Here is a 286,498-nt window from a genome sequence, read left to right on the forward strand (position 1 = left end):
CTGTTAAGCTACTCCCTTTTTTGTCAGCGGTTGTCTGAGATGAGTTTCACTAGACAAGCTCTGAAACTTTATGGATCAACCACAGCTTCCCCCTTGTTCCAGGACTGTGTGTGATGGGACATAATTTCAGTGGCTCTGTGAGGTCCCTGAAAGTGAGACCTGATAACTTGCCTTGTGCATTGAAAACAGCCACAACCTGATTATAATATTAAAAAAATGAAGCAATAAATAATTTTTAAATGGGGCACTTGGGGTAGGTCCTACATATAAACAAAGCCACAGGATCAATTCCAGAAACCCTTTACTTCATGATTTTTCTCAGATTAACCCTCTCCCCCAAGAATGTTCCGATTGAAGTCAATGGGAGTTGGGTCTTCAGCAGGGATTCTGAGATATGGCCTGATAGATGGTTTGTGTGCACAGTTACATTTGTGCCAGGTGAAGAGTGTGTCATGGAGAGAGGTACAGACCCTAAGCAGAGATGGGGAAAGATGAGGTTATTACCTCTCACAGAGGCTAAAATGGTGACTCTTTCCATACACCATAACCCACAGGCTAAAGCCTGGGTCAAGATTTGGAAAAACAAACTAGTGCTTAGGAGTACCTTAAGTTTGGGATGTCCAGCTTGAGCCATCTGAAAGGGGGCTGATTTTTGGAGGTGCTGATAACCTGCCCTCTGACATTCAGCCGTCTTTGAAGGGTCTCAAGTTGGGCACCAAAAATCACTAGTCACTGTTGAAAACCTAGTCTGCACACAAGCCTGCACTGGTTTGACTAAAGGTGTGATTTTAAACCAAGGCAAGAGTGTGCACGTGTACACACCCACTCTTCTAATTGGGTTACAACTTATTGTGATTTACCTTGCACCTCTAATTTACCAGCACAAGCCTGGTTCAAAATCAATGAGTGTCCACATAGTGATTTAGTTTTATCTAAAGGGGGTTCCAAAGAGGATGGAACTCGGCTGTTCTCAGATGACAGAACAAGGAGTAATGGTCTCAAGTTGCAGTGGGGCAGGTCTAGCTTGGATATTAGGAAACACTATTTAACGAGGAGGGTGGGGAAGCACTGGAATGGGTTACCTAGGGAGGTGGTGGAATCTCCTTCCTTAGAGGTTTTTAAGGTCTGGCTTGACAAAGCCTTGGCTGGGGTGATTTAGTTGGGGATTGGTCCTGCTTTGAGCAGGGGGTTGGACTAGATACCTCCTGAGGTCCCTTCCAACCCTGATGTTCTATGATTCCACGGTATTAAACCAGTGCAACATCTGTGTGCGGACAAGCCTCAAGTGACCTTAACTCCCACGCCCAGGCTCCATTCCTGGCTTTAGATGGCACTTGAGGGCCAGACAGTTCAGTGTTTAAAGTGATGGTTGAACTCTCCCTACACTGCTGATTTGGAAACTAGAGTAAGTACCACTCTTGCTGGGAGAGTTTGAATGACCCATTCAAGAAACAGTCACCCAAGCTGGAATAAGGACAAGGCCCTGCTAGAACAGTCTTTGAGAGTTAAATCTAGTCTGTGGGCAGATTGACAGCCAGCTCCCTTTTCAATTTGACAGCACAACGTACCATAGGGAGCAACGTCACAATGTACCTTCCCTTCAGAGACTTCCTCCTCTGTCCAAGCATGTGCTTTGATCCATGCTAGCTTGCAATAGGATACAGCCTCAACAGTACCTGTGCTATATTCTCCTTCTGCAAAGCCCTAATCAAATCCTATTACCAGATCAGCAACTGGCTGCTACTGCACGGTAGAGGGAGCCTGTTTCTACCTTTTCCAAGGAGGCTTGATTGGTTGGGTGACCCTCTGACCCAGCCCCTGTACTCATGCACCATTTGCACAGACAAGGACCATTATAGGCTGGAGAGGAATTTGCTCACCACCTCTCACAGATTGGAAAGCACACACACAGTGGGAACAGTTTTTAAAAAAACAATAAATTACACGTAAAAAGTGAAATGCCTTAAGGATTATGTTGAAAAAATAATATATATATCTATATACACACACATACACATACACACACACAACTAAAACCTGAAGAGAGAGTGATTAAGCCACTCGCCAGCTACCACAATGAGAAATGTTCCATTAAAAATATCAACGTGCAAACAGGTGCTTCTTCAAGGTGATCAAACAGCTTGATATGAGCCAAACCCTAAATCTAAGCTGGCAGAAAGATCTGAGGTTTAAAGGGACAGTGTCTAATTTCGGCTCAAACTTTTTTTTTTTAAAAGAGGGGATTTACAAACCTAGATGACAATCCTGAAATCAGATAATAGATAGCTAGAGATAGATAGAGAGATGGTTATGATGGGAATGGACGGACAGACAGATGGACAGAAAGACAGTCTCTTACACCCATGCAAAAACCTTACTGATGTCAATAGAGTGGCTGAAATTTTTCCATTCGAATCTTTATTCCAATGAAAAAATCACCCCCCTACAAAAGTGACCATTTCTGAAGATGTGTGGTTGTTGCAATTTTCCCACTTTTGAACAAAATTTTTTTTTTGCTTACAATTTTTCAATTATTGATCCCTCTAGCGCTTGTTTTCTTTTTGCCTTCCGCCTCTGCTTCTTCAGTGGCAACACAGAAAGAAGGAGAAAGAAAGGGGGGAGAACCAAAAACTGAAATATTTCCGGCTGTAGATTTTTTCCAGTGAAAAGTGGGAACATGTTGACATTTTTCACGAAAAAATGTAGAGAAAATGAACACTTGCATGACACGCACTCACATATTTTTCTACCAGCTCTTGTCAAGCGGGGGTGGGAGAAGGGGGCTGCACCCTAGTGGATCTGGTTGCAGGTTTGGGTCTTTATCTCCATAGAAATGGTTGTGAGAGTTCAAAATAAGTGCCAATGAAAACAAGGTTAAAATAAAAACTAATGCAGTATTGGCCAGCTCCCGGACCAGCAGCACTTGGCTAGCCCGGGAGAATCAGTGCGGGGACCTAACTGCGCGGCTGACCTTCAAGAGGTGCTGAGCTCCTGTGACTTCTCTCAAATTCAAGGAGAAGCAAGAGTGCTCAATGCCTCTCAGGATCAGGCCTTAGAAACAGAAATGAAACTGACCGTTTGTGCTTCCTCTGCCCCGCCCCCAGCAAAGCCAGAAAGGGCAGACAGGGAGGGAGGAGGAGAGATGATAGAGAAAGAGAAAGAGGAGAAGGTGAACAATCCTCTTGAATCCCCAGCCAAGCTGAGTTCCAGACTGCGGAAGCAAAGCCCTTTCGATTCTCCTGTCACCTCCGATGCCAACATAACATCAGCAACAACAGCCAGAACAACAATAAAATTCCAGATAAACACCTGATCAGACTCCTTTGCGATGAACATAGACATACAGAGATCTGTATCCCATCCATCACAAGCACTCTGCGGTAACCTTTGCTGCAAAGGCAACTCCACGCTTATTCTGATAGGTCCTACACAAAACAAGAGCGATGCTAGAAAAGACTCGGCTTGTAAACAGAGCTTGTCCCAGCTGGGCTGTGCCATAGCAGCCCTATGAGGTGATGTCCTGGGACAGAGCCACGTGGAAATGGATTGATTTAGCAACGCAAGGTGGGGTAAGGCCCTAGTGGGAATTTCTGCAAGGGCTAGGGGAGGGAACTCACAGTGCGATGGTAAGCCATTGGCCAGGGTCCATCTCCAAGCTGGCCAATGGGGAGAAGGGGAAGAGGAGTTAAAACGTTACTTAAAAGTGGAGTGCTCTCTAGAGACGAGGCCGGGCGGATTCTAAAGTGCGGGTCTCAGGCCCCTGGGAGGCCGGGGCAGCTCTCTGTCTAGTCACGTGTCCCGAGGTTTTCACTGTCTTCCTTCATCTTCAAATTCGATCCTTCAAGAAAACCAACAACCACCGAAAGCTACTGGCCAAGCGGAGAGGGGCAGCTGAGATCCGCAGTGCAACCGCAGCTCTGGTCCTGCTGAGCAGAGAGGCTTGAGGCTTAAGGCAACTGTAACATGCGGGCTGAGCGGACTCTGGAGAAGGGTGGAGAGACTCTGCAGGCTCAGCTTCCAACATGGATCCCATGTGGAGACTCCAGTATGTCACAGGCTCCTCAGGTGCCAGAGGATAGCTCTGCAGCCCCACGGGAAGCTGAGGGTCAGTCTAGTCATTCTTTGGCAAATCAGTTCCCCAGATGTTTGCTGGGGGCTTATCTCCAGATGTTAAGAGAAGCTCAGTCTGCCGGCTCAAACTGTCCCCATCAGGCCCCAGAGGAAGCCGCCCCCAGGTTCTGTCAGAAGAGGCAGGATCCTCTCAGGCGCCTGGCCTTGCTCAGTTCAGAGGTCAGCGACCTGTTCATTTGCTTGGTGGTGAGCTTCATGCTCTTGGCGGCTTCCACGGCCCAGTTCAGGGACCAGTTGAGGTCCTCTAGGTCATCGAAGTCAAGCATCAGGGAGTGGTGGCGACTATGGGCTTGCTGCCGGGCGACCCTGGGCTTCAGCTCTGCCACTCTGTACTGGTTGGTGTAATGGGCAGGCAGGTCAGCTGGGCCGGGGACTGAGGTAGGTGCTGGTGGAGAACAGTAGCTGGAAAAAAACAATAACAAAGGCTAAATACAGTGCGCTGAGGGAGGACAAGCAAAACCCAGATCATCCCTGACAGACATTTGTCCAACCTGTTCTCTAAATGCTGGGGATTCCATAACCTGTTCCAGAGCTGAACTACCCTCAGTGTATATCTACACTACCCGCCGGATCGGCGGGTAGTGAGCGATCTATCAGGGATCGATTTATCGCGTGTAGTATAGATGCGATAAATTGATCCCGGAGCGCTCTCCCGTCGTCTGCTGAACTCCAGCTCGGTGAGAGGTAGAAGCAAAATCGACGGAGGAGCGGTGACCGTCGAACCCTTGCTGCAAGGAGGCGAAGTAAGTGATTCTAAGTCGATCTAAGATACGTCGACTTCAGCTACGCTATTCTCGTAGCTGAAGTTGTGTCTTAGATCGACCCCCCCAGTAGAGACCAGGCCTCAGAGTTAGAAAGTTTTGCCTAATATCTAACCTGAATCTTCCATGCTGGGAACTAAGTTGATTACTTGTTGTCCTACCCTCAGTGAACCTGGAGAACAATTGATCACTGTCATCTTTATAACAACTTTTTCCATATTGGAATGTTCATGCCCCTCCAGGGGCGGCTGTAGCTTTTTTGCTGCTCCAAGCACAGCAGTCAGGCAGCCTTCAGCAGCGCGCCTGCGGGAGGTCCCCGATCCAGCGGATTCGGCGGTGCGCCTGCGGGAGGTTCCCAGTCCCATGGATTCGGCAGCGCGCCTGCGGGAGGTCCGCTGGTTTCACGGCTTCAGCGTACCTGCCACCGAATTGCCGCCAAATCCGCGGGACCAGCTGACCTCACGCAGGAACGCCATCTAAGGCAGCCTGACTGCCGCCCTCACAGGTACCAGCAGGGTGCCCCCCGCGGCTTAGAGTGCTGGTGCCTGGAGCCGCTGCTGCTCGCTTCAATCTTCTCTTCTCTAGACTAAACGTGCCCCCTTTTGTAACCTTTCCTCAGAGGTCAGGTTTTCCAAACCCATCATTTCTGTTCTCTCTCCAGTTTGTCCACATCTTCCTTAAAGTGCGGTGCCTAAATCACTTAGGCTCGGCAACGCTGAGTGGAGCAATACCTGAATGGCTTTAAAAACCGGGGCCTAGGTGATCTGACCAAGGTCACACAGGCTATCTGTGGAAGAGCAGGGAACCAAAACCATTCTCCCGAGTCCCAACTTAGCGCCCTAACCACTGGACCATCTTTCCCCTCCACAGGCTCTGCTTTGGCCCTAGAGATCCTAGGCTGCCTCTCACGATCCCAGAAGGAAACTCTGAACATCCCTCCCCACAGTAATCCCACCCAACATGGCGTTGGTCGCTCTTACAGTACAGAGGGCGAGTAAGGCACCAGGGGCACTGTTGGGATGTAGTTGATAGCTGTGCCTGGAGGTGGGGCCGCCAGGTACCAGAGGCCAGGCTGCTGCTGCTGCTGCTGCTGTGGCTTCTCAGTCTTGTGACTGAGGCCGGAGCCTTGAGATGAGGTGCTCTCTGTGCCGCGGCCTGTTGCTGTGGAGAAGAACGACACACAGTAAGAGACACCCTGGTATTCGGCTTGAATGGACAGGAAACCCACGAGGCCACTTTCATCCCTGGTACTACGTCACTGACTCCAGGAGTGAGTTTGGCCTGAGGACAAAGAGAAGGCAGGAGATGCACCCCTCAATCTACTGGAATAACTCCCTGGGATGAATCACACCCGCAAGCTGCTGTGCTGGAAAACCCTGCCCTGGGATCTGCAACTGCAGCAAGTGTCAGGTCCTCTGCTGTCAGTGCTCCAGCCCTTACGGGGACGCCTCTGAGTTCTCCCAGACAGCACTGCATTCCCTCCCAGCCACTGCTGGGACTGCAGCAGCCATGAGAGACAGCCAGCACTCCAATTCCATTATCTATAGCAACTGCTGCTGGCTGAAGCTGGAACTCGTGTGGCTGGGAGCTTCTCTACTGCTATCCTCTGCAGACACTCCTTTTTGGAACGGCAGAGTTTTGAATTCAGCTTCAGTGTGGCCTTGGCCAGTAAGTCCCTCTGCTAGATGGGAACCATTCACCAGGGTCACTCCTCAGGCAGAGCAGCTCTTCATAGAACAGAAACATTCAAATAGAGCAAACTGGTCACCCACCCTGTGCTGCTTTGTCCCTGGTTTTAGAAAGAGGGGTGCTCCTAGTCCCGTTGCAGATTGGACAGTGCGTCTTCTTTGGAGTGCTATGCTGAGTGGGTCTCACGGTGTCCCCTGCGGATGCACTGCCTAAAAAACACAGAGGACAAACAGTGAGTAAAGTAATTAACTCCAGTAGAAGTACATAGGAGGTTTCAGGCTGTTTGGATTAAGGCAATCTGCAGAAAGTAAAAACTAAAAAAAAAAAAAAAGTTGATTGCAAAGAATGCTGGGTCACAACATGCACATAGAATCGTACACCTTTAGCTCAGCAGTGGGTTCCTACCAGCGACGGGACTGCGCCCTCAGCAGCTGGAGGGAAACAGCCTCGGATGTGCAAAAATTCAGGCAAATCACAACTTGCATGCAACGTACTCAAAATGCTGGGTGCTAAATGCAAGTTAATCTTTAGCCAAGTTAAACGGTTCAATACTGGTGGCTGCTAGTCCGGAAAATTGGTCATTTCTTTGCCTGTTGCTAGCATTGGGAAACAAGACGAACAAAGCAGGTTATAACACAGAGATTGCGAACGATAACAACTGGCTTTATCACAATGGGAAAACTGCAACATTGCAACAAAGACCTGAAAAATCCAAGGATTATGGCTGATCTGAACAGCTTCATCTTGGCTGGGGTGACCAGATGTCCTGTTTTTAAAGGCACAGTCCCATTTTTTGGGGCTTTTTCTTATATAGGCGCCTATTATCCCCCACCCCGTTCCGTTTTTTCACAGTTGCTGTCTGGTAACCCTAATCTTGGCAATGTCACCCATCTTGTCGATTATGTGGGGTGCTTCCATAATAATGAACAACATCCAGAGGGTCACATGTAACAAAGGAGAGAGCAAGTGACATACGTGCAACTGGGCTGAGTTAACAGTCCAGCAGTGTAGGATGCCACATGCTTTGATCTGTACTAGCCTGCTCTCCTGTGGTAGGGATACAGCCTCAAGAGTGCCTGTGCCAGTGCCTAACCCAATATCTGCAAATCTCAGAGTGGCTACTGGCCAGTCCTGCTTCTGCACAGTCAGTAGAGGGAGCCGACTCCCACCTTCTCCAATATGAACAAGGTCCCTCCACCCCGAGGTTGGCTCTAAGACCCTCTCACCACGCTCAGAGCACATTCCACCCAAAACACATCTGCATGTTAGTGGGGCATGATCTCTGCATCTCTCTCATCAGGGTGGTATGAGGCTTTGTTATTTCATTGGTTCAGGCCTTAAGTAACTAACGGTTCCATTAGCGGGTATTTGCGAAGCCCTCAGAAATCTCAGGGAGCAGACGCTAGTGAAGTGCAAAAGCTTGTTATTTTACAGGTTGTAAATACTAAGCAAAGCAGCTCGGAGGTGTGATTCCTTGGGGTCTGGCCCAAGATGAGCAGATGGGATATTTACCAGCTTGTGTCCTCGTCCCTTGGCAATGGAGGCAGGAAGTGGGGCCCGTGTCTTCCCTCCGTTCTGGGGACACAGGGGCCGATAAGTGGTAGCGCATCCCTACAAAATGCAACAAGGGCTGGCTCAGCACCCTTCACAGAGGGCACCCAGCTGGAAAGAGGGAGAGGGGGGGACTGAGCTGTGGCACTCACATGGCTGGGAGAGGAAGATCCCTCCTGCCTGGTAAGCACAACATCAAGTCAGTGTGTGCATGGGGCAGAGAGCGGAGATCCAGTTTAAGAACACAGGGTGGCCCATGGTGTTACAAGAGAGGCGGCACCAAGGCAGAGCAGGGCCTGGTTTGCGCTCACCCACCTGTGTAATGGCCCTTGAATGTCAACGTCCTCGGAGGGCTCTGCCTGGAGGAGAAGCTTGTCCTGGGCTTCCCATCCCGAGCCCGTGGTGGGGAGCAGTCCGACTCCGAAGCTGCAGAACACCGAGAACACCCGATTAGACTGTCAGTCACGTCTGCTAGACACCTCGCTGGTGAGTTTCTAACCAGCGAGTGCATTGCCTGCGTGCTGGGGTGCTGCTCTGTGAGCCTGTTGTCTAGGCACTATGGGACAGCTGACTCTCCCAGCACGCACTGGTACAAGAGTTATTAGGGGGCGGGGTAGGTGTGGTGCAGTGGTGCGAACCCGACTCCAGTGTGTGTTGTCATGACTAGGTCAGAGGAGAGAGTCGCAGGCGGGTCACATAACCACAGTTGCACTTGTAGCAACCACCGGCCCTCATGTGAATGGAACACCACAGGATCTTGGGTAATGACCGTGAAGAGCTGGGCACAAGCTGGGGAGTTTGACTCCAGGTCCAGACTCCAGCTTTCCGAAAGGTCAGGAGGGCTGGATCTGGGCGTGAACCTGCCTGTCACGAATGTTCCCAGGGTGCTGGTATCAGTGCCCACGTATGTGCACCACAGAGTGCCCGTTCTCACCTCCTGCACGCATAGGAGGGGCACCTGAAAATCCCTTTTAGGAGGGGGAATTCAAAGAAGAGTAGAAGGAAAAGCAGATCCTGCTGCCTCTGCAGTCTGCTGCCCCCGAGTAATTGTTCCTGGATCTGGGTTAATCCCAGAGGGGGTAGGTGCCAATGGCTCTACTTACTTAGGTCTCGTTCAGGCCCATCCCGAGGGAGCGATGCCGACCTCACCCGCCTCGCTGGCTTGATCACTGGAGCCGGCTCCCCGAACTCGCCTGGGCTCCTCTCTGCGGATTCACTGGGAAAGGGACAGACACAGTGAAGTCGAGGGCTCTGCACCCCGGGTCTGGGTGCAGGGGGTTTTAACCACCCCCTCCACCCGGCACTGGGGGAGCTGTGCTTGCACGGAGTGACAGTCACCGCCTCTGCTTGAAGCATGGAGAGGACAAGCTGCCACGTGCTTAGCAGCCTGCAAATGGGGTCTGTGGGGAGACTGGCAGGACTGCTGGGAGGATTCAGGGTGCTAACGCAATCATCTCCCATCCTCCGCGGCCCTGGCTGCCCATGTGGCTCTGCACGTGGGTGAAGTGAGCCTGGCCCATGCCTAGGATCCAGGGGAAGCTTGTCAGTCTCCCAGAAAGCTGCATGGGAAAAAAGCCCACCCCCCACCTGGCCCCCGCCAGAGCTACTGGCCCTTCACCGTGCGATAAAGGGCCCAATTCTGTCAGCATTACACTAACCTAACTCCCACAGGACCTATACGACACCTGTGTCCCCAAAAGCGCCAGCCGAGGCTGGGACCCCACTGTGCTGTCTCACACCTGGCGTTCCATACTGCTCACTTCCACCTGCCTGGCACTACTTCCTCTCCAACCTGTCACACTCCTTCACCACTGCTGGAGCAAGAGCCTTCTCCTCACTCAGCTGCCACCGGCTGGAACAGCCTCCCTGTAACCTTTGCAAGGCTCAGCAGAAAACAGGACAGTTCCACAGGGGGGTAGAAATCTCCCTGGGCACCAGAGAGAACCAGAGAAGGAGGCGGCTGTCGGCCAGCCTGTGTCACTGAACTCCCGTTGGCAGAGTTTGCAGGAAAGGCACAGTAGGCAACAAGGCCACGTTGTGCTGCACACTGGCACCTACCCAAAGGGGGCTGAGTTCCGGACTGAGGGGCCGTTCCCCACAGGCTGCCTCCTGCTCCTAGCAGTGCGTGGGGATGACTTTCCCTCTGGGTAGCTGCGGGATCGGTGCAAACTCTCCTCCAGCCGCTGCCGAAGCCGCGAGACCTCGTCCTGCAGAGCCCGGATAGCCTGGCTGGGATGGGAAGGGGAATAAAGGATTAACAAGTGCCAGTTAGAAGAAAAATGTCCAATCCAGAAGGAAAATGGGGTACACTCCATTCTTTCTGCCTGTTTGAAATCACATGGCCAGTCCCATCTCCGCTCCTCCCGACTGTCTGACACCAGACATCCTCAGATCCTTGCAGAAGGGACACCATTGCTCATCCCCCGGAGACCCGAGCGTTAATAGTAACTACGTCTATAGGCATGTCTACCAAGAGGTGTGACTGCAGCACGTATAGACACACCGGAGCTAGCTTTAACCTAGATCAAAGCTAGCTTGGGTAACGATAGCAGCAAAGCAGTGGCAGCATGGACTAGCCCCACCCACCCAGGACCTGGGGTAAATACTCAAGCAGCTGACATGGCTTCACAGCTATTGGCACCCAAGCTAGCTGGTGCCCCTGTAAAATGCCATAGGTGCCAAAGGCGATACTGGACATGGTAAAGGCAGGCCACAATCAAATAAGCCGGCAGACAGTTACAGCCTATAGGGGCATGGGATTGCCCTTGCAAAGGAACTCTGGAAAGGTGGAGAAACCATGAGGGGTCAACAGCATTTGCTAGGAGATGGAACTCCAAACTTAAACCTGCATCCATGTGTGTCGCTCTCCTTGTTACAATTCTGCCCCAGTACGCGCATGGCTTGTGTGGATGAGAGAGTGGGACAGGAACTGCGCACACATTTCCCACTAGAATCTAATCACAGTGCAGCTGGATTCAGCAACGCAACTCCGATCTGAAGCGCTGGACCTGCCTATGCCAGGGGATGTGCATGCTGGAGTCATGGAGATCAGCCACATTCTTCTCAGGTCTGTGGAGAGGTTTTGCTACCTAAGCAGCACGCTGTCACAGAATGCCATAATTGAGGATGGGATTCCCCATTGCACAGCCCATGCCAGCTCTGCATTGGGAATGCCGTCACACTGCCTCTGGAACGATAGGGCTGTCAAGGGAAGCACCAAGCTAAATAACTATCGAGCAGTCACGCTTACGACGCTTATCCAAGGCCGGATTTTATAGCCAGCTAAAGCAAAGCACTGTTCTCCTGGTGACCAGTACAAATGATATAAGGACACACTGAAGTCAAACTCGGAAGCCTGTCAGGTTGACCCCAGCCATTGGAAAGCAACAGCCCACAGCACAGCAAGGTGGCAGCAGATTTGTCCTGTCACTGTTAACTGTTTTGTAGCAAGATGAAGCCTGCAATGGTTATGGACAATCTTGTCTGTCCCACATGTAACTGTGTTGTGGTTCTCGCATTGGTCTGACCTCATGTATCCGTAGTCACCTTTAGTGTTGGCTGAATCTTCATATGTCAACATTGACATGAGACTTCATCAGCATCAGACGTACCCTAGAAGGTACTTTCAGGATGCACCAACAGCGGCAGCGGCCGCACCCAAGTTGTCTCCCTTCAGAGGCTTCTGCTGTCTGACTACAGGGCAAGCTAACTGCCACAGCTGCATTGTCACTACGTGACCCAGCGTGGTGGCCCAATCCGAATAAGCCCCGTCTTCCACTTCAGAGGCTCCCAAGGCATTTCACAGCGGGAGTAACTGACATGCAGCCATCCCTGGTGCAGGACAAGACATGAAGAAGACTCTTGTATTCAACTGACACCATGGGGGAATTTATGGAAGCAGAAAGTACCTGGCTACTCTGGAAATGAGCCAGGAGATGGGTTAACGCGCCTCCTCCTGTGGAAAGAGCCATGGGGCCTAATTGTTCAGAAGTGCTAAGTACCCACAACCCCAGCTGAAGTCAATTGGAGCTCTGGGAGCTCAATCGCCACCGGCAATTAGGCCTCGTGGAAGCTTCAATGACCACGAATGGTCAGGAGAAGGATGTGGTGGGTCTCGGGCCAGCTCTTGGGGAAGCAGCATCCACCTCACACTGACCCCAGTCAGCAGGAGAGGGCGAACACCCATGAAGAATGAGCACTGGAGATGGGCAGGACATTTTTGATGTAAGGACATTTTTCTAAAATGTGCTGCTTCATCGAAACCGAAATGTTTTGTGGCAACGGATCGGTTATGACGACGTTTCTGTCAGGAAATGAGAGAGGTGGACTCTTTCCAGGGCTGGCCTTAGAGGTGGGTGACCGGGGTAGCCTCTCTGAGTGTCAACGTTCAGGGACACCAAATCCCTGGGTTTTTTTGTTTTTTTTTTTTCAGTTGTTTAGCTTAGGCCTTTTGAGTGGGGGGAGGACTGAAAACAGCTTCCACCAAAGCACCCAGGGCCGTCTCTGACTCTCTCATGTGCCATGCTCCAATAGTGGGTTTCGGTGCCTGTTTTTGGATTGTGTGTGATGGGGCAGAGAAAGGGCACTCAGTAGCTCAGTGGTTAGGGCACTGGCTTGGGAGGTAGGAAATCCAGGATGATCTTGGACGAAAAACTCTACTTTGAATCAGCCAGAGCAGGGACTGCGCCCTAGTCACCAGGCTACCAATCCCCCTGGCCCTGCCTTGACACACCCCGCCCCGCACCATTCCAGCCCAGAGCTCAGGTTTCAATCCCAAACCAGGCACTTGGACACAAATCTGTTTTCACAAAAATGTTAGCGAGATTTCGGGTTCATTCCACTGGGGAAAAAAAACAAACATGCAAACGCTGATCGTTGCCAAGGCCAAATTGTTGCCCTCCATGAGCCCCCAGGGTTTGTCCTTTGGAGTGGGGAATGGACGATTGAGGCATGCTGGGAGGGGAGGGTGGGGGAAGCCTGCACTGCTGCCCAAGCAGAATCAGCTGTGCGGCTAGAGAGGGGACTTCCTTCCCCAGGGCTGTTCCCCAGCCCTTCCACTTGGGAAATAATGGAAAGTAGAGCAGGAGCAAGGGAGAGGAACAGGGTCTGTATTACTTTCAAGAGGACCATAGGGGAGAATGGGAAGGAGTGGAAATATGGGCTTTACACATGGAGCTTTTCTGAACGGCTGCAAAGATCTCAAGCCGTTAGGGATCACAGTGCCCAGCCAGATTCTCTGGACTCGAGTTGATTCAGTGCTGCTCCAGTGCTTGCCGGGAAATTTGATATTTTTGTCTATACATCCTATCTCAGCCCCTCTGACTAAATGCACAAGACAGGCAGCTGCAGAAGGAACGTTTAAACTGCCACGTTACTCTGCTGGCTACCATAGCAGCTGGGGGGAAAATATGCTTGCATTAATACTCACTGTGGTGGCATTTTCCAGACTGCCAGGCAATGTATGCTTAGGGGAAGCATGTGGCTTTCTTTTCAGGTCACCAAAGGGTTAACCACCTTCCTTTTCAGAGTGCCCATCCTGGGAACTAGAAAGTGCCCTTCTCCTTAAGGAACTGCGTCACCTAGTCTTTCTTGAGACGCCGTTAAGGGGTGTGGTTTTCAGACAATACTCCACACTCAACCACTGAAACTCAGGCCGGGCACTCAGATCACTAGTCCGTTTTGACAATCTTGGCCTGAAGGTTCCACAATGGAACGTGTCCTGTGAGCGGTGACAGGCGAACCTCAAATTACATGCAGGTTCAGGCTGGATACACTCTGGAAGCACGGAGCCTTCTCCAAATGAACCGGGCGTCTGGGTTCTGCAAAGGCAGGTATGAAATCTGCCGGGAACTGGCTGTCTCACCAGATAGCTGCAGGAGACACAGTGAGATCGATGCTTTCTCCTTCCTATTTGAACCCCATACAGCACAGCAGGGAGTGGGCTAGAAATACCAAAGAAGTTACCCAGACTAAGGCGACGCAAATTTGACTGGTCAATTCCACCCTACCCATAACCTTGGGTTCAAGGTTCATTGAAATCTGTGGCCACCTCAGGCCTCTCTCAGGTGTCACTAAGCTGCACATCACAATGTCTCTCAGATCTTCATGGCGACAGTGGGGCAAGGACTCGGATCTTCCTGCTCCAACAAGCACATGGCCCTGCCAGCTGAGCTGAAGGAGAATCTCCATCAGCACGATGGGATCTGAGACAAACCCGAGCAGTGCTGACTTCACCCAGTAGGAGGCAATGGGGCGCAGACACACACTGTCCACTTCATTACAGGACGCAGGACACCTACTTATGTCAGCTCAGCGTTCAGGGGTGGCCCTGTTATCCGTAATACACAGCACAAGCTGCTGCCCCTTAGCTAGGCAAACCCATAATCACCCTCAGGGAAATAAACACCAGGGTCCAGATCCGTAGCCAGTGTAAACCGGTGTCGCCCCACTGCAGTCAATAGGATGATGCTGATTTACGCCAGCTGAGAATCCAGCCACGTCAAATTAAAACAACAAGGAGAAAGATTTGGGAATTCACACTAGGTTTGCCAACCCACTGAAATAGTTTGCAAGGTTGTGGAAACCTCAGACTCCCCCAGGGGATTCTCGCCCCAAGCTGGGCAAAGGTTTGGCTCCAATCAGGGTCTAACCAGACAGAGAAGAGGGGGCAGGTTTCTTACTCTGTCATTCCCCTCCCTCCTCTCGTGAGTGACACGAGCGTTAACACTTTACCTGCCAGGTGGAAATGAGGCAGCCAGGCAGTGAGCAGAGGGACAGTGAGGTGAACCAGATCACAGTTTGCCCCAAGAGAGGCCAGTTCTCCTGGCTCTATCCCCCTAGCTATGGGAGGCACCTGCATTGAACTAAAAGCTTCCAGTCCAGCTGGCAGATGCTACAGGAGGGCAGTTCACAGCTCCACCCAACCACTCGGCTAGCGAGGAGGATGGGAACTCCTGACCCTGTCCCATCAATCCGCTCTTGCTACAGCCCATCCCTCGGGCAGCGACCGCAGAGGCTGCCCTGACTGTGCTGTGTAGCCAAGGACCGCTCCCCCTGGTTACTCACTCCTAGAAGAGCTGCCTCCAAAGACCACTTTGTCCCTGGTTTGCCCAGCAGGATCCGATCTGGCCCCACTCTGCATCCCAGTCCCAGTTGAGACATTTGCAAAACCTTTGACCAAGGAGCTAGTATCCACCTGCTAGAATGAGGCTCAGACCCGGCCTCGCTGTGGTCATGGTGAAATGAGTTGAATGGTCTCTGCCTTGACCCAGGGGGTGGCCTCCACGCTGAGGCCACACAAATCGGAGCGATACGCACATGGTGGAGAAGGCCAGGATTGGCGTTGTCATATCGAGTGTTTCTCCGCTTCCTCCCTCTGGCTAGCTGGCTCCAGCGACACCTCAGTACTGGTGAGGTGGCCTCCTGTGGCTTTGAGATCTCTCATCTCCACGAAGGAAGGGGAGCTGCCTCTGGATTCACTCCCATGAGAGAGATCTATTGTACCGAGGTTCCCAGCCTGCCCGTCCCAAGGCCTGGTCCCTCTCAACACGTCTGAGCCCAAAGAAACAAGTGAGAGGCCTTTCTAAAGCAGCATGCGCTGGAACCATTTCATCAGCCCAATATAAACCAGTCCTAGAGCAGGGTGGAGACTGGAGATAAGGATCTCGCCTGGGGTGGGCACTTTAAGACGCGGAGTGCTTGTATCTATCTCCCCAGGGGCTTTAGAAATGTCACTAGTCCTCCATGCACAGAAACCAGTGCCGTTTCCTCCCGGCCCCACCCCTGCCACACTCGTGTTGGAGAGAGGCAGCATCCTAGCAACGCTCTCAGAAATGTTTGCTGACATTATACAAGGAGAGGGCACAGAACAGGCAGAACACCCCAGCCTCCCGGACCTCCCCTGCTCAGAGAAAGCAGATAAACAAGCCCCCACCTCCTATGCTCAGGGGCTGCTTGGCTCACTGGGAGATAACGATGCCCCAGGGAAATCTAATAACAGTGCTGGATACAAAGCCCTTTCATAGAATCATAGAATATCAGGGTTGGAAGGGACCTCAGGAGGTATCTAGTCCAACCCTCTGTTCAAAGCAGGACCAATCCCCAACTAAATCATCCCAGCCAGGGCTTTGTCAAGCCTGACCTTAAAAACCTCTAAGGAAGGAGATTCCACCACCTCCCTAGGTAACCCATTCCAGTGCTTCACCACTCTGAGTGAAAAAGTTTTTCCTAATATCCAACCTAAACCTCCCCCACTGCAATTTGAGACCATTACTCGATATTTCCCAAGAGGACAGCTCCAGGGACTGCAGTCAGGAATGGCCCAGCGTTGACACCATGACAGAGAGCCCAGGGTGTGACTTAGTGTCACCTCTTTCCATTGGGAGATCGATTCAGGGGTCTTACAGCCTTGGACTGCACCGCAGCAGCCCAGCTCAGAGATGGAGCTGCCACCGAGGAGGCTGGTCACGACGATGGAGAAATGCTGCAAAGATTCATACGCAGCCAAAGGTGCTGCTGGTCTCACCCCAGCAGCAGATGCTGGTGCCCCAAAGGGCCGGGGAAAGCGGCTGCTGTTGCTGACGCAGCCCTGCCCCAAGCCGAGTTCACACTCACTCTCGTTCCACGCGGGAGCCCAGGAGGCCGTGGTGAGCCCGGCCTGGGGAAAGCGATGTGGTGGTGGAGCTGGGTGGGCATCTAGTTTTGCTGGGACGGTGATCAGAAGCGCCGGCCCTGCTGTGCTGCTCTGCCTCGGAGTCTGTGCGAGCTGGGGACATAAGGAGACAGGACCAGATGTTAAAATGGCCGAGACCTTTGGGTGCCTCAGTTTATTTCACCGCCTGACCCTAGACAGCTTCCCTCCCTGCTAAGGTGGCTCTGGGTGGGAGAAGATTCAGTCTCCATGGTCCAGTCAGTCCTTGACCTCTCTGCCAACAAATACGCTGTGGACCCTTGCTCACTGGACTGAGACTTATCCAAACTCATTCCACCCAGGCCACTGAATAGCCAGGTTAGTCACTAGCAGTTTGAGCGGCATTCAAACCAGCACTCAGGAAGTGAAAGGCTCCATTTCCCATCCCAGTCTCCAGAGCCACCCACTGTCAAAGGAATAGGACTGAGTGAGTCAACTGACTGGGTGATGGAGGCTCCCCGGTACATTACTGGTTTCCCTCCGAACCACGCGCCTGAGGAAAACAGGGCCACAGGCTGGATTTGTCTCCGGCCATAAACCAAAGGGAGGATTTATGATTCTGAGAGCCCTGAAATCTAGTCTGCCTGTGAGCAAACTTCAAGCCAAACCACAGAACCTATGTCCAAAGGCTATGGGTATGAGGGGGAGAGAGACATCTGGGTGATGGGAATTGAGGGTGAGGAGAGGTCATTGGCTGGTACAGCCTTAATTTGGGGGACCAATACAGCTCCCCCAAGCTATGCAGAACTGGATAGTCTCTGTGGGCTTTTCTCATGTCTCTCTCCCTGGTTGTGTGAGCCCCACCATCCTCTTTTGACGGGAATGACTAGCACTGGTCCAAATCTTTTAGATCAAAAATGAAAATTTGGGTGGAAGAGTTTCATTTTGGGCCACGTTTTCCCAGTTTTCTATTGAAACACCAATTCCCCCCAAATTTTGGTTTTCAAAACACGGTTTTTTAAACTAAAAATAATTTTTGAAAATCACGAGAAAGGTAGGGGAAAAAAATGGAAAATATTCTAAAAAAAAATGATATTTTTTGTTTGTATCAGTGGCAGCTCCTCTCACTGTAGGAAGACAGGAGGAGAACTCTGCCCCCCACAGGAAACAATGTGTGTCTCATGCTGGAGGTGCCCAGGCACCGATGGGCACTTTCTACTCACTCATGTCTGTGTCTGGTCCCACCTCACTGGTGATGCTGTTTGTCCACTGGGGAGGGGAGCTGGTTTGGGAGGGGCTGCCCCGGGGCAGGCTGTGTCTCCGGGCACTGCCTCCGGGGGGCGCCTGGCTGGCGGAGGTGTACGTGCCCAGCAGTTCCTTTTCCGACGGCAGGGGGGCTGCCTCTTTCCGCAGGGAAGTGCGAAGAGCAGCAGGGCTGGATGTGGGGCCAGATCTTCCCAGCATGCCGGGGGTCCTGGGAACAAGGCAAACACACAGGCCTCACTGAGGGAGTCTATCACCAACCCGGCTGCTACTGTGCTTCAGCCAGCTGGCTGCTTTCCTCTGGTCTCTTCTTTCAGAAGTCTTTCCTGGCACCCCTATCCCAGCCGCTGCTCAGCCCACGCCTTCTGTAACTACCCTTCCCTGTTCACTAATCACCCTCTTTGCCATTCCACGTGCTCCAGATTCCCTCGCCCCATTCACCGCTCACCCCATGCATGTCACTTCCTCATGCTCCTCTCTCCCAGTCTGATCATCTGCTCTAGTCCCTCCCCTCTTCTCTCACCCCCATTCACCAATCACCAACCCCCACTGGGCCCCATACACTTAGCCTCCTTCCCATCACATCACACATTCCTTCAGCCCTGGACCCTTGTTATCAACCCCCCAGGGCAGGAGAGGGGACGAGGGCAGGTCATAGGAGCTGGAGCGGGGAGAAGAGAGACAAGGGTCCATACGCAGTGTGAGAGGGACGATGCTCCGGGGTGCGCGTCAGCGGGGACACCCTGCTGGCCTCTGACCCCACAAACCCGCTGTCTGTCTCTGGAGACACGATGCGTTGATCCTGCAACAAAGGGAACCTTGATCCAGTTCAGATCAACACAAGGGATGCTGGCCATGTGACCAGGCAGAGCTGGTCTGTAGCTGGAGGGGAGAGCATCAAGTACAAGCATACTGGTGGATGGTGCTGATCAGTCAGTAAGTGGTGTTCCTCCCTCACAATCAGCACCGAACAAATGCCTCAGCATGGTGTTAGGAGGTGATACATTGCTGGAGCCATTGTCTTTTATGGGAGGAAGAAGACTGAAGTTCTGAAGCACATGGTCATTAAACTAAACCCCATGGTCCATTCTGCAGGAATCAGGGTGTTACCTCCAGAGGCAACAGGCCATATTCCATGTTGGAGAATTGCATTCTGCCCTGGCAAACTCTCCTGAAGCTTTAAACGTGGACATGATCCTTCCCTTCCTTTCTAAGAACCTGCTGGGTGGTGTTCCAGTGTGCTGTTACACAGCTGCAGTGGACCACACACCAGAGAGGGCTGCATTTCAGCAGCTGAGAAGGCAATTTCTGTATACACAGGGTCTTATTTTCAGAAATAGCTTCTGGATCTGTGCCCCAAATTTAGTGACCCCCAGTAGGTGGGAGTCCTGCCCTCCATTTCACCCTCCTGGGCGCTTACCTCGGATCGTAAGGATTTTGCCTGACGGAAAGGCTTCTGCGGAAGGTGCTCAGAAATGGCGCTGCCCACCATGCTGGCCATGCTGCTCTGGCGGGATAGTGTCTCCTGCTGCCCCCCGAAGGATGGCTTGGGGATTGCATCCTGGGACCTGGCTTTAATAGCCATGTTCCAAGGGAGGGACTCCTCGCCCTGGACAGAGGACAAGCGATTGCTCTTCCTGACCAGCTGACAGCGTTCCCTTGGCTGCAGGGTGTGCGACCTCCTCTCTGGGGGCTGCCTGTTGGGGTGAGAAAGCAACACCAGTCAGAACCCTCCATCAAGACGAGGCAGTGCCCCCTTGTCATAGCTCTGCTGCTATCTGGTCTCCCAGTCCCTGCAGCACCACCAGGTCAAGGTGCACAGCCGCCCGCCATCCCATTGTTCCTGCCAGTAGTGGCTCAGGGAGCTTTTGGGGAGCAGTGAACCTACAAGGCACAATTTGCCTGCACCTGCTCCCACTGGAACCAGTGGCGATGCCCCCATTGTTGCTGTCAACACAGTTCAGTGGGAGCAGAGTCAGGTCCACCAGGTGCCCAGCTAGTCAGGTGTCTACTTCCACGCCCAAGGCTGCACCGTGAAAGCTGGGTGGAGAAAGGGCCGTCCGGTTCCCAGAGGATTTCCAGAGTTGAAATCTGGGTCAGTTACGAATTGAAATGAAAATCAGAGTGCTCCACAAACGGATGGGAGACCTGGCCCCTGGGCACTACTCCTGTGGGCTGTTCCTGGGAGCCCCAGTTCCAGGGGGATCTGGCTGGAGGGCTGACCCCAAGGACTTGGAAGCCCTAGGGGCCGGGCAGGCAGGTTGCTGAGGAGCTGGGTGGGCATGCAGGCAGGAAACCAGACAGGATTTCATTTCTCACACACACACACACACACACACACACACACACACACACACACACACACACACACACACACACACACACACACACACACTTCTCTCGACAGACTGGGCTGTTGGAACTTTGTTGGCATCGCAACCGTCTCTGCAAAACATTTTGATTTCCAGGAACCAGCAAAGTCAGACAAAAAGGTGTTTCCTAGGAACCTCTCTGACCAGCCCTACGCAGCACTCTGCTGAGAGTCTGGACCCGATGAGGAAAAGCACCGTAAATCACAGGCCCCAGGGCCTACATGTGTGTATTGCAAGGATGCGGGGAGTCAGCAACCGGATGGGTGGATATATACCTTAGTTTGTGAGTTTATTCAGGGTAAGAACGGCATCTTCCTTTACATGTGTACAGCTCCTAGCACAGTTTGGGCTTTTACTGTGGTCTCTGAGTGCCTTACAGACATGATACAAGTAAACAGCCAGAGCCTCAGTTTCTTTGTTCTCTCCTAGTCAGTTGAATGTGTTCAAGTTTGCATGCTCAGTTTTATTCCCCCCTTTCCACCCCCATTTCTTTCTCCTCTTGGCCTTGCCCTCCTTCTTCTCATTATTTACTCTGCAATGGGCTTGCCCCTGGGGGACAGAGTCCTCTTCGCTTCCACAGCCAGCTTCCCCTCCAAAGCGGGATAAGAAATAGCTGAAGGCTCCTTTGTTCTGCTTGTGACTTGGAGCGACAGAGAAAGAAGGCGTCTTTGTGCGCCTGGTTTATTACATTTTATCTGAGTAAAGCGGAAGTGGGACTCAGTTCTTATTTAGGTCACCCCCAGACACACAGACAAAATACCCTGGTGAATGTAACACAGCAGAACAGTATGTAGCAGGGATCAGATTGAGCCCAAACTGTCCAATACACCATCCTAATACTGCCCTGCTGCTACTGTCAGTTTCTGCAACATTGACGACTTCATTAAAGAAAAAATGAAGGTGAAAAATTTCCAAAAGTGGCCATTGATTTTGGGAGCCGAACTCAAGAGCATCCACAGGCAATTCAGATTGTGAGCTACAATACAATCAGTAAGCAAGTCCATCTGAGCGCCTAAAATGCAAGCATTTTACAGAGGGTTTAAGAAAACTCCTGACTCTCCAAACCTGCAGAGTCAGTTTGTAGGATGGATGATTCAGGGGGATAAATTTTCGACATTACTTTTTCCCTTTTTATGCTTAAAGATCTTGCACGTTGTGAAGGCTATTTGTTTAAAATAAATCTATCTCCCCATGATATACTGAGGAATAACAACAACAAAGGGCTGATTTTCAGAGATCTCAGGAGAAGCACTAGATGAAGTGACAGGGAATTACAGGTGCCAGTCCCACACGGGGCCCTAGATAATTGAGACACACAGAATCAGTGGCCATCTCTGAAAATCTGGACCTGTCTAGCCATCATGGCTGCAAAGAAAACTTTTCAAATGTAACGTAATGCTGTGCAGCCTTCCTGAGAAACAACAGTCCCGGACATTCATGAACTACCCCATTCCCCTGTGTGTTACCTCTGAACCCTAACAATGGCAAGGCAAACACCAGTAATATGAACTATTTCACAGCTGATCAGTTTAGCAGAAACAAAGCTCTGCACTTTAGCCTTTGGGTTTCCAAATGACAGGGCATTTAAACAAAGAAATGAAAATACAACTGTTTTTAATAGACATTTACTTTTTAAACAACAAAAGATCTTTGTAATGATTTCCTCTCCCTTCTAACAGAACCTAAATTTTGGGCCTACAGTCAGTTGGCGCTGTCCCTTTAAACTAGTCTCTTGCCACTTCCCATCTCCCCCCAGTTAGTGCAGGATATTCACAGGGCATGTATTTTATGCTCCTGAATTACTTACAGCTGAGTGGTCACATGGATCCTCTCTTCCTTTAATGACAGCATCCCGTGAGGGCTCTCAGCCGTCCCAGTATCCTCTGCAGCAGGGCCATCCACTTCCTGTGGGGAGTTGTTCTCTTCCAGGCCCAGCTGTTCCATGCTCAGAGATTCAGGCAAGGACTTGAAGCTATTGTAGCTGGTGGTATGAAAGAGATTGAGTGTCTCTCCATCCAGCCAGAGGTCTCCTTCCTAGTGGCAGCAATACCTTGTTCTAGCACCCAGACCCAGTTAAAACACCAGGGGCACTCTGCACCTTAGGATGATGCGCCAGCTCCCATTTGATCTGGATTTACTGGCAGCAGCCAGTTTCGCAGGACAGGTTAGCAGCCGGGTACGTAAGCAAACAGGGCACTGGCAGCTCCGTCAGAGCAAGGGCTAGTACGGGCAAAAGCTCCTCCTTCACTGCTCTGCAAAGCACCTCAATCCAACCTAGCAGAGGCGCTAACGATTTTTGCAATGCAGATGTGGTTGCTCCTGCCAGGTTAGTATCATGTGCTGGTTTTTCCAGGGGACAAGATTGAAGCTGCTAAACTCATGACATGTGTGTCCATGGCCGGGTTGGACATAGGCCTCCAGAGATGGGAACCAATTGCCCTTTGTGCCATGAGAAGTCTATGCTTGAACTCTCGGCCTGAACAATATCAGTTTCCCCTTCCCAGTTACAAACACAGTGATGAGGCAAAATGCACCTTTCCTGCCGGGGTGGGCAGGGAAGCTATTCTCAATGCAGAGATCTATGATGTGTATTCAGAGCCCCTGACCTGCAGGCCCCTTTGTGTGAATGCCTCAGAGAGCTGACACTGGCAAAGAATTGATTTGCCTGAAGTCGAAACACATCCCCCTCGGGCACAAAATTGCTGTACTGCATGATCACTGCACGTCGGCCACTTGTGTTGCACAGGTGTTGGCTGTGGGAACGTAACATGGAGCGTGCATGTCCATTTCAACACGTCAGCATGCAAGCGTCTGGCTGGGTTAGCAGGGGCAACACTTACTGGTCCAGCAGGTTATCAAAGTCCTTCTCCACTTGAAGCTGCTTGTGCCGAAGGGGCTCGGGAAGCTCTTCTCTCTCCTCCTCCGTCTCGCCACTCGCAGAACTCACCTCTGCGTCCACTTGCATTTGGGCATGGGCATGCTTTGGAACAGGGGCCTAGGGGTCAGAAAGGGGTAAGGTCAGCCTCCAAACCAGAACACCTCTGCCAGTAAGGGACGCTGCAGGGAATGGTACCATATGCTGGCTGCAAAGGACCTCAGCAATTTTCTAGTTCAAGCCACAAATGGAAAGAATCTTGTCTACACCATGTCGGGGCAACTCAGCACTACGCCAGCTCCAGCCTCTTCCAGCAGGAGGCGCTGTAGGGAAGCGAGTGAGAGCTCAGGCTACGTGTGGGGATGGGGAGAGCTCACTGCTACTCCAGTTCTGGCCTGACCCCATAGGAGTCACTGAGGGAACTAGGCAGCAGCAGTGGCTGCGGGCAGGGCATCCCCGCTACTCCAGTCCCAGGATCTCTCTGTAGGAGGATCATTTGAAAGCACTTCCAGTATAGTTTTTAGTAGTGTCCTTGTCTGGGAAACCTCAGGCCACAGAAACAGAGCAGCATGGCGTTTACCTCAGGGTAGGGAGTGCGAAGGGCCGGGATCGGGGCTTGAACTGATGGTCTTGGGGAGGAGAGTGGCGGCTCCGAGACCAGGGCTGGCAAACAGCTGGGAGGCAAGGCCGGCTCAGAGCAACTTGTCGGGGAGGTCAGGCTCTGCAGCGCTCGGTCAATCCCATCCTTCAGCTCCTCCAAGCGCATTCCCAGGCGGAAAATCTCCCCTTCCACCGCTCTGAAACACACCAGGCCAGCAGCAGAGGGGTGAGGGCCTTCAAAACCATGTCCAGGTGGAAAGAAACATCCCACAGCTTAGAAAGGATGGATGGCCCAGCGGATAAGGCACCGGCATAGGACCCAGGCGCTCTGAGTTCAGGTCCCTGCTTTGTTACAGGCTGTTTGGCCCCATCCCCATCTGATAACAATCCTTCATTTGGCCTGCCTGTTTGGATTGCAAGTTCATGGCAGGGACTGTCTGTGGGTGCATGTACAGTGCCTAGCAGACTGGGCTTCTGCTCTGAGATGGGGCACTGGCAATAGAAATAAAATATCATAACTGCCCCACACTAGAATGCTCTGGGCCAGATTCTGAACCAGGTAAACCAGAAGCAGGGAAATGGCCAGACCAAAGGGCACAAACAGTGGCTAACAGCAGGTGCTTCAGCCTTAGGCTGGCTTCTCCCCCTTCCATGTTTTCACCCTATCTGATATACCTGCAGGTGCTGTTATTGTCCATGTCAGTGAACATCAGGACTAACTTCACTGGTGTGGGTGGGGTTACCCAGGATTTACACTGTTGTGGCTGAGATCAGATCTGGTCCACTCCCATCAGCTCTTAGAGCTCATCTGTCACCCAGGGTACACATGCGGCTCCAGGTCATTGTCTGCAGTGTCGGAGCATCCTTTTAAACATGTGAATAATGCGCCAGGAGAAATCAGCCAACAGAGTTGGCTGGTAAGGGACTGGAACGCAGCAGGCAGTAATTCACTGCTTAGGATTCACAGGCCTCATCCCTTCATTAACGTCCATAAGCATCAATCACGAAACACAGGTAGATTAGAATAAAATGGCATAATCTCAACAGGCCAGGCCAGTGCCACAAATGTGGCTGCATTAATCACACTGATGGGCTGCTCAAATAAACCCAGCTTTCCAACTCCACTCCCAGAGCCCCTCTCTGCCCAACCTACATTTTCTTTCTTGGGCTCTAACCCCCTCATTGCAGGGTCTGAGCACCTCATTTATCCTCACCCCCCCGGGGGCAGTGTTGTCATCTGCATTTTACAGACAGGAACAGAGAAACTAAGCAATTTGCCCAAGATCACAGGGTACCTCTAGCTAAGCCCAGAATTGAATGCCTGGTCTCCAGAGTCCCAAGCTGGCACTCTAACCACTGAGCCATGCTGCCTCTTCATATAAAGCATCATTTGAAGAGGACACTGTTAAAGGAACAAAGGCGGATGGAAAAAAAAAGCTACCTGTCTGGATCGAAGTCCCCAAGGGGCCGCGCTGCGCCTGGGCGCTGTTGCTGCAGGCGGTACTCTTCCCGGGCCTGCAGATATGCTCGCTCCAGAGCATCCTGTGCGTCCTTCAGCCTCGCAAATCCCTACGAGGGGGATAGCACATCAAAATGTGTGAGTCTGAGCTTTCACCCCGCCCCCCATGCTATGGAATCCTTATGCCAGATGACATGCCCAGGACGGCATCTGGCTAGGCGGTGAAGGTGGGATTTTGAAGTCCAGCCAGGCTGAACTGGGTCTGTGAATCCTGAGGTAACAAAACCAGGACCACGCACATGCAGCCATCACGAGTCCTCAGAGGAGATAAACCTGGGACCTTCAGGACCAGAAACATGAGCCTCTGTCAACTGAGCTAGAGGGTTACTCCATTAGTTATGCTCAAGTAGAAGGCTCTTATCCCCTTTGGGGCCAGCCGGAAGAGGAAACAAGATCACACACACCAAATCAACGTATTACAATGGTGCTAGGAACTGTATAGATATGCCCAGCACTGGCACCTCTGGCACAGGAGGACTAGGTAAGTACAGCATTGCTTAACAACCTCCTCCTGCTCCGCTGCCCTGTTTGCCTCCCAACTAGGGCTGGCTCCAGGGACCAGCGAAGGAAGCAGGGGCTTGGGGCGGCCAGTGGAAGGGGCGGCACATCCAGGTCTTTGGTGGCAATTCGGCGGCGAGTCCCTCAGTCCTTCTCTTCCTCTTTGAGCTGCCGCCGAAGTGCCGCCGAAGAGGAAGAGAGGGAGCGAAAGACCTGCCGCCGAATTGCCGTAGAAGAATGAAGCGGCGCGATTGAACTGAAGTGCTACTGATCATCTTTATCTTTTTTTTTCGCTTCGCCGCTTGGGGCGGCGAAAAAGCAGGAGGCGGCCCTGCTCCCGACGCTCAATGAAGAGCTCTTACACTGAAGCTGGGGCCCGGCTGTGAAACTCCACAGCTGTGACTGTACCCAGCTGCGGCAGTGTCACTATGTTGGCATCACAGCAGCAGGTTGCCACCTCGCCCTGGCGTGACGCTGCACAGCGTCGGGAGGCAACAGTATAGCGTCCTGGCACTGAACAAGCTTAGGCCTGGTGACACTGCTTTATTTGGGACACGCAGGGTCTTCTGCATAGAATCACCAGACTGGAAGGGACCTCGAGAGGTCATCTAGTCCAGTCCCCCGCATTCCTGCCAGGACTAAGTATTATGCACTTCGGCCGCTCTGGGGTTCTCAGTGACCGAATGGGCCACATGCACGCGCCTGGCACTAGACACAACTGCCACTCCACATCTATCTCCTGGAAATTCCTGGGATCTCAGAAAAGGGCATAATAAGAGAAGCAGAAAGTAAAGCTGGGTGTACCGAGAGCTGGTCCCGCGGGGTGAGTCTTCCCATTTGGATCAGTCCCTCGAAGGACTCTACCTGGATGGGAGGAGTAAGGCATTAACTAACGTCCCATGGAGCTGACCTACGGGAAGGTAATTTAATGGTTGCAGCATTACAATGGAGCTTAACCTCCTAGACCTGCCCCTCCTCTTCCTCACGGTACCTTTCTTGTCCCCCATCCCTTGCTGGATTCTTTCCCAGCACTGACAAATTCAGCACCCCCAGTCCCCAAATACGAGTGGGTTTCGTTCCACACACTGCCGTTTGCTTGCTCTGGACCCCACTTGCCTGCATCTCAAATTTCCTCGCCTGACCCGCTAGAGTCTGTGTCAGGGGATCCTCTGGAAACGGTTTCTCCGTAGAGGTGCAGGCATCAACCCCAGCCACACCGGTGAGTGTGGAATGAGTCAGAAAGGATGGAGCCTGGTCACCTGGTGCTGACGATGGCCCTGGAAGAGAAGACAAATGTAAGACGATCCCAGCTGTGTCATCTCCCTTCTCTAGGTGATGCCAAGACTAAGGGACCACCTCCATCCTGAACACCATAGCGGGGACAAGCCACAGTCTCCAGACCTGACTCCAGAGCAGTGAGATCAAATACTTTCAGCTCACTCTCAGCAGCTCCCTATGAGTCAGAGAGCCCAGGTGAGAAGCATCTGGATTTCAGTCTCTGGTGCACGTGTCAATTGGCAGATGGAACTCCTTGTGAATGAGCATCTGCCTTGGCATGGGGCTGTGCTGGGATGAAAAATCAGCCCTGCTCGGCTTTCTTTGCTTCTCTCACTGCTGCTGAGAAGACGGTGGGGGATATTCAGAGCTGGTACAAATGGTGCCAACTCCATTGAGGTCACTGGCATCATGGCCGCTTGCACCAGTGATGAGTTTGGACCCAGACCAACACTGGACCACATCCTTCCCTTACAGAGACACGTGGGGACTGCACATGGGCAGCACGGATGCAGCTGGGCAGGTGATGACAAGATGTTGCATGACAGGGATCCCAGCAATGGGTGGGCAGCACAGGTGCAGGGTAGGGGGGGCGCAAGGTGAATGGATCCTGCACACCAGAATGAGCAGCGTCTGCAAGAACACAGCACCCCTACCACCATGGTGGAGTCCTGGGAGCTGGAGCATAGGCTAGCAATGATGGACAGTATCTCCAGCTGCTGGTAGGTGGCGTGCATCCAGATTCCTCCGTTGGCATTTGCTCTGGAGCTGTCCCCATCTCTGCTGCCCAGTTGTGAACAGCTGGAGAACAGCAGGCGCAAGGGAGCTGCTTATTGCCAGGCAGGAAGGAAGGGGGCAGCAGAACAAGAGGAAAAGCAGTTGCACTAACAAACTCCAGTGCCTCAAACCCACCTTCATCCAGATCCGCTGGCAGGGCTGGAGCAGGAGTGGTGCTGAACTCTGCTGTCTGGATCTGTGGGATGCTGAAAGCCATGACCTTGGAGCCGTGGGCCATGGTCCCCATGTGAACGCTGTGACTTGGCTTCGGCGGGTCGGCGTACAAGCTCACCTGAGGGGCGGGGAGAAAACAGAGCGGAGAATTCAGGTCACTCCTGACACTGACCCTCAGCACCCAGAGGATCAGGCTTGCAGATGCCAACTGATCCACCGGGACAGCTTGTGGGAAGCACCAGCTCTTTGTGCTGCTTTAGTCTGGGGGATATTATTCCATGCTGGCCTTGGCGTAATGCTCTGCATTGCCGTAAAGGAGCTCCCGCTCCCACTCCCATTCCCTGCTCTGATCTCCCACTGCCCAAGCAGGGAGAGGCTGAGAGCACCATGCACAGAGAGGGCTCGGCTGGGGGCATATCCAGCAGCACCAGCTGTGGGATTCTGTCAAAGGAAGAGCCAGCTCCACCACTAACCAACTGCTCATCCTGCCTCTCACATTGCTAGTGGGCTTTCTGAGGGACAGCAGGAGTCTCATCCTGCCTTCCTGAGCCAGCAGAGCAGAGCCTAGTAAATGCCAGCTCAGTCTGGCCCTACCATCCCTTACGTTGCCTAGAAGACCCTGATCTCCATCTCAAGGAACAGCAGCAGCAGCATCACATTCCCAGAACATCAGTGGAGGGCTAATGATTGGGGTGGGTGCATCAGGGTGGATGGGATGGACAGGGATAAGAGTGTAATATAGCACTCAGAAGATGTGTATCTACATGTACACTCAAATCCATGAGTAGCCCACATGCACAAAACTGCATGCGCACACACTCAAACACATGCACACACTTATCCACCTTGACACGTTATTAAAATTTGGGGCACATAAAGTGCTGAAAGCAGAAATCTCTCCCCAAACTATTTTCCAGCCAAACTCTTTCTTTGGCTCCCTTGTCAGCCCGGAAGGAGCACCAAGGATACCCATACTAGTTGGCACCAGGATGCCCGTGTTGGCTGGCTGTGCCTCTCTTTTAAGTTGCACTTCACATCCTCGCAATAAAATGCAATCCATTCAGAAAGAGTATTGTCGCCTCAGCACCAAGGCACTTGTCTCTGCCTTCTTCCTCCTTGGCCCCTTTCCCAGCTCTCATCCCTCCTCTGCTGGCAGAGGACTTAGCTGGATTTCAGTAATCCCCGCCATCTGCTCACTCCCGCACTGTGAAGCATGGCTCAGAACCCAGCTCCACCTGCCCCACATTAACCAATATCTGGGAAGAGTTTCCTCCAAAGCTCTTCCTTTCATTCCATTTCTGGTAGCAAATTCTCCCCCACCCAAGCTCCCATGAACCCAGGTGAAGACAGAGGGCAGGGCTTGTGCCCATCTGCGCTCTTCTGGACTGGTCCTTGCCTTATTGTTACCCCCATCCAAAGCCCTCTATAAGAGCAGCCAGAAAGAGTCAGATCAAAGGTCCATCTACCCAGAATCCTGTCTTCCGACAGTGGCCAATGCCAGGGGCCTCAGAGGGAATGAACAGAACAGGTAATTATCAAATGATCCATCCCCTGTCGCCCATTCTGAGCTTCTGGCAAACAGAGGCTAGGGACACCATCCCTGCCCATCCTGGCTAATCATCATCGATAAACCTCGCCTCCATGAATTTATCTAGTTCTTTTTTGAACCCTGTTATAGTCTTGGCCTTCACAACATCCCCTGGCACAGTGAGTTGTGTGAAAAAATACTTCCTTTTGTTTGTTTTAAACCTGTTGACTATTAATTTCATTTGGTGACCCCCTAGTTCTTGTGTTATGAGGAGTAAATAGCACTTCCTTATTTACTTTCTCCACAGCAGTCATGATTTTATAGATCTCTATCATATCCCCCCCTTAATCGTCTCTTTTCCAAGCAGAAAAGTCCCAGTCTTATCGATCTCTCCTCATATGGCAGCCATTCCCATTCCATACTCTTTGTTGCCCTTTTCTGAACCTTTTCCAATTCCAGTATATCTTTTTTGAGATGGGGCGACCACATCTGCACACAGTATTCAAGATGTGGGTGTACCATGGATTTATATAGAGACAATATGATATTTTCCATCTTATTATTTATCCCTTTCTTAATGGTGCCCAACATTCTGTTAGCTTTTTTGACTGCTGCTGCACACTGAGTGGATGTTTTCAGAGAACTATCCACAATGACTCCAAGATCTATTTCCTGAGTGCTAACAGCTAATTTAGACTCCATCATTTTATATGTATAGTTGGGATTGTATTTTCCAATGTGCATTACTTTGCATTTATCAACACTGAACACCAGTTGCCATTTTGTTGCTCAGTCACCCACTTTTGTGAGATTCCCTTTGTAGCTCTTCGCAATCTGCCTAGGACTTAACTATCTTGAGTAGCTTTGTATCATCTGCAATTTTTGCCACCTCACTGTTTACTTCTTTTTCCAGATCATTTACGAATATGTGGAATAGGACTGGGCCCAGTACAGACCCCTGGGGGACACCACTATTTACCTCTCTCCATTCTGAAAACTGATAATTTATTCCTACCCTTTATTTCCTATCTTTTAACTAGTTACTGATCCATGAGAGAACCTTCCCTCTTATCCCATAACTGCTTATTTTGCTTAAGAGCCTTTGGTGAGGGACCTTGTCAAAGGCTTTCTGAAAATCTAAATACACTATATCCACTGGATCTCCTTTGTCCGCATGCTTATTGACCTTCTCAAAGAATTCTAGTAGATTGGTGAGGTATGATTTCCCTTTACAAAAACCATGTTGACTCTTCCCCAACAAATCATGTTCAACGATGTGTCTGACAATTCTATTCTTTACTATAGTTTCAACTAGTTTGCCTGGTAATGAATTTAGGCCTGTAATTGCCAGGATTGCCTCTGGAGCCTTTTTAAAAAATTGGTGTCGCATTAGCTATCCTTCAGTCATCTGGTACAGAAGCTGATTTAAATGATAGGTTACAAACCACAGTTAGCAGTTCTGCAATTTCACACCTGAGTTCTGGCGACTTCCCCAGATTTGTCACCTAAAAAGAATGTCTCAGGTTTGGGAAGCTCCCTCACATCCTCAGCCGGGAAGACTGATTCATTTAGTTTCTCCGCAATGGCCTTATCACCCTGGAGCGCTCCTTTAGCCTCTCGATTGTCCAGTGGCCCCACTGGTTAGTTAGCAGGATTCTTGTTTCTGATGTACTTAAAAAAAAAATTTGCTATTACTTTTTAGAGTCTTTGGCTACCTGTTCTTGAAATTCTTTTTTTTGGCCTTCCTAATTATATTTTTACATTTCATTTGACAGAGTTTATGCTCCTTTTCATTTTCCTCAATAGGATTTAACTTCCACTTTTTAAAGGATGCCTTTTTGCCTCTCACTGCTTCCTGTACACTGTTTACATTGTTTATGTTGGTGGCACTTTTTTGATTCTCTTACTAAGTTTTTTACTTTGGGGTATACATTTATGCTGAGCCTCTATTACGGTGTCTTTAAAAAGTTTCCTTGCAGCTTGCAGGGATTTCACTTTTGGCACTGTACCCTTTAATTTTTGTTTAACTAACTTCCTGAGTTTTGTGTACAGTAGTTCCCCTTTCTGAAATGAAATGCCTCTGTGGTGGGCTGCTGTGATGTTTTTCCCACCACAGGGATGTTAAATTTAATTACATTATGGTCACTATTACCAAGCGGTTTAGCTATATTCACCTCTTGGACAAGATCCTTTGCTCCATTTAGGGCTAAATCAAGAATTGCCTCTCCCCTTGTGGGTTCCAAGACTAGCTGCTGAAAGAAGCAGTCATTTAAGGTGTCAATAAACTTTATCTCTTGCATCCTGTCCTGGAGGTGACGTGTACCCAGTCAATAATGGGGATAATTGATTATTGAGTTCTTTATTTTAATAGCCTCTCGAATCTCCTGAAGCATTTCACAGTCACTATCACCATCCTGGTCAGGCGGTCGGTAGTATCTCTCTGAGGCTATATTCTTATTATTCAAGTACGTAATTACTATCCATAGAGCAGGGTTTTGCAAACTGGGGTCGCCACTTGTGTAGGGAAAGCCCCTGGTGAGCCGGGCCGGTTTGTTTACCTGCCACGTCCGCAGGTCCGGCTGATCGCGGCTCCCACTGGCAGCAGATCGCTGCTCCAGGCCAATGGGAGCTGCTGGGAGCAGCAGCCAGTAAGTCCCTCGGTCCACAGCGCTTCCAGCAGCTCCCATTGGCCTGGAGCAACGATCCGCAGCCAGTGGAAGCCGTGATCGGCCGGACCTGGGGACAGGGTAGGTAAACGCACCGGCCCGGCCCTCAGGGCGACCCCAGTTTGAGAAACCCTGCCATAGAGATTCTATGGTACAGCTGTATTGGCCATTGACCACGAGAGTGCTGTTGTGAGCAGCTGGCTAGGAACTCGTCGGGTTTCTGCTTCCATTAGCAGCCACCCAAGAGCCTGCCCCACAGAGCAGAAATCGACTCATTTCTCTCCATACAGAGTTGGTGGCTAAAATGCAGTTTGCAGGTCAAAACTGCTCCAAGGAGTTTTCCAGCTGGCTAGTGTGACAGAGTTTCAGCAGATGTTGTACGCCCAGCCAGACAGCCTTGTTGCTGGAGAGGTGCATGCTGGCAGCTGGAGCTAGAGCTGGGCAAAATGTTTGCAGCAAATAGTAAATTTGCTGAAAAATGTATTTTGGGGGGTATTGAAACTATTCGTAAATTCAGGTCAAATTTGACTAACAGTTTCAACCAAAAAAAATAAATAAATGAAGAATTCAGAAATGTTTGTGAAACGAATCGTTCCCACATTTAGTTTTGAATCAAGAATGAAAAGTTTTGTTCAACCTGAATTCCTTTTTTTTCTTTTGTTTTTTCATTTCAGCAAGAAAAATTGAAGGAAAAAAAATCAGTTTTGATTAGAAATGAACCAAATTCTTTTTCTGTATTTTTCAGTTTAGCCACCAAACAAAAGAATCAGTTGTTTGCCTGGCCCTTTTCTCTTCATCTGTTTTAGCCACTGAATGTTGCCTGGAACCAGCAACGCAAGACAGCAGTCACTCAACATGCATGTCACACATGAAGCACGACGCACAGCACCACACCTAATTAAACAGAGCATGGATCTACACGGAAGAGGAACGTATCCTACCCCAGGAACTCATGCAAATACATACCTGCACGTGAATCCTCATACAATTATACATTCACAAAAGCATGCACATGTGGCCTTCGACAGGTCCTTCTGGCCTTGAGAATCATTCATTCAGGAGGCAGGAATAGTACCATGCGCTATCGATGACTCCCCCACAAAGCACAGGCAGTGGATTACAAACAGCAAATGTTTTGCAGCAACAGTAGAGTTAAGCAGTTTGCGAGCTACCCATGGGCTCAGCTCATCCATCAGATAGAGCGTGCAGCTGTACAACTAACGTGTTTGGGGACAATGCACAAACCCAGAGGGGAGGTGAATGTGTTGAATGGATTTGTCCTTGTGAACAGCCTGCTCATCTTTGTTCCATGTCAGGTCGGTGCCAGCCCGTTTTATGCCGGAATGCAGCAAAAGACTGGCTCTTGGGAATGGAAACAGAAAGATTTTGTGACTTGTACAGCCAGAAAACATATTTACCGTATTTATTTATAACAGAGCTGGGGGACTTGCATGCACCTACCAAGAGACGTTGCCTGGCTCAGAGAGTGCACAATCTAGAGAGATGAGACAGACAAAAGATGGACGATTATTATCTGCACTTTGCTATGGGAAATCAAGGCACAGAGAGATTGAAAGTGACCTGCCTCCAGCCATGTGGTGAGCCAGTGTCAGAGCAGGGAATTGAACCCACAGCTCAATGCCTTATCCACAAGACCATCCATCCTCCCTAGTCTGCCTCTAATTTCAACAGCTGACTTCTATTCTAATTTGGGACTGACTGGAAGGATTGTTTAGTTTCAAGGAGCGCCAGCATGAGACCCGGGGACAGTCACGGTGTTGTGAGGAGAGTGAAGGCTCCTGTTCCAAAGCCAGCAGGACAGCCCCGATTCTCAGCCTGCAAGATCATTAGAGTCTCGAGTTCACTTGGGCACATGCTTCACACAGCACCACAAGGTGATGGAGGGAGGAAGTGTGGGCCAGCGGTTACAACATGAGCAGAGATGCAGGAGAACTAGGTTCAAGTCCTCCTCTGTTACTGACTCTCCTGTATGACCTTGGGTGAGTCACTTAGCCTCTCTGTGCCTCAGTCCCCCATCTGTACAATGGGTATAGCAGTCCTGCCCTACCTCACAGAGGTGTTGTGAGGATAAATACATTAAAGATTGTGAGGGGCATATTACAGCGAAGAGGGGCATGTAAGTACCTAAGACAGATGATGCCAGCACACCATCGACACCACATCAGCGTCGAGATAACACAGTGTGATAACCTGGGACACACAACATTGTGCCATCGCTTGGACACAAACACTGCAGGGGCACGGTGTGATGACTGCATCCTGTAATGCACAGTCCAGCATCCCCTGCCCACAAATGCACAATGGCTGCTCTAGGCGATCCATTAGCTGAAGATGGAGCCTTCATGCGCTGATGATCAAAGATAAGAACTTGAAACAGAAAGAAAAGAAAAGCGCTCTGGAGATTAGAGGGATGCACATCTGATTTGCGGGAAAAGACCCAAAGTGGGAGCACACGACCAAGATACTTGGTGACCTGCCTGCGAATGCTCCAGCACTCCCACCATATAGCCTAAAGCTGCCAGCAGTTGGAAGTCCCAGCCATCCTTACAGACTTTTCTGCCTCCGGAAGCAGAAGGGGGGGGCGCGTGCCTGGGAACGTGCATGTTTTTATATATAAATACACACACTAGCTAATCGCTTGCAATGATTCAGAAAGCAGCGGCTGGTGCCAGCAAGACCTTTCGGGCTAATAAAATAGTCACTGACTACGATAAGTCACAGGCTTAAGAGCCTGATTCTTTCTTATTTAAAGAGATACTGCAGTGCTTCTCCAGAAGGGGTCCAGAGGAAACGCACAGCAGTCCCTGTTAGTTTCAGCCAAACCTTCAATCTTTAGCAGGCTTCCATGTTTGCGCCCCCGATCAGGGCCTGTTCAGGCATTTATATTACACTCATCACTGATGGAGCTGAGACACCTAGCTAGCTACCTGACCTAAACTGCCAGCCCAAAACACTCCCCAATTCTGCACATCCAAATTATTTTCATCTGCAATTTGTGCGCACAACAAATGGAAGCCAGTGTTTGTAAATCTGCCTCTTTCTGTCTTCTCCTAACCAGCAAGCCCTCTCCCTAAGGAGACTACAGGTTGGCTTCCCCAGAGGGATGGGTTGGCCGTGCTGATCCTATGTAGAATTCTGACAAATAAGTGATGCTCTCGGCTGGTGATTAGTTCTGGTCTATACTAAAGCTAATGCTACTTTCCCTATATTGAGGGTTAGTCTTTCCTAATGGTTAGAACAAGGAATTGGGAGTCAGGACTCCTGGGTTCTTTCCCAGCTCTGACTTGGCTGTGTAACTTTGGGCAAGTCACTTGAGGCCTGATTTTCAGAAGTGCTGAGCACCTGCAACTCCGATGGACAGCTGGAGGGGTGGGATGTTCAGCTGTTCCGAAAATCAGGTCCTTAACGTTCTCAGTTTCTCCATTCCTCTGCGTAGAGTGGGGAGAACCCCTACCTCAAGAGGGGAGGTTTAATGTCTAATGTGCTTTGAGATCCTCACATGGCAGGTGCTGAAACAGCGCAAAGCATTATTGCAGGCCACATCACCTCGAGCAGATCAGAGCTGCTCCTCGATGTTTGTAGCACAGCTGGAGGCTGCACTTCGGTCCTCCCAGCCTTTGAGTTCACCAATAAACCTTTCTCGTGTGATGGAGAGGAGAGTGTATTGCTGATCAGCTGGAAAGCCTGGAGAATAGCGCTGGGTACTGCCCTGTCGCTTTAAGAGCTGGATGGATTCTTTGGGAAAAAGAGGTTCCACCCCACATCTACAGGCTGCCAAATCCATTATCCTAGGGGGACCCACCCAGTCTGGGCTCCAGATAGGGGGGATCAGAGCTCACCTACACTTGTCTGCCTGCAGGGCCATGGTGCTGAAAGAGGCCCCCTCTCTCCCCAGCCAACTGGGGCCTGGGAGCGGGTACACAGTGATCCTGCGGCTGGGAGGCTGTAGTGCAGAGTGACAGCGCCCACGTGAGCCCAGGGAGCTGCTGGCATGTGAGATGTTGTACTGAGAAGTGTCAACCGCTGTCGCGTCGCACGGCAGTGCTAGAGGGAGATGTGCCGTGCAAGCCAAGATGACAAGCCCTGCAGGGGAGCACGGGCCTTCACCAGGCCTGAGGGGGCCTTGCAGACAGAGGACCAGACACTGAGCAGGAAGAGGGAGGGACATGCTCTGCTTAGGGCTGGTACCCTGCTCCCACTTTGAAACCCTGTTCACCGATAGACCCTTCACCACACAGAGGCCCCCACTCCCAGAGGGTGTCTCTCCATCACCACAAGCCTAGCTAGACACTTGCCCTTCTACCCCCAGGTCTCATTCCCAGACAATGTCCTCTCTAACAAGCCCTGTCCATACCCCATCTCCCTGCACAAGGCTGGGCTCCCCTCCAAGCTGCATTCACAGACGTATCGCCCCCCCTACTAGACACAAACTCTGTTCACAGACAGTGCCTCCTCCACACTGAGCCCCAGTCACTCCTCTCACTGGGGCCTCCCCTCCTCAGCCAGCCCGCACCACATCCCAGACAGACCGTCTGCACAGCCTCCCTCTGCCCTGGGATGATCACAGCACGCGGACTGCTGCCAGCTCTCTCAGCCGCAGCTTTTCTCTGGGGCATCCCGCCGCACTTCCTGCTACAGCAGCGCACGGCAAAGAGCGACTGTGGCCCCGGCTGGCATTTGCGCACCTGTGCGTAAGGCACTGCATGGGAGGCGAAAGGGGACGGGTGTCCCCGAAGCTAGGAGGACGGGGTATCATGGAGCACAGCTACACCCCAGAATGCCATGGAGCAGCGAGAGGAAGGATTGTCTAGTGGTTTGGGCACTAGCTTGGGACTTGAGAGATCCAGGTTCAGTTCCCTGCTTCTCCGCCGTGGAAGTTCCGTGGCCTGCGTTATCCAGGAGATCAGACTTGACGGTCACACTTCCGGCCTTGGAATCTAGGACGTGGGTAAGTCACCATCGAAGTTAATGGAGCTGGAACAATTTGCACCTGCTGAGGAGCTGGCTCTCTGTGCCTCAGTGTTCCTTATGTAAAATGGGGATAACAGCACTGGCCTGCCACCCATGGGTGTTGTGAAGACAAATACATTAAGGAGTGTGAGGTGCTGTGGCAGGGGTGGGCAAACTACGGCCTGCAGGCCACATCCAACCCGTCAGATCTTTCAATTCAGCCCTCAGCTGTGGTCGGGAGCTTGTCCCGGGAAGCAGCCAGCATGATCCCCTATCTGGCTCCTACGTAGTATGCGAAGGGATGGTCAGGTGGCTCTGCGTGCTGCCCCGTCCACAGGCACTGCCCCTACAGCTCCCATTGGCCGGGAAGGGCACCTGCGAAAGGGGCAGCACTCAAAGCCACCTGGCCACACCTCCGCGTAGGAGCCAGAGAGGGGGACGTGCTTCTGGGAGCTGCTTGAGGTAAGCGCCACCTGGAGCCTACATCCCTGAGCCCCTCCCATGCTTTAATCCCCTGATCCCCTTCATGCCCTCTGAACCCTTTGATCCCAGCCTGGAGCCCCCTCTTCTACCCCACACCCCTCATCCCCCGCCCAACCCCAGAGCCTGCCTCCCCAGCCAGAGTCCTGATCCCCCTCTTGCCCTCTGAACCCCTCAGTCCCAGCCCGGAGCGCCCTCCTGCACCCCAAATTCCTCATCCCCAGCCCCACCCTTGAGCCCGCACTCCTAGCTGGAGCCCTCATCACCACCTCTCCACACCCCAACCCCCTGCCCCAGCCTGGAGCTTCCTGCCCCAGCCCGAACTTTTCATCTCTGGTCACACCCCAGAGCCCGCACCCCCAGCTGGAGCCCTGACCCCCTCCCACACCCTTATCCCCAATTTTGTGAGCATTCAAGGCCCGCCATTCAATTTCCACACCCCGATGTGACCCACAGACCAAATAGTTTGCCCACTCCTGTGCGATGGTGATGCGGACCAGAGAAGTACAGAGCGAATGAGCCGCGTGGCACCTGCAGCAGATCATTTGCCTAATCTATGCAGGAAAGAGTGTGTATTACTCATTGGTTCCAGCTACATACAAAGCAAAGAAACAACTGCAGGTGGCAGTCCCCCCCTCCCCGTCTTAGTGCATCTGCACACAGCACATGCCTTGAAGCTGAGGTTTCACCCAGGCACAGCACCACCAGGTGCAGGGTACCACAGAACCAGCCCTGCCGTCTCTGCTAAGGTTCCTGAGTGCAAAGTCCTCAGCCAGAATACTAATGGCAAGTGAATCTACCAGAGGCAGGCACGCAAGAGCCACTTCAGAATGCACACGAACGGCCATGGGGGTGTTTTTGCACCGCACACCCAGCTTCAGTGGTGTCTCTTTTCTTGCCGGGGCTTGGCCTCGAACAGGAAGGGGAGGAGGGGAGTGTAGCGGGGAGTTTACCCTGCTCCTGCCCTGAAGGGCTTAAAACAGCTCTGGGAGAGGGCTGGGGCAGGGGAAAGGCTGGGCTGATGGGGAAAGCAGCCCTGGCTGCAGCAGTGCAATCTGGGCCCAGCTGGCCCTTATAAGAGGACGTGGGGCCAGAAGGAAACAGATACTCTCTCTCTAGCCTCTTGAGAGAGGAGGACCCGACAGGGAAGCTGAAGAGGGTATCTAGGGTGGAGCAGTGCTGGGGAAGGGCAGAGGGAGCTGGGGAACTCCAGCCTAGCAAAGCCCCAGGCTGCAGGCCAAGTTAAGGGCCCACAAAGGTGCTGGGGCTGCAGAGGGGCAGCCCAGATATAGGCAGAGGCAGCTGGTCCAACCCCCCTTGCTGGCGATGAGTGGTTTATAGGCTGCAGTCTGCCCCAAGGGAGCAGGGGCTAGATGGTGACTGGTAATAGCCACTGAGGCAAGGTGGGGATAGGACGGTTGGGGGGGTTCTCCTGAGAGGGGAGACCCAGAGACAGAGTGGGTACTGTGGTGGGCAGAACCCCTCGGCAAAGGGCACCGGGGTCCGGAAGGGACATGGGGGGGCCAGCGGCAGGTGAGACCTCAGCCAGCAGAGGGCACTCTAGAGCTGGAAAAGAGCTAATTTTCTGGACAACCAGCAGGAGGCGCCGTGTCCCCGAAGCTAGGAGGACGGGGTATCATGGAGCACAGCTACACCCCAGAATGCCATGGAGCAGCGAGAGGAAGGATTGTCTAGTGGTTTGGGCACTAGCTTGGGACTTGAGAGATCCAGGTTCAGTTCCCTGCTTCTCCGCCGTGGAAGTTCCGTGGCCTGCGTTATCCAGGAGATCAGACTTGACGGTCACACTTCCGGCCTTGGAATCTAGGACGTGGGTAAGTCACCATCGAAGTGACTTACCCACAGGGAGACCGAGAAGCTTTGCAATGTGACATTGCGCCAGATTTCGACTTCCCCCAGCGCTGCACTCGCTAAACCGCAACTCAGCAGTTCCCCAGAAAGAGGAAGGAAGCAGGAGGCAGCGTGCGAGGACGCTGCGAATTCAAAGCTTGGGCCGTTGGAAGGGGACTAGAGATGGAGCCTTTTGCTAGGAGCCAGGTTTCTATTGAGCAACTAACCCTCCATGTGCGTGTGTGCTGTCAGACTAACCAAACTCCGGGCTGCTGGGATGGAAATCAGACTGCTGCCCTCACTGGGGTGTGGGTATGAATCCATACTGCTCATATTTATATTAACCCTGGAGACAGCCCCTCTCATCAGCAGACAGGCTGAGGGGGGCAGATTCTGAACCTTAGAGAAAATCCAAGCTTCAACCAGTTACAAACCACTCTGGCAATCTGGCAGGAGCCCGATCCTCAGAACTGCACCTGAGGCCTGGTCTACACTACGCGTTTAAACCAATTTTAGCAACGTTAAACTGATTTAACGCTGCACCCATCCACACAGCGAGGCCCTTTATATCGATATAAAGGGCTCTTTAAACCAGTTTCTGTACTCCTCCCTGACGAGAGGAGTAGCACTGAAATCAGTATTGCCATATCGGATTAGGGTTAGTGTGGCCGCAAATCGACAGTATTGGCCTCCGGGTGGTATCCCACAGTGCACCATTGTGACCGCTCTGGACAGCAATCTGAACTCGGATGCACTGGTCAGGGAGACAGGAAAAGCCCCGAGAACTTCTGAATTTCATTTCCTGTTTGCCCAGCGTGGAGCTCTGATCAGCACGGGTGGCGATGCAGTCCCAAATCCAAAAAGAGCTCCAGCATGGACCGTGCGGGAGATACTGGATCTGATCCACTGTATGGGGAGACAAATCTGTTCTATCAGCGCTCCGTTATGGAAGACAAAATGCCAAAGCATTTGAAAAAAATCTCCAGACTATGATACAGAGTCCAAAGCACAGTGCTGTGTGACAAGTGTAACAGAAAGCCAAAGAAGCAAATGGACGCTCATGGAGGGAGGGAGGGAGGGAGGGGGTACCGAGGACTCCAGCTATCCCATAGTCCCTGCAGTCTCCGAAAATCATTTGCATTCTTGGCTGAGCTCCCAGTGCCTGTAGGGTCAAACACATTGTCCGGGGTGGTTCAGGGTATATCTCGTCAATTTACACCCCCCACTCCGCTGTGAAAGAAAAGGGAAAAAAATCGTTTCTTGACTTTTTTATATGTCACCCTCTGTCTACTGCATGCTGCTGGTAGACACGGTGCAGCGGCAGTGAACAGCAGCATCCTCTCCCCTCCCTTCCCCGGTGGCAGATGGTATAGTGCAGAAGGACTTGTAGCCGTCCTTGTCATCATCCCGTGAGTGCTCCTGGCTGGCCTCAGGTCAGGTTGGCCGGGGGTGCCTGGGTAAAAATAGGAATGACTCCCAGTCATTCCCGATAGATGGTACAGAACGGCTGGTAACCGTTCTCATCATAGCACCTGGGGGCTGAGCTCCATCAGCACCCCCCTTTTCATGTCTAAAGAAAAGATTCTGTACTGCCTGGACTATCATAGCAGCGGGATGCTGGGCTCCTCTCCCTCCACCGTTTAATGTCCTGCTTGGGATATCATAGCAGCTGGAGGCTGCCTCCCGCTCATTTTATCTCACTAACAAGATAGAGTTTCTTATTCTTGCATTCTTTATTACTTCATCACACAAATGGGGGAGGGGGGACACTGCAACGGTAGCCCAGGAGGGTTGGGGGAGCAGGGAAGCATCGAGTGGGGTTGTTGCAGGGGCACCCCCTAGAATGCCATGCAGCTCATCATTTCTGCGAGATCTGACACGGAGCGGCTGTGCTCTCTGGTACACCGGTTCTCTAGTACACTTGCCCCATATTCTAGGCAGAACTGACTCTATTTTTAGATACAACATAAAGGAGGAAATGACCCGGGGAGTCATTCCCATTTTTGTCTTTGTGCCCCCGGCCGACCTCAGCTAAGGCCAGCCAGGAGCACCCATGACAACAGCAGACAGTACAGAATGACTGGTAACCATCTCTGCTACCTTGCAGTGGCAAATGAATGCTGCTGTGTAGCACTGCAGTACCGCCTCTGTCAGCGGCATCCAGTACACTTATGGTGACAGTGACAAAAGGCAAAACAGGCTCCAGGGTTGCCATGCTGTGGCGTCTGCTAGGGCAATCCAGGGAAAAAGGGTGCGAAACGATTGTCTGCCGTTGCTTTCACGGAGGAAGGAATGAGTGACGACATTTACCCAGAATCACTCGTGACACTGTTTTTGCACCATCCTGCATTGGGGTCTCAACCCAGAATTCCAATGGGTGGGGGAGACTGCGGGAACTATGGGGTAACTATGGGATAGCTATCCACAGTGCAACGCTCCAGAAATCAATGCTAGCCTCGGACCATGGACGCACACCGCCGAATTAATGTGCTTAGTGTGGCCGCGTGCACTTGACTTTATACAATCTGTTTTACAAAACCGGTTTATGTAAAATCGGAACAATCCCGTAGTCTAGACATACCCTGAGTTGCATAAACTAGAGCAGCTCGCAGCCACCCTCTCTGGTTTGTGGAGGTACAGCCTGGGAAGGCTTAAGATCCCTGCATGCAGCGTCCCTGCTTGTTCCTTGAGCTCCTGCATCTACAAGGGAAAACCTGGCCGGATGAAATGGGAACCAACCAGAACACTCACCCTGCTCTCAAACCACAAGTGAATCTCTTCAGAAGCTCCGAAGAGCTTGGGTAATTTATTCTGTAATTTCCTGGCTGCCGTGGCACTTTCTGCTTCTGACACAGATCAAGGCTTCCACAATACCAGGAAAAGGGCAGATCTTGAGCAATCTCTGGCCAGAAGGCAGCACAGCCCAGTGGTTAGAGTCCCGGACTGAAAGGCAAGAGATTGAGGTTCTATTCTCTGCTGTGTGACCCCGGGGAGTCACTTTACCTCTCTGTGCTGGGCTTTCCCTAGCTGTAAAATAGAGATAATGATCTCTCCCCATCTTAAATACTGTTACTATTGTAAATCTCACATGCAGCCTGCTCTTGAGAGTCTGCCGGCCTAGTGTGATGGCCCCCAAAGCATCTGGGAGAAATATCTGCAATGAGGGGTGTTTATCCCAATCTCTGGCGTGTTTCAGGCTCCCTGGCCGTTGTACCTTTGCTCGCAGCCGCAGCCGGTCAATGGTGTTCTCAGCCTCAGCGTACTTGGTCAGCAGTCTGTGGTAGTCCTCCTGGAAGGGGAAGGAGGAGAACACACGTCAGGATCACATAGGGGTGTTACTATCACTGAGTATTTATATAGCAACATAAATGTCTGGCTGTGGGAGGGTGGATGCTGAAGGAGCAGTTAGCCACCGGGTATGAAAGTGCCCAGTGCGTGTGTACAGACACACATACACTGCGCATGTAAATGCTGCAGAAGCATATGCATCCAGGGCTTCAGATAATAGGGACTTCAGAATTTAGTCTGCAAACCAAGAATCAAGACATCAGAAATTAGTTCCCTCACCGCACACATGCGCACACAATATTCTAGCTGAATAAGTGACTCTGGTTTCCCTACTGTTAATTCTAATGCCCTGTCATTAACACCCCATGCAATGATCTGCCCCGTGGCAGTGCTGACTGGGATTCCAGAGGGATGAGCGTCCCCGATCAGCATTGTCTCCTAGTCCAGAGGTGACACCATACAGGTGAAGGCTCCAACATTTATTCCCTTTATGCTTCTTGCAGGAGTGAAAAGGGAGGGCCCTCTGATTTCAGTCCTGCATAGAGATCCCTGGTCTCTCTCCTAGTGAGGTTTCCCTGGTTTGTGAGAGGTGGAAGTTACCTGCAGCTGCTTCACCAGCTCAGTGGCTTGCTGTGGGGACTTGAACTCCTCAGGCACCATGGTGGTGGAAGGGGTAGGGCACTTTTGCGGGGACCCCTCCGCGCTGCTGAGCAACACCTCCTGGACGATCTCCGCAGGAGACTTGAAGACCACGGGGTTCGCTGACCCCCTGGCCCTCATGGGCAGAGTCCTGCCCCGCGGAGGGCGGTAACTCTGATCGTCCTTTGGGAACTTCACCCGCGGCTCCACCTTGGACAAATCTGGCAGCGGATAGTTGAGCTGGCCTCGCCCATATCGCGAGGTTTCGGCTGCAGCCAGGGATGGCCTGGCGGGGCCTGACTTCAGTGAGCCAGACCGCTCTGCCTGCTTACTGGCGTTCCCCCGAGGGCTCAGAGACCTGGACTGCCTGATGAACTTGGAAGGGAGAGCTGGGGAAAGGGCCTTCTTCAGCTTCCGAGCCCGGTCCTGCTGCTGGCTGCCAGCGTGCCGTAGGGAAGGGGGAGCCTCTGTTGCCTTGAGCCTTGAGCTCTCCGAAGGCTCGGCTGCAGGGACAGGGTGGCGGTGGGATGCCCTAGCTCGAGCAGCAAAGGTTGCCTTGGAGATGGTTCGGGGGGCATCCTCCATGCTCTCAGTATAGGAAGATTCTGGGAAGGTCTCTGCGTCGATGCTCGGGGCAGTCTCAAGGTCTTCCACAGACAGGTGGTGCACGAGGCTCCGGCTCAGGCTTTGGCATCTGGAATCGGCCAGAGGGCTCAGCTCGGGGCTGTCCAGGTGCCCGCTTGAGGGCAATGAGAACTCTGTTTCTGCGGAGAACTCAAGGCTCTCTCCGAGTTGGCTCTGGCTGTCAAAGACATCAGCTCCGGTTGTCTGGCTTGGCTTGTGGGAGCGCTCCAGCAGGGTGCTGGAGGGGGGCGGGCTGACGTCGGAGTGTCCCGAAAGCTCCTCTCCGCCGTCTGTGGTGAAGCTGAAGGATTTGGCATAGTCCCTGTACAGAGCCTGGGTGTCCTGCAGAGCATCGGGGCTGGTGCTGTACTCTGAGCTGTACTGGCCCTCGAAAGAGCCCTCCCCTTCGCTCCCTGCCTCCCAGTCCCCCTCCTGTCTCTCCACGTCTCCTGAGCTGGCTTGGTCCTCATCCTCTTCAGTCATTTCTAGCTGCCTGTCTCTCTGTGGGTGCCAATGGGCTGGGGAGGTTGGGTCCTCCTGTGTCCCATCATGCTCTAGCTCCTCGCCATCATCTGGAAAACAAACAATAGTGCTACTGTCACCAAGTGCTCTATGGTTTCTTTGTTCATTTGATTTCCCCCCATGAACCCAACCCCAAAACTGCTCAGGAGAGTTGGGTTCTATTCCCGGCCTGCAACTGGCCTGGGGAGGGACTTTGGGCAAGTCATGTCCCCGTCCTGTGCCTCAGTTTCTCCATGTGTAAATGGCAGTAATGATACTGACCTCCTTTGTTAAAAGTGCTCTGTAAGAACTAGGCGGTGGTATTATTATTCCTACAAACAAGGGTTTTTTTGTTTTGTTTTTTAATAATAATCCATGCTTTTTGCCCCCATATTCTCCTGTTGCAGCGAGTCCCACAGGTCATGTTACTTAAAGAAACAGCCATCACACAGATGTAACTGTAATTCTTTCCAGTTCTGTCGTTTTGAAATATATTGTCTTTTAACTCTTTCTGAGCACCCTCTTGTTCCATTACAAGATGGGAGCAGCCCAAGTGGCTTTCTCTGCACCATGCATACATTGCTAGACCTCCAGCATCTCTCTTTTTTCTATTCTCCAAGCCAAGCCTGGGGTAAAATATTTAAGACTGCTGTAGCAACCCAGGTTCCAGCAACTTCCAGTCAAGCGCCCAAGTCACTGTAGAAGATGACACTTTTTAACATTTTACCCTCAATTTTGTCAATCTGGAAAATCACCTGGCGCTTCCCTTGCCCAACGGGTCCAATTCTCCTCTCATACCATTTTAACACTGATGGAACTCCATCAGCTTCAGCGGAGTTTCTCCTATCCCACTGGTGTACATCAAGAGTATCAGGACGAACGTCCCTCATCGTTTGTATTGTCCCTGCTTTGGGATGTTTCTATTTCTGTTACGGCTTTAAAGGGAGATGGCCAAACCTTGAATGCTAACCCTCAGAGGAGGATGTACCTTCAGTATATATGTAACACTGAGAATATATTTAGAGGTCATCATCATTAACCACATGAAGATATCTGCATATTATTCCTTGGCCCTCAATACAGGTTAAGGATTACCCGGCAATTGGGAGGGACAGCTGAGCTAGCAGAGATCGAGCTAGCTCAACTAAACAGAACTGTAGCTGCATGGGCAGCAGGATGGGCTAGTCACCTGAGTACAATCCCCACCTGGTACCCTTGGTGCGTAGTCTGGCCCTCTGCCTATGGCCCCCTGCTCACCATACATCCTACAATCACCCTTCCCAACTGCAGCGCAGATGTACCCTGGATATCTTCTTGACTTCTCCGGCCACCAGTGAGCAGATGTCTCCACTGAGATGTTGGAAAGGACAGCTCAATCTTTTACAACTAAATCCAAACCCACCACTGCATCTTACTGGCCTCAAGGATTTCTTCCCAGACCCATTACTTTGCCCTGGACTTCACTGACATTCACCTGCTCAGCTGGCCCCCTCCCATTTGCACTGCTAAAACACCTCCTCTTTTCAGCTCCTTCCAGTGTTTCTCACAAAATCTTCCTCAGTCTCAGTTCACTGAAATGTTGGTACCATCAGGAAATCTTGCTGCTTCCACTGTTCCCTTCCCATTCCAAGGTCTTAAATTCCTTAGCATTAGCCTGTTTTTCATTTTAACCATCTTACACATTAACCAGTCAATCTCAACACCCCTGGGAACAATCACCATCCCCAGGCAATGGAACGCAAGGTGCAGAGATTAAGGGTAATATTTTCTGAAATGCCTAAAGGATTTAGGTGCCAACGTCCCAATCTGAGCTCCTTGGTGATTGGGGGTATGTCTATACAGCAAAGAAAAACCCTGCGGCTGGCCCGTGCCAGCCAACTTGGGCTCGGGTTGTAGACGTCTGAGTTTGGGCTGGAGTCCCAGCTTTGGGACCCTCCCACCTCTCAGAGTCCTAGATCCCAGACTACAGCCCGAGCCCAGACGTCTACACAGCAGTGAAACAGCCCTGCAGCCTGAGCCCCACGAGTCTGAGTTGGCTGGCACAGGCCAGTCATGGGTGCCTAGTTGCTGTGTAGATTTAGTCTGAGGCACTTGTGAAAATTTACCGTATGTGACTTGCCCCAAGACACAGCAGCAATCTGGTGTCAAAGCTGAGAATAGAAAAGAAGAGTCTCCTAGCTGAGGTTTCATACTTCTAGACTGTGTCCTGAGCAGCACTAGTCCTGCTGTTTGCTCCCCAAGGACACTCCAGATGTTAACATCTTTCTATGCTGCACAATGGTCATTTATTCCAACTCTGGGCTTCCTAGCTAGGACCATGCTGGGACTTTGCCTCCTACTACACAGTTCTGAAGGTTCCTTCCCAGAAAGCCAACTTCTACCAACATGTATAAGGAGAGATTAAAGAGGCTAGGACTTTTCAGCTTGGGAAAGAGGAGACTAAGGGGGGATATGATAGAGGTCTATAAAATCATGAGTGCTGTGGAGAAAGTGAATACGGAAAAGTTATTTACTTGTTCCCATAATATAAGGACTAGGGGCCACCAAATGAAATTAATGGGCAGCAGGTTTAAAACAAATAAAAGAAAGCTCTTCTTCACACAGCACACTGTCAACCTGTGGAACTCTTTGCCTGAGGAGGTTGTGAAGGCTAGGACTATAACAGGGTTCAAAAGAGAACTAGATAAATTTATGGAGGGTAAGTCCATTAATGGCTATTCGCCAGGATGGGTAAGGAATGGTGTCCCTAGCCCAGTGGGACTCAAACTTTTTTACTGGCGACCCCTTTCACATAGCAAGCCTCTGAATGTGACCCCCCTAATAAATTAAACACCCTTTTAAATATATTTAACACCATTCTCAATACTGGAGGCAAGCAGGGTTTGGGGTGGAGGTTGACAGATTGTGACCCCCCCATGTAATGACCTTGCGCCCCCCTGAGGGGTCCCGATCCTCAGTTTGAGAACCCCTGCCCTAGCCTCTCTTTGTCAGAGGATGGTGATGGACGGCAGGAGAGAGATCACTTGATCATTACTTGTTAGGTTCACTCCCTTTGGGGCCCCTGGCATTGGCCACTGTCAGTAGACAGATACCGGGCTGGATGGACCTCTGGTCTGACCCAGTTCGGCCGTTCTTATGTATGGACTGTAGACCATAACTGTGGCCACACTGAGAGGTAGATGAGGTAGATGCAGGTACGTATTCCCTGCACAACACTTGATGCAGCTGGCACTCCCCTCTTGTGCGTCAGACGTGTCAGGAGAAAATCTGCTGGAGTGAATTTCCTGAGAACTGTGATGCGCACATCCGAAGGGCTCAGTGTTCTACCCCAGAGGTAGCTGCATTTCAGCGGCAATACCTAAACACTTAAGCTCACTGGGATTTGTGTTCTTCAAGGCAAGTGAGCTGCATTTCCCAGGTCCCAGCAGACTACTGGGGTCTGGAGAAAACAGCCAATGCCCTGGCATTGCCGATCCTTCCTGTGGCTGTCACTCTCTGCTCTGAGATTGGTGCTATCTCTGTAGTACATGCAGGCTACTAGAGGAAGAGGACAGAAGAGAGAGCTGACTCACCAGCGGGTGGGCTCCTGGCATTGTCTCCTTGGGAACTGCTCCACTCAAACTCCTGCAGTTCGCTAAGGTCGAAGTTCCTGTCACTCTGTGCCAAGAGCCCCTGGGGTGAAGGTGGCCCCTTCGTAAGCCTGACGTTCCCCAGGAACTCCAGTTCAGTGGGATCCTGGGCCGGGGATTCACCCCACTGGCCAGCGTGACCCACTAGTCCGTTCTCGTCCAGTCTAGCAACTCCATTCTCCTCCATGTACCCCTCAGATCCCTGCTCCACCTCCTCCTCCCAGCGCTGCCGCTGCCCAGACACATGGCCAAGGCCCGCCTCTCCCCACTGGGCCCACGGCGCCGAGCTGGCCATGTCCTGCCGTCCCCGGCGAATGGCGTGAGGTGAGGCGGCAGGGCGAGACGTCTGGCTAAGGAGGCAGAATGGGCTTCACTTGCATCATTTCATAGTGCAGACACCGAGGAAGGTCCGGGGGCTGGGGGGGCTTTGCTTCCTTGGGAAATGTAGGTCACATTGCTGCTCCATTCAGCGCTTCAGTATCCTGCCTGCAGCTAAGAGGAGACAGGCAGAGAGAGGGAGAGATGCTTAATGGCAGCCAGGAGGGACACAGTGGGCTCTATTCAGACAGTCCCTCTCCCTCTCCCCTCGCCCCAGCACAGAGATGTCAGCTGCTGCCTGAAGCTTCCCCAACCAGCTCTCCCCCTCCCCAGCTCCAAGGACAGTCAAGTCACCTCATGGATTGTACCCTCCCCTCCCCAGAAAGAGATCTGACATCCAGGCTAGGTGCCATCTAGACGCCGTCGTGACATGGTGCTGCCTGGGCTGGGGCGTCGCGACACGGGTGCTGTCACATCTCCACACGACGACATCACGTTGGCCTGGGCCTCTGTCCAAGGTAACGTCTCACGTGGAAGCTAGGAAGGGGGAAACCCTGCTATGCCCGCCGGCCCCACATGGCGCTCCCCTCTCGACACTGGGCATGTTGCTGGCAGTGGCAGACGCGCTCTGGGCGAGTGGCAAAGGACTGCTTAGTGGCACGTTCTGCTGGGCCACAGCCTGAACCCAGCACCATGTCCTACTCAACATCAGCAGGGCGGGCCAATGGTCTTCACCTTCCCACACAGCTGTCCCCCTGCCCTTCCTTCCACAATACATTGCCTGATACAATCCCTCCCTGCCTCTTCCCAGCCCGGTCCCTGGATCACAGCCGCTCTATGAGCAGGCAGAAAGGGGTGCTGTGCCATAATACGCACACACCACCCCATTCCCAAAGCCTCGCTCACTGCGATGCCGGCTGGCACGGACGGCGTATTCAACAGCTGCCTGCCCTCAAACGTAAGCATCACCTGTGAGCAGCCTGGCCATACCAGCCCTTCGGCAAATGCAGCGCCCGTTCACCTGGGCATGCAGACAAGACCTGCCATGAAACCCAGCGGGCCCATCTGTGATCCAGGCCAGGCAGCCAGGTGGGAGTGCCAGCCATGCTCAAAGTGGGCATTAGGACCTGTCCTCCTCCATCCTGGAGCAGACGAGGTGGCTAAGGGTCTGCCAGGGAGGTTACGCACAAACATGGCATTGCTCAGAGCGCCAGGGAGGCTTTCCAGCAGCAGCAGCTGCCGAGGCTGCAATTCTCTTACAGGGGAGTCTATTCAGGGCAAAGACCGGCTCCACCCTGCCCCCCCCTTCAGTGCAGCTGGAGATACACTGACCCGCTGTTAGGGGCCATTCCCTCGTGGCGAGGAAAGCAATCAATGGCTGGATGGGCGCTGCTGGGGCACATCAGGCAACATTGCAGGAGCAGTCACGGTGGGGGTGCCCAGGAGGTGCTGCAGGGAACGGTGAGGGGCGCTAGCTGTAGGGGATCTCCCAGCCATGCCAGTCCCCATCTCAACACAGCACTGGAGAAATGCCAGTCCGGCCCCATACAAGTCAGTTCACCTGCCCCGCTGGAAACACAAACCAGGAGGTAGCTCTGCGATGGGGTGATGTGCCACAGCCCATCTCCTCCAGTGGCTGCGGTGAGGAAAAGGAAATTCTCACTCCCTAGGGAAGAGCTGCCCAGTGTGCACACTGGCTGGACCTGGGGAGTGGAGACCTCGCCCGGGGGGGCCAAGAGCCCCTCTGCCCCCAGACTGCACTCAGCGGCAGAATTTCCTTGGCCTCTCTCCAGCCCCTCCCTGTATACTCAGCCTCAGCCAGAGGCGACCGCAGGAGCCTGATCCACCACCCCAAAAGAAGGGAGGTCAGTGCTGCTTGGGGCCATTATGGCTTGGAGCCCGGAGCAGCAAGAGCCTGGGGAGCAGCTGGACCTGGAGCTGCCCAGCGAGGGCTCCATTAGCAGCAGCCTCCCATTGTTCCTCGGGAAGCAGCTCCCAACAGCCCGAGGATGCTCTCATGCAACTGAGCTGCTGTTTACCCTCCCCCCACACCAACCACCAGCCCTGCTCTCTCCCTTCCTGTGTCTCTTTGCTGCTGGGGCCTCTCCCCAGCCGCTTCACCCTTGGGTCTGCCCCGTCAGGACACTCCTTCGAAAAAAGAACCCACTGCAGGAGTGCGCAGGCATGGGGCCATTGCTCTGCCAGGCACGGGGAGCGCAGTACATCTGCACAATGAGATCATCTGCTCTGCCGTCCTCTTCATGGGGCCCCAAGGAGCAGGTGATCTGAATGCTCCCCAGCTCCTGCACCAGGTTGCTGTTCTCTTGCACTGAGGCAGGATTGGGCAAACTCCCCCGAGTACCCGCAAGGCTGCAACGGAGGGATCGGAGAGCAGGCAGAGGGCCCAGGAAACTCCTGTCTGCCTCGGATCAAAGCTATGTGTTCTCTCCCTCTCTCTGCACTGGACACTGCACCTGGCTGTGCCAGGCACTGATCTGCCCAGCTCCTTGGTAAATTGTGACCTGCGGAGCCAGGAATTGGTTACCACTATCTGCGCGGTCAGACCCTTCGCCAGTCAGGGACGCCTGCATCTACGGCACATGCTGGATACGTTATTGGCCTTGACACTGTCTTGCAAACTCCTGCCGTGTGCCATCAGGGAGCAGCACGAGCAGGAGTGCATGTGCAGAGAGCACATCGGCAACCCTGTCTGTCCAATAACAAACGCCCTCTTGCCCTGAAACTGCTGAGCCTTGAGCTGCCTCTTTCACTTCACTAGCCAGTTCCACCCCGTCTGCCTCGTTTCACACGTCGGCCTTCCCTTTGCAAAGGGACCTTCCCTTCCAGGAGGAGGTGGCACAAAGCTAGCGCAGGCTGTTTGCCAGAGCCCGGCTCCGTGGACCAAGCTAAGCCACTTAACAGCCAGGCTGCTGTACTGGCAAACAAGTTGGCTGACATTAGTGGTGCAAGCGTCTGCAGCTCCCGCTGGATTCAGTGGCCCTGGGACAGCGGCAGAGGTACCGGGGACACTAATTCCCTTTGTGGTGGACACCAAGCAGCTGAGGGCACACGGTGCCCATCAAGGCCTAGATCTCTGGTTTGAATCTGGCTCCAGGAGAGTAGCAAGCAGCCAATCACTGGTGGCCTGTGCGAAATGAGCTGTTGGGTCTCAACCTAGTTCCCACTGGGGAAGTGTCCACATAACAAAACCCACCAACCCAAATCACCATACGATGAAGAGCGGCCAAGGACTTGAAAGAGCCCTGGAAGCCCAAATGCCCCGGTTTCCCCAGCAGCGATGCCTCTAGGGGCTGAGGCTCCTGGCGTGGGGTGCAGGGGGAAGTTTGCTTGGCTGCAGACCTAGCCATTCCTCTTCTGTACACCAGCAAACGACTGGCTTCCAGCACAGCATTTCACTCTTAAAGAGCAGTGCTCAACACAGCCTCTCCTGCTCCACCCTGCCAGGCTCCGATGCCAATGGGCCACTCCTGAGCGGAGAACTCACAATACACCAGCCTCAGCCGAATTCAGACTCAAGATTGGGAAGGGGAAAAAAATGAACTTAAAGAATAAAACAAGCCTCCCCCCCAGCACTATCCCTCTCTTTGGTGCCTGGCTGGCAATCTTGGTTAACACTCCTCTTCCATCATTAACCCCTGGAGTCCCAGCAGGCTCCAGCTTACCAGCCACATGAGTGATCTGGAGTCCCCAGCATTAGCTCTGCTGCTTTCAGCTCTTGTTCCTGTGCCAGGCCCTGCCCCAAGATAGCTTCCTCCCATCTGCTCCCACCAGGAGCAAAATCACACCCCAGCAAACTGTTCCACTCTCCTGTCTTCCTTGCTGTGGAATGAGGAAGCAGATTGTTCTCTCAGTTGTGACCCCAACCTCTGGTCTCCTCCCATACCCGATGCCTCACCCCAAGAAGGCATTATAACAAATCCACAACCACCTGGGACTTCACTGTCACCACTGCTGTGCACTGTGGCCATTCAAACCTTCAGTACCATTGAGGTTAGAACTGAGATCCCTCTGTTAAAAAAAAACACAGGCCCTCTTCCTTTGGGCTACTGGAGAATCATCCTCAGCTGTTAGCAATATAGGGCCAATGACACACTGCTGGGCAGTTCTGCACAACTGGGCACACATCATCCAATACAGGGCATGCACACCACACATCTGGTCATTCCTGGATTAAATATATTTTTTTCCCTATCAGTTCACCCCGACCTTAAGCCCCAGTTTACTCAGTGACTAACAAAACCAAACACAAAGATCTCAGCAGAGCATGGCTATTAACCCCTTAGCTCCTGCATTAAGAGTCAGTTCGCTCTGAGATCCCGGAGTAGCACCCCTGGGAAGTCAGTTTGGGCGTGGGGTCGCTAATCCATATCAGTGCCTGGAGCAGTGACACTATCCGGGACACTAATGGGCAACCCGTGGGTCTTTAATTGGGGCGAACAAGGTGAGAGCTTTAGGGGGCAGGAATAAGCCACTCCCAGAGAGCACCGCAGCTTCTGCCATCTACCAATGCCAACCCCACAAGGATGATGCACGGCAAGGAGCTAATGCAAAGACACCTGGCTGGTAGGGGGAACTGGACCTGTCACAGTCAGCAAGGACTCATCCCCCTGTCACGGAGTTACCGGGCGATGCTCTGGAACTGCTCCCCACCAAGCCAGTCAGGACTTTGGGGAGCCTCCTCTCCCTTGGAGCAGACTTGTTCAGGGCAAGAAGCTCACACAGCTTCACCTCCTGGGTCTCTCCTTGGAGCATTCAGCATCCTCTGCCCCTCCGTGCGCTTCCCACAGCGAGTCCACCCCAGCGGGGTCCTGGGGAAGCCACCGGGTCCTGCACCCCCACTTTGCAGTCAGACGTGACTCTCAGCCAGCCAGTAAAACAGAGGTTTATTCGAAGACAGGAACAGGGTCTAAAACAGAGCTTGTAGATACAGCGAACCGGACCCCTCGGCTGGGTCCATTCTGGGGGCAGTGAGCCAGACCCCCAGGTCTGCCCTCCACCCTTGATCCCAGCCAGCTCCAGACTAACAACCCCTTCCAGCCCCTCCTCTCTCCTCAGCTCCTTTCCCGGGCCAGGAGGTCACCTGATCCCTTTGTCTCCAACACCTTCAGCTGGCACCTTTGCAGAGGAGGGGCCCAGACCATCAGCTGCTAGGAGACAGAGTGTCGGGCATTTAGGTGCACTGGCCCTTTGCTCTGCCAGATACTTAAGAACTGCCATGGGGACACTGAGGCACCAACACAGTACTCAGAGAAAACATTAAGAACTTTCCCAGTTCGTCACACGCCCACAACCCCAGGTCACTCAGCACGGGAACAAGCTGGTCTCGCCACAGGGCAGCTGGGAGCGGAGAAAAGGACCTCAAAGAAGGGCATGATATGTCCTTGTAGAGTCCACCATAGGGTCCATGCAGTGGGACCCAGAAAGGAGCAGCAGGGCTTTGCTTCGGGATGAAGCTCTCCCACCCTGCAGGATGTGCGGACGGGCATGGAGCTGTTTGAGGGCCTTCCATTTCTCCTCAGCCCCTCTGGTGGCTGTGCAGGGTCTGGCGAGAAGTGGCCAGTCAGAGTTAGAGGGGGAAGAGAGCCAAATCAGGGGGGAGGCCGACGGCAGAGAGGGAGGATGACAAAATAAGAGAAAAGGCAGACTGAGCTTGGAGCCTGTTCACTGTCTGCATATGAGAGAGAGAGTGTGTGTGTGTGCGTGTGTGTGTGTGTGTATAGCACAAGTCAGACTGTGTGTGAAAGAGACAGTGGCTGAGCTCCAGCAGACTCATTCCACTGATGACCTAAGGGCAGGACTGGAGAACTTTCACTCCCTTCCTCTCCAGCTGATGCCTCGTTATTATTATTGTGGCCCTGGGTTTCCCAATGACTAGTGATTTCGAGAGCCCAAAGAGAGATGCTTTAAAGGGGCCTGTCAGACACCCACGCTCTGGAAATCAGGCCCTCCCCAAAGGGGCTCATGTTGGGCCCCCACAGTTCCTGGCCACTTTTGAAAGCCCTGGCCTACCTCTGTGGCTGTAGCACCTTTGGGCTCCAGTTAGGAATCAGGGCCCCACTGTGCTAGGCTCTGTACAACCAGGTTAGATACGGCCCCTGCCCCCGCTCACAATTCAGCACATAGTGAAATACACCACATATTTCTCATTACGCCTTCTCTCCCTGCAAATGCAGGCCCTGGTGGGCTTCTTCTGCCTGACGCAAGACCCACCCTCCTCCACTCGGCACAGCCACAGGCTCACTGTCCCTAGCCTGGCCCTGGCTGCCAGCTGGCACCCCAGAGCTGGCCAAGAGCTAGAGAAACCCTCTAAGGAGGGGAAGGAGTTGGATTGCAGGAATTCTCCTGTGCTGCCAAGATTCCTGATACTTCAAGACACTGACGGGCAACACGGACGCCTCTCTGATCCCTTCCCCTGGGAGGAGATCAGTCCTGCCCACGGCACCGAGTGCCCCACCCCTCGCCCCATCTGAACCCCTTCGCAGCTTTCGAGCCTGCTCCAAACATGCACTCCTCTGCATCACAGGTGAGCAGGCGGCCCCGGGACAGCAGTCGCAGCACCACCCCGCTGCCTGCTGTGACCACAGCTCCCTCAGGCTAACGGGCAGCCGCTCCGAGCCGGAGCTGCGGCTCAGGGCCAACGGGAACCTGCCTCTGAGCGAGGAGGCTCAGAGCCCCCAAGGCCTGGCACTAGGGCACAGAGTCACCTCCCATCGCCTCCTGCTCCCTCCCATCATCACCAGCGAGAACAAAAGCATGAGCACTGGAGGCTGATTTCATCCACCCACAGGCCAGGCCCCGCATGGGCAGGGCTGATGCCAGCTTCTCCCAAAACTGCCCTGCCAAGGGACCTCAGCCTAATCTGCAGGAGGTCCCTACTGGACACTCTGGTGAGGAGTGTGATAGAAACACTGTAGTGTTCAGGGCCCAGGTTCTCGGCTGGGATGGCTAACCAGCAAGCTTGGCTAAAGCCAGTCAGGGACGAGGGAGGTTTTCATGGCCGGGGCCACTGCTGGGAGCCGACAGAGACTCACCAACTCAACTGTTGCAGGTCACTGAGCAGTAGGGTGACCAGATGTCCCTATTTTACAGGGACAGTCTCAACATCTGGGGCTTTTTCTTATATAGGCGCCTATTACCCCCCATCCCTTGTCCAGATTTTTCACACTTGCTGTCTGGTCACCCTACTGAGCAGGCAGCAATGCCTTGATCTCAGCGGTGCTCCAGGATTGTCAGGAGAGAGTGGTAAAGAACCACAGGGAAAGCTGCTTTCTGCTAACACTGAACAGGTTGCTTTGCTGGGATAAAGCAAACAACATCATCCCCAGAGTTACCCAACCATACGGCTTCCGCCTAGAATCGTTCCCACCTGGTTTCCTGCTACAGAGTTAAAGAAGCAGGACATAGAGCCTCAGGCAACTGCTAGTGGGCTGCGGAGAACTGATTACTCACATGGCGCTAACTCTTCTCCTTGTTTCAACCTGTGAAATCATATTAGAAGGCGGCTAAATACCCAACCCCCCCCACCCCTTTACTCATTTTCTGCCTAAGTAGGCCTGGCTGCTGCGATGGAAACAGTCTGAGGTCTCCAGTGGGACTGGAGGTGGCCCGTATATTCGTGAGTGGGAGGGAAGCACCCACAGCAGGTGATAACAGTACCTGGGTTTTCTGGGAGACTTCCTTCTGGCCCGAAGTTTTAAACTCAAATTTTCAAGAGCTGTCCCTGATTTTGGGTGCCCAACTTAAGGTAGACATCTGATGTTCAGAGGTGCTGAGCACCCGTGGGTCCCATTGACGCTAGTGGTGGGTGCTCAGCACCACTGAGAATCACGCCCAAGGTGCCTTGAATTGGGTACTCAGAATCGGCAGTCACTTTGGAAAACATGGGTCTTGCAGCATGTGTGCTGCACGCACAGAAGCAGGAGTCGAGAAAGATGCATGATTCACATCCAGGCTGCCCAGCTTTGCTTCACTTACCGCTCTTTTTCCCTGGCGCAACTCCAGAAACCCACAGCCCTTTCAAAAGCAGCTGCAGGAGCCGGTTCTGAGCCGCTCGTATCATTACAACCTGCATAACATTCCAAACAGGACTCTCTGCTACGATCAGCCCCAATGGAAGAGAAAACATCTCTCGAGAGATAGCTGGTGTTTAATTAGTCTTTTGTTTTCTCTCAGGGCCTCAAACCACCGGTATCAACACAAACTCCCTACAAGCCACACAGGCAGAGCAGCAACTCCCAACATACTCCTCACAACCCAGCCAAACGGTGTGAAACTCCCCAACACACGCCCTAGGCCCTGGGAAAGTGGGAATCCAGGCCATTTTCATTTCCCAGTGACGCTGCCAAGACTCATTCATTCACTTTTACTCATCAACCAGACAGCTTCTACTCTCACTGTTGCTCCTAATTAGCACACCCCTGCCCCTGGAAAAACTCAAACTGGTTTCCTCAATCAAAACGTTCCCCTCCATTGCAACAAACACACACTGGTTTGTTACTATAGGCTGACCCCTGACCCGGGCTGCATGGTAGTTTACAGCAAGGCTGCTCAAGGACTCTGAGTGGAATGCTAGGTTATGGCTGATGTACTTATGGGTCGGTGAGCACAAGGGGGCTAACTGATTTTACTTGCAATTAGCGCTTTGGTGCTAAGATCACCTTGGTAGCAATGGAGGGGCAGAGGGAGTGCCTTGTGGTACTGCAGGTTTGGACTGGGAATTAGCGACTGTATTAGCTGGATCGGTAAACTGGAGGTGGGATTCCTGCTGGACGACTGCTGGTTGCTTGGGCTACTGGTGGTGAAGATCTTAGAGGAATCCTGCTAAGAGGAATGTCAGTTGCAAAGGAACACTGGGAGCACAGAAATGACCACAGCAGATGAGATGAATGGTCCATCTAGTCCAGTGTCCTGCCTGACAGGGGCCAGCTGCAGATGGTCAGAAAAGTGCCTGAAATCTCACAGGGGACAATTATGGAGTGGGCTGCCTATAGCTGGAGCATTGTGCCTGTATCAACAAGACCCAAGCAAGTGATCATAGCGGGAGAAAAGAGTAACAGGGCTTTTAATTCAGACAAGTGGTCACAGAGCCCAGTTCTGCCAACCTCACTCATGCCAAGTCGTGCTTTGCTCCAGGAGTAACCCCAATGATTTCAATGAGGGGTTATTGGCCAACCATGGTATTACGCTGAGCAAGGGAGACAGAATCAGGCCTCAAAGCATTGTGGTCTGTGTTTTTGGGTGGGAGCGGGAGGAGTAGGGAAATCCATCCAACTCGGACATCTGAACACTCCCACCAAGGAGATAGTTGAGTCTTTTTGTACTTGGATCCACTCCAAGCTGCTCAGCTTTCCACTGCGATTCGACTCCTTGTCTCTACTGCTGGAAACAGCAGAACTGGAGCGACAAACCTGGGCAGGTGAGGAATCAGAACACAAGGGTTTCTCAGCACTTCCAAGTAGATGACACTCCAGCCTGGGACAGGGCAGCCCAGAGGGAGAAAGAGGAACAAAACCTCCACTGCAAAGCTCAGACCAAGAAGCAACCTTCCCCTCCAAGTTCGATAAACCCCGCAATAGCCCAGTTACGCAAAACCTGTCACCTGCCATGATCAACCTGCTTCCTATGAAGACTCTTCTCCCCTCCCCTCATCCCTAAAGAGAAAGAACTTAAAGCCACTTTTATGCAGCACCACGATGAGAATAACTTCAGTGACGGGGGCTGCTTGCTGCCTTCTGAACAGGTCTTAGAAAATCTGCTACCAGCGGAAGCCTCCTCATGTAATGAGTATTAGTGACCTGAGTTTCAAAAGGTGCCGTGAAAACCCAGTGCTCAGCACTTCTGAAAAATCAGCCCACAAATATCCTCCTCTTTGGCAGAGCTAGGCCGAAACCAACCCCGCTGGATCAAACACCTCCCCCAGACTTCCAGGTGGTCTCCAGCTCGGGTCAAACATCAGCCTTGGGAACAAACCTGGCGAGAGTTTGGACCTGGATCCACACTCTGAGGTTCAGGCCCATCTGACTCACTTAGCCACAGCCCAGGCAACAGCTATAAACAAAGCTGTGATCACCACAGCACTCAGACCCAGCAGCCTCTTGAGTCCCCGCATGCTGCAGGAAATCCCCACCGAGGCAAAACACGGCAACAGAAAGTCTAGCTGCTTTGGGGCAGGGGCGACATTAACTGTCGGGTTCAGGAGAGGCCAGACGGCCAGGGGAGCAAGCCACAACGCACAGACGGGCAGTGGGGAACAAGGTGATGAGAGCACTAGAAATGCTGAGGCAGCCTGGCGTGCCCACCCCACACTGCATCCTGCTGCCCTTCTAGCCTCTCTAGCCTGCGTCAGCCCCTGTTTCCTTCTCAGCTCTGCTGCCTGGGACTGGGCTCTGAGCAAAGACCCCAGATATTCCAACCCTCCAGCTGATGAAGTGCCAGACATCCGGAGAGCACAGGGGCTGCCCCGTTGCCAGCAACCCTGAGGGAGCAGAAGCAGTGGGGATGGAAGGTTAGATACACTCACCTGCTGCTGTCTATCTTCTCTGTTAGCCATTATAGGAGCCACTTTCCACATCCCCGAGCGAAGCCTGGCTCCCTGCTTGGGTCCTCAGAGGCGTGCAGCCCCACGGAGCTCAGATCACGTCTTTCCTAAAGTCTCTCTTAGGCACCCTGGCTCCTCTCCAGCCTGTGCTGTCAGACTGAGGAGCCTCTCCCCACGCGCTCCCTCCCCGCCCCCAATCTCGCTTTTGAAGGCAGAAGCAGGAAGCGTGCAGGCAGATTTCCTACAAGTTTTCATGTGCATGCGCGCAGACAAAACTTCTTAACCCTGTAGAGCCCTGCAGGTTGGCACAAGCCCCATGTGTCTGGATGGTTCAGCCCGCCATCCTTACCTCTTCCTGCAGCCATACTATAATCCCTTCTGGGGACTCCATCTGAAATGCAGCTTTAAAACGGATCCACTATCTCTAGTGAACTGAGGGTTGGACTCTCACCCCTGGAGCCCGCTATCCACAGAGCACTGCAGCAGAGGAGGTGGTAGGGCAAGCTCCTTCCATGCTGCTCTGCCAATGTGCCACCTCTAGGGGAGGCATTCAGTGCCCACTGTGCATTCATTCCTTGGCACCTCTGGTGATACTGCACAAAGATGCCTAGCTACATATCTCCAAAGAGGGGCACCTGGTGAGAAAACCGGGGAACCTACAATACGACAGGGCTGGGAGATGTCTTGGAGGTGTAGAGTGGAGAAAGCGACCGATGCTAAAAAACCAGGGACCATCCCTCCAAACCAGGGTTTGGCAGATATGAGATTAGCTTGTGCAACACGGTCAACTCTCTACGGGGAACTGAATGGCGAGCTACCAACTCTTGTCATTGAACGAATCGGAAAGTAACAGCCTTTGGTCACTAATGACCTGCCTTTGGGGATGTTCACAGTGGGACATCCCTCCTTTGTAAAATGCTCTTGCTGACTTGAGCTGGCTTTTGAGATTTCACTCCTCCCGTGTTGCAGTTTTTGAGGTTCCTCTTAATATAAAGGGTTCCTTTTGGTGTCATGGGTTCTTTCTGATATTGTCTATGAAGCTGCATTTTGTTGGAGTCTTCGTTTCTACAGCCCCGCCACACCACAGCATCTCAACTACCACACATGGATGTATCCTCACCATACCCCAGGGGAGGGAAGTATCCTCCTCCCCATTTCACGGATGGGGAAGTGAGGAACCCAAGGTCACACAGAAAGCCGGTCGCAGAGGCAGGACTTGGCCCCAGATCTCCTGACTGCTAGTTCTTGTGTCTTGACCACAAGACCAGGCCTCTTCCTACATTACTCCACGCGGCCGCTTGCATAGTGTGGTGCAGGCGGCTGATCTGTGTTTACAAGCACCGCACGACGCTAGTCCGTTCTGCCCCAGGAGCACATGAGGAAGAATACGACACAGACCAAAGTGAAGGGGTAGTCGAAACTGTGCAAGACGTGGGTCTCCTTAAAAAGCAGCTCCATGTTTTGACCTGTATGTCTCAAAAAAAGTAAAGAAAATAGAATACAAATTCCCCATGCAAGGCCAACACGAGACTTGTTTTATTTGCCACATAGAATCATAGATTATTCGGGTTGGAAGGGACCTCACATCCGCAGGAGCCGGCAACAGGACCCTTTTCATAAGGCGATTTGCCCCCACACAAACTATTGTCGGGGTGTCTAGGCAGAGGACCGTTGCATGGGGGCTCCTCACCCTAGATTCTATCTGTTTCTAGTGATAAAAAGCCTACTGAGGGAGATGGCACAGTCTAGTGGATAAAGCACTGGACCGGAATTCATGAGACCTGGATTCTATTTCCACCTCTACACTGACCTGCGGGGTGACCCTGGGCAAGTTGCTTCTCTGCTCTGTGCCTCAGTTTCCCCTCTCACCCTCTGTCTGTCTTGTTTATTTAGACTGTAAGCTCCTTGGGGCAGGGACTCACTCTTACTCTGTTTGTACAGCACCTAGCACAATGGGATTCTGATCTTGCTGGGGACCTCCAGGTGTCACTGTAATACAAAAATTCATCATCCTATTACTGTGGATGGGTCAGGGGCCTGTTAATGGGATGCACCTAATGTTTCACCATTAGGTTGCCAGTTCAAATACAATCCAGGTTGGTAGTGCCAAGGGCTCTGTGCTCACAGGCGCTGAGCAGCCACATCACCAGCTGAAAGCAACGACAGTTCTCTGGTTGTTCTTTGGTAGTCGCGGAGAAAAGAGTGAGTAGTCTCATTCCGCGGCCATCCATTGTTTACTCTACCTGTGTTATAACCCATCCCTCCACGCTGCAACTGTCTTGTCTATTTAGATTCTGAGCTCTTTAGGGCAAGGCCCGTCTGCTATTCAGTGTTTGTCCAGCGCCTAGCACAACGGGGCCCCACTCTTGGTTGGGCTTTAGGCACTACCATAATCAATGGGATTATCACTGGGCACTCTAGTTGATGGCTGTCCATATGACAGCTGTGGGAAGTCTCAGCTGGAGGCAGGGGATTGAATTAGACTGAAGCGCCTCTTCCCCACCCAAGAGGTAAGGCATCACATCAGAGTCAAGGCCCATGGGCAAGACAGCGTGGGGGAACCTCACCCTGCTACTGCGTGTGCTGCAGCTGCTTCATGGATAAGGCAGGAGGTGCCTTCGAAGAACCGTAGACAGAGGGTTTGAGCATCCAGGACTGTAGAGTTAACTGCGTACTATTGTAGACAAGTCTCTGATTGTTCACAATCTGGGTGTGATGTGACTCCTGCAGTTGTCTCCCCATCACCCGTTCCCATCAGGCAGGAGCGCCAGGGGTGCCAACACATCCCAGCAGGATGCAAGGTGACAACATCATTTAGCGGCTCCCCAGGGGACAGGGAAAAGGCAGGAATGACACACATTATTTTCTATACAGCAAGCGTTCACTGTCCGGGACAATACCACCAGAATCTTGCAGTATGGGCCCACCCAACTCTTTCTTTTGACATCCAAGGGTGCTGGATTGAGCCCCATAAGAGGAAAAGGAATTAGAGAATCTGCAGTGCAGAGGACTGGGCTCAGAAAGAGAAGGGGCAGGAGGAGGGGCAATATGGGAATGAATTAGATAAGGGCAAAGCGGCGTTGGTAAAATAAAAACTGACCCAAACCTTCACCCAAAACCGAAGCCCACGCGATACAGGAAAGGCTGATTCTTTGTTTTTAACATCAGATCGGTCGCCAGGAGCATCCAAGCTCTCTTAGCCACCCCCTGCTCCCTGACACCCAGCTCTGCAGCACCCGGAGATTTGGAGAGCTCCCACAGGGTGCAGAGAAGCTGCCAAACTCTTTGGCGACGATCCAAGCTGAGCCATTGAGGCGCGCCCATTTCTGAAACAAATATTTCCATTAAAATGCAGCTCGGCGCCTCAGGCAGAGAGAAGCAGGGTTGGTCTGCACAGCTTTGTGGCCTGAGCAGCCCCGGAACTAGAGAGCACTGTGTAATTACACACAATGGGGAACAGAGAGGAGAGGGGTAATCATCACTCCCGGGAACAGCAGTGCTGTAATTGTCATGCTGGGGGCGTGTCATGTGCTGGCATATTCACGAGAGGGTAATTAAGCCCTTACTGTGTAATTAGCGATGAGAGGAGGACAACCCTCTGCAGCAATTGAAACCTCTGCATGGGCTGGAATGTGCTTTGCTTTGCTGCGGCCAGGACTAGGAGAGAGCTGCTGGACTCCATCCAAACAGCGCTGCTCTAGAACAGAGAGGAACGGACCCAATACTTCCAGCCACTTCTTCCTTGGTAGGGGCCAGGCCAAGTGGGCTCAAGACCGTCCCCCAAGTCTGTGCCAGCTGGTGATGTGACCACTGAAAGATTGGTTCAATGCTTGGGGCACTAGTCTGAGGCGCCTGAGACTTGGGTTTGATTTCCTGATCTGCCACAGATCTGGGTAGGTCACTTGGCCTCACTGTGCCTCAGTTTCCTATTCCTATTCCTATATAAAATGGGGACAAACAGCACTACCTTACCTCAGAGGGGTATTGTAAGGATAAACACATTCAAGAGTGTAAGGCAGTGGAAGGTCCCGCCCCCGAAATGCCACCCCCGACTGAGGCGGCGGAAGGTCCCGCCCCCGAAATGCCAATGACGACCAGGGCGGCCGAAGATCTGGCCACTCAGTTGCTGCCTCCCAAATGTTAGTGCCCTAGGCTACCGCCTAGGTCGCCTAATGCGTTGCGCTGGCCCTGAACTGGACTATAAGACCTCTTACGGTCCCTTCCAGTCCTATGATTCTATGAAAAAAGATGATCCCGGCCTCTAAGAACTTGCAATCTATAATTCCTTGTCTCCACTTGGAAAAGTGACTGCGTTTCGGTTAGGCAAAGCCCACACGTACTAGCTAAGCCCAAACTAAGAACACACTTTCCCCCCCACCTAAAAATCTAACCTGTGCGTTGCACTGAATCTGGCTGGGTAATCCGTTCTGCTAGGGGCGAAGCTGCCCCAGATTTGGAGTTGCCGTAATCAAGTTCCACTGTATCCCAAAGCCAAAATAAACCCACTTGAAAAAAAATCAGAACAGCTAAAGGAAACAGGTGTGTTAAGCCCAGAACTCAGTTATTGCTGCTAAGGATGCGGGACAATGAAACGATTCTGTCAACATTCTGGACAGGAGCATTGTTTTGATAGAGAAATGGAAGGAAATGACTGGGCATCGGGCAGGATTCGAGCCCTGAATTGTTTGTGTGCCTTATTATGTACACGTTAAAAGAGGGTTTAAAACAATTAATGTTTCCTATCAGTGTGAGTAACAAACACCTGAGATTATTGCAGTGAGCGAATACAGAAGCTCTGAGGAGCGGCACCTTTATGTCGGTTGTGTCTGTGCAGTGCCTAACCCAATAGGGCTAATGTCTCTAGGCACTGCCATCATCCCAAACACTGGGGCAAATTCTCAGCTGATGGAGACCGGCATAGCTCCAGAGACCTCAACGGAGTGAGACTGATTTACACCAGCTGAAGATCTGGCCCCTAATTTGCTTTTTGACGTTTACGTTTGGTTTTGCCCCCATGGTTTGGAACGGCGTCCCGGCACCATTTGTGAGAGCCAGTATGGCATCCCAGTGTTTCTGATTACCAGGCCGCCATCTCTCCTTCCGGAGTGGGGAACCGGGTCACTAATCCTGCCACGTTTCCTCCCTTCCTCTGCCATTCACCCCCACATGCCCTCTCCAGACAATTACATACCCCACTATGTCCCATAAATAGCCAACCCTGGACATCCCCAAAACAGACCACCTGCAAAGTCCCTCTCCCCCAGAGAGACACCCACTATATCTCACAATAGCCTCTCACCCACACACTATATCCCTTTACCCAGAAGCTCATCCCGAACACGTCCCCATCACCAGATCTCTAGTTCACCTCACGTACCACAACCCCCAAACATGCCCTCATCCATCCACAGCCTCCCGCCGGCATACCCTCATGCTGTCCACCTCCCTTCATCAGATACCCCTCCCCCACCACCACAGTCCTTGAAACTGTGAGTTCCCTCATACTACTTTATGGGGGGCTAGAGCACAGGACTTGACTGGTCAGTTTCTCTCATTTCTGGTCAGTTGCACTTGTTTACCTGCACTAGCACAATCCTGCAACGTCTGAGTTGCAAAGGGCCTTGCTAACTGTCATGATTTTATTGAGAGTCTTGTGATACTTGGTGGTTTTCTGAAAGCCCCAGGTACTGGAGTTCATGTTGTTTTGTGAGAATCTCAGCTTTCCTTTGATCAAATATGAAATTTCTGGCCCTCGTAGCTGCACAGAAAAGCTTGAAAACGTGAACCCTTATATGCTCAAAAATCACATGGCAAACAAAAGATTTCCAACGTTGTTGTTGTTGTTTTAATCTCATGATTCTTTGAGTATCTAGGTATGAATTCTTCTTGCAAACTTGTTTGTATTGACTTGGGTTTGGCAAAAGATGATTGTTTTACAAAACCTAACCTGAGAACCAAATTTGCTCTTTCCCGCTAACCTATAAGCAGATGATACATACGATCACAAGAGCTGAAACTCAAGAACAGTTTCTCACCTCTTCTCCAGAAGTTAAAATCAGAAGTCGTTTTGAAGGGTGGGGGGAAGGGGTGGTCTCCAGTCCAGGCCAGTGAGTGAAAATGAAAGAGACAGGAAAGACTGGGAGAAATGATGAGATTAGAATAGACACCCTGCCTGCCTGCCCTCCCCTTCTTTGAGAGAAAGGGAAGCAGGTTAGGTTTCTTTGCTGCAGCAAACAGAGTGATGGAAAGGGGAACCACGACTGTTTGAGACAATAAATGACAAGTAGCAAAGGCACAACATAAGAATCAAGAATCCTTCCAACTGCAGCGACTCTGAGGGTGACCACAGATGAGAGGGGCAAGGGAGTACAACCTGCAAGCCAAACAGGGCTTTGCTCAGCAGTCTGTCCCAGCATCACACACAGCATGACACTGACAGCTGACCAAAAGGGGAAGTAACGGGAAGGGAAAGTGCCCTGCCCCCACTTTGAGAACTCAGCCTGGCTCTGCTAATCTCTATTATCCATCGCTGGCTGCAGGCTGCTCACCCCCACACACATGCAGACAAAAGCCCCATGCACCAGCCGTTCCCTTTGGTGGGAAGGCGCCGGCTTCTGGGAACGTGACCCAGTGGAGCCTTGCTGGAGGCAGGCAAAGCTTGGCTACCTTCACGTGAGCAAAAAGGCAATCGCTGTATTTATTGGTTCCTTCCTTCTCTATCCCCAGGGCCCTGGGTGTCTGCTACTTTCTCCCATGCACTGCCCGGCCAATGCACCAGTCTCAACCTGCAGCACCCTCTGCAACTCCTGCCTGGTCCGTGCGCTGCTCTGCCAATATCCCGCAGTCCTGACTCAGAGCGTTCCTCTGCTGCTCCAGCCCAGGGCTCATCTCCACCCCAACCCAGCTCTGCCAGCGCACTCAATCCTGTCCTGCAGTCCTCTGCTATCCCAGCCCAGCCCGCACACTGCTCTGCCAACAACGCTCAGCCCTGACCTGCAGCACTGTTCGACTGGACCACAGCTCTGCCAAAGGGCCCTGGAGGGATAAACTTTGAGCTCACCTCCGAGCAGGTCACCCCCCAAGCAGTTCACCTTGGAGAAAAAAAGAATTCCAAGAGAGACACTAAGTCTCACTTCAGCCTGAAGGTAGGGGAGCCAACGCAGGAGGGGAGAGGGAGGCCAGAGGGCCAACTAAAAGGGCATGTCCCCCTTTCCGAACCACCAGTCCTCCAACAACCCAGATCTCTTCCCCTGTAACAGGGATTGGCAACCTTTGGCATGCAGCCCATCGGGGAAAGCCCCTGGTGGGCCGGGACGGTTTGTTTACCTGCAGCGTCCGCAGGTTTGGCTGATTGCGGCTCCCACTGCCTGCAGTTCACCGCTCCAGGTCAATGGGGGCTGTGGGAAGCCGCACAGGCCGAGAGACGTGCTGGCTGCTGCTTCCTGCAGCCCCTCTTGGCCTGGAATAGCGAACCGCGGCCAGTGGGAGCTGCAATCGGCGAACCTGCGGACGCTGCAGGCAAACAAACCAGCCCGGCCTGCCAGTGGATTTCCCTGATGGGCTGTGTGCCAAAGGCTGCCGATCCCTGCTCTGTAACATTCCTCCCAGACACTCCACCCCACCTTCCCACAAGACACCCGCACCGGTGCCCAGCGAGAGCCCTTGGAAAAGTGTATTGGTTTAGAGATTAAACAGCTGGGGGCTAAGGCTACAACCGACTGCACTTGTGACCTCGTTCTCTGGACAGGAGCGGCAAAGCAAGGGGGCACGTACAGAACCATCGGGACATCTGGCCGCTGGGCTCGGTTCACGGGATGGAACGCTGGCTTGAACTCGGTGCTGTGAGAGCGGATCATAAGACCTAATTCTTTGCATGGAGAGGGGCAGTTGCCAGATTCTCATTGCTGGCTTGTCAAACCCTGGAGAGGGAGCAAAATCCCCAGGGATGTGTCTCCTTGAGAGATGGGTGAGGGATTCTCCCAGACGCGTCTCCATCTGTCCTCTCAGCTGAGCAAACACAATCCCAGCTCAGGAGTGATAGGAGCTGAACAGTTCTCTAGCCCGAGGTGCAGAGAGTCAGAGAGATGAGTCTAGCTAACACCCTGCTCTCATCCGGACCAGACTCCTGCCTCCTACCATAACTAGGGGGCCTAGGGGAGGAGGAGGCTGGAGACACCTGCTAATAAAGTCAAAGGAAGCCTCGTTAAAGCCCAGCCCTGACTCCCTGCTGCCTGTCTCTAGGTTCGCCTCAGGGGAAGGTTTTTTTCTTAGCAGCCAAGGAGTCTGCAGGTGAGTCCGTTTAGGAAGAGGTGTGTCCCAGCTACACAGCACTAACACGCCCATCCGCTGTGTCAGCCAGGTCTATACAGCGAGAGGGGGCTTCTCTCCCAGAGCAGGGCAGGGCAAGTCACTGACTGGAGCAGCACGAGGGTCCCTGGGGTGTTGCCCAGAGATGTAAGAGGAAGGTGATCTTGGGAACAGAAGGGCTTGATCCTGGAGCCACCGAAGGCAGCGGGAGCAGGAGCAGGCTCGGAATTAGGCAGATCCCGAGCAAACAAACCACGCCAGCCCCAGGGCTGAGAGGGGATGCCGAGAGCAATGATCTCGATGTGGACTTTGACTTTGCTAATGAGGCTGCTGAGAAGAATGCCAAAGCAGAGGGGCGTGCACCCGTCCCGCTAGGAACCGGACCGAGACCCCTTCCCCAGCGGGCAGCCTGGCCCTGCCCTGATTTGGGCAGAGTGGAGGTATGAGGAAACATCTGTATTTCCACATGAGCTGCAAGAACATCCAGGCAAGCAGAAGAAAAACTGCCCGTGGCCTGGAATGAAAACGGAACAAAGAGCAGAGCTAAAAAACCAATGGGATGCCAGGGGACATGGCCACGGGAGCAGAGGCACATACCCTGCCTGCTTCCCTGCATGGGCACAGGCAGCACCTCCCCTCCTCTTCCCAGCTACCACAACCCCTCCCTGGGCAAAGGCTGCACCCCCCACACTCCCACCCTTCAGCCTGTATCCTCCTTTTCCTCTCTCCTAGATCCCCCATGGGCACAGGCTGTGTCCCCCTTTTCCAACCCCAATGATCTCCAGCCCTGAGTCATCCTAGTGCCAGACTTGGGGCAGTGGTTTCTGCAAAGCAGGATATAAGGAATGGCGAATTCTCCCACCTCCATTCATTTAGCTGTGACCCCAGGAAACAGGCCCAAATCAGCATGATCCCATGAAGCGGGCAGCGGGCACAAATTTGCCTCTGCTCAGGAACCCTCCGCGTTGCAGTGAACCCATTAAGCTGCCCCAGAAAAGCATCCCTAGCAATTCCATCCCTACAAGATAAAGTTGCTAGATTTCCCCCAATCCTTCAGAGGCTGCCACAGACCCAGAGACATTAAGTCCCTCCAGGTCTTACGCACTCTGATGGCAGCATAAAGGCATTTAAGCTTGACAGGGCTCGAGCACGGATTCCTTGACGCAGTACAGACTGGGATTTTCTTCGCTATGGAATATCCTTCACAGCTGGTTCTCAAACTAGGGCCGCGTCTGCAATGGGGATTTAGCCACTGGTGTAGCTACATCAGTGCAAATGCCTCCATGCTTGCACTGGTGCACTCTAGGCAAGATCTAAAATCAAAACCAGAAACCTGCTGGCGACCACCACACATTTAAATCCAGCTATTGCTACTTGGTTCAGTCCCCACTGTGGGCTGGACCACAGCATAAGCTTTATCAAAGACACATTTTTCTAAGTGCCAAGTGTTTTTTATTACTGATAGGACCAGTCCAGAGCCTGTCAGCATCTCGGGGCATACACCCCTCTCTGGGGGGATAGAAGAAGGGAAATACTCTAACATGTCTGTGGGCCCAGGATTTTACTATGCTGCACATCGGGGCTACTGGGAGCTCCATAGTTAAGGTGAGAGAGAATTTTAACCCTCCTTCCCCAAAGGCCATTAGTACTACAACTAAAGAAAATCTCCACTAACTGGTAGCAGTATAAGATGCATGACACATAGTCAAGGTTCTAATTCCATCAGTAGAATGTTCTCTCTCTCTCTCCCTCATCCCCCTCACCCTCCCGGGATTTTCATTTATTACGATGGTGCTGAGCCAGCTGGCCCACTCCTGCTTTATTTTACATGTTGATTTCAATGGGACCAGACGTGTACATAAAGTTAAGCGCATGTGCAAGTGACTGCGGCCCCTATATTTACACCAGGCTGTACATCAGTTCCTCGTATCACGACCTTTGTGTGTGGGTCGTTAACCCCAGCTTCCTTCTCTCCTAGGAACTTAAAGAGAAATCAAGTTTCCTCCAACCCCCCAGGGGTGGCATCTAGGGTGACCAGATGTCCCCATTTTATAGGGACAGTCCTGATATTTGAGCCTTTTTCTTATATAGGTGCCTATTACCCCCTCCCCCCTGTCCTGATTGTTCATATTTGCTGTCTGGTCACCCTAGTGGCAGCCCAGCTGAGCTTTCACTTTTGGCACATCCACCTCCCTGCTACAATTACCCTTCTCAGAAATACTTGCCCTGTCTGTAATTTATCCAAAGATAATATCAAAATGAGCAACTCAGGAAGGCACAGGGTTGGCGGTAGCAGCAATAATCCAGCTGGATGCTCATCTGACCCACCGAGCCATAAACCCGACATGGTCTCCTTTATTCTGTTAGACTCACCTTGCCCCTTTGCCATGCAAAAGATTCCCGCCGGAGTTGAAGGGCCACATTCTGATCTCAGTTATGCCAGTGGACTTTAATGGTATGGTCCCAGATTTACACTGGGGCAAGATCAGAATCTGGCCCACAGACTCTGCAGCCTTTTCTCTTTCCTCTCCCTGAGCAATGCTCACTAAAAAAGAACGCTCCCGGGGTAAACATGGTCCAAAATATATGTTTTGTGAGTTCAAGTCTTTACACAACCTTAGACCAACAGAAATGTTTCCAAGATTTCATACAAACACTTTTCACTGGACTTTAAAAGCAAAACACCATTCGCCCTCTGTAGCATCTGTATGCCAAACATTGCAGGGCCCTGCTAGTGGAATGTGAAACTGACCCAATACAAAAAGTGAAACTGACTAGTCAACACTGACCCTTGCAATCCAGGGACGTTAGGAGGCTAAATACCTTTGAGGATCTAGGCCAGGTTGTCTCAAGTTAAAGCCCCATATATAGTCATCTTAAGTGTTGTCAACTCCTGCAATAACCTTGATATCTGGTGTTTTACATAAAGCCCAGGGCTCTCAACTGAGTAAGTGAGAATCTCAGCTTTTATTATTTAAAAGTTGTAGTTTCTAGTCCTCCTCGTTGCAGAGAAAAGCCCAGAAACATGCCTCAAGTGAAACCCTAAAGGCTCAGCAACTAGAAAGCAAGTGGAGAGATAATCCCACATTTTGTTATTAATTATATCATTTTTCAGACAACGATATGGGTTTTTTTTTTGAGGCCTGACTTGTGATTTTGGAATGCCTGAGGTTGGCAATCCTGCAAAAGCGGCCCAGTTTTCCAAAGGCACTGAGAACCCGCAGCTCCCGTTGTTCGCAGTTGGATCTGAGGGCACTCAGCATCCTTGGAGATCATGTTGCCGTTCTTTAAATGATTATATATGGGGCCAAGCTTTAGTAATAATAAAATACCTAGCTCTTATCTAGCGCTTTTCATTAATAGATGCCAAAGTGCTTTCCAAAGGGATGGCATCCCATTATCCCCAATTTACAGATGTGGAAACTGAGTCACAGAACGGGGACCTGACCTGCCTAAGGTCATCCACCAGACTAGTGGCTGTGCCAGGAAAACAACCCAGGTCACCTAAATCCCTCATTCTCTGTCCATTAAGCCATACTGCCTCCCATTTGGCACCCCACTTTAAAAATTTAGATCTATTTTCACTGTCCAAGCTGAGTGAAACACAAAAAAGAAACTAACAGAAAAAAGAGCGAAAAATACACTTTCAAAACATCTTTTCTATTTAATCATCTAATGTCTCATTATGCCTAATAGAGAAGGAAGTTTTCTGCAGGATTTTTAAACCCGCCAGTGTGCTCTGCATGTTCACTGAAGCTGCAATAGGAAATTTGATGGAATGATACCCCCTTGTATCTGGACATCTTCATAGTCCCAGGCCTCAAGCACTCTCAGCACATTCCATATGCAGTTTGAGTTTTTGTCTATGCCACTATCATTAACAGCACGTCAGCATTTCCAGTCAAAACCTCTAGCTTGGGGGATTTAAGTAGACCATAAGAATGTGTCCTGGCTGAAATTTGGCACAGGGAAATTAGTATAGGAGGTAATTATGCCTGGCTTATAAAACTTTATATATAAAGTTAAGTCTATATATATATATATATATAGACTGAAGTTGTATGTGTATAAAAGAAAGGAAATAAATGACAAACAAACCCTATAAGTTATTTCTTAATTCATAAACTATTGTAATTTAAAATTAATGGAACATTTCTCTTATCATGGAATGGTTTATAATAGCTCTTCTCCAGCACATTTCATTAGTAGATCTCAAAGTGCTTCACTAAGGAGGGCAGTGTCATTATCCCCATTTTACAGATGGGGAAACTGAGGCACAGAGTGGGCAAGTGACTTGTACAAGGTCACCCAACAGGCCAGGGGCTGAGCTGAAAACTGAGCCCAGGTCCCCTGAGTTCCAGTCCTGTGCTCTATCCTCTGGAGCGTGGCCTCACATCTGACACAGCAGCAGCATCCTTATATTAACACACAGAAAACCATCATTTCGTGACAGGTGAGGTCACAGCAAAGGGCCCCCCACCAACCCTAAATCTTCAAAGCATGGAATGATACCCCCCCTTGTATCTGGACATCTTCATACTCCCAGGCCTCAAGCACTCTCAGCACATTCCATATTCAGTGCTGTCAAGGACACTCCATCAAGTTTTGCATCCATCTCCAACAGGCATTGAAAAGCAGCACAGGTCTTATCCTCCAACAGGCACTCTAACCTCATACCTTAACACCAACTTTGCACTCTATTGTACCAAGAGTCTGGCACATCTGGCTGGCATGCAGCCTGCACCTTTCCCTCGAACGGATCATCCCGAGTGCATCAGAAATTACATAGAATGTTATTCACCCCCTCTAGAATATAGGCCCCTGGGGTAGTGTGTGGCAGACATTCGGAGCCAGTAACTATAGACATGGGTGTTTTTCCAGCCCCCACTCCAACCCCCTTTTAAAAACAGTGACGTAAAATCCCAAATGAAACGTCAGGGGGTAGTTTTAGGCTGGCAGTGGCAGGGTGCAATTCATTACCCAGGTAGGGATTGACCCACCACCAGACCTTTAACTACATCTCCTGTAAAAATGCCCTAGGATCTGTAATGCATGGACTTTGGTTTGACATCTAGGATGAGAGCTGCAGCACATTTCTTCCCCACTGTCCCCCTTGGAAATGTGCTAAGGGATTAGCTGGTGTTTACCCTGCAAGGACCTGGTCCTGTTTATCTGGCTCATGTGAATGGTGCCCTTGAGTCCATCAGCTCGACTCACGCGGGGAACGCACAGAGGGTCTAACACAAAGCCCAGTGGAACGACTGCCACTGACGTCAGTGAGGTTAAGATCTGGCCCTAATTCCACAGTCTGTGACCTACCCAGTCAATAACCTGTGAGGTAAAATGCCTGCGGCTGCATAGGCCTTGACACGAGATCAGCTGCAGCTGAGCACCAATAAAGCCAAGCATCAGGCCAGATGTGCAGCCTGCGCTTTGCACCTCCTGCTGCCTTTGCCTGGAACTCTGACCCTAGCAGGGGTAACAGCCTTATCTCAGCACCCACAAGTTGCACACCTGAAAACCTGGCAGCTTGCAATGCAAATCCTGGGCCATGTCCCCTGCCCCATCACGGCTGAAGCGGTGTTGGGTTTCCAACAACTTTTAGCCCCTTGTGAACTTCCCAAAGCCCCAGTGGTGAATGGGGATTAGCAGGGGGGGTCAATACACACGCGCTTGGGGTGCTCTGCGCTGAGCTTCAGGGTAATTCCAACACCAGGAGGACGCGAGGTCATCACATGTCACTCTAATGCAGCTTGATACGTCTCCCTGCCACTAATGCTGCTTCGAATGCTGGTCTTAATCCCTGGCCAGATACAGCTGTCACCACCATCAAGATAAAGCCTCCAGTTAAGAGATCCCCTTCCAACACCAGGGCTGGGAAGAAGCAAATGGGATGGACCACACAGATGGCAGGAGAAGGGACCCCAGGGCAAAGTGATGGGGCAGAAAGCATGGCGGAGAACTCTCAGATTACATTTTATATGAAAGGTACATTTTAAAAATAGTTGATACAGGGTGAGGAGCTGTGGTTTAACAAATGGTTAATCAACTGCTATAGAACCAGTTGATTCTGTAACGAGTGATGAACTATTTATTCAAACATCTACTCATCATCTAGTAACTGTTTCTGAAATGTACCCTTCATCTAAAGTGTGGCCATCTTATGAATCCTGGGGGGCTGTTAATGATCTGTGTTTAAGGAAATGAGTATTTTCAAACCTTTCTTTTTTCTAACAAAAATAAAGGGAACTGAAACTCAAACCAGCCCTTGCAACATCCTCCAGGCAATGACACGCAGGGCTAGATACCAATGTCTTGAAATCCCCCTGTCAGCCCCAGACTTACTGACACACTTCCTCTCAATGCAGAGCAAACTGATGAAAGGCTCGTGAAATTGGCTTGCCAAGCTCTTTGAGAGTAAACTTTAAAAAGTGCAGCGGACTTGATGAATTGAAAGAGACTTTAAAAAAATATGTACAAGTTCCACTCCTGGGAATAAACATAAGCAGTTGCCTGTTTATAAAGGAAACATGCATAAAGCCCATAGTGAGGGGGAAAAAATCCTTTGACCTTTTGAATAAAGCTTGGATTTTAGTTGCCAGTTTGCTCAGGCAGCATAACACAGGAGTCCTGAACCTCGCTCTCTAACCACCAGAATACGCTCCCTTTAAGCAGGGGGTCCTACAACCCAATTCCCCTGATCTAAGCAACAGAACATAACCCCTCAAAAAACAAGAGTTCTCACTTCCGCTCTTTTGGTCTAACCCCTGGATTACAGCACCACATCCCCGAGGTGATAAGGGAACCCAGGAGTCCTGCTTCCCAGGGCCCTGCTTTAACTACTAGACATCACGGCCCAGATGCAGGACTCAAATACAGGAGTCCTGACTCCTAGAGCTCTGCTTGCACCACCAGACAACCCCTCTTTGTCTCCCCTGAGATTATTATCCGTAATAACCAAGACGCTTTGCTGCCTCTGCCTCCCCCAGAGACAAAGGGGCGAGGGAAGGGCTCTGCGGGTTTCTGGGTGAGGGAAGCGGATTAGCGGAATCACAGGTTCTTGTCAAGCAAGTCATTAATGCTTGGAGCGTCTCCTTGGTTGCCTAGGGAGCTTCCCACACACAAGCATGCCATGGCACTTCTCGGGGTAACCACAGCAACCGAGGCTCCAGTGCCCAGCTCCTGGACACACACACAAAGATCTGTTGCATGAAGCTGAGATTCTTGTAAAGACCCCCCCACACACACAAACGCACACCCCTTTTTCTTCTTCTTCGGTTTTAAGAGCCTTGCACCTTGAAACACCAATGTAACTGCAATAAGAAACCAAAACAAACTCTCTAAAACCAGAGGTGCCTGCCACATGTTTTCTCTGTACACGGCCAGATGTGCAAAGTTTGTTCCTTTTTAAGCCAGTTTTTTAAAAGTCTCCTCCCCCTCTTGTGGGAGGAAGGATTTTTCGGGGGGGGGGGGCGATAAGGCATTTTTACAGTCTCACTTCGGATTAAATCTCTGCCCCACAGAGACCCCTAGATTTGCTAGTCAACTTCCGCACAGCCTCCCACCGCAAACGCACATGGCATTTCGCAGCGCTGCGGGCAGCTGGGAATGCGGGGGGGTGCGGGTGAACCCCCGGCTCTTTGCACGCAGCTGGGCTCTCACCTGAGCAGCCGCTGGTTCGAGTCCTCCTCTCCCCGGACCGAGCAAAGTTTGTCCCGCCTCAGTCAATGTCCTGGGGGCAGCGACTGCAAACAATAGTCCCCAGCCTGCGAGGGGCAGATGGGAGGGGCGGGGCCTCAACTCTCATTAGCATAATACATCAGATTTCCCGCAAGAGGAGCTAAAGGGCGGGGTTTTGCCCCGTATTTGCATGGCACATCGCAAGTGTCCAATCAGAGCGCTAAGGGGGGGGGTTCTATTCTATATTTGCATAGTGCATGGCCTGTCTCCAATCAGGGATTGCAGGGGCGGGGTTCCAGGCTATTGCGCATAATATAATAAATGTCTCCAATCGGAGCTGAGGGGGTGGTGCTTTTATACAGCAGCTGGGAGGTACTCTGGTGTTATCTGAATTAGGGCCCCAAACCTATACAGCGCCCTGCGATTGGGCAGCAGGAGAGAAAGGGGCGTGGCAGAGATTCGTCCCGCCCTCCCCTATTCAGCTGGGCCTGCCTGCAGCCCACCATGTGCCCCCAACTCCTCCTGTACCTGACTTCCCTCCTTCGGGGGCTGCAGCAAGGGGAGGAGGGGGGAGTGCAGACAGCAATTCGTCCTTCCTTTTTGGTTGAAAGCTCCCCCTCTGTTTGGCTCTGCTTCAGCTGCCCGTTCGCTTCCCCTCCCTACCCAGCCAAGCCAAGCCAGCTATTTTAGGGTTGCTCATCACTGCAGTATCTGAGCCTTTTCCATGTTAAATCAACAGCAACAGCAGCGTCTCTGGTGGACTTCAGGGACTCTCTGGCTCGACTCCCCTCCCTGAGTCAAAGCTCTCCTTGGGGGGCAGGTTTTTCAGGGAGAGTTATGGGGGGTTAGGCATAGAAAGGGGTGTTCGTATTGTGTGTCACTTGGGGGGAAAGGCTCTGTCCAAGAAGAAGGTTTTGCAGCGTTTCCTAAAGATGGTCACACTCTGGATTGGCCTGATCCCCTCAGGAAATTTGTTCCGTAGCCGGATCCCTGGGCAGGGCTGCCCAGAGGATTCAGGGGGTCTGGGGCAAAGCAATTTTGGGGGCCCCTTCTATAAAAAAAGTTGCAATTCTATAGAATACTATATTCTCGTGGGGGCCCCTGCAGAGCTCGTGGCAAATTGCCCCACTTGCCCCCCCCCGAGTGGCCCTGTCCCCGAGGTACAGAATGCTGTCCCCAGCTCTCGTGCTTCGTCCTTGGGTTTGGCTAGGCATTGTCCCAAAGGAGTGCCGCTGTCTCACCTCCTCCTCCCTTCTTCCCCGCTTCTTCTCTGCTTCCTCTCCATCCATCTGCTTCCCTTCCTCCTTATCCCCCTCCTCCCACTACCACCTGAGCTGGAGGAGAATCCCCATTTGCTTTTACCAGGACAGGGCCTTTGGCACACAGCTGAGTTGTCCTGATTCCAGCCAGCAGAGGGGATGGACAGATAGACAAAAACACACAAAGCTCATTACCATAGAAACTATTGTTCGCTGTAAAAGAGTCACGCGCAGAGTTTGGTTTCCTCCCCCGTGTTTTATCTGAGTTACCTTTAGGACAATGTTTCCCAATATCTTCTCCACGGAGCACTTGCTAGCAGTCCATGGGGCTGGCTCGCTTCATTTCCAGTTGTTTTGCAAGAACAACATCTAAAAATGTATCACTTTCCCACTGTTACTTTTCCACCTCCAGTACTCGCTGCCAGAGGGCTGCTGTGGACTCATGAATAGGCGAGGAGCCGGCCTGCACAGTGGTGAATGGGCGGGGAGGCAGTCTTTCTAGAAAGATATGGCCCACTCAGTAGAAAAGTTTAAGAGCCCTTGATCTAGGAAGCAGTGAATGAATCACAGTCATAGGAGGCAATGCTTTGCATGTACGTCGGTGTCAGGGCCTCAGCTCAAAGCCATCTGGGGCTGCATACGCACACAGCAGCCTCAATGCTAGCCCAGCTAGTGGAGGGCATCCTGATTCAGAGCAGAACTGGTGACTACTTTTGGTATCCAAAACAAACGCACCCACTGTACTTACCAGGTGATCTTACTCCTCCCTTCCTATGAGCAGCACGTGCACCTTCCAGCCAGCAGGGGGTGCATTGTAGACATGCCAACCCCGCAGGAAAAAAAAACAGAAATTGGGCTTGTTTTTGGCTTAATTGGCTTGTGACTTGCTTGTTGGCTAGTTTTGGGCTTGTAGCTTGTTGCTTTTTTTTTTTTTCTGATTAGCTCCCGGCAAGCAGGGGCAAGGTGGGGAGAGAGTCACAAGGGCACAATGGGTCCACCACAGTCCCAGACTGCACACCAGGGGGATCTAGTCACACAGAGTGTTGGGATTCTTAGGGATTGGCTTGTTTTGGCCTTATTTTGAAATAGGATGAGCTTGATTTTTGGCTTGTTGCGAAAGCTGGGGTGCTTATTTACTGCGTGAAAGTTGGCCGCTGTGGTGCATTGATCCAAAGCGATTGATTAGAAAAGGACACAGGGCTCCCGGCCCCTGAGTTCAGCAGGGAGGTGGAGAAGAAGATAATCTTTAGCAGACCAGCCAGGTCGGAGCAGAAGAGACAGGATGCTGTGGCACCTGCCTTGGAAAGATGCTGATCATTCCTACCTGGCTGCCGTGAGCAATACACGCTAACAAACACTGAGGCAGAGAAAGAGAAACTTTCTGAATCTTCAGCAAGCGCCATTAGCCTCTCTGCATCATAAGGCTGGCTGGGCTGGGCTGGGCTGGGCTGGGCTGGGCTGTCGGGGGGTGGGGAATCAGGTTCAGATGCCCTTGGCTGGGAAAGTTCTAAGCCCTGCCATGAGATTTCATGTATCCGAAGCTGATCATTAACTGCATCCCTCTTGTTCCGAAGTTCCTAAGGTTGCTGCCTGCTTGGGCTGGTGCTGCATCCTCAGTTATCTTTGGGTTCTTGGAGTCAATACCTGGAGTCTGTGCTGGGGACCTTCGCAGGGGCACTTTGGACACCCACTGGCCCACCAGTGAGGGACCCTTGAGGTCAAGGTGGTGGTACATGGACAGGAAAGGCTGTGCTGGGCTGCCTGGTCAGTGGATCTGCCAGGAGCTGTCACACTGGGCAGCCCAGGCAGGTGTTCTAGTTCTGGACGCTTGTCTCTGGGCTCTTGGCTCTGGATCTATTTGTCTAGCTCTGATCTGAGTCTTTGTTTTTAAATGTAAACTTGTGCTGACTGCACAGGAGACTGGAGCCCTCTGGCTTTCTGTGCAATGGGTACAGGATGGGCAGTGGCAGGACACGCAGCCCTTGGGTGCCCTTGCCCCATGTGCCCAACCGCTGACCCAGAGAGAGCAGCTCAGTCTCGGTGGCACTTTTCACCCTTGGCCTCTTTGCTGAGAGTGCCATCAGGGGGCAAATTAGTGGCGGGGGATGAGGGAGCTGAGGATGGTGTTGGAGATACGCATATTTGGTCTGAGAACCAGCAAACTCATTTTGACACAGAGAACCCAACAGCTGCCAGGTGACCCAACTCTTCTGCACGTGAGATGCCTTGGCTCTGATTCCTGGGCTGGAGAAGCCGCTGTTCGATGCCATCTTTACAGCCGGCACCAGCTACATGCTTCATGTGTTCCTGGAAGAATCACTCCAGCATCTCCCATTGCAGCTCCTCGGTAAGCAGCTGCCCCGTTCCCTCCCGTTGTTCTTCTCTGCAGGGCCGCCCGAGGTTCTAAGTACGCTGCTGGGGCACACGGTCTGTCTGGTGCTGCTGCACTTTCTCTGGTTATCTTTCTGAGAGACACCAGAGGGCACCATGAGACGGGACTTAACTGTCTCAGATCTGGGACTTCTTACAAAGCCATTCGATCCCCCCCTGCCATCTGCACAGCCCAAGATTGGGTGTGACTTTCCCTCTCCCCACACCATGAAGGCCTGGCCAGAAGTGGAACATATGATTGCAGAGGGGGCTAGGAGAAGAGGGGATGTGCATCCCTCTGGTGTGCCCGCCGTAGGGACGTCCCGGTTTCCCTGAATGCTCAAGTTCTCTCCACAAAGAGCACGAACAGCAAAGATCACACTTAAATTTCAACCCACCTCTGGGGGCACAGGCCCCCGGACCAGGAATGGGGCGTGGGGTGGGGAGCTGGTGACAGTACTCTCTGCAGCTGGGCCTGGCTATGGGTCCAGCGAGCAGACTGGAGCCACAGTGTCAGCAACTGGCTCCATCGGGGCAGCCTGAGCCGTCTGAGAGCCATGCCGTGGGCAGAGTCAGACAGCCCTGGAACTGCATGCAGGGCTGCCCACCTCTGCCATGGACACCCCCAGGGGCCAGACATCGACAGGGATTAGTAACAGATCCAAGGAGAAGAGGGAGGTTTGGCAGGCCCCTCAACCCCACAATCACACAGTCCCCACCTGCTAGCAGCAACTCAGACCAGAGGGAGGTAGGTTTCTGCCCTGACTGTTGGCTTGGGGCAGACGGCAGCCGTGTTCTCACTGGTGGGGAGGGGATTGACCCATCGCCAAAGGGGCCTGCTTGATAGGGCGCTGGGACCAGCACGGGAATGGGAAGGTCGCTAGCTTGCTGGATCTTGCTGGATCTTGCTGGCTTGCACAACACAACGCAGAACGGCAGGAGAGGGAATATATGTGCAGCATGCATGACCCCTGTACATGGCTGCTTCTGTGCTCTGCACACACACACACACACACACACACACACACACACACACACACACACACACACACACACACACACACACACACACACACACACACCTTTTGCATGTAGCACATCTATGCTCTGCACTCACACATACACTGCCTGTGGTACACACCTCCTCTGCATACACACTGCACATGGCACAAACGTGGTCTGCGCACACACACACACACACACACACACACACACACACACACACGAACACACTACACCACACACACAGTGCCCATGCTGCTGCAGAATGAATGCATGGCATGGGGTGTGCACATGGGTTTCTCTAGTCTCCTTCCCACTCTTTGTTTGTCTTGGCTATTTAAATGCAAGCTCTTTGGGGCAGGGACTCTCTCGCTCTGTGTCTGTGTAGTGTCTGCGGCCCTGATCTCAGTTGCAATGCAAACAATAACAAGGCTTAGACGGGGGACCCCTGGGTACAAACTGTTGAAACACAGAGAGCAACCACCCCTGCTCAGAGCTGATGGCTAGACCTTTGCAGCCAGCCAGGATCGGGAGAGGCACTCACTAGCCAGCCGACTCTTTTTCGAACCTGTTAGATTTATTGAAAAATTAAAAGCACAAGCTCTGTATATATAAATACACTGATGCTGCTGGCAATTTACAAGGCATCCATTACTGGCTGTACATACTGGGACATGGGGCATGGGTGATGGGGGCCTGGGACACATGCCTGCCACCCAGCGCACAATGGACAAGCACCTAAGAGAACACATTAAGCCAGTGATCACCAGAAAGCTCTCCCCTGTTCCCCCACTCTCACTTCACTGATGCCATTAGCAGCTGTGGAGTTCCCCACATAGCACGTGTTGTACTAACATTACTGCATGGCAGGGCACCCTGCACCTATGGCCGTGCTCCTTGTCCCCATCCCATCTCCCAGGCATGGAGGGATTCTCTGTGCAGAGGAAGGGGGAAGAACAGAGGGGAGAGAGACGTTGGTGGGGTGATGGGGGAAGGGGCAGGGTGGAGGTGAGCACTCAAGGATGTGGCTGGCTTCCCTACCCCCAAATCGAGGAGGAGGTGCAGGCAAAGACCATCTGGAATATGGCTTAAACTGGGAAATGAATCTGAACCACTGAAGACAGAAAGAGGCAGGGCAGTGCCCAGGCAGGAGATGCAGGCATCAGCTGGAGTCAGGATTCTCCTCTCTCCCTCACCCTCCGTTGCTTCCTCGCCCCTCCCTCCCTTTGGCCCCACACTCTCCCGCAGTCCTTCTCAGCCCTGGGGCCCATCACCCACACTGCTGCTGTCAGCCCCAGAAGCAGAGCACTGCTTGCTGCCCGTGTTCTGTGCCTGGAACGTGTGTGTGTGTGTGTGTGTGTGTGTGTGTGTGTGTGTGTGTGTGTGAGCGGTCACACACTGGGCAGGGGACAGTGCCAGCTCTGCCATGGAGGGTGGCTTCTGTGCTGGGGCATGTGGGTGCACGCGTTAACCCCGGTTTGATCCAGCTCCCTCGCTCTTCTGTCCGTTTGGCTCGGGGGCCGCCGAGCCCCCTAAAGTGCGACGTTGAACTCGGTGACCAGTAAATCGATGTGATCCTTCTCTTTCATTTTAAAGGCCTCGGCGATGACACGCGCGGCTTCCCGGTGCTCCTTTCCCCGCAGCGTCGTGCCGTTCACCTCCAGGATCACGTGCCCCACCTTCAGCTTCCCGCAGTTGTGGGCAGATCCGCCTCGCTGTGGCAGGGCAGGAACAGACGAGAGGGAAGTGCTCACATATATAGCAGCCTTTATCCCCAAATGCTTCAGGGGTCGCTTAGGCCCAGATCCTGCATGGTATTTCAGAGCTTAACTCCCACTGATTTCAACTCAGGCACCTAAATACTTTTGAGGAGCTAGGCCTTAGGCCACTCTGAAATGCAGCCACCTCTGGGGCACAACGGCTGCTTAACAGCTCCATGCAACAGTATACAACAGTTTAGGACAAAGAGTGAAGAATACTGTATCCAGTCAAAAAACAGGGATCTTTAAAGAGGCAGAATGTAATTCCCTGGGTTGTGATCTGGCCTTTGTTTTACAGAAAGTGCCCAGGATGTTGGGACATCAGAGTGGGACACAGGAGACCCAGGATCTAATCCCAGCCCTGGCCTGCGGCAAATCCCTTCACCTCTCTGTCATCTCCCTCCTTGTGTCTATTCAATCTGTACGCTCTTTGAGGAGGGACTGTCTCTCGCTGTGTGTTTGTACAATGCCCGGTGTAGGGGGGCTCTGGTGGCCTCTTTTGGCGTTGTTGTAATACAAATGAATGATAACAACAGAGTTGGTCTGACAGCACTGTGTGGTCTTTGGTTTGCCAGCTCCCCCTGATTGCTGCATTGGCGTTAGTATTTGTTATGTGCAATACTGTTCTTCAGCTGGACTCACTGATTAGTCTGGACAAGTCGGTCTCAGCCTGTGGCAGTCGCCTGAACTGTTTGCTTTGCTTTTTGCCCATTGTGGTGCCTGGCTGGTTGTATAATATCAACACTGCTCCCTCAGTGAACCCTCTTTACTGGGGGTGCATGAATAGCGGATAGCAAACACCCAGCCACGAAGGGCACAGCTTTGCCCGCATTGCTGGAAAGCCATCACTCAAATGAGTATTATGGCCACCCCAGCAGCTGAACTGATTGTTTGCAGCTGTTTGCAAATCTGCTGCTTCATTTTTTGAGCACAAGGGGGCAGGGCTGGAGAGTTACAATCAGAGAAAGGCAAACTTTTTCCTCTCAAGCTTTTTTTTCAGACACAAAGTCACGTTGGTTTTCCATCCATTCTGACCTTCTCAAAACGCAATATTTCAGTGTGTTGGTTTGAAACAGGGCCGGCTTCAGGCACCAGCCCAGCAAGCAGCTGCTTGGGACAGCCAACGGTGAAGGGCGGCATGTCTGGGTCTTCGGCAGCAGGTCCCTCACTCGCTCTCAGAGCGAAGGACCAGCCGCCGAATTGCCACCGAAGACTGAAGCGGCGGCGATAGAGCTGCAGATCGCGATCGCAGCTTTTTTTCCCCTTCTTTCTTTTTTTCTTTTTGCTGCTTGAGGCAGCAAAAAGCCTGGAGCCAGCCCTGGTTTGAAATGACATTTCGTTTCAAAACGCCTTTCATTTTATTTTTTAAATGTTTAAAAATGCCCCAAATGTTCAGTTTGACACTAAACTCATTTTTGAACGTTTCAATTTACTGAAAATTTCAACAAGTTTTCATTTTCAGTTCGACCCAAAACAATCTTGTGTTTCAATTTGTAGGAATTGCCTGTGAACTGAAAAACCTGTTATTCAACTAGCTCAACGACTTCTCTTCATCAGCGGCTCTCAACCTTCCCAGACCATGGTCCCCCTTTCAGGAGTCTGGTTTGTCTTGCGTACCCCCAAATTTCACCTCACTTAAAAACTGCTTGCTTACAAAATGAAACATAAAAATACAAAAGTGTCACAACACGCCATTACCGAAAAATTGCCGACTTTCTCATTTTTACCAACTAATTATAAAATAAATCAATTGGAATATAAATACTGTACTTACATTTCAGTGGATTGTATATCGAGCAGTATAAACAAGTCACTGTCTGTATGAAATTTCAGTTTGTACTGACTTTGCTAGGGTTTTTTCTGTAGCCCATTATAAAACTAGGCAAATCTCTAGATGAGTTGATGTACCCCTTGGAAGACCTCTGATGCGTACCCCTAGTTGAGAACCACGGCTCATGGACACTTAGTCCAAGATAGGCTGCGGTGTGCGTCTACCCTGCATTAGCCTGCTGCACACTAAGTGTCCATGTGGACCTGCTACCACACACTAACAGTTCCTTAGTGCGCTTTGATCTGTCTCACCTGGAAACTGGAGTAGGTCAAAGTGCACCAGGGAAGGGTTAGTGCGCGACAGGGTCCAGATGGACACTTAGTGCTCTGCATGCTCGTGCAAGGTAGCTTCACACCCCAGCGTGCCGTGGACTAAGTATCCGTAGACAAGCCCCAAGTTACAATCTCATCCCCTAGGGGAAACACAAGATGAGCCTTCTCACTTGGACTTAGCTGACTCTTATCCTCTCCTCTCCCTGAGAACATGCTCGGCCTCTGCTGGAGATGGTCAGAGCTGAACGGTGGCCCCACCCTGATATGAGAGGGACGACGTAATCAACAGCCAGCATTCTGTCTCCATCTGCTGGTGAAGGGAACGATAAGCCCAGCAGGTGTAGAAGACAGGAGGGAGGCTGGATTCCGGGCGAGTCCCCGTTAGAAGAACCCAGGTGTGAAAATCTCACAAGACCGTTCAGAGCTCAGAGCCACGCAGGAGCATCTGCATCGGACTACTCCCGTTCCCAGCCCGCCGTACCTGTATGGTGACTATCCGGGGCAGAGGCTGCCGGGTGTTGGCGCCGCCCTCGATGGCGATCCCCAGGGTTGGCGCGCTCTTCGCCACTCGAATCAGACAGGATGTGGGCTCCAGAAGGCCAGGCTGTGGAGGGAGAGACAGCAACGTGATTGAGGAGGGCTGGGTGGGGACCCTTCTCTCCAGGCCATCCTGCCCCGCCCCCAGAGAGACCAGACCTCCTTGGTCTGGGGATCATATGCCAAACAGGTTAACCCTTTCCAGCCTGCCTAGCTGTGCCTGTGTGGGGCCATTTTCAACGGCGGAGGAACATAGCGCCTGCTATACCTCTGGCCACGGCCTTGCAACCTGCTCAGTGACTTGGTGGGAAGAGCAGCAGAACAAGCTGATTGGCTGATGCGAATGAGACTCTGGGCGGCAGAGATCCGGCATCCTCGGCTTCGCCACTGACGTGGGATGTCGCAGCATCCTGGGGGCAGCCGCAGCAGGATGGTCTCCAAAAGGCCGTCAGCCCTGAGGCTCGCCGTGCATGGCAGCTGGGCGGCCAGCACCTTAGTGCTACAAACACTGGCCCATCCCCACCTGCTGTTGTGTGTATGTTCCCGCCTATACTGCACACTCTCTAGGGTGGCGTGAAGAGTACGGATGCTGCACGCCCCCAGCACGGGGATAAATAGCAGGCGAGATGGTGGGGTGTTATTAAGCAGGAGCACCTGCAGTCTTTTTGGTGCCCTAGGCGGTGGAAGGTCCTGCCCCCAAAATGGCGCCCCTGACAGAGGCGATGGAAGATCCTGCCCCCAAAATACCGCCGACGACTTCCGGCCGCCGCCCCACAAATGTCAGTGCCCTATGCGACTGCCTAGGTCGCCTAATGGGTTGCGCCAGCCCAGTAGTTAAGGCAAATAGAGTCCAGGCATGCCACAATCCCCAGGCTATATACCCTATATGGCCCTCTAATCGCCCAACAGCACCTCCTCACTGCTATTTTTAGCAATCATAGAACCACAGAATCATAGGACTGGAAGGGATCTTGAGAGGTCATTTAGTCCAGTCCCCTGCACTCATGGCAGGACATAGTATTAACTTAGACCACCCCTGACAGGTGTTTGTCCAACCTGCTCTTAAAAATCTCCAATGATGGAGATTCCACAACCTCCCTAGGCAATTTATTCCAGTGCTTAACCATCCTGAGAGTTAGGAAGTTTTTCTTAATGTCCAACCTAAACCACCCTTGCTGCAATTTAAGCCCATTGCTTCTTGTCCCATCCTCAGAGGTTAAAAACAATTTTTCTCCTTCCTCGTCACAACCTTTGACATACTTGAAAACTGTTATCATGTCCCTTCTCCGTCTTCTCTTTTCCAGACTAAACAAACCCATTTTTTTTCAATCTTCCCTCACAGGTCATGTTTTCTAGACCTTTAATCATTTTTGTTGCTCTTCTCTGGACTCTCTCCAATTTCTCCATGTCTTTCCTGAAATGTGGCACCCAGAACTGGACACAATGCTCCAGCTGAGGCCTAATCGGCATGGAGTAGAGCAGAAGAATTACTTCTCGTGTCTTGTTTACAGTGGAGCATCCTGCTGCCTCAGCCTTTCCCTGTCACACGTAGCCACACACACCACAGTGTGGACGCAGCCTGCTTTTCCCTGTGGCATGTCGCTGCACATACCCTAAAGCCACTGCTAGCTGTATGCAGGGCGGATGTAGCCTCTGAGTGGCTGGGTCAGCTAATGCGAGCAGCTCCGTCACCTCCAGGGCAAAGGGCTGCATGCTTATGGGTACGATGTCTCCACTGCAATCAGGAGTGTGACAGCCACCTGTATAGACGTACCTGAGCAACGAAGTGGCAGCAGCACGGACTTTACAAGCCCGCCTGGGACCCTGGGGATGCTCTGCTTGGGCAGCTAGCTCATGTTGCTGCTGCTTTGTTATCTGACCTCGCTAGATCAAAGCTAGCTCAGGCCTGCTGCCGTCACACCTCTGACTGCCGCGTAGACCCAGAGCACAAAGGGCCAGGTTCTAGTCCCGCCTCGCCGAGCGGGGGTGAGATGTGTGGTACTTGTGTCTGCAGGACATGGCACCTTTATACGCAGCCTGTCTCTTTGCTCAGCAACAACTACAGGTGAGTCTCACTGCCTGAGCTACTTCTGCTGGGTGCCTCACCGGTCTGGAGGCTGCCTCTGCTGGCCCATCACTTCTCGTTGCCTCCTTGGGGCTTCGGCTTTTCCCAGGGATCTGCTGCCAGTTCTTGTCCCTGCCGCTCAGCTCCACCTCACCGATGTCCACCCCGCTGTCCTCGCTGAGGGTCTGCCCGCTGTCCGACAGCTGGGAGAGCGTGGAGGCTGGGGGAAGAGCGGACCAGGGCTGTTAGCAGGCGGGAAAGAACAGCGTGGAGGGACACTTCACATGAACACCACAGGCTTGGGCTGGTCCACGCTAGGAACTTACACTGGCAAAGCTGTGTCTCTCAGGGGTGTTAAGCCGACCTAACCCCCAGTGTACACAGCGCTAGGTCAATGAAAGAATTCTTCCCTTGCCTTAGCTGCCACCTCTCAGGTAGGTGGATTACCTATGCTGATGGCAGAGCCCCTCCTGGCAGCCCAAGCAGTGTCTACACTGACTCACTGCACCCAGTGCTGCCTGGCAAGCAAGACTCCCCCATGTCAGAAAAGCAACGTCACCTCCCAGTCGGCACCAGTACCAGGAGCAGGGAATTCCCTGATCAAGGGCATCTGGGATTCACGCAGGACAAGGACCTCACCCTTCTCTGTACATCACACAGCTGCGAGGAGACTCGCCTGGAGTGTTTGCAGTTGGCTGGAATGGGCCCCGCTGAACTCCAAAGTGCAGCCAGAGGCAGCTGCTTCCAGGTCTGGTTTAGAGATGGGCCCTGAGATCATCCAGATGGGCCCATTCCAGATTCAGATCTGGACACGAAGGCTCAGACACTAAGTCACTGGGAGTTAGGTGCCTAAACACCTCTACAGGTCTGGGCCCGACTTCCCTAATGTTCTGATGGGGGGGATGGGGGGGGCAGGGTTTGGGCTAAGTGTAGACACAGGGCCCAAATCACGAGGCCTCAATTGCCAAATGCGCCAGAGGCCCACAAATGGGGCCAGATCCTCAGAACCGTGCACATTAAGAGCTGAGCTTTTTGGAAAATTTGGCCCTAAATTCAGATCTAGGATATAGATCAAGCGGAGGGGATGGCTCTAGGATTCCTTTTTAGGCCCATCTCTCATCCTGACACAAACTTGAAAGCCAGCACACGTTCAGCCAAAGGGTCGTCTCCTCTGTCTCGGGAAGGAAGATGGGTCCAGATTCAAACAAACGGGGGTTAATTCAGGGGGTTTGTAGTAAATCCACATTCAGTTTGCAGTTTCATAGTTTTTTCAGCGAAGTGTCCAGTGAGGTTTGACACAGTCAGAATTTCCTTTGGGGCTTGTTTGAAAATGAAGCACCAAGCACAACGTCGGGAGTTCTGCACTCAGTGGATTGAAAGCAGGACCCCAAGACCCAGAGAAATCGAGGCCCCTAGTTTTGCAGCGCTGTGCTTATCTGCCTTATGCACAAGAAGAAACACAGTGAGCTGCTGAACAGCTTGCATCGCGCCTCAGGCAAGCTGATTAAAGACCTTCATTTGCATACATTTGCATGAGATTTATTAACGAGTAATAAATTATAAAAAAATACACCTGCAAATTGGGTGTAAATCGCCAGTTTTATAGCCCCACCATTAACGAGGGAAACCACATTTCCTCTGCGCTGCAAAGGCTGAGCAATGGCTCAACCTCTTTGCTCCTGCTCTGGGCAGCCTTTGATGTCCCCTTGACGTTATACTTGATGTCCCCTTGACGTTCCTGCCCCCGGCTGAATGCAGGTATTTTCACCTGACGCCCCTGCCGCATTCTGTGCAGCAATCAAATGCTTAATCACAGAACTCAGCAATGTGAAAGACCAATTAGTTCAGTCTGGGTGAAATTCACCCTACGCAGATGACCAGCAAAAGACCACGTGTCACTTAAACCCTCCGAAGAGGTCCCGAGTGGGACATAGAGACTACGTGGTACATGCACAGAGGAGAATTTCACTCATAGCCCATTCCTCCAGACAGTGCAGGCTTGTCTCCCTGCGGCACCTGCACGCAGCAATGCTTCTCTGACACTGTGAACCTTCAGTCCAATCTGCAGAGGCTAAGCACTCAGACCCAATCAAAGTGCCAGCATGGCTGTGCACAGTTCTGGATGGATATCATCCATGGTCTACCCTACACACACCTTCAGAGCATAGGTAATTCTGCCCCAGAGGCACTGCAAAGTAGAGTGGTTCTACCAGGTCTTCAGGACATTTGTTGGAGGGAAATGACCCCAGGATATGAGGTGCTTCTTGAAATGATTAAGTACTAAGATACTGAGGTAAATGACTATGAGCTTCATTGTTCAGCTCTATCCTGCTTGGCTCCCTCCACGGACTAACTGAGCTCCCAAAGCCCTATACGGCATTGGGCCAATGTAGGACCTGAGGTGAGTTCCGCCAGGGGAAACCTCTTCTTTTGCCTGGTTAGGGCTGTCCCAGGATGGTACAGACGCGAGGGACGGGAAGGTTAGGTGGGAGAGGTTTGTGACGTGCAGAATGCAGTGCTGAGTCAGGCTATCCTTGACCGTGGTTGGGAGGCAAGCTAGGGGAGTGCCGGGAACCAGGAGAGAGTCTGTGTGTCCACGCCTGTCATGCAGGAGATTGGGCTGATGTCTATCAGCAGAAGGCTCTGCGGAGGCTCAGCAACAGGGAACCGAGGTCAGTGTCCAGGCTGAATGTATGTAACAAGAGCTCAAACTGGACTCGACATGGGTCTTGGCAATGAAAAGTCAGTTTCTTACCAACCAAGCCACCAAGTGTGCAAGGAGAGCTGGCAAGGCAGCATGCGCTGGTGAATAAGGCACTGGACTAGGACTCAGAAGAACTGGCTTCTAGCCCTGGATCTGCCACTGCCCAGCTGAGTAACTGCGGGCAAATCATTCCACCCCCTTTCCTTTTCCGTCCTGTGTCTGTCTGTATTTAGAGTATTAGCTCTTCAGGACATGGCCGGTCTCCTACTATATCTGTGTACAGCACCTAGCGCAATGGAACCCTGACCTCAGCTGGGGTCTCTGCTGCTCCTGGAAGGATAATAATCAGTAATAATAAAACTGAACAAACATTCTTAATGGGATTGCAGGTGGGGACTCAAACTGTGACTAGGAGGAAGAGGAAGGGGATGATGGGCTGTAACCAGAGCTGTACCTGGCCCTATGACCCCTTTAGCAATGCTGTAGTGGTGGCCAGGCAGAGCATCCTATACAGAACAGAATGGAATAGAAAATCATGTTCTCCATGGCCCACCGGCAGTGACATCTGCAGCGTGTAGACGGTATCACTAGAGGGCAGCAAAGCCACCTGCATGGAGTGTTTCCAGAGTTGGTGCCAGGAGAAGATGGAAAATTGCCCTTTGGGGTTCCCAGGGGCTCAGGCCAGAGTCCATTCCAGGTGGGCACAGAAAGCCAGTTCGGATGTTTCCCCCAACTGTATTTTGAGTGAATCACAGGGAGGCCTCTGCCTGTCACACAGTCGGACAAACTTGGGGGCTGATTCTCATTTACACGAAGGCCCCTTACAGGGCTCCGAGTCATGGACAGCGTAAACAGGCCCTAGTGAGAATGAGAATTGGGGCTTCTGACTTCACAAGTGCCAGAGAAATCCAGTCCTGGAGTCTTGGTCACGCCGGAACTGGATTCTGGCCTGGGGACACCTCAGCCAGCCATAAAGGACTGACCAGAGGGAGGTAGAAGATCAGTTGACTCGAGTGTGAGAGCAACTCTAGGGGTGTCACATGGCAGCTCACTCCTTTGGGACCTCCTGTGTTTCCTTTTGGGTAACTTTCCCTTGAGGTCCCCTTTGCACTTCCCTTACCCCCCTCTGCCTCCCCAAACACACATTTACAGGACCAATGCCTGCTTAAATCTGGCCTCCAAATTTAGCTTTTTACCAAGCAAGCTTTTCTCAACCCAGACACTAATGGAAAAAGTCCCAGGATTATTTCTCTTTTCTTTTAAAATTCCATCAGAAACAGATTTTATTACCAAATGCAGCAAGACTTGCCCAGGAGACCAGATGCAATCAGCTGCCTAGCGGAGCTTGGTCTTTAAATAAAGGTCAGGTAAAGTTGCACTGGAAAGCTAGGGGAAGCTTTCAAAAGTTCACTGAGCACAAGGTGGCAGGGAGGCAGGGTGCCATAATGAGTGCCAAGCCTCTCATCCCACTCTGACAGCACTGCCAATGCCAAGCACTCTGAAATCAGCTTAAAAATCATGGGTTTAAAACAATAACATGGGACTCTTCTGATTTTGCCCTCTCAATTTTTGATCCTAAAACTTAATAATAATTATAATGATACAACACCTAGTTAGGGAAGACCTAGGTATTGTATCATTAATTATTATTATTAAAGATGATTTCAAACTTTGATTCACAATTAGGAGAACTAGACACTTTTTTTTACATGTAATCTAATATTCTCACATGACTCCAGCAGCTGGGGCTTGCAATAAATTCAGGAGAGTTGGCAACATTACTTCTATCACCACAGGCACGTTGGGCATTACCCCAATTTACCTCCTTCCTGTGGCTTAAGTAAAGGGCTTGCTTACATGAGAAAGTTATTCCAGAATAAGGTAGGGCATGAATTTAAAGTGCAGCAGCTATTCTGGAGTAACTCCTCCTTGGACATTCTTATTCCAGAAGAAATATTCCAGTCAATTTTCCCGTGCAGACAAACCCTTCATCACAAAGGGCTAGATGGTAGTGAGGAACCTAAATGCCCTTGAGTATCTCAAGCAAGGCTGTATTTACAGATATAGGACTCAGTCCTCAAACTCCCCCATCAACTGGCTGTTCTCAAGGGTTTTTCCCTGCCCTCTCTCTTGTCTCAGAACTTTTCTAGCCCAGATTTGAGGATAGTGGGGTGTCTCTGATCTAGCTGCCTGGGTGAGGCAGCAGAATAGCCCTGCTTTTTCCCTCAGGGCCCTCAATCCTCACTGCAAGTCCTTAGAGGAGGGTTCACTGTCAATTCCTGCCCCCTGTGGTGTTTGCAATGTTAACATCCAGGCCTTATGCGAGATCAGGGGAATCCGAGATGCAAATTGACTAGAGGGTGGCTGTAAAGAAGCATGAGACCGACTAGTCTCATTGTCTAAACAGAGCAATGCAACAGGAGAACAGAGAGCGACCAAGCCCCTTCAGCGTTAGTCGCCTGAGTGGCAATTTGTACTGTGGTTCTTTAACCTGGCAGTGCCCCCCGGAGTCAGTCCAGCAGGCAGAGCCACCCACCTCGGGCTTGGGGCAAGGATCTCACTTCGTTCACGTCCGGCTCGCTGTTGGGCTGATGCACCTCCACCATGATAAAGTGCTGGTTGATCGCTGACTGCGGGCTGCCTTTGTCTGGCTCCAGGTGCGATGGGGGATGGGGAGGGGACCGAGGAGTGGGTGTCGGGAGGATACTGGCTGGGATGCTCTCAGGAGATGGGCTCTTCAGTCTGGTTGGAGACTGAACTCTGGGAAAGGGGCCTATCGGGTGCTGGTTGACCAAGGACAAGTGGGCACCCAGGTGCCTCCTGGAGCTGAGAGCAGCAGGGGAAACGATGGCATAGACGGTGCTCGAGGCAGAGTCCGCAGTGGACGCAGAGGCCGAGGTGGAAGTCACGCTGGCTGTGTCCTTATTGGGGTGGCTGGGAGGCGGGCTGGGGCCAGGAGGGGCCACGAAGAAGAGGCCTGACTGGAAGGATTCAGAGGAAGGGCGCTGGGGTGTGTCTTTCGCTGTCTTTCGGAGCTGGGCATTGGAGGAGTCCAGTGCTTGAGCTGGAGAAGGAGGTGGGGGCTTAAAGCTGGGCGGTTCCTCAGGGAAAGACGAAACATCGTCCTGTGAAAAACCAAAACGAAAAGCCATTTGACTCCACTATGTGGGACGATGGGCCCTTTCCCCACCTAGAGACCTGAGAACTGGCCCATCACCCCCAGAGCCTGGTGTCCTGTCACCTCCAGTGACCTGTGTCAGATGTTTCTTCCTGCTCTCAGAAGTAATCGGAATATCCCCTGGAGGGTGAAGATTGATAGAGGAATAGTCCTGTTTTTAGCTCCAGTAACCGTGGGTGCAGTTCTTACTCACAGATCCCGAGTCCTTTTTTCTAATGATGCTACCTTATTTGCTTCAATTGTGCCCTGCTGCGGTGAGTTCCACAGGTTAGTGGTGGGGGAAAGTATTAGAGAAGATGGTGCCTTCAGTCAGCATCCATTTCCATTTGAGGAAGCACTGGATAGAGAAGGTGAGATATCTTACCAGGGAGATATCCGGCAGGGCATTGATACTGCTCTGGAGTCCCTCTCCACTTCCGTCCAGGTCTGCGGTGTTCTAGGCACACAAAAGAAGGGGGGAAACCAGTCACTGCACTGTACAGCAACACAAAGCAGAGGCCCGAGCACGAGAGGCTGCCCACGGGGTTAGGGTGAATCTTAGAAAACCTCACACGGACAGAAAGGTTTGCAGCAGAGGGAGCTTTTCGGTTGCAACTACAAAGGTTTGTATTTGTGGCAAGGTCTCCCCTGCAGCATGGGAGAACCAAGCAGAACAGCTAGGGCAAAGCAACCCCAATGGGCAACTGCTTCTGCTCCACGTGCAGAGTAGGCAGGCCAGGCCTTCAGCGCAAGCAGTAGCTTTGTGGGGTCAAGCCCCGCTGACATGCATTAGACTGTTACATTTGTTTGTTTTAATGATGCAGGGACCCCTGAGGCTGCTGCTGCCACTTGCGTGTCCCCAACCCTTCTGTTGATTTCAGTGAGGAATTTTAGGGGAGCAAGGGATGTAACCATCCAGCCATGGCTTTTAGCTTGGCAGCATTCCCTTTCAAAGCAGCCCTTTGCTGAAAGTCAAAGGGCTGGCGTCTCCTCTCGCTCACCCCACTGGGGATCAGGAGTGCTGCTGCTGTGAGCGAGGGGACACTCCAGTCCGGTGCAGCGTCTGCAAGGACTGATCGCCGGTCCATGGGCGCAAGCCCCTTTGATTTCAATGGAGGAGGCACTCGTGTTAGTTAAGAGCAGAAATTGGCCTATGATCTACGTAGTGTCAAGGGCTCAACCACCAGGGTGGGAGAAGCGTCCTTCCAAGAGAGTGGATCTCTCAGGGCTCTGTTTTTGCTCAGGCCTGGGCCATCTTTAGAGGTGCTGCTCCAAGGATTGGTGGGGATGGAGCCTTCCAAGGACTAGGTGATGATCATGGCGCGCAGCTGCATTAGACTAGGGAGGGGGTGCAGGGAGTCCCTTTCCTGCTCTAGGCTACCTGGGGAGAACAAGCACGGCCAGCAACGAGGGTGGGGCATGGCCGAGCCCCCACGCATTGGTAAGATGCACTGGCTGTGACCTTGCTGCTCACGGTGTGAGATCACCGCTAAGTGTTTGAGGCTCGCTCTCCAGGTCGGAGGGTCCGGTTACTCTTTGGACTTGTCAGCACTGGGGTGGGAGCTGCCACCACAGCAGCCTCGTGTGGGGGCCTTGCCCCAGTGACTTGTCCTAGTGAGTAGGGCAAACCCCGCTCCAGGAATGCTTAGTGCTGGCGAGATGCATCTGCATTCGGGGTGTGCAGTGCCCAGCCCCTGCCGTGGGCACAGCCTCAGACCAGACTGCCCCTGAGTCTGCAGTGACTGAGTTCAGGATGCAGAGGGCGAGGTGGTGTGTGCGGGGCTCCCCCTCTGTATCTGGGCCTCTCTCCCGGCCCAGCCCTCACTTCCCGTCAGGAATTGCAGCATCCCTGCATAGAGCTCACCCACCAGCTTGGCAGCGCTTCCCTTTCCACATTCCTTCTCCCCATGCTTTCCCCCTAGCAAAATGCTTCTCCAGGAGCCCACGTGTCCCGGCAGCCCAGCGCCTTTGGCCCACTCCCCTTGCTCAGCTGAGCCAACCTCGTGGTTTGACCCAATCATATTTTCACTCCCTTGGGGGATCTTCCACTCTTTGGGGGCAGTGAAAGGGTTAAATCAAGACGCTCCCCTCCATCGCGCGCACACGACATCAGGCCAGACAGTCTCCGATGCAAATGCACGCCAGATGTTGGGTGCATTGGGTGTTTTTTTTCCCCATTATAATTATAGCCAAAATTAATTATCAAATGTCAAAATACAGCCTGGAATATGTCAACACCATCCGCAGAGCCTGAGGAATCAGCAGAAGGATTCAATGAGTTCGTTATCTCTCGGCATGGTGGGGCTGTCAATCAGGGGCAGGGGTGAGATGGGTAATGTCAGCTGGAGGAGAGAGGCTCGAAGCAGTGAGCGCCTGGCTAACGAACGCCGGGGAATTCAGGGAAATGTCATTTCTGTGCACGGAGGGGTTGTGCGGCTCAGTCAGGCTGAGGCAGGACTCCGCATCCCAATGGGGCTGGCAGGGGCCCTGGGCTCCAATCTGACTCCAACACACAGTGGGGAGCCCGGGGGTGGGGGTGGAGTTTTCCTCAGATGGGCTGTGACCCCTGTCCCAAGGCCAGAGCTGCACTCCACGCTTGGGAGAGTGAATTGTAACATGCGTGGCCCCTGCTGGGTGGGGCCCCCGGCACTGATAGGCTGGGAGCATGAATGTGGGCACCAGGGTGCCGGGATGTAATTCTCACTGCATGTGGGGCAGGGAAGGAGAGAGAAGGCAGGCCGCTGTGTCCCCCTGCCCATAGTCGTGTGCTAGGGCCCTGTAGCAGAGCCTGCCTTGATTTTTTTTGTGTGGAGGGGACAGAATTGGATTAAAAGACCAACAATCAGATTCACCCTGGTTTTAGGCCAGTGTAAACCCCGGCAGAGTGTCTAGGTAGATGGTGGCAAGTCCTCCACAGCATCAGAGTGGAGTGGCAGAGTGGGACTATACCCTCATGTGTACTAGGGGACAGCACAGGCTTCAAATGCTGGCAGGTAAGCCAAGAATTAACCCAAAGCAAGTCCTGCTTGTGTAACACCAACAGATCCCAGTCGGCGGCGGGTTGGATCGAACCTGGGGGACCTCTGGAGCTAAAAGCCACATAGCCCTGAGCTAAGCCTGGAGAGCAGGTTCGTTAATCTCTCTCTAAGTGGTCTCGGTGCCACTAGATGGGCCAGAGCATCACACCCAGGAGGTGTGTGGGTTGCAATTAAAGAATAGCTGCTGTTTGCAGGGTTTAAATTGGCTTCCTCCTGCAGGAAACTCGAGGGAGGGCAATGGTGGAAAGAGCTCCTGTGGGGTGAAACTCCTGGGTTTCAATAGCACCCAGCACTGCAGTGTCCAAGCCCTGCAGCCTCGCTCCACTAGAGGTGGAACTGACACCCAGGAGAGCATATGGCTCTACAGTATGGTTATAACACCTCTTGATCCCATGAGGCCAGGCAAGAGCAAACCATGTTCTCCAACACGCTATCATCTGGAGGGAACCCCGTCAGCTGGATCCTCTCCTTCCCAGCCACTGAGCACAGAGAACTCCTGGGCACTAGCCACAAGCCATGAGTGCAATGGGATCTGTCTACTGGGTGAGGGCGCAGGGGGCACTGATGCTAGGATCCACATGCACAATGGGATCTATATTACAAAGGAGCAGCATTTACATCAGGATTCACACTCACGCTCAAGGACAATTCCCCAACCAGGTGAAGTGTGTAGCCCAGAGGAGGGCTAGTTAACAAGCAAATCAAACGTCATTTGTATTCCCATGGGATCCAGTTTATTCTCATGGCAGGGGCATTTAGAAAGAATAAGATACAGCTCCTGTTGGATTAGCAAAATGCCACTGAAACCTCTTCTATTCAGACTGATGTCGCCTTCTGCAATTAAGTCAACAATCAGACAGTTTATATCAGCAAAAACCACTGATCTAGAGAGGCTCCTGCTGCTGCTGCTGATACACAGCATATTTCCTTTCCCTCACCCTAATGAGGCTGTTGGTTCATTTGTGCTGGAATGGGCAGGGTCCTGTCTGTGTTTAATGGTCGAATGTTGTCCATTGTTGGATAACAATTGGTTAGTTTGAATCTGTAGTACGTGTGCATTTCCCCATCTTCTGGAAAGCACTCGAACAGGCCCAGGAGGCAATTAAAAGCACGCTCGGCAGGGAAAACGTTTGAAGAAAGTGCTTCTCCTCTGTCTGGTTTAGGACAGGGAATAGGGGACGGGGAGAACAAGGGTGTCAATGGACATGGTTTGAGAGCAATGGGAAAAGTGGCAGCGTGGGAGCCCACCCCTCAGCCTGAGAGACCTGCAGGATTAGAAAGCAAAAAGCCTTTGTTTCAGGGCAATGAGTTCTCGTTCCCAGCTAGCCCAGGGTTATTTGGCAAGAAGGCCGGGTTTCAGTGGGATTAGGCTTTGGGGACAGAATACCCCATCAGTGGATAGGGGATGATTCATCCTCAATCCCAGCCAGGCTAGCCATGGGGCAGGAATTTCAGGAAGGGCTGATTGCATGCAGGATTAAGGTGGGCCAGTGGGTGTCAATGGGGCAGGGCAGTGATTTCAAGATGAGACAATTTCAGGGAGCGTGAACTTCAGTCAGCCCCCCACCCCCGCCTTCCACCCATGCGATCCAACAGAGGAGGGGGACACAGTTATTGGGCCAAATTCAGAATTGGGCTAAGCACCCACAGACAGCTGCACCTTCTTACCCTAGCCCCATACCCCCTCAGAGGAGAGAGCCGCTTAAATATCACCATCTCCTCCTTTATATGATCTCCAGCTGCTGTCCCTAAGCCTATAATCCCAGCAAACGGCTTGTCAATAACCACACAGGAAGCTGTGGCATTTCCAGTCCCCTCTACTGTCGTTGTTGGGGGTAGGCAGCTGGGTCTGTAACCTGTCCCTGGCCGGATTTTCAGTTGCCTGCCTGATGTGCCAGAGCCGAGAGCTCCAAGCTTCCAGGCTGTCACATGAGCCAGGACGTTAACAGTGCACCAGCGACATGCAGCTGGAGAGCTTCCAAAATGCACACGCTAGACCCCCAGACCTTTGAAGCCTGACGTCCTGCAGGGTGAAGTCCACTGCGTTCCTGTTCCAAAGGTCTTCCGCTGACATGAATGGTGGGTGAAATATTAAGGCTCCAGAGCCTTATAAATAGGGAAGCTTCGGAGACAGGAATCGAGACCCACCTTTAACACCATTGAGCTAAAAAAGCTTCCAGGGAAGGCGGAATGAAGAGAGAAAGTATTTACCGAGAGACTAAAGTCTGCTCCTCCCCACCAGGCATGTGTGGATACTGACAGCCTGACAGCTCCTGCTCCCAGCTCATCTATTCTGGTTCTTACACCATGGCCATCACCAGGCTATCTAAAGCCTTTCCCAAAGACCTGCTCCAATGTGCAGTCTCAGGTTCAGCCTGGCACAGGTAGGGGAGTTTGCACTCTGGTTTGATGGAAGCACATTGCAAAGCTCACCTGTATGCCGCATGGCTACTGGCAGGATGGCTGCTGCTTTCTCTGCCTGATCCGGGTGCAGTTCTACTCCAGCCAGGCCATCTGCCTCAGAGCTACCGTGTTTGGTGAGGAGAGTGGGAGGAAGGGGATGTCTCTGTAGCACAATTTGGCTAGCCAGGGGAAATGAACAAAAAACACTGCCCACACTGATCAGGGAACCCCTGCAGAAACTCTGCCAGTAACAACCAGGCCTAGGCCCATGTGCAGCTCGCTCAGTCTGGATTATCAGCAGGACCTGGGCTTTCTGATGACTGCATCCTCTTCCCCTGCATGGTGAACAGCTCGGAGTTCCTTCCCTTCCTGTAGGACGGGAGGATTTCTCAAGGGTCACACTGCAGCAGATCTTTATGCTAACCCATAAGTAGGGTCCTACCAAATTAATGGTCCATTTTGGTCAATGTTACGGCCATAGGATTTAAAAAAATTTACATTTCATGATTTCAGCTATTTAAATCTGAAATTTCACAGTGTTGTAACCATAGGGGTCCTGACCCAAAAGAAGGCTGGGGGGGAGTTGGAAGGTTACTGTAGGGGGGGCTGTGGTATTGCCATCTTTACTTCGGGGCTGCTGCTGGCGGTAGCGCTACCTTAAGAGCTGGGCTGCTGAAAAGCAGCAGCTGCTGGTCGGGAGCCCAGCTCTGAAGGCAGCACCACCGCCAGCAGCAGTGCAGAGGAATGGAGGACATGGTGTGGTATTGCCACCCTTACTTCTGCACCACTGCCTTCAGACCTGGGCCTGCAGCCAGCAGCCACCACTCTCTGGCTGCCCAGCTCTGAAGGCAGCAGTGCAGAAATAAGAGTGGCATAGTCTGGTATTGTCACCCGTACTTCTGCACTGCTGCTGGCGGGGTGCTGCCTTCAGAACTGAGTGCCTGGCCAATAGCTCCCGCTCTCTGGCCACCCGGTGCTGACGGTACCGCAGAAGTAAGGGTGGCAATACCGCCACCCCCCTACAATCACCTTGTGACCCCTCCATCCCCCCACAACTCCCTTGTGGGTCGTGACCCCAGTCTGAGAAACGCTGGTCTCCCCTGTGGAATCTGTATAGTACAGATTCCACAGGGACACCAAAGACCAGATTTCAAGGTCTGTGCCGTGTTTTTCATGACCACGAATTTGGTAGGGCCGTACCCATGAGGATACACCCCGCTGGTTTACTCTGGCAGAGACTACAGGACTCCTGTGCTTTTACACCCATTCCACCCCAGCTCTATTTCAATGGGGCTGTTCCTGTTCTGGATCTCAGCTGGAGATGCCTCTGAAATGTTCTGCTGCGGCAACGGCCGTTTCAGGGAAAGGGCTGGCGGGCTGCCTGTCTCCAGTCATGCCAAGGCAGCCCTCTTTTTGCTGCTGGGGGTGCACAGGCCTGGCCAACAGTGCTGCTGACCCTGGCTGTTTTCGGTCCATCTGCATGGAGATATAAATATCATTCCATTTTTTGCTGAGCTGTCCTAAAAGAGGACTGGATTTCCCTTACGCCTAATATTTCTGGGCAAAATAGAAATTGCTTCGGGCTGTAAAAGGTAATGGCTTTTAAGCAAAAATGGGCCTTCAGGTACTCACTCTATTTTAAGATCGTGTTTTACTGGCTCTTGCTTTAAAAAGGCTACTGAAGCCTCCTGCCACAGCTTCAAAAAACAAGCGTTTAAAAACAGCTCTGCTCCTATCAACAGTCAATTTCTCCTCCTTCTAATGCAGCGGTCCCCAACCTTTCCGTCTGGCAGGCGCCAGACAAAGGACCGTGGTGGTGGTTGAGCATCCGCCGAAATGCCGCCGAATTTCGGCGGTGATGCCTCTTGATGATGTCGCTTGTCGGCAGCAAGCTGCGTCATCAAGAGGCATCATCGCCAAAATGCCGCCAAATTTTGGCAGCATTTCAGCAGATGCTCAACTGCCGGCCAGGATGCGGGCGCATTTAGATGCCCCCGTGGGCGCCATGGTGCCTGCGGGCACCGCGTTGGGGACCGCTGCTCTAATGTATGTTATTCATGGATCCTAAGGGTAGAAGGTGCCTTGGTGATCATCCAGTCTGACCCCTGCAGAGAACAGGCCAGAGAGTTTCACTCATTGATTTCTGTACTGAGCCCAACCTGCAGCAGAGCTAGGGTGTAATCTTTTCGAAATATACCCTGTCCTGCTGTAAAACTCCAAGTGATGGAGAATCTATCACATTCCTTGGCCGGTTGCAATGGTTAATAAAACTCACTGTTAAAAATTAGGACCTCCTTTTTTTCCAGTTATTGCTAACGACAGGAGCTGGGCAGAGAAAGGTCCTTCTGTTTCGAGGAGGATTTTGGTATTTGAAATCTGGTTTGATTCAGATTTAGAATAAAATTCAAAATTCGCCATGAAAGGACATAAAGTCTCAGCGTTGGGGCAGTGTGCCCGGTGGGCTGCCACTGAATCACCCACCCGGGGGATACCGAGCTCTCAGATCCCTGGCAGCCCACAGGCGGACTGTTGGGGAGGTGGGTAGGCAAGATGGCAGGAAACCAGTGGAAACCTGGTTTCTGTTGGAACTTCATCAACTCAGACTTTTCAATTTTGGCAAAACAAAGTTTGTCAAGGTTTTTCCAACCAGCAGTTGGAACAACACAGGCATGGATACAGGGTAATAATAAAATTACTTATATCGAGCTGTATTTTATATTCTCAAGTCCCACTGCACTTTACTGACATATATTGCTATACAACGGGATCACTTCACCCTCTGCTGCAAGGCGACCATTTCTGGTGTGTAGCCTGACAGTGGTTTAACACCTCTGAGTTACACTACATATCAGTGTCACTTTAGCACAGGAGATAACAGAGATCCCATTAAAACAGTGAATGGGGGATTCCAAGTTAGACTTTGGCCAGGATCTGACCCTGGTCTTACAAGCATCCCGGGGAGAGTTAATGACTGCAAGCAGTCAAGACCACCATTGTATGCCTCATGCATGGCTCCTGTGAGGAGGCGGGGCCTAGTGGACAGTGCACTGAAATGGGCCTCAGGAGAACCCAGATCCTGGTTCTGTCACTGACCTGCTGGGTGACTGTATGCAAGTCACATCCCCGCTCTGTGCCTCGATTTTTCCCATCTGTAAAAGGGGTATAATGATACTGACCTCCTATATAAAGTGCTTTGAGATCTACTGATGAAAACAGCTCCATCAGGGCAAGGTAGCGTTATTCAGGGGGTAACAAAACATGCTCTAATGTCATGCTGAGGCACTGGTTTCCCTGGATGGGCTGGTGGCTGTTGAAATCACTGAAGTCTATTGCTGGGCGGCAACAAGCTGCAGGGGGCTCTCTGCATCTTGTCTGGCCATCTCAGTAGCACCTGGGGGCTGCTTGGCATTGTTCAACCGGTTCCTTCTAACCCATGGAAATTAGCTGACTTTCTCATTTTGTCTGTATGAAATTTTAGTTTGTGCTGACTTTGCTACTGCTTTTTATGTAGCACATTGTAAAACTAGGCAAATCTCTAGATGAAATGATGTACCCCCCGGAAGAACTTTGCATACGCCCAGGGGTACCTGCACCCCTGGTTGTGAACCACTGCTCTGGATCATGCTGCCTTTCCCAAATACGCAGGTGGAGTGAAGGGGTGGAAGACCTTTCACGAAACACCTTAAAACATCGGACTCTATTCTTTCAGCCAAATCAAGCAGAATTGTGATTTCCTGCCAAAATTCCTTGTGTTTATACCGAGATGCTATATAAACCACTGCAGAGTCATGTGAATTATTACTTGTAAGAAATGTCTGGGAACTCCAGATTCCATGATGATGTTAGCGGAAACCCGCCTCCAGTACCACGATGTTGTTAAGTGAATTTATTGTTCCTCTTGCTGCATTAATTGAGTTTATTATGCCGGGGAGTGGGGAATCTGAGAGCATTTCTAGAGCTACAGTCTGAGAGCTAAGTTTTCAGGGTGAACCAAAGGGTCACGGCTGAATAGTAAGTTTGGAGGAGATGAACTGAGATAATTTATAGCCACCATCTAATTTCCCCTCTAAATAGTTTTAAGATACAACAGCCACAACCCATCATTTCTTCAGGACACGAGAAACAGGCAGGCAAAGCGACTGGGAAAACAGGCATTTCGTTTCACCACTTGCAGGAATCTGGGATCATTCTAACACCTTTTCCAGTTGTTCTCAAGCTCCTTCCATTTGAAGTTTTCAAAGGACTTCCCAGATATTAATTAATTAAGCCTATCAAGTTACTGGTCCCTCCCCAGGGAGGCAGGGCAATATCACTAGTCTAACTTTCCCATTGGGAAACTGAGGCACGGGAAGATAAGGGACTTTGTGATCATTCCTTGGGATTGGTGGCTGAGTTGGATGCAGGGCCCAGAAGTCTTGACTCCCAGTCCCTTGCTCTAATCACTAGATAACCCTGCCTCACTTCTGTCCCTTTAAAACCAGGCATGGCGGATCCACTTTGGGTAAAATAAGAACCAAGCCAAACCTTTGTCCTGAACCCAAGCTAGGCTGTTTCATCTACTGGTGAGTAATCTCAGCATGGTCACTCAGCAATGAATGGACGAGGAGATCAAATTACCCTCCCCATCTCCCCCAATGAGTTGTTCCATCCAGAATGGAGTTCATGCTTATTCACAGGGGTCAGGATGTGGGAGGACACTGCTGCCCTCTATGCTGTGTCTGTTCTAGTGTGACAGGACCCATTCCGTCGTGGTGTTTAGTGCCTCCCAGAAGCCACTCAGCACCTCGCAGGATTGGGCTCTGTATAGAGAACTCTGCTGTCTCTCCATCCGGCACTACATTCGCTATGAAGTAAAGACCACATAAAATCAACGTAGATTTCAATTTTGTAAAAATCATAATTACACAGCTGGGAAAAAAACCAAACCAAAACCCCTCTCCCAATCCCTCAGGACTGGCTCGTTTTTAAGCGGATTCTACAATAAGTGTGCTGCTATGATCAAGAGGCTGCAGCTGATTATTACATTGTACAATTAGCCCCTGCTTTGCGGAACTGAGCCGAGAGCCAAAGATGCATTAAACTAGGAAGTGATAACCAGGTCTGGCTGGGCCATACGTCAGCCTCCAGCTAATCAGCGCCAGGTTACAGAGAGGTTTAATGAGGACTTTTGGCTTGCCTGGGGGTGAACTTCATGCATCCCATAATAATATCACACCTCACAAGTTTGGAAGGGGCTAGTGATCCTTGAATTTACCAGCTCATTCAGAGGTTTCCTCATTAGCCTGCAGATTGGAGAGCTACACTGCACCCCCAGTCCCATCTCTCCCCCACAGTGGTGAGTTTCAGAGGCCAGGTCAACTCACTCTGGCTCTCGGGGCTTGTGCTATGGGGCTAAAAATAGCCCCCTAGCATCAGCCCCATGCACCTGTGTCCATTGACAGGGCTCTGAGACTTGCTGCCGCAGAGCTTTTTGGCACTGGAGATGTAGCCTTTGGGGTAGATCTGCGCCTAGCATAACTCCATTGACTTCAGTGCAGGCACCCCAGGAATGGACCAGAACCCAACCCAACTCTCACTGCAGTCAATCAAAAGGCTCCCCGTGACCTCCGAGATGGCGGACAGGGCCCTTTGGTGGGGAATCCAACTCCACCACCTTCGGCACTGCTGCAGCCATCTCAACACTAGGAAAGGTGCTATTTAGTGGTGGGGACTTCTGCCACCCGTGGGGTCCCTGAGAGATTCTGAGCTGAAGGGGGCACAGTGTTAGTACCACGGCCTCCCATATTCCACACACCTTGCGTTCCAAGTAAGAGTCTGGTTGCTATCATGGTGAATTAAGAAGTCAGATGGATCCTGTGTGTCAAAGCGGACCTGGTGACACCAGCCTTTCTCGCCCCTAGGAAGGGGATCACGCCAAGCCACGCTTAGTCTCATTCAAGGCGGCGGCACCCAGAGACCCTGGCACTCTGGAGATCGAGGCCTTGTTCCTGGCTCTATCACTGTTTTTCTGTGTGACCTTTGCTAGGGAATACACACATACTAACCTAACATACGCCACATTATACGAATGCTGGGCCATTACAAGAGCTACAGTGGCTTCTCCAAGAGCTCTGTTACTCATGCGAAGCTACATCCCACAGTGCCCTGCAATAGAACAACTCAGCATCTGGCATCGGCAGACAGGAACTTGTCAAAAATCGAGATACATTTGCTCCATGTCTTGGTACAAGCTGGGGAGGGACTTTCACGAACCAGCACCTGAAATGCTAGTATCCAAAACAAAGACAAGGAAAGGAACAGAAGAAAAGAGCTTTGTAACTTGGAAAATCATCCTGTAAAAACTACCGGTTGAAATGTGTAACTTTGGGAGCACACGATCTACATACAGTGAATGTAACACAGCTGCATGAGATGGCTTCCCAGAGACTGGCATCAGACTGAATCTTTCTCCTGTACTGTATTATGATTAGCTTATAGCAATAAACCTGATGGATATTGGCTATTTAGTCTCTTGAATATATTCCATAACAGACCAACGTGTACTCGAGCAAGTGTCTGCAATTTGCCAACACCCTGAACTGGGCACTTCCTCTTTCTGTTCCTCAGTTTCCCCATCTGTGAAATAGGGACACCATCATTCATCCACCATTGCAAATGCTTTGGCCACTGTCCATGATATAGTTGCAAAGTGTTATTATTACTGCTACCTGGGGGTGACATGTCCCCCATGATGGGAAGGAATACAGACTGCCTGTATGCCAGATGGAGTCATGCAATCCCCCTGGCTTGTGTAAGTAAGTCCCTTTATCAGAGACAGGGAAGAGATAATAGAGGGGCAGATTCTGCTCTCAGTTATACTGATGTATATCCCGAGTAACGGCATTTAAGCCCACACATATACACTGGATTTTCTGCTGGTGTAAATGAAATCAAAATCTGGCCCTTAGTTTGGTGTGAAGTTGCCAAGTTTCTGCTTTGCCGAATGCATTATCATACAAACTAGTGATTAAAAGGAGTAGCCAATCATCTAACTACCCTCGCAGTTCATTTGTAAAAATGCCCAAGAGACCAAATAACCAAATGTAGCCAAATGTATTGTCTAAAGACAAGTACTACAATATGAAAAGGAGATCTACATGCCCTCCTTCCAGGAAACATATTCTTATCTTGGAGCAAGTTCACTTCCCACCGAAGGAGTGCATCAAAGCTAAACATTTCAGCTAGCAGAACTGAGAGTGTGAAGATATAAGTTACAAAACTCTTTACACATCACTTCATATGTAAGTTTGTCCACTAGTTTGTGCAAGCTTGTCCTTGGTACCTCCATATATTTTCCAGATCTCATTTTGAATGCTACATTCCAAGCATTGATGAGCCATAACAAAAGTACGCTCTGGCTGTACTTGGTACGAAGTGTTCATGCATCTTTGCCTTGATAAGTTTCCTAGTTTTTAATTCCAAAGCTGCCTTCAAGCTTTGCAAAGTGTTGTGGGATACCTGACATGAGTGAAGAGAACGGTGGGAAGTGCATACTACTATACATTCAATTAACATAACTTCTCAACACCCATATATATATCAAATATATTATATAAATACCATGTGCATACTACCGATTAACGTGCTGTATACTACACCTACCATATATACATTGGCTAACAGAACCCAGACCACTCCATCTAACCTTCACGGTACTAACTTCCTAGCCTGAACAGCACCTTGCACCAAACACTGCGCTATCCCCTCATCATGGGAGCACTCAAGGGACTTCCCAGAAAGCAGGGGTCATTAGATGGGGAGGGGAAGTGCACAGCTTGAGGCATTTGTTAAGTTGCTCCTCTCTCCCTAGAGCTGCCCCCCAGCTCACATCCAGGGCAAGGGACACTAAGCCCATCTGCACCAAATGGAGACATTGACCAGAGTTCATGGCTAGCAAAGTCAGGGATTAGTACAGCAGTTCGAAGCAGAGCTGTCCGGTGAGGTGGCTCTTATTAGCCCATAACTCACTCGAAGCTCATTTCATCAGACAGATATGAATTTATCTCCACATGGACCAACTTCAAGCTGTCCAAATGCAGGCGCAGTTCCACTGAAACCAATCATTACACCAGTTGCAGTCCAGGTGCTTTAAGATTCCACCTGCCCTGCAGGGTGAATTCCATCCAATATCCCTGAGCTCCATCCCTGCCGGATAGAAGGGGCTTTTAAAGGTCCATTACTGGATGCGCTCAGCCTCACAAATGGGAACTTTCCATCATTCACCGTACAGTGGGGTCAGATTCAGCCCCTGCATGATTCCTGTGTACGTCAGTAGAGCTGCATTGAGGATGAGTTTGGACCAGTGTTTTTACACACTTGCACCCTGTCGTTCAGCCTGCTGTTGTGCATGATTCAGCTCTGGTTGCAGCCTTTTGGGGCTCAGAGTGTCTGGAAGATGTTCTGTGGATGGATTAGAATTGCAGTACATGCGAGTGCTGGGCTTCTCAACCAGTTCTGTCCTACAGCCCATGGTGCAGCAGAACACAGTTTCAGGAGCCCCTCCCACAAACATTTTGAGACTGCCCATAGAGCCATACCAGAAAAGGAGAGTGGTCATGCCTCTTAGGTTAAGAACCATGCTATTATGCATTGCTCTTTATGGTACTTGAATCCAAGACAATGTGGATCTAAGACCTTCAGGAGAAAGTCATCCTCTGCCTATTCTCACCTGCCCTAGGTGGCCAATGTGACCCCTCCAGCCAGGACATAGGCTGGCTGATCACACAGAACAGCCAACAGATGTGGTGCCGTGATGGAAGGAGCAGGTAGAAAGGTATCATGAGACAAGCTGGAATGAGACAGTAGGTAGAAGGGACAATCGGGGATAGATCAGATCAGACCAGGAGACTGGCGCTGCGCTTGCCCTTCAAATCTCTTACTGTTGCACCATCAAGTGCACTGGGAGCTTTTGTGTAGATAGGGCACCTGCATTCTGATGTGGTCTGAATCGGGTCAGAGGGCGGTAAAGACATCAGTGCCTTGTCTACACTGGAGCTCCAAACATTGCCGCCCCAGCACTAGTGGCAGAGAGGGAGATGCCAAGGAAAAGCTGAGTGTTGGCAGAGGCAAAGGAAGTGAAAACCAACACCAAATGGGGCTGCAGCTCTTCAGAGTTAGAGCACCGAGACGCATCAGCCTCCGGCAGCAAGCTATTGGATTATGCTCCCACCCCGCATACTTCCCCATCCCTTTCACTATGGAAACCACAGCACGCAAATCCCCACCCCATTGAAAGGACCCTACCTCCATCAGGTCTATTAGCCACAAGAGCCGCTCCTGGGGGAACAAATTCAAACAGACATAAAAGGGAAAAACACAATGTTAGGGAGGAAGCAGAACAAACAAAACACTGCACAACCCCCTCTCCCTCCGCCAACCTTGCCATCCCCTGGAACATGCATTGGGTTCTCTCCGATAAATTCAAATAAAAGCAGCAATCGCTCCATTCAGAGAGAAGTGCAGGGAGATAGGGCCAAATACCTAGTATCGGTGGACTGTGTGGGCTCTTTCTTGGTTTGCACAGAAATAATAGGCCCCCTTGAGTTCACCCTCTGTCATCTCCTCCTTTGGCATTACTGGGCAGAGTTAAAGCAAAGGATCAGGGTTTTAGGGGCGGGCGAGTTACAGGAGCCGGCTGATCTGGCCACACTAGTTGCTGTGGGTGCACCACTCTGAGGCTGCAAGTCTCGTGTGGAAAGGAAGAGTAAGGATTGTCCGAGGAGTGATCGTGTTGCATGCCCTGGCTTCCCTACAGACCCTGGGACAAACCCCAGGCAATCCCGCTGATTCCTATGGGGTATGGCTCCATGTGCGCCGAACAGGGTGTGATTTGCGAGGGGGTTGCTCACCGTGGCTCCCGCATTCTGAAGCTCTATCCCGTGTACCCAGAAGCAGGGATCAGTCAGTTGCTGCAGAGGACAGCCGGAGTGTGGTGGATGAAGGCAGGGATGCATCGATCTGCCCCTCTGGGATCTGAAGGGGTCACCCAATATTTTCCCAGCCTTCTCTATCCTCCTGGTAGTCATTTCACATCAAAGAGCTAACACCACTCCTTGCTGAGGATTGTTATTTCCCAGCACCCTCTCCTGCCCTCCTATCTCTAGAGATATTTTGATGGCAACCCCTATGCCCCAGAGTGACTCTGGAGTTTCCTTGTTTGGCTCGATCCAGCGTGTTGCTTTAATCCACCCCAGGTGGTGCAGGAGGTATTAACTATGGGACTCCCATTAAAGGCTGAAAAAGCCATGCCCAGTGCCATGAAACTTACGCTTGGAGCTCAGATTGGGCTGCCTCATCCCCAAGAGTGGCCCCTCTGCTTCTCTCCTGTTGGCTGCAGGGCCTCCCATTAGAACAGAGCCTGGCCTGTTTTCCTACTGGCCCCCTCACCGCGCTTATCTGGCAGCAGCCACTGTCGTCTGGTCCTTGCAGGGAGGTTTTAATTTCCAAGGCAGATAATGCGTTTATGATGAAAGGCAATTTACGGCTGGGAAATTAATTTTGTGGCTGCGCTGCTGCACGCTTAGAGGTGATTATGATAACTTAATTAGACAGTGCATGCGGTGACGCCCCCGAGATATTGTAACTGAGTTACTTACGCACCGAGAGGAAGAGGACTGGCAAGGAATGCAGATGGCGCAATTTCCACAGTCCCTGCTGGGATGGGGAAGGGGGTGATAGGGAGCATGCGTGTTTATGGGGGCACGGGGAAGAGGGGGACTTGTTTAAAGGGACAGCTAGAAAGGCAGTTGGAGCCCAGGCCTGGGCAATGAGAGATGGAGGGCGGTGATATAGGGCGGGATATTCAAGCAGGCTCAGTGTTGGTCAGACTCTGCTGGCACTTCCCACTGACTTCAGCGGGGGCGGAGTGTGAGTGACAGAGGGGGGTGGGTGTCCTTAGGGACCTGATGAAGTGGAACAGCTCAGCCCTTCTTTCTCTGAGACAAAGGGCCTCATCTCCAAGCTCTCCTAGGACCTTTAAGGAGCACTCCACCAGGTTCATCACCTCTGTGGTCCCCAGGACTCTGAAAATGGCCCTTTTCCAAAGACCGGGTGTGTCATCTCCAAGGTCCACATGACCTTCAGCTGACATCTCCTCACAGATCCTGGACACCACCCCGAGGTCCCTAAGGACTTACAACTGGATCCTTCCTAGAGGAAAGCAGGTGCCTCATCCTCCCACACTGGTCTCCAGCACAGCGGCACTCTGCCCCCTCCTGCCCCCGTTCCCACCAGAGCTCAGGCATTTGACTGCTGAATTGCTTATGGGGTGTGCACATGCATTTTCCATGTGCTTCAAGGGTCTCTCCGTTTGCTCTGACTGCCTGGATTGGGTCCACCAATACCCCTTATACACAGGTCAGGGGAGATCTCAAGGCACGAGTCTGATGCTTCAGCCCCCACCTGTTACTAAAGCCATGCATATGGCATCAGGGGTAGAAGTGCTGTCATGGAGCTGAGCCTTTTGAAGCAAAACATGATATTCTCTAGGATTATAGCTATGCCTCAGTTGTTCAGGGTGACAGGGTTTGCCCAACAAGAGCCAATCACTGGCCAATCAAAGCTGGCACCCTGCCATCGACAGTGGCCCGGTATCTCTTGCTTCAGAGGGAGAGATTTCCTCTTCTCTCAAACAATTCACTCAGCTGATTCTGCCCTGCTGTGGAGATGGAGGAGGGGATGGGTCAGGGGGTTGGAAGGCCGATTCTTCCTGGATTCCTGTGGCGATCTGCTTGTGCCCTGAAGCATGTTCGGTTTGATCACATTGATCTTAGCTTCAGAGCAGTGGGGGCAGTGAATGGGCATCATTTTTAGAGCTAAGCCGACAATGCCATTCTCCTCCCCCCAGGCACCACCTCAGTGTCACCTCTGCATAAGAGACTAGTGTCTCCATGATGCCTGCAACCCACTGCCAGAGTGGAGCCCTCGCACCTTGTGAGCACGGAAGGCGGGAGAAAGCGGGTGAGCTTGGAGAGCATTTTGGAGAGCTGAGGGGGGGCAGGTTTTTGGGTGGGATGGGGTTTTTACAGGAGAACTTCACGGGATGGGAGGGAGGGGGTAGTGCTTCAAGGAGAAGCAGGATGGTTTGAGAGACTGACTGGGAATGGCAGGAAAGCTGAGTGCACTTACCCGGGCCGAGCTGACCGTGGTGGAGGTGAAGTGGCTGCTAGCGGAGGAGCCGGTGTCGCTGTAGGACGTCATAGAGTAGGAGTCTGCACTGGGCACCGAGGGCTGTCGGGCCTTCATGGACTCGATCTCCCGCTTCAGAACCAGGTTATTGAAGCGATCAAGGTCCTGGGGGGCTATCACGCCCCTCACCTCAGATAGTAGCGAGAACTAGATGGGGAGGGGGGGAAGGGAAAGGCCAACAGGAGACAGTGCATGGGACAGGTTGTCTTTCCCTGTACCATGATGCCATGCATTTTTTAACCTCTTGGTGCCAAGTGTTGGAAACCCTAACAGCAGCCACCACCTTTGCAGCCAGGCCTCCTAAGCTGACCCCACAGTATTTACAGGTTTGCACGCTCACAAAATGACCACATGTGCTCCAGCCAGCAGCAATGCAAGCTGATGACTATTGTGCATGTAGAAATGCACAGATTTGCATGTGCAAATCCTGCATTTACTAAGCACGTGTGCATCAAACCCAGCCGAGGCCACAGCCTCCTTCAGAAAAATGCTCTCCGCTCTCAGCACAGCAGGTGCGTTTCACAGCCACACAGAAGGCTGAAGAAACCCGAGTAAATTGGACATCCATTTGCTTTTCCCTGTTCCCTCCTCCGGCAGCAAACTCCATTTACTCCCCTTGTGGCCAGGAGCCTCTCATTATGCAGTCGACAAAAGCAAAGTGAGCTTCTGTCTTGTTACTTAACCACAGCAGTAGGGGCCATTAGGGCTCTGCGGATTTAGAACGAGACCTGCCCATTGTTTAACCACAGCGGGAGTGGGAAGGGCATGCGGCACCTCCTACTCTGCTATCACAATGGAGGACAAAGGCTGGCAGCCCTGCTACCTGAGTCCAGTGGGGTGGAGGCTTTGTGCTGCCTGCAGCAGCCCACATCCATCCGGCACTAGTTCATTAAGAGCAGTACTGGAGGGCTGGGGGGAGGAAGGGGTCAGGGCAGTCAGTGACCACCCCATTCCCAGGGAAAGGTGTCTTTCAGGATGTGCCTCTCCCACTTTCTCGCCCCTTTGCTCTGCCCCCCCCCATATAGCCCTGGATGATTTCATTGTCCACCTGGTGGCTGTGGAACGGATGCTTCATCACCCTTCTCCAGAGACATGCTCCATTATGTTTGCTGGACTTGCCTGGGTTTAGAGGGGCTGAGTCCAGGCTCCTGCCTTCTGTCGGCTCCAGGGCTCCCTCCCAGCTGAGAGCGAGCACAAAGAACTGCGCCTGGCCAGTTCGCACAGGGGCTCTGCCACTGTGTGTCCTGGGGATGTCAGCTGTCTCTAGCCATATGGACTATAAGCTCCTCAAAACCTGGCGCAGAGATTGTGCACCAGGGCATTCTGGAGAGGTGGTTCAGGCTGTAACTGGCTGCCATCACAGCCCCTTGTTTCAGCCACTCTCTGCACCCATATTCAGTCATTAGTTGTGTTGTGGCAGCACCTAGAGGCTCCAGATCAGGGCCCCATTGTGTGAAGTGCTGCCCAGACACAGAGAGAGAGACAAAAAACTTACAATTTAAACAGACAGTGGGTGGGAGAGGGAACAGGCCCAGGGCGGGGCAGTGATTTGCCCAAGGTCACGCAGCAGGTCAGTGGCAAGGTTAGGAGCAGGCCCCTGGTCTCCTGTCTCCCAGTCCAATGCCCTCCCAGTGGATTGTACGGTATCTCTGCTGCAACTCTGGCTTGGGGAATTAGTTGGCTGACAAAACCACCCCATTTACTAATGGCTCCCCAGCTGTGCTGTCGCTGGAGCCGGCCTGACTTCGGCCGCTACATGTGGTTCCATTTGCCCGGCTGTGGGTAAGCCCTGCTTCCCTGCCTTACCTTGGCGTGTGTGTTGAGTAGCTCAAAGAGAGCCATCATGAGGGAGTCAATGGAGATGTTGGTCTCTTTGTATTCGTCCAGGTAGTAGGCCATGGTTGCCCGCTCCTGTTCATTCAGAAGGTGGCGAGCTTGCTCCTCTAGTATGACGCGGGTCTGGTTCACCAGGCTGCTGAGCGTCACCTGGGAGCCAGCCAGGCCCCTGTGAAACATGGGCTGAAAGAGAACACATGGGAAACGGTTTACCTCTGTGGTGTAGGATGCATCCCAGCTGATGATCTCCCGCCCTGGAGCTGAGCAAACTGTATTCAGCTGGACAAACTAAGGCATAAGAAAGCTGGACTGCTCCCTCCTCAGCTGTGACTCCCCGACACCAGCTCCATTGCACTCACAACCATCTCTGATCATCCCTGGGATGTCAGCCACATCCCTCCTGCCAGGACCTAACCTAAACACACCACCTGTTTGCCCTCTGGAGCCATGCCCTTCCACAGGGACTCTGCTAAGAGATGAATGTGGACGAAAGAAGCAAGGGAAGACATTGAAGAACAGGACTCGGGAGAGGAGAATCGAACAAGTGAGCAGCTAAGATCAAGGGAGAGCTGCTAGTGGCACTGCATGTGAGCTGTGTGACCTGGTGGATCAGAAGAGGTCACTGCAGCGAAGTGAGGAGAGGTCAGTCAGTGCAAAAATCAGTGGGGTTTATAGGCCACCATGACTGTCGCGCTACCTGTGAGTACACAGAAAGGTGGACAGGTACAAACAGAACTCAGGAGTCATAGAATCATAGAATATCAGGGTTGGAAGAGACCTCAGGAGGTATTTAGTCTAACCCCCTGCTCAAAGCAGGACCAATTCCCAACTAAATCATCCCAGCCAGAGCTTTGTCAAGCCTGACCTTAAAAACCTCTAAGGAAGGAGATTCCACCACCTCCCTAGGTAACCCATTCCAGTGCTTCACCACCCTCCTAGTGAAAAAGTTTTTCTTAATATCCAACCTAAACCTCCCCCACTGCAACTTGAGACCATTACTCCTTGTTCGGTCATCGGGTACCACTGAGAACAGTCTAGATCCAGTCCTCACTCCTCCTCCCTTAATCTGACCCTGGGCCCACCCGGAAGCAAGAATTGAAGCCAGGAGTTCAGAGTCTCAGGTCATTGCTTTAACCACTGGACCACACTGCCTCTGCCAACAAGTGGGTGATGGGGACCAAAACTGCAGTATCCCTAGGTTCCTGCCAAGAAAGCAGTCACCCCTCTCCCCCCAAGACTAAAGTGTGACTACCTAAACCTGTAGCTATAGAGCTCAAAAATTACTGCACAGCAGCTGGAGAAACAAAGTGTTTGCCTTGCCCCCTTCAGCTAGCCAGGAAATTATCCCTTCAATCGCGACTGATTTAACCTTTTAACACCAGCGTGTATTGCTCCCTGGGTGGGCGAGTGTCAGGCTTCCTTCTAGGTAAAGGAACAAAGGAAGATCAACTCGTTCCCTCCCGCCCACCCCCAAAGATGCAAGCTCATACAGAGCCCAGACTGAAGAGCCTGCTGAGTACACAAGGCAGCAAGCAGCTCCCAGCTGAGTGCCAGGCAGATGTAAAGGGCTGTTTCTTTTGGAGCTATTTCTAAGCTGATGCGTTCCCTGAACAGGCCAGGGGTCTGTTGTTCAGCCTTCCTACATCGAGGATGCAAATTGTTATAAAGAAACAAAAGCCAAGCAAATGAGACGCGGGAGAACCAGGGAAGCAGTAAAAACCTTTCAGGCTGTGAAATGTGGTTTGCCAAATAAGGAGGGTACATAGGTTATCAGCGCACGCCACCTGTGAAACTTCCCAACTCATTCCCATTTAAAAGGCGGACGCTGCACAGAGACAGATGCCGATAATCTCAGCAAAGCTGCAAATCCCCGTCGCTGGATTCCTGGCTGCCTTGTGGCATGCAGTGCTGGGGTGGGGAGCTACCCAGTCTCAGAGGCCGGGCTCTGCTCTGACTGCTGGGCATTGGCCCTGGGTGTGTGAACGTAACAGCTGGTCCGGCACAGGCATAGCCAGGTGGAAGATTACACTGGTGCCCAGGATGTTTCAGAGTTTCCGGCTGGCAGTGACAAGCCACTGCTGGGAAGACACCAATACCGGTTCTGCTCTGTCCTTTTTTCAGTGTGTAACTATTCTCATTAAGAAGGCAGTGTGATCTATTAGAACTCATTAATCACAGTCTGACCCTGCTGTTTTCCCTGTGCTCTGAGTTCATAATTACCCCCCCCCCCCCGGCCAGCTTCTCCTCCCAGGCACAGCGCCACTTCTGGGTTCCCGGATCTCTCTCCTGTGGATGTGGCTTCGATTTTGCTCCACCTCTGGGGTGCAGCTCAGTAAAGCTGCCATGAGGAACAGCCCTGGGAGGGCCAGCAGCGCACCACCACTCGCTTGCAGGAGGGAACTCACCTCCTACCACTGCAGCTCTGCGCCCCAGTTGAATGCAAAGTTCTCTTGGGCAGAATCAGATTGAAGAGCATCTCCACTCTCTAGGGACTTGCCGGGGTTACTTAGGTGGGTGAGAGTCATCTAAATGTAGCCCTCCCAATGATCATTCGTGGGAGGCAGCTTTCCATTCTTCACACCCACTGCTGCTAAACAGACCTTCAAACTCATCAGCCACCGATTATATGTAGTCAGCAGTCCTCTCTGCGTCGTCTTAATCCAGGTCTTAAGGAGACCTGAAGGGGAGCTGGCAGGCAGGGGAAAGACTGTGACTGCTCTCACCCCTGTGACGCTCCAGGGCTTTGGTGACCTGGGGCAGCATCAGGTTTGATGAACCAGCCTAGGAGACAGAGAGAATCCCACGGTCTCTCTAGGGCCAACTGCCTTGATAAAAAGAATTTCGTTTAGAGTCATTACAGCTGAGTCCCATCTCATCTTGCCTGGAGTGGAGGATGACTCTGGGTGAGCTGAACAGAGCCTTCCGGGTGGGTGGCAGTGCAAGGTCTTGAAAAAATTTTAAGGGAGAAAGTAGTCAAGGACATAGAGGTCAATGGTAATTGGGACGAATTGCAACACGGATTTACTAAAGGTAGATCGTGCCAAACCAATCTGATCTCCTTCTTTGAGAAGGTGACGGATTACTTAGATAAAGGAAATGCGGTAGATATAATTTACCTAGATTTCAGTAAGGCGTTCGACACGGTTCCGCACGGGGAACTGTTAGTCAAATTGCAAAAGATGGGAATGAATATGAAAGTTGTTAGTTGGATAAGGAACTGGTTAAAGGGGAGACTCCAGAGGGTCGTATTGAAAGGTGAATTGTCAGGCTGGAAGGAGGTCACTAGTGGAGTCCCTCAAGGATCGGTTTTGGGACCGATCTTATTTAACCTTTTTATTACTGACCTTGGCACAAAGAGCGGGAATGTGCTAATAAAGTTTGCGGATGACACGAAGTTGGGGGGTATTGCTAACACAGAGAAGGACAGGGATACTATTCAGGAAGATCTGAACCACCTTGTTAACTGGAGTAATAGGAACAGGATGAAATACAATAGTGAAAAGTGCAAGGTTATGCATTTAGGAACTAATAATAAGAATTTTGGATATACGTTGGGGGCGCATCAGTTGGAAGCGACGGAGGAGGAGAAGGACCTTGGGGTGCTGGTTGATAGCAGGATGACTATGAGTCGCCAATGTGATACGGCTGTTAAAAAAGCAAATGCGATTTTGGGATGCATCAGGCGGGGTATTTCCTGCAAGGATAAGGAGGTGTTAGTACCGTTATACAAGGCGTTGGTGAGACCCCATCTGGAATACTGTGTGCAGTTCTGGTGTCCCATGTTCAAGAAGGATGAATTCAAACTGGAACAGGTTCAGAGACGGGCTACAAGGATGATCCGAGGAATGGAAAAACTGCCTTATGAAAGGAGATTCAAAGAGCTTGGCTTGTTTAGCCTGGCCAAAAGAAGGCTGCGGGGGGATATGCTTGCTCTATATAAATATATCAGGGGGGTTAACGTTAGGGAGGGAGAGGAATTATTTAAGTTTAGTACTAATGTAGGCACGAGGACGAATGGGTATAAACTGGATATTAGGAAGTTTAGACTTGAAATTAGACGAAGGTTTCTAACCATTAGGGGAGTGAAGTTCTGGAACAGCCTTCCGAGGGAAGTAGTCGGGGCAAAAGACTTTCCTGGCTTTAAGACAAAGCTCGATAAGTATATGGAGGGGATGTTATGATAGGATTGTTAATTTGGGCAATTGATCTTGGATTACCACCAGATAGGTCTGCTCAATGATCTGCGGGGAGATGTTGGATGACATGGGAACTGAGTTACTGCAGAGAATTCCTTCTTGGGTGCTGGCTGGTGAGTCTTGCCCACATGCTCAGGGTTTAGCTGATCGCCATATTTGGGGTCGGGAAGGAATTTTCCTCCAGGGCGGATTGGCAGGGGCCCTGGAGGTTTTTCGCCTTCCCCTGCAGCGTGGGGCACGGGTCGCTTGCTGGTGGTTTCTCTGCAGCTTGAGGTCTTCAAACCAGTTTTGAAGATTTAAATAACTCGATCCTGGGATAGGGGTTGTTATAAAATTGGATGGGTGGGGTTCTGTGGCCTGCCTTGTGCAGGAGGTCAGACTAGATGATCAGATTGGTCCCTTCTGACCTATTAGTCTATGAGTCTATGAGTCTATAATGCCATGGGATGGGTCAAAGGGCTGCTTCCTGTGGTTGTTCTCTCCCGTGCCCAGGGCTGAGAACTGTATTAGTACGGCAGCAGCTGGCAGACAGACAGAGACAATAAAAGAACCAGAGCAAAATGGAGGAGGGAGCATGCCTGCGTCAGGCAGAACTTTGCTGATCTCCCTTCTGCCTCCAGTCTCCTTGCACTGCTGCCTGAACAGCCTCAGAGCGCAGTTTGGCTCCGTCCTTCTAGCTTCTGTCTGTTTGAATGTCCCTTCTTTGATGCAACCCCCAAAGCAGCAGAGCCCTCCCCTGCAGCAGGCTTCCCACCTCCTCACCTTTTAACCCATCTGGCGATCAATTGGATTGTCTTGCCTGATGGAAACTCAGAGCACCCCCATCCTCACTGGAGTCCTGATATCAGTCACTCCCCACGTGTCTGCAGCACTTGTATGGACAAGAGGGTCTAATGATCCTGATCACAGAAGGTGGCTGGTGGAAGGGAGGGCAGCAGCCAGTTCTCATGATGGAAGGGGATCAACCTCTTCCACCTCTTCCCTCTCTCCTAGAGAAGGGTCAAACACCAACGCCAGCTGGAGAGCACTGATGAATCAGGAAAAATCTGCGTGCTCTTGAAGACCAACATCTGGCTTGTCTATCAGAGTGGGTGAAGACATGTTTGGCTCTTAAGGTCCTTCTTCTTTCCTGCAACTTTCTGATTTCCAAGCCATCTCTTCCCATTTTCGAGCAGAGCCACTGGACAGGACACAGGGCTAAGCACTGCATGGGACGGTAGGACCTCGCTCTGCCTGAGTTATTAAGGTACTCTGAGATCAATATCACTTTCCATCAAAGTGCCACAAAAGTGCTCCATATCATTATTTTGTCATTCTTGGAACTATAGAATTTACCATCTGGGATCAGTTATTTGGTCCATCCACTCCCATATCCTACCTCCAAGGTGACCAATACTTGATGGTGCTGGAGGAAGATGAAATCCCTGCCCCAGCACAAAATGCCCCTGGGTAATTGTGCCAGGCTGCATATGAGGGAAAGGACGAATTAAACCCCAACACCCTTAAGCAATCAGTTTATGGCCTGGAGCATGTGATCTGATGATCATTACACCTTAGTTTGCATGACTGTTGCTATTTCTGTTGGCCATCAAAGCTATTTAAAAAGCCAGCATGCTAGGCAAGATGCATCTTCTTTTAGCACCAGAGTCTGATGGGAAGTTCTCTTCAGTGACAACCCAACTGTCAACTCAGAGATCATTGTGAGATGGCACATACAGATCTGTATACCTACTACCCTGTTTTTTATTATGGCCTGCAAAACCTCTCAGAAGGTTGGAATCCAGAATCTTTGACCACTGCAGTGTTTTCCCAGAATCCTTTGCATTGTCACACTATTGCATCCTGCCACTGCCTTGTTGTAAGACCACCATCTCATGTCACCGAATGTCACTGCTTACCTATCACTATAAAAATCACTGTGCCCCATGAAAACCCACAGCTGATCCCATCTCTTCCCCTCTTCCCCTCTTCCCCAGTGATAGGAAATAGAGCAGAAACTGCAGTGCCCAGGTGAAGGATTGAAGAATCAGAGCATCATAAATCATAGCAGATGGCAATACTCATCCTGGTGGGGTAGGGGGTGGAAGAAGGGGGAGAAGAAGGTCAAGGAAATGGAGGGAGGAGGAAGAGAGCTGGGAATGTCTGAGGGGGTGGGGGAGGGAGCTGAGAACCGCTGTGGTAATTAAAAGCAACTACAAGCTTTTTGTTTTTCAGCAAGACAAACCGCTGACAACAGGACATCAATTACCTGCCAGCTGCACCCCACAGAGCTGCAGCTTCCCTCCCAGGTCCCTGCTGCTCCAGTAGGCTGGCCCTAGCTTAACAAGAAATGAGCAGCTGGCTGCTATTGAAAGGAGGGGACTTGCACGAGGTGCAATGGAACGAGGCGGCCGAGCGATGGGCTAGCCCAGAGCAAGAGTCTTCAAGCTGGGAACACGCTCAACCCACAACACACAGAGCTGCATTTCCAGCACTTTGGATTGTTTGGGTCTTTGGTTCCGCAGGCTTAAACGAGAGGGTGCTGGGTTTGGATGTCCTGCACCGGGGCTCCATCGCTAGGCTGCAGGGACTCTGCATGGCTGCTGGTGTAACAGCGATCAGAATCTGGCCAAAATTTGGATCAGGACCCAGGTTCGGATTCCAAGTGCTCCTGGAGCATGGGGGAGAGAGGGGAAGTGGGGTTTGGTTTCATATTGCGGGAGAAGGGGGCTGATCTCCCAGAGTGTGAGATTTGTACTGTCTGACCAAAGAAGAGCGAGGCAGCTCTGCAAAGACGGTGCTCCTCTCCCTGTGCAAACTGTGCTGCCGTTCACTCATTCCCGGGGTACAACTGGCTTTCCAGCCTGCCCAGGCCAAAGCCTAATTCCAGCCTGCAGAGGCCCCTCAGGTGTCCCCTTTCATCTCCCCAGTTCTGGAGTCCTACCTTTCCCGTTGCCTCTGCTGTGTGATCACCAGCTGCCCTGTGAGAAGAGAGAACAACTTTTAGCACCAAGCCAGCTCAGAACAGCCTGAATTGGCAGGGTGGGACTTATAGACATGAACTATATTAAAAAGGCTGTTTTTGCACCTCCCCCATTGTTCTAGGTTAACACTAGAATATTAAGTTGCAGGCCATACATCCCTGACTAATGGCTTCTAGACCGGGGGGCGATATGATCTAGACCATAGCAGGCCAAGGCATGGAGTACAGGCCACTAATCTCACAAAATGACATCCAAGCAACTCTGTACAGGGTACATGGGATGCTGGCTTGCAGGCCATACAAAGCAAGGTTCCACAGATCCCGCGCTGAACGCATACAAACCCTGCTGTGTTCACTGGGGTCTCTCCAATCTGGGAGCTCATTATCCATCGGGTCTCATCCACCGTGGTACGGGCATGTGGCAGCCTTCCGATGTCCTTCACAGTCATGATGAGGTGTCGCGACGACTTCAGCAACTTCACCGCCTCGTCGTGGGAGATGCTGAGGAAGCTTCTGCCATTCACCTCCAGGATCTGATCTCCCACCTGCAGACACAGGGACAAATGAGTGACCTGGGTGAGCCCAGCAGATCTCCCAACCATCTCTTCATGTTAGAGCCAAGCATTCCTCCCGCTGGTGCTAATCCAGTGTTACCAGGTATCCACCGCATATCCTAGTGTCATGCCTTACCTACAGAGCAGTGCCCCTCTCCTGGCATTACTGCATCTCTAGCAATTCCTTTCCTCTTGATATAGTTGCAAAAACCTTCCTGTAATGGTCACCACCTTGGCCAACTCACTGGGGGGGTTGAACTGGGGACCCGGAGAACTAAAAGCGGGAGCTACTACACCTTAACCTAAATCACACAACTCATCTCCTCTGTGGATCAGGCATAGAGAGGCACCCATAACACATGCTCACCACTGAGTTACATTTCCATCCACCTTAAGCAACGCTGAATCACCAACACTCACGGGCTAAGATATTCTAAAGGGACCAGCTGCCTTTAGCAAGTGAAGGTGTGAGCGTAGCATGGGTATCCCTACCTGGGCTAGCTTTAATCTAGCTAGCATGGGCAACAACAGTAGTGTAGAGATGGTGGAACAGGCTAACAACCAGTGTACAAGCCGTCCGGGGAAGCCTGGGTATGTCCTTGGGTTGCCAGCCCAGGCTGCTACAGCTATGCTATACATGTATGCCTCCACACCTTCCCTTGCAGTGTAGACATACTCTTATAGGTACCAACTAAGTGGCCGGGTTTTCCAAAAAGTTCAGCACATGGGGCACACACCGGGGGGTGAGTGCTTTGAAAACCTGTGTCTAAATATGTCTACACGGCAATGAGACACCCGCGGCTGGCCTGTGCCAGCTGACTCGGGCTAAGGGGTTGTTTTATTGCAGATATTTAGCCTTGGGCTGCAGCACAGGCTCAGGGCCACTCCCACCTCACAGGGTCCTAGAGCCAAGCCTGAATATCTACACTGCAATGAAATAGCCCCACAGCTGGAGTCCCATGGGCCTGAGTCAGCTGGCACAAGCCAGCCATGGGTTTTTAACTCCAGTGTAGATGTACTCTAAACAGGAGTGGAGCTCTTCTGAAAAGCTGGTCCCAACCGTGCGTGATGAGCAATCACTATCCAGTTGCCCACTGGGCACAGAAGTGAGGGATGAATGTTGCTTTGGGGCAAATACTGACTGGCTGTTTTATTTTTTAAATGGAACACAGTTTAGTATTTTTCATGGACTTAGTATTTCCCCCTGGCCACCCCTCTGCTGGCTGCTGCGGCCTTCCCCCATTATCCTGCTGTGACCTGCCACTAATCCCTCTGTCACTGAGTTCAACCTCTGCATTTACTCTAGCTCCAAGTTTGCCCTCAAATTCTCTTGCAGTTCCTCCCCTCTGGCAAGAAGCTGAGCTAGCAGAGTTTCTCCTCTGGCTGGCATCTCAGTATCACAAAGCTGTCCTCAGCCGGATGCAGAAATCAGTCGGATGGTCCCTGATTAGCTGTATTTGTCATCCAATAGACAAGGCTTTGGAGCTCCAGTGGGGCTGCATTGATTCCTCCAGTAACCAATCTGTGTCGCTGCTGATGGCTTCTCTATCTGGGACCTGACATGAGCTAACACACTTTGCAACCTCTTCTCTTTGTGCTCCCTGGGGGAAATCACCTGTTTTATTACCACCCTGTCCCTGGGAGTCTAAGGGAATGTCCACACTATGAAATTAGGTCAATTTAATAGAAGTTGATTTTTTAGAAATCGATTTGATACAGTTGATTGTGTGTGTCCCCACTAAGTCGCATTAAGTTGGCAGAGTGTGTCCACAGTGCTGAGGCTAGTGTCGACCTTTGGAGCAGTGCACTGTGGTAGCTATCCCACAGCTCCCGCACTCTCCTCTGCCCATTGGAATTCTGGGTTAAGCTCCCAATGCCTGATGGGGCAAAAACGTTGTCGTGGGTGGTTCTGGGTACATGTCGTCAGGCCCCCCTCCCTCCCTCCCTTCGTGAAAGCAACAGCAAAAAATTGTTTCTCGCCTTTTTTCCTGAGTTACCCGTGCAGACGACATACCACAGCAAGCATGGTGCTCACTGTCACCGTATGTCTCCTGGGTGCTGCTGGCAGATGCGGTGCTGAGTGCTACACAGCAGCATCCCCTTCCCTTGCCTTGAGGACGGCAGACAGTGCAATACGGCTGTTAACTGTCGTCGTTGTCCCATGGGTGCTCCCGGCCGACCTCGGTTAGGTTGGTTGGGGGCGCCTGGGCAGACATGGGTGCTCCTGACTGGCCTCGGTGAGGTCGGCCGGGGGCTCCTGGACAAAAAGGGGAATGACTCCAGGTCATTCTCTTCTTTAAGTTTCATCTAATGGAGATTCAGTCCTGCCTGGAATTTCATGCCAGCTGGAGGCTTCTGCCTCAGGCTGCTCTCCCAGTCGGCAGTACTGCGTGGTCGCGACTACCCCAGTCTACCCCTTGCTCCCATGGTTCATGAAGCCTGGACAGTAGTAAGCAAAAGTTAAACTATAGGCTGAGCAAGTGCATAATGGTGGCAGAATGTGCCTTTGGACGTTTAAAAGCTCGCTGGTGCTGTTTACTGACTTGGTTAGACCTCAGCAAAACCAATATTCCTATCGTTATTACTGTTTGCTGTGTGCTCCACAATATCTGTGAGAGTAAGGGGGAGACGTTTATGGTGGGGTGGGAGGGTGAGGCATATCACCTGGCCGCTGATTATGTGCAGCCAGACACCAGGGCAGTTAGAAGAGCACAGAAGGGCGCGCTGTGCATCAGAGAAGCTTTGAAAACCAGTTTCATGACTGGCCAGGCTACAGTGTGAAAGTTCTGTTTGTTTCTCCTTGATGAAAACCCTCCCCCTTGGTTCACTCTACTTCCCTGTAAGCCAACCGCCCTCCCCTCCCCACTTTGATATCCACTTGCAGAGGCAATAAAGTCATTGTTGTTTCAAATTCATGCATTCTTTATTAATTTGTCAAACAAATGGGGGAATAACTGCCAAGGTAGTCCGGGAGGGGTGCGTGTGGAGGGAAGCACACGGGTGGGGTAGTTGTAGGGGCACCCCCTAGAATGGCATGCAGCTCATCATAGAAGTGGCATGTCTGGGGCTCTGACCCGGAGTGGGCGTTTGCCTCTCTGGTTCTTTGGTAGGCTTGCGTGAGCTGCTTAACTTTCACGCGACACCACTGCGGGTCCCTGTTATAACCTCTGTCCTTCTTGCCTTTGGAGGTTTTTTCAAATTTTCCGGCATTTTGTCTTTTGGAACAGAGTTCAGATAGCATGGATTTGTCTTCCCATACAGCGATCAGATGCAGTACCTCCCGTTTGGTCCATGCTGGAGCTCTTTTGCGATTCTGGGACTCCATAGTCACCTGTGCTGATGAGTTGACGATGCCGTCCAGAGTGGTCACAATGGAACACTCTGGGACAGCTCTCAAAGGCCAATACAGTCAAATTGCATCCACACTACCCCAAATTTGACCCAGCAGGGTCGATTTCAGCTCTAATCCCCTGGTTGGGGAGGAGTACAGAAATCGATTTTAAGAGCCTTTTAAGTTAACAAAAATGGCTTCATTGTGTGAACGGGTGCAGGATTAAATTGTTCTAAAGCTGCTAAATTCGAACTAAACTCGCAATGTAGACCAGGGCTGAGCCTCATCTCATTCAAGCCAGCAGGATCTGGCCCTAGGTTCACTGGCTGGATTAACGCTGTTCTTTTATTCTGTAATCACTCCTAAACCCCCAGCTGACTTCCCAGCCCCCACAAGTCGCTGACAAACCAAGTCAGGAGCTGGGAAAACACTCCACTCCCCTGATCAGTGCCAGGTCAGCCGTTCACCCTTCCAAGTCCGGATGAAATCTGGGCGTGGTTCCGTTTTGAGCTGCAAACCCTGCTCCTTGGCTCTGGGCAATTCGCTCCAGGGGTGGGGTGCACATTCTGCATGATACATTGCACTGTTTTTAACAACTCTGCTCTGTTAATCCATTTGCACTTCTTGCACTCAGAGCAAGAAGTGTTGCTACCTCCCATGGGCTGGCTTCTTGGTGCTTCATCACACTGTCGTAGGGGAAAGCAATTTATCATCTTTCTGGCTCGGGCCAGATGGTGGCTGCCTGGGGTGTCACATGGATAAATCATTTTACAGTGCAGCTGAGAGTTTTATCTGCAGCAAGGCGTTCATCTCTTGGCATGACAGGGCTCAGCTCTCAGCAAACAAGGGTGTGGCAGGCACCTCGCTCACATTCCCTGTTTTGAAAATCTAATGGGGAGTCACCTGCAGAGCGAACAACTGGCCACTTCAAACTTCTCACTAGCCTGTCTATCAGGGCCACTTGGAACATCCTGGCAACAGCAGGGACAGAACTCAGATCCTGAACCTGCTGTAAAAGCACAGTGTCTACCAGCTGAGCTAAGGGAGACTCCGCATCAGCTGTTAGCCATATAACATATATGGCACATAGTGGAGCAGTGCGGATTCTATGCAGTAAAAGGCAATGGGGACACATTAGTCAGTTCAGCACAGTCACTGTGAACTTACTACTTCCGTGTGGAGTTTTGCTATATCTTTGCGGCTTTACGTTAGCACTCGGCAATAATACAATTTGCCAAAACGGGCCAACCTGTGAACATTGAAGGAGCTTGTATCCAGGGTTCCAATCCAGACCAATCTCCCCACTCCATTTATTAATGTGCGGTGCTCCGAAATCCGCGTTGGTTAAAAATCACTCTAAACTACGCAAAACTCGACAGAGGTCTTCTCCACCCACTGGGAGTCCTCCTGAGCAGAATGCCGAGAGCGGACATCTTTTCAATCTCTGTCCCTGCTCACTTGCATGCAGTCGACTGGCCATAAAGCACCTGCCAATGTTATGAGACTCCAATCCCCCACTGCAGCATCTGGGGTTAATGCCACAGTATCTCACTCCTGCTTCCAAACCCAGGCCAGCTTCAGGGTTGAGGACAGGGACTAGACTTTATTTTTCTTCTGCCTCTTAGTCCTCCTTGTCCTTTAATTAAGATCATCTGTCATTTCATTCCATAGCCCAAATTTCCACTGTAATTGGAGACTTCCTCGGGCTGCTCCACATTGCTTCATATGCACCATTGTTTTGGCCTTTTTTTTTTGGCTTCCAGTGTATCAAAATCACCTCCTCCCTCCACTCTGTATCACAATCCCCTAATTTTCTGATAAGTGGCTTCTTTGAAACAGCTCTTTCATATCTGCTTACCCCCAGCCTTCTGTTTAGACCTTTGTTCTGACAAAGCTGTTGTCTTTAGGCTTTGATTTCAGTGGAACACGCCGTTACCTTCAGTAACTCCCTGTTTGGAGGGGAGCTGAAGCTAAATATAAGAAATATAATAAAATGAAAAATCAATTCCAATGCGGCTCATTCTGCCCACCATGGCAGGGCTCAGAGCTGGCTGACCGGGTCTTGGGGTCCTCCGCGCGCTGTGGGGCCAGCCAGGATTCAGGGCTGCTCCAGGCGCCGGCTGTCTGGACAGGGTTCGGGACTGCTCCAGGTGCCAGACGGGTTTGGGGCTGTGCTGGCAGTCCAGCCTGCAAGAGAGGGGCAGAGCCTTGGGTGGAACAGGCGGGATGGGGGCTAGCCTCCCCGAACAGGGGGTTCACACGCCGCCCAAGAGTTTTACTGCTGTAATTCCATTGATTTCAATGTGACAGGGAGCAGAATTTGGCTGTGTGTGTCAAGGATGAAGCATCAGGAGACCTAGGTTCTTTTTCTGACACTGACTAGCTTGCAAAAGTCATTTAACATCTGTGCCACGGGGTGTGGGGACAATGATCAGTCGGCTTACGCTGCCACTGTGATCTGAGCCTCACCCAACCCTTGAGGTATGACAGCGCCAGCACCCTCCTTTAAATGATGTGGGGCTGAGACACAGAGAGACTAAGTGCCTTGCCCAAGAATTAAACTCGGGGTTTGCCAAGCCTGCGACTAGCATCCTAACCACCGGCCTGGCCTCTCTTCAGAACAATGTTCATGCAACTTGGTGAAGTCCACCAAGAAAATATGCTACCCATTATTATTGCATTTATTACTGTGTATGTCAGGCAGGCGGGGAGCTGCCAATTACCATACGCCACGTGGCACCAGAAAATATTGCAGTCTTGACCTTGAAAGGTCTCTCATTGGGCAACAGTGGATCAAGGCCAGTCTCTACTCTCCAAACATGAAGATTTCAGCCTGCCATGAAGCGTCTGAGGGGGCTGGTTGTGCTCTGAAGGGGTTAGATAATCTGGTCACAGTGCACACTGGCAACAGAGACACTTGCTCTTGTCTGCTTTTGTCATCCTGGTGCCATAATCTCCTGCTGAGCCCCTAAAGATGCACACGGCTCCTTTAATTGCACTGCCTAATGCCAGCCAGCTGCTGTGACTGTTTTCCCCTCCTGGTGCTGGCTATTGAGAAATTCCACAAAATGGATTTGAATGGCAGCGGGACAGAGGAGACTCCTCGGTTAGCTGGGTTCTAGGGTCTGGCTCACGAGCTCAGCCCACTTTCCTTCCCAACGCTGCTCCCAGGTGAGGCGCACATGTTTCACACAGAGAAACGTGCTAGAGGGCCAGAGGATTAGCTCGTACCTCTCCCTATCCCAAATTCGCTACGTATAATGGACTATACTAGGGGTTCTCAAACTGGGGGTTGGGACCTCTCAGAGGGTCGAGAGGTTATTACGTGGGGGGTCGTGAGCTGTCAGCCTCCACCCCAAACCCTGCTTTGCCTCCAGCTTTAGAATGGTGTTAAATGTATAAAAAAGTGATTTAGTGTGGGTGGTCATACTCAGAGGCTTGCTGTGTGAAAGGGGTCACCAGTACAAAAGTTTGAGAACCACTGGACCATACTTTTAAGAGATTTGGTAATGGATCATACTAGGAAGTGCAAAGGGCTGGATCTGGGTGTGGTAGATGCAGAAGCAGTAAAACTGAAATAAAGGGCTGGTGGACCCTTCTGGCTTGTCTCTCTGTTGCACTGAAGCTCCACCCTGGTTGTGCTTCCATAGCATTGCTCTGATCCATATGGAAGTGCTGTTCCACCCCAGACACGGCTGGATGTCCGTGGTAGGTGAACTGACCCGTGTATAATTTACAAAGTGCTCTGGGTTCCTCTGGCATGAAATCCCCATCCCACAAAGGAGAGTTCTAACTAATGACTTGCTCTCTGCCCTTGAGATCTCCAAAAGTGACATGGAAATCATATCGATATTAGTACATGCACATAACGAGGTGGTTGCAATGGAGAATTAAACATAAAAGCATCAGGAAATGAAACCTGCATCATGTGAAGAGGAACCTGAGGAGAAGCAAGATTTGTGGATGACAAAATTATTCAGACTCAAAGACAACAAGAAGGACTAACAAAGTTGGGGGACTGACTGGGCAACACAATGCAGCTAACATTATTTGTAGAGTGGTGTACAGTCACAAACATCGGAAGGAACAACACATGCACATTGATGGTCAGGAAGATAACCTAGGCAGCGTGGTGGACAATTCAACAAACATCTGCTCAATATGCAGCGGTGGTCAAAAAAAAAGGGAACAAGATTTTGTGTAAAGCCAACCATACAGAATACCTCCCAAACTGTTCTACAGGTTGGATATTAGGAAAAACTTTTTCACTAGGAGGGTGGTGAAGCACTGGAATGGGTTACCTAGGGAGGTGGTGGAATCTCCTTCCTTAGAGGTTTTTAAGGTCAGGCTTGACAAAGCCCTGGCTGGGATGATTTAGTTGGGAATTGGTCCTGCTTTGAGCAGGGGGTTGGACTAGATACCTCCTGAGGTCCCTTCGAACCCTGATATTCTATGATTCTATGATTCTACGGATCAATTCTATGCCCTCACCCTGAGCACACCTTCAACTGTGGTCACTCTCATCTCAGAAGGGACACCAGCAGAAATAGAAAACGTTCCAGAGGAGGGCAACAAAGAGGATTAGCATCACAGAAAGGCTTCCAGGAAAGGACAGATGAAAAAGGTTAGGACTGTCACATTTAGAGAGCAGACATAGGAGAGGGGAGGTGGCAGAAGTATCCAAAATACTGAATGAGATTGAGAAGATGAGTCAGGTGCTTCTCACTTACCCTCTGTCATAAGAAGAGAACAAAGGGCATTCAATTAAATGGAAAGGCAGCACATTCTAAACTGATCAGAGGAACCCAACTGGGACTCCGTGCACGATCTGTGGAACTCTGTGCTGCAAGTTAGCACAGAGGCTAAAAAAGGCATTTATAAGAGCTAAAGGCACAGTACTGTAACGTTATATTCTGTGCTCTGCACTTAGCCTACTGGGTGACCTTGAACAAGTCACCTCACCTCTATGCCTCAGTTTTCTCCTCTGTAAAATGAGGATAAAGATACTGACCTCCTTGGTAAAGTGCATTGAGATCTGTAGATATAAATTATTTTATAGCCATATAAAATAAATCCCTGAGTTTTTCATGAGTAGATCTCCAAGCGCTTTACAAAGGTCAGAATCATTATCCTCACTTTATAGATGGGAAACTGAGGCACAGGGAAGTGAAGTAATTTCCCAAGGTCACCCAGTAGGCCAGTGTCAGAGCCAGGAATAGAACTCATGTCTCCCAATTCCCAGGCCAGGGCTCTAACCAGTAGACAACAGTGCCTCCCCTTCTATAGTTAAAACTGGAATAAAACAAAATCTGTAAGGGATATAAGCCCTCATGCTTCAGGTCATGAACAAACCAGTGTCTGATGGGGGTAAGGCAGAAACTTTCCTTGTGAGCTGGTTACTCCATAAGTGTCCAGTGCCTGCTACAGATATAGAGCCCCAGTCTCTTCCTACGTGCAACTCTCCTGGAGTCAGAGTTAAACTGGGGTAACGCCAGCATGAGCTGAGAATCAGGCCCAATGTTTCCTGAATTCTATATAATGGTAGGTGTGTGTTGGAGACAGATTCTGCCTCTCCCATCTCTGCAAAACCACCCTATCATGTGCCATTGCAGCAGAGGGCATCTGACAATTGTCTCTCTCTAGCAAACAGGTCCGGTGCAGTAACCCAAACCTCATTCACGCAGCCCATGTAAAAATGGCATTTTCCAGCCATTAAGAGTCAGACTGTAACAGCACCCACAACAAGGGCTTAGTCAGCAAAGACCAATGCAGCTGCTCCTCTTGGCTGGATCATTCCCTTCTTTTGAATACCACCTCCTCCTGCATCTTGCCTGGAAGGAGCTCAAAGTGCTTTGACAAGAAGCATCATTATTAACCCCAGGCAGCAAGAATCTCCCATCATTGAGTTCATGGCTGTGGAGAGGATGGTTAGGGTTAGCTTACTGATTAACGAAATGTCAGATAAGCTAAGATCAATCTGCTTTACTGACCAGAGAAAGAGTTAATATTTTCCCCAGCCTCGGAAAGCAGTTTTCAATCTGTGTCTGCTCCAGAGGATGAGCTTCATTTGAGTTATTTGTATAGGGTGCTGTGTTTACGACAAGCAAGAGATTAATATATCTCACTCCCTTTTTCGCCTCTGCGTTCCATACAATACCATTCCGGGTGCCAGTAGACTGTAAAGTACAAATAGTATTAGACCCATAATGTGAACTACTGTTTTGTACTCCAGTGCCTAGCAACATTCATATATAATGCTCAGGAGAGGATCCCACAGGCACGGACAAAAACCCCCAGCCTTGAACAACTTAACTCCTTGGTAAATTTCCACAATAAAGCTTAACAGAAATGGAAAAGCATGCACGGAGTTTGGTTTCTAGCTCAGCATAAGCATCCTGGTTCATTTTATAATACTGGCTAACAGGATGGTGGTAAAACACCAGTAGCAGCTGATGCCCTGTGTGGTAGCAGCCCCACCAGCTATGGAGCTGCTCGGAAGAAAGGACTGGTGCAGATGAGGCCAGAGACTCACTCCAGACCACACCAGGAGTGGGACATGGGTCACTTGCTGGAAGATTCTCTGCACCTGGAGGTCTTTAAGCCATGATTTGAGGACTTCAATAACTCAGACATAGGTTAGGGGTTTGATACAGGAGTGGGTGCATGAGATTCTGTGGCCTGCATTGTGCAGGACATCAGACTAGATGATATAATGGTCCCTTCAGACCTTAAGTCTATGAGGAGTCTGAAACAGAACTCAGGTTTCCTACCTCCCAGTACCCTTTGTCACTGAGCTGAGCCCACTAGGACATCGGTGCTGGCAGTACCAGGGGAAGAAGAAAGCTAATAGTTGAAACAAAGCCTCTGAAAGGCAGTGATACAAAACGGAGATGGTGACTGGTGGCCTGGAATCCTAGTTCCCCACATTTCTGCATGGCTTCTTGCTGCCTCGCCTGAGAACACCAGCACAGGGTTTGGAGCAAGAGGCTCATAACAATCATTCACCCTGCTCAAACTTGCTCTGTTCCATCCTCAGTTTTCCCCAGTGAAAGGTGCTCCAGGATCAGGCGCTGAGTTTCTACACTGGCTCTGGAAACAGATCAAGCTGAATGTGTCTAAGCTGGTGAGATACAGAAACCAGGCAAACTGGAGAAAGAGCTGCAGACGGGGTAAGACAGACAGCAAAATTGGCAGCCCTGCTACTTTGTTAGAGTGAGTTTAACTCACAGATGTCATGGGTTTTGATGTTCTCAGAGAGCAGAATTCACAAATCAGCACAAATTCCCTTCACACACCACTGGCTTTAAACCAGCGTTCAGAAAATTCCTAACCACCATAGAAACAACTAGGGTAAATTACACAACAGCCTAACCGGGTAAGACGTCGGGGTGAAGAAGCCTTGAATTAAATGTGCAATGAGCATCATCTCCTGGGCCCCCCTTTAATGCACTTAGGAATCCATACTGGAATGGAGTTTTGCTGCTAAAATAAAGAGTGTCTATGGCACTGCAGTATTAAAATGGTGAAAATTCAAGTTCTATCGAGGAGTTTCATTGCAATTATGAATCTTTAATAGTTTTTCATATCAAGTATTAAGTTTTCATTTTTTCTTGTACAAGACAGACATGCAGTTTTAATGAGCCGTCATAACTATTTCATAGAGGTTCAAAACACCAGCAAGCCCTTTTCATAATAAGGAGTCTAGGGAGGGGAGCAGACAAAGGAAATGAAGGAGACCCAGTGCCATGATTAGATCTGGCATTACAGGTGCCGGAGTAGATGCCCGTGGTGGGGTGCAGCACAATCAGTTTGTGCTGTTATAACAGTGCCTTAGGGTGACAGGAGAAGACTGTCTTAGCCAGCAGTTTCTGGTGCTGTTTTGTGTGTGGTCCAGCAGAAAGGACACTAATTTGGACTCAGAAGACCTAGACTCTTGTGGTCTCTGCCCCTGACGTGCTGTGTAATCTTTGACAGGTCATGTCATCTATCAGCAACCTGTTTCACCTCCTGCTTGCCCTTTGGCTATTTAGCTTATAAAATATTCAGGGCAGAAACTGTTTCTTACTATGTGTTTTGCATAGTGCCTACCATCATGAGGCCCCAATCTCCATTAGGGCCTGTAAGTGCTACTGGAATAATAATAAGAGAGGAGAAACTACAGGCAAAATACATCTATCAGTTATAGAGCCTGTACAATAGTTACTGATGAAAAGCAAATGATGGAATTCTTAGAAAAACTGGGCATACACAAATCACTCAGCCCACGTTATACACATTCTTGCCAGGGATTTTACTAATTAACACCAATAACCATTTTTCATAAACCAAGGACAGCTAATGACTAGTGAAGAGAAAATGCAGTGCCAGGTTTGGTTTGGTTTTTTGAAGTTGATCCTGGCAATAACTGTGCTGTAGCTCTAGCTCCAGTAAGGGGAATAAAGGCAGAATAAGAGAAGTATTCAGAGAGAAAAATCACTGCGCTGGACATTGTTGGACAGATTTTCCAAGGTGCTCATCACACTGGGTGTCAACAATGGGAACTGCTAGGAGCTGAGCACTTTTGAAAATCTGCCCCCAAAATATTGGTGCTGAACACTATCCATAGAGGGCAATGGAACCAGCAAGGTGAGTTTATAAAGAGCAAATCTGGCTGGACAATCTTGGTGGCTTGTTTGGAGAGAACTGCAAGATGACTAGATCAGGGGTCAGCAACCTTTCAGAAGTGCTGTGCCGAGTCTTCATTTATTCACTCCTGATTTAAGGTTTCGTGTGCCAGTTATACATTTTAACGTTTTTAGACGGTCTCTTTCGATAAGTCTATAATATATAACTAAACTATTGTTGGATGTAAAATAAATAAGTTTTTAAAAATGTTTAAGAAACTTCATTTAAAATTAAATTAAAATGCAGAGCCCCCCCCCAAATTGTGGCCAGGATCTGGGCAGTGTGAGTGCCACTGAAAATCAGCTCATGTGCTGACTTCGGCACGTGTGCCATAGGTTGCCTACCCCTGGACTAGATGAAGGGAGGTGCAGTGGATGGAATATAGATGGATTTCAGTAAAGAATTGGACACTGCACATTGCAAAATTAATTCAAACTGGCTTGGGGAGGACTGAACACGAGCGAAAAGCCTTGAAACGGAAAGGTAATGCTAATTAGCATTTAATTGATCTTGGAGCAAGGTGGCTAATGGGATGCTACAGGAGTTAGTGCTAGGACTGTCCTCATTTAACATCATTAATATACCAAAAGATGAAGGTGAAATGACATTAATATCTACTAAACTAGAAGGGGTTGCAAACCCCAGCCAGGATAGAGAACTAATAAAAAGACCTAGAGAGATTCAAAACATGGTCAGAAAAGAAAAAAAAGAAAAAAGAATCAACTTGGAAGAATGTGATCTAATACATAAGGAGATGTCCAGTGGGAGGCAGGAATATTGAACAGACCTAGAGTGATGGCGGATAGCAAATGAGATCAATGCATGTGTTATCTGGCACATGCAAAGGCATCACATGGCACAGCAGGGAGGTCATGGCCCCTCTCTATGGGCCTGATGCAGTGAGGAACTTTCCATTCACTTCACTGAGCTGTGATTAGCCTCTATATGCAGCTGCTGACCAATCACACCTGGAATACTACGGTCTCTGCTGGGTGCCACATTACCAGCAGGTGACCGGAGTTCAGAAAGCAGGAAAAGTGACCGGGGGCTGGAGGGACTGATTTATGAAGTAAGATTCGGAGAGCTAACGCGGTCTAGCGAGGCAAAGGAATAACTAAGGAAGGGCAGTCTACCTGGATGGGAAAGGAATTATTTACAGGGATTCTCAGAGTTAGGCTGTGACATTTCAGTCTATATGATTTTATAAAAATATGCTAATGAGTGAATTTAATGTAACTGGAATATACTTCATGCAAGAGGTCTCTTGTAAAGTATCATTACAAAGCTTATAATCTACTGGGTGTGGTCATCCTATTTGTATAAACGTATCATTCTTGTATCTGAAACTAGAAATATGAAATATTACTCTGAGGGCCTATTGTAATTATGCAAAGTGTGGGACATTAATGGTGGTTTGGAATCTTGATGGCTCCCATCAGCCAGGACAATTGACTGCAGATGGCTGTTTGCAGGCAGGCCTTCCTGTGAGTCAGGCTGGGAGGAATGAAGGCTTGAAATCTTACAGTGACATGTGATCATGTCACCTGAACTGGAATCCATCTTTAACCTGGTGCCTTCATTGAGAAGAAGGGGGTGGGAATCCAAAGAGGGATAAAGGATTCCTGCCGTATGCAAAAGATACATAAAGGGGTGGAACAGAACAAAGAGGGGAGAGGCACCATCATGAGGAATCCTCTAGCTACCACCTGAGCTGGAACAAGAGCTGTACCAGGGAAAAGAATTGTGCTCAGGCCTGGAAGGTGTCCAGTCTGAGGAAAAAACTTACTGAAGCATCTCTGAGGTGAGATTATCTGTATACTGTTTGATTAAACAAAGATTTGCGTGTTTTATTTTATTTTTCTTGGTGACTGACTTTGTTCTTTCTGTTACTACTTGGAACCACTTAAATCCTACTTTCTGTATTTAATACAATCACTTTTTACTCATTAATTACCTCAGAGTATGTGTTAATACCTGGGAGGGCAAACAGCTGTGCACATCTCTCTATCAGTGTTATAGAGGGCAAACAATTTATGAGTTTACCCTGCATAGGCTTTATACAGGGTAAAACGGATTTATTTGAGTTTAGACCCCATTGGGAGTTGGGCATCTGCCTGTTAAAGACAAGAACACTTCTGTACGCTGCTTTCAGGTAAACCTGCAGCTTTGGGGCAGGTAATTCAGACCCTGGGTCTGTGTTGGAGCAGACGGGAGTGTCTGGCTCAGCAAGACAGGGTGCTGGGGCCCTGAGCTGGCAGGGAAAGCACGGGCAGAGGTAATCTTGGCACATCAGGTGGCAGCTCCCAAGGGGGGTTCTGTGATCCAACCCATCAGATAGGGTTAACCATTATCCTGGATTTTTCATTAAAGAAACTTATTGAGGCAGGTTCAGAAAAATGTGTCAAAAATTTCATGACAAGATAAACAAAACATGACCTTGGGTATAAATATTTCAATGTTGACCATTTATAACAATCAAGGCTGTTTTCTTGACAGCTGAAGAGCTCTCTGTTTCACGGCTCGGGTGTTCTAATGTTCTGAGGCTAGTACTTCTGAATTGCAGTAGGATTTTAATTAGCTGGGAGTGGGCTTTCACCGAATGCTTTGCATTGTCCATGTAAGGATTAGGAAGCCCTTAACAAACCCTTTGCCCCTGTGAGTGCGTACTATTGGGCTTTGGGGGTACCTGAAGCACAGAGAGGCTAAGGATGATGCTTTCAAGACTAAGAAAGCACAATGCCCACTGGGTCTCTTGGCGGCTCAGGCAGCGTTCAGCTCCTTTGAAAAATCCGGCCATGGGAGCTGAAATTTACACATTTAAACCCCTCTTTGTGCTCTCCTCATTTGTTTATTGTCTCCATTGGCTGCTTTTCACCAAATACTGTTGGTCTGTAAGTGACTTGTCCCAGGTCGCACAGGGAACCTGGGGCAAAGCTAGGAATGAAATCCACACCCCCTGAATCCCAGTCTTGTACCTTAACCATAAGGCCATCCTTTAGATGCCTGATACTTGCTGACTTCTTCGGTGAACACTTAATAGGACTGGAGTTAATGATCCACTTATAAAATTATCATTCACCATATTAAATATAGCTGAGGGCAGACAACATAGTTTAATATGCATAGAGATATCCTGTAATTTAGGACCTTATCTAATGCCAATTGACGTCAATAGGAGTCTTTCCATTAGCTCCAGCAGATGTTGGATCATGCCCCTAGGGAATGGAAGTCTTTCTATTTGCCTGGTATAACCCGTTACTTGGAAGAACTTGCTTAACTTCAGTTTCTTTCCACATCTTAGAATCATGTCTCTCTGTGCCTCTGCCTGTGTTAGCTTAGGGAGTGTGCATGTGCATTCTTTAGTCTAAGGGTATGTCTACATCTACAATTTTGCAGCGCTGGTTGTTACAGCTGTATTAGTACAGCTGTACAGGGCCAGCGCTGCAGAGTGGCCACACTTACAGCAACCAGCGCTGCAAGTGGTGTTAGATGTGGCCACACTGCAGTGCTGTTGGGCGGCTTCAAGGGGGGTTCGGGGAACGCGAGAGCAAACTGGGGAAGGAGACCTGCTTCCCTGCGGTTTGCTCTCGCGTTCCCCGAACCCCCGAGCAAGCAGGTTTCCTTCCCCGCGGTTTGCTCTCGCGTTCCCCGAACCCCCCTGCAAACCGCGGGGAAGGAAACCTGCTTGCTCGGGGGTTCGGGGAACGTGAGAGCAAACCGGGGAAGGAGACCTGCTTGCACGGAGGTTCGGGGAACGCGAGAGCAAACCGCGGGGAAGCAGGTCTCCTTCCCCGGTTTGCTCTCGCGTTCCCCGAACCCCCCTGCAAACCGCGGGGAAGGAGACCCGCTTGGGGGGGGCGGATTCGGAGAACACCGGAGCAAACCGCGGGGAAGGAGACCTGCTTGATTACCAGAGAGGCTTCCTCAGGTATGCTGGGATACCTGCTTATTCCACGGAGGTCAAGAAAAGCGCTGGTAAGTGTCTACACTTGATTACCAGCGCTGGATCCTCTACACCCGAGACAAAACGGGAGTACGGCCAGCGCTGCAAACAGGGAGTTGCAGCGCTGGTGATGCCCTGCAGATGTGTACACCTCCTAAGTTGCAGCGCTGTAACCCCCTCACCAGCCCTAAGTATCATCCTATGTGGATAACAACAAGCCAGAGGCCCCTTTCTGTTCCTCCCTCCACCAAATATTCCCAAATTTACAGCTTGCAGTGTACGCAAATCAGGGAGAAGGAACTATACACAAGCATGCAGAACCTGGTATTCAGCAAAGCGTCAGGCTCCTGGCACGCACAAACCAGTTACAGGAAAACAGCACAGCGAGCCGCAAGGCATAAAGAATCAATAAGCAGAGATGTAAAAACAATGCTCGCGGCATGAAGCCTTGCACAGAAAATGCTGCCACCTCTTAATCCTCACCTGGTCAATGTGGAAGAAAATAACACAGAATTAGATGGTGCATTTTTATAGAAGCTTCTCCAATTATTTCCTTCCCCCTACTGCCTGGGAGATGAAATGATAGGTAGAGAGAGAATGCTGTGTATTATAAATGGAAATAATCAGAGAGGGTGATAATAGAAGGCTGTATTCTTGGTATAGCAACTATTATTTTTTCCTATACGTATCCCTTGGCCCAGATGTTCCATTAGCTGCTCTGGCCTCCTGGCTGAGCTAGGAAAGCAGCAATTTTCTCTGGGTGGTGACGGGGGGTGGTTGGGGGAGCTTGGTGGAACATGGAGGCATCGATTATGAAAATAATCTCAGGGAATGGAAACCAGTTCCCCTCCCTCTCCTGCCATTAATCTTGCAGTGTTTACAAGCGGGAGCCTGACAGGTCGGTGCTGGGAACACATAGGTTTGATCTCACCTCAACCCAGTGACTTGCGTTATGTCCGAAGGTGGCACGTCTGTTTTCTTTTTACTTTGGGGAAAAAAATGCAGCTGCTGTGCCACGGTAAATACGAATGGGGTAAAGTTGCTGCCCTGAGATTTCAGCTGCCATGGAGCACCGTTCCTTCTGCACCTCATGTACATGAACTAGGGGAAGTGTCAATGTCTCCGCAGGGCTAGGGTTGTGCTGTTATCTCAAAGAACGGCTGTTTTAAAAGATCTGTCATGTAGGCAGAGTGATTCCAAAGGGAGAAGCCCACAATCCCAGAGGCCATGTGGCAAGGGTGGTATAAGAACTGAATAGAATGGGGATGGTTCAGTGCTGGAGGTTTGTAGGGACAGCTGGGAGTAGAAAGACTGAAGGAAGATTAGCTCACAGTCTATGTACGGTACCTACCTGGCCCCCAGCATGGCATTATCAGAGCACCTCACAATCTTTAATGAGTTTATCTGCACAATACCCTCTGTGGCAGGGCAGTGTGATCATCCCCAGTGTACAGAAAGGAAACTGAGGCATCAACAAATTGAATGACTTGCCCAAGGTCACACAGGAAGTCTGTGGCAGAGCAGGAATTGAACCTGGATCACCCAAATCAGCCCCCCTAACCCTTGGCCCATCCTTTCTCTCCAGCTTCCACTCTCAGGTAATTTAGCAAACGCTGCAGTAGTATCAGAAGGGCAGTGCCGGGAGGATGTGGGATGAGTGCTCTGCTGCAGAAAGTTTAGCAGTGGGGTAGTGGGAGTAATTTGCCAGCCCATCACAAGGGCAGTGGGATCAAGGTGGATTACACCTCAATCCCTGATTCAGGCCTTTGTCAATGTCTTGAGGGAACATAAACAGCTGACCACAAGGAGTTTGTTATCCATCAGTCCTACACTGAAGCAATAAGCACAGCCCTATTAATTCATTTCCAAGGGAACCCCCCACAACACCTTACCCTCAGTCGCTGCTGAATAGCACCAAAATGGAAATGAAGAGCATAAAGTTGTGACCCTGAGGAGATGGGCCATTTTGAGAAAGGCCAAACAGAACTGGGTTGTTTTGAGCAGCACAGCGAGAAATTACAACCTGTAAAACCTGCTTCTGAAACAAGTTCCCAATCAGAGGAGCTACGGACTATTCCAGAGTCCAATGTGTCTCTTAACAACTCCTTTACAATTTTCCTGTTTGATATTAAATCATTATCTATCACATCTGCCATCAAAGCCTGAGCCACCCGCTGAGCTCCTGCATTTCCCTGGCCGAGACCTCTCTCCTGGCTAAGGACTGGGCTCAGGGAGTCCCTTGAACCAAGCAGAAAAAGGGCTTTGCCTTATGCTACCTCAGCAGTGACCGTGCACCAAACCCTGGGCATGAGGGCAACCCAGCTGCAGAGAGAATGCCACGGGAGGTGCTGTAGCTGATCCTCTCAGTCCTTGTATCTCCAAGACAACCGCAAAGCAGGCATTGGTCCCAGGGTGACCAGATGTTCCGATTTTACAGGGACAGTCACGATTTTTGGGTCTTTTTCTCACATAGGTGCCTAATACCCCCCACCCTCATCCCGATTTTTGACCCTTGCTATCTAGTCAGCCTAGTTGGTCCTAACAGTAGGAACTGAATATGGCGATGCGGAAGTGGCCAGAAGCAGAGGCAAGTCGCATCAATTTAGGCTGCCTGCAGCCGTGCAAAGGCTCAGCCCTGTGTTTGCCACTTACGGTGCCGATCGTTAATGGAGATCACTCTTGCGAATGTCACCCAAGTGGAAGGAAACCAACACAGACATAGTGTCGTGCCAGCTGCTGCTACTGTGAGTGCAGTCCCCCTCCCCCCGGCATCACTGTAGCTAATGCAGACTCCCAAGGAAGTACTGAGAGGAAGGAATTCAAGACTGCAGCTCCAAGTGGCTAGCAATGACAGGTTTCTCTGATCAGGTTGGAATGAGAAAGATGCACTGGGGGGCCGGGGGCACCAAGCCCAGTCACTTTAATAGAAAAAAGCCTCTTCTCTTGTAGCACGGGGAGACGGGAGAGTGACACTTGTTTTTCCCTCCAGACCCCAGCCTAGCTCCTGGTGAACAGACTTCCATTCGGATGAGAAACAAGGTAGCACGGGGAGTGCACTAGTGCAGAACGGCAGGTGCCGCCTGCTCCGGAGGGGCTGCGTCCATTGTGTACAGTGCCCCTGCCCCCATCCCTCCCCTGCTGTGGCAGCTCTTGCAGACTGTTTTTAACAGCCCAGCGTAAAAAATCATCCGGTAACCATCCGTTCAGCAGGAGCAATACCCAGCGCTAGAGGGATTGCTTAGGTGGACTCCTAGAGGCCCAGTGCAGCGGCTGGGTTACTGTGTCAGCAGCACGAGCACAGAGACTCACATCGACTTGAGAGCCTGCTTTCTAAATGCATTCCCAGCTCCCAGGTAAGCCCCAAACCTACCCCCCACTTCCGCGCTCGCGGCTCACCTTCAGGCCAGTGCTTTCCGCTTCCGAGCCCTTATCCACCCCGGTGATGTAAATGCCCAGAGCATATTCTGCTCCTCCTCGAATCATGAGGCCCAAGGACTTCCCTTCGTTCAGCACCAGGTTCACCTGTGGAGAGGGAGAGCTGGTATTTACGGAGCCCTGCAAACATGCCCAGTACTTTACAGGTGCAGGGAAGAGGCACTGCCCCTACCCCACGTCTCAGACAACATGGTGTCCAACCACTGGCCACCTAGGCACTACATCATGGCTCGAGGGAGATTGTGTTTAGAGGACAGCGTATACCTAGAATCGGAGAATCTAGCTGCTTATGAACTGAAAATGTGCTCCTCGTACAGGGTATGAATCAGCCCCTTTGCTATGAGAAGAGAGGGGTGAACGCCTCCCCAGCTGCCTCTAGCCATCTCCCCGGCAGCCCCCGAATGGTTCTGGGGTGCTGTGGGCGCAATCTGAGCACCGGCTGTCCCTCCTCTGCCACAGGCTATGACCATCCATCCTAACGCAACCCACAGAAGCAGAGTAGGAAGATGTGCAAATGGAGTGAGAAACTGTTGGAAGAGTACCTGAAACAGGGCTGCCTCTCTGCTACTCAGACACCTCTGGCACATCCTTTTGCTGTGCCACAGGCAGGATACGATTTGCCCCGGTGAGGGTATAGAGGAGATCAGAGCAAAAGCTAGCCCTGAAGAATCTAAAAGCCCTGGACTTGCCAGGAGCTCTGGATGGGATGAGTGTCAGCCCAATCTGCATGGCCTGGGACTCAAGGTATGCAGAAAGGCAGAGGCAGGCTCTCTGGGGACCTCAGAGTAGATTTTCAAAATGGGCAAAAGCAGAATTTACATGGATACCTGCTCCCATACACTGGGAAAGAGTTCAGAACTTAGGGACCATGATGTAAACATGGGGGGAGAGGGTTTAGGAGTAAATAGGGAAAGAAATGCAGAAGTGCTGCATCCAAAGGGTAACACCACCTCTTAGGAGCTACCTCCATGAAGTGACCCAAGGAAAGGGCAGGGAAGAGATCAAGAGATGTCTGCATGTGTTCTGGGGCGAGGAGACAGGGAATCAAGTAAACAAAAAAAGCAGAAACCTAGAGATGTAGATGGCCTCAGGATTGAGGCCCTTGACTAGAATACAGATGTGGGTTCAATTCCCAGCTTTGCTACGCAAACCCTGGGCAAGTCATTCCATCTCTCGGTGCTTCAGTTCCCCACTTGTAAAGCAAGGAGAGCGATTCTGACTTTTCTGTTGCTTTGGAGCGAGGCCTGTCTCTAACTATGTGTTTGCGCAATGCCTTAGGGCAAGGGAAAACCTCCTCCAATGGTGCTACCAAAACACAAATCCTTGAGACATACACAAGGCTGGCAGGGTGGGTCAAACAGCCTTTGTTTCCCTGCTCCAACAGCCTCCTAACTAATACATGATGGAGAATAACCACACTCAACATACAGCCGTATATCACCTCACCTTCAAAGCTCTCCCAGCACTTGACACTTACTAATTAACCCCTCCCTCCCACCTCACGGGGTAAGCAATGATTATTGTTACCCCCAGTGTATAAAGGGGGAAGCTGAGACACACAGAAATAGTGTAACTTGTCCATGGTCACACATAGAGTCAGGAATAAAACTGGGAAGAGAACCCAAGCGTCCTTGCTCTCACATTTGCTTGTTCTAGAGATGCTTTCTGAGCCGGAGTCTTGGCTGGCAGAAATCTGTGTAGCTCCACTTTGATGGAACTGGGCCAATTCACAACAGCAGAGGATCTGTCCCACTGCCCATGTTCTTATGTAAACATGAGATTACAAATGAGTTACACACTCTTATATGGGTTATGAACTTGACTGAGAGTTCTCTCTCCTCTTTATGCCAGCACATAGCCTAGGAGTCAGACCAGAGCAGTAGCTACAAAGAGGCTCCAGGTGACCTCTTCTTCCAGAATGACACAATAAAGGAACAGCAGGATGAAAAGAGGTCCTCAGAAAGGTGGGGAAGGCCTTTGGATCAGAGGTCCCCGCAACATCTCGTGCCACTGTTAGTGAAACAGGTACTGATCTGCAAAGCAAAGGCTGTGGCCTCAAAGCAGAGCGAGGCAGAGATGAATTATGCAGTAAGTAATCTCTTCCTTTCTCCCATACAAATGTCTGTCCTGCATATTACGGAAGGGAATTACAGAGCATGCTCAGAAGTCCAGGGGGAGCCACTGGTCCTAACAGCAGCAATGTGCTGCTGCTCCTGGAACCGTGAGGGCAATTGCAATTATTTTACTAAGGAAAAGGGATTGGGGTAGGAGAAGAAAATCAGCTCCCCGATCCTCACTTAGGCAAAGCTCCCATTGATTTCAAAGGGTGCAAGCACTGCTCATTTCTAAATCACAGGACGGCGTGATGGGGGCTGGGGGTCTATTCTAAGCTCTCCCACAGACCTCCCTCCCCAGGCAATTTTGGGTGCCCAGCTTGAGCCAGCTCACTGTATTTCAAGTCTGTCAGGCATTTTTATAGGGCCAGATTTTCCAAAGGCTCAGTACCCACAGTTAGAGCCAGACTGTCAAAAGTGTCAACGGGTAGCTGGTGTGTGTTTTTAAAATCTGACTCACAAGTGCTGTGTGCCTTCTGGGTCCTGGCCTGGTCCCCGTATCTACTGCGTGCACCTGAGTGAGACATCACACGGGAGTTAACTCTGTGTTTGCGCAAGGGCTTCAGGATCCCCCTGCACGTGTGTGTTGTTGTTATCACTAATGAATAATACAAACACAGACTCCACCCTGCTCAGGGACAGCTGGCACACATACTGCAACAGACAGGTGTTAATTACTTTCCACAGACATCTGGCAGCACCATTATCAGGCAAACATAGGGCTGACATTTTTCGCTCCGACGGAGGCAGACTCTAGACTGTGAAGCTGCTTTTACAGAGTTTACAGTTATATTCTGTTTTCCCAGAGCCTCCCAGATAGACACCCTTAATACTTTCCCTGAACCAGGGGCGGTTCTAGGTATTTTGCCGCCCCAAGCAGGGCAGGCAGGCTGCCTTTGGCGGCTTGCCTGTGGGAGGTCCCTGGTCCTGCGGATTTGGTGGCAGCCTGTGGAAGGTCTGCCGAAGCCGCAGGACCAGTGGACCCTCTGCAGGCAAGCCGCCGAAGGCAACCTGCCTGCCGCCCTCGCGGCAACTGGCAGAGCGCCCCCCGTGGCTTGCCACCCCAGGCACGCGCTTGGCTTGCTGGTGCCTGGAGCTGCCCCTGCCCTGAACATTCTGCTCTAAAAGTTTGTCTGAATGGGGACAATCAGGAAAGCTAATCCAAATGAACTAAAGCTGTGAATTTAAAATGGCTTAGTAAAGCCACATCAAGCCCTTATATGGATACCCTCATTCAGAATGAAAGTGGCCTTAAATCAGTTTAGTTTCCTGAGTGTTTCGTTCCCATGTAGACAAGCCCTAAGTGCGGCAGGAAGATTGGGTTTAGTAGAAGACAGGAGGTCAGGTCTCCGCTACAAAGGTTTGTTGACATAGATGTGTCAGTCGGGGTGTGAGAAAACCACACTCCCTACCCGACATGGTTATGCAGGCAACCCTCTCCCCCGTGTAAATGCAGCTACAGTGACAAAAAAGTGCGTCAGTCAGCATAGCGTATGCCATTCTGGGAAGTACAGTCACTATGTGAGCAGAAAAACTCCTTCCAATGGTATGTGCGGGGTCTGCACTGGGGGCTCTGCTGGTCTAGCTATGCTGGCAAAACATCTGCAAGGTAGACAAGGCCAGAGAAAGGGAGAGCAAAGTGGAATTCTTGTCATTGTTTAGGTAGCAACAGTGCCTGCAGAGCGCTGGATGCTTTCCAGACACCGTTCCTTCCCTTGAGAGCAAACAATCCAAGACAGGGGTTTTGAACTCAGCTTAGCTCACTCCTAAGAGAAATCAACGAAGGCTGGGATTTTCTAAAATTCCTAAGGGAGTTAGGCATTCAAATGATTCCATTCTATCCATGTTCTTATACATGCTCATCACCATAGTGTTTGAGTACCCAACTCCCACAGGCTCTTTGAAAATCCCAGCCCAAGGATATAAGAGGAGGACTCAGCCAGTTTCTTGTAGGAGTCACGGAAGAAGTGGGAAGCCCATACACTGGCCTTCACTCTGTCTTCTGCATCGCCCCTGGTGGCTCATTACAGATCACACCATCACCCAGTGAAGCCAGTTCAGCTCCAGAGGGGACTTAGGAGAAAAAAAAACAACCCACATGCCAACCATCAAGCTGTCTGGAGTGGCTCACAAACATGGGTTCAAGGCAGAGTGTGACCAACCAGGGCACAAACCCCAAACTAGTTGTGTGTTCTAGAATTACATTTCAACCACCAAGTGCCAGGTGTGAACTCCCCAAGCATTATAACAGCTTTCACATGGAGTCACTGACAGGCACCTTGGGTATGCCAGTCTATCTGGTCACTCAGGCAAGCTGGCTTTGTGATAGATGGTCCCTTACACCAAAAATCACAATAATATTCAGGTTACTACCGGTCCCAAAGGAGCAGTCACAATAACCCAGGCCAATTGTACCTCAGATCTCTCACCAAAGACAATGCTTGCAGCCAATCCTATATTAAACTCTCTAAGGATTTATTAAGAAAAATAAATAGATTTATTTACATGGTTAAAGCAGGTAAACATATGCACACAAATTAGTCTTACTTTTTGGAACTTAATAGAAACTGCTGTAATGTGTAAGTTCTACATGTCCTGTAGGGCTAACTCAGGCTAAGCAGCTTGTGATCCCTTGCTTATGCTTAGAAATATTGCCCTCTCCAAATTCCAAGCAGCACAGCAGTCCAGTGCCTTCTGGGATTTTTATTCCCTTCCCCCAGAGTTGAAGCTGTGATGGGACAAGCATTTGTGCACGTGCCTTCTTCATGGGTGTGAGGAAAACAATCAAGAAAATATGTTGTCCACAGATGTTCCACAATGGTTTGTCTGGTGTCTATAGGCCTTCTTTTGTTGAGCAGGAGATGACACCTCCTCTGGTAAACTAGTATTTCACATTTGGTGATGCTTCTCCCCTGCCTGTGTGAGTTTCCAGTTTCATAGCAAACATGTTTATAGTTACAAAGAAAATATTTAAATCTTGCTTTATGATGTGGGATGCAGATCTATAAGTGAGATTAATGCAGGCAGCAACCCACAAGCATTTCATGAAGTCCAAACACTAAACACACTCATAACCTAACAGCTGTTTTAACAATGCTAACACACAGGTGAGCCAGATGTTTCCAGCTCTGTATTAGTCAGTGTTCAGCGAGGCACAGGAGCCAAGCTGGCACCTGGTCTGCCAGCATCACAGTGAACTGTCAATTGGTATCTTGGCAGCAGGGCAACATTCCAACTGAAGACTATTAATTGCATTTTATAAGCTGGATCCAAAGGCAGTTCTAATTTTTATAACCTGATTTTACAGATGCTTTGCAGGCCTACTAACGTCCCATTGTCACCCATTCAAGTTTTTATAGGACTGCCAGCAGCCAATCAGATAATGCCACGGTGCATATTAATAGACTCTGCAGAGACTGCTCCATATCCACCCCAGCCTCGTACTTCCTCACCTGTTGTTCCCTTTTATCACTGCTGGCTTGTAGAAAGAGAGGGGAGAGGGCTGCTAAGCTGACTTCACACTGTAATATGGACATCATTAGCCTGCTCAGGGTAGATGGGAAAGAATGAGAGGAAAGCTCCCTAGCCACTGCAGCCAATTCATTCATGCTGTCTGTGTTCCATGGAATGGCTACAGCTGTGAAGGCCGGACAGTCTTATACAAGAAACTAGCCAGCTAGGGCCGCTTCTTATCCATGCCTCCAAAATGTTTAAATTCATTGGGTTTTAACCCCTTCATTGCTTTTAGGGGCACAAGGCCCTGAAATCAATTCTAGGATTACATAGTCATGAAAGACTTGTTGCAGGCCTGCTGCCCTACATGTTAGACAGGAAAGCCGGACAACATTTTTCAACCAAATTTTTTTTCTGATCAAAAATGGGATTTTGGCTTGGTGGAAAAAAATGCTGTTTGGGACCAATAAAACTGATTTTTGATGGGAATTTTTTTTCTGTTTTGTTTGTTTTGAATTGAATTTTGTTGGGTGCTGTTTTCTAGAACTGAAAAATATCTGATTTTTCCCCCCATTCTTTTCCTTCTTTCCCATTTATTTATTTTTTGGCCAGTGATTGCAATAAACTGAATTATATTTAGGCTTCCCTTCCCACACACATTCTTCCTCTCTTTCTTCTTTCTTCTTTTCCCCTCACTAACATTTCAAATCTCCTCCAACTTTGGAAGAGTCACAGAGTGGGGAAAACAAAAAATAAAACTAACTCAGCCTTGTTACAGACGAGTCAATTCTATACTGTTCTTATATCGCGCTCATCACACAGAATCTGAATGCTTTCCAACAGTCCATTAAGCAACAAGACTAACATCTGCTACGTGCTTATTTGCCCATCCTCTCCCCTGGGGGAGAAGTGCATCCAGTGGAGGTTTTTGTTTTGGTGCAGTTATTTTTTTTAATGTGTTTTAAACATGCACTAAGATCACACCCCCTGCTCCTTTCCCAGAAGATCCAGAGTTAGAACAAAGAGCTATAACAATGCAGCCCAGAATGAAACAACGGTGCGGGAAAAAGAATAGCCTCTAACAATACCGGCAAACAACTATAGGAGGTGACAAATCCCCATGGTCTGAGACTGGTGGGTACCTCCCAGCTAGTTACACATTCATAGAAAACCTTGGGTGCCTGGAATACCTGCTGCCATTTTGATAGGGTGCTGGATTTTTGTTTTTTTGGGGGGAGGGTTGTTTTTAATATACATGCTGGTAAGTATTTAGAGAAGACAAGGTCAAAGAAAGGTTAATGTAATTAACTGCACGTTTCATGTGTTTGAAGTTCAGCACCTGCTGAAGTACCTTGCTGAGTTGGTGCCTTAAGGATCAATCAGTGAAAATAACTAAACTCAGGACACTGGCAATTAAAGCATACAAAACCTTCCCCCCTACATCATGAGCCTGAACTACTTTGTAAAAACCCCAAGCGCGGCTTAAAAATATACACAGCCACTGGCAGTCACAGAAGGCTGGGATGGCGAGGACTTAATTGCATTTCTTAATCAACTAATATTGAAGGCTCTCAGATAAATGCTGAAGACAACCCAATTTATATTAAACTGCAGGCTGCCAAGGAGAGCATCAACTGGCAGTGGGGGACAAAAGAAAATAATCACATTTAGAGTGCCTGACTTCTTGACAAAAGGCGGATCCATGCTGTAGCCAAGAAAAGAAAAGGAATCAAGTTTATAGAGGAGGAGAAATATTTCTTCTCTGATTTGGGATCAGTAGCCAGGCAGAAAGGAGGAGGGCCTAGAAAATGCTCCAGGACCCAAACATTGGAAACAGGCTTATTACACTTTCGTGCTTATTGTACTAAATGAAGAATGAAATACAGGGATAAAAGCTACTGGCTTTGAGAAAAGTCAGGAGTTTTGCCAGAAAAGGTGTAGATTTTATGCAGGAACCTCTCAGTTCTTAGGGCCTGATCTTTCATCATTGAAATAAATGGGACTTTTGCCACTGAATTATATGGGAGCTGGATCAGACCCCTTAAGGAGCAGAAAAGGTTGAGGTTCTTCACAGAAGGCCTAATCTGGGATGGGGCAGGTGGCTGTCAATCACCTGCCTTTCATAGGTTCTTGAACTGGGAGTGCTGCTGCACCCATTGGCTTTAAGTGTTTTATCATATACAGGGTTTACAGTTTGCTTCATTGGTGCTCAGTACCTCCACTGTACAAATTGTTCCACTCCTTCTGCTTTCTTCAGATTCTGCACGGCTTCAGGGGCCAAAACACCCCTGCATAAATTAGAGCAGCCCCAAGGGTGCTCTAATTTACAGTAGCCTTCCTGGGCCTGCCCTGGAGGGTGAAGTACTAAAAAAGTCTCCATAGTCATGTGTGCTACAGACACTCCCCTGTCTCACTCCCACCCACAGCACATCCTCTGAATTGCAGCTAGCCAGGGCCACTTTGCAACACACTGTCCGCCCCTGTGCATTGCTGGAAAGGCATACAGCAGGCAGGGAACAAAATCTGTCCCTGAATTATTTGCATCAGCTTTCATTTTAGTTCCACTCACATGGTTTGGGGCAGTTGGGTAGAACTGGTTTGATTTATTTTCAGTTTTATAATAGCCACCCAGATATCTAAGTGTCTTCCATGTAAAATGAACAGAAATAACAGAGGCCCTAATGAGTGGAATTCATGGAGTCTCTGGCACGTTTCCCATTTGGAGGGCCAAACGCTTGTTGAGGTAGGTTTTAAGATTATTAATTTCTTCTTCTTAGTTGGGACAAAAGGAGGCATCAGTGTTGTGTTATTGTTAGGGTGGAAATGTGTGTGCAGATGTGTTTTTATCAGTAACCATCAGAGAAGTTTAAACTCTGTACACTATCAAAACAAAACACTCCCAATAAGCTAAATAGACCTGGACAAAGATTTATTAATATTTTCACTAAATTTTGACATAGGAAGGAAATATTTTGATGAAATTTATGCTATATCCTCCCCTCTGCCCCCACCCTTTTTTAGCCAGCTCTGCTGCTAACTATAATTTCAGGGCCTACGCAGCTGCCATTTAGCATGGGGGGCATAGATTTACCTCTGCCCGACCCTCCTCTTCCCCTTTCCGGTGCCCCCTGCCATTAGCAGACTGAACACCCCAAGCTGATAAGCCCCAACACTACCCCCTCCAAATCTGGGAAAGTGGCGTTGTGACCAGGCGCATAAGGTTGCAACATTTGGCCCAGCAAAATGGTCTGGCCTTTACCGAGGTGGGCCCCCAGCTCCGGGGGCTATGGCTCTGAGTGACAAACTACATTATGGCTCGATATTACAGGGACACAGAATCATTTTGAATTGTACTATCATCGTTGCAACAGTATATACAGATGTAAGCTCCTCACATGTCCTTAACGTTACCTGCATGAGAAGCCCCAGTTGAGTTCAGGGGGGCCACTCCCATGTGTAAAATTAAGTATGTCTAAGGCTAGGTCTACACGACAGCTTATGGTGGGACAATGCGTCACCCAGGGGTGTGAATAAGCCACCCCCAAGCGACATGTGCTACATCGGCAAAAGCACCAGTGCGGACTGCGCCATGAGGCCAGGGGAGCTTCTCCTGCCGACATGGCTACTGCCTCTCATGGAGGGGGGTTTATTATGTCATTGGGAGAGCTCTCTCCAATCAGCATAGGGCAGGAGCGGGCAAACTTTGTGGCCTGAGGGCCCTATAGGAGAATAGAAATCGCATGGCAGGCCATGAATGTTCACAAAATTGGGGCTGGGGTGCAGGAGGGGGTACAGGCTCTGGGGTGGGGCTGAGGTTGAGAGGTTTGGGGTGCAGGAGGCTGCTCTGGGCTGAGATTGAGGGATTTGGAGAGTGGGAGGGGAAATCACGGCTGAAGCATAGGGAAAAGGCTCAGGAGTGCAGGCTCTGAGTGGCGCTTCTCTCAAGCGGCTTCCGGAAGCAGTGGCACGTCCCTTCTCCGGCTCCTACAGGTGAAGCGGCCCCTGACCTTCGGAGCAGAGCCATGTGGCTGCTTCTAGGAGCTGCGTGGTGCAGCCCCCGATCCGGAACCCCACCTGGAGCGCAGGAGTGGGGCCGAGCCCCAGACTCCACTCTCCAGCAGGAGCTTGCAGGCTGGCTTGATTCGGCCCGTGGGTCGTAGTTTGCCCACCCTGCTATAGGGCATCTTCACCAGACATGCTGCAGCACTGTATGTTTAGACAATCCCTAGGCGTTTGCAGGATCAAATCCCTAGTTAACACTGCAACTTTCCTCTTCTCCCCGGCAAGGACAGAGACAATGAAAACGCCATCACAACATCTCCAATAAGGAATTAGTCTTAAGTCAATACTGGTGAGATTTTTGTTGTTTGGTTTATGCAGTTACCTGGAGATGGATTCAATATCTTCTAGAAAAGCATTTGCAGGCAGGACTTATTCTATACTAGATCAATTCTACATGTGACCATGTTCCAATTTTTAAAAGTTTCATATCGCTGATGTTATCTTGATGACATTACTGCTAGAATACAATAAAAATAAATTTTAAAAAGAAACAAAGTCCCAATCTCCTCTCATTTATACCAGAATTACTCTACTGACTTTACCAAGGTTATTACTGATTTACACCAGCATGCGGGAGCAGAGGATCGGGCCCATCCACTTTGTATCTAATCAAATGCCCCTTACATTTGGACGGGCAAAATTCAGATTGAGAAAAACAGGTGAAAGAAAGAACTGAAAAACAATTAAAAAATTGATCTAAAATTCTGCACACTTGATTGCCTCTAGTAATGACATTATTGTAAGCATTCGTGTTTTGGACATGATTATTGGGGCTTGAAAAAAAAATGAGGGGAATGATTTTTTGTGGAAAATACCTGCTTTCCTCTCAAACTTTTGATTTCTCATTGGAAACCCAAACCCCCTCCACCACCCAACAGCTGAATTTGCAGCTCAAAGCAGAAGCACGAAGTAATAAAAAGCCCGAACAGGACGGAACTGTATCTTTCATGCTGCTAGGACTCTGAAGGGGCAAGGATGACTAAGCATAACAAAAGATCCCCTGTGCAGAGCTTGCTTATTATAGAAACTTCTATTACCTTTTGAAACTTATGACTAACTCATCTTTGTGTGTGTTTACCTGCTTTAACCTTATAAATAACTGATTTCCTAGTTAATAAAATCTTTAGATAGCCAGCCACTCCTATAATAAACTACAAACACTGTGGTTGGTGTGAGATCTGCGGTGCAATTCATTTGGGGTAAGTGACTGGTCTTTTGGACTGGGAGTAACTTGAATAGTATTCTGATTTTTTGTGTTAGGGGTCCAGCTATCACAAAGGCAAGCTTCCCACAGTGACAAGAGAGATTGGAGTACCCAAGGAGATGGTCTGACTCCATCTTATAGCGCCTAAGAAGTTCACACTGAATACTTAGTTGATGAAATCTAAGAACAGAACTCTCAACCAGTCTGGAGTTTGTGCCCTGCTTCTCACAGTCTGCTCTGAGGTTGGTACTCATGCTCTTGAGCCACTGCAGGACAGCTTGACCACTGGGGTAGAGCTTTGTTTAAACTGCTAGGTCCACGATTTCTTGCCACGTGAGATGCTGAAAGCACGTGGTCAGGGTGACTTCTGCTAAGGCAAGTCCTTGCTGGGAAAGTTTAGCCATCTGCTCAAGCTGATGCGTATGATCTGGGAGTTAGAAAACAGGAATCCAGATCCCTGTACCAGCAAAAGGGACAAAACAGCCCTGAGAAAACCATGACTGAGTGCAGCCAAAGCAGCCCTTGCCAAAGAGGCCATTGCCAGAAGGACCTGGGTCCGGATCTTCAGCAGAGTTCCGCACCCCACGTGCACCTGATAGGTTGAGCTCTTTAGAAGATCTGGCCTATGGGGCATATCAAGGCTTACAGCTTCTTCCCCTTTTCCCCAGCTAACTGAGGTCAGGTCTCTAGCCCATTCTTTTCCAGGCTTCCCAGTCCAGCATTCTTTGCATATCCACTCCATCGTTCCATCTATCCACCGCTTTCTTGTTCTTTGTCCACAAACTCTAGTCTCAATTGCTTCCTTAACAGGATGTCCTTCTTCCATCCTTCATACGTGCCCCAGGCCACCTCAACTTCCTCTCTTGCAGCTTCTCTCTCCTGCACACCTTGATCTCAGTCCTGATGACATTATACCATGTATAGTCCAGCGAAGTCACCCCTCTCACTGTCCTCCAACGTCTCATTTCAATGACTTCAGGTCTTCTCAAGTGCTTCTTTGGTCACTCAAGTCTTTTGATCTGTATAGAAGCGCTGGTCTTGTCATGGTTTTGTCCAGTGCCCCTTAAGAAGTCTGGGCATCTGCTTATAATAAATCACTCAACTTATCTTGACCCAGACTTCCCCCACACTCAGCAGCCTTGCTTGCACTTCTCTGATAACATCTCCATTTGCTGCTAACCAGCCCAAAGGTACTGAAACAAAGAGACCTGATTTAGGTGCCAGCCTTCAATGCTGATATTCATCTGTCTTGGTTTTGCACAAGTCACACATATGACTTCAGTCTTTTCTTTACCCCTTTTGAGGCCTTCGTTTTTAGTTCCCTGTTCCAGATATCAATTGCCTGGACCGATTCTCCCTCGCTATCCGTGGTCAGCGCAATATTGTCTGCATAGATTAACGTCATACCATTTTCTGTTTGTATTTGCTTACTTATGAAGTCCATCACAATTCTGAATAGTAATGGACTAAGTGCTGATCCCTGGTGGAGACCAACCTTCACCACAAAACCCTCTGTTACACCGAAGGGCATCGGCACCTTTGCCATGGAACCACCCTACAAATCAATCACTATCTGGACAAGGTCCTCCAGGGCCCCACAGAATCATAGCAGAGGCACTAGCAGTCACTGATGTACTTTGTCTAAGGCTTTTGTTGCATTCAGGAAAAAGCAACTGTGCTCAGTTTTCTCCTCCAGTTTGCCATCAACTATCTAGCAATGAATGTACCATCTAGTGTCCCTTTTCCTTTCCTAAAGCCAAACTACTCCTTCCTAAAATGGGCTCTGCTGTTTGGCAACGCAACTATGATTCTCTGTTTCATGTAGTAGGACAGCAACTTAATTCCTCGATACCTTGAACGGTTGTATATACCACCTTTTTGTATGTCTGTTGGTACCAGTATGGACTTCCTCCATTCTCTTGGGATTTTCTTCTCTTCTCAGACTATGCATGGGATTCACATGAGCCAGCATATACCAAATTCTTTCAAGGCTTTGATAGTTTCTGTTGTGACTTTGTCTGGACTTGCTGCTTTTCCAAGTGCCATCTTCAGCAATGCAGCCTTGACCTCTGCCTCCTAGCGGTCATGAATAGCCAGGATTGCTGGTTCACACAATGGCAGTGTAGCATATGAAGCGTTCTCATCATTAAACAGACCCTCGTAATATTCCTGCTGTCAGGTATGTACTGGCAACCTGCCCACTGCATCCTTCATAAATGCGTCCACTTGGTCTTTCTTCCTTTTGTTTTTTTGTCCAGAACCATCACTTATATTTTCTTTTGGGGAAGTTGAAGGCAGATGTTCAACTTCTCACACAGCTCAGCTAAAGTTCAGTTTCTTGCCTGTCTGACTGCAACATAATTTGCACAAATGTGGGCACACGCACCCACAAAACCATCCTTCTCCATACCTTTGACTCCATCACCCCCTCTCACACTCCTGCCTCTCCCCGGATTGGTTACACTGCTCTCCCCTCCCCCCAATAGCAGCCGTTTCCATTTCAAGCCTTGTAATGAATGCTCTCACCTACAGTAAATGAGCTTGTTAAACAATGCTACAGACACCTTCCTGCCAGGCACACAGAACAGCAGTGCCAGGGAAGAAAGCTGGCTGGGAACATTTCTACCCTAACAGATGTGCGATGCCTGCTTGGATCTCGAGTTTAACCTTGCAACAATAGAAAGCTACAGGAGCATCACTGCTATATTGAGCTACACCCTCTCCCTCTCCAGTTAACCTTCTGTTTTGCATCGCATCTGTCCACAGCTCCAGGGCTGAATTCAGATCTCTGAACTGTTCTTCTCTTTCAAATGCCACTCATTCAAGATATCTGAGTATTTATTCCCAGACATCCAGGCTAATTAGAAATGGAAGCTGGGGGGAGATCACCAACCCTTTCCAAGGACTTTAAAGCTGGTGAGACATCAGACAGCACCCTGGGCTTCTGTCACTCCTGCCTGGCAGTGCTGAGCTATCCAGGGACATGGTGCATTTCCATGACCTTTCTAAGCAGGATATCTGCATTCATAATGGCAATATGCAAAACAGAGGCACAGGCTGGATTAGGGTCTGATCCTGAAGGAAGTGGCTGAAATCCAGTGTCTCCTGTTGAAATTGATGGGTGTTATGGGTGCTTAGTACCTTTTGGGATCAGGTCCTGTGGTCTGGGGCATGTTTTGAGTGCTCTGTGGTGCATGCTAGACCAGGGCAAAACGACTTGGATAATTCACCCCTTAAGTGCACCGTTGGACAAATATCTCCAGAACAGCCTCCCCACATTCTCTTGTAAGGTAGCACGCCTCTTCACTCCTAGCCATGGCTATTGATCCTTATAATGCCGTCTTCAGTCATTAGCCAGCAGAGCGAGGCACCTCTCGGTAATCAGCCTGCCGGGCAGCACTGAATAAAATAAAGTGTGCAGTGGCCTATGGCTTTCTTCCGCTCCACATACTGGTGAGGCTTCAGGAGCAGATTTTTCTGCATCACTCAGAGGACAGAGTAACAGACGTACCATACTCTGCATATTGCTGCTAAAGAGCATTTAAGGGTTGGCTTGTGAGGCAGGTGCTGAAAATTGGGAGAGCTTTGGGGGGAAAGGAGCCCCAGCCAACAGGAACCCACCCCCTTCCTTTGGCACTTTTAGCCTGTAGCCTTGCACAGCTGCGGGTCAGGCTCAGAGACAGCAGGCATGGAGGGCTCTGGCCTTCTGAGCATTTTGCGTTCGTACAAAAAGAAGAAAAGGGAAATGAAAGGCAAGAGGAGAGTGACATGCATGAGAAACACTTCCAGGCTCCAGCTTCAAAGAGCCCCTGCCACCCCCTCTGGATCCACAGGAAGGTGACAAACTGGGGAGGAGGGACCTGACTGAACCAATCTCCCTCCATAATGGCTGGTTTGTTTTTTTAAATAGAATATCAAGGTTGGAAGTGACCTGAGGAGATCATCTAGTCCAACCCCCTGCTCAAAGCAGGACCAATCCCCAGATGGATTTTTGCCCAAGTTCCCCCCTCAAGGATTGGCCTGGGTTTAGCAGGCCAATGCTCAAACCACTGAGCTATCCCTCCCCCTCCCCTTCCCTTCCCCTTATATGAAAATAATGGTTCCCTTCTCCCCTGGGGCCAGCCTGAATATTTCACCAGGGAAGCAAAACATCTCGTCCCTTCACAGATTTTTCTACTCAACCACCAGGGGAGCTGTTAGCTCACAGTTGCCTCTCCTCACATCAGGCCATGCTAATAGCCTCTTGGGTGAGCAGTCAGGGAGCTGGGAATTGTTAAAGACATTGAGTAGAAGCCTCAGCCTGAGTGGTTAGAGGCACGTTCAGGCCCAAGCTGCACCGAGTTTCAGAGCCTGGTTCAATTGCCTCAGGCTTGCGGGACTGAAAATAGCCCTGCAGACGTTCCCCTTTGGGCTGGGGCCTGGTTGCTGAGACCTTCCCCCACTCACTGGGTTCTCACTCCAGCTGCAGCCCAGGCTCTGGAACATCTGCACTGCTCTTTTTACAGCCCCAGACAGTTGACCCAGGCTAGGAGACAAAGCTCCGTGGGTTTTATTTGCAATGTAGACATTGCATTAGTGGAGCAACCCAAAAGCTGCTTCCACGGGTCACAGAGTGAATGGGTCCCCCATGCACTGACATTGATAGATACAGTAGACGGATAGGCAGTTCTGTCTAATAGAAAGATATTCATTTGTGTCTGTCCAGCCACGTATGTCCCTCAATATCATTGTCGTGTCCGAGTACCACAGTCCCAGCAAACTGAAAATAGCAATGCTTCACCAGCTTTCTTCCATGGGTAACACCGATGCCCCTGGGTGGGATGGTGCTAATGGGGATCAAAGCTGGGACCTCTGGATCTTAATGCACAAGCCTCTACTGCCTGAGCTAAGACAGCTACTTCTTAGCCCGGGCTACAGCACGTTCATCCATCCATAGTTGGCCTAACTCTCTAGAGCAGTGGTCTTCAAACTTTTTTGATCGTGCACCCCTATCAATACAAACATTGAGCACGTCCCCCCTGCTGCGCCACAGGGCCGGCTCTGCCATTTTTGCCACCCCAAGCAAAAAAAAAAGCCACTTGGACTCCCGCCCAAACTGCCGAAGTGGCGCTGCTCTGGCGGCACTCCTCCTGCTGCACACCCCGAAGGATCCTCTTGTGCATCCCCTGGGGTGTGCGCACCCCACTTTGGAGACCACTGCTCTAGAAGGGGACATGGCTTACATGTCTCCAGAGAATTAGAAGGATGGAGAGGAAATATCTGACTCCTCTGAGACCAGGCAGTTCTGCACAAATGCATCCAACAGTGGATTCCTTTACAACATTTCTCATTTCAAGAGGGAGTGCTGTTCAGTGATTAGGCCAGAAGACTGGGACCCAGCATGCCTGTCTCTGTTCCAAGCTTTGCTAGGGGCCTGCTCCAACTGCCATTAAAGTCAACAGTAGTTGGACCAGTTGCTGTCCTGCTGCGAGTCCTTGAGCAAGCCACTCCATCTCACTGTGCCTCTGTTTCCCCATTGGCAAAGTGGATTGAATACCTACTGCAGCGGGGAGCTGTGAGGTTTCTGGCTTGTAAAGCGCTTTGAGACCTTTCTCTGTAAGGAGCTATGGAAGCACAAAGCATTATTTCAAATCTCAGCCACTAAATACATTGTTTTTTCTGGTGTCAAGAGAGAAAATTAAGGCAAAGCCAAGCTGGGTCAATACACTTTTCCCCCACCAAGTCCTGACTCCTATGCTTTCCATTTTGAGGACTGTCTGGGAGATGGATAAGAGGAAGAGAAGTGGAGGAGCAAAAAGGATGAGAAGAAGAAGAAGAAGAAGAAAGAGGATTAAGAGAGAGAAAGAGGAAAAATATGAAGGTATGAGAGAGGAAAGGACATTTGGAATAAATATTTCCCCTTCTCCCCTGCTCTCTCAACTCACATGCATGCATAAGAAGTTGTGCCCAAAATTCACCCCTTCTTGGGAATTATGGTTAAGTATAAGTTACAAGCCTTTGCTTGGCTTATTCCTAAACCTTCTATGTTTATCTCCAAGCCCCTCTAAGAGCCATGACCCTAGATAGGCGCTAATGAGCCTCCCCATATCTGGCTGTCATGTGAGTCAGCCAAATAACCCTGCCTCTCTCCACAGAGTCCTAAACCCAGATCCCCCGACAGAGAAGAAATGCAGATGAGAGGCACTGTATTTGGAAAGATAAATCCTGATGTTCTAACTCAGGCTTTTTCCAGCCTTTATGCAGGCAAGACTCCCACTGAAGCCCCCCCACCCCACCATGGTTTCAGCATTTGGTCCAAAATTAAATGGTGAAAGAAAACAAGACTGATCTGAGATGGAGGGAAAGCAGCAATAAGTCCTTTTGCTATACAACCACCAGAAGAACCAGGCCCCAAAACACCACCAGAGAGGCCCCTGTGGATTTTCTCATATTAATCAGATTTGTTATTGACATCAAAGTTAATGGTCAGCCTGGGAAACATCACAGAAACAGGTTCTGGTCTGATCACCGGCTTCCCAGCTGCAAGTGCCACTGATAGTCCTATTTGCATCTGAAAGAGCCTTGTTTCCGTCTCAGTTCAGGAAAGGTGTTGGCTCTTTGATGTTCAAAACAACCTTTGATTCTAAAAGCCTATAAGAAGGGCCTCATTTTCTATTCAGTTCTATTGAACTCAGTTATATTTTATCAGGGCCTCACTGGCTTCATTCCCATTCAGTTCTGCATGATTCTGCCATTACAGGGACCGAGAAGTTAAAGCTAAAAATCTAGACAAAAAAAAATCAGAGAAGTGTTTTCTGGGCATCGCATGGAGAGTCAAGGGAACAAAGCTGTGAATTTGGGGAATGGATCAGAGATTTGGAGGTCTTCTTCTCCACTGCCCTGCTCACTTCTGTAGTCATTTGCATCACTGCAAAGTGAATGCAAAACACTTTGGAAGCATTCTGCACTATGCACGGTGCAGGGCAATGGCACAGGACCTAGAGAAGCAGAGGGCCAGCCCTTGTTCTGGTAAGAACTGATGGAAGATGGAATGACAGAGTGGGGGTGGCTTGAACTTCTATGGCAAGAGGAGATGAGGTCCCAGGGCTTGAATTTCTCCCTCTTGCTCACCTTTTTCTCATCCCCCTCTTGCAGAAGCTGCAGGTGACTCCTCTTCTCGCTGTCCTTCCGCAGGGAGCTGCTCTGGTGCTGGGGCAGGCCCATGGGTGGGGACGCACTCCGCCCCTGGGGATCCACCCAAGTGTAAATGTGGTTGGTGACATAGCCCCCAGGGATCCGCCCAACTGAATGCACCGACAGGTTCAGCTTCTTGGAGCCTTTCAGAGCCTGTGAGACAGTCCAGGAGAAAAAAGGAATTAATTACAGAGCACAAGGGAAATAAATTAATCCAAATGGAATTTCGATAATGCCAAAGCTTTGCTTTGCTATGGAACCGTTCATTTGGTGATCTCCAAGCACTTTACAAATATGGATGGAGCAAGCCTCACAAATCCATGAAACTTTTACAGGACTCGGGATCTCTGAACCCTCTGCTGAAATGCAGCCACTTCTGGGGTAGATCACAACAGGTGTTTAACAGCCCACATTGTCCCGATAGGACAAGCAGCAAAGATGTGCACATAACTTGAAACTGAAGCAGGGTCAAAGGGAAACGTTGGAATGAGGATAGGACACTGAAATTAACAACCTTAATTCTTATGCAAAGAACCAGAGGATTGAGAATGATCTCACATGGGCAGAATGCTGTATAATATAACTGTGGGTACCAGAGGGGTCTCCTGAGTTGCAGGCAAGTGCCCTAACCACTGGACCATCCTTCCTCCGCAATATCTGGATCCAGATCTACTGTATGCTCTTGCCATATTTGCAGAGCAGCCACACTGTTACCCAGAGTTACATTAGGCAGGGTTCAGAGTAGCAGCAGTGTTAGTCTGTATCTGCAAAAAGAACAGGAGTACTTGTGGCACCTTAGAGACTAACTTTTATTTGAGCATAAGCTTTCGTGGGCTACAACCCACTTCTTCGGATGCATGGAATGGAACATATATTGAGGAGATATATATACACATACAGAGAGCATGAAAAGGTGGGAGTTGTCTTTTACCAACTCTGAGAGGCCAATATACAACTCCCACCTTTTCATGCTCTCTGTATGTGTATATATATCTCCTCAATATATGTTCCATTCCATGCATCCGAAGAAGTGGGCTGTAGCCCACGAAAGCTTATGCTCAAATAAATGTTAGTCTCTAAGGTGCCACAAGTACTCCTGGTCTTTTTATTAGGCAGGGTGCAAATGCTTTAGAAGATATATACATCTCCGTGTCCCCGAGCATAATCCAACCCCTACACCACAAGGTTAGGAAGCAGTTTCTCTGATAGGCAGGTTATTCCATACTTATGCACTAGGGGTTTTCTTTTCTTGCACCTTCCTCTGAAGCAGTTGGTTCTGGTCTTTGACAGAGCCAGGCTCCCAGGAGAGAGGGATCATGGGTCTGACAATTCCCCAGGCCTGCTCACCCCAGATTCCCCACTCCATCCTCACCACATCCCAACAGCAAGACTCCTGCAGTTGTCCAGGACAGGGGATCTCTGCTGCTCAGTAGCAGCCTAGGACTGACCCAGGTCTGGAGACGGAGTCATTTCTCCTCCTTAGGAAAAAGCAGGCCAGGGCTACATCATTGACAGGGACTGGTGTTTGTGGAAACCTGCCGTGCCTCTACCCAGGCCATTGAAGACAATTGGAAAGTTCCCTTTGACTTCACTGAGCTTTGGAGCAGGCCCATGAAAGAGAATCTCAGTCTTGAATGCTGTTTCTTACCATACACCTCTCAATCACAAATAGTTAAAAAACCTCCACCCCACCCTGAGGGGACCAGGAGATCCAGCGGGGCCCGTTTGCCCCTCTGGCTAGTACTGCAAAGGGGGGATAGCTGTTCTGTAGTTAAATTTCACGTAATTAACATTAGGGGAGCTCGACCTGCTGCTCACAGGGCTCAGTAACATTAGGGTGACCAGACAGCAAGTGTGAAAAATCAGGACAGAGCGAGTTGGAGGCGCCTATATAAGACAAAAGCCCCAAATACCAGGACTATCCCTATAAAATCAGGACATCTAGTCATCCTACGTAATATCGAGGCAGCTTAGCATTTGCAAGCGGCCAGAGGCTGCTTTGCCAGTTTAATATACATATGCCTGTGGGGCAGAGACAGCAGATGCTCACCTTGAATGGGGGGCAGGGAGTGTGTGCCAAGAACCCCGGGTGGAGAAGGGGCTTGGGCAGTGGCTGTGGCAGCAGCAGGGCTGGGGCAACTGGTGGGGCAGGCATTCACTTTGGCCCCAGAGATGCACAGCAAACTGAGGAAGTGGACCAGTCAGGGCAACTGTGGCTGCAAGGTATCACCACTCCCCAGCCCCGGCCACTCAGAGCAGCTGCCTGCCCAGCTCCCGCTGCTGTTGTATGTATATCTGGCAGCAGACTCAGCCTCTCCCTTGGGGAGACAGCCCTTTCACCAGCCCAAAATGACACAGATCTACCTGGCTGCCCCTTCCCTGCCCAGCCCGGCTCCAGGTCCCCACCGCCAGGTGTTAAGGGAGTTAGACCAGAAGAGAAGGGAGCCCAGGCTGCCCCACTCACACACTCTCCAGGTACAGAGGGCATATTGTAGGGGTAGAAAAAAAATAGATCACTTCCCCCTGGAGAATGTTTCTGTGACTGGAATGCTAGCCCCCACCCTCCTCCTGGTTCTTCCAGCCAGCTCTGGGGGCCAGGTCTCCTGTTGAACTGAACTACAGCACCATGCCTAGGGTGTGTGGGGGGACTTGCCAAGAGGTGCTGGTATTGGCTGCTCTCAGATCCAGGAAATGGGGTTAGCTAGACCCCCGCACTGTTCTGGTGGGGCAGTTCCGCCACTCTCCCTGCAAGCAGATCCCCAAGCCCTGGATCCAGCACACCACCCATTCCGTGCTTCGCCATGGGTAGCCATTTGGCTGGAAGTTACCTCCAGCCCACTCTGGGAGCGGAAGGGAGGTGTCACCGAGATTGGCCACCACTGCAACCCAGCTCCAAACATGTGCTGCCACACCCAGTCACGGAGATTTGTTCCTTTACAGCAAAGGTTAAACAACCAACCAGAGAGCAGCCTTAAGTCAGTACCTGGTCCCCAGGCTTCAGGGCCACTCCTCCCAGGGGTCTCTGACACACCAGCTGCTGGCAGCTTCCTCACCTTAGCCAGCTCTGCTCCCTCCTTGGGGCAGCTTCTCTAAGCCCTCCCCAGGGCAGTTAGCCTTTGCTACCCAGGGCTTAGTTTATCTCGACCCTCCTCTCAGCTGTCTCCTAGTGGCCCTGTACAGACACAGGTGTAGCACAGCCATCTTTAATTAGCTGATTAGGCTCATGTGCTCCAGCCTGGAGCACTGGGCTCAGTCTAGCCACAGAGACCAGCTACCCTGTGATGGGGAGGGGCTTTTAGCTGTGGGCTGGCTTGCACCCACCCACTTCTCAGCACCCAATAGGGAGCTACCCTGTGACAGGAGGTCTTTAAAAACAATCCATGGCCTTGGATTAATTGCAGTGACATCTGAACCCGGCAGTCTGCAACACTATCTCCACCCCAACAGGTACCTATTGAGAGAGCGAAGGCTCCAAACGTGAATCCACACTGGCTTTGCCTTAGCAATGAGGGCTTCTTCAGAGCTAAAATGAAGCAAATCCCAAGGCAGCTCTGTCCTGAGCAAGGAACATAATCAAAAATAATAGCCGGCACCTATATAGCCTTGTTCATGCATCAGTTAATTAATATGGCTCGTGAACTAGTTGAACTGTTCAGTATGAGCCAACATCCAAGTCCAAAGACCAACACTGGAAAACCCCCCGAACAAAACAACCCCTCCAGCCGCAGCAAGTCACCAAGTCAACTGGGCTAAAAATAGCTGTGTGGCCACCCCTGCTTGTGGAGGGGCCTGGGCTCTGAAACCCAGTGAAGGGGAAGGGTCTCAGAGCCCAGGTTCCAGATGCCACTTTCCTCCTCTACTAGCCAGTAACAAAGCTCTGAAACCAGCAAGCCCCAGATGGGTGATGGAGGCCCTGAAAACATGCCGCAAAGACTCACAAAGTGAAGGAGCGCATGCGAAAACCCCACAGCACTCAGCCCACAGAGACGGGCAGCAGTATAAAAAAGCTAAGACAGCAGCCCTAAAACAGAGAATGCAACAGAAAACGAGACTTTGTCAGTTATTTTTTAACCAATCTATAAAACATAAGAATTATTGCCCTGCTATTCAGTCCTACAGCATGTGTCAAAACAACCTACAGAAAGGGTCGTGTTCTCTATCAAATGCTGTAGGGTTTTAGAGCAATTTCGTTAGAACCCTGTTACATTTCTATATTCTACAGAACTCTGTTCATTTCAGCAGAGACAACAAGCCACGGACAGCAATGTCTTTTCCTTGCAGAGGACTATACCAAGTAATCACAAATAAATGGAGAAGAGCAGGAAAACAAGCAGAGGTGGTTTTGTCTAGTGGATAAGCCACCAGGTTGGGAGTCAGGAGGCCTGCACTCTGTTCCCAGCTCTGCTGCATGGCTGGCTCCCCCACCCCTTCTTCCCCTCTTTGCCACTTGGGGCAGCAAAACAGCTGAAGCCACCCCTGTTCAGAGCCGGCGTCTACAGACTTGGGCTTGTGTTGCGGCCCTATAAATAGCCATGTAGGGCATCTGGTTCCGGCTGGAGATTGGGCTCTGAAACCCACCCTCCTCCCTTGGCCTCAGAGCTCAAGCGCCAGACCAAGCCAGAACGTCTACATGACTCCTTTTAGCTCTCTAGTGCGAGCCTGAGTCAGTGGACCTTGGCTCTGAGACTTGCCACGGGGTTTATTTTGCCATTTAGATCTACCTCATGTTTCCAACTCTGCCCGAGCATCCACACTGCATTGTAAATCTGGGCTTCCAGTCACTACACCTGGGTCTCACACAGCCGTGCTGTCCACACTGCACTACGCAGACCTTCTGACTCCGGCCTGCAGCTTGAGAGAAGTCCACACTGAAAAATGACAGAGCTTGGACTGGAGTCACAGTGGGACTTGGGCTCTGACCCACTGCCCTAATAGGGTCCTAGGATCCAGGTCCTGAGTCAGCATGGGTTTAGTGTGCAGTGTAGACAGGGCCAGCTCCAGCTTTTTTGCCGCCCCAAGCAGGAAAGCAAAAAAGATAAAGCCAATCAGCGGCACTTCGGTGGCAGCTCAATCGCGCCACTTCATTCTTCAGCAGCAATCTGGTGACAGGACAAGAGGACATGCTGCCCCTTTCCATTGGCCGCCCCAAGCATCTCCTTCCTTCACTGGTGCCGGCCCTGAGCGTAGATAGACCTGTAGGGGCAGCCAGGGTGTGTCCACACTGAATTGTAAACCAGGCTGTGCAGCCACCCTTCCCCAGTGCATTCTTCTCCATCTGTTGCCTAAGCATCCATCTCATAGAGCACGATTCCTCAGCACCCTAACCTGCACTGAGGGCCAAGCTGCACACCCAGAATTAGTGCAAGCTAGTGCAGGGCTGAATCCTTCCCCAGTGCTTCCTCTGATCACCTGTGCAAAGGAAGGGGGGAAGCTAAGCTGGAAATAACCCCTGATTTGCCATGCGGCAGGTCATGCCTGGCGTCGGTGAGGCTAGACAGAACCTGAGCTCACCTGAGAAAGTTTGCCCAGCCATTGGCGTGACCTCGCTTAGGTTCCCAGCTGCACCACACCCGGCTCTGGTCTGACATGAGCCCGTACAGCCATGACTTTGCAACACATTTAGGAGATTAAAATGCCAGAAACGGCGTGGGGGGTGGGGGGAAGAACCGGGAAGGAACAAGCATGACCAATGCCGGTGGGAGGAGATGAGCGGAGGGGTGGCTTTTCCCTTCCTTCTGAGCTCCCTGTCAGAGTGGGAACACCAGGGAAGCTGCTCTCAGAAAGCTGGGTAAACAGTCTGCCGGAGATTTACAAGGTACTTTTAAGGTCCCCCGGTGTTCCCCTGACAGTAGTGCGGGGAAACAGAATCTCAATTTACGGCCAGATGTTTTATGTATGAAGCTAACAGCAGAGACTCTGGGAGGCTTGGAAAGTGAATGCAGAGCCCTGCCTGGCAGCAGGCGGCTGGGCCAGGGCTCCCAGGAAGTAGCAGGGAGTGGAAACGGAGGTGCTGTCTGTCACCAGGCCGCTGCAGGCGGCTTTCCAGAGTGGTTCCCCCAAAGAAATAGGCCAGGTCAGCATGGTGGCTGTGGAACTCAATTCATCAATGTGACCAAGCTAGAACAAGCACAGGACCTGAGGGTGCCTCAAGCCACTGTTGCTCCTTTCTTATTCCGGGGCGTAGGGCTGCTCTGTTGTACCCGGCTGCTCATGGCCACAAGCGGCTGTTACACAGCAGTTCACCGACCAGGCCTGTGGTTCCCCTGGAACGGCGCTGACACCCCCACACTGCCAGGGCCTGCCCCAAGAAGTGCCAGGACCCCGGTGCTGTCTGTGTAAGGACTTGCCCGACGCTGGGGGAATTCCCCAGACTCACAGCCCTTTGCACCAACACAGCTGGCACGAAGGGGCTGTGGGCTGGCTGCCTGCCCAGTGCGCCATCAATAGAGGGACCTCTGTGACTGCAGCCGCCTTCTCTGACCAGCCCAGTACTATGGGTCCCTGACACAAGTGCCCTGCATTAACCAGCACAGGGATAGTTATACAGCCCCAATTAGGGTAGACCAAAGCCATCACCACACCTTGCATGGGAGGCAGAGCAGAGATCCAGGAGCAGGAAGAGGACAAGGATCTGCCAGGCAGGAAGAGTCTGGAAGGGAGAAGATGGCATATTTTAAAGGGATTAGAGCTGACTTTTTAGTGGATCCGGTCCTCATTTATCTCCAGTTTATTCTCTCTCACACCCATCTCCTTGAGGCAGGGCAGTGCAGTTATCCCCATTTTACAGATGTAGAACTGAGGCATGGGATAGATTAAGTGACTTGCCCATGGTCACACAGACAGTCTGTGGCAGAGCAGGAACTGAACCCAAGACTTGAGTCTTAGCCCAGTGCCTTGTCTACGAGACCAGTGCTTGTCAAAGTCGGGCTGCCGCTTGTTCAGGGACAGCCCCTGGTGGGCTGGGCCGGTTTGTTTACCTGCCACATCCGCAGGTTCGGCTGTTCACAGCTCCCACTGGCTGTGGTTCGCCGTCCCAGGCCAATGAGGGCAGCAGGAAGGGCAGCCAGCACATCCCTCGGCCTGTGCCGATTCCTGCAGCTCCCATTGGCCTGGGACGGCGAACTGCAGCCACCGGGAGCTGTGATCAGCCGAACCTGTGGACGTGGCAGGTAAACAAACCGGCCTGGCCCACCAGGGGTGTCCCTAAACAAGCGGCAGCCCGACTTTGAGAAGCACTGTACTAGACCATCCTTCCTACCCCTCAGCCAGAGGTTTGAGTGAGCTGGAAGCAATCACCGAGATGCACAAATCCCAGCTCTAGAGGCAGGTGACCTATTCAGTTATTTTGATAATTGGGGGTTGGTTTTTGCTCCAACAAAGAAAGAATTAGAAACAAATAAGGGAAAGAAATTGGCTCTGTAATCCTGACATGGCATTTGCTACATCTAAGCAGCCACATCTAATGGGATGCCGGCACAGTTTCCACTTGAATACTGATGAAATTGCTCCATTTGTCCTTAACTTCACAGTAAAGGGGCTGCTGGAACTTTGCCCTTCACTCACAAAATCCTCCTGTCTCAGCTTTGAAAAACAATTGGTTACTTCAAACTGCAGCATCAGGCAGGGAAGTAAATCACCAGTGACAGCAGATAAAGAGCTCCCTTTACCACCACCACCCTGGCTTGAAAACATTTGTGCCTGCTACCCAAACAAGATCTTTTCTGCCACAAAAACAACATTTGCTTCCAAGCTCCATTTCTTCCTGTGAGCTCAATTGTGGTCCCAGCTCCCATCCCCATCTCTACCATGGTGAGCTCAGAGGCAGGCAGGATACCTCCTAAGGCTGCTAAGTGGGATGGTGTCACAGCTCCAGCAGCCTGTCACTCCTGCTGTAGCAGTAACTTCATAGCAAACCACCGCCCCCCCCCCCGCCTCCTCTTGTGTTAGGTGCTTGTGGTGGGGCAAAGACTCACTAGTGTGGCACCTCCTGCTGGTCATCCTGGGAATTAGCTCTTTTCCAGCCCAGAGCACCCTCTGCAGGCCGGTGTCTCTACTGCCACTGGCCCCCGTGTCCCTCCCGGACCCCAGTGCCTCTCTACATCAGGGTTCTGCCCCCAGCTGTAACCCACAATCTGGGTCTCCCCACCCAGGGGAACCCCCAACCCTCTATCCCCACCTTGCCTTAGTGGCTACTGCCAGTCACCATCTAGACCCCTCTCACTGGGGCAGACTGCAGTCTATAAACCCCTCATCATTGGCATGGGGTTTAGGACCTGCTGCCTTTGCTTGTCTCTGGGCTGCCCCTCTGCAGCCCCAGTACCTTTTTTTGGCCCTTTTTGCAAGGCCTGCAGGCTGGGGGTTTTCTAGGTTGGAGCTCCCTAGCTCCCTGTGCCCCTCTCCAGCACTGCTCCACCTCAGGTACCCTGCTAGTACCCTTCATGGGCCCTTAACTAGGCCTGCAGCCTGGGTTTTTTCTACACTGGGACTCCCCAGCACTGCACCACTTCAGATACCCTCCTCTCCCAGGCAGCCAGGTCCTTCTCTCTCAAGAAGCTAGGGAGAGCATCTCCTTCTGCCTCACAGCCCTCTTATAAGGGCCAGCTGGGCCCTGATGGAGCTGGCCACAGCTGGGGTCAGCTACCCAGTCAGCTTCCCCTAGCTTTCTTATCCCCTTTCCCCGGTGCAGCCCTCTCCAGGGCTGCTTTTAACCTCTTTTCTGTGGGAATGGGGCAGATGCCGCACTACAGTACTGTGCAAACATGTGCGAAGAGACAGTCCTTCCCTCAATGGGAGTATAACCTATACAGGCAAGATGGACAAAGAGTGGAAGGGAAAATGAGACAGGAAATTGCCCAAGGTCATGCAACAGGCCACTGGGAATAGAAGCCTTGCCTCCTGCCTTGATGTGCCTTCTATTAGGCCATGCCGTCTACAGACTGGGTTAAAATAATCCTAGCAAGAGTCCTGACCAGCTCCGTGGATCTTTGCTCTGCAGGTAAAACCGCACCTCCCTGCTCACGTGCACCTGTCTGACACCATTCAATTCATGGGGTCCATGGGTGCAACTGAGGCTAGAATATGGCTCTGGATGTCGAGATTGTTTATCTGTCAATCAGACCTGGTGTGCAGCTTATATACACCCTGTCATCACACACGGAGACTCTTCTAATGCCATAGGACAAAGGGGTGAGTTAAGGATTGTCCGAGATCCCTCCTGACATGTGTGGCTTCATCCCAGAAACTTTATTTTAATTCAGCCTTTATTGGGTTAATATCCTTTCCAAAAATTAAAGGTCATTGCAATAATAAATGGATAAACCTTTCACGGAAACACATGACATTGGAAAAAAAGGAAGCTAAATGTATATACCAGCTGAAGGATCCCAAAGCAGCGTATTAAATGTGTGGATATTTATGTGAGTAACTGTGTGAATGTAATAAATCATTTCATGCACCATTGAAATGCAGCCACCTCTGGAGTAGAACATGGCAACTGTTTAACAATGCACAGCAACACTATGCACCAGTTAAGGAAAGGAAGAGAAGAATACCATATCCTATTAAAAGGTGTTTTTTTTTCCTCCTGGAAAACAAACCTATAGGGGTTCTCATTCAAGAAGGCACTTAGGCATGTGCTTAACTTTAAGCATGTTCTTAAGTCCCACAGTCAGCAAGAGGAAGTCAACAGGAGCTTAAGCACATGCTGGGAAAGTGCATTCATAGATAGGCATATTTATCAAAATGGATTTTTTGATTCATTAGATTGTGTCAACTTGGAAAGCATTTTTGTGCATCTATTTCACAAAATAGTCTGTCTGGAAATGCCTCATAACCATCTGCAGTATGGAGCTATAAAATATATGTATTAATAAACAATAGTAACTTTGCAAGTGGGTAGAAATACCAGGGACTAAATTCAGTCCTGGACACAGTTCTGTTGCAGTCAATAGTTACACCTGAGATGAGTTTGACCCTAGGGTTTAATCTCTGGGGACAAATCCATCTTTTTCTATAGGTCACAAGTCAAAATAGGTTGGGGAGTCTCATCCTTAAATCTCTAAAGGAATGTGTCCACATTGGCAAGCCACAGCCCAATCCCCTGCTCAAGACAGGGCCCGAAAGTGGAAGAGTAGGGTAAAGTGCTACAGGATCCAGATGCATTTAGCAGAGTCTGTATATTAGGACACAAAGGCGCTGGTCAAAGCAGCTTGGATGATTATTTTCTATGCTACAGTCATGCCTAGCGGCCCCAGGCGAGACAAGGGCTCCACTGGACAAGGGTATGTCTACACTGCAATCAGGAGACGTGACTGCTAGCAGCACAGGTTACCCCACTCGAGTATGTACCTAGGATCCTAGGCAGGTGGGGCTAGCCTAAGCCATTGCCTGTGCTCCTGCAGCTTCACTGCCATTGTTATTTGAGTTAGCTACACTGAAGTTAGCTAGGGCATGTTTACACAGGCTCCAATCACACCTCCCGATGGCAGAGCAGACATACCCATAGTGAGACGCAGTCCCTGCCTCAGAGAGTTTACAATCTCAATAGACAAGAGGAATAAAGTAAGTATTATGATCCTTTTGCTACCGATGAGGAACTGAGGCACAGAGAGAATAAGTGGCTTGCCCAAGGTCACACAGCGAGTCTACAGTGGAGCAGAAAGTTGAACCCAAATCTCCTCAGAGCCACTCCAATCTTGTAACCGCAAGAGCATCCTTCCAGGTGTAAGTGGATTAGCAGAATAGACCAGGGTAACGGAGAAAATCTCTTCTGACGCCCTTGGTGTATCAACTGTGGGTCAGACAAGTGAGTACAAGGTCCGAGTTACTCCAGGATCAGAAACCCTCAGGGCATCTGGAAGCTTTCAGCTCCTCTGGAAGCAGCAGGGGGCGTGGATGAATATTGGTGCAGCCTGGAGGAGGTGAAATGGTGCTTTCCTTTGAACAACGGCACCGGGCACGTATGGGAATGAAGCATGGGTAGGCACAGGAGCTCTGGCACAGATTTTGAACACATTCATGCATCTGTGCACTGAAACGGGCCTTTATGAAACACTGTCAGGCAGAGCTGCAGAATTAAGAGGCATTGGCAGAGCTGAATGGGAGAAGCTTCAGACGATGTCCCAATGCAGCTATCGATCACTCAGACGCTTTGGCAAGCCCCAAGTTAACCCAAATATTTCACTGTTTTCCCTTGCTGGGGAGGTTGTGTTGGCCTCAGCCAGAGTCCCCCTGCTTCCTCCCACCTTAATTTTCTCTTCCGCTGTCAAAGATGGCCGGCTAAGAGGGGCCTCTTCAAAGTGCTGCTTGTGTTCTGTCTTACGGGCTTATATAGCCCATTATTCTAGTACTAGATAGGGTGACCAGATGTCCTGATTTTATAGGTCCCAATTTTTGGATCTTTTTTTTTATATAGCCTCCTATTACCCTCCTCCCCATCCCAATGTTTCACACTTGCTGTCTGGTCACCCTAGTATTAGAGCACCTCAGGACAGCCCCACAATACATGTGTGAGGTAAGGAAGTATTATGTGTGTGGTGAAGAGAGAGGTTAAGGCTCAGGTCCTCAGGGGGTACTTAGGCTCTTCGTTCCTATTGAAACTTTGCATTTCAGTGGATAGAAATGAGGAGCGAAGCATGAGTGACTTGCATATGGGAAGTCTGTGGCAGAGCAGGGAGTTGAAGCTGGGTCTCAGATCCTAAGCAAGGGCCTGAACTACTAGACCATCCTTCCTCTTGCTCATGCTGTTGGCTAGGTGGGGTACAGTAGAGACTTCAAGTGAACCTGCCCGCACAATGGGCGGAGCACTCCCACTCTCAGGGCCTGATTGGCTGCTCCCCCTCCACCTTGCCTCCCCATTTACCCCAGTGCAAAACAACTGGACCATGTTACCATCCTGAACTGGGAGCATTTCACACTTGTCAATGACTGCATAAGAGCAACCATGATTCAGGTCCTCCGTCTGCTCCGGGGCAAAGGACTGACCTGAGGCTCAAAGGCAAATCCATGGATCATGTGAGTTATCATAGCTCGTGCTTTCAGAAGCAGGATAATAAAGAACCCCTGGGTCCATCGCCCCCACTGCATTGCACAATCACCTATGTGCATTACAGGATTTTTCTCTTTTGCTTTCCCCAGAAGTACCCTGTATTGGAACCAGCTAAGGGCGGGTTGTGGGACTTAGTTGCCTAGGATCTGATGTCGCTGGGGAAATCTTAGACTTGCCAAACCCCATGTATCCAACGCTCCATATTGTTTGAAATTGGTTTCCAAATTACTATCACCCCCAGTGTTTGTTTTTCTAGCTCCCACCCCAATTTCCCAAAAGCTGCGGTTTCAAGGACCTCTGCAAAATCAGGGTTCACCTGGATGTCCCTCTGTTGCACTACCATTGCCCCAGCATGGCAGACCCAGTTGCTTTTGTAGGTAATAAACTTGTCTTGTTTTGTCTTAAGCCAGTGTGCGTGGAAATCCTAACTGGGGGCAGAACGCTGGGTATATTCCTCTCCGCACTGAGGGAGAGGGCGAATTTCATGAGCTTATGCTGTGCAGCGCAAGATGGTATAATCTGAGGTTTGCACTCCAGAGGGGGGTGAGCACTTGAGTAACTGGGCAGTTCCTTAGCTGAAGCCTTCCCATGCAGGGGCTAGTCAGAAAGTCTGTTTGCATGTTACAACAGGTGAGTGTGCCCCTATGTGTGTGCTGGTGAAAGTGTGAGACCGGAAGCGTGTCTGCAGCTTGTCACGGCAGTACAGTTGAAGGGAGTCCTGGCTGGTGGGTCAGGTGAGCTCAGTGGTACCCCAGTTCCCAAGTGGCACCCCTGGTGGAGGGGAACCTGCCACATCCTTATCCATCCTCATTTATTCTCTTCATTTCAGTTGGATGTGCATGGCCATCAATGCTCTCAATAGCTTTCAGTATCAAGACGGGGGTGGCTGCCTTTACTTTTTACCAGGGAAAAAGTTTGCAGGTAATTTTCTTATTCACTGAAAAATGTTACCTGAGGCCTTTTGAAAGTTGTCAAAGGAGGAGGAGGTAAAATAGCCCTCACTCCTGACAGCTGTTTTTGACAGCTGTGTAGCACTAGTGGAGAAGACTTCCTCCAAAGGATACCTCAGGCCATTGGGCCACTTTCAAAGCCACCATCATGAGCAAGGCTGCACCCATAAATTATTTATTTCCATCCTGGGCTTGTCATCTTTTACTGCTTCAGCAGGGGGACACTGAGTGGATTTAATGGTGCAATTTAATGCAAACGGCCAAGGTAATGAAGTGCAGCCTGTAGATGTGCTACTGCTGGCTGAGTTCTTCTGTAGCTCTGACACGCTAAATAGAGTTGCCCCTGATTGACACGTGGATGGGATACCCGCAAGGAGCTGCAGGGAGTGGTGCTGGTGCTCAGTAAGTGCTGCTCTTCCCTCTCGTTCTGCAGTGAGCTGCGTTCCAGAGGCACTGAGGTGACAGCTTTAGAATGAGATGTGAAGCGAAAGTCCTGTCACAAGATTCCCCACGACGCTGTCTGGGGAGGATGCTGGGTTGAAAGGTGCTATGTAAATGGAAGCCATTGAACCACCTGGAGGCAAGTGCAAATGGGCTGAGCCGGAAAAAGGACAATGGTGGTAGAAGTCTTTCTGTGAGCCCTCGAGGGGCGTTCCGGCCCAAGGGAGTACGGAATACCCCAATTCCAATACTCATACAGCTGGATTCTGTTCTGAGGTACTCAGGAAGGACAGCCTTGTGGTTACGGCATCAGATTACAACCCTGGACTCCAGGGCCAATGGTGACTTTACACCACCCCATGCTGGGCCAGTCGTTGAGTGATTCAGCCCCTGGGGTAGGTGAGAGGGGCTGCCCTAACATGTGCTCAGCTGTCCACTGCTCCTCCAGGTCACTGAGGTAGCCAGGAATAATCAGGAGGAAAGGAAAGTTCTAATGAGGCCCTTGTTCCTTGGGAACAAACTCAGCAAACACCCCACACTGGGGACAGCAGAGGTTCAGCTACTGACTACACCGGCACGACACACCCTTGACTTCAGGGGAATTCCCTGGGGACCATCCCTTTATGCCAGCAGGGAGCCATTGAACGCCAATGAACGGAGCCTTAGGTACCCAGCGTTAAACCCATAGAGCAGGCTAGAGTCTCCTCTCGGTTACACCAGGGTAGTGTTCTACAAATCTGAATGCCCATTTGCTCCATATCGTCCCGCAGGGCAAACTCTTATGCAGCCTACCTCCTCGGGATCCCACTCCTTTCGATGGGCTGTGTACACTGGGGTGACAGGAACACCTATAGGCCTTAGTCAAGATCAGGGCCCCATCATGCTGGGCATTGTACACTCGCAGTGAGAGAAGTCCCTGCCCCAGAGAGCTGAGAGTCAAAGCAAAGGGTGGGAGAAAGGAAGCAATGTTACCTCCTTGTCACAGATGGGGAAACTGAGGAACGGAGAGACTAAGTGGCTCACCCAAGGTCACGAAGGAATTGTCTCTGGGAATTGATCCTAAGTCTGTACCAACCTCAGCATGTCACAGGGATGAAGTTAGCCCTGCGGATGGGAGACCCTCAGCTCCTGCAGTAAGTGCTTGCTTTTCCCTGTGCTTCTTCCCATCCACTGACTGTGAGTGGTTCCTGATCCCAGCCCAGCTGTTCAGACATGCTGCAAGCAGGAATCGGATCCCTCTCTCTTCTTTATTTGATCTTTCAGTGGGTTCAGCCCTGGTGGGAAGGGGCTGGGTTGACAGCCCTGGCACCAACGGCCTTTCAGTGAGCCACAGAATAGGCACCCCATGGGCAGCAGCCAGGCCACCTCCCCTCCAAAGTGTCTTGGCCCTGGCTGGGGGGACCATCTCCAGAGAAAAGAGAAGCGTTCATTCCCCAGGCTCGGCCGGCTCTTGGCCTCTCTGCTACATGTCAGCAAGTGGGAAGCTCATCTTCCACCCCCGCTGTGCCTGGTTTGTTTCATCCACCTGTTGTAAGATCACGAGTGTTTGCATAGGCCTAGGGGGCAGGACTGGGCATGGATTATGGGGGCAGCACTGGCCCCCTGGTAGAGGGAAAGTTGGGGCCAATTTCCACCAATGCAGCTTCCTTAGTTGGCAGATGATCAGCAGGGGCCTTGCAGCGGGGCTCACACCTCCTGAAGCTGGAACAGATCAGGCCTGCATTGGCAAAGAGAGTGAGAGGTTGGGATGAGACGAAAGAAAGGTCAACAGACTGCTCTCGTGTGAAACTGGAACGGGAAAGGAACAACTGCCCAGAAGTCCAGCTTCCCATCAGCAGGTTCCAGGAGCTCATTCCATCTTAGACAACATGGACCTCCAAACCCTGAACAGATTGATTCCTTGCTGGTGACATCAGGCTGTTCACTCAAGACTTTTTCAGCCTTTGAAATGCTGGTGTCATGGGGTGGAATTCAGTCCTGACATAAACTTGTGCAACTTCATGGACTGCAAGAGAGCTTTACTCACACCAGGGCTGAATTCTGCCCTTATCCCAAATCTTAAAGCTGTGTCACAAGCCTTCCCTCCCTTCACCAAGCATTCATGGTTGCGAAAGACTGAAATTGATAGCAGAAATCAGACAGGGCATGCAGGAGCCAACCAACAACTGAATTCCCTGGTGCATTGAGGCTGATATGAGGTAAGCTGGTGGTTCTCAGTTTTCCTCACCATGACTCCATGTTACAACAGGGAAAGATTTGGGGATCTACTTCATCTGAGAAAGGGCAGGTGGTTGTGAGGCCCAGGTTGAGAGACCATGGTGGAGAACCTTTACATAGGCTCAGTATGTGAAGAAAAACCATGGTGCAGCCCTCTTAAAGTCATTAAGTTCTCCCTCAGCCTTTGAAAGTAGTGATGCCATTGGGCAAAGAACAGCTTAGGTGATTACAACATTTAGACTGTAAGCTCTTCAGGACAGCATGTGTTTTCTATCTCTGGAAAGCATCTAATACAGTTTGGCTCAATCAGTAAATTAAAATACTTCTGCCTGCTTAAATTCCCCCTGCAGTGTCAATTGGAAACAAACTCCTTCACTTCCTTTCTCTAACTGTTGTGTCAACTTGCTGTGTGCTGTTGGCTGCTGTGATCCACCCCAGAGGCAGCTGCTTTTCATTAGTGCACAAACTGTCTGTAACGTGCTTTTGAGACCGTTAGATGAAAGGCTCTGTGCAAGTCTGTCAGACAGTGTGTGTGTGTGCGTGTGAGGGGGCAGGGAGAGGAGCTAAAGGAAACAAGTCAAGTGGTGTTGGAGAATGGTAGTATCAGGGGACCACCCTTACAAAAATCACAGCCGGGAAGCAGACACTAATCATCCGTAAGTATTATTATGGGAAGCAAGTGCCAAAGACAGGTACAGGACAGATTTTATAATGCTAGTGATTCCTTCTATTTTTTAATTGTCCATTCAGTCTTTCATGATTTAAGTAGATTTCTTTTATTTTAAAGCACTTTTAAAATAGCCTAGCTTTAATGAGTCATTAATATAAATACCCTGCCTGCTGCATGGTGCTATGAAATGGATTTGCAATACAGCATTTTATTTGCTAGGATCAATGTTTCTGACTTATTCCATCCTTCGGGAAAATTTCATTTATGTCAATAGTGCCTAATGAGATCGACAGAATTTGTTTCCCTTCTCCTCCCTGCTTTTTCTTTTCTTGACTGGTCCTCACCCTAAGGAAGCTGAAAGAGAGAAGCCTTCTAAAAACTTCTCCCTGGCCCTCATGAGCCCCTCAGCAGGAATGCAGCTGTCATAAATCAATGGCCATTAATCACAACGAGTTCCCTGGCAGCCTGAATAAAAGGCCCATCTCATACGGCTGTGGCTCACTTGCTTAACTTCGCTGCTAATGAAATGAGCAATCTATTCCAATTCATTTGGTTAGTGGCCCCGCTGTAGATCACAGCCGGATACAAGGAGCATTAACTCTGGGCCATCCTTCTATCCCCCTATTTTCCCCTCCCACCTTTTCTTCTATCAATAACAGACTCGAAGGACCTGCTTGGTTTCTTGAGCTATTAAGAGGGTAGGAGTGCATTCCTCTGCCTGGGGTAATTATCCCCCATTTGCAAACTGCAAAGACTAGTGCTGAAGTTCTAGATAATTGGAAGATTCCCACACAGTTTTGTATTGATTCCATCCAGAATAGAAACATGGAGCGTGAAAGAGTGAAGGGGAGAGAGAAAGAAAGGGAGCGAGTCTTAACACATGGCTGAAACACACACAGAAGTTTGCACGACCACTGCTTCCTGCATTCTCCTGGCATGTCCCTATTAGAAGAGACAGGTGAATCAAAGAGCTGAACATCCTCCACTCTTGGCCCTCTGGACCCAATTAGGCTGGACAAGAACAACCAATTGTCAATAGCACAGAGGGAGCTTCCAGCATTGTTATGGAGGACAGGTGGGAGTGGGAAAAGAAATGCACTTTTAAAATGAGACCGTTTGCTGCCTGTGGCTTACAGCGCCCCTCTATGCCCATGGGAGGAGCAGACAAATCAGGCATACGAAAGAGGGAAGGGGCCTGAAGCATGCACTCCTTATCCCCCAGAGACCATCTCCCTGGAGCGAGAACACGATTATTATTAATAGTATTCCAGCAGCAACTAGTGTCCCAGCTGAGCCTGGAGCCCCGTTGTGCTGGGCACTGCACGAACATTAAGAACTTGGGAGTCTAAACAGGTGAGTCAGACAAAGGGCGGAAGGAGAAACAGGCCCAGAGAGCGGAAATGAAGTAATTTCCCCAAGGCCACATAGCAGATAGTTGGCCAAGGCAGGGGTAGAACCCACAGTTCCTGAGTCCTATTCCAGAGCCTTATCCAGAGTGGGTCCCATTTATCACTAACTGCCTCCCTTACTGGCAGCCTGTGAATGACCTATGGAGGCTGCTCTCCCTCTAGAGAGGGTCCCTCTTGGCAGGGCTGTGTGGAGACTGTTGAAATGGCCCATCCTGTACCTGTGCAGAAAGAGAGACCTCCGTTCCCCAGGAGGTCTGCAGCACCAGCAAGCCAGTCAGGCTAACGCGTGACCTGAGTGGGAATATCTGATGGCAGAACTGGGCCCTACTTTGACCTGGTCGGCAGTGCGATGAACTGAATTGAGCTTAAACTCTCCCAGTGGGAGCTGAAGGACAAGGCCGGAAGAAATACTTTACTACAGCAGTTCTGAGTGTGGTTTGTATCCTGAACACAGGGCCTGACACATTTCTGGGCCGGCCCAGTGACTCTTCCCATGAAGGGCCTGTCTCTGACCTCCTCTCCACAAGGTTTCTGCTGCACCCAGAATCCCTCTTGTCAGTATCTTCATTGTGTCTCCCCCATCCAACCTAATTTCTGCAGCTCCCCACTAGAGCAGCCTAGCACCCGGCTTTTGTCTGGAGGATCGGGCTTTCCACTTTTTGCTTCGGCCCCATCGCTGCCTTCTGCTGCTTCAGCATTTATCTGGCCAGAGCTTAGTCTTCTTCACAGATTTCCCTGCCCTCTCCCCTTTGCCCTGCGCATAACGTGTGTATGCTATGGGCCAGCTGGGAAGGAACAGAGACAAAGGAGATGTGGCAAGAGAGATGGGGACAGAAATGAGAGTGCGGGATGGGGGAGCAGACACAGAGAGGAGGCAGACTTGAGATTTCTCAGGGGAGGACGAGCAGTGAGAAATGAGAGAGGGAAAAATCACAATGGGGACAGAGACAGGGGACTTCAGGTGAACTCTCCAATTTTTTAAGGAGCCAGGAGGATTTGCCTCTGGAGTCAACACAGGAGGGAACAGCCAATCTGGCCCTGAAAAATGTAGAAATTAAAACATATTTTGGTTTTCAAATAGTCGGTGAACATGCAAATATATGCAAATGAGCATACGTGCTTATGTAAATATATGCACATTTGTTCACAGGCCTTTAGAGGGCCCGGTGTAGGCAGATTTGATCCCCACCTCTTTGCTAGGTGCAGGCACCTCAGGATGAGCGAGGAAAGCTCCAGGCTCCTAGGGCGTTCTCCCTGGCTACCTCAGAACCTGGCTGCACGCTGCGGTAGGAGCTAGCCCAGACCTGCTGCTGTAGAGACTCTGGCACTACCCCAAACCTCTTTGATGCCCAGGCCTGGAACAACTGCCCTGTGGGTCCTTATCACCAGTTCAGCTAGTCAAAGACTAGTGAGGATTTTTCACTGAATGTTTGAAAAGAAAGTTTGTTTTGTTTGAAATTTTCTGGATAATAAAACAAACACACACCCCCCCACACTGGATTTTTGACCATAAACCACAACATTCGCATTCTCTATTTTTTTCCCCAAATTCTTCCCTTTTGCTTTTCCCTTTCTCCTGCTGCTGAGAAAAGGCGGGAAGGAAAAAATCTATTGTGGGTACCCAAACGCAACATTTTTTGGTATTTGGTTTTTCATTGAACAAAACAGAAAATAATGAAAGCAAATTCATGGAACATGAAGTCCTCTTCCATTTAAAAAAAAGAAAATCAACCAGGTCTAATTACCAGCAGCCCACACAGCCCTTTCTATTGCTGGCCCCCTTCCCGGTGTTGTGCAGAATGCAACATTTTAAGCCCAAAGAGTGAGAGTTGTGGGCTTGAGAGGAAAAGGGGGTGATTGATGTCTCTATATTCTAGGGGATCCCTGGTTCACGAGCTGTTCATTTTCTCTACAGTGGGATAACATGTGCACTCTGCATTTGTCATTGAGGAACATTTGGGTAATGCACCATCTAAGAAGCAAAGCAAAACAACTCTAGAAAACGTGTTGTTAGTTTAAATGAGACTGCCAGTGATTTAGACTTCTATAATTCTCTGAGAGCGCATGACATTGAGAAAAAGATCCCAAATCCATCAGCCTAACTAGAAGGGAGGGACCAGAGAAAATAAAGAATTTAATCCATGAATTATTCTGTACCCCACAGTTTAGTTTTCTCCTAATACATAGTTGGGCTGAAAAGAGAAGTTTCTCTGTTGGGTCAGTTTGTGTATTTCTTCACTGATGCAGAAATGTTTCTTTATGACATTCCAGTGAATGTCACAGGACTTTCTTATTATTTATATTCCAGCATTGCCTACTGGCCCCACCAAGACTGCCCCCTAATGTACTAGGTACTGTGTACATAAATGGTAAGAGACAGTCCCTGCTTTGAAGAGCTTACTATCCAGCCAGACTAGAGAGACAACAGGTGGGAGAAATGAAGCATTTTTAGCCTGGTATTACAGCTTGAAACCTGAGGCACAGAGAGGGCCTTATCTCTTTTACACTTGTGTAACTCCGTCGATTGCAAGAGTTACTCTTGATTTGCTGGTGTAATTAAGAGGAGTAGCAGACCCTAAATGATTTGCCTAAGGGCTTGTAGGAAACCTGTGGCAGAACAGAGAATTGAACTTATATCTCCTGAGTCCCATGCCAGTGTACTAGCAACAAGCCCAACCTTCCTCTCTGTAGCTGGAGCATTTCTGTCGACCTATGTTCAAATCCTCCCCCAGGTCCTAGATAAGATGAATGTTGTCATCTCGGCTTAGTCCACAACACCAAAAAACGCCACTTCCCTGTTTGCCACAGTCTCTGCTCAGGAGCAGGTTGGCCCTTGACTCTCAGGGTAGTGTTGTGGCACATTGGTGGTTCAGGACTATAGGAAAAGGGGCCAAGTGGGAGCTGCATCAGCAGAGCTGCGCAGGAAAACATGCACATCATCTGCCAGCTCTATGCTCGATCATTGCCAGTGGCCTCTACTTTTGAAGAGCATGAACACAAAGTTAAAATACAAACATTTCTGACTCAGATAGCCAACCCATCCCCTCTCCTCGACTGGGAAATCCTGGGGACTTTGATTACTTCCCCTGTGAGTTCAGCATGCTGCTAGAATTAAAATGTACACTGCTTGCAGGAAAGCGAAGCAGAGCAGAAGCCCAAGGCTATTTTTTTAGATGTCTGTGTTTGGGATCATTTTTTCCTTGTATCGATTTTTTTTTGGTAGCGCAATTAAAAAAACAAACAAACCCACACCCACCCAAGATCCATTTACCAAGGATTCAGATGTCGCCTCCAGGTAATTATCAGGGCAGATGAATGGTAATCGTACTATTAACATCCATCCTGTCCTTGCTGCAACCACCCTAGATACTCAGTTTTGTCCACTGTTTGTACACCGGCTTCTAAAATGTACAGATGAGCTAACCCAGCACCATCTGTATGAGTAAAAGCTTTTATAAGAACAAGTCTGATACCTTTTGGGGAAACAGGGATCTCTCTGTGTCTATCTATCTTGCCTCACCAGTCATTTGTCTGTCAGTCCAGAAAACGCAAGTATCGGGAGGGTTAAAGAGTACACTCATCCGTACAAACTGCTTCAGCTGAATGTCTGGTGAAATGCAATAGCGATTATTAATTGTGCAAGGAAGCAGTGTCAAATAAACTAATCGATTAATTGGGCAGCAATCAGAAACGACAAAATGAGGCTCATGTTCTTTTAAATGGTCTGGGAGGCAGGATTATTCTAAATATATTTTCAAGCTTCAGATCAACATGTCTCTTTTGTCGTTTCTCAGCAGTGCCTTAGCAATGCTGCACGGTACCCCACGGTACCCCAGAATATTATAGCCTTTTAAAAGATTGCCCAGCTTGCTGCTTTGTGTATCCAAGTGAATGGACTGTTAAAAATAATTCAAAGGAGATTTGATTTGATTTTTTTTTAAAACGCCTGCTTGGCAGAGGCAGAGTGTGAGAAGAAAAGAACATCTCTAGGGAATTAAAACCCTGTGTACCAAACTGAGGCAAACAAGGACAAATGGATAAAATCCACCCTCTGGCCACCTGAGCCTCTCACAAACAAGTCTTCTCAGACAGACCTGAACAAGAGGAACACACCTGCTAAAAGGATAGACTACTTGTGAGCTGTCACATCGCTCTACTGTATTCTGTATTTATTTTGCTTTCAAGCAACATGTCTCATCACAGCCTCTGCCCTGGCTCCTTATCCCTGAAATGAGATCACAGAATCCTTTTGAAGATGCTGATCTGAATTACACTGGTGCAAATCTAGGGTGGGTCCACTGACTTTGGTGGAGTTACTCTGGATCTGCACCAGCAGGAATGAGATCAGAATCAAACTCATCAGGCCAGATCCTCTGATGCGGTAAATCCATGCAGTTCCATTGATTCTGGTGGAGTTACTCTGGATTTACATTGGTGTAACTTAGATTGGAATCGGACTCATTGGAATTCTACTGATTTATGCCAGCAGAGGATCTAACCCAATTATCTGTTTCCTTCAAACTGAAACAAATGAGCTGCAAAATTAGAACCTGACAATAAGTTAGGGTGACCAGATAGCAAGTGTGAAAAATCGGGACGGGGCGGAAGGTAATAGGCACCTATATAACAAAAAGCACCAAATATCGGGACTGTCCCTATAAAATCAGGACATCTGTTCACCCTACAATAAGTGAAGAAGAGAAATGCCTCCTTGTGTGATAGGTAGCTCACATTGTTTTGTAATTGAAAGTGTGTTGGACAAAATATTATGGCTTAGTGAAACATACGGTCATTTGTCTGTTGCTAAAATACCAAGGATATACTGTAGCAACAGTAAACACAGCCAGGTGAGTGCTAGAAAGCACAGAGACAATGCAAACATCTTCACTTAGAGTATGATTTAAATTACAATGTGCTTTTGATAAGCCCCTGAGTGCTAGAGCGATGGAGCTACAATTGTAATGAAGTCATTTAATTTTGATTTGGATGAAACACATACAGATTACAGAGCAGGCTAGGCATAAACGCCCAGCACTCACACTCGGTTAAGAAACCAGTCATCATGTGAATTTGATTTGGAGTGCTCAGGTAATCTAGCTACTTATGTCAGAATCCTACTTTTTCTCTCATTTACACTAAAATAGCTTCAGTCCAATATCCAAGTCACGGCACAACAGTACATTTTCAGGTGGAATGGTATGTAACTCATCAATTTATGTCTCCTTTGTCTGGCTTCGTGGCAGTCTTATCTTGGAGCCAAGTTTCCACTCTCAGGATATCCTGACTTTGTAAGACTTTTTCGAAATAATTGCTATTCTATGAATTGTCTATGGGGACAGCAGCCAATAGAAAGAGGAACTGTCCCATGTCAGACTCGGTCTCTCTCGCTTCCTTCATGGAAGAATGCAGGAAAGACTAAATTATTTTTGCAAGGTCAGATAAAAGATCAAATGTTAAAAAAGGCAAAAGTGACTGAACTACCTTGGCGTACTGAGATGAATGTATTAGTCACTCTGTGAATTCAGTTAATAGACTCCATGAACCTTTGTTTTTATTTATCTTATCTGAATGACTGACGGTTGCCTATGCTTTTGTACAATATCCATCACTGTGTAATCTGGGCATCTGGGAGATGCCATATGGGATCAGACCGCTGACAGGCTATGATTCTGTTTGTGGTCAACATGTCATGCTTTGGAAGAAGGAAAGAAACCCATAAATGCAGCAGGCTGGGGGGAATGGCAGAATGATCAGAGAGGAAATTCCTTCCTGACTCCTGCGGTCACCTTATACCTTGAAGAATGAGCTTTCATTACTCCTATCTTATGGTAGCATGCTTTGCATATACTGAAGTCTCCAGACACAGACAGTGAATTTTCGCTGCAGGACAATTAAGATCAGAATGCAGTAGGGAAGGCATACTCCTTTTCAACTAAATGGGGAACCAGCCTAATACCCTTCAGAAGGCTGGAAAGCACACTTTACTCAAACTGCTTTAGAAGGAAAGCTACTCTCCCTTAATAATTTAAAGCAAACTTCTGGACAAGACAATGTTCAGAGAATCTTATTAGAGTGATTTATGTTTTTGTGCTAGGAAAGGACCCCAGCTGGTACTAAACTCTGCTCACATTTTATATCAGCAATAACCCTAAGTCACAGGAAGAAAAATCGCACACATTTCTCTGGGCCTGAATTCTTGTGCACCTTGAACTCCCAAGGGCCAATTAGCCCGTTGGACCAATTCTGTTATCATTTATGCTGGTGTAATGCACTGACATAGGTGGAAGTTTCCAGATTTAGCCTAGTGTAATTGAGAGCTGAATTCGGTCTATTGACTGTAGTGGTGTTGCATATGCTTACACCAAGGCTGAATTTGATCTCTATTGATTTCAGGGGGAGGTTGGGCAAGCAGTGAAGGACTGGACTGAATCCTTAACTCACTGTGTCATTGCAGCTCAAATCATGTAGAAGATCCTCTTAAGTGCTCAGGAACCTACTATGACTGCACACAACACAGTGAGTTATGGACAGGGGGCTGGAACCATTTGTATCGTGAGGGTGCTGAGAGCCATTGAACCAAACTGTGAACCCTGGATATAATGGAAGCTACTGCAAGCCAGGGGGTACGGTAACACTCCTAATTCCAGCACCTATGGTTATGGATGGTGTTTACATCTTAACCCTGAGTTGTCTTTTGAAGTTAGATCCCTAATGTTATTTGAAATAGGTTTTAGCTTTGCATTTCCTTCGGGTTTATTTCAAAAGTGACACAGCAATACAATGCATTCATTTCACTTCGTTTTAAAATCTCCAGAGGCGTCATCCTGGCTAGCTAAGTGAATCGTTATGTGATCGCCTTTTAAAAGAAGGAGCGGGGCTTCTTCAGTGTCATCAAAGTGTGTTATATGCATAATTCTTCATCAACAGACCACAAGAGCTCTGAAAGCTGCCTGTTCCCCTGAATCAGGGATGAAATGTTTGTTTCAGCCCATTGTGTAGATAATTTCTGAGCTTCCATTTGGTACCCTGATCATTTTAAAATACCCACAAGGAGACCTTATTATGGAATAGTCCCTTGGCAAATTTTTTTATAGAACAGTACTGTTTGGACAAGAAGCTCCGAGGGTTTTACACAAACACTAATTAATGAAGCCTAAAAATATGCAAGGGAAGAATGTAGATATGGTTATCTACATTTTACTAGTGGGTAAATAGAGCGACAGAGCTGTTAAGTGAATTGTCCAAGGACACAAGGTTGAGTCACTGGCAGAGCTATGAATAGAACTCAGGAGTCCTGCCACTCAGTCCCCATCTCTAATCACTGCACCATGCAACAGAAAATTTCTTTCAATTTTGCAAGCACAGAATAGCATATTAAATTGATAAGATTCCATTTTTATTCTCCTGTAATTTTTCTTTAAATGTCAAAAACTTCAGTCTGGTCCTGAGATTATTTATACCTAAATTTCAGCTTGGAACAAATTTCTTTTATCATAGAACATTAGGGTTGGAAGGGACCTTGGGAGGTTATCTAGTCCAACCCGCTGCTTAGGGCAGGACTAATTCCCAGATTTTTACCCCAAATCCCTAAATGGCCCCCTCAAGGACTAAGCTCACTACCCTGAGTTTAGCAGGCCAATGCTCAAACCGCTGAGCTATCTTTTGCCTGTGGGAGGGTGTAAAGATTTTATAATGTGGGGAAGGGGAAAGTTGACAGTTTGAAAATGAAGGGTTTGATCCTGTAAATTTTTATGCAAGCAATCCTTGCTCAACAGGTCATCCCCATTGAAATCACTAGGACTACTCATAGGTGTAAGGGATTGTAGAAGCAAGTGCTGGTGAAAGGTACCAAACTGACTGGGCTGGAAACCAAAGTGCTTCAGTTATCCACAGAACTAAAGCACAGACAACTGCAAGGCAGCCTTCCAGCCCCTGACCTCCCCTCCCCAGCTCTGCCAACGTACCTCAGCCCTACGGGCCAGACTGTCTGGCTCATTGACCCCTTGGCTGTTCTGCTAAGATTGCCAACTATTGTGCCATGGGACATTTCCGGATTGAGCCCACCAACCTATTTCACCGAAACATCTTGCTGTCAGATAGCAACAACTTTTGGTCACTCGAACCTGAGTTAGGTTCACATCAGTGAGCTGCCGCTGTAAAATTCCTTCTGCGGCTACCTGCCACCTAGTCCCCTGGCTGGCGAACTCTGACTTATGGCACCATGGTCATTCTTATTTATTTGTATTACAGTAGCTCTCAGGGGCAGGTTGGCGATCCGTTGTACGGAGTGCACGCAGGGAACGTTCCTGAGCAGCTGGCAACCCAGGTGTGTGACTATTCTCCTTTTCATTCTGGTCTAGTGGTAAGAAAGGGAACCTGGGTCTTGTTCCTAGCACTGCCGCTGAATAACTGTGTGGGCTTGGTTGGGGGGTGAGGGGAAGTCATTTTGCCACTCTGTGCCTCAGTTTCCTTACCTGTGGGAGGTGGTAGGACAGTCTAGTGGATAAGATACGAGGCAGACCAGGGATCATATCCAGGTTTAATCACTGATTTCCTGTATGACCTTGAGCAAGGCAAACAGTCCCTTTCTGCCTCAGTTTCCCCAACTGCAAAATGAGATGACAGCCCCACAAAACTGCAACATGTGTGTGTGAGGAGGGGGGGATCCACGAATGTTACTGAGGTGCTCACTCTGTGGCAATGGGGTCTCTAACGAGATAGACAAACGTTTGGAAACAGTATAATGATACTTGTCCACCTTTGAGAAGCACTTTCAGAGAGCGGTTGTGTGCAGTATATTCCTGCTCTTTACTATTTATTACGATTTCTACATTAAACCAACTGGCATGCCCCTATGCATGGTTAATGCCTGTCTTTTGCCCTTCCAGCATGCCCTGGGAGTGATTCTGATCTCTCTGTCAAAGTGGCAAACCAGGGGCCGCGCCACGGAATGTTTGGAGTCGCTCAGGATTTACACTGCTGTGCCAGAGACAGAATCCTGCCCACGGTCTTCAGGGGTCTAAGGTTCACACTCTGGGGGTCAAAACCACACTGCTGTCCCCACATTGCTCAATGGGGGGAGAAGGGGGGGAGGATCCAGGTTAGTGGGGAGGGTGCTCTGGGAAGGGGTGACAACCACTGCCCCACATCTCAGCTTATTCAGCCCAATTGTCCCCACCCCTGGCATTTCACCTACCTTGACAGCTTCAGCGTGGGTCACCCTGTCCAACGACTTGTCATTGACCCTCAGGATCTGGTCCCCGACCCGGAGCCCTTCTTTCTCTGCCAGGGAGCCCGGCTCCACCAGGGACACGTAGATGCCCACCCCATGCTCAGCGCCCCCTCGGATGCTGAAGCCCAGTCCTTCGTGGGTCTTGTTCCTCTTCAGGCTCACCTGCCTGAGCTCCCCGCGCAGCTCCTGCGCGGCGTGGCCCGCCGGGGGAGCTGTCCCGCGGGCGGCGGTGCTGAACTCCGGCCCGGGAGCGGGCTGGGGCGGCGCAGCCAGGGGGGCGCTGCAGCCGGGCAGGAAGCCGGACTGCAGGTACAGCCCCTCCGAGGTGTACCGGTCGAAGAGCAGCTGGTCGGAGCGGGGGATGACCAGGCGCAGCATGGGCAGCAGCTGCCGCTTGTCCGGGCTGTCCAGCAGGACGCGGAGGGTCTGCACCAGGTCGAAGACGTTGCGGCGGGCGTGGTAGACGTTCAGGCAGTGGATGAATTGCTCCCGCTCCGGCTCGCTCAGCAGCAGGTTCAGGGCACGGTGCAGCTTCCGCACGTTGGCCGAGAGCAGCCGGGCGCCGGCCCCCGAGGGGGACCCCGCCGCCGCCGGGGAGCCGGAGCAGGAGGAGTTCACAGACATGCGGTCCAGCCCGGCGCTCATCGCCCCGCAGCCCAGGGGGGACCCCGCTGCCCGGGGCCGGCGTGTGCCTCCCGGTCAGAGCATCCTCCGGCGGCCCCCTGCTCTGGAAGGGGCTCGCCCTCAGTCAGCCCACAGCCCCCGGCGCGGGGAACGGGCGGCTCGCAGGCTGGGCCAGGGGCTCAGCCCCCAGGGCGGAGGAGCCATGAGCGAAGGGGGAGCCCCCTCCCCGGAGCAGAGACTGGGACCGCAGCTGGAACTCCTCCCCGCCCGGGCTGCCCTTGTCCTGGCTCTCCGGCTGTGTCCAGCGAGAAGCGATCTCGGACCCCCCCCCCCCTCCCCGGAGCAGAGACTGGGACCGCAGCTGGAACTCCTCCCCGCCCGGGCTGCCCTTGTCCTGGCTCTCCGGCTGTGTCCAGCGAGAAGCGATCTCGGACCCCCCCTCCCCGGCTTCTTCCTCCCTTGGCAGAGGTGGGGAACCCCGCCGGGCTGGCTGGAGCCCCCACAGCCGGGAGCAACCCTGGTCCCCGGCCCCTCGGCTCCCTGCCTCCAGCTCCGCCGCTCCCAAGGGCCTTTCCCCGGCCGCTGAGCCGCCGGGATCCCCGCTGCCGCGGGCTCGGGCTCGGGCTCCGGAGAGCGACTTCGCTCAACTGTGGAGCCAGCGCCTGCCCGGCGTCCCGCCCGCTCTGGCTGCGGCTCTTCCGGAAATGACGTGTCCACTCACTGCTCGCCGGTTGCTAGGAGACGGCGTGATACAGCCCGGGGGGATGCGGGCCGGTCGGGGATGGTGCATGGGGGCCTCTCACTGCTGCGGGCTCAGTGTGGGCTTGGCTACAGGAGAACTGCGGTGCCTCTTCCCTCCCTATCTCCCTCCCTCCCTCACTCCCTTCTTTCTTTTCTTTTCTTTTCTTTTCTTTTCTTTTCTTTTCTTTTCTTTTCTTTTCAAAGCAGAGACAACCTCTGCAATCCCCCATTGCCATTATAACTGCAGGGGACCAGCAATTTCCCACCGTAATTTCGCATGCATGGAGATGCTCTTAAAGATCAAGTCAGCAGATTGTTTATTAAGCGAAGAGGACGTGCCAGCAGGGCCGACGCTTCCATTTAGGCGACCTAGGCAGTCACCTAGGGCACTAGGATTTGCGGGGTGGCATTTTGCCACCCTCGGTGGCAAATCGGTGGCGGGGGGTCCTTCCACGCTCCGGGTCTTCGGTGGCAATTCTGCGGCTGGTCCTTCGCTCGCTCCGGGACCCGCCGCCGAAGTGCCTCGAAGACTGGGAGCATGGAAGGACACCCTCCGCTCCCGCCGCAGAATTGCCGCCAACGACTGGGAGTGCAGAAGGACCCCCGCCTAGGGTGCCAAAAACCCTGGCACCGCTCCTGCGTGTGAGAAGCGCAGCTGAGAGGAAATACAATGAATGGACTTGCAAATCTCACAGATGGGGATGTGCTGTTCTGGAAGGGGATGTGAAGTGTCTCTGAGTTTGAATGTCGTGAGTCTGATTCTGCTCTTATCCTGGACGCTAGGGTAAATCAGGAGTGACTCCGTTGAAGTCAAAGGAGATACGCCAGTGCAGAACTGGTGCAACTGAGAGAAAGGTCAGACCTTCTCTTTGTTGCCAGTTGTTTAGACATTCTGAAATTCTCTCAACTGCCTTTTTAAAAAATGTACAAACAAGTTGTTTGAGGTGCCACTGTCAAATGTGGGAATGAATTGTCTACCCAGGAGCTAATTTCCATGGTGTGTGGTTACTGTTCAAACGTCCTTAGCTTGGTTTTCCCATTATACTCAGAATAATACTTCATATTTACCCAGCACTTTCCATCTTCAACGTGCTTTCGGAACATCAGGCAATTAATTCTCAGCACACATCTTTGCTAGGCAGCTCACATTCCCTGATATGCTGGTGAGATTTCAGAAGCTGCTGGTGACTCTGAGGGATGCAGCATTGGGGTTCACACTGAGGCACCTGAGTGAGGCCTGATTTTAGAGTGTGAGTGCTGAGCACTTTCTAAAATCAGGCCCATTTGTAGTCAGGCACCAGAAAATTAGGCAACCAAAATCATGAGTCTCTTTTGTAAATCTTGGCTGTAATAAGTGCCTACAGTGACAGGTGGATAATGATCATCCTTGTTTAAAAACATTGGAAGCAGAGAGGTGAAGTGGTTTGCCCAAGCCCACAGAGGGTGTTTGTAGCAGAGATGGACTTAGATGATTAGGCCATTAAACCATGCCGCTCTCCTCGCCAATTATAGTTGTCATGACTGTGCTTAATAATTCATCTCCATATGTGATTAACCTCTAATCTTTTTACTAATAAGGATAGTAGATGTATTATGGGGTTCAGGGACCACAACTGAGACTAGGTCCCCTTTGTGTTAGGTGCTGTACAGACACAGAGCAAAAGACCATACCTGCGCCAAAGATCTTACAAACACAGGTCCCAACTCTGCATTGTCAGCGATGTGGGTCTGCCCCCATGCAGAGCCCCATAGAGGTTAACTGGAGGCTCTGTCTGCATGCAGTCCATTGCAGGACTGGAGCCTAAATAAGGGCTTTAGTTTGTTTTTTTTGTTTTGGGTAATAACAATGCTGTACAATCTGAAACCTGATCTGCCTTCCTTGACCAGCCATTGATTTCAGTGAGAAAAAGAGAGTGCCAGGAATGGTGGATCAGACCCATTGTAACTAATGAGTCATTGCCTAGGGAAAGATCAGGGTGTGAAAATGGTGAAACGGGATTGTTTCCATCCCTTTAACATGCAAAATGCTTTTGTGTGTGTGTGTGTGATCACAAGTCCTCACCATACAGTGGCAACAGGCTGGAGGGGGAATAGGCTGATATTTCACTGGTAGTTTTCTCCCATCCATCTTGCATAAGTACCTTCAGATCTCCTCGCAAACTGTGCAGTTTACTCTGGTGTTTTGTGCAGCTGGGACCCAGAATTCTGTTTCCTCCCTGATGGTGAATTAATTGTTTAGAAATGACATGATGGGAAAGGAAGATCTCAGTGTATCTAAAAGCTGCTCTGGGCCAGCCTATGGGTCAGAGAATAAGAGTCAGTTTACACACTGTTCTGAGGAGAATACCTTGGCTTGGATGTCCACTGCCCCTTCAGAGTGAGCTGGTTATTTGACCCTTGAGAGTATTTTTTCCATTGCTGATGTGCCAATCCAAGTTGTTAATAACAATAGTCATTACTCATAGCTAATATGTTTAATAATGATTAATTCTGGTTGATAATAATAATAGTAATAAGTCATCTACACTAAAGCTATGATTCATCAAAGCATTTAAGAACATGCTTAACTTTAATCACCCATGCATCCGACGAAGTGGGGATTCACCCATGAAAGCTTATGCTCCAATACGTCGGTTAGTCTATAAGGTGCCACAGGACTCTTTGTCGCTTTTTACAGATTCAGACTAACGCAACAACCCCTCTGAAACTTTAATCATATTTACATCCCATTGATGTCAACAGGACTTAAGTACATGCTTACTTTTCTGAATAGGGACTGGCTTATGTCCCTGCTGACGCTGAAGCAGATACTTAAATGGGCTTTGTTGACTCTGGGCCTAAGGGCCTCATCCAAACCCATCAAAGTCAAATGGAGTCTTTCCATTAACTTCCTTGGTCTTTGAATCATATAATGCAGCTCGGTTCATTCAGGAGACTCAAAGCACTCCATAAACACTGGCTAAATAGCCTCACAAAATCCCTATCTGGTACATTCTGGCTATGTAGGGTTCATTTACACTTACCATTAAATGCAGCCACTCCTCAGTGGAATCCTAAAGGCAGCTCCTAAACATCACATGACACAGCAATCTAGGACAGAAAGTGAAGAAGGATACTCCATCCAATTATGACAGAAAGAAGAAATGTAAAGGAAAACATTGACCCAGGGACATAGCTATGGCAGAAGAGGTAACACCCTCATTTCTAAAGAGAAATGTTATGGTAGCTTAAATGACCACAAACGATCAGGGCTTTAATGAAGCAACACGGTCTAGTGGGTAAGGCAGTAGTTTGGGGCTCAGAGGAGCTGGTTTCTGGTCGACGCTTTGCCACCAAACTGCTGTGTGACCTTGGACAAGTAGCGGAACCTCTCTTTCTGCTCCTCCGTTGTGTCTCTCTTCTCTGTTTGGATTGTCAGCTCTTCTGGGCAGGGGCTGTCACTTACCGTGTGTGTACAGTGTCTGGCACAATGGAGCCATGATCTTAGATGAGGCCTCTGTATGCTACCATAACATAAACAAAACAATAATAAACTGAGAAATGGACCTTCCGGCAGCACAGGGTCCCCTAGCATCACACCAGCGGATTGGATCCCTTCACCTATCTGTACTCTGGAGGTCTCCCATCCAAAATGGAGCCAGCCCATTGCTTGGGGTGGAATGACTGCAGGCCAGGATCATTCTTCTTTCCAAGGTAAGATCACATCTTCAAATTCATTTCACTTGTGACCTTTGCTAAGATTAGAACATGAAGCTTCAGTAGAAAAATCAGTTGAAAAATGCATTGCGACCACAGGGTCTCATTGGTTGATTAATTTTTTTATGATGTACATTTTCATTTAATCTTTCTTTTTCCTCCATCTTTGGCACATGAGCAAAAACCATTTTCTATTCCAGAGTCATTAAAGTCTCTCTTTCCCTCTATCCTCTGCTGAAGTGCCTTCTATCCAAAGCAATAGAGGAGGATTAAACTTAATCTATCGGATGCATCTCGATGGCAATAGAATTCATTTTATTCATGGATATGATGAAAGGGCTTTAACAGCTGCATTACAAGGAGTTATATGTATCAAAGCTTTGTTGGCTCATTCAGGGCTTTGTTTAAAACCAAACAAAAACTGGCAGATTCCTAATTTGGGTTCTAACTCTGATAAATAAGCAGATGGAATAGCCAATGTAATTGGGGAAAAAGGATAATATAGTTTATGGCAGAAAGGTGAGCAAAACTAAACAACACAACAGCAGCAAGAGATATTAAAAATAAAAACAAGAGAAGGGCAAAAAAGGTAAAGAGTTAACAGTAGAATAAAATCCCTTCAGCGTACTTGTTACCGATCACACATTAATGCCTAAAAACCCCATGGAGAATATGTCTATCTAGCCTATTTGTATGCCCCCATCACTGTTGTATGTGGGCACCAGGGGAGGCAGTGAACCCTTCCTTTGGGGAGGCTAGCCCCAGGCCCCCTCTGCCCAAAGCCCTGCCCCTTCCCCTCCCCTTTTTCCCCCACTCTTCCGCCGGAGCCCCGGGAACCCCCATCGTGACTGGAGGAGCCCCAGCTGAACTGCCCCAACCCCTGGACCACCAGCTGGTCCAAGCACTGGCCCAACCCCCGAGCTGGTCTGACCCTGGGGCTGGCCCACCTGAACTGCCCTGAGCCGGCCCACCCAAGCTGCCCTGGGCTGCTGGCCAGCCTGAGCACTGGCCCAAGCTACCAGCCAGCCCGAGCACCAGCCCATCCCCCAAGTCTCTGGCCAGCTTGAGCACTAGCCTGACCTCTGAGCCAGCTGGACCCCTGGGCTGGCCTGCCCTAGCCAGCCTGGGCTGCTTGCCGGCTGAGCCCCTGCTGGCTTAGGGGAGGGGAGATCGAGGGCCGGGCCTTGGGTTGGAGCATGGGCATGGCTATGGCCTGGATTAGGGGAGGCTTAACTTCCCCCAGCCTATTATACCCACCGCCCCTCACGCTCTTTAATATATTTGTCCACACAACACCTGGGAGATAGGAAAGTGTGAGCATCCTGTTTTTCAATAGCTGGGGAAGTGAGGAACAAACACTAAATGATTTTCATACAGGAAGTCAGTAACCAAGCAGGGATGGGAACCTGCCATTGGCAAGTTCTCCATTAGCAGTTTTCAGGTATCTAAAAGGGTGTCATCAGGAGGAGGGAGAAAACTTGTTCACCTTAGCCTCCAATGATAGAACAAGAAGCAATGGGCTTAAACTGCAGCAAGGGAGATTTAGGTTGGACATTAGGAAAAAGTTCCTAACTGTCAGGGTAGTTAAACACTGGAATAGATTGCCTAGGGAAGTTGTGGAATCTCCATCTCTGGAGATATTTAAGAGTAGGTTAGATAAATGTCTATTAGGGATGGTCTAGACAGTATTTGGTCCTGCCATGAGGGCAGGGGACTGGACTCGATGACCTCTCGAGGTCCCTTCCAGTCCTAGAGTCTATGAGTCTATTAGTACACTAACTAAGGGACCAGCCTTCTTGGTTACCAGACCCAAGCTGGTGCAGATGCTGGGCTGGTCCTGCACATTTTGATTGTTGCTGGCTCTAAAAGCAGCTACATGCCTAGCAAGCATCAGCTAACGGGACAAATTTAGCCAAATGCAGCTCAAAGTAAACAAGGGCAACTCCTGCAGAAGTGGCCACATTTTGGAATGATTCTGTTTTCACAGCGATGTGAACTCCAGAGACATCAGCTCTCCATTCGGCTGCCTACCTAGGAATATCTACTGCCCTGGGTAATATCTCAGGGCCCAGTTATTCTGAGCTTAGATCAGTGTCACTAAATAACATTCAGGCCCAACAATAATAACTGTTTCTCTCTCGTATAGCACTTTTCCTTAACAGATCATAAGGCACTTTACAAAGGCAGTCAGCGTCATTATCCCTGTTTTACAGACAGGGAAAGTGAGGCACAGAGCGGTGAAATGGCTTGCCCAAGGGCACCAAGAAGGCCAGTTACAGAGTCAGCAATGGAGCCCACGTCTCCTGAGTCCCAGTCTAGTGCACTTGCCCCTAGGCCACACTGCCCACCTACACTAACATTGCATTTGACACCTGGAATGACGGCAACACAAGCCCTGGGGTCTGATTCGGATCTCATTTACAGTGGTGCTATGCAGGTGGAATGCTCTGGGAGTTGCTACTATTTAACACGTAGTAGGAGCGTTTAAGTTCCTGCACAGAACTGGTCCCTAGCAGTGCGGCTTTGGGTACAAGTCATGTGTGTAGGTTTGTTTTTTTTAAAGGAAATAGAGCTAGAAACATGCAGGGAAGCAAGAGAATTTGCATCACTTTGGGGCAGATCTTCGGCTGTATAAATTGGCATTGCTCCTTGGAGTCAATGGGGCCAAATCCTCAGCAGAGGTAAATTGGCATCAGCTCCATGAGGCCAGTCCTCAGTTGGTGTAAATTGTCAAATTGATTTCCATGGCGCAAAGTCCTGAGGATCTGGCCCTTTTAATTTATAAGTGTGAAGATACAAGTAAAGAATTTAATACCCTACAGGGCATTTTGGACGTAAAACCTAATATCAGCATAAGCCAAAGAAGACTGTAGTAAATGTGTAGCCTAAGTGAAGCAGAGATCCAGAGAGGTGGTGTAGTGGGGAGGGCAGCAGTCAGAATCCTAGAATACTATTTCTATCTCTGGCAATGGTGCACTTTATGGCCTTGGGTGTGTCATAAACTGGGATTTATGACACTTATCCCATCTTCTTCTAACACTCTGCAAACTATGGATGGGAGCTAAATATTATCATTCCTTTGCTTCCCCCAACACACCCCATACAGCTTTGTCAGTGCCTCACAGTCCTTAGCTGCACATCTTGCTACTACAGAGTAAGGCATCTCTGGAGCACAGACTTTCATCATGACAAATGGCCTGTTGCTTTGAAAATGAGGACTGTGTTACACTAGGGACTAGGATGAGATCAGTGTACTGATTTCAGGGGGCAGAAGTCAACCCTGGTCATTGAGATAAAAGACTAATTGTCAGTCTGATTTGTCCCAATAAGGTTGTAATCCTTCCACGAGAGGAGCGTTTGGAGCTACAGTCACCGAGACAACTCAGGCTGCCACAAGGGTCTGTCAAGACTTTGATTCTGATTTATTTGAACTGCTGCCTTCCTGTGTCTACAGAGCGTGACTGTGTTATGGGGCAGTGCAGCCTGTTGGAGAGTGGAGGAGATTGAAGGGGGAATTCGAAATAGCAATTTGCTATAAAAAAAATCCCAAAGTAGGGACTTTATAAGAAGCTTATTGTTGACCCTTGCAGTTTGCACTGACCCTTTTTAATAAGATTACAGTCCATTCATCTTCAGAGCAGGCACCGTAAATCCAAGAGCTAAAACTCATAAGATTTCAGATGAAAAAAAAATGCAGGGCTAGATTTTCAAGCTAGCTCAGGGCCAGGTTTCCAAGTCCTCAGCACTGACAACTGGGGCCCGATTCCCCAAAGACCTCAGCTCCCAAAGGCCATATTTCCCAAGGAGCTCAGCTCCCCTGATGGGCTGAGCTCTTTGGAAAAGTTGATCCCTTATTTTGGTGTCCAAATGAAGGCAGCTTAGCTCTTCGAACACTCTAGCCCTTTGTGAACACATGGAAGGAACCACCTCATAATGAATCAACTGGTAATTTGTTTTCCCCCAACTACAGTACATCCAGGCCATTCAGACATATTGTAGGGTCAAGCTGCCTACAATAGTGATCTGTGGAGTTTTAGTTTTAAAATGAAGCTGCCTCTGATTCTTCTCTTAGGCTGCTTTAAGGGCCAGATCCAAAGCCTGGTAAAGCCAATGTGTGTCATTCCGCAGGCTTTCATAGGCACTGGAATGGACCCTAACTACAGGAGTCATGCCACTGGAGTCAGTGGAGTTACACCAGCACGATACTGAGGAGAACTGGGATCTAGGAGCACTAAAGGGACAGTTGTGCTGATTTACACCTGCTAAGGATCTAGCTCATTGTGCTTCAGAGCACACTGGAATGAAGAGTTCTGGCAGGCTGGCTGGTTGGTTGGTGAATGCGTGATACATAACAGCAGCCCCAGCAGCGGGACTCTGCACATATCTCAGTTCTAAGGGTGCATTTAAAGGCTATAATGTCCAACTTGTGTAGCATGGGAATTGATTTAGTCCTATCAGTAACCTCCAGCAGAATGAGTGCTCTCTCTTATTCCTTCAGGATAAAATAATCCAATGCCCTTGGAGAGTGCCGGACAAATGCATCGCCTAGCCTTTCGCTTTAATCCAATTGCTGTTGCTTCCCAGACCTCCCTCCTGAAAGCTGGCTGTGCAGTCTCCAGTACCTTTATGTTCCCAGGTAAAAGAGCCGTAGCGCAGAGAGGATGGAAAGCACATTTCAGAACAGCAATTCCTTACTGCCGAGCTGGAGGAAGTCACTGAACAATGAGAAAGCAGGGAAGGAAGAAGGAACCCTCCTTTGCTGTCAGAATCCTTAAGAAAGCATTAGGAGAGAGGCTGTGTTCAGGGCTGCATCTTGAGTAAATCCTGGTTTAGCAGATTGGCCCACAATCCTCTTCTTATAGTGCCTAGGATGTGCTGTCTGAACATGCGCTGCTCCCTGGGGTGGATGAGTATCGACTGTGAGTGTCTGAGTTTGGGTGATATTTACTTTAAAGAAAAGAATTGCTCCAAGGAGGGGAGGGGAGGAGGAATGAGTTGGTTGCAAATATTTTCTAATAAACAGGGAAATGCTGGGCCTGGAACAGGTGATTATTTGTATTATGGTAGACACCCCAGTCCTGGAGCGGGCTCCATTGTGCTAAATGTTGCATGAACGCAGAACAAAGAGACGGTCCCTGCCCCAAAGAGCTGAAAACAAGACAAGAGACATCAGGTGGAGATGGGTGGAAGAGCATAAGGACACAATGAGACAATACTCAATACATGGTATTTAGTTAGGCTGGGATTTATAAAAGAGCTAAGGGTATGTCTACACTACCCGGGATCGGCGGGCAGCAGTTGACTCAGGGGAGGTCGATTTATCGTGTCTAGACTAGACCTGATAAATCAACCCCTGAGTGCTCTCCTGCAGGAGGAGTCGACAGAGGAGCAGCAGCAGTCGACTCACCGTGGTGAAGACACCATGGTAAGTTGATCTAAGTACATCGACTTCAGCTACGTTATTCACTCCCCACTCAGTGACCCTAGTGCCAAATGCTGCTCTCAGCCACATGGGTCTAAAGCCAGAGGGATTCCACTGACATCAGCAGAGTTCCTCTAGGTTGAACCGAGCCTGCTGAATCCAATCGTTGAGCATCCATGCTAGCTTGAGGAGTTGGTTTGACGGTAGAGGCATTTGTTGGCAGCAAGTTGGTTTGCTCTTCACAACGGCTCAATGGCCCCTCTTTGTTCTGTGTGTACATTGCCTAGCGCAGCAGGGTTCCTGGTCCGTGCTGGGGGCTTGTTGGCGATGGCAATAATAGTAAGAGTCCCACATAAGCTCACCGGTGCCGGACCTTGTGCTGGCTTCTGCAAGGGCTGAATTTCATCTCCTGGGAATGGATGGGTTGGGAGGAGGAGGGGAGAAGACACCTCCCCCCACGGACATTGCTAAAGCCCCACCTCCACCTCCTCACACCAGCAAATGAGTCCTGAGGCCCCCCCTACCCCTGGCCTCTCTTGCGCTATTGCCCTGCACTGACACCAGGCTGGTGGGGAGATGTCTCTCTCGCCCTTGAGCAGGTTTATGACGCTAATAGGGATTTCTTTCATGGGCCTCCCCTTGCACTGCTGCAGGCATGTTCCCTCTACTTAGCCACTGTTGCAGAGCCACGGGGCTCGGATGCATGTCAAGAATTAAAGGTCCGGAGGCTCCAGATCTGAACAGCTGTTGGCCAAGTTGATCCATCACATCGCCTGGTTCTAGTGAGACACAGAACGCATAGAAACACTATAGCCCAGCATCCTTTGCCCTGTAATTCATTCCAAAGCTTTGGAACGGAATGGAAGAAACATACTCTTACTCACATGAGTAATACAGGATTAAATTCCTTGCCACTACAGTATAAACATATCTCTCTGCCGCTCCTCCTCCCAGAGCAAATCTGCCCAGGAGGCCAGCGTGAAGGTGGGGGATTGTGCTCCCTGCTGTGTTATTAAAACACTGCAAGAATAGAATGAAAAGAACATGGGATAGGTTAATGAAATACTAATCTCTACTGCTTCGTGGTATATGAAGCAATAAACAGCTGCTGCAATTGATTAAATGTAGAAGCAAAGCAGAGGCACTTAATCAATCACAGAAGCCTTTTTATTTTTTAAGTTTGAAATTAATTTAGTGCCAACAGAACAACAGTAACTGGAGCCAGAGGGCTGCTATTTAACCCCAGGAATGAGGTTGTTTGGATGGCCACAGAGTGAGCTTCCCAGGCCCCCCATTCCTTGGCAGTTGTATTACCCCACCACCCAGCCTAATACCCACATCATCATTACACTGAAACTCAGCTGGCTTCATGCTCCATTCCATCTGGGAGGGTTTCCACTGGGCAGGCTGCTCCTGAGAAGGGAGATCAGCAGAATTAGGAGCATTGAAGGCTCCCGCAGACCAGGAAGCAAGGCCAAGGGTGTAAGACACAGAAGGAAATGCCTGAGTCATGCCATAGGGTCCCACCCATTCAGACCTTCCTTTCGAGTTTATCGGCACCTCTGTGCTGCCATTGCAACTGATCAGCCAGTGCAGATACTGATCCCCAACAGCAAACAGCAGATGTCAGTATCTCAGGGGAACACAACCTTTCTGAGCTTTGTAGCACCTGGATACCACCATGACAGAGCAATCTCACAGGTCCACCAGCTCCATCGTTGCAGGGAAAGGGTCCAAACCAGCATCCAGAGAAGTAAATGAAGCAAGCAACCTAGGCTCTATGTTGGCATCCACAACCGACTAGCATCCTTGTTGCTCAGGGTTAAGATCCCTATGGCATGACTCAGGAGAAGATCCATTGATGGGGCAGTTTGAGGGAACCTTGCACTGGCCGTGCCCATGCTGTCCCTGTCTTGAGGATAAGCAGAGGGATACCATCTCTGGGGAATCTCCACCCGGTGCCCTCCATCGACACTACATTCACGATGAAGATTATTTTGGTGGATGGGCCAGCATCCCAGTCTGGGTTAGGCCCCTCTGGAAAAGAAGAGGAGCTATTCCCCCTGGCAACTCGGCCAATGAGGAGGAGATACTTTCCTTGTTGTAACAGAAACTGGACACAGATTGAGCTTTCAGGTCAGCATGGTCCTATCTATCTACCACTTACGCAGCCATCTACCCTGTCTATTCCCATGCATAACCATCAAGCTATGGTACTTCTATAGCCTCCATTGGAATAGTACTTGAGCACCTCTCAGTCTTTACTGTATTTATCCTTTGTGAGGTAGGGCAGTGCTATTATACCCATTGTATAGATGGAAAACTGAGGCACAGAAGGAACAAGGCACAGAGCCTCAAAGGTATAGTGAGGCAGAGTGGCCTCCAAGCTTCATAGGGAGGAACTACCACACTCCCCGTGATGGGGGGAGCCAAGCCGCCCCACCCCTTGCGCCAGAAGCAGAGGGATGGGACGGGAAGTATAAGAGGCAAGCCCTTCAGCTCAGTTGGAGGGGAGACAGCAAAGAAGGCTGACATCTCTAGCCTGCTGCAGGACTCTAGCCACGCTACCATGTAGTGCACTCACCCCAGAGGAGCCTGAGGAGCTGCTATCCACTGTTTACTCAGAGAACACACAGATGACAGAACCTGCCAATGGACTGTGACAGGAAGTAGCCCAGGGATATCAGACATTAGTCCAGGCGTGCTGTCGCAATATGAATCAGTGTGTTGCAGTGAGATCCCTGCTGACTCAGTGGTGGGACCACCCGCCACTGTTAGGGCCCTGGGCTGGGATCCAGTGGAGTAGGGTGAGCCTGGGTCCCCCAACCCCCTGACCCTGATCCCACCCCTGGGCTCAGTGGTTTGAGCATTGGCCTGCTAAACCCAGGGTTGTGAGTTCAATCATTGAGGGGGCCATTTAGGGATCTGGGGCAAAAATCTGGCTGGGGGTTGGTCCTGCTTTGAGCAGGGGGTTGGACTGGATGACCTCCTGAGGTCCCTTCAAACCCAGACATTCTATGATAGGCCCTATTGGCTCTAGGGCTGAAGGTCTGTGCCTTGTGTGTTGGTGGTCTACCCTAGCCCAGAGGCTGAACTAAAGATGTACTGCTCTGTCCCGCCCAAAGGGTCAGAGCCCTGACTGTGAAAATTACTGTCTGCTCCCCCACCCCCGTAGACTGAGTGCTTTGTGGCCCCACCGAGGGGGGCAGAGCCCTAATCTAATAATTGACTTGTGTGACTGCCAACACAGCGCTGTCCATGCTGGCATTTTTGTTGATGAAACTTTTGTCGGCCAAGGGTTTTTTTTACACCCCTGACTGACAAAAGTCTTACTGGGAAAAGTGCTGGTTTAGACAAACCCATAGTGGTCATCCCTCCCCTTCAAGCTTGGAGGGAGGCCACAGGCCACTACAAAGGGTACTGAGGTACCTAACTCCCATTATCAGAGGGGTAGACGTGTTAGTCTGGATCTGTAAAAGCAGCAAAGAATCCTGTGGCACCTTATAGACTAACAGACGTTTTGGAGCATGAGCTTTTGTGGGTGAATACCCACTTTGTCGGATGCATGTAGATGAAGTGGGTATTCACCCACGAAAGCTCATGCTCCAAAACGTCTGTTAGTCTGTAAGGTGCCACAGAAATTCTTTGCTGCTTTTACTAACTCCCATTGATGGCAAGGTTTGATTTGAAGATCTGGGCCTAAGTGACTGGCCCAAGGTCACACAAGAAAGTCAGTGATGGAGCAAGGACTTGATCATAGGTCTTCATAATTCCACGACTGCTTTCCTTCCTCTCTCTATATCTTCTTAGAGCGGTCAACGTTATTTGTCCAAAACATCTTGCAGACATAGGGGAGTTCATTGAAGATTGTTTTCTTCTTTGGGGAAAAACATTGTTTTTGATTACTTTTTTTGATAGGAAATTTTAAAAAAAAATGAAATAAAATGAAAATGTCAATTTGTTACTAAATTTCCTGTGAAAAATTGTCAAACAAAAACATTTCACTTGAAATTGTTCTCTTGGGAGGAGGGAAGGGTGAGGGTGAAGAACACCAAATCGTTTTTGATCAGCTCTACTTAACTATCTCCTCTAACTGGCTGTCCATCCATCACTGTGGTATCCAGGTGCTGTCTGGATGGGATTACAGTCCTCACTAAAAAGAAAACGTAACAAAACAAACCCAACCCCCAACAACCCATAGGGCATTCCTGAGGGTGGTGGGGAACAGGTCGGGCTGGCTGAGATAAGTGAAGGAGGTTATCCCCTGACTTGCACATGCTAATATCCGCAAATACATCACTAATGCTCTCAGTTCATACTCATTAGCCTGGCCAGCGGAGACAAGACAAGCATGTTATGTCATTGGTTAAATCCTGCCACATTTCCCAATGACTCCAATTACATTTTAAAATATTTATTCATTTTCCCACGTGGCGGGATTGTCTGTCTCTTTTAGAGCCTGGCAGACTCACTTAGAACAGGGGGACCTAGAACTTGGGGGGCAGAGGTGCCCCATCTCTTCCCCCCCATCTCCCAAAGGTCACATACACACCCTCCAGCCCAGATCTTAACACATGAAATAAAGTATTTCCAGCTTATGTGTGCGGGAGAAGGAAGGAATGTGATATTGCATGAACACAGCAGCAGGGACACAGAGGCATATGCACATGCCCACACAGACACACCATTTGCACACCAATGCACACCCACACATGCATACCCACACATGCTCACATTCACACACTCCGTCTGAAGGCATGTCTGGCCCATGCTGATTTAGCAACTGCAAGAAACCAACTCTCCTTGGAAGTCCCAGGTAACAGCTGAGACAGAAGAGACTAAATATTTATGGACTTGTGATTTATTCATCATCTCCTGCTGGGGCTGCCCTCCCTCCTCATCCTTCCCTTACCCCCCCCCCCATTAGATGGCTTCAGGCCTCCAATGTTAGCTGGCAGCTCTCCCCCATAATTTTCCCCCGGGGAGTGAGCAGAGGATAGCGAACATGGGATAATCTGTTGGATACATAACTAACGACAAGAGCTGGGAAGGAGAAGAGGGCCAGGAAGGGTAATTTTAAATAGACCTCTGCATCATTCAGCTGAGGATCTCAAAGCACATGAGAAATATTACATTACTGGGGTCCACTCAAACTCCCATTGAAGTCAATGTCAAGTCCTTCCTCCAACTGCACAGAGAGCTGGATCAGGGCTTAAACTCACATCTCCTCCCAGGAGCCTGTTGTTATTGTAACCCTTTTGCAGGTGACTACATGGGGAGAAGCTAAGGCCCAGATCCTCAGAAGTATTTAAGCACCTAACTCCCGTTGAGATCATTGGTGGGAGTTGGGCATCTACATATCTTCAAGCATCTTGGCTGAGAAAACAAAATAATTTGAGGATCAGGGCCTCCAAGGTTTGCTAAATACCATAGAGTGAGTGAGGGGCAGCACCCAGGAGGCTTAGTACCCAGGTCTCATCTCTCCTCATCTCTCACCATTAGGCCCACCACATGGATTTTAACCTCGGGCACTGTCAGCATAATTTCCCTGTGCGTCTCCTGCAAACTCTGTAGGGACATTTGCACCCTCTTCTCCCAACTCAGCTGCAGCAGGACTGACTGCTTTGTCTCATAAGTGCAGGGTGTAGGAGCTCCATCTTCTTCATGTCCCCCTATAGGTGTTCCACTTTGGGCGTGTGTGCATCCCATGCACCCTCAATTGGAGATTTTCATTAGCAGCATCAGTTCAGCCCAGGCATGCACCAGTGATATCCTCATGCCCCACCTCAAGGTTATATCAGGCTGCATGGGTGGTCTGCCCTCAGTTCCTTCTCAACTGCCTTGGCCCGACACAGAGCTCAGTATGTCCCTTTGTGGTTGCTGAGCTTGTTTTTTCCCCTTAGTTTAGTTAATAGTTACTTCTGTTTTTTTTTAAAGTTGTTTATTTCCTCAGAGGACTTCCTGCCTGAGATGGGCTTGCTCAGTTCACTGGGGTTTAAATGTTGCCTTTCTTGTACAGAGGCTATCCCCATCAGTGATGGGCACGAAATGTGGTTGCTGCCTGGGAGAGTCACATGTCCCTCAGAAGTGTAACTTCTGCTTAGCCCTCAAATCCTGGACTTGGAACCATCAGGAAGTCAAGCTGTGATTTCTGATGGCATGCTCCCTTTGCCCTGCTTTGGCACCAGCTCAGGACACCCCATACATCAGTCCCTGGGGGTCTCTAAAGCTCCTTCAACTTTGGTGCAGCATGCTCCCAGAAAGAGGAAATCCTCACAGACCTCCTCTAAACATTCTAAGAATTCCCCCTCCCAGGGATTCCATCTTAAAAAGACCTCATCCTCCGATCAGGTCAACAGCCTCAGAGACATCAGCCTTGAGGCTCAGTACCATAGAGGCAAAGAGCTCCTCCAGAACCAGTGGAGTGGGAATGTCGCACAGTTTTAAGTCCAAATGTGGCTCTGAGAAGCGTCTAGTGGAGATGGTAAGAAGATCGGTACTGTCGGATTGCAATAATCCCTTGGTACCCTTATCGAGTTCTTCGGTACCGTGTAAGCCTCCAGCGACATCAGCGCTGTCTGCAAAGTGCTCCCAACCATCAGTACCATCCAGCAAGGACAAGTAGACTGGTTTGTGGGTGACGCAACACCTCTCGTGCCGCAAGATTGTAAATACCCAAAGGACTTATTTGTGGTTTCTGAAGCAGAGTCTCCATTGTTGGCAGGTCCTGAGCGCCTCTCCGTACTGAGAGCTGCTTAGTCTCTGGAACTTTATACACCCCTGGTATCGTCACCTCCCTTTTGCCTTGGAGATCCCCCATTAGATGAAGAAGAGGATAATGATGATGAAGAGCTCCCTTCAGTATCATTGATCTCTGTTCAGGGTTCCCCCCATGTACCTGTATATGAACCCCCTTTCTCAAAGGAGCAGAGAAATTGTTTGGGGGCCTTATTGCACTGGGTGGGAGCAACCATGGAGGCCAACCCCTTCCTCATATGGTCCTCAATGGCCATATTAGGAGACTCTCCTACCCTACAACAAAAGGAAACATTAAGACCAAGAGTTTAGCGTGGACAAAAATCCACCCCTCAAACTACCATCTTGTCCTGTTTGCTGAGTGAAGCAGTAATGCCTCCTCCTCCATCTATGATGATTTTTGGCAGTTACAAGATCGTGTTAAGGGGTGACAGACGCCCTATGGATACCTCTTGAGGAGGTCACAGAATCCCAACAGAAATATTGGTTATTCTTCATTTTGCGATGCCATCCAGAGTTACCTTCCCCATCACTGAGGCTTTGCTGGAACCTGCAAAAACCATTTGGCAAACCCTGACTACAGTAATGCCCACATGTAAGAGGGTTGATAGAAAGATTATGTTCCCACCAAGGACTCTGAGGTCCTGTTTTCTCACTCTCCACCTAACTCTCTGGGTATTGACGCAGTGAATGAACAGGGCAAACATCATCATTATAAGTCCACCCTGTACGACACAGAACAGACTCACCTGGATCTTCTGGGGAGAAAAATCAGCAACCCCACAGTTCCACATTTCAAATGACTGGGCACCAATGGCCAAATACAACTTCACAAATTATATAAGGTTGGGATTGTTTATTAAACACTTTCCTCCTTATCAAAGGGAAGGATTTCAGGCCAGTATTGCAGAAGGACAATTATTGGTCAGGACATCTCTTCAGGGAGCTCTTGATACTTCAGATACCACGGACAGTTCCATCTCTACAGCAGTGGTGATACACAGGGGTTCCTGATTACAGGTGTCTGGTTTCCTCAGAGAAGTCCAGAATATGGCCGAGGATCTCCTGTGTGAGGGACTGAAGTTGTGCAGAGAATACTGATGAGTTGTTGGAAACCCTTAAGGACTCCAGAGCCCTTGTTAGGTATCTACACTCCTGCAAACACAGGAAAGTTTACTAGACCACAAACTGCTCAAAAGCACACACACACATCCCATACAATTCTCTGGGTTTCAGAGGCTGAAAGAACTTCAGAGAGAGAGAGAGAGAGAGGTTCCAGAGAAAGAGACCCTTTAACCCACCTGATGCAACTTCGCAGCAGGCTTCATCATCAAAGCATCAGTTTTGACAGAATGGGTGAGGGTTTGAACCCTGCTCCCTCATTAGCCTTCCAGCTTCAATGTTTTGCCCACCTCCTCCCATATGGAGAGCAACTCTGCCACTTCCATCAAGCATGGGAGCATATTCCCTTGGAAAAATGGGTGTTGGATGTCATATCATTGGGCTACACTGTCCATTTTCCCTCCCTCTCCCCTGCTTATTGCCCTTCCCTGTCCCTCTTTAGGAACCCCTCTCATGAGTTTCTGCTTAACCAGAAAATCAACTCCCTTCATTTTGGAGCCACAGAATTGGTCCCCGTGCAGCCAGAATACCTGTTGCAACTAAAGAAAAATTGGACAGTTACTTAGTTCCCCTAAATAGTGGTATGAAAAGCTGTCAGGGCATCCAGATGAACCTTGAGGGTTCTCCCAGTTTGTGCACCCTGCAACTACAAGGTTTATGAAAGGCCTGGGAAATCTCTTCCCATAGTCCCTACCCCAGTTTGGGACCTTAATCTGGTTCTTCAAAGTCTTATGAAATCTCCTTTTGAACTGATGGTGACCTGCTTCCTCTAGTGGTTGCAGATGGCAAATGCAGGCATTTAATTGTTATTGCAGCATCTTCAGTGAGGCAGGTTTAATCGCTTATGTTGTAGTGGCTGTTGATTTTAGATCTTGGATAGTGAAGCAGAGGAGGGGATTAATAAAAAGCCACCAGAAACCTGGAAGGAGTCACTTCTATGTGAAATGCAGCAGTTTGTGCTGGATACCACTTGGTATAGGCTTTTGGAAGTGAGGATTAAAAAAAGAACAACCCATAAGCAATGGTATGATTCCTCTTTTACTAAGAGCTGGCTTCATTGCTCACCATAAACTCCTGCTTATAGCAAGTATGCACAAAGCACATTAAGCCCAAAACACAGTTAATTTACTGTGAATGTTAAATCTCTCTCAGAATAGAAGTCTTCTCTCAGGTTGCCAAAAAGCCTAGAAATATATTAGCCCTAGCCACTTAAAATCAGCCACATTGAAGGTGAAATACAGCCAGCTCTTGTTTTTCAATAAGCTCCCTTTCAGGATTATTTTAATTGGGAGAACAGCATTACTCAGTCAGTAAGAGTGGGCTGGGAGTCAGGAGATCTGAGACCTGCTGGGTGGCCCTGAGCAGTCACTTATCTTCTCTTTGCCTCAGTTTCCACATCTGTGAAATGGGATACATTCCTTTGTAAAGCCAGAGATAAAAATTGTGATGCAAGTGCTAGGTGTCATTGTTAATTGAATCTCTGCTATACCTGTAGGGCCTGGCCATGTATTCTTTGTTTACCCTCAAAATCCCAAGTCCCAGGCAGGCTGGTATTCAGGCAGCTAGCCCTTAGTGCTTAACACTGTCAAACTCCTGCAGAAACATTAAACCAGTCTCATCACTCTCAGGAATTAGTTAGTGAATACAGCTTCTCTTTTAGAGGTGGGGAAACTGAGGCACAGAGTGCCATGAAATACTTTACCCAAGGCTACCCAGAAAGTCAGTGGCAGAACCAGGACCTGGGATTAAAAATAATTAATTCCTGGGATTTAGTTCTATGTGGCATATTCACTTCCTCTTAGTGCATAAAGGGTCATTCCAACAGCCAAACACTTTACAGCATCCCCAAGGTTAGACATTTAACGAATGACCCCTTTCACCAGGCAAACAACTGTGGCTGATCCCCTAGGCCAGGGGTTGGCAGCCTTCCAGCAGTGCTGTGCCGAGTCTTCATTTATTCACTCTGATTTAAGGTTTCACATGCCAGTCATACATTTTAACATTTTTAGAAGGGCTCTTTCTATAGGTCTATAATATGTAACTAAACTATTGTTGTATGTAAAGTAACTATGTTTTTTAAAATGTTTAAGAAGCTTCATTTAAAATTTAAATTAAAATGCAGAGCCCCCCGGACCGGACAGGGTGAGTGCTACTGAAAGTCAACTCGCATGCCGCCTGCGGCACACGCGCCATAGGTTGCCTACCCCTACCCTAGGTGGATTGCTGGAGAGAAGATACAACCGTTAAGGAGCAAAAGGGTTAGTCTGCAGGAGCCAAAGCTTTCCCTGGTTGCATCCCTGGCACATACTAAATGCTGAACACTAACTGCCTAATTGCCCCAGCCGCATGCTTCCCCATACATAAAAAGACCATCCAGTTCTCACAGAACTCCCAGCAGCCTTCAGTACATGGCACAGGTGCGCAGTGCCTGATTGCAAATTGAATCCCATTATCCCAGCATCACCACTGTTTCCAGAGCAGGGTGGAGGGCGATGGGATGGCAACTGAAGCAATGTAAGTGAGCCTGCGACATGAGCCACTGCGAGTGCCCTTGGGGTCGCTCAAGTGTGGCATGGATAGGAGTGCAGATTGCGCCATGCGCTTGCTGCTCCATTAGTGGCCAGCTTGTGGGGCCGAGGACTCGACCATATGGGCAAGGCAGCTCCACTTGGCTTCCCACAAGGGATCCATTAAGTGAGCTAGAAACAATTTCTGTCTAAGAAGAAAGGGAATAAATAAAACCTTCCTTCACCACTGCTGTGGGAAGGATGGAATAAATAAATAACCGGGCAAGGTGAAATGCTAGCCTGGCCCTGGGGCTCATTTACAAACACGGTAACATCCCTGCCTGCTGCAAAGGCTCAGGATGGGAGCTGATCCCAACCAACTCCAGGTATAGGCAGCACTGAAAGGCACTGGCCTCGTGCCAACACTTGTTTGGCATGGAGGAGTGGATCCCGGGCCAGCTCTGCCTTCCCTTGACAAGTCACTTCACTCCTGATTGTTGCCACTTGCATTGGCTGTTCTCTGCCCTCCCGGAGACCCCACTGCCCTGCTCCGGGACAGGGATTGGAAGTATGTTCTGCAGGGCAATGTCACTAGGGGTGTCACTGAGGCAGGGCGAAGGAGTTCATGAGGATTCTTCTTATTGGTTCACATGTATTAGATAGCCCCAGGGGAAACGTGAGTGCCAGGTCATGCCACACACTTTCAGCAAAGTATAGGTGCTTCCCAACATAGACATGTAATCTCTGCCTCAGTGGGAAGCAAACACAGGAGTGCATGAGACATTTCAGTAGCTGACATTACAATGTCTCATTTAACTTGGAATAAACATATCTTGAGCTTCAGCGTTGACTCTATTAAGGCTGCAGAATTCATAGCACATACTTAAGAGCTGCTTGCCTGTTACACTAAATGAAGACAGCAGCCACAGTCTATGCTTCTCCTGCTTTCAAGTCTAACCTGGAAAATGAGAGCTGACAGCATAGATGGGTGGAGTAAATAGTCTGTTCCAGGCAAAAGCTTCCTCTCCTTTAGGATTTATTTTTGGCATTGGAGATTCGACTCTGTAACCATCTAACATGAATTAGCTGCTACCATCTGTAAATGTTCCCGCAACAGGCCAATGGCATCCAGAAAAGAGAAAGCAAAGATCAGTTTTGTTGCTTCATTTTGACCTAATGCAGGAGCCTAATCTGAGTCAGAACTAAAGTATGTGAGCTGATAATGTCCTGTGTAGGGCTGTCATGGGGTTGATGCACCTCTTTCCTCCCATGGTGGGGTGCATCACAGCCCCGCCATCGAGTTTGAAGGAGTGCCCCAGGTCTCAGGGCTGTGGCTCAAGGGCCTCAGTCCTTAATGTGGCCCTTGATAGCAGGGTGGTGCGGCCTCTCGGCCAAAATCAATACCACAGCCCATGCCATCAGAGCAGCACAGCCCAATGGCCAGAGTCAGTAATACTGGCAAACTAGGCCACCACCCCAGGGTGGGTGGTGGTCAGGATAGGGAGATCTGGTCCCACCCTCTCCTACAGGTCCCTGTCAGTGGTGGGTTTGCCTGCCACCAGCTCGGTGGGGGAGGAGGGGGTGTCCAACCAAAACAACCCAAGCCTTGATCCAGTTCTATCACTGTTTTCCCACAAAACCTACCTGGGTCACATCCTACCTGAGTCCCTGGAGTCCTCTGTCTCTGGGATTCTCCAGTCTCTCCCTGATGTCCTGGTGTGCTGGGGTCTGTCTCCAACTGGCTGGCCTTTGTGGCTTGGAGTGCAGGTGGTTTTCGCCCCAGCCATCAGCCCAGACTGAGCTACTCTGCTGGCTTTTATATCCTGCTTCCAGCTGGAGCATGCTCAGCAGTGCTGGGGTGTGTGGCCTCCTTGGCTAAGAGAGAAGGGTTAATCCCTGCTGTACCAGTGCAGGGCTGATACACAACATCACAGGGACAGACATGGAGCTGGGGAAAAGAGGGGTTGAGGTAGAGACAAAAGATTGTACATGGAAAAAACCCAAGGTTTTTACTGTTGCTATGCTCTATCGAACAATTGCAGCGTTCCACCCCAGAGGTGGCTGCATTTGACTAGTGGGTGAAATGATCGCTGTGTGAGTATATAATACACAACAGAGAATTTGAATCCCTGATTTAAGTGCAAAACTCAACTCAACTTTAGCTATGGAATGCTCCATAATAATGTGTTGAGTTTTAGGTGGTCTTGAGGGATAAAGGAGCAATGCCCATACAAGAAGGCATTATCATTAACTCTTTGCTGGCTGTTCTCTTTTTTGCCTAGGCTGGCAGCCTACTTTGAGATGCTGGTGTTTCACTGGGATATCAGTATTTCACAGGGGAGCTACCTGGTACATGGAGCAGCATTAGTGGGGCTAATTATCCTTTATAAGCAATCCTCTACACAGCATCCTAGATTTACTATGTGCTTTACTTATCATTATGGATAGGGAAAGTAGGACATATTATCCCAGTCTCCAAACCTTTATGCTGGCTCCCAATTAGGAGCTTCAGTCTCAGTTACTCTGTTCCAGCACCTGGGACAAGGTGAGGGAGCAGGGGTGGCACAAATGTAGCTTTAAGCCACTTTTCCATTTCCTGTATCCAGAAGTTGTGCAGAGACCTGCTCAGCCCCAGTGCAAGTTAGAGCAGCCTCAGGGCTGCTCTAAATTGCACTGTGCTTCCTGTGGGCCCCTCTGTAGGCAGTAGGAAAGAGAGACTAACCAGAGTTCAGTGTACTGTGATTATATCCCTTATCTACCCCTGAGGCTGGGCTGGTGTACAGTCCATACACTAGTTGTATACCAGGTGGGAAGGCATGTATATATGAGGGTGTATTTTTGGAAGTCATTTCTGCCCCCATTAAGTTTCCTTTATGCTATCAAAGCAACATATCAGGGCCTTAGCATCTTTATAAACCAGGCCAAAGTTTCCACACTGGGATTTAGAATTTTTCATTTGACTCCTAAGGCTGTTAATGGGGCAGCTCCAGCATATCAGACTGAGTTGCTTTCCCCCACCCCCATTCCCAGCAGATCACTACCAGTTGAGTTGGCTGGACAGTTAATTTTCCATGAGAACAATATTGAAGCAGCTCAGCCATGGCTTATACATCCTGCTCCTGTTCATAAACCTCACTGTGTGTTAGCACTCAAAAGCAGTGCTAGGAATCACCACTGCACCTAATTTTTCCTGATCACCATCACATTATTGTTCTGGGTCATTCAGGGCTTGCCCTAACATTGTGCTGTCTGCATTTAGCTCTGGAAGGTGGTAGAGCAAGGTGCCTGCCTGTATTATATAGGCACACAGCTATTAGTGAAGCAGGGAGGTGTAAATAGAGCCACAGGTGCTATAAATAAATAAACCTCCCTTGACTTCTCTAGAGCTGTGCTGATTTCTATCAGCTGAGGAACTGGTCCACAGATTGAAGTGTGCTGTTAAGGCTCTATATCTGATGAGCCCCTGGGACCCTGATGAAAATGAAATCTGTCTCTTCTGGGCTTTTTCTATGCAAAGATTTTAAATAAATATAGATATACACTAATTAACTAGTGTAAACCAGTGGGGATTTCAAACCCCACACTGGGCCAGAAGGGATTAAGGCAGGGGTTCGCAACCTTTCAGAAGTGGTGTGCCAAGTCTTCATTTATTCACTCTGATTTAAGGTTTCATGTGCCAGTCATACATTTTAATATTTTTAGAAGGTCTCTTTCTCTAAGTCTATAATATATAACTAAACTATTGTTGTATGTAAAGTAAATAAGGTATTTAAAATGTTTAAGAAGCTTCTTTTAAAATTAAATTAAAATGCAGAGCCCCCCCCCCCCAGACTGGTGGCCAGGACCCGGGCAGTGTGAGTGCCACTGAAAATCAGTTTGCGTGCTGCCTTTGGCACACGTGCCATAGGTTGCCTACCCCTGGATTAACGGATTATTTTGGGCTCAGCGAGCCCTGCCCCGCCACACCTGCGGCAAATGCACCATCTGCTGGAGGAATTACAAGGCAGAGTGAATTAGCACATTTGGGTAGCAGAGCTGGAAGTGAGCAGATCTGCAGTCTACTGTCCTGGTAGTGGGAAGCCTAAAGACTCTGACACAGCTGCATGAAGGGGCCCTGTCTGAGGGAGGGGAGGACCCACCCCAGAGATAACCAGAGAAGGAAATATCCTGTGAACATTAGTAACCTTGTCTTCCTTACTGGGGTTTGGATTTCCCCATGAGGCAAAAGTCTTAGACTAAGGTGATGGGGTGAGAAGGGTAAATGGAAGATACCCAGGGAGAATAGGCTCCTTGGTTACTAGGCTACTGATAACCCACAGGCCCGTGGGTCAGCCTGGTAGAGGCAGGAGGGCCTGGGCTCCCCTCCCCAACCCTCTTGGCAGTCAGGGGTTGTGGTTGTGACCACAACGCCATGCTCCCCAATCGGACCCTGAGTGAGGACCATTGTAGGAGTTTAAAAATTATTATTAGGTTACTTCTGGCTATGTAAGGAAAAAGACTTCTTTTAGAGAGCTGTATACTGATAGATCTATGTGCTGTGTAGTTAGGGCAGGTTATGTCAAATCAAGACTTCTGTGTTTGATTCCTATTTCCTGCTACTGACTTTTCTTGTGACCCTGGTCAATTCACTTAATCTCTTCTGGTGTATTGAGGACTGTGTTGGTAATTGAAAGCTATCGCTTTTTAACAGTGGGAGCATTTCCTGATCCTGTTTGTGGGTTAGGGGGTTCTGCAGGGAAGTGTGTGAACTGAGCCAGCCTAGAGCAAATTGGGGTGAGTTGTGCTTCACTGCTTTAGGGAGCAGCCTGCTTTGTCTCTCTCGTGTTTTGGGTTCTTGTGTGTTACTCGTATGTATTCTAAGCAATAAAGTAGTGTGAGGTGCCATCCTTCCAGAAAGAGTACTTTATTTTTATCTAACTTCCCTCTTGTAGGCTGTGAGCATAATACCTCTCAGGGCCTCATTCCCCACTGCTTTGTGGAATCACTTACACCTGTGCAAACCAGAACTCCTCACTCATTAACATGGGTATAAGGTGACCAGACAGCAAGTGTGAAAAATGAGGACAGGGGGTGGGGGATAATAGGCGCCTATATAAGAAAAAGACCCCAAAATTGGGACATCTGGTCACCCTACACGGGTAGCTGCATTGTACCATCAACAGAACAGTCCTTGGACCACCATCTTGAGGCCACAGAAGTTCCTTTGGGGTGTCATGGAGAGGTTGGCGAGCAGGTGGCAGGGAGTGGGACTGACTGTTCTCCACTACGTTATCCCCTCTCCAGCCCACAGGGTGAACTGGCACAAACTAATGGTGGCTGAGAGCGTGAGAGTTTCCCCCTGCAGACCAAGCGGGAAGGGAGGGTTCAGAGGGGGGATTCAGGGTAGCATGGATCCATGTATGCTGTGTTTCCTGGGGGATGTGCCCAAGGGGATGTGCAGAGGCACAGCATCCCCTGTGTGGGTGTCTCCTCTCTCTGCTGCTCTCTGGGGACAGGGACAGTCCCATCCCCCTCTGCCGGAGGAAAGTCTGATAGAACCCAGTACCCATCCCTTCAGGTGGGTTATTCCTCTACAAGGTAGCCACCAACATCTATATTCACCGTACTAGTAACTGCAGCAGGAGCTGGGCTCCCAGACTGCTGGGGAAAGAGTCTGTTACAGAAACAAACACGCTGATTGCCAGCTCTGTGCAGAACCATGCTCAACAACCTATGATCCTCACGCATCTGAACATCAAAACTTTGATCATCTTCCCCTTGCTGGGCTGGCTAAGGCAGGCAGCCAGCGTCTGTGATCTGCCCGAGGAGCAGGGAAGATATTGCGAAGAGAATTTTTCTTTCATCCTTTGTCCTTTTTAGTGCAAATTTGCTTGCTTGTATTTTCGGCCTGGCAGAACAAACAATGAAGTGAGAGAGCAGCAGGGCTGGTGCTCTGGGAGCCAGAGAGAGGCTTTCAGAGCAGCTCCTCAGAAGATAGTTCTCGCTACCTCTGAGATGCAGTTACCGAGAACTGCTGGAAGTGAGTTTTATCGCCAGGCAACAGGCAGAGCCCAACACCATCCACAGCCTTAGCGCATCCTCATTAGTCAGCCTGCTTGGCTATACAGAGGATGATGAGCTGCAGCATTGCATGTTGTTGGCTCTGCCTTTGCCTAGGTTAGACTTTAGGGAAAATGTCCTAACTGTCAAGGTGTCACACTCTCTAGAGTAGCTCACAACTGAGAGTGCCAATCTCAGGTCAGACTGTCAGAAAACAGGGCAGATGCCTCAAACTGGTTGTATATTCTATAATTAGATTTCACCAAGTCATAATGTGTGCACTCCTGGGTTACTACATTAGCCTTACTAGGGAGTCAGACAGCCCCCTTAGGCTTTCCAGCTTATATTATGAGATGAAAGGTTATTAAAACAAAAAAATCACATCACAGGGCTGGATTTAGGGGCAGGTGACCCAGGCAACTGCCTATGGTGCTGGGCTTGTGGGGGCTGGGCTCGGGATGCTGTTTTTGTTGTTAGCGACAAAAAGGAAAAATAGAATGTTTGAAGTGTGGTTAGATGTTTGGCTGTGTGTGCTGAGCTGCCCCAGCCCTGTGCTGACAGCTGGCATGGCAGACCTCAAGTGAGCCACTCAATGACCACAAGATCCGTTAAGGGACGAAGCGCTCAGCCAGGTTTATTGTCGACAAAGCATGGTACTAATATCCTGCAGACTCTAGCAGACCACTAATAGATGTATTCCCATAACAATGGACCAGCTCAGTGAACGGTGGCATTTTCCATTCCTTCCTAAGGCCAGACAGAGAAACTCCCTGTGAGATACATGTTTATACCCCAATACAGACAAGTTAGTACTGCCCCTTTGACATGACTAGTTACTGCCCCTTGACATGGCTAGTTATTACCCATCATCTTGTACATGTTGGTTTGATCAAAACATCTCTATTGCGTACTGTCATCCTGACCCTATCTTTTAGGAGGGGTCAGTATGTTCCTGTTATTCTTGGGTAATGTTTTTGTACCATCCTTGACCTTGGCGTGTTCTGGTACCACTTGATATCGGGATGTGTTTGCATGAGCACTTTGTGACTACCACTTCTTAGGAATGTGTATTTCTGCAATATCAGCCCTGATCTTGCCAGATTCTGTGAGCAGATCCTGCCTCTGACCAGGCCTCTGATACAGGGACTAATGTCTCAGGCTGTCTTCCTACTACACGGAGTAACATGTTTCAGGTATTTGGTATGTGGTTTCACTGTTCACTAGAATGTTCTGGACCTTTATAGAATCTCATGGAACCTTCCAGACTTTCTGAGGACTACATTTTCCTTGAACCTCCTAGAAGGTTGTCAGCCATGCCCTTGTGGATATATAAGGGGCACAGCATTGCCAGTCAGTGAGATACAAGAATGAAGTGAAGTGAGAGCCCAGCTGCGATGTTGTGAACCTTGTTCTATTGTGTAATTGTCAAAGTGTCCTTGTGTTTTAATACTTGAAGAGTGTAAGTAGGGACTAATAAAGGACATATTTAATCAGACGCCAGAGTTGTGAAATGGGCTATAAAAACGATAAAAAGGCATTTGAAAATTTAACAAATGGAGGGAGGGGTGCCGAAGACACTCCTTGCCTGGGGTGTCATTTGGTCTAGGACCAGCCCTAACTCCCAACCCCAAAGTGTCAGTCACTCAGCACAAGTCAATGGATACTCTGGATCTCACACCAAGGACGCTTCTGACAGCCAATTTCTTTAGTAAATTAACTAAAGGTTTATGAGCTAAGAAATGAGTTATTGAGAGGTTAAAGCAGGTAAAATACATGAACAGATGAGTCCGAGTTTGTAAGTCCAAAATGTTAACAGAGTTGCAGTAATCTGCTAGATTTCCAAAAGTTCCTCAGGGTTACCCAATGTAATTCTGGGGATCTCTGTCTATTGGTCAGTATTCCACCCTGTTAGAATCCAAAACAGTTCAGAGATACAGGATTGACCCCTAGATTTATTTTTATAGCTGTCTTCCCTGGAAAGCAATCTGGCTAGCGAGTCTGTCACACCATGAGTTTTCTTTCTGTTGACTAAATGCAGACTGGGTCTGTGGATTTCCCATTGTTGAAAACAAGGACCTATGCTTTGAAGTTAGTGTGCTACTTCATTTACAGTCCAGAGGTTCTAATCCTGTTTGATGAGCAATCCAAGTGAAGATATACACAATGCATTTAGTTATAGCCATTGAAACCATCTTTCATTAGTTTTCATGCAGTTTACACATCAAGTAAATTCTCACTAACTTACATTTTTGATCTAGGGTTAATTAAGTACAGGGATAGATATAATGTAAGGCAATAGCAACCAAGAGGTCAACTTAGTGTAAATGTAATTACTGGGGCATATGCCATATACATGTAATGTGATAACATCCCCCTTTGCTCTAGTCTAACAAATGAATTGGCCTAAGCCTACTTAACATTTCCTTGATATTCACACACAAGTGAATTGGCCTATGGCTTTGATCTGAGGGGGTCTGTCAGCATCACACAAGGTGGTTAAGCACTGGAGCAAATTACCTAGAGGGGTGGTGGAATTTCCATCACTGGAGGTTTTTAAGAACAGGTGAGATGAACACCTGTCAGCAGGGATGGTCTAGATAATACTGAGTCCTGCCTCAGTGCAGGGGACTGGGCTAGATGACCCTTTGAGGTCCCTTCCAGCCCTCCATACCTGTGATTGTCCGGGGATGAAATTCACTTCCATGCAGAGAACCAGCAAAAGGCCTAAGCCCCACGTATGCCATATCTTGAGGAGTGGAATGGGATTAAGGGATGGCTAGGCATTGTGCTGACCCAGTGCATGGGGGTGAATTTCACCTTAGTGTATTAGGGGCTATGTGGTTTGAGAAGGCAGATTTCTGTCCACTCTTTCCTCGAGTCTGTTGTTGGCTTTAGGTTGGTTTGATCAAATCTGAGCAGTGCAAGATCAGCCCCTGTGTGGATGATCACATAGGTTATCACTGAGTAGGGATCTGCAGGAGCCAGGTCACACATAGTTGGGAGGATCTGATTTTATCCAGGACAGTGCTGGCAATGGTCAGTTTGTATCACTTTAGCTAGATCAGGACAATTAAAGCTGTACAATGTTTCGGTGTAGACAAGCCCCAAGGGAGTTAGGCCCTTAGGTGCTTTGGAAAATCCCACTAGGTACCTATCTGCATCTTTAGGCACCTAAATACCTTTGAAAATCTGGCCCTAGCTCCATTCGTCCCCTCTGAAAATTCCAGCCTACATCCGCTAATATCAGCTGGGATTTTGAGTCCCAGGGAGTTGAATCCCCATGGCAGTTGGGTACTTAATTCTCTTAAGCATCTTTGACAATTCCAGGCATAAAGACATGTATGTCCTGCTAGTTCAAAAATTTAAGTTGATAAAAATTTAATGGTAGTAAACATACTTAGAAATAACCAACCATGAAATGCATGACTGATTAAATCCTCCTCAGCCTAGCTGTGAGCAATCCTGGAAGAGAATGAGAAGCTTAAACCAATTTTTAACAAACAGGGAAAAAAAGCCTAGCACACACCAGCAAAACTAAAGAGTTGCCTTCTAAGGCGCCTGTAAAGCAAAGGTGTGTTCCTGTGCGAGGACTATTCTGCCTCTGGCATTAGGAGACAGGCCCAAAGCCCCTTGAAGCCAACGGGCATTGTCCCATCAGCACTGATGAGATTTGGGTCTGGCCCTAGGTGAAGGAGGAGCTACAAGGGTTCTGCTTGCGGTGCTAATGTGACGATGGGGCTGTAACAGATTTCATCCCTCTCAGAGTAATTCACTGTGTTCATGGGTCATGTTATTTCCTGCAAGATGAATTTGTAACGTCTCCCCTGGGATTCCATCACTCATTCCTGGTCTAGTAAGACAACGTGTGTATGTGTCTCACCCTGGAGCAGGCTGCAATACATGAGGATGTCAGACATTGATGGAGAAGGGCACTCGGGTCTGGAAGGCCTGAGAGAGAGGGCCCTGAGCTCTATGGCTCTCTGAGCCCAGGTGACTAAGATTAAGCCATGCATGTTCTACGACTGGCCTGGGACTCTGCCCTGCCTTTCCTCACCAAGAGCTCAGTGATTTATGGACCTTCCAGCCCATTGCGCTCCCTTTCAGGTTCTTCTCTGAACAAAACTGTTCCCATGACACAGCAGCTGGGAGGAGGCCCAGCTGACACCCTGGGGTGGGGTGAGGGTTTGGAAGGTGCTTGGAGACTTTCAGCTAAAAGGTGCTATACATGTGATCTGCCCTTTGGGCATGTTGGCCCCGATCTAACGCCCATTAAGTTTTTCCCTGTGACTGAACTGGGCCCCTCATCAAAGAAATGATACAACATCCAATTCAATTCTGATTTCATCCACACAAGCAAGTGAAACTGGAGTGGGGGCCCAATAGCTTCTTAGGGGCAGGACTGTTTAACAAAGAGGAGGGGCTGGATGGCTCCGAGGACTGGTGAGTTTGGTCTAGCTCAGGCACATTCTTATATAGCACCCATCACCATGGTATCTGACTGTCTACAATACACACAGGTTTTTGCCGAAAGTTCCAAGCTGGCCCAGGTTAGTATTTGTTCAAAGACCTTTCCTTTCTGAGGCCTCTTTGAGGGGCAGAACAAAATGAACTGTAGGGGGAAGGGGGTCTTAATCTGGCTTCTCACAGGTGCTATCCACTTCACAGTGGTGTAAAGTGGGCATGGTAGGCTTAACTGGGTTACCATGAGTAGTCTGTGGAAATTTCCCTCCACTCTGCCATGATTCAGTTGAATAAAGCAGCAAGTTCCCAGCCTGCAGTCCTGTGGGTAGGGGTATTTTTGTTGCACTTAGCAGTCCCTTTACCAAATCCTCTTTGTTAGCAGTCTCTTGTCATAGAGGCCAAGGACTGAATGGACCACAAGGACTGAACCCCTCTGTTCCTCCCAGAAAGAGCCACTCCAGGTCAGAGATGAGATAAGAGAGGGGGGCACTATAGTGGAAGCTTGCACGGCCTCTGCCCATGCTGTTCCTTGTGCATGGAAAGACTTTCACTCCCCAGCGCTGTAAATCAAACACCTTTCTCCATCCCTCCATTCACTTCAGATAAAAGGGTAAAGCAATGACTCAGGGATTTTGGGAGACTCCATTTCAGAGGCTGCTCTGGGCTGTGATTTGTTACAGCAACAGTTGGCCTTTCTGTTTGGATCCTTTCCCCACATCTGTCTATATTAAATATACTATAGATGGGCTCATCCCTGAGATCTTCTATGTCCTCTTTGTGCTGCTCTTCTCGCACAAAGGGGCTCTACAACGGACTTGAAGGCCCAGCTGGACATTCCTCCACTACAGAGGGAATCCCAGGGTAGTCTATAAGTGGACCTATGCCTTCCTCCTCCTCCCAGAATCCATCAGGAGGGGTATTTTGGGGGTGTGGATTGAAGGGGTGTGGCAAGAGTACTATGAGTTCCAGCAATCCTTGTGTAGACATCAAGCTTGCAACACAACTTGCTATGGAACCACGGGGACACCCACTTTATCGTACGCCAGTGAAATGTGGGTGCCAAGGAAGGCCGACGAGCGGTGGGTTGATGTTCAGGAGTCTCGTCCTCTTCATCAGCTACTCCCTGTCAAGTGGCAGGTCAAGGTCAGCAATGAGGATATTCATCGCCAAACCCAGCAACTGCCTCCATCGGCACTGGTTCGGTTTCAGCGGCTTTCTGGGTCCAGCCGTGTTGTTAGGAGAGAACGTGGACAAATTATAAAGTGTGTTTACCAAGGAATGCTGCTATGCGGCCCATGACCACATAGTCACCAAAAGCATCAGTGGCACAATAAGATTGCCAATAGGAGACAAACATGGAGCTTCCAGCCACCTAGGGACCTAGCTAGAGATCAATTCGGGTGAGGCTTGATTTGCAAGGAGACTACGTCCGTTTGGGATTTGCCCTGATGATGATAAATGCTTGAGTAGCCATTGCAGTTGGAGCATAGTTTAGGGCAACTATGAGGTTTCTCTAAACAATTCTGGGAGCTGCTCCAGCCCCTGGCTGCCCCCTGGAATTGGTGAATCACAACTCTGCTTCTTTTTTTTTTTTTCTTCCTCTTCTCCTCTGCTGTGTGCATGTCTGCTGCACACAGCACAGGAGGCGGCAAGGTGCAGCAGAGGTCGGAGTGTTTTTATTCCAAGCTGAATGGCAATTTCTCTGCTGCTGTTTCTGTGCATGCATTGTGCAAACGATCTCCATCAAACATGCACGGCTGTTACAAATATCCTGTGGCAGGGACTGAGAGACACACGCCTGTTTCCTCTTACCCGCCTTCATCCTTTTCTGAAATCCCTAGGCCATGCCAGACACTCTAGTTTGGCTCCCCACCTCCGGAGGGATGGTGCACTCAGCGACGCAAGATTCATCTCCCCCACATGTACTCAGTGATTCCAGAGCATGCACGCACATTGGAATGCATGGGGGCTGTGAGCAAGTCCCTTCACGGGTGTTACTCAGGGTTTCCTTCCTGGATGATGAAGAGATGATGAAGAGATGAGGGAGTGTGGCTGCTTGTCCTTCCATTAACAATAGCTACTCACAGTGGCTAGGACTTTCAAAGGAGCTTATGGGGTGGGGAGGGGTTCAGGTTCCAACTCCCATGGAAACTCAATGGGATTTGGGTGCCTAACTCCCTTACGCTCCTTTAAAAATCCCAGGCTTCCTGCACAGCATGCATTGTCCCCTTGAACTCTCACTAAAGTCAATGGAAAGGCTCCTATTGACTACAAAGATGCTTTGATCAGGCCCTTGACAACGGCTAGGAGTCAAAGAGTATGTCTACACTGCAAAAAACCACCTGTGACAGCGAGTCTCAGAGTCTGGATCAATTGCCTTGCACTCATGGGGCTCCCGCTATGGGGCTAAAAGCACAGTATAACCTCAGAGGTACGAACTCCAGAGTTATGAACCGACCAGTCAACCACAAACCTTATTTGGAACCGGAAGTACATAAATCAGGCAGGAGCAGAGACCGCACCCCCAAAAGCCAATACAGTACAGCATTGTGTTAAATGTAAACTACTCAGAAAAATAAAAGCAAAGCAGCATTTTTCTTCTGCAAAGTTTCAAAGCTGTATGAAGTCAGCATTCAGTTGTAAGCTTTTGAAAGAACAACGATAGCATTTTGTTCCTTGCAACAAAGCCCGTTGCCAACTCTCCACATATCTATTCAAGGGACACCATCATAGGACCTAATCACATCAGCCACGTTATCAGGAGCTTGTTCACCTGCACATCTACCAGCGTGATATATGCCATCATGTGCCAGCAATGCCCCTCTGCCATGTACATTCGCCAAACCAGACAGTCTCTACGCAAAAGAATAAATGGACACAAATCAGACAGCAAGAATTATAACATTCAAAAACCAGTTGGAGAAGACCTATTTCTCCAACTGATTTTTGAATGTTATAATTCTTGACATCTGATTTGTGTCCATTTATTTAAGCACCAAACTCTCATTGAAATCAATGGGAGCTGGACACCTCTATATCTTTGAGTCTCTGGGCCTTAAATCTGTGCCACATCAGTGTGAAATGCTAAGTCAAATCAGAATTGGCCACTCATTTTACCCCAGCAGAAGCATTTTACTCCCCCATTGCAGAGAGGTACATGGGCCACATAAGGTTTACAGTGACACAGAAGCAAATCTATTTACATATATGATCCCTCCATCATCTTTGTACCTGTGAGATAGGGAAATACATTATCATTATTTTAGGGGTAGGGAAAGTGAGGCACTAAGAGCCAGATTTTCAAAGATGCAGATAGACACCTAGTGTGATTGCCAAAAAAACACTGCAACAGGTTAATTTCACCGGGCACCTCTTTGAATCTTTTGGGGCCTAAATGCTTCTGAAAATCTGGCCCTAAGGGACCTGAATAAGGATCACACAAGGAGTCTAGTAGCAGAGCCAGGAATTAAACCCAACTATCCAGAGTCCCAGTGAAGTGCCTGTCCCGCAAGACCATCCTTCCAACCTACTACAGCTGAGCTACTGCTGCTGGTTCTTTCATAGATATTTGCTTTGTGCTTAAGGTTGTTATGCTTCTGTACGCTCTATATCTTATGGGCAGAGACAGCCACTGTGCACACAACACAAGCTGGCATCAGGTGTTTGCTCTAATCCCGCATGCAGCCAGTCACAGCTATTCCCAGCCTCACCTGGCTTTAGGGTGACCAGATGTCCCAATTTTGGGGTCTGTATCTTATATAGGCTCCTATTACCTCCCTCACCCGCATCCCGATTTTTCACATTTGCTGTCTGTTCACTCTACCTTGCTTTGGTGAACAAGGCCAAGTCTACACTCCAAATGTACACCTGTATAACTACATCACTCTGAGCGACGCAGCTATACTGACCTATCCCCTGGTGTAGATAGCACTATGTCGACTGGAGGGTCTTGTAAATGGGTGGCGGGGGAGAATGGGGGGCTCCCTTTTGTGGACATCCAGCCAGCCAGTTAGCTATAGAATCTCTCTTGGTAGTTGTTCTCTACTTGCTTTGCCTGTAAAGGGTTAAAAAGCAGGGGTGAAAGTAACTTACAGGACTTACCGGTACTGCCGGAGTCCTGAAGGGGGCATGGCCTCAACAGGAAGAGGCGGGGCCTCTCAAGATTTAAAGGCCCTGGGGCACCAGCTGTGGCTAGGAGCCACAGGGCCTTTAAATCAACCAGGAGCTCCCAGCTGAAGAGGTGACTGGGAGTCCCCCGGGGCTCAGAAGCAAATTAAAGGGCCCGGGGCTCTGGCCGCCAGGGGGAACCCCGAGGTTTGCAGGGCTGGGGCAGGGATTTAAAGGACCCAGAACCCCTGCCGCTGAGGGGAGCCCCGAGCACTTTAAATCCTGGCCCCAGCCCGGCCGCCAGAGCCGTGGTCGGTATTCAAAGGGCTCTGGGCTGCCCGTAGCGGTGGGGAGCTCTAAGCCCTTTAAATCTAAGCCGCAGCCAGGATTCAAAGAGCTCTTGAATCTACCCATCCAAGGTCAGAGAGAAGCTGTATCCTTGGGAGTTTAATACAAGCCTGGAGTGGCCAGTATTAATTTTTAGAGTCCTTATGGACCCCCACCTTCTGCACTTGAAGTGACAGAGTGGGGATTCAGCCTTGACAGAGGGTTTCTCCCCTGGGCATAGCTACTACCTCTCACGGAGGTGGATTGACTATGCTGATTGCAGAAACACGCCCGTCAGCATAGTTGAGTCTTCACTGAAGCGTTACAGTGGCGCAGGTGCAACGGTTTTCAGTGTCGACCTGCCCTAAGAGTTTCTCTGCAGTGGGAGCCCCACAACCCTCAGTACACGTGCCTTAGAGACCTGGCTGTAGAGTCATTTCTTTCACAATGAGGAAAGGTCACTCTGTCCCATTCACGCTGTTTTGTGCGAGTGTCACAGTGTATTTTCCTGGTCTGCAGCACTCGTAATAAGCACCCAAATTAAACGGAGCCCTTGAAAACTTTCAGTGTCTCTGAGCAACATTAATAATGAATGAGAGTTATACAGCATCCCTTAATCTAGCCACACATCTCTCAAAGCACTGAACCGTCTACATATGCTGGGCCTATTTTATTCATCACTGAACTGCGACCGCCTGATGGCCGCGGCTGTTTAATAGCGCACAGCACTATTAATCAGTGGTTTGGGGCAGAAAGTGAAAGCCAACGCATCCACACTGAAAACACAGGGGGAGTTTTGTAGCAGTGAAAACACTGTTAACTAAATGGAATATTTCCAGGTGAACCCCTGTTCTTGCAGAAATCACCAGGGAATTGGTAATGGTGATAAGCGCTCAAAGCTTTGGGTTTGCCTATTATAGGAAAAACAGCACTTATTGACCTATAATAGGTTTTTTTGCTGTATCATCCTAGTATTTAAGAGCCTGATCCAATGTCCACTAAGTCAATGGAAAGAATCCCAATTACTTAAGGGGCCCTAAAGCCACATTTCTTCAGTCTTGCACAACAGATCCAGTAGTACATATTTACAGGTTGCAGTTCATTCCCTGAACTGAACTGGCACTGCCGATCAGTGGCTTGTCACCCATTTGGCTGGGAGTCCCTGGGATGCCTAGTACCTGCCACTAAATGCATTGTTAATGGCATCATCTGAGATGAGGGCCCCAACCTCTGAGCTTGACAAATCCCAGAAGCATCAACAGGTAGCAAATCAGAGTCTGGGAGATTCTGCTTGTTCCCAAAGGAGGATTTGAGCTTCAAAATCACACCTCTTGCAAAGGAAAGTGGGTTCAGTCACAATACAATTCAACCTATGGTTATATCTATTAATCTGCCCCCCTGGCTTAATCTACCCCCTGGCTGGTATCAGGAAATTAGGAACTGAGACTGTTATTGGCACCCTCGGATTTAGCCTGGGGCATCTGAAATTCTGAGTCCTACTGAGTGCCAAAGGCACTATGCCAGCTTAGGAGAGTCCATAGAAGGGATGCCACCTGACCTGGTTTTCAGATGGCAGTCATGATTTGGATTGGGCTGTTTCATATAGTACAAGTAGCGCCCACAGGATACTGAAGCAGCCTTGTATTGTTTCCATCGCAATTTCACGATGCAACAGATTTGTCCTGGGGAAAGGTGACAACGGTTCACAGGATGAGTACAGCCTCCTAAAAATTCTGTTAGCAAGTCTACTTTCTCCATCACATATTGATCCAAATTTACCCCTGGGGGCTGCAACTGAGTTACACTAGGGATAATGAAGTTGTCCCATGGATCACAAAGTCTAGACTGAAAAAGGGAGCATTCTTTCCCACGTGGAGTCCACCTTTGAGCCAGATCCTCAGCTGGCATAAGTTGAAGTCATTGGAACTACTAGTTGAGGATCTAGCCCAATCCTTCATTTGACCGTGTCAAAATTCTCCCTATACATTTTCTTAATTTTCTGTTCTTTTATTTAATTTATAAATCTAAAATACCCTGCAATGTTTACAACAATAACAAATAAGTATCAATTATCAATCAATAATAATAAGCATTAACAATTAATTACTAATACTTAATCATTTACTTGCACTTATATAGTATTTTCATCCCAGGATTGCAAAGTTATTTACATTAATGAATTAAACTTCATGAGAGGTAAGGGATATACAGCGATCACTTCAATTGCTATTAAAACGCAACTAACCCAGATATTTACGGGTTGAACACAGCAGCTTTTTTAAAAGGCAGAGAGCTGCACAATACGACAGAAGAAAAATAGTATATCCAATTGAAATGTGGGGGACTTTAGGGAGGAAGAATGTAGTTACCTGAGCTGGAAAGAGGCCAGACACTAGGACTAGCATCCCATCTCTTACGGAGAGTACCTTGGGATCTTTAATGACCGCATGTTTTGGGACAGGGAAACATTTTTGTACTGGCTCTTTTTAGAAACTCAAAGCAAAGCAAAAAGGAGACGAAAGAAAGCTATATTTTTTCTTGTTGCAAAAAGATCTCATGATCCATCGGGATGGAGGGGCAGATTCAGCAAAACAGTTATGTGAGTGCTTAAAGTCAAGTTACCATAGGGGAAATGGCAGAGAAGGAAGGAAAACTGGAAAAAAATGCTTCTATTAACAAATCATTTTGTTTAATTTTAAAAAAGTGAAAAATTCCATGAAAAAGGCCAAAAGAAATGAAAATCTTTTCATTTCAGGCAAAGCTATTCGCAAAAAAAAATACCAGCCATGTTTCACTGTGCACTCATTCCCTGGGAACTGCACTGATGGGATTTTAAAATCATATTGAATACACATCATATTGTGAATCATTGTAACTCTGTTTGTATTAATAGCATGTATCACGTACGGCTATAGCTTTTTGACTAACAAAGGGCTCAGTCATGAGCTTGGCTTCACGACTATCCTACGGAGGGGAATAAGGGGATGACAGAAACCCTTTTACTCTTGTGCATGGGCTACCCACATCACTAAACCATCGCAGGGCTGTACTTCTGACAGGTGGGCAAGGAGTGTGTGGATAGAGGCTGGGAGTGGGCAAAACCTGTGCTCCATCCCTGCATTGCAACAGCCAGTCCAGCTCAGCTGTCATAGAGAGGGAAGTAATGCACGTTAAGAAAGGGTTGGTGCATCTAATTTCCCCCTGGAACAGAGCGGAAGCAGGGACTGAGTGGTACCAATCAAGCCCAAGGCTTATAAAAATGTTCTTCCCTTCAGGGCTATGTCAAACTTCGATGAAGTTTCATATTAGTTAAATTAACGGTGGTGGACAGCCAGCACTGGACTAATAATGGGAATCAAGGTTCAGTATGAACTACGCAGAGATAGCGTGTTTCTCCATAATACACAGTGGCAGGTTCATGTAGAATATGGTGGGGTATAAAAACTGGGTTCAGAAACGCTTGCGACGCCAATTAATTCAAAATCTGTTGGAAAGCAGGCCTTGAAAAGTTGGAAACTGTCGAGCCTGTCCCAGCTCCGACGCTCTGACTTTGGAAAGATGAGCTGGCCTGGTGCACCTGCTTCCGAATATCTGCGATGACAGTAAATGGCAGTGTTAGTCTGGATATTTGAAAAAGGCAATTATCCTGCAGGAAGGAAAACCCCCACCATCCATATTGACTCAGGAGGAAGGAAATGTCAGCCTCAGATCGTTTGCTGTTGTATTGTTTTAAAGCTTTTTACAGCAGATATATGTTGTGGGTTCATCTCTAACAGGCACTAATTAAAAACATACACACGTCCCTTAAAACCTGCTGCTTCTAACAGATGATTGTCCAGGTGGAAATCTTCATTTTCCCTGACTCACAGAACAGCGTAGAAGGAATGGGATGATCCTGGACCAGATCCACAGCCCACTGAAGTTAATGGAAGAATTTCACTGGGCTTTGGGGCAGTCCATTTAGAGTGGGAGAGGTGTGGATGGCTCCAGGGAAGGAGAATAGGGTAAGAAGCTGCTTTAAATCTGGAAGGGGCGCACAATGGCTGAAAACTGTTAGCATTTGACAGTTGTTCTCTGGCCATGTATGAAACGATTTGGTGGCCACAGCCCACTTTTAAATGCAACTGGGAACCCTTGTTGGCAATCGGCACAGAGATGGTTTAAGGACTGACAGCCTGATCCACCTCATTGACTTTAATGAGAGGCGATCAGTTGCCTTTAATGGGAGTTACATCAGACACTAAGCATGGAATCTGATTCCCTTCTTGTCCCCCAAGATCTGTGTAGCGAGAGAGGAGAGGTACATTGAGGGGGCAGAGCACATATGTGTGTTTGCATCTCTATTGCCATTTCTGTTCTGTAGATCACATGAATCTGCAGCAGTCTCCAAGCTTGGTTAAACATACAGTGTTAGGATCAAAGCCTTTCTCCCCATCTTTCCTTCTCTCTCCTTTTCATTGAAGTGAATTCGGTGCTGGATTGACAGGCCCACTAACCTCACTGACTTAGCCTTTGGGACTGGCAGAAGCTCATCCTGACAAACGCTCATCGTTCCTATTTAGTTCTCTAAATATCCAGCCTGACTCATTGCCCCATGTCCTTTCTCTCATAGGAGACAGAGACAGGAAAGACATATGAGCAGATACTAATTCTTCCCTGCAGAACCATGAATCACTGCCACAGCTCTAATTTTTCTATTATGGCAATAATTGTAGATGTAACTTACACTATGCAACTATACAGTGAAAGCCAATTCTGGTATTTTCAAAGGGATACTAAGAGAATTAGGTGTTTTCCAATGGGAGTTGAGTACCTAATTCTCTCAGGACCCTTTGAAAATCTCAGACCCAGATGGTCAGAGAAGTTCATAAATTCCCAGGCACTTTTCTGCATTCTGAGTTTAGGGGTTCAGAGTACAGGCTTTGGAAGCAGTGTGATTCCCATTACATCCCAGTGTGGAACTTTTCATGCAGTGTGATCACATGCTGGCATATTGATGTTCACACCCACGGGGTCTCATGGTGCTGTGATGGGGCCAGATTTCGATGTGGCGACATCATCCTGGAGAGCAGGAATGACGCAGTGCCACCGTGCCACGTTATCCTGTACCCCAGTATGCTCAGCAAACAGGCTGTAACTCTCCCCAGTATCCCAGATCCACTAGCAGCCATGGGAGGTCGGGAAGGCCCAAACCAGGAGAGCAGAAAGAGCTAGAAGAAACCCTGCAATTATGTAGGGTTACCACACGTCCATATTTTCCCGGCCATGTCCAGCTTTTTGGTTGTCAAATCACCATCTGGGAGGAATTTCCAAAAAGCCGAACACATCCAGGAAAATAGGGAGCCATGGTAAGCCTAGCTGGTGGGTGCTTGCGCCCCCTGTCCCCATTCCAACCCATTCCCCAAATCCCCAGCCCCACCTCCTCCCCTGGGCGTGCCGCATTTCCCTTCCACCCTACTCCGTCCCAGGCTTGCTGCGAATAAGCTGTTTCTGCAAGCTTGGGAGGGAGGAGGGAGAGGCAGAGCAGCGGCATGCTCGCGGGAGGAGCCAGAGCGGAGGAGAGCTGGTGGGAGGATCGCAGGAAAGGAAGTAATGCAGGGTGTGTGTGTGCAGAGGAACTGCTCCCAACCCCAGCTCACCTCCGCTCCATCTCCTCTCTGAGTGGGCTGCTCTGCTTCTCCCCCCTCCCTCCCAGCTGATTTGTGGCATGCTTGGGAGGGAGAGGGGAGAAGCGGAGCGGTGATGGTGCGCTCAGGGGAAGAGGTGGAGCGGAGGTGAGCTGGAGCTGGGAGCACTCACCAATTTTTCCCTGTGGGTGCTCCAGGGCTGGAGCACCCATGGGGTTGGCACCTATGCCCACACCCCCTGCCCTGCCTGCAGCCAGCCCCTACCTCCAATCAGCCCCTGCCCTGCCTCCAGCCAGCTCTGCACCCCCTGCCTCCAGCTAGGCCTGCCCCACGCCTGTCTGCAGCCGGCCCCACGTCCACTGGTGCCCTGCACTTCCCAGGGAAGTAACCCTGCACACCTGCTTCAACGAGGGGGCAGGCAGCCGCGGGGACCCACAAATGAGCTCATTTCTAGTGCAGGCCCAGCTTTTTGAAAAAGGACTTCAGGTGGGGTTACCACCCGTCCGTATTCTCCCGGACACGTCCGGCTTTTTGGTTCTTAAATTGCTGCCCGGGAGGAATTCTCCCCCGGGGAAGATACGGCCCTAGGGTAACGTCCGGGAGGGCAGCTGCAACAGTGACGGCTTCCCCCCACCCCCCGAGCGGCCTCTTTTTTGACTGTTCAGCTATGGAACCCCTAGATTATGGGCTGGGGGGGCAGAGGGGAGGGTCCCCCCAGTGATGGAGGGGGCGGAAGGGCCAGGCCCATGGGTGGGCGTGGCCAGATCTGCCCAGGGGCGGGGTTTGGGCCTCTGCAGCAACTGGACGCCAGCGTGGTGGGAGGGGACTCGCGAGCCCCGCCCCCGGCCGCTCGCTGGCTGCCAGCTGACGGGATCACGTGACCGGCGGCGGCCCATGTGACCCGGCGGAGCCGCGCCGCCCGCAGCCGCAGGTCGCGCCATGGCGAGCCAGTCGCAGGGCATCCAGCAGCTGCTGCAGGCCGAGAAGCGCGCGGCCGAGAAGGTGGCCGAGGCCCGCAAGCGTGAGTGTCCGGGGGGCCCGGGGCCCCTTGGCTCCTGCGTCCGCTCGGGGGTCAGCGGCGCTGCCGGGCGGTCTCCAGCCGGGCTCCCGCATTCCCTGTCCCGTGCCGGGGCCTGGCGCTCTGTAGCGGCGGCTCGGGGGGTCCCTGCCGCGTGGGAGGGGCGGTGGCTGGGGGGGGGCCCGGGCGATCGGTAGCCAGAGCTGCGGAAAGGACCTGCCCTCACGCTCAGGGCTCCTGCGGCTCCGCCCGCGCTGCAGACACGGTCCCTCTGCTCGGCGTCGTGCTGGCAAAGCCCGTCAGTGAGGTGAGGTTCCGCTCCGGTAAAGTGCGGCTGGGCCAGTGTCTGGGTCTGGCGCCGATGGCTCCTCCCAGGCTGAAGTGGGGATCGGGAGGAAATGGTGGTTCCCTCTCCGGAACGGGCGCGTGGGCCTAAAATCCTCTGAGACTTCCTCCGTCTGACAGGGCCGCGTGCTCCGCCCAAGGACGAATGTGCTGGGTACTTAGGAGTCAGGCTGAGAGTCTGTCACGGGTTCTGGGACCTTCTGGGACTTCTGCAGCGGCTGGTGTGACTGCCCCCCCGGGCCGCTTGGGCAGCTCCTGGGGCCGCTGCTGGGGCAGTCTCCGGCCACCGCCCCCTCCCCCAGAGCAACAGCCCCAGATGGTGCCTGCCCCCCAGCACCCGTGGCACCTCTGGAGCCCTCCCGCGGAGCACCCAAGATATAGTCGAGACTATATAGTAAAAGTCATAGCCAGACCCTGGGCTGTGTATTTTTGTTTACTGTCTGTGACCTGTTTACGACTTTTACTAAAAATACCCATGGCTAAATCTTAGCCTTACTTAGCAGGGGTGCTGGTCAAGTTATTAATTGCTAATTATCTGACATTCCTCTCAACTCATGGAACCTATTTTGATTTGTGCAACTGTAACTGTTTGTACATATTTGCCAGATAGCTTATGGAAACGGATTTCAGCTGATGTGTGGCTTGCAAGCTTTTTGCTTGTTATGATGTGGTTTGTCACCCAAATCATGTGGTATTTGATTGGATAACTTTGGCTCTTTAAACAGGAGATTAGCAGTTGATGAATAATACTCTTTCTGGTACAAATTGTTGGACAAATAATAATTTGGTGTAATCCATATAACTTTGGAGGTTTGTCAACATTTTCACAGACAAACTGGCCTCCCACATGTTTGTTAATAACAAACAATATGACCCCAGGAATAATAGAGTAAACCTGCTAGGTTATTTGTGGCGTGGGAAAAAATCAACTTTTCAGTGGCAAATAAAACTTCTATGGCTGGCTGTGGTGCGGGGGTCTTATGCCATCAATTTCTGCAGGCTTTAAGGTTTCATTTATTAAAAAAGTGATTCCTATGTTTGAAAAAAAGTCTTGCAGATATGAACAGACTGTAAACTAATACAGTGCAGCTTTGCTGAGTCTGCAGACAGGTGGCTCCAATATCATGCTGATGCTAATAGCTTTCTCGAGCAATATCAGGATGAATTAAGAGAGTGGTCAGTTGTGTTGCTTTTCAGGATCCTTTGGGCAGTGGTGAAACTGATCACTATTTCACACGCTGCTACAGGCCAAGTTAATCCACCTTCCATTGTCCTAGTGATGTGTACATGGGGTGTGTGTTATGTGAGTATAACTATGTTGTTCAGGGGTGTGGCTATTTTACATCTCTGAGGGATTTAGTTATACCAACCTAATGTCCTAGTGTAGATCAGGCGTAAGATCTGTGACTTGAGAGAAAAGTGTGTGCAGTGTAGTGTTTTGTATTTTTTTTAATACGCACACACGTACATGTGGCTATGTTTTTGTTAGCGAGGACAAGGTCAGAGAAATGCACTTTGCACTTAAAGTGGAAGACAGCAAGGTTTGTGATGGTCCTTAGTTCCTGTGGGAGCGTTCATTACAGAGTCTTGGGCGAGTCCTGAGAAGGCTCTGTCTCCTGGGTGGATGTATGGGAAAGAGAGGGTGGGTGACGCTTCTCCGTTCCAGCAGCTGGAGAGGCATTGAAAGGCTTCAGAGTCATCAGGCAGCTGTTTTACCATCTAAAGATTCACATGAAAGATGGTACCACCAGGCAAGGCCCAGGTACTGATCTCTTAGGAGTTCCATCAACTAGGGGGCTGGACCAGTTTTATTGGCCAAATGCCGGCCATAATTGGGTGGCTCCTCCATGTTTATCTGCCTCTAGCTGGCAGGTTTACTCCCTTGACTGTCCTTAATGAAAGGAACATTGTATATGATGCTGACCACTAACACAGAGATTAAAAATGTGTGAGATCCTGGCCCAATCAAAGCCATTGACATAAGTGGCGCTAGGAATTCATCCATGGTCCCAGCCCTGAGGAGTTCAAGGTGTCCCATTTTTCAAGACCTGTTTTAAGGACCACCTGTGGCCTAGTAGCTTCAGCTTCTTACAATGTTGTGTGGGAAGTGGATTCCTTTGGTTCAGTTTAATTATAGAAATCTTGAAGGGGAAAGGTTCATGTAACGGCCAACTCTCTTACGGCTGCTGCACATCTATCCTGCGGCAAAACTGGGATAGCGCGACCTTTCTGCCATGCAGATTCACAGTGCTCTGAAGTGAGTCAGACACATTCTGTGAACTGAGCCAGCGGCGGAGTGTTTTCTAGTAACATCTGCTGGGTTTGATGGCTATTCATTATTGGAGCTCACCAGTCGGCGAGCATGACAGTGGATCAATGGCACACAAGTGCTCTTCAGGCCCTTTTTGGAAGATATGGAAATACCAGTTATCTGTACAAACTTGGGAGGCTGGAGAGGGTATACTGCATTCTGCAGTTGACCTCCTGCAGTCTCTTCATAGCTTGCTATAATTGCAAATGCTACAACAATTGTCATGGGAGTCCGATAGCTTGGGGGAAAGTGCTGTCACCATTAAATCTGGCCTGGCCACCTGGCGTAAATTATTACTTAATAAGGCTCTTTCTTTGGAAACAGGAAAGAACCGGAGGCTGAAGCAGGCGAAAGAAGAAGCCCAGGAAGAGATTGAGCAGTACCGCCTACAGAGGGAGAAGGAATTCAAAGCCAAGGAAGCAGCTGTTAGTTTGTTAGATAATTTGCTGCCATCAAATCAGCCACCCGGCTCCATCCGTGTTACTTGCACTGAGATATGCATGCGATGATGCGGTTAGATCTCTGGGAAATCATATTTGGCTTTTGCTCCTCCTGGCGGAACGTTCCACATGGAGTGTTCTGTCCTTGAGCAGTTTCCATTAATTGCTTCTCTGTGCAGCCAGATGTCTTGGTTTGTGTTAGTGGAAAGGAGCCAGGGCATCAAAAAAAAAGTCACATCTCGGAAGCTGGAATTTCTGCTTTAGCAGTAAAGCAGTTAATATTAACAAGATTGTACAACTGACCAATGCTCCTGCAGTCCCATTCATAGAGTATAACGCTATAAGTTACTCTGACAATGTGCATTAATGCTAGAAGTAGAGACAATGCTCATCTCCCTGCTTCCCGTACCAAATCCAGTTCATTCTCACAAATGCTGTTTGTAATAATGGTGCCTTGATAGAAGGCACGTGGGCCACGGATGGTATTTAATGCTAAAGTTTATTTGTCTGAAATACTGCTGGGACCTGGATTACCCTCACTTACTCCCATCTCCCAGTCGGGAACACTCACAAGCAGCCTACCAGTGTACAGGTCTCAACCTGAGGTGTCTGTGCTGGATAGCCCTAGTCAGAGGTGAAAGTAAGCCAGTACAGTCCAGCACAGCGTACCGGCAAGAGCCACTATGCTGTGCCAGACCGCACCGGCTTCCGCGGTGGGGATTTAAAGGCCCTGGGGCTCCCAGCCACAGCTGGTGCCCCAGGGCCTTTAAATCTTGAGAGGCCCCGCCTCTTCCTGTTGAGGCCACGCATCCCAGACTCCGGCAGTACTGGATGTGTGACATCACCTTCATATTGATACACATAACAAAATTCATGTGGTGGGAGTGGGGCCGAGGGATTCGGAGTGTGGGGGGGGGCAGAGGATTGGGGTGCAGGGGTGTGAGGGCTCTGGGGTGGGGATGAGGTTTGGGGTGCAGAAGGGTGCTCCAGGGCTATGGCGTGGAGAGAGATTGCCAGCCATGCCACCCCTTCAGCACAGAGCACCGGGTAAGGCTGGGCTTTGCAGCTGTGCTGCCGCTCAGAGGATTGCGTCGGTGGCGCGGTGAGCTGAGGCTGCAGGGGATGGGGAACAGCAGGGAAGGGCCCGGGGGCTAGCCTCCTGGGCGAGGAGCTCAGGGGCCCGACAGCAGGGGCCTGCGGGCCAGATATGGCCCGTGGGCTGTAGTTTGCCCACCTCTGATGTAAATAGAGCTTCCATTGTTTCTCATCACACCTTGCTTAATTTCACTGTAGACAGGTAGATTGCTGCCATCCCTCATGTTTTGGGGAAATCTTTCTCTCCCTTTGGTCACAGGCTGGAAAGCCTAATTTCAATGAGTAGCCATAATTCCTTGTGTAGGGTTTGTACATTCAGTTCACAATGATATTAACCACCAGGGTGTCATAGGCTTTCATAAAAGCCCTCACTCGATACCATTTTCTGATACAGTAATGTTGTATGGAGTCAGTTGATTCAATTGTTCATCACTTGAGGTTCAGCCCCCCCCCTTTATAGACAAGTGAACCTTTGCAATGGCTTCTTTGAAAAGTAAATCCAGACCAAGCTTTCTCTCCTGCTGGGTATAGACCGATCCTGTCTTCTCCCCTTCTTGGTAGTGTGAAGTTTGCCTCTGCCCTTTGTTAGCTTAATGAGTCTGTCTACATGATATGTAAATACATTCTCATTGTTTTTCAGGGTGCTTTGCAAATAATTCCCAGGTGGGGAAAACTCTGTTCATTTGTCTAGTGCAGATCTGTTTACCATCTCCCCTGGCATACCTTGTTTAAACACACTTTAGTAATCATTCCAGCATATGTCCATAACTCTTAATACCCATTGCTTACGTACGTAACACAAGAATACTAATGATCAGGGAGTTATTAGTTTTCAAATAATACCCAACCAGTCCTGTTTTGTAATGGTGGTTACTGTAGTGTGTAGGGTGTAAATACAGGGGTGCTTAATGTCACAGAGTTGGGGATTTTTGAAGAACATTGACGAATTTGAATTGCAGAAGTGCTTTACGTCTTAAATTACATTGTTGATAAAGGTCTTTGACATTTCCGTTTGCAATTATTTTATTATTGCAGTAGTGCCTAGAGAGCCCTAAACTGGAATTAGGGCCTCATTGTTCAGATATCTAGAGAGAGACACCATCCTTGCCCCCAAAAGCTTAATCTAAATATGTAAGACAGTGTAAGGATGGGAGGGGAAAACAGAGACAGAGAGAAGTGACTTGCCCAAGCTCACGTGTTGGGTTATTGGCAGAGCTGGGAAGGGAATCCAAATCTTTCCTGGTTCCCAGTGCGGTCCATGAACCACGAGTCCGTGCACCCAAGGATGTAACTCCTCTGCCATTCTGTATATACAGCTGAGCACAACATATTGTTTGGTTGCCAAGTAACCCTAAGTGGGCTTTTCTCTTAGGCTCTTGGATCTCATGGCAGTTGCACCACAGAAGTCGAGAAGGAGACCCAGGTGAAGATGAGCGCAATCCAGGGCAACTTCCAGAAGAACCGGGAGGAAGTGCTGAATAACCTGCTGATGTTTGTGTACGACATCAAACCGGAAATCCATGTGAATTACCGCATCAATGGCTAGTGGAGGAGGAGGAAGGAATGGGCCTGTGGAAGTGTTAGCAATAACAGCTATGCTTCAGATGAAGTGTACGGCCCTTAGTCATGCTATCGCTCTGTGTGCTTCTCGTAGAGGTGTTACATTATTTCAGTAAGTTGTAGGCCCCTCTATCTTGTTGGAGAGACTCTAGTTAACCTTTATATGGATACAGAGCTTATCCAAAGATTTCATGGCCATGTCTCAAATATGCATTAAGTGTGATCTAGGTATTAAGGGAAACATTAACATTCCGTGCTTCTTGGTGGGTATTAAAAAAGCAGTTTTCTTTGCTCAAAAAAGGTGTGAGATGCAGGACAGGTTTAAATTGCAAGCCTCTGAGTCTGTACCTATTAGAAAACACAGATCTGGTGTCCTCATAGAGTGGAGTTTGTCACTGTAGTGGTGTTGGTAACATTAAAACAGGGTTAAGCCCAGTAAGAGGGGAAAAAAGGTCTGGGTGTGCAGCACTGGCTAATAGTCCTCAGGAGCTTGAGTTACTGTCTTAAGACCCTCTATATATTCTACTGTTAACTTGAATGAGAAGCCTGGCACGATGATATTTGAAAGTAAAGAATTTATTTAACTCTGGAGTCTCTTCAGTTGTTTCTTCCTCTCTCCTCCCCTCCCCCAGCCTCTTACCTACTGTCTGTTATAGTTGGACCTAGTTGCTGTGTACACACATGGGTCCCTGCCCTGAGGAGCTAACAATCTAAATAAACAAGACAGACAGAGGTAGGAGGAGAAACAGTCCTAAAGAGATGAAGCAACTTGTTTGAGGTCATGCAGCAGGTCAGTGACAGAGCCTGGAATAAACCCCATATGTCCACTAGACCAGTATGCACCAGAGTTTCCCCCCAAAGAAACTCCTGGAAAAAGTTTCTTCCACGATCACTTGGCGAAATGGAAGCTAGTCATTCTTTCCCACTGTAGTCTGGTGGTCAGACACATGAATGCAGTAATTAACGTTCCTGTCTTCATACCCCACACTGATCTCTGCTGTATTGTAATACTCAGGTCATACTGATTTACGCAGCATCCTTCTGAGCTTAAGACCAGCGGGGGGACAAAATACTAATCTTTGTCTGTCTCCTGACTCGCAGTGAAATCGAAGTGCATCAGACCCCATTTAGATAGAAGCTTCTTGTTTTGGCATCATCTCTCCATTAATTGGGGTGGTGATAATCCCTAATCTTGATAAAAGCTCTGTAAAGGGTGAGTAAGGGAGCTCAGTCAGGCAAGGGCTGCTTTTGTGGATAGCAGGTCTATAATTTGAAATAAGCAAGAAATAGTCTACTTGATGCAAAACTCTTGCATGGTAGGGGACAAGAAATAACACCCTGCACTCATAGAGCATTGTTTGTCAGAGGGTCTAAACACTCCTCCCTCACAAGGGCGCTTTGATAGGGATTAGGAGAGAGAGCATCAACCCTACCTTGTAACCAATACAAACAATGACTTGCCCAAGGTCGTAATGCAACGAGAGAGCAGATATTGCTGCCTTGCCAGTCTTCTGTCTTAATCGCTAAGCTAAATTCTCATCAAATATCTCCTTAATGGAAAAGCCTCTTCAGGAAATCAAGCTGTTAAACTGGCTATTAAATTGAAATAACAAGCCCTACCCGTGTTGCATTGCAGTGAGCCTAGAAGGAACCAGGTCTGTATGAGGCCTAGAATTACTTAAGCCTCTCTCTTAGCGCCAGCTCCACTGGAATATAAATAAACCATCTCAATGGACAGGTGCCAGCTGACCTTAAAGATGCCTGGCCCCTAGATTTAATCCATTAGTGTTGAAGCATTTGGTGCTGCTATTGCAATGTACCCTTCATAGAACATTCAGCTAGCTCAACGCTGCAGTATGTATCTGTGGCTTCTCTGGTAGACAGAGACACCCTTCCCTGGCACCACTTGTCAGTTTGCAAAATAATGGAACTCTCTTGCTGTACTAGTCTGGAAGGAACTCATTGTTAAGGTCTAGGTGCCCAGAGCTGCTTGGTGACTCTGGCTTTTCCTCATTCATCCTCTAGGTTGAGGTGGATTATTTTCTGTTCCATTCCAGAATTCCTCTTTGGTTGGAAGTGTAAAGACTTCAGCCATAGCTCATGCTGAGGTTTTAATGCTTTTTAAGAACGCCAACAGCCTTTTGCGGGAACAGCATGCCAATAGGTAGAAAAGCAAAGACTTATTACAAGAATTATCTGACTGCAGATGGGCACAGAGGCAAATCTCTCCAGTTTTTGCTCTCCAGACAGTTTTGCTTTGTTTGCAATGCAGAAGATTCCTTTGGAATGAAAGATGCATAAACCTTATCCCAATCCGCTGTGGGGAATGTCACCAGTGCAACTGTTGTTCACAAGCTAGATTTCACACCACATTTCATCTTAAAATTAGACTGCCCATTAGTAAAAGTACTACAGGTTGCAATTTTCTGCAGGCGGGGGCATACATTAGACAAAAGGTCTTTCACTTCTCAGATCTGATTCATCTAAAATTCCACCTTCTCCCTACTGACTACTTGATGAATACAGGTAACCTACACCAGCTGCTACCCACAGCGTTTGAGAGCGAAATCTGCCTTTCACTGCTCTCTCTCAGTGGCAGATGGCAAATAGTAAAGCTGTGTGTGACGGGCTATAAACTGAGTTCAGGTAGTGGTTGAAATCCTGTTAATTCTAATAGCGATTACATGCTGAGATCAAGAACAGGGTTGTTGTTTTTTTTAATAGACTTTTCTATGGTGCCTCTCACTGTGGTATTTGAGCACATTACAAGCATTAATAAATAGCTGTATGATATTCTCTGATGAGGAAACTGAGAGCCAGGGAAATTAAGGTCATACAGTCTGCAGCAGAGCTTGGGAACAGAACCCATCCCACCTGCCCTCTGCTTATCTAGCATCCCTTTCATATGTCTCACGTATGCTTCAGCAGTTAAACACACAAACTGACACTCCACTTGTTAGTATATGTCTTGTAGCTCCTAGGAGCCCCCATCGTGGACCAGGACCCTATGGTGCTAGGTGCTGTACAAACACAGAACAAGATGGTCCCTGTGCCAAAGAGCTTGAGTCTAAGAACAGTTTAATTGTGTGTGTCTCTGTTTGTCTACACAAGTGTGAAGTACTAGTTTCACATGCATAGGTGATAGTATGGAGAGCCCAAATCGGCCCTGCTGTGAGTTAGTGAGCTTAGTTCAGTGTGCACACGGTTACTTGGTTTGTGGGCACCTTGCCTTCCATATTCAGTCAATGCACAGCCTTGTTCTAACACACTTGTTACACAGTAGGCTGGTTAGAGGGAAAGGGCTGTTTCCTGCCCAGTTGCCAGGCAGCAAGATGAAAGTTCAGTCTCCTCTCCTCTCCTCCTCCCCCACCCCCCAACATCAGCTCACTCTCATCTCTGTAAGTGTCCCTTTGGCCAAGTGTCGGTTTTCATCTGTCACTGATACATTGGTGCTGGGAAATTCTGCACTCGGGTCTTTGTTCAGAGGAGCTTCTGCACTCGATAAGCCTGGGCGAAGGAAGTCCCTGGCAGCGGTGGTTCCTTGAAGCCTGATTCTCTTCCCTTACACCCATGTTGCACTAATGTCAGTGCTTCAGAATTACACCAGTGTGAGCATGATCGCACTTCTGTTTTGGAGGGGAGAGGGAATTGGCTGACTGCATATGGAGAGCAATAGGCTGAATTCCTGTGGCTGCTATGGATAGAGGGCTCTCTGGACAAGAGTGCTGGCACGTTCTTATACTGTGCTCGGTGCTGCTCAAAACACAACTAAAGACCAAAGACCTGGTTTGCAGCGATAACTTAGGGCAACAAGAACTGCAAGATGCTCGGCAATTCAGAAACGTCAGGATCCAGCCCCAGGAGCTACAATTCATATTTGCAAATTTGGCTCAGTACCAGACAAACACACAGGAAAGGATAGTGCCTGGATCATAATTTATATAACCTGCTTGGGGTGTGTGTCTGAGGGTACATCTATACTACCTGCTGGATCAGTGGGTAGTGATCTATCGAGGATCGATTTATCGCGTTACGTCTGGACGCAAAAAATCGATCCGCGAATTGACGCCTGTACTCCACCTCGGCAGGAGGAGCAAGCAGCGTCGACGGGGGCGCCGTGGCAGTCGACTCGCCGCAGTGAGGATGGCCAGGTACATCAAACTAAGATACTTTGACAAGTTGGATATCTTAGATCGATTTCCCCCCCGCAGTGTAGGCCAGCCGTGAGCCACAGAGGATGTGAGTCTCTTACAGGCCAACTTACATAGTGACTTTTTAGTTCAAACTGTAGCAGCTCATGCTTTTAGCTCTGGAGGTCCCAGGTCAGTCCCCAGTGTGGCAGCCAAGATGGCGACTGTCACACTTACAATCTAAGTAGACAAGATAGGAAAAGAGAAGAGGAAGGGATACAGCCCAGAGAGCAAACTGATGCTCTGCAGTATGGCACTTCATGATGAGGATAGAGACTGTCTCTACCGTAAATCACTTACAGTCTAAGTTACATGGGACACAGCAAGCAGGGGCATGACAGCTGGGAAGGAAGTTTACACAGAAGATGAAATAGGGGCGCTTTTCACAAAGTGGTCATTGGGTGTGTTTCTTTTAAGTAGATGTATTAAGTTACCATAGGATGTGGAGGCATAAGCTTTCGTCTTTGATCACCATGGTTAGAGATGCAACTCATTGAAAATGGTAAATATTAGGTGTGAACATTTTGTAAAAGCCTAACGTTTTATTTTGTGTTTGAAATTTTCCACAGCAGTTTCCTGCAATTTTTTTTTAACACTCACCCCCTCAAAGTGCCTTTTTTCAGTTTTGAGGGAAATTTTTTTTATTCCATTTTTCTTCTTCCTTCCTTTTTCCATTTCCGGTGACAAAATGGAAGAGAGAGGGAAAAACGGGAGACAGAGGAGGGAAAAAAAAATTGGAAAGTTCTCTTTTAAGGAACAAATATTTTGCAAAAATTGTCACTGAGTCGAAAAAGCTAGTTTTCATCAACCAAAAATTTCAGCCTGATCTAGGTGGAAAGTTTGTGGCGAGAACTTGACTTTGTGGCTGCCCCTGAACACAGAGCAGAGATTATAATTGTGCTGCCTGAAATGATGTACAGGTCTTGTTGGTTGTTTTTTCTTTTTCCCATAGTGATCGTCAGCTTCTAAATTAATGTATCATTTGTAGGAGTAGTTCAGGTTATTCGAATGTTCACTAGCTTTTGCTTGTCAATACTGAATTGCAACTGCCATTGTTCTTCCCATTCACCTACTTAGGCGAGATCCCTCTCATGGTTTCTAGTGTGAACTGACCTACATGATTTTGAGTCCTCTGCAAATGTTAACACCTCACTGCTCAACCCATTTTCCAGGTCACTGATAAATATATTGAACAGCATCAGTCTTGTTTATTGCTAACCTTTTGCCAGGATGACATTTGACCGGTTTTTCTTTCTTTGTTTCTTAGATTCTTTCCCCCTCTCTTCCACACTTTATGATTTCATTATGAATTATACCAGTAATTCATAACAAATGGTAAAGATCCTCAGCTGGAAGATCTGCCTTTTACCGCAGCTGAGAATCTAGCCTAAAATGTTAAAGAAAAATAATATCAATGCCTCCACCCCCTCACCCTGCCCCCGAGTAACAAGGGTTTGTCTTGTAAGACAATCCCTCAAAACACCTTCTGAAAAGAAGGAAATTAACATTTAAAAAAAAATTAATTTCATGCAGTAAATACGGTTGCTTCGACTGGCTTGAGAATAATTAAATAGATATTAAATTACATTCAGCTACCTCAAAATATCTACTAAGGAATCTGTTGGATCAATACCAGAGCTGTTAGCCAGGCTGAAAATGGCTAGCTTCCTTATTTTTAATTTGAAATGCAAGAAAGGGTTTTTGCATCACCATAATCAAAAAATAATGGACCTCATCCTGGCAGGAAATAAGACTTGGGTAGAAAAAGCAAGAGCTGCACGTTCCCCATTAAGAAGATCAATTTTTGATCTCAAATGTATAATTTGAGAAACATTTTGAAATATGATTAAACCTAATGGCTCCTGATCCTTGGGTTCTGCTGGGCTATACTCAGCACTGGACCAGAGAGAGAGAGAGAGCGTGTATATCATGAGAGAAGATACAAAGGAAGATTTGATACTGACGTGAGGATCCCCAGAGCTTCTAGGGTCCTTTCTGCTTTAGAGCTGTGCCTGCCTTCGGAGACTTTGTTATAATTTCTCAAATTGCCTCCGTGCTGAGCCTAAGAATTTCAATGTCCTTATTTGTGACTTCAGGGCCTTTTAGGCTAGTACTTTCCTCATTTTTTTTTGCCAATTGCGTTTCTAAAGTAACAGGAGTTGGCACTGGCGATCTCCAGGGGGCTACAGAGGAGCAGGAGACTTGATGCTCAGGAACCATTAGGCTCTGGCAGCCCCGTCACTCCAGGTGGATGCACAAAATGATGGATGCACGAGCTGCAGCCCACTCCAATTTACTTGCATAAAAGCAACTGGAGTGATTTCCCCCTCCCTGCTTGCCCAACAGACCCACTAGATTTAAGGCTCCTCTGGATCTATGGAAGGGGCTGGCAGGATTTGCCCGCTGCTAAACCTCTGGTCCCTTTGAAATCCATTGGCACTTAGGATCATAGACTATCAGGGTTGGACGGGATCTCAGGAAGTTCTAGTCCAACCCCTGCTCAAAGCAGGACCAACACCAACTAAATCATTCCAGCCAGGGCCTTGCATCAAGGGGGTCGGGCTTTGGCTCTGAGATCAGCTCCCAAAGGTAATTTTTGCTCAAGAGTACCAGGGTTTATGCACTGTAGCTAATCAGAAAGTAAACAGCCAGAGCGATTCAGTGTCATTTTTATTACCCCCATCTGTGGTTTGCCACAGGCCGTTTTAATAACCTGCATTCAGTATCCTTTCTAAACACCACGCCACTGCTCTATTGCCATGCCTGGATCCTTAGCTGAGGAAAAAAAGAAGGAAGATGCAGTTACTCGTTCTGATGCAATGCCTATGCAGTTGTCGCCTGAGCTTTTCCTCCCTGTGTTTGTAGAGGGGAGATGATACACTGTGCTAATGACAACAGAGAGACAGCCTGCAGTGCCCCATGTGGTTAAGCAGCTAAGAAGTCAAAGCTGTTCCTGTTTTTTCACGTTGCCTAGTAATGGTCAGAGTAAACCAAACTAGAGAAATTCCAGGCTAGAAGAGAATCTCTGGGGGAGTATGTGCAGTAAGTGGAGCTAATCTTTTTTTATCTTAGTCACCATTCGCTAGTATAAACAAGTGTTCTACGATCCTGGACTAGATCCGTGCCAGGCCTCCCCAGAACCACTTTCGATTGCTTGTTTCTGGTGTGTCCCAATTCTGTGGCAACAGCCTGACTACAGACAGTGTAAAATGAACCTTCTCCCTTCCCACCCCACCCCTTTGCTTGAGGGAAGCTGTAATCCCGGCGTGGCAGGTTACACAATGGAGAGCGAACTGTGGCGTGACTCCCTCTGATTTTATGGCTGATTCTGTCTCATTTCTCTGGGAGAAGCTGGTTTGGATGCAGCAGGTAGGGAAATGGTACAGCGTGTGCCCTTTGGGTCAGCGGATTGTGCATCCTCATGCTTTGAATCAGATGTGAGTAGTCCACAACTAGGATCCGATCTAGGCCAGGTCTGTTCCAGTCAGGGGAATGAAGAGGTGGGATCCCTGACTCATGGCGCTGTGCTGGCAAAACTCCCTAGAATAAACACAGTTATACTGGTAAAACTGCTTTTGCCAGGATAGTTTATTTCACTTGGGGTGGGAGGGAGGGAACTGAAATAAGCTATGCCAGCAAAACCACAGTTTGGCTAGTATTTGCTTTGTCCCATAAGGAGTACCGTACTGGTGTTCTATACCCCCAGCTAAGGGCTTCTAATATAGACCTGGCCTCACACCCACCACCAACCCTACTAAAGTTATTGGGAGTCTTTCCACTCACGACAATGGATCAGACCCCTAATGCAAAACTAACATAGCTTTACTTGGTCTCTCTGTGCAGCTGTTTATTTGTAAGGGAAGCCAGGAAAATGTCCTAATTTGATGGTCGATTCTTGTAAACATCCAATACATTCCTAGGGCTGGGTATGTATCTCCCCTTCCTCTCATCTTCATTTGTCTGTTTATTTGCATGGCCATTTTCTTAGTACTGTATGTTACTCCCCAATCTTGAGCAATTGGTGTGAAATCTTCAGTCTCTGTGTATTTCACAGAGAGACATGCTTGCTACAGCTTTGCTTAATTCCTGCCTTCTGTAGCTGGGAAGGGGAGATGCATGGCAGCCTTGGCTGTCTTTTAAGAAAAGAGCACAGCTACTGCGGTCAGTGTTTATTCACTGGGCTTGTTTTACGGGAATGAGTGTCTATTTTGGTACCACTCAACAACAGCTCTGTGTGTGTGTGTGTGTGGGGGGGGGAGGGGGTTTGGGGATGACTGATGGGGCAGAGCCTTCAGTGAGAACAATGAATCAGAACCTTGATCAAAGTTATTTCTTATGAGTCAAATATTCTGGTAAAGAAAATGTCACCATGCTGGAAATGAGCACAGTCAGCGAAGACAAGTTTAATGGTGCTCAGTCTCAGCGGTCCTCTTCAGAAGGCTTTCACTGCAGACTCTAAGGGTGCCATCCCATTGTTAAAGCTCTGCTCTGGCTAATAAACCCACGGCAGTTTAGATGATGCAACCCTGGGATCTGCAGCTACAAATACAAGGTGACCCTCATCTTCTTGTTTAAGGGAAAGTGTCCCCTTTGGACCATGTTGATGATCAGCTTCCTGGACCTCCACTAACCCTGTGGGGTTTAACCCCAGCTCTGAACTCCCCCAGACTTTGAGGTATGTGAAATCCAGAGTCTCTACAGTTGTAACAGATGGAGAAACACTGTGCAGGCACTCTACAGGGTTAAACCCACTATATACAACATGCCTAGGGGAAAACTCTCATGCACATAAGCTATTTTGCAAGTTGGTGCCGGCAACACAGTGTAATGAAAGCAAGAGGCAGGGTGGGGGCGAATATGCTGCTGTGACTTCCGTGGGTTGCACCAGCGTATTCATTTGGATCACGGCAAATGAGGATGATTTATTTCTGCAGCAGTCACACTGTACAACAGCAAGCAAGCAAGAGGTCCCCATCCCAAGGTTCAACAGTATTAAGGCACAACGGGTACAGTGATGGACATGTTCATACAAAAGACAGGATGAGAGAAGGAAGTGAATGGGGTGGACTCATTGGATTCAGAAGACAACACGAATAGGTGAGCTTTTAGAAGTCTCTTGAAGGACCAAGGGAATGGATCTGGTTGAACATTAATCTGGAGTTTAGCTAAGAACATGAGGTGTCACAAAAGGAAGTACAATAGCTCAGAGTGAGTGAAGGAGACAAAGGGAGTAACAATAGTAGGTTGGCAGAGCATATGGAATGGGAGGGAGCACAGGAGGAGGAGACAAAGGCAGAGTCCCAGACAACTTTGGAGGTGAAGAGGAGAACCTAAGAAGAGAGAAAGGGAGGGTGGAGCTGGAAGAAGAACCGGCGGGGAGGGACAGATCTCCACAGAGAGGCATTGCTTCCACACTAATGGAGAACCCCATGGAATGAGACGCACGCTGGATAAAAAGGTAATTGGGAAGCTATGGAATCTCACCCTCTTTCTGGGTAGGAGGGGCTGACTTCCTGCAGCAGCTCTGCTGCTGTCTGTGAACTGCCAGCACTCATGGCCTGCTCTAAGCCAGCTTTTCCCTCTGAAGTTTTCTCCAGCGGGAAGCTCTTTTCATGTGACTGAACTGTCTGACACATCTAAACCTGCGGATCCCGACTCAGCTGTCACTTTATATGCCACCAGCATTGATGGCGCGTTTAGTGGGTGTATGTCTTTGTGCTGTGGTTTGCTTATGTCTCTTGTTTTCTTGTTTTCATTGTCCTCCTAGTTTGCCACCAAAGGGCAGGAACTGAGGGCGAGGCCAGGAGGGATAGTGACATTCACCACCTGTCTTTTGACCTAGGGAGAAGAGTTTATTCCACCCTTGATCAAGGAAAATAGGATGGAGAGTGGGGTTTTTTTTGTTTTTTTTTAGAACAAGAATGTTCCTTATTTGGGCTGGCATCAGGGTGATGTGATCTGGTGGAGAAGGGTTTGGGGGGTGTGTGTGTGTGTGTGTGTGTGTGTGTGTGTGTGTGTGTGTGTGAGAGAGAGAGAGAGAGAACATTGAATGTGTGTGTGAGAGAGAAAATAGCTGCCGTCACAATGGAGATATTTCATGGTATTCCCTGCCACAGTAGATCACTAATTTTCTTGAGATTGCACAAATACTCACCCTTCTAAGCACTCAGTCTGAAAAATGCCACCGCTGCATGGGTCAGATTCACACACACTTCTCCCGTTGTGCTAAATTATCAGAGCCTTACTCCTTTAACTGTGAGTTTCCTGTCCTTTGTGGGCTCCTGCTGCAATCATAACGATCTTTTAATGTAGTTTCTGTTGCATCAGTTTCCTGTTTGACTGCAGTTTAGCTGATGACTATCATGGATTTATGTGACTGGATTAAACCTCAGTAACACCAAGAGATGCAAGCAGCGTAATCTTATATCTGATTGTGGAACAGCATTGATAGGCTTTGTGAAGGAGCCCTGCAGCTGCAACATGGGCTCGGGGGAACACATGTAAGACAGGAGAAAAAGGTAGAGAAGTGAAGAGTAATTGTGGAGCATCATCCGTGTGCTAATAGGGATGCAGATGAGCCCCATGCACATAGGGCAGTTACTGATGCAGGACAAGCCTCAGAACGTTCAGATGCTCATTTTGGATAAGCATCCCCAGCCTGGCTGCTGATCTGAACTATACAAACCTCCTGCATCAGCAACATTTAACTCAAAAATCTCACAAGCACCATGTCACAGTCCAGCGCAATTGCCTCTGTATTCAGCAAGAGCGCCTACTTTTAGGCTTCTGGCTCCCAGCCATCAACTCTCTCGGGCGGAGACCTCATCTTGCTTCCTTCTGACTGGGCTGAACAGTTTCCCACTTACTCTGTGAGTTCCCCAGCAAGTTAGACTGCCAAAGCAGGCCTGCTTTGCTTTCTCCTCAGAGGCTATAAGCAGCATAATTGCCCTTAATTATAAGGTACGACACAACTTTTCTAAGCAAGCACATTTATTCTTAAGATGAAAGCATTACAGAGAAAACATAAAAACATAAAAGGAACGTACACACATGCTAATACTCTTACCAGAGACCACCCTACCCAACCCCAGCAAAGACTCTGGTGGTGGGGCAGTCCTTCAAACCCACCAAGGGGTTTTGCTGTGATTCAAGTTCCTAATAGCATTAGCTCAGAACAAGCACCCCTATGAATCTGTGAGTCCCTCCTTTATACTGTTTGGACATTTGACTTTGGGATGCTGGGAACAGATAAACAGCAGACAACGGGTTGCTCTTCAGGGCGTAGCTTCAAGAGGTTGTGTCTGGAGATGGGGATTTGCATTTCCTTTCCCCCTCTGGTATTTCCTAGGAAACCTGCTCAACTAAAAATTCATTTGTGTCTGGTACATTGTTTCAATGAGTTCTTTGAAGCTCATAATACATCTCAGGGTTTACATTGGTCATGTGTCTCTCTTAGAGACATCTACCTCGCACAATAATACATAAACATTTGCATTTTTAATCCAAAGTACAGTAGAACCTCAGAGTTATGAACACCTTGGGAAGGGAGGTTGGTTGTAACTCTGAAATGCTCATAACTCTGAACAAAATGTTCTGTTCTCTCAAAAGTTTACAACTGAGCATTGACTTAATACAGCTTTGAAACTTAACTATGTAGAAGAAAATGCTGCTTTCTCTTTATTTTTTAGTAGTTTACATTTAACAGAGCACTGTACTGTGCTTGCTGTTTTGTTGTTTTTTTTTGGTTTGTTTTTGTCTCTTCTGCTGCCTGATTGCGTACTTCCGGTTCCGAATAAGGTGTGTGGTTGACTGCTCAGTTCATAACTCTGGGGTTCGTAACTCCAAGGTGCTACTGTACTTCTAAAATCCTTACACTGAATCCAGTAAGGTTTGTCCAGGATATTGTCATATCTGACACACACTGTCCCTCTCACAGGGCTGTGTGACTTCTGTTTCTGGAACGGAGAATTGAAATGCACAGGCCAGGGTGAAAATGAGGAAGAAAAAGTTACCCAGGCATTTCTGACCCAGCGCAAAGGTTCCCTGTGAGTGGTGGGTGGAAGTCCTAGTCTGTCTGTCTGTCTCTTTCTCTTGGCGTTTGTAATGTTCCCATCACTGTATCACCATTTCTTATCTGAATTGCTTTTCTCCTCCTCACACAGTAGTCCATTATGATGCACCTGCTCAGTGCCCAATATTCACAGTTCAATGACTTGGCTGCTTCAAAGCATCAGTAATGTATCTTCTCATTGATCCCGATCCTTCTCCAGGGAAGAAAATGGCCAAACTCCCCACTGGCTTCAACAGGCTCAGGATTAGGCTGACCAGACGGTGGTGGGGGGTAATAGGAGCCTATATACGAAAAAGCCCCAAATATTGGGACTGTCCCAATAAAATCGGGACATCTGGTCACCCTACTCAGGATAGACCCATTTGTGGATTAATTGCCTACAAAATGTGCATGATCGTGTTTAATTAAAGGAAGGCTTTTCCCATGAACAAAGAGGGCTGTTGCCTCATATCCGGGAGGCGTGGACGCCTGGCACCCATGCCTGCAGCAGCATACATAAACATGGGGATGACATGGATACGCTTTATCCATGAGGACTCTGGACCCAAGAGCACTCCATTCATCATTTGGACATAGTCCATCAGGAGCAGAGTCCACAGTGCTCCTAAGAGTGTGTAGGCAGGTGTGCTGCAAGGGCTTTTTGTGCAAGGTGGTGTCATTTCTTTTCCTCCTTGTAGGCAAGATTGTGACTCCTTTGCTCAAGTCAAGTCATATATTACATCACAAGCAAATTAATGGGACTTTTCTTCAGTGTGATTAAGAATATCACAGTCTAGTCAACAGCAAGGAGAACAGTTTTCTTATGTGTTGACTTAGATTTAACTGGGTGTTTCTATGCAGTAAAAAAGGACAGGGGAAGAATTATGACTACAGAGTGTTGGATTTATGACTGCAGGAGATAGCGGTCCGCATGAAGCCTGTTTCTTCACCATGGCCTGTGAAAGCCAAGCAGACGGAGCTGAGAAACAAAGTCCCATCTCCCACTGTGGGACCCATGCAGATGAAAGCTCCCTTCACTGGGTGAAAGGTAAGCAAATAGCTCAGACTATTGATTGCAACAACGACATTCTGAATCAGGTGGAATTGAACTAAGAGAAGCTGCAATATTTTTTTCAGGGCTGCTCATTTTCAATTGAGAAATATAACCATTATAATAATTAAGCAAAAATCAAGAACACACCCCATGGCCAAGAATTACAAAAAAGTGGCTAGTAATTTTGGGTACCCCAAGTTTGGGGAGCCCAGCGTGGTACACTTTAAAGAGGCCTGCTTCTCAGGCGTGCCCTGCTGAAAATTAGACCACTTTAAGGCATCTCAGTTGGGGCACCCAAAGTCATAAATCGCTTGTGAAGATCTTAGCCTGGATTTGTAAAGAGACTGATGCAGCCTTGCTCTGTTTATGCTGCTTAACACAACACTCCTTTAGAAACTGACTAAAGTTCAGTGTCCAGCTGATACAATAATAGCAATTCACTCTGGTGTCCCATGTTTCATGCATAGCTCAGGAGAAGGATAGCTCAGTGGTTTGTGCCTTAGCCTGCTAAACCCAAGGTTATGAGTTCAATCCTTGAGGGGGCCATTTAGGGCTCTGGGGCAAAATCGGTACTTGGTCCTGCTAGTGAAGGCAGAGGACTGGACTCAATGACCTTTAAGGTCCCCTCCAGTTCTATGAGATAGGTATATCTCCATATGTTTTGTTAAGTGGTTGCCCTGTGCAGATTCAGCTGAAGGATCAGGGCCCAAGGTTTCAAAGTGACTTTAAAAGATATCAGTGGGAGCTGCAGGTGCTCCGCTCATCTGGAAATGAAGCCATGTAAATGTTTTAAAAAGGGTCCATTCATTCTGAGCATCTCTGTTTCTGGTTTGCCCAGCTTAAGACATCTGGTAGCTAATGCCTGATTTGCAGAGGCGTTGGGCACTCACCGCTCCCTTTGGCTTCAGCTGAAGTTGCGGGATGTCCAGCACTTTTGAAAATCACTGGGGCTAGAGCTGGGCACCCAAAATTATTAGCCTTTGCCCTGAGTAACTTGCCTAAGGTCCCAGAGTGGGTTAGTGGCAGGGCTTGGAATAGAACCCAGGTTTACCAGCCCGTGCTCCTGCTCTGCTAGATGCTGCTGCTCACTTTTTGATGCTGTAGTTCATCTCAGCAAACACGTCAAACATTGTTTCATTCACGTACTCCACAGGTCTTGAAATATGCCTGTTCCATGGATTTTAATCTGGATGGGCCACACCTTTGTGTGAGAAGGAATTTAGCTTCCTTGTTGTTACCCAACACAGGGAAATCCTTGGGTGGGGCAGAGATGGCACAGAGGGTGGGACGAGGTGTGCCATGGGTAGGAGGAGGTGGGGTGGACTCTACAGGGCTCTGCCCTATCTTCAGCCAAGACAGCAGTGCCTTAAACTCAGTTTCTCAAAGGTATTTTGGCACCTAGATACCATTGAAATCAATGGGAGTTAGGGTCCTAAATACATTCAAGGAGCTGGGCCTTAAAGCCATTTGTCACAGATCTTCACAGCTGTTTTGAGTGGGTTGAACCCATTGTCTTGTCACCCACCGGACTGGCACATGATCCCTTCCCAGGTCAGATCACTTCCTCTCTGGGTACATGTAGGATTTGGTCTCCTTACCTTTCAGTCCTTGGACCCTCCAATATAGCCAGAAGGCTGCGCAGCTCTTCGTGTTGTGATTTTCTTAGAAACGATTGAGGAAGAATTCAGAGTCCATCACATGCTGAGATCTTCTCAGTGCAACCTGCCATTTCCTCGATTTGCAAGCCCCCTTCAGCACTCATGAGGAAAACACACCACAGACCGGTCCCTTATGATCACACCCAGCCTTCTCCTCTGCTTCTTTTTGCAGAATTTCACAATGGCCAGGTGCTTATGGCTCTCACTGCTAGCAATACCTGCTCTTCTACCGTCTTTGATATGGAGCTTTGTGAAGAGAAACTGAAGACCTTTGGAATTGAGGTTAGCTCCTCACCAGGAACCTGGCTACTGAATGGGTTACCGGGGAGATAGGTATTTTTATGCCAGTGTCACTTGCACTTGTTACAAGAAATCAGGGTCTACTTCATATCTGTCACTCAGAAGTATAGACGGCCTGTAGGAAGAGGGCTATCTCTTATACCTGTGCAATTCTACTGACATCAGTTGTCTTTCGTGTGCATCACAAGTAGAAATCTAAATTATTCCGTGATCTAAGTGCAGCATCATTGAGGGTAGCAAGGTGTTGCACTCCTCTACCCCGTTTGACTGTCTGTATTGTTGCCCTGCAGTCACATCGGCTTAGTCCAATCATCACAAATTATTGTCTTCAGAGAGGTTGGATGTGTATAAATTTTAGCTGCGTCTGAGAAAGTGATATTACGAAGTACAATGATAGTGCTTTGAAATCCTCTGGTGATAAGTGCTCTGTATAACTCAGGGCTTGTCTACATGCGGAATTGAGTCAGATGAACTGGTGTGATTTTAAACCAGTACATGTAAACAAGCCCTGCAGCTCATAACAATCAATTTGCAGACACTTAGAGGATAATAAGGTGAAAGGTACCAGTTAGCACAGATTTGTAAAGAACAAATCGTGTCAAACCAATCGAATAGCTTTCTTTGCAGGGTAACAGTCTTGTGGATGGTGGGGAAATGGTGGATGTGGTATATCTTGACTTTAGTAAGGCTTTTGTTACTGTCTTGCACAGTCTTTTCATAAACAAATTAGGGAAATACAACTTAGATGGAGCTACTATAAGGTGGGTGCATAACTGGTTGGAAAACCATTCCCAGAGAGTAGTTATCAGTGGTTCACAGTCAAACTGGAAGGGCATAATGAGTAGGGTCCCACAGGGATCAGTTCTGGGTCTGGTTCTGTTCAATATCTGTTGAATATTTAGCCAATGGCATAGAGAGTACACTTATAAATTTTGGAAATGATATCAAGCTGGGAGGGGTTGCAAGTGCTTTTAGAGTGCCAGATTGAAATGCAAAATGATCTGGACAAACTGGAGAAATGGTCTGAAGTCAACAGGATGAAATTCCATAAGGACAAATCCCGAGTACTTCACTTAGGAAGGAAGAGTCAGTTGCACACATACAAAATGGGAAATGACTGCCTAGGAAGGAGCACTGCGGAAAGGGATCTGGGGGTCATAGTAGATCACAAGCTAAATATGAGTTAACAGTGTAACACTATTGCAAAAAAAGCAAACATCTTTCTGGTATGTATTAATAGGAGTGTTGTAAGCAAGACACAAGAAGTAATTCTTCTGTTCTACTCTGCTCTGATTAGGCCTCAGCTGGAGTATTGTGCCCAGTTCTGGGTGCCACTTTTCAGGAAAGACGTGGACAAACTGGAGAAAGTCCAGAGAAGACCAACAAAAATGAGTAAAGGTCTAGAAAACATGACCTATGAAGGAAGATTGAAAAAAAATGGGTTTGTTTAGTCTGGAAAAGAGACGACAGAGAGGGAATAGGATAACAGTTTTCAAATTCATAAAAGGTTGTTACAAGGACAAGGGAGAAAAAAATGTTCTCCTTAACCTCTGAGGCTAGGACAAGCAGCCGTGGGATTAAGTTGCAGCAAGGGAGGTTTAGATTGGACATTAGGAAAAACTTCCTAAGTGGAAGAATTGTTAAGCACTGGAATAAATTGCATAGGAAAGTTGTGGAATCTCCATCATTGGAGATTTTTAAGAGCAGGTTAGACAAACACCTGTCAGGGATGGTCTAAATAATGCTTAGTCATAGAATCTCAGGGTTGGAAGGGACCTCAGGAGGTATCTAATCCAACCCCCTGCTCAAAGCAAGACCAATCCCCAGACAGATTTTTGCCCCAGATCTCTAAGTGGCTTCCTCAAGGATTGAGCTCACAGCCCTGGGTTTAGCAGGCTAATGCTCAAACCACTCAGCTATCCCTGCCATGAGTACAGGGGATTGGACTAGATGACCTCTCGAGGTCCCTTCCAGTCCTATGATTCTATGATTCTCCAGTCTGTTTCACTAAAGCCTGGTCTACACTGGGGGATGGGGGGATCGATCTAAGATACGCAACTTCAGCTACGAGAATAGCATAGCTGAAGTCGACATATCTTAGATCGACTTAGATTGATTTACTTCGCGTCCTCATGGAGCGGGATCGACTCCTCCGTCGACTCCGTTTCTGCCTCTTGCCCTGGTGGAGTTCCAGAGTCAATGGGGAGCACAGTTGGGGATCGATGTAGACGAGGCGCAATGCATCGATCACTGATAGATCGATTACTACCCGCCGAATCGGCGGATAGTGTAGACATACCCTAAAAGACCTGATCTTAGCACTAAAAGATCCAGTCTTGCTCCCACTGAAGTCAATGGTCAAACTCCCAGTGGCTGAAATGGAAGAAAGTATGGGTCTGTTGCTGGTGGAGAGAGAGACTTGAGTAACATGCTTGTCAAGGTCAGTGACCAATTAGACAAACCATTCATTGCGCTGAAGACAGAAAGGGATGCAGCAGAGCTGGAGGTATCTGTGATGGACACAGCATTGCAAACTCTCACCTTTAAATATGATCTTGGTCTGACATGAGCTCCCATAATGGATCCTTTTGCAGTTTCATATCAGTACAGTGATTCTGCCTCACAGAGTTTCACTGCTTTCAGGGCAAGCTGGGCTGACTGCATGAGCAGGGCAATGACAGACAGACAGATGGAGACACACACACACACACACACACACACACACACACACTTTAGTTAAATGGGTGCAACCCCTTTTGTGGACTCTTATTTCAGTTTACGAGGGGCTTATTTCGGTTTTGCTTAAACCTGTTCCTGACTGACTTCAGCTAAACTGAAATAAGTTTGATTTAAACCAATATACGAATGTTCAGACAGCCTTTTGCGCCGGTTTAACTAAATCAGTTTAAGATCCCATCAGTTAAATTTCTGCAGCTGCTGCAACTCTGCAGGTAGATGTATCCTTAGTTATACAGAAAACATGAGGAGCTTAAAGCACTTTACAAAGGTTGCTGGTATCATTTACAAATGGGGAAACTGAGGCACAAATAGGTTTTTTTTTTTTTTTTTGGAGGGGGGCAGGGCAGATTTTTATCTCTGTTATGCCAGTATAAATGAGATCAGAATTTGGGCCAACGTTCCTTGTTTGGAGGCAAAATCTGGGACGCAGACCAATCCTATTGAATCTCCAGTCTCAATCTAATCACGTGAAATACTGGCCTTGCTCTTGGCTATTGCCATTCAACTCTCCTTCGGACTGTTCTTAGAGATCTGCATGAAAAAGTGAATGGGATTTGTTTGTTTTTGATTTCTGAACAGATGACAAAGGATCAGTGGAGGAATTTAATTCAAAACGCCATTCTGGAACCTGAAGTAAGAAGATACATGTTTTACAACTCCAGAGCTTTTGGGATAGCCATTGCTGTGGTAAGGATCATGGCCTCTCATTGAGGTTAATTGATGTGTGCCATTACTGATGTACAACGAAAATTGCCTCGGGGATTTTCACAGGAGCCTAAGGGAATTAGGTGCCATTTCAATGGGAGTTTAGAGAAGGGATTGAATTTTCAAAGGCACACATGGGAGTTAAGCATCCAACCCCTATTGACTTTCAGTGGGAGTTGAGCATCTAACTCACTGAGGCCTTGTTGAAAATCTCATCTTGCAGAGACTGCTATATAATGAGGCAGGTATGAACACTGCCAACTTTTCAGGAGTCCCACCACAGGCTGTCAGTTAGCAAAGCTTTCGCTGTGGTGGCTTTAATGGGGATGGAACTCGTTTACCAGAAGCATCTGCCTCAGCCCATCCTTCTCAGCTCTCAAACATCATCTGAAAACACTCTGCACCTCATTCTCATGTACCCTGAGGTCTTCTCACTTCTCTGGCAGGGCCAAGGAGTCTTAAAATGGGACTAAATTATATTTTCACCATCGTTCAGGCACCTTTTAATGAGCACATGAATAGTTAAAGGTATTTTTTAATGTCAGCCGTTGTATTTTCGCTAATGCTGCAGTGTTTGGATTTTTAATTAATTTTTCTGTTTGGTATTATTGATCTAACCTGTCTAATTTATCTATGTATCCCATATAACATTGTACCACGCTGTATCCTATCTACCTTTCAGTCCATCTCTAATCTATACGTCCCATCAGGCAATGTCCTGTCTTAAGATACTACTCCAAGGTATCCCCAAATGAATACGATTCTGGTCTGCCTTCATTAGTCCCAAGAATGGTCCCTTGAGGCAGGTGCCACTGTACATCGTTTTTGCATTATTGTATTTTAACTGTCTTGGCAGTGCCCTTCATGCTTTGGTGTGGGAACTTTATAAACACAGTGACTATAATAAGTATTATTATCAATGCACCTGGGGGAATCCGTTTCTTACTAAAAATGGAGGAACTTGGTTGAAATCCTAAGTATGAAACACCATCAAGAATTCATCTGCTGTCTTTGAGGATCAGGAGCTCATTCCATCTCTACTCTCATTCTAGACCTCTCTCCTCCTGGTTCTTATTAGAAGGACCTTTTGTCCATTAACCCTCAGAAAATCCCTGGTAGTTTATCTAATTTATGAGATGGGAACTTTCTTGTTCTCTTGACCTTTCTTCTGCTTTCGCTATTTTTGTGAGTATTGTTTTCTGAGTCTCTCTGGGTCTTTTCAGATTTTCTACATCTCAATCTGGGCAAATATTTACTCCACCATACAGCTGTATTCCTTTGGGTGCCGCTGGGACATCAGCATTCTGGTGACGGTGGCTGCCATAGCACTCACTATAGTTGTTATATTGATTATTGACCAACATCAAAGGAAGGTAAGGAGAAATTTTTCAGGTGTTCAATTATGTATTTCTTTCCAAGCAAACAGTTAGGGAACAAGGTAATTGTCTAGAAGTATTTGACAAGCATAATTGCCAAGAAGGGACAACATATTTTAGAATGGGCACAGTATAATTAGAATAACCAATGGGGTGCAAGATAAAGTTAGGCTGCATATCAGAAAAAATAAAAGTCCAAGGGCTTGATCTATAGCCCACTGAAGTCAATGAGAGTCTTTACATTGACTATGATGGACTTTGGATCAAGCTGCCAATGATGAAAGCTATAGACTTAATCTTCCAAAGGAAATGGAAGCTCCATTGACTGAGATATTGAAACCTAGACTGGAAGATATAAAGGAGTGTCTGAGATAATCCTGAACTGACTGGTGGAGGAAGGAACAGGTACAACGATCTTACAAGTCATTTCCCTCTCCAACTTCTGGGATTATATCACATTTTGTGGTGAGAACTCTGGTTGAATAGACTTGGTATGTAAACTTGCTTCAAAGGCAGCAGAGTTAGGCCAGAGCTGAACACCTCTGAAAAGACTACCTGAAATGAATGATTTCTCTCTTTGCTTTGTTTTCAGGGACTTAGGACTTTGGGACCATCAGAGTCACTGACTCTTTAAGATTCCAGGTTGCAGACTGGCCTGGAAAGTCACCATGGGACATGCTAACATCGTCTCTGTTGTTTAACAGATACATGTGAATACTGATGTGAGGCTGGCAGCTGCCAATGAAGTCTTCATGAAGCACAACTTACTTCTGGGGGTTGCAGATGCCATGGACAGCCACCAGAACGTTCTACAGGTATCCTTTCTGGGTGAGACAATTTCCCCTCATTGCTGGTGCCTGCAGATATGGAGGTATTTATTATCAGTCTTCTCATCAAAGAGGCTCTCAAGAGTTTTTTTTTCATATCTGGGGCCTGACCCACTGAAGATAATGAGTCTAACTGAGTTCAGTGGACTTCTTCATTATTTACTGAGTGCCAGCAGTGTGCTCAGGGCTGTAAAATGTAAAGGAACATGTGGTCCCTGCCCCTAGCGCTTGCATTCAATGCTGCGAAGACAAAATCATTAAGGCACCTAATACACCATTTTCACAAGTGCCTCCTGACTCTGCGTGCCCTACTTAGACACTTTAAAGGGGCCTGATTTTAAGAGGATGAGTGCTCAGTGCTTTCAGAAAATTGGCCCTCTTTAAGACGTCTCAAATTGTCCTCCTGCCCCCAACATAGAGGGACACCAAATTAGTAGGTACTTCTAAAAATTTAGGCCCAGAGGACCAAACGAAAGTGAGCCTCAGACCCTACTTTTTAAAGAGAACTTTTGTGGATTATCGCATAAGAGCTTGGAAGACGTGCAGTTGAAGAGGGAGGTTGAAGAAGGGGGCCAGAAAACAAAGACTGCCCCCCCCAAGCATAGGAGGCAACATGAGAGAAGGCATAATGATTCGAAATGAAGAGGAAACCAAGAGCTGAGAGGGGAGTAGGAAGAAATTAGGAGAGATGGAAGCAGGAGGGGAGTTATGCAAAGTCTTGAAGGTGAGGGTGACACACTTGAGAACTTGAACTAGATGTTTGGACAAACCTGGCTACACCCCTAACTAATCAAGATGGCTTATGGACTAGGCTCTGGGCTCTATGCGTGTGTGCTGGGCTTGTCAGAGAGCAGAACTAGGCCCAAGGATGTATATTTTTAGCCGTCTTACTCCAGTGTTTGACTATATCTTTTCTCAGCTTTCATATTGCTTTGGAATTCCGTTGATCATGCAAAGCAAGACTCTAGATGTGTACCCCCCACAATCCCCAACATTGGTGGAGCACATCATTCTTCCCTCCTTAGGGACTCCATGGCCACCACCCACAAGGATCAGTGGGTCCTGGTTTCTTAGTGAGTGATGCCTCTATCTAGTGGCTGGGAGCATGAAACCAGCAACTTCTAGGTTATTAGGTCACAAGTACAGAAAATCAAGGACTACATAAAAATAAAGCACAGTCTATTCCCTGGACCAGACAGAGGTTATTTAAAAGAAGGGGAGAGGAACAGGTGAAGGTCTCAGAGAAAATAAACAAATAAGGCCCCAGCCCTCCCAGAACAACCACTAAACCCCCCATACAAGAAATATCCCCACCATAGTCTCCCCACAGACCTGACCAGGGCAGTGGGGCTGGAGCTCAGGTTGTAGGGCTGGTATCCCTGTCTATGCATCCAACCACTCTCCTGTCCAGCTGGATAGCAACCTAGGCAGTAATGAGACCTGGCTAACCCCTGGGTCCCAGTGCAGGGGGGCCCACGGCCACCACTGTTTTTTCAGCCCCCATGGATGTAGCTTTTTGGGGCTCAAACTCGCCATTGTGGAGGGGACACTCTGGTTTGGCCTCCAGCCATCTGACCGGGTCAGTCAAAAAGGCTTTCTCTCCTGCGACTGTGGAGAGCAACAACCAGCCTCCTTCCCCTCTAGGTCTCCTTCCTTGGTCACTTGACCCCTCTGAATGAGCTTCACAGGGGTCACCCCAGCATGCCAGTCAAGGTCCTAAGTGTGTCCCTCCAGCACAAGCAGATAGGCCCTTCCAATCTTTGCCTATGGCAGCTATGTCTTGTCTCCGAAGTCCCCAAACTGGCAGGCAGTGGGTAGAGATAGATACGTTGCTAGCTCAAAAGATGTAGCATTAAGGAATTGTATTGGTGTCTGTCCTGTAAAATGCTCCTTCTTTAACATTCTCCACCATCATCAGCTTTGCTTTGTCCATTTCAACCTGGAGCAGTGTCTTCACTCCTTAGCAGGCTATATTACAGAACAGAAGAGAAACCACCAGGTAAACGATGCTTGGAGCAATCTGAGTTGACTGTGCTACACACAACCTCTAGGAATTGGAAGAAATGAGGGGGGTATAGTGCCTGGGCCAGGTTCCCAAGTATACTCTGGTTGTCTTACCCCACTCTAGTAACACAAAACAGCCAGAAACGTGGCTTCACCAGCCAGCTGAGCTGGGTTTGTGGCTGCTTTGCATCACTGGAACAGCACAAAGCGTGGTGGCGAATTGAGCTCTGTGTGGTGATCTGAAAGTGAATCTAATACAAATAAAAAGGATCGTCTGTTTGAATTTCCTTGTGATCAGGCCCCGTTGTAAATTTCTTCCTCTAGGGCCAGGTGTTTAGACACGAGTGTCACAAATCAATTGTATGCATACTTGTCCAGTTCACATGTGCAATTGGGCCCGTGCATTTCTAAAAATCTGGCCCTTGAGAATGAAATGTAAAAATGCACTGAAAGAAAATGAACAAGAATCAGGGCCAGATTTTGATACTCTCATTCACTTTGAATAGTACCTAACTTCCTGAGCCCTGCGACTGAAATCAGTGGGACAGCTCAAGCAGTAAGAGACGACTCTGTTTGACTAAGGTTATAAAATCTAATCCCTTCAAACGCTGTTCTAGCTCTTTTCCTCTAGGACAGGGGTCGGCAACCTTTCAGAAGTGCTGTGCCGAGTCTTCATTTATTCACTCTAATTTAAGGTTTCGCATGCCAGTCATACATTTTAATGTTTTTAGAAGATCTCTTTCTATAAATCTATAATATATAACTAAACTATTGTTGTATGCAAAGCAACTAAGGTTTTTAAGTGTTTAAGAAGCTTCATTTAAAATTAAATTAAAATGCAGATCTTATCTGTTTAGTGTGATCCTTGCCTTTCTTTTCCTTGCTGAGTTTTCCAATGTCTGGCATGTATTTGGATACTTTAAGCTGCACACAGGCTTCTGAGTGATCAGTTGTTAACCAGCTCCAAGAGGGACAGAGGACAGATTTCATGTGTGAAAATACCTGTTCACACAGGTATATGGATCGAAATGCTGAAAGCATTGCAAACGCAATTTTCTTCAAACAGTTACATTTCACCGGCAGGGATGTCCAGTTGGTCAGAAGAGGCCCCATGATCTCTCTCGGTTGCTTCAAGTGCACTTTGCAGGTCTCCAAACTTTGATGCCCACAATTCTGAGCTTTTTAACTGAATGAGCTGCATTTCGAAATCTTCAGCACCCATCCACTGAAACACAAACAAATCCAAGTTACTTTCATTGAACGTTTCAGGTTTAATTAGAAAAGAAAGCATTGGGTCAGATAGCTGGAATTCTGTCAGAAAATTCTCATTCCAGTTCTTTCATGTACATTCTAATCTCAATGTCAAATGCAGTGCGCTGTTCCACATGGCGTGATGGTGATGTAAGCAGCAAATCAGGACTTAAAAATGTCCCAGTACAGTGGCACTGGAACAATTTTTAAGGTAGGGGTGCTGAGCTGCGCCACCTCTTGCCCCGGTCTGTACCCCTCACTGCCCCAGGCTGGGGCCAGTGGGCCCCAGCCTGGGGCAGCTGCAGAGCCCTGGGTCGGCAGCCGGGCCCCCAGGCTGGCAGTAGAGCCCTCCGGATCAGTGGCCAGGACCTGGGCAGGGTAAGTGCCACTGAAAATCAGCTTGTGTGCTGCCTTCGGCATGTGTGCCATAGGTTACCTACCCCTGCCCTAGGATGTGCATGAATATGTAAATTCCACACTGTAGTGTCATTGCTGGTTATGCGCCTAAGTCCCGGTGTGCATTTCAAATCCCCACTCCTGTAATCCTCTGAAATCTGAAGTCCCACTAGAGAAGTGATGGATGCAGCAATGGGCAGAATGCGACAAGCAAACTGAACAACCTAACAAGCATCACACATTTCAGACAAAAGCATTATTTTTTACTGCTGACCAATATGAGTATGACATTCACAATCTGATCAGTAGTCCTGGCAATACGTCAGATCCTGTACAAAACATAGATCTAGTCCCTCCTGCAGGGAGGTTAAATTCTATGCTAGACACGCGGCACATGTTAGATGCACCACCCGATGAAATGCAGCTCAAAGCAGTGTGGGTAGCTCTAACCTATTTTCAGGTTGGGCAGAATTGGATGTTTATTTTTTAAAATAATGTTGACAGATAATATTGATGTTTATTTTTAAGCACTTTTTCGATGTCTGTTGATTTAAATTTTCAGATTTGCAGAAAATTGTGGGGGTGGGTGCCAGACAATCGAGTAGGCTGGAGTCAGACAATAATTTTTTAAGGACAGTAGGCGTTGAGATACAAAAAGTTAAAGCTTTGATGATTGTTAAAACATTAGCTGTTAACATCGTATGTCAAAACATGGAAAGTAAATATCCTTAAAGCAGACAGTAATTCTCCAGCAGCATTTTTTTGTACTTTGCCTATTAGTAAATTTCTATTAATATTGATGGAAATCGTTTTTCATTGGTGTGTGTGTGCAGTGAAATTGATGTTACTGATGAAAATTGAATCCTGCCAAACATACATTTTTTTATGCCCTTCTTTCCTGGGTGGATAATTGTTGATAACTGTGCAGCACCAGACCTTATAAATTATCCTTGCCAGCTACTCAGTGAGGAAAGGCAGAAAGACAATGCTGCTCACCTTTGCAGATCCCAAGAGCTCTCCTTGTGTTTTTCAGTCAGCCCTGAGGCACAATCTGGACCAGTTCTGTGTCACTATGGAGACAGTGATCCAGTCGGGTCAGGGAAGAGGAGAGGAGAGCTCATCTGAAGAGTCACCTCTTCTACCCAGTGACAAGAAAAGGACTCTGGCATGCAGTGAACTGCTCCATCTCATTCCAGAGGGAGCTCCAGAGGTAGCTTTGAGGCTAAGCAGCAAACGTTTTCTTTCTGACTTAGCAAGAAAGCTTCAATGGGATAGGTTTGATTTACTGTACATTTTTATACAGAGCTATTGGGTGAATTTAGTGCTGGCGACAGCTCTGGAAACAGAAGTCCTCTAGCTATCTGTAGAACAGCTACAATATGAGCTGTGGGGAAGCAAGCTTGCCTCCACTCCATCTCTGCCAACTTGGCTCAGCCCTGACTCCCCGGCAGGATGAGGTTGTTCAGTCTCCATGGCCCACTTAGTCCTTGGTCCCTCAGCTGGGTCTGTCAGCTAACAAGAAGTGTGGGGACTGTTCTGTGAGGTTAACACCAACACGCTGAATCATTTCACATCGGCCCCAACATGGCTCTTGGATGGTAATAACGTTCTATCACTGCTGACCTGAGCAGTATTTGAAGCAGTGACCTAGCTATTACTGTGTTCCATTACTGTTCCTTCGAGCCATCTAGTAACCTCACTTATATTGCCAGGAAGGACAGAGGACCTGATCCACATTTGCAGTAAGGCAGCGTAAAGGTGTGTCCACTTGAAAGCGAGTGTAACTTACACCCTTTACATAGCCAGAATGGCATAAATGTAAACAAGAATCAGGCCCAGATAAACTTAAGCTTCTGAGTGCAATAGGATCCCCTTGCTTTACGGGGACTTTCCTGAGTATTTCTATTCATCCCATTTTTCATACAAGAAATATAGCTACAAAATGTCTTTGATGGCTTTTGCACCATCCCAGGGGAAGGCAACCTTTCAGAAGTGCTGTGCTGAATCTTCATTTATTCACTCTGATTTAAGGTTTTGCATGCCAGTCATACATTTTTAGAAGATCTCTTTCTATAAGTCTATACTATATATCTAAATTATTGCTGTATGTAAAGTAAATACGTTTTTTTATAAAATGTTTAAGAAGCTTCATTTAAAATTAAATTAAAATGCAGAGCTCCCCGGACCGGTAGCCAAGACCTGGGCAGTGTGAGTGCCACTGAGAATCAGCTCGTCTGCCGCCTTCGGCACACGTTCCATAGGTTGCCTATCCCTGCACTATCCACTGCTGTAGGAGCATCTGTTTTGGGGCTGGATCAGGAATAGTAAGGAGAAATGCATTAAGAGTTATCATTTAATATCTAATACATCATCGATTGGGGGACAAGATGTCTCCTTGGCAGGAGATATTGGCACCATTATCTAAAAGGTCTTTTTCATCTTTGACTCCTATGATTGCCCCAGACTCTGTCACCATGAATGCTGACCCTAGAACTCTGTCACCCTGGCACTGGGTAGGTACTGATGTGTGGAGTGCCTCTGATGTTGATCTCATTCTTGTTCCAGGTGATGGCCCAGCAGCTGTTGGTGATATTCAGTGGCTATTACATCAGACTCTTGGTTAGTGGTCAGCTCCCGCAGGTCATCATGTTACGGCATGTAGAACACATGAATATCCCCTGCCTTTGCCAGTTCATAGAGACGAATGTGCTTGCCACAGGACACTGTTGGTTCAAGGCCAGGTGACGAGAGGGGCCTGAAAAGAGTTGTTGCAATTAATACTGTTCAAATACAATGGTCCATGGAAGAAGCCAGGGTATAGGGAAGACCCGGAGAGAGATACAACTGCATCAGGGATTTGATTTGACCAATGAGAGGACAGTAATGAGGTGGAGGACATGAAATAAATATTCAAAATCCCATTCAGAGACAGTAAAAGAGACAGGCACCTAACTTCCCAACCGCCCTCTTGAACAGGAGCCAAATCTCATGTGAAGAAGTGAATTGTGCTGCTTATGACTTCCTTACTTCTCATCAGGTCTGTTGGCCGTGCGATACAAATAAATGCATCTAAGTGTGTTTGTAATGAGCTATCAAGTCATGCTGTGGACAGTGCAAGTAAGGATCATGCCTGGACGATGCACAGCATGTAAAGTTCAGATTGCTGAATGCTTAATGCAAGGAACATGGCAAGATCATGGCTTGTTAAGTTTCCTCTTTTATGCCCCACTCATGTTCCTTTCATCATGCATGCGTGATCCTTGCATTTTTCCCAGCATGGGGAAATGACCTGGCTATTGTCTTTATTTTCCTGCACAGACATACTCTATTTTCTTTGGCCCTGAAGATCTCTCATGTTTTCTCCACGCCGGCAGAAATTCACAAACTCTTAGCATCCCATTTGTTCTGGACTTTTGTTGGTATTTGTTATTTGCTAGGCATGGACACTGCACTCAGCACTCTATAAAACACAGAAGATGTCATGACCTCTGACCTGGAGAATTGTTAACCAAGGAGCATGATCAGAAATATCCCCCATACGTTTGACTCTATCAGGAGTTAGGGGTGATGAACAACTTCCAGAAGGTGCCCAGCATCTCACTTTATTAGGCCTTTAAAAGACAGACAACATGAAACACACTACAAAATCTTAAGCAAAATTCTTTATTGAGCATCTTTTCTACAGTTTTGGGACAGTTGTTTTTTTTTGTTTGTTTTTGTTTTTTTGTTTTTTTTTTGTTTTTTGTTTTTGCTATCATTTGTAAATGACATGGAAAAAGGATTAGTTTTAAGCAAAAAAACCCGAGAAGTCCTATTGGCATCTTAGAGACTAACAAATTTATTTGGGCATAAGCTTTCGTGGGCTAGAATCCACTTCACCAGATGCATGAAGTGAAAAATACAGGAGCAGGTATAAATACATGAAAGAATGGGGTTGCTTTACCAAATATGAGGTCAGTCTAATGGATAAATCAATTAACAGGTCATGGAGGAAAAATAACTTTTGAAGTGGTAGGAGAGTGGCCCATTACAAACAGTTGATAAGAAGGTGTGAGTAACGGTTTGGAGAAATTAGTATTGGGGAAATTAAGTTTAGGTTTTGTAATGACCCAACCACTCCGTCTTTATTCAGGCCTAATCTGATGGTATCCAGTTACAAATTAATTCCAGTTCTGCAGCTTCATGTTGGAGTCGGTTTTTGAAGTTTTTTTGTTGAAGAATTGCCACTTTGAGGTCTTTTATTGAGTGACCAGAGAGACTGAAGTGTTCTCCGACTGGTTTTTGAATATTATGATTCCTGGCTTGTTACCATGTTAATTTAATAAATGGGAAGTGAATGAAGTGCTTAAATTATACAAGTAATTGTGTCCTGGAGTAATAACCATGAACAAGCAATCAACACCCAGGTCAGACATGGCTCGTGCTTTCCATATGAATCCATCTGACAACTCCAGACCGTATCATCTGGTTTCAGCAGATAAACTTAAGGCTAAAGTTCCATGGAGGAGCTGATCCAGAACAAATGGCAATAGGGATTTACATGACCTCGCGACCACGACAGGCTGTATCTGTAAGATTGTAGTAGTTGCCTTAGGCGCACAGATGTCCTAGTGATGATCAGGGTATATGGGGCTAGAGAGACAGTTGTAATGATGTGCTCCTGCCCGGTAATTTCTAACTATGAAGTCCCCTGAATATCTTATTTCTGTTGATGAAACACATTCATTTGCAATTTGCCTCTCCATGGAGACATCTAAAGATATCGTTTAAACCAAGCTCCATCTATTACATAGGAACATGGGAATTGCTAGACCACCTCAGACTAGCATGATCCAACTCAGTATTTTATCACCGACAAGTGGGACCTACCAGACGTTTTTGATGAAGGGGCAAAAAAATCCATCGGGAACAATTAAAAAGTAACCTGCTTCCAGGAGAAATTCCGTCCTTACTCTCCTTGTTGGCGTATGCCCTGAAATACGCAGTTTGTGTCCCCTACAACTTTTTGTGAAGTCTGGAGGTTCGTGCTATCCATGTAAGTGTCCAATCCTCCTCCTTTTTTTTTTTTTTTTTTTTTTTTTTTTTTTTTTTTTTTTTTTTGAAGCCTTTCTTTCTGCAGAGAAATCCTGGCTCTGCTGAAGTTTTTAACAATGACTTCAGTGAGCATTTCACCCCTGGCCTCAATAGTTTCTCGTGGCGGGATGTTCTGCATTGTTCTGAGCAGATCTTTGTCATGAAACTCTTGCAACAGACCAGCTTATGGTAACAAAATAGAAAGTGTTACCCCTGGTTGTCTTGACAGGGCACTAGGCTGGGAGTCAAGATATTTTGGTGCTAATACTTAGGCAGGTCACTTCCTCTCTCTATAACTGTCCCAGGGTGGCTGGCCCTTATAAAGGAAGCAGGTTCAGGCCAGAAGTGGCGCTCCCAATTTGGCTGATTAAGAGCATGAGGCGGCACCAGAGGGAGGGTCAGAGAGGTAGGAGGTCCTTGAAGCGAAGTGTAAGAGGTTCCTGGGGCAGTGGGTGGTTAAAAAGCAGCAGAGGGGTTTTTGGCTGACCTCCCCAAGCTGAAGAAGGCTGAAGGCAATGGGGCAGCATAGGGACTTTCCTGCTGACTTCGAAGCCAGTGCGTTGAAGCTGGAGGGCTGAAGCCAGGGGAGCAGTGGAAGGGCTTCCTTGCCGGCCTGTCTGAGATGAGAGGTTAACAGAACTGGGGAGCGATGCTGTTCCCCTGGTGAGGATGATGTCCCAGGAGAGAGGCTAGTGGTGAGGGTGGGGTTCCTTTTGGGAAGAAAAGGGGCTGCACTCCTGCTGGAAGGCCGTCCTAGCAGAAGGACAGGAGAGGACAGGTGAAGAGTGCAGATGTGGTGGATGATGCCGGGATGTGGCATGTGCTATTCCGGTGAGCTAGATGTGATGGGATTTTAAAGACTATTTCTCTAGAGTGGGGCATGAGGGATTGATAAGTGGACTATGTTCTGGGACGTTTGTTAAGGATTATTTGCACAATTTTTTTGTAATAAAGGGCTCCCCTCTCCCAGCAAGAGAGCCTGTCATGGAGCATTTCCGAGAGGGGAACTGGGATGTAGCCCTGATGCTGGAGCTCCTGGGTGCCAGGGGCACCCTCTTCCCGCTCTCCCCCCATCTGTCTTCTCTGTATAGGCTGTAAGCAATTCAGGAGCACAGGCTACCTCTTACCACGTTTGCACACATTGTAAGACACCATAGGGCCGTAATCTGGGCTGGGGCTTCCACGGCAACCGTAATACAACTAATAAATAATTCACTGTATACTCCAAAGGAATAAATGCTCGCAAATGAAACACCACCAAAAGGCCATAAATGCACAGAATGCTTGCTTTCATTCTGATTTTAGTCTTTATTGCTGGTTGAATTGAGGGTTTGTAGCACAGGAAGGATTCAGACTTATTCATCTCCACACAAAAGAGTTTGTGAATCTGTCGTCATTGCTCACTGTGACAATACAGGGAGAACTTGCCAGAGGAAAGGAAATCAGATCACCGAGGGCCAGATCCATCCACCCATGCAAGGGTGGTGTCTTCCCTCTATGGGCCAAATTCTGCTCTTACTCCAGTGTAGATCCAGAGTAACTTCATTGAAATCAATGGAGTTTCTCAGCTTCATAACCGTTTTAGAGATGATTTTTAGCCCTAAAGGCCAGATTCTGTTCTCTGTTATACCAGTGTAAATTCAAAGCTACTCTGGTCCAAATCCTCAGCTGGTGCAAATCAGCATAGCTCCAGTCAATGGAGCAGTAATAATTTATACCAGCTGAGGATCTGACTCTATTAACTTCAGTGAAGTTACTCTGAAGTTACCCCAGTATACATGAGACCAGAATTTGGCCCTATGTACCTATTGAAGACGACTTTGGTTTGTTGTTAGACTGAGACGGGTACAGAGCCTGGAGTGAGTTTTGCAGGCAGCAGTTCTAGCAGGTGCTGAGTGTCTGACTTAATTTGTCTTTCACGCTGGGAAATCCTTGTGGCAAGGGGTTAATAAAGACAATTCATATTGTTATACAAATCTATAGAGAACAAATGCAAGATGGATTTACTGGTGAACACACATTTGGGAGCACCGGGGAACAGGAGCCCCAGCAGACCAAGATCCTCATAGAGCCACTGAGAAAGAAGATCTAAGGCTTCCAAGGAGGGCCCTGAGGCCATCTACCCTCAGGATCCGCAGGGCTGTTCAGGGCCGAGCACCTTGTCCCTAGTGACTGTGTCCGTCACCCGAGGGGGGGCTTCTGCTATCACTGTGTTTACATCTGAAAACGCAAGCACAACAGAGGAAAGAGGAGGAATCAGTAATGTTAGCTGGGGGGGTTAACAGGCTTGTCATCATCTGGACAAAGCTTCAACATCAGCTTGCCAGGAGGTTCCAAACCTTACAGCAGAAGATTGTAACACAGAACAGGGTAAATCTGAGGCTATGTCTATGCTTCAGTATGGACGCGACGGTGCCGGGAGAGGTACTCTCGTTGCGGTGGTTAATTTACCTCCCCAGGAGGTGGTAGCTAGGTCCACGGAAGAATTATTCTATCGAACTAGCGCTGTCTACACAGGGCCTTAGGTCGGCTGAACTCTGAGGGGTGTGGATATTTCACACGCCTGAGCGACGTAGCTGTGTGGATCTAATTTTCTAGTGAAAACTAGCCCTGAGAAAATTAGGCCAGATTTACATCAGAAAATGTTTTCAGTCTTAAATAGCTCTGCCAGCGAAGCTTCCTACCATCAGCAAAACGGGTTCCTGTTGGAATCGTTCAGAGTGGTTCAGTGAGTGAAATAAGCAGCTCCATTGATTCCAGCAGAACTCCACTGATTTACACCAGCTGAAGATGTCTATTATCTTAAAGAGGAAGTTTAAATACCACTGCCAAGGCAACTTATCTGACACCTGTTAAACTGCGATTCCAATTCTGGGCCTCTCTGCAGCCCCACCCCACCTGGCTTTTAATAAGTCTGTTTAAAACTTTTTGTTTTTCAGCCACAAACAGCGATGTGGACATAGCTCGCGGGGCGGGGCATAGGCTTCCTGGCCACGCCTCCTGCTGCTGCATATGGCAATAGAGGTTGATACTGACAAGATCTGAGCTCACTTACACTAGAGCAAATCAGGACAAACTCCACTGAGTTCTACTGGTGTAAAACTGGTGTAAGTGAGAGGAGAATCAGGCTCATTACCTTGACCATGTAAATCCCTCACTCACTGCCTCCCTTACAGCTTGAGCAAATGATTTGGAGCCCATCTATGGAACTCACTTCTTGTGCCTTGGTTTCATCAATCTACTGTCCAATTGCTGCCACATTTTAAAATTTAATCTAAGACCCCTGGGTAGGGGTTAGGACAGCAATTCAGTTCGCCTTATCTTACTGGAAAGTGGTGCACACTGGGTATATGCTACAGCAATTTAACAGGAATAAAAGTGCAAGTCTGTCAAGTGAAAGCCATATTTTGCATCTCCAAGAGCTTATCCGAAAGGAGGGAGTGTCCCAGCTGATTCAGTGGCTAGTAGCAAGGTATTCAATTTCAGGCAGCTGGGAGAGCCGCAGGCCTCCTGGGTCTTGTATGAGCCATCTGCAAAGTCATACTGACTTCTGTGTTTGAAATAACTTCCTCTAACTGATGCAACAAGCAGGTGCGGGGTGAGGCTGAATTTGGTAATGAAAATCAGAGCTCTGCTTGCCACTGACCCTGGTGTGTGATACAGGGCTGCCCGTGGAGGGCAGAAGGGGGGAAAGTGGGGCAATTTGCCCCTGGCCCCGGAAGGGCCCCCTCAAGAATATAGTATTCTATCGTATTGCAACTCTTATTTTAATGGAAGGGGCCCCCGAAATTGCTTTGCCCCAGGCCCCCTGAATCCTCTAGGTGGCCCTGATGTGATAAGGCATTTTGGTGTCGAACGGGAAGCCCCCTATATCTGGGACCTTGACGGTGCTAGGTGCTTACGCAGCATATGCCCAGCCATCCCTATGACTGTATGTGGGTCAGTTCAAGTAAATTTATACAGGGATTTTTTTTAATGGTGCCTCCTATTGGGCAAATAGACAAGTTTTGAAAAGACTTTAGCTAATTAAAAACAAAGCCATGTCTGTAAGAAAATGTGGGGGTGGGATATTGCCCATCCGTAATAATTTGCAGCCCACCCAACCTTACATTCCTAGCTACAGCACTGCCATGCAGCAGGTTTGTAGCAGAGCAAAGAAGAGAACCTAATTTGCCTGAGTCCCAGCCTGCTGCATCTAATCTAGCGTGCTTGTTGTCCCCCACTACAGCAATCTTCATGACAGCTCCAGCAAGTCCTTTACTTACTTTGGTTCTGGCTGAGATCAGCTGGATGGCCTGTGGTGGGAAGGGGCTCCTCATCTCTGTGGCCACACAGGCTCCCAATTTTTCCTGCCACATACCTGCAGGCTGCAGAGAGAAAGGAGACCATTAGTTTGTATACCTCAAGCTAAGGGCAAATATTTGTTGGCCCCTGTGGGACACCGGGGAAAAGAAGTTGCACAAGGCATCAAGGTGGTAGGGGTGTTCACAGGAGCAAATCACCCCCTCTCTGATCCTGCCTGAGCTAGGGACCCAATGAGTCACCTTTGCAGGCACAGTGGGAGTCAGGGGGGATGTAACAAATGGTTTTGCAATAGAATCAAGTTTCACCATTCAAAGTAAAAGCTTGAGGCAAAGACTTTCCTTCTGTTCTGTGTTTGTACAGCACCTAGCACCATGGAGTCCTGGGCACCTAATACAAGTCCATTTCCTGTCAGGGCTGGAGAAAAAGCCCGGAGAGAGCGAGATTCGCACTGATACCACAAGAGATCTCGGCCAAAAAGCACAGAAGTGAAGGTATCTTGCATATATATACCTGCCCCTGGAAATTTCCACTACATGCATCTGACGAAGTGGGTATTCACCCACGAAAGCTCATGCTCCAAAATGTCTGTTAGTCTATATGGTGCCACAGGATTCTTTGCTGCTTTTACAGAAGTGAAGGTAGTTGGTATCCACTGGGCAACATGTCCCCAGCTGCGCACTCCAGTTTTATCCTGTGTAACTCCATTCACTTCCGCAGAATTATTCCAGATTCCCAGTGGTGCAAGCCCACAATCAGACCCAGAGCCACTCAGTGGAATTACTCCTGTTTTCCACCCATGTAAATGAGATCAGAATCAGGCCTAATGATTTTTTTAAATTAATGAGCAAAGTTTTACTTTATTCATTAGCTAGTAACCATCCCACCCCACTTCCTCGCCAGACCCAGCTAGACAAAGCATATGATGTTATTGTGGGAAGGGAAAGTTGTGGAGAGCACCGACTGATCGGACTTTACCTCCCCTTGCAGGGTGACACAGTAGATATCACGAAGCCTCCCTTTTGTCCACAGGTGGGATACCCGACTGTGGAACAGTGCCCCCCCCCAACAATGAAGACAACACCCATGTAAGGAAAGACACTGAGCACTGGCCTGGCAGCTCAGACTGCATTTCAAAGAATTCACTCATCATCCTTCCAGTGATAGTCAAGGATACACATGTATTTACAAACCAAACATCCCCCTCTGCTCTACTTTGTCTGAAGAGGTTTCCTTACCGTTGATAATTACTCAGACCATCTCTGCAGCGCTCCAGCCAGGCTGTGATTTCCTGCTGCTCGGGCTCTGGCTCTGCTCATCTCTCGCACTCAGCTGGGCTGTGGTTTTATTTTTTACCACACTATTTCCTCCCTCCTCGGATGTTGCCCCAGTAACATGAGTCATGCGGCTCGAATGTCAGAGGGTGTTGTGTAGATCTGTGCCATCACGCCCTCCAGGTAGGGCTGTGAAGAGCAGAGTTCAGATCCTTCCCTGGTCTGGATTTTGGTCTAACCTGCGTCAGTATATTGCCCAGGTCATACAGCAGTTGGTTAGGCATGCGGAACCATTGTAGCTAAATGGAAGCAGCCATCCCTGCTGTAGTTCTATTGACTTACATGAAGTTACACCATTGATGCATTTGGATCAAGCTGTGGGACTTGCTCCAGATGCCTCAGAGGGATCCAGGAGTTAGCTGTTGCTCAGGCATGATTCTGCCTCCTTAAAAACTGTGTGTGTGTGTGTGTGTGTGTTGAATTCCAGTCTCTGGGCTAAACCAGAGGATGTGGCCGTGGTGCAGTGTTCATCTGTATAGATTAGGGGTGGAGGGAAGCTGGATCCTCTTCCCGGGTTGTCCATCCAATGTCCACCTGCCCCCATGTCTTTCTTCCAGAGCAAAGATCTCTGTGGTGCATATGGACCATGTGTATTCCACCCCACCCCCCTGCACAAACCTATACCCTCCTTACACCGTTTCCACGATTCAAGAGTCTGGTCAAAAAGGGAACCTAGCAGCGTCCAGTCAGATCTATTGACTGGACACTAAAAGACCAGAAACCTCTTCTATCACCTGGCCCTGAAGCGGCAGCTGCCACAGCAGCACACATGCACCAGCTTGGGCCACGGGCCGCCCCTTTGAAGATCACAGTTTGCAGGGCTGCAGCAGAGGACAGAGTGTGGGAGCTCATGGCACACAGGGTAAGGGGCTCCCAGCAGGCCTGGAGCATTCCCTAGGAGGGAAGGAAGGTGAACTGCCTCACCAGCCAGCACTTCCCCTGGCTGTGCTCTCAGGCAGTGCTGGGGTGGGAAGCGCTCAAGCGGACGGGGAAGGGGCTGCTGGGCAGACAGCTCAGAGAGAGGTGGGGGCCTGCCGGGCAGGAGGGCCATATCCGAGCTTGCCAGCAGAGCTACCTAGCTGCTCCCGTGTGGCCACAGGGTTTTTCTGACCTGCACTCCCATGCAGCTCAGGTTTGCAAGTCCCTTGGTGCTGCTCATGCTGGAGATGAGGAGGGAGAGGAGTGAGCAGGGGGCAGGGCTTTGGGGAAAGAAGTGGGGCGGGGGTCTGGTTTTCAGACATTGGAAAGTTGGCCACCATCGCCATGAACCTCCATGACAGGAGAAAGACTCAGATTTCTCTAATGTAGCCTCCCAGAATTCTACCTCCGCTAGAAGAACTCTGCCTGGGAGCTGAGACAGCAGCCATTTTTCCTCAGGAGGTTTTTTGGTTTTTTTTTAACACCCCTCCCCCCATTAAACATGTTTGTGTACAACAAGCTTCAGGCGGTGACTACAGGCATGGCAAGGCCCCGAGCTGGCTGAGGTTTCCTTCCAGCTCCATCAGACACTGCACAGTGTGTGTATCATCTCTCCATTCCCATTGTCCCTGCACAGTGTTTGTCGTAGACATCCACAGGGAGGGACTGCAGAGCGGCATCAGCAGGATTGCTGCATTTCAGAGAAAGCTTTTCCTCCTGAGAGCTCTGCCATTGTGGTGAGGCTGCTGCATCCCCAGCCCATCTCTCTGCAGCACTAGGGCTCGCCCCACATGCCAGGCCCAACGCAGTCTTAATGGGGCTCAGAGTCCCACTGCTTGGCAACTCTACTGCAGTTCTGTTGCTCTAAGAGGAGCGGCCATTCCCTCAGCATCTCTTAGCTGCAGGGCAGACGTCTCCGTTGAGGGCCTCTTTCCAGCGAGGGCCCTTGGGAGTTGCTGCAGACTGTTGCTAAGGAGATGCACATGCTGTGGTCTCTCAGGGCAACTTTTCCTTTGTGCTTTTCTGTCGTCGTTTTCCGTAGGGTGGTCTGAAAGCCTGTGCTTTGATCTTTGAGTGTGGAAAAGCAACTTTTCTGTCAACACTCACGCTGCACCAGGGGTGAGGTTGCGGCCACACTGGATCAGACCCAAGGTCCATCTACTCCAGTAGCCTGCTTCCAACAGTGGACATCACCAAATGCTTCACCGGGAGGTATAAGAACCCTTCAGAAGGCCGTTATGGGATACCTGCCTCCCTCTCCCCCACGTAGGTCTCTAATATTTAAAGATTGGCATAAACCCTAAAGCACCAGGTTGGGGGATTAAAACAAATTATGCCCCCCATAACACAGCACACAACTAACAATGAGCAACCTGAGCCAAAGACCAAGTATTAGATGGACACGAAAAACCACCTTCCCCCTCCACTCAGCCCAGTCACTGCTGGGACACACTGTGAGCGCTGGGGAAGCTTGCACTGCGGCTGTCTATGCAATGCTTGCTTTGCGGATATAGAAAGGACCGCGGCCCTCACGGCGGTCAATCTTTCACCTTTGCGAAAAAACTGAAAAGAACAAGGATGATTGCAGCCCATGTCTAGGAATAGATGCATCTGTGCTGAGTCTTTATCAGGCAGTTTGATTGGCTCTGCGCCTTTGGGACTGAATATATTTCTGAGGGGGTTGTCATTTAGACACCATATGTGCTACCTAGGGCAAGGATCTTGGCTTTTTGCATTACTGACACAGCACGCTAGATGGCGATAGATTAAAGAGAAAAGGTCTGAGGTGAGAGCCGTTCTCATGATTAATGGCAGAGAAATTCCCCCAGCCCAGTGCATGAACTGAGCAAGGAGGTCATGGGCTAAAGTTAGAGAGGAGGCAGTAGTGAAATACCAGAGCCACTGTGCACAGCTGGCACTGACTAAGTACTCCCAGGGTGATGACGCAGAGGCATCTGTACAAAGTATGAAACTCCCCGCTGGTACGTAAGAAGATTCCTGGTCCATCTTCCATGCCCTAGTGCCATTTCACGTTCCCCTTCTGAAAATGTGGCAACTGTGAAAAAGTGGCACCTTCTAAATCAATAGATCTGTTCCCTGTGCGTATTCAGAGCCTGATCTACTGATTTCGATGACAAAAAAAAACATTTTTACTATTCTTGTTTTACTGTTGCTAGCCACGCAGAGCAACCCAGCAAAGGGAGAGTGAGTTGGATTCTATGCCATCGCGTGCATCATCACCTGCATTGTTCACCAAATTCCAGTTACAAAAATCTGTATTATGTATTGACATCACTTCACAAGCCCAGAAAAATCCAGTTTGACGTTCAGGTCCCAGGGTGGATTTGCAGGGATGTAGTTAGAAAAAGATCTCTCCAATTTTTTACTGAGCAAATTTTATTTGGTGCCTCTAAAGGACAATGAATACAGTAAGTAAGGAGACCAATGATGTCATTTTTAGAGTCATTTTCCAGGGAATTTTGGTCCTGATTCTCCTCGCATTCACCTGGGTGTAAACCAGGACTAACTCCATTGAAGCCAATGGACAAATTGTGGTGTAAAATGAGCGCAAGAGGAAAATCATTCCCTTCATCTTTATTCTCTTTAATGTCCTTTTGATCTTTAAGGGGCAGGGATGCTCCTATACTTCAAAACCCGCTCTTAAAAATATTAGTCTACGACCTATTCTTTGGGAAGGCTTGCAAAGGAGCAGATCCTCGTAAATCGGCATAGCTCACCTGACTCAGTGGACCTCCAACCTTATGTGCATGTGCTGCAACTGCAGTAGATGTGTTTTTAAGCTATCAGACTATGCATCTGACATTCTGGTTCTTCTATCTTTGCCTAAATTAGTCTCCTATAATCTCCTGCCATTGCACTGCTATTGGTGAGGCTCCAGTGGGAGAGACGCAGAAAGTCCGGCTTTTCTATGGTTTGTTCCCTGTCCGGTGTTGAGACAAAACACCATTCTGAAGAGCTCGCTGCTCTGCCCCCACCGGCGTGGTCTCACATGAACAGTGCGTATGAGGTCACACTGTCAGGGGTGGGATCATGAAGGTGGGGGGGGGGCACACAGTTCCCAGAAGCAAAGGCAGATTAGGGGTATGTAGGGCCCTGGCCCACAGCAAGTGGGGATCCCTCCCTACCCCTTCTGCCTGCAGTCCTCTCCCTCACCCCCCCAGCGCTCTTGCTGGGAAGCTGGGTTGAGGTGTGGGCACTTTCCCCGCTCTCTGGCAGGAGCGCCAGGTGGGCAGACTGGGTCAAGGCACGAGGGTGCCTATTTTTCCAGGAGCTGCCTAATTGGCTGGGGCCCCTGGGCACGGTTAATGGCTAATCCACCAGTGCCCAGAAGTACTGGATTGTCTGCTATTCTGGGGATGCATCAGTGGCCACCCTAAGAGGACGCTGCTGGCATTTTAAGTACTGTGTTGTCTAGCCTGGCTCAGTGTAATTTTCCAGTACAGTTTCCATGACTGCTATGAATAGGGAGGCTCCATCAATGACCCATCACCCCCTGTGGTTCCAAAACCTGGCTGTGTCACTGGTGCCTCATGTACTGGTAGGAACTAGCAGAGACTTGGGGCAGGTCTACACATAAGACACTGCACTGGTGCAGGTGCACCACTGCCGCACTTACGTGAAGATGCTCCTGTGTCGACGGGAGAGCTTCTCCTGTCCGTGTAGTTAATCCACTTCCCCAAGAGGTGGTAGCTATGTAGATGGGTCTCTCATCAACATAGCGCTGTCTACACGGGGGGTTAGATTGGTATAATTGCATTGCTCAGAGGTGTGGATATGGCGATCAGTTAAACCCTGAGCATGTGGGCAAGACTCACCAGCCAGCACCCAGGAAAGAATTCTCCTTAGTAACTCAGATCCCACTCCAGCTAACATCCCATCACAGACCACTGTCTTCTGACAGTGGCCAATGCCAGGTGCCCCAGAGGGAATGAATAGAACAGGTTATCATCAAGTGATCCATCCCCATTCTCAACTTCTGGCAAACAGAGGCTAGGGACACTTCAGAGCATTGTATTGTATTCTACGCTATCCTTAGGTTCTTATACAACTCATTACTATAGCATCTGAGTGCCTTCTAGCAGTGCATTAAATTAAAGTATTCCAAAACTGTCAATGGAGTAGGGTTTCTTACATCTTCCTCTTAAGTAAGTATCTGGTTGTTTTGGAGACAGAACACTGGACTAGATGGACCATGGGTCTGACCCAGTATTACAATCTCATAATTCATTCATAATTCTGGCAGAATAGACCCCGTACAAGTTTATTCAGCGGCAGTTCTTGCTAATGGGAACGGAAGAAAGGAGCAATACCAAAGCCCCAGGGTCAAAGTGATGCCAACCCATTTGAAAATGCAGCTGCTGCTTTATAGCATTTAGCAGAGAAACACAAGCCAAGCCGTGCTTTCGTAAACATGCAAAGGATGTTGTTTACTCCAGTTCTGAAGAACACCACTTATCAGCTGAACAGGCTGTATCTGAAAATCTCATTGTCGTCAGGAGCCTAAGAAAATGTCATGTACTCCAAACAAAGATTTTCCTTCTGGTTCATATTGTCTTTTATTGCAGTAACCTAGGAGTCTGGGAAATGGCAATACATTTACAGTAGATCTTCTGTGGTGTCATAAACAGAAACAGAAGATCTACCCTAAATGTCTTGCCATTTCCCTGGCTACCAGGTCACTCCAGTACCAGACACTATGAACCAGAAAGAAAATCTTTTGTTTGGAGTATATGACATTTTACTAGGCTCCTGATTTATACCCCCATCAGTGCCAGGGCCAGGGAAGCTAATGATCCAACCAGCAGACCAAATTCAGTGATGAAGCCTGGCCACCTGCGGCATGTGTTGTGCATATGCTAAGAAGAAGAATGCAAAGGTTTTTTTCAGCTCATAGTTGTTCATCTGGTCAGCACTTTGCCCTATTGATCCGTTCTCTGCCTCACTGACTCCCTGCAGAATCCCAGATCCAATCAAAGGTTTCACCCCTCATGCGGGACTGATTCTCTTTATATGAGGGAACTGCTCACTTTGCATGATCATGATCTTCCGCAACAGCCATGCCACTGGAACAAGGGAACCGTTAGCTTCATGGGTGATTCTAGCCAAGTGCAAGATCCTGAGTTTTCTCGATGACTGGCCCTTGAATCTGAAACTCCTTGATGAGGTCAAGTGACCACAAACCTTGCAGCAAAATGCAAAGTGCACTTCTTCGGCCAAGCCTTTCCCCCATCATTTAAAAAAAAAAAAGTCCAATCTGTATTGGGAGGGAAGAGAAAAAGAGAGATAGAAATCTCTCAATATTTACACACCATAATTATGGGAGGTGCCCAAATCCCATGGAGATGGACTCCATATGTTGTATTTGTGTGTTGAGGAGGAATTTGTATAATCACTCACAGACAGCAGTAACAATGAACACTTTTGTTTTGATTCGTCAAGAACAGAAAAACCACAGACAATTGCCTGGTTTCAAGGAGGAAGCTGAACAGAGCCCCCGAGCAAATCCCTTCCTCTCTAGACAGCAGCTCATGGGTACTAACAGCAGTGCCCCTGTTGAGCACATTCCTCTATATAAAACTACAGCACCCCCTATGCATACATAACACCCCTCCCCGCTTAGGCCACATAATCATCCAACCGTCGTGGGTGCTCTGGCCTGCCTTGTGGTCTCTCTGTGACACTCGGCAGGGCAGATGTCTTTGGTGACTGTGATTCAATGTGAACCCCTGGTGAGACAGGAGCATTGTCTCCTTTGAGTAGTGGTTCAGTGAGCTCGAAGTGTCAGAGACAGAAGGTGATGCCGATAATGAAGAATCAATGATTGGCTCTAGAGAAGGCTCATCTGAAGGCTCCTCTGAAGTAATGTTGTTTGGACATGAGCATCTTCCCAGCTGGTCAATCTGGCAAAGCTAAACTTGTCCATTGGCACTCTGGACCTTATATGAGAAGGGACTGGTGACCTCAAAGATTGTCAAAGCAACCCACCTTGGTCCGGCTCCATAACTTCTAGCAAATACACGTTCTTGTGGTGTGAAGGAACACATGGTAGAGGATGACAGGGAGGAATGCAGAGCCTGGTCCTGCTTATGCTGCAATTCCTCAAATAGATTGGGGTTCAAATGGTCAAGGCATGTCTTAAGATGTTATCCCATGAATAGCTTGGTTGAGCTAACTCCAGTAGTTGGGCATGGAGTTTCATGTTGAGCGATGAGGAACTTGGTAAGCCTTGTTTGCCAGTCTCCCCTGATGATCCTCATTATGATATCTTTGGTTGTGTGCATCAGCTGTTTGGTCTGACCGTTTGCTTGGGTATGGCATGGTGCAACGGTGATCACTCAAGTGAAGTTGCTTTTGGCCAAGTCCTTGAATTCATCAGAGGTAAAAACACTTACATTATTGGACACAATAGTATCCATTAACCCATGAGTCTCAAACAGTAGGAGTAGAGGAGTGACCTGTTTGGATTTAAGCTCAGGCCTGTACTCTGTTTCTGGGCAGATGGATACCAGATGCATCGATGCAATAGCCCAAGAAGGTGACACTTGTAGCTCCAATTTCACATTTTTCCTTCTTGATTTGAATACCTGACTTCTCAAATCGATGCAAGACTTCTCAAAGTCACTCAGCAAGTTCATCCTCAGTTGATCTCATCATCAGGATGTCACCAAAATATAGTACAGTGCCTGAAATTCTGGAAAGTAGAGTTTTGATGAAGCATTGGAAAATTCCTGGTGCAATGAAAATTCCAAACTGGAGATGCTTGACTCAAAATGCTCCTAGAAGAGTGATAAATGTCTTTACATCTGCAGTGTCTTTGTTAACCATCAATTGTTGCAAGGTCGAGTTTTGTGAAGACTTTTCCTTCAGCAAGAACAGTGAGCAGCTGGTTAACAGCAGGCACTGGTTTACACAGATTCACTCATTGTTATTTGGCTTGAATAGGGGTATGATTGGCATAACCCATTTTGTATGTGTAACTGAATTCCCTATGCAACGAAACACTCTAGTGCTGCATCAATCTTCAGACATAGGGCAAATGGTAAGTTTCTGATCATCATATGGATTGGTATAACTCTTGAATCCAGGGGGAACAACACTGGTGGTCCCTTGTAAACTCCCACTTCTTCAGAAAATACTTGAGGGAATTCATCCATCGTCTTTCTTAGTTGCTCTTCATTGATGCTATCGACTCCTTGGAAGCTGATTTTCAATGGTGTGAAACAATTTTTACGTAAGTGGATTTTATGTTGACCGTTTGTGACAGCGAGAGGGCAATCTTGCACAGAAAGAGCCATAGCAAACATTCATAACACAGCTTTCAGTGAAGTCGACATTTTGTCCATTGTAGTCTCAAAGGCTTCACGCCGGACTTGACAACGTGATAAGACAATGTGAAGAAAAAAACAACAGAATGTGACTTCACTGACGACTGACATTCCAGAACCAGAGTCAACTTCCATTTTACAGTCATGGCCATTGATGAACACTGTTACAGGTATTTCAGAACCATGAGATTCCATGTTGCGGACTATCTGAATGTGATAACGTTTCTTGACATTATTGTTGAAGGAGGCATAGGATTTGTTTGATGCTTGCGGATAAGAATACTTGTCATGGTCCTTTTGCTTCACACTGCTGACTTTTGATCGGCAGACTCGCTTGATGTGAGCTTTCTGTTTTGCAGAAATGGCATTCTGTGTCTTTGAATGTCCAAGCAGGGTGTTGACGCTATCCTGCGCAGCTTAAGCAGATGTTCAGGGGACTAATCGTGTCTCAACGTGATTGAGTTCCCATTGTTCCGCTGAGGACAATCATCTTTCTTTTGTGACAGCTGGTATTCACCTTGGTTACTGTGACATGAATTTTCTTAGGGTACAAAGCTGCCATTTTGGCGGCCAAGGCCTTTTCCTGAGTGATGGCGAATGTCAAATTCGGCTCAGCAAGGAAAGGGCATTGAAACGCTTCATCCTCAACTCCACTGGGATTTTGTAGCATGTTATTGAGAAAATGACCAAAGGTACCAAGTTCTGTGATGCTTAGGTGGTAATGCCCTTGTCAGCTCATTGATTCTGTTTATGAAACTGAAATCTCCAAACAATGACAGACAGCGTAGGCAAGAAATGCAGGGAGAGAGGACCTCTTGTGAGGGTCCCTGAGGAAGGAGCAGTACCTCTGTGAAAGACTTCTATTGTATTTTTTCATGTCCCTATATCGCATATGGGCTGGCTACAGAGCTTGCTTATATGCCCTACGTGTGTTCATCCTGGGATACTTCAGCACTCTGCCAGGTATGGCTGAGGTTTGTTTAAATAAGGTATTTTACTTGCAGTGCCACCTACTGTCTGAATTGTATAAAATACTTTAGCATTCTATTACATTTCCTTTTGAGAACTCCGTTATTTTAATTTGAAAAAACAACAACAAAAACCCAAAAATCTCAGACCCCAAGGAGAAATGCTGAGCAAGACTATGTGGAGTATTGTTTAAGGACCCCTGAAGAAGGGGAAAACAGGGGTAGGGCACTACAGAAGGAACCCTGGCCACCAAGGGGTGCTTGGATGGTGGCCCCTGGTCTACATAGCGGCATTTCCTGTTGGGCATAGAATGCAAATCCGACCACACCCACACTTCTAATGAAAGAATTTACATTTATTTAAACAAAACTGGAGCATATCCTTTCATAGGTGTGCACCAGCACATCTGGCTCATTTTACATCAAAACTGCTGGTGATTAGTGCTCAAGTCATCAGAAATGTACCATTTACAAAGAGTGGTGCACGTTAGTCACAGTGTGCAAGCCTGACATTGCATCAAAATCCCTGGATGTTACCAATTAGTAGTCTGAGAACACTTCTCTGATACCACCGCTTTATTTGCCATGGATCTTGCACAACTGTGGGTGTCAGGGGCATGGAATTTCACTTGTGGAGAAATACACTGCAAGGTTTGATAGAAGCAAATTGAAGCAGATGCCACAAGGTTTATAATTTTAAAGGCTTTTGATATTTGTCATTCCTAACTCAGAGCCTGTGTTCAGTGCGAGGCTGTAGTTCATAATGTACAACAGAGCTTTCAATTATAAAAAAACCACAGGAGCATCATGAAAAGGGAACTAGATCAATAGATAACATTCCATGTTGTTATGTGGTTGGATCATTGACTTCCCCCGCCAGGCTGACTCATCAGGGGCCACCACCGATATGGAAAGGAAATGGCTCAAATCCATTTTGAAGATTGTAAAATTCCTGGATTATTCTAATACTCAGGGCTGTGGGTTCTAGTGGTTACAACACCAGGCCTGGTCACTCTAGAACAGAATGTAGAGGAGTGTTGTTGAGTGGTTAGAGAACAGGCCTGGGCAACAGGAGCGCTGCGCTGTGTAGGCCAGGGGTAGTCAATAGGTGGATCCTGCGCCAAATCCGGACTGTATTTGAACAGCCTGTGAAATCATTTTATTTACTCTCTGGAGTCTGGAACTTGGCTACACCTTGACCAAGAAATGTGGACCTCAACAAAAAATAATTGATTATCCCTGGCATAGACTGAATGGCCTTCACATCCTTGTCGCTGGTTATTCCCGATCAGGGTGGGGCAATGAGGGGAAAGCTTACACTGTTGCTGCCCATGCTATTCCTCTTCTTCGGATAAACAGAGACCTCTGTTATTCCTGGGTGTGACTTCAGCACCTTTAACAAGAACTCAATTCACTCAGAGAAAACATACTTCCCAGCCACAGATTGCTGGGCCAGTGTTTTTGCTCCTCTCACGTTGCAGTCAATAAGCTGCTAAGAAGAGACACAAGCATCCCTGAGCCATAAATCAGATAGAGTGAGATTTCATGGAAACTGCCTTTTATTAAGGTCCTCAAATATGCATGTAATTTACAATTTAAAGGGACAGTTATTGTGTGATAAATATCAAGTGCCTATAGCAAAATATTGATAGGGATGTAACAGAGAAACTCACTTTTCTCTAACAGGGTTGTTAAGCCACAAAAAATGTTTTAATACCCAATTATCATTTTATTATCACAAAAAATATCTCCCCCTAGCCTGAGTGATGATTAGCTCAGGATTTTATCAGGTTTTCAGGTTAACAAGGGATTGTGGGGCATAAGTAGAAGCATCAGATTCTTAGTTTTAAACCACAGTAGTGGAAATTCCCCCCCCTGTGTCCCACTTAAGCTCTGTTTTGAGGGCTCAGATGGTGCCTAGGACCTATGCTGGCTCTCTGAGGACTGGTGAAATTTATCCCAGTGCATTCTCCCTTCCTCTCGCAGAAATCCCACGTCAATTCCAGTAGTTAAACCCCATCTTCCAATTTACAGCAATACTCAGCTTCTCCATATCGCTTTTCATCTGTAGCTCTCAAAAGTCGTATTACCCCCATTTTGCAGGTAGGGAAAAAGAAACACGCTCAATTTCAGTGAGAAGAGCCACCAATACAATCCAGCTTTCCCAAGTAGCTTATCCTGGGGACCATATATTGTCATTATTGTTTGCATTGTGGTAGTACATGTGGCCCCCAGTCATGGGCCAGGATCCCATTGTGCTATGTGCTGTAAAAACACAGAACAAAAAGACAGTCTCTGCCCCCCCAAGACCTACCAGGCCAAGCCGTATATAGATTTCGGGCTTGTCTATACAGCATGACAAAGCATGCCAGCAGGGTGTAATTTGTAAAACACGGTAATGTGCTGCACTGTAATTGCCCAGTGCAGATTCTGCTGATGCGCTCTAAAGGTACCTAGTTTGCATTAATGTAGTCTTGTTTGAACCTACATTAGCATGAACGAGGTACCTTTTAAAGCACACCAGCAGGGTCCATTAGAGAGCAGCATATTAGTGTGCTTTACAAATCACACCCCTCTAGTGTGCTGTGCCTGCACCATATAGACCAGCCCATCGATATAGAGGGAGTCAGTGTAATGGAGTGACCACTTAGTGAGCATCCCCTCACGGCCAGGGGTCACTTTGCAGGCACCTTGCTGCTGTCAGCTTCCTCTTGTGGGTCCTTTCAAACAGTCTCTCTTGTGTTTAACACCACCGCTGTGCGGGGCTGGTTTACCAATAGATAAGGACTCTGAGGACTGTTTGGATCTTAATGACAAATGGTTCAAACAATCTTTAGAGAGTCCCTAAAATAAAATCCCTACCCATGACATTCCTACTCAACTTCAGTTCCTCTGCACACACAGAGCTCTACCTCTTCCCCTGTCTGCTTCACCCAAAGGCATCAGCCCTTTCTGGCTGGAACTCTAGCCCTGGCTTCCTTCTCCTGCAGTGTCTTCTTTGGTTTTGTGGAATAGCAGATTTGCTTCCTGAGGCTACTCCTGTCATGCACTGTGCTTTGGATTTTCCCAATGACTTAGGCCATGTCTATATTGCAAAATTATGGTGACCTAACATGTCACCATACAGCCACCACAGTTATTAAATCGCTTGTGTGGGTGCACATGAGGCTTCTTACGTCGGCACTGCATGTCCTCACCAGGAGCTATTGTCATAGAATCATAGATTATCAGGGTTGGAAGGGACCTCAGGAGGTATCTAGTCCAATCCCCTGCTCAAAGCAGGCCCAGTCCCCATCCCAGCCAGGGCTTTGTCAAGCCTGACCTTAAAAACTCCTACGGAAGGAGATTCCACCACCTCCCTAGGTAACCCATTCCAGTGCTTCACCACCCTCCTAGTGAAATAGTTTTTCCTAATATCCAACCTAAACCTCCCCCACTGCAACTTGAGACCATTACTCCTTGTTCTGTCATCTGCCACCACTGAGAACAGCCTGGATCCATCCTCTTTGGAACCCCCTTCAGGTAGTTGAAAGTAGCTATCAAATCCCCCCTCATTCTTCTCTTCTGCAGACTAAACAATCCCAGTTCCCTCAGTCTCTCCTCATGAGTCATGTGCTCCAGCCCCCTAATCATTTTTGTTGCCCTCTGCTGGACTCTTTCCAATTTTTCCACATTTTTCTTGTAGTGTGGGGCGGCTCCTGAAAGCCAGTAACTGTTGACATAAGCATTGCGGTGTCTACGCTGACACCTCATTGGCCTAATTATGTCGGCCGGGATTCTACGCTGCTCAGGAAAGCGGTGTTACTGAATTGGCATGGAAAGATAGTTATGTTGGGGGGAACCAAATTTCAGTGAAGACACATCTATAGCTAGATCAATACAAGTCAGCTTATGTTGACCTAACCCTATAGTGTAGACCAGACCTTAGAGTCTTGCATCTTTCCCGGCAGCTTTCAAAAATTGCTGAAGTGCTTGTTTTTATTGGGCTCCATTTTCCTTGTATTCTTGATACATGTTCCAAGAAATAAATTGTTACTTTAAGGCCTCTGAGTTTTCTATATAGACATCTCCTTTCATGGGTACGGCCTTTACAATCCCAAAGGATCTGATCTTGTCCCTGTACTGCAGTCTATATACTGCTCGTCCTCAGAGAGCGCCTCCTAATTGACTGGAAGAGAGGGAGGCCCTGCCCCACGCTATGATACAAAGTTTCTGATCCTGGGCCCTGAAAGGGACAGTGTCCTGGGTAGGAGGGTCCCTAAGACACAGCAATAGACCTCAGTCAGCACCTCCGTGTGAGACCCCCCTCCCCAGGGCTGGGAGCCAGGGCAGTGTCTAGCAGCTGTGGCATGTAGGGGAATGGACCAAACAGTTGCAGATGCAGGGGAGGGACCAATCGAGAAGTGGACCAATTGGCTCTCTTTCTGACCTGCAGCTTGTCTGCTCTGCAGAAACAAGGGTCATTGGCTTATTTGAAAAATCTGCTCCGGCAGAGAAAAAAGGCTCAAAAAAGACACTCTGTCTGGGGAAACCCGGATGTATGGTAACTCTACACATAACTCCTCCTTTTATGATATTCAGTGTAGTTATGCTGTGTGCGTGGACAAAATTCTGATGTATTTTGCACTATGTAAGACAATTACAGCAACATCTCCCTGTCTAGGCAAGTGCTGGTTAGTACTGGGTTCCCAGACGATGCCTTCATCTATTTGAGGCTGCTGGAATGCCTTTGCAATACACATGCAATCTAGACAAACCAAAGGGTTGAGGCAATCACCTCATGACAGTGATTATTCCCAGCAATGTAGCTGGCTGTCCTACGGTATGAGACTGTGAGTACATCATGTGTGAGTTGATACCTCACTACGAAAGCTCTGCAGAGGCACTCCGGCTTCCTGGTTACCCTTAGAGCTGCCTTTTTCAAAGGTGCTTATCTTGTTGTCATCCTTGTTTGCAAGCTGACTCACAGGAGGGGAAGTGGGTGGAAGCCTGGCATGTGAAATGAGCTAATCCAAGAATCCTTCAGGGGAATGCTTATAAATCAATCTACATGCTCTCAGGGGAGACTTCAGTTTAAATTTAATTTTAGATGGAAGAGAAAAATAGGAATGCCAGGGGCAGCAAGAAAAGTCAAGTGCAAGCAGAGAAAATATTCACTCGGGATTTGAGCTGGTTGGGAATTTTCCGTCGGGATGAAATTGGGATGGAAAAAGGGGGAAAAAGTTCCACGGGAAAATATTATCTGTTTTCTGAGCAGATTCTGTTCAGCATCTTGGAAAGAATAGGAATGGGGATCAGATGCTCAGCTAGTTTAATAATAATTAATAATAATAATAATGAATAACTGTGTTGAATTCAGTGGTTCTGAGGATGTACTCTGGAAGGTATGTAAGCAAAATAAAAGAAATAAATATTATTGCCAAAAACTTAGATGAGGTTTGGAGATATTTAGCGATGAGTAGGAGATTTAGACCCAGAACCTCAAAGATATTTAGGCTCTTAACTCCAATTGATTTGAATGGAAGATAAGAACCAACATACTTTTGAGGATCTGGGCCTTAGCTGTTATTATTAATGGAAGATATTTGGCTAAACTCCCTGGGCTGTTGTGAAAACCTTAGTGATTATGCATCTCACAGTTGGCTAAGGGCCTGATTCTCCTTTTATTAACACTAGTTTTACAACACCAACTCCATTGGCTTCAGTGCTGTCACCCTTGATTTACAGCAGTGTAAATCAGAGTAGACTCAAGCTCAATGGGTTTGCTACAGGGTGAAATTCACTCCGTGCCGGCACAAAGACTTTGTACCACTTAAGCCCCACTTCAGATGTAGGTTAGGATTTTCAGAAGCACCTGTGTGACATAGTGAACTGTTGCAAGGGGGAGAAATCAAAAAGAACCCCCACCCCAAACTGCTGATTCCAATTGACCAATCCTCTTACAGGCTGCTGGGAGTGGGCAGTGCCTGGGCCTATATAAGCCAGACTCAGCCCATTCCAAGAGTATGAGAAGGTGGGACAAGGCTGAAGAAGACTGAAGGGCTTCTAAGGAAAAAACATCTCTAGGAAGGTGGCAGAGGAGCAGTAAACATTTTGGGGAGAAGGTACTGAGTGCGGGACATCCACCGAGCCCCTTTTCCTTGGGACACTCTGGACTTGCCTGAAAGGCTATAGAACTTATGGCGGAATAAGACTAAAGCCTTCAGGTGTAGGGAGTGAACTGGATATGAATAGACCCTGTAATAAGTACTCCTTGATTCTCTCTGGTCCCTTTTTTTCTTCTCCCTCCTATTTTTTTGGGGGAGTCAGGTCATCCTGGCCCACCAGGTAATAGCTTAGTGACAGCCTAACTGACTTCCAATGAGACTTGCTCTCTGAAGTCAATGATAGGTTTTGAAAAGCCCACCCAGAGACTTAAGCAAAAGCAGTATAAGGCACCCTTAAACTGAGGGCCTGGTCCACACTACACAGTTAAATCAATTTAAACAGCGTTAAATCGATTTAACTCTGTACCCGTCCACACTACAAGGCACTTTACATTGATTTTAAGGGCTCTTAAAATCGATTTCTATACTCCTCCCCAACGAGAGGAGTAACCCTAAAATCGATATTACTATATTGATTTAGGGTTAGTGTGGACGGAAATCGAAGTTATTGGTCTCATTCCTTTAATGTAGCTACCCAGAGTGCACCGCTCCGGAAATCGATGGTAGCCTAGGACCATGGACGCACACCACTGAATTAATGTGCCCTAGTGTGGACGCATAAAATCGATTTTATAATATCAGTTTTATAAAACCGGTTTTAGTAATTTCGATTTTATGCTGTAGTGTAGACGTAGCCAGAGATTTAGAAACATCTTCACAAGAGAGTTGCCCTGATTAAACTAGTTTCTAAACTGACTTAGGCCTTGTCTACACTACAGCGTTAGGTTGACATATGCTGTGTTAGGTTGAATTTATAATGTGCATGTCTACACTACCGAGCCCTTTCTGCTGACCTAAAGGGCTTCTTAAATTGACACCAGTACTCCACCTCAGCGAGAGGTGTTGCGCTAGAGTCGACCTTCCTGGGTTGACTTAGAGGTAGTGTAGATACAACGCTGTGTAATTTGACAGGATTGGCCTTCGGGAGGTGTCCCAGAGTGCTCCAATGTTACCGCTCTGGACAGCACTTTCAACTCCACTGCACTTCAGCCAGGTACACAGGAAAAGTCCTGGGAACTTTTGAATGTCATTTCCTGTTTGATCAGCGTGGAGAGCTCACCAGCACAACTGACCATGCCTGCCCAGGGCCCCAAATGCGCTCCAGTGTGAAACATACAGGAGACACTGGATCTGATTGCTGGGTGGGGAGAAGAATCTATGCAGGCAGAGCTCCGAAGCGGCAGAAGAAATGCTGACTTCTATGCCAAAATCTCCCAGGGCATAGGGGACAAAGGTTACACCAGAGGCGCACAGCAGTGCCACATGAACATAAAGTAGCTCAGGCAAGTGTACCAGAAGACAAGGGAGGCGAACAGTTGCTCTGGTTCTGAGCCGCAGACAAGCTGCTTCTGAGAGCAGCTAAATGCGATTCTAGGCAGGGACTCCACCAGTACCTCAACACTCTCCATGGATACCACCCAGGTGACCTCGGGCAACAGTGAGGAGGATATTGTTGATGAGGAAGAGGAGAAGGAGGAGAATGCGCAGCAAGCAAGCGGAGGATCCATTCTCCCCGACAGCCAGGACCTTTTCCTAACTCTGGAGCCAATGCCGTTGCAGGGCCTATCGCTGCGGGACCGTGATGGCACCTCTGGGGAGTGCACACTTGTAATCACACTACAGGGGTTAAATGCAATCGTGTTTAATGCTTAATCTGAGGTAAACAATTGGGATACAATGGTGGCCAGTCCAGTTACGCAAAAGATGCTCCTGGAAAAGCCTGTTTATGTGTCCAGAATTTTCCCACCAAAAAATGTCCCTGGGTGTCCCCTGACACCTCATACCCTTTCTTGTGTGCTTACCATGCCTGCCCGCAAACCGAAATCTGCTGCCCAGTGCTCTGTCGTGTATTGTATCTTACTGGTAGATGCTTCTTTTAAAAGACAAAATGTGGCCGTGTGTCTCAGGAAATGTATTTATTGTTGTGAAGTGTTTCATTCATTGCAAAAGTTAACCTTCTGTTTTCAACAAAGTATGTTCTGTAAGGCTACCCTTGTGGGGTTTTTTCCTTGCAGCTCCAACCTTATCTATGGGTGCTTCCTCCATACCAGCACAAAGGCTGTCCCAGATTAGAAAACATGTTCTGTGACTTGATGCATTCCTCCGAGACTGACAGGGCCCAGCTGAATGCACGGAGGCTTATGCTGTCGGAGAGCATCATGGGAGGCTGACGACATGTACCCAAAACAACCCGCGAAAATGCTTTTGTCCCATTAGGCACTGGGAGCCTAACCCAGAATTCCAATCCACAGCAGGAACTGTGGGATAGCGGCCCACAATGCATTGCTCCATGAGTCGATGCTAGCCATGGTAGTGAGGGCGCATGCCGCCAATGGAATGTGCATAGTGGGGACATGCAGCATTGACTTCGTTAAATTGGAGGCTAAATATTGACTTAAATAAATTCTACCTAATTTCATAGTGTAGACATACTTTTAGTTAAATCTGCCTTAAAAAGGGTGTGCAATGTCCTAAACTGCTGGGGTCAGGTCTGGTTCTAAAAGCACCAGGTCCCCAGTTATGCAAAGATGATCAATGGCATTTTGTGCCAGAGACATCACCTCAGATTCCAGAGGCGACAAAGATGTAGTTATTTGCACTTCTGGTTCCTTGCTAAAGGCAAGGAAATCTGTTTTTGCAAGATATTGTGCCTAATCAGAATCAGGAAGAGCTGGAAATGTCACGAAATCTCATTCTCACGATGTTTCCAATTAGTTCTGATAAACCTTAGATACACATTTAAAATGTGTGGGAAGGGGGAGTTGAATCACCATTGTCCTGTGATTTGCTTAGTCATTTTGGCCTGACTATAAGAGATTTGAGTGCTTAACTCGGTTAGATGGATAGGGCCTAGGACACATCCCTCTCCTCAGCATCTCCTATTGCATAGCTTAGGCATCTCCCTGCCTAGAGTGCTGGGTTTTGTGGATTGCACTTGAAGGTGTTGATCTCTCCCAGTGCCTTGTACAAGGAGCCTGTCAGGTTTTGTGGATCCCATTTAGGTCTTGCAAGGCTGAACATTGCAACGCTTAAGTCCCTTTGTGGATCTAGGCCTTCAACCTGTGTGAAATGAGTGCAACAACCTGCCAGGTGGGAATTTAAACCAATTAGTCTGCACTAGTAGTGGTGACTACACAAGTTGCAAGGAAGCAGAGAATTGGGCCTTGGGTGCTTCTCTGAACCCAAATGCTTTGAGGACCACCCATTCCCCAAAGAGCGCCAGCTGCCACAACAGGCGAGGTTGGTTGAAGTAAATGGGATGCTGTAGAGGGGCAGTCACCCTGCTCTGGCCCTGAAAGGGTTAAAAAGAAGCCTTGGGAGAAGGCTGGGGCTGAGAACCAATAAGAAAAGGCTGGGAGGCAGCCAATCAGGGCCAGACTGGGCCCTATAAAAGAGCTGCAGGGCCAGAAGGCAGTCAGTCTCTCTCTAGCTTTGCAGAGAGTTGGAGGTAGCTGCTTGGGAGCACAGGGTACCAGAAGCAGAGCTGTGCTGGGGAAGGGCAAGAGGAGCTGGGGAGTTCCAGCCTGACAAATCCCCAGGCTGAGGTCTTGTTTAAGGCCTAAGCTGGTCCTGGGGCTACAGAGGTGCAGCCTGGGATTAGGCAGAGGCAGCTGGTCCAACCCCCTTGCCAATGATGAGTGGCCATTACAGACTGCAGTCTGCCCCAGGGAGTAGGGGCTAGATAATGACTGGCAGTAGCCTCTGAGGCAAGGAGGGCATAGAGGGTTGGGGGTTCCCCTGGGAGGGGAGACCAGAGTTGGGGGGTACTGTGGTGAGCAGAACCCCAAGGAAAAGGGCACTGGGGTCTGGGAGGGACATGGGGGCCTGAGGCAGGCGAGACACCAGCCAGCAGGAAGCGCTCTGGGGCTGGACAAGAGCTAATTCCTGGATGACCAGCAGAAGGTGCTGCGCTGGTGAGTCTGCAAGCTGCCACAGA

The 286,498-nt window shown here is 49.1% G+C and overlaps 4 protein-coding genes and 1 long non-coding RNA gene across 18 annotated transcripts; 2 read left to right on the top strand and 3 right to left on the bottom strand.

The window, feature by feature from the left end:
- Positions 1-1,185: 1,185 nt before the first annotated feature.
- Positions 1,186-77,081, bottom strand: AKNA (AT-hook transcription factor). Of its 3 annotated transcripts, none has more exons than XM_030535589.1 (22): positions 76,681-77,081; positions 48,232-48,780; positions 43,496-44,730; positions 42,822-42,896; positions 28,076-28,232; positions 27,005-27,165; positions 26,693-26,752; positions 25,313-25,440; positions 23,852-24,068; positions 23,237-23,391; positions 22,204-22,377; positions 19,445-19,721; positions 18,720-18,826; positions 17,985-18,235; positions 16,746-16,896; positions 10,191-10,361; positions 9,236-9,348; positions 8,448-8,558; positions 8,094-8,192; positions 6,665-6,790; positions 5,873-6,053; positions 1,186-4,533 (listed from the first exon to the last, which is right to left on the bottom strand). In XM_030535589.1, exons 2-22 carry the CDS (start codon positions 48,581-48,583, stop codon positions 4,242-4,244), a joined length of 4,593 nt encoding a protein of 1,530 aa, XP_030391449.1. In that variant the 5' UTR covers positions 48,584-48,780; positions 76,681-77,081; the 3' UTR covers positions 1,186-4,241. The 3 variants fall into 3 exon arrangements, with proteins under 3 accessions (XP_030391449.1, XP_030391447.1, XP_030391448.1); XM_030535587.1 differs by lacking the exon at positions 76,681-77,081 and adding an exon at positions 75,134-75,234; XM_030535588.1 differs by lacking the exon at positions 76,681-77,081 and adding an exon at positions 59,147-59,338.
- Positions 77,082-80,362: 3,281 nt separating this feature from the next.
- Positions 80,363-184,311, bottom strand: WHRN (whirlin). Of its 2 annotated transcripts, XM_030536031.1 has the most exons (13): positions 183,631-184,311; positions 156,639-156,854; positions 138,657-138,782; positions 119,111-119,313; positions 118,730-118,766; positions 111,581-111,793; positions 109,715-109,921; positions 106,832-106,864; positions 92,494-92,565; positions 91,488-92,076; positions 86,289-86,467; positions 84,127-84,249; positions 80,363-81,497 (listed from the first exon to the last, which is right to left on the bottom strand). In XM_030536031.1, exons 1-13 carry the CDS (start codon positions 184,309-184,311, stop codon positions 81,315-81,317), a joined length of 2,862 nt encoding a protein of 953 aa, XP_030391891.1. In that variant the 3' UTR covers positions 80,363-81,314. The 2 variants fall into 2 exon arrangements, with proteins under 2 accessions (XP_030391891.1, XP_030391892.1); XM_030536032.1 differs by lacking the exon at positions 106,832-106,864.
- Positions 184,312-225,991: 41,680 nt separating this feature from the next.
- ATP6V1G1 (ATPase H+ transporting V1 subunit G1) lies at positions 225,992-232,455 on the top strand. The gene is made up of 3 exons (XM_030535787.1): positions 225,992-226,116; positions 229,094-229,194; positions 231,677-232,455. The coding sequence occupies exons 1-3, from the start codon at positions 226,035-226,037 to the stop codon at positions 231,848-231,850; spliced, it is 357 nt and encodes a 118-aa protein (XP_030391647.1). The 5' UTR covers positions 225,992-226,034; the 3' UTR covers positions 231,851-232,455.
- A 6,312-nt stretch (positions 232,456-238,767) lies between these two features.
- Positions 238,768-260,282, top strand: TMEM268 (transmembrane protein 268). 11 transcript variants are annotated; one of them, XM_030535910.1, is made up of 11 exons: positions 238,770-239,096; positions 239,898-239,980; positions 240,631-240,729; positions 244,966-245,152; positions 246,989-247,098; positions 250,435-250,542; positions 251,784-251,933; positions 252,641-252,751; positions 254,682-254,762; positions 257,448-257,624; positions 258,980-260,282. In XM_030535910.1, the coding sequence occupies exons 4-11, from the start codon at positions 245,011-245,013 to the stop codon at positions 259,157-259,159; spliced, it is 1,059 nt and encodes a 352-aa protein (XP_030391770.1). In that variant the 5' UTR covers positions 238,770-239,096; positions 239,898-239,980; positions 240,631-240,729; positions 244,966-245,010; the 3' UTR covers positions 259,160-260,282. The 11 variants fall into 11 exon arrangements, with proteins under 11 accessions (XP_030391777.1, XP_030391770.1, XP_030391771.1 ...); XM_030535909.1 differs by lacking the exon at positions 238,770-239,096 and adding an exon at positions 239,118-239,423; XM_030535918.1 differs by lacking the exon at positions 238,770-239,096 and adding an exon at positions 239,118-239,423 and having other exon boundaries at positions 245,021-245,152.
- A 2,890-nt stretch (positions 260,283-263,172) lies between these two features.
- Positions 263,173-267,129, bottom strand: LOC115635981. Its single transcript, XR_003996761.1, has 3 exons — positions 267,028-267,129; positions 265,753-265,854; positions 263,173-263,707 (listed from the first exon to the last, which is right to left on the bottom strand). It is a non-coding gene; the product is annotated as an uncharacterized LOC115635981 (long non-coding RNA).
- Positions 267,130-286,498: the final 19,369 nt, after the last annotated feature.

The sequence above is a fragment of the Gopherus evgoodei genome, chromosome 16 (assembly GCF_007399415.2).
Source record: "Gopherus evgoodei ecotype Sinaloan lineage chromosome 16, rGopEvg1_v1.p, whole genome shotgun sequence".
Classification (NCBI taxonomy): Eukaryota; Metazoa; Chordata; order Testudines; family Testudinidae; genus Gopherus; species Gopherus evgoodei.

Bases quoted from the DNA above. Each gene is read 5' to 3' on its own strand.
- AKNA (XM_030535589.1), bottom strand. From the start codon at position 48,583: ATGGCCAGCTCGGCGCCGTGGGCCCAGTGGGGAGAGGCGGGCCTTGGC. The intron at 44,731-48,231 runs GTGAGTCAGCTC...TTTGTTTTCCAG, and splicing joins TGCCAGGAGCCCACCCGCTG to ATGATGGCGAGGAGCTAGAG. The intron at 18,827-19,444 runs GTAAGCGCCCAG...CCTTTGTTGCAG, and splicing joins CAAAATCCTTACGATCCGAG to GATCAACGCATCGTGTCTCC.
- WHRN (XM_030536031.1), bottom strand. From the start codon at position 184,311: ATGAGCGCCGGGCTGGACCGCATGTCTGTGAACTCCTCCTGCTCCGGC. The intron at 118,767-119,110 runs GTTTGTATGCGT...CTCTTCTCACAG, and splicing joins ACCCCAGTGAACACAGCAGG to GGCAGCTGGTGATCACACAG. The intron at 111,794-118,729 runs GTAGGACTCCAG...GTTCTCTTTCAG, and splicing joins CAGCAGAGGCAACGGGAAAG to CCCATGTTTCACAGGGGCCT.
- TMEM268 (XM_030535908.1), top strand. From the start codon at position 241,112: ATGGGGTGGACTCATTGGATTCAGAAGACAACACGAATAG. The intron at 250,543-251,783 runs GTAAGGATCATG...GGGTCTTTTCAG, and splicing joins TTGGGATAGCCATTGCTGTG to ATTTTCTACATCTCAATCTG. The intron at 254,763-257,447 runs GTAAACGATGCT...TGTGTTTTTCAG, and splicing joins AACAGAAGAGAAACCACCAG to TCAGCCCTGAGGCACAATCT.
- ATP6V1G1 (XM_030535787.1), top strand. From the start codon at position 226,035: ATGGCGAGCCAGTCGCAGGGCATCCAGCAGCTGCTGCAGGCCGAGAAG. The intron at 226,117-229,093 runs GTGAGTGTCCGG...CTTTGGAAACAG, and splicing joins GGTGGCCGAGGCCCGCAAGC to GAAAGAACCGGAGGCTGAAG. The intron at 229,195-231,676 runs GTTAGTTTGTTA...CTTTTCTCTTAG, and splicing joins TCAAAGCCAAGGAAGCAGCT to GCTCTTGGATCTCATGGCAG.